Source organism: Crassostrea angulata, chromosome 5 (assembly GCF_025612915.1).
Source record: "Crassostrea angulata isolate pt1a10 chromosome 5, ASM2561291v2, whole genome shotgun sequence".
In the NCBI taxonomy this organism is placed as follows: domain Eukaryota; kingdom Metazoa; phylum Mollusca; class Bivalvia; order Ostreida; family Ostreidae; genus Magallana; species Magallana angulata.
In genome coordinates this window covers 49,646,919-49,924,064 of record NC_069115.1, presented here as the reverse complement: position 1 = coordinate 49,924,064, position 277,146 = coordinate 49,646,919, and the positions used below count along the sequence as shown (strand labels likewise).

The window sequence follows — 277,146 nt, the reverse complement described above, 5'->3', positions numbered from 1 at the left end:
TTTAGCTTGTCATGGAGCGCCTCCAATTTAATTTTCACACCTTTATAAGGAGACCGATTCAGAACTTAATAACGATTGCTAAATAAACATAATTATAAATCTTCACGTGGATAATCGTTTTATACAATATTAAGTTATCAGTGAATGTGCCACAATAACATTGATCATATGTTTTCAAATGACACGCATATATATCTATTTATAAATATTTATCTAAATATTATTATTTTATAAACATCGCAATATATATATAATAATAATATATAATAAATAATATAGGTGCGAAACGTCTCAGCGCGAAAGGTCTTTAGGAGCGAAACGTCTCAGCGCGAAACGTATATAGGAGCGAAACGTCCCGAAAGGACCCGAAATGAGATAGCGACCAAAGATGACCGAATGATTATATTATTGTAAATATACCACTGGTCTAAATCAATTGCTTTTTGTGGCCTACAAAGAAAAATCATATATATTTAATTTCGCCTCTTGTCGAAAACATTTTAATTTTAGTTTTGAGGAGAGATTGAATTGTTCAATTCTTCTTTTTTTTTAAATTGATAACTGATCATTGAATGATTAATTGTAAATTTACATTATACAATAGTTAAAATGAATTGAAATTTTCAAGTGGGAAATTGCTGTTTGCCACTTTAGTGAATTTAGGGGGTTGCGGTTTGGGACACATTTTGTTTTCCATAATATAATATTGATATCTTTTTTTTTTAACAAAAAATGATGAAAACCCTGAGGGTGTGTGTCTTAAAACTACAAAATCTTCCCAAGAACCACTGCACCAGTAATTGCCTATATTTATCCCATTGCTTGCAAATAAAGTGAAGATTCTAAATTGTAATCAAAGTACTGAAGTACTGCATGAGGGGAGTTGATTTTATCGATTATCATTTATTTTAAAATCAACTAATCTTGCATGGCAATTAGTTTCTAGTCTGTATTTGAATTATATAAGCACTTTTTTATTATATGAATTTTTAGACTTTTCCGACAAGAATTTCGAGAAACCCCATATGAACCATGTTGTGTAATATTTAAAGATAGATTTCAAACTATGTATATTAGTAATCGAAACAATTCTAAAAATCGTATGGTTCCAATTAAGGAATCAAGTTAAGTCGTACCCAACCCGACTCGCACCCAAACCAACTCGTACCCAAATATTTGAGTACGACTTCACTAGTCAACTCGTACCCACGGGAAAAATATATTTATACTAGGAAAATAAAATACAATAGTTTTCATTCATATGTTATGTTTTTTATTTATGTTTTATTTAACTTTAAATTAACTTTGCCTGTTGCCTAATCCATTTGATAACTCAAAAAATATGTTTTAATTATAAAACAATATCTATAATATAGTGATTTACTTACCGTTTTCTTGCAGGAAACACACCTCTTTCGAACCATGTTGATCTACCAAAAGTGATGAAAATGTGTGTTTCTTATTAATTATGAGCAGCATGTTTATTTTGTGCTGACAAACTCATTGGTTGATCGGTTGAACGGAATCACATAAAGCAATTAATTTTAATTTTAATTGATGATAGTTAACCTGCTCATAACCATTCATGATCCGTCCGTATTCAAGTACAGAACTATAGTATACCAGATTTTTATAACAAATTCTTTTAAATTTGTTATACAATTCGCATATTAATGTTATCGATAATATACAAAACATAACAACATACGAATAAAAGCCATTCATTTTATTTTCCTAGTATAAATATATTTTTCCCCGTGGGTACGAGTTGACTAGTGAAGTCGTACTCAAATATTTGGGTACGAGTTGGTTTGGGTGCGAGTCGGGTTGGGTACGACTTGACTGTAATTCTGTTCCAAGCACTAGTGATATCGAACTCTAGTCTCGTTCAACCAGACGCTCGGCTATCTCCGTTAATCTCCGACAACCAAGAGAGCCTCTCTGTTTGTCGGAGATTTACGGAGACAGCCGAGCGTCTGGTTGAACGAGACTTTATTACACTCTGGCGTAGGAACACATGAGTCTACAAAAATATCTAAATTGTTTGTATTATATAAAATCTGACTATTTTCAAAGTGTTTATAGATGAGTTTCCTTGAAAAACAATGCTTCAGCATACATTACATCGAATTTTTCTATCATTTTCAAGAACTAAGTCTTGTCAGCGGTGATGATTTGTGCTTAGGTCCAAACACTGTGTCACTTTCGGTTTGCCAGAGTAACTTCATAAGAGAGTTGATTAAAATCAACTCCCAAAAATCGTAGAAAATATACAGGGAAAATGTTTAATGATTTTTTGCAATGCTACAATTTGTAATAATACTACATGTATGCAAGCATCTTCAGTGTAGATTTTAAATTGTTAAAACATTAACCCCCGGACCAAAACTGAGGCTGCAGGAGGAGTTCAAAGTTTAACACAGGATTATATAGGGAAATTGTTTAAAATCTTCTTCTCAAGAGCTACAATGTTGTAATTTGTGAGATTAATATGCAAAGATCCTAAAAAAGAGTAATTTTGAAATTTCCCAGGACCATTAATACGGTGGCCCCAGGAGGGGTTCGAAGTTTAACATAGAAATACATAAAGAAAACTTTTTAAACTCTTCTTCTGAAGAACTAAAATGTATAATGCTATAATTTGTGTTGTTATACTTTCATGTTAAATACTGAAATCTGATTGGTTAAGACGCAGTTAATAATATTTACTATTACCCTCAGCGTTAGCAACGCACTTGGCAACGGGTAACATTAAAAAATGTTACATGCGCGAAAATTATGCGCGTACGGTTCGCTGTAGAATTCACGTTATTCCTATATAAAAGCAGTAAAATTTTCTTAAAATTTTTAAAAAAGACATTCAGTATAACAAAATAAATAGTGCCTGTTTGGGAGGATAACAGTTGAAATTGACACCCCTCGAAAACCATTGTCAACCTCCGCTTCGCGTCGGTTGACAATGGTTTTTTCGGGGTGTCAATTTCAACTGTTACCCTCCAAACAGGCACTATTTATATAATATTTCTATGCAAGTATCCTAAGATAGTGTAGATTCTAAATTGTTAGAATAGTGATCCATAGGACAATGCTAGGGCCCCAGGAGGGGTTTAAAGTTTAACATAGAAATATGTAAGGAAAATCTTCTCAAGAACTACAATGCTACGATTTGTAATATAACTATGCAGGCATCTTCTGATTGTGTAGATTCTAAATTGCGAAATGGCCCCCAGATCAATACTAGACCCCAAAAAGGTTCAAAGTTCATATATATAAGTTATATCCTTACATCAAGGCCACATTGACCTTCTTTCACTTCAGTTTAATAATTATTTAAGGTTCATTTAACAATTTTGTAATCTTTATTATGTTGAGGTCTAGGGTAATAAAATTGATCTTGCAGTTGATGCCTCTGAGATCTAAGGATATGATGCCTAAAAAGTGGGCTTTTTATATGTAATTTAAAGTATTGTCAAATTTTAAAAAGTTTCATATTTATTCAAACGTTTCGAAATAAAATGATAAAGTACATTTGTTCAGGTGAGATATGTGGCCCAAGGGCCTCTTGTATATAGCGTAACAAAGAAGTCTGAAATAAAACGAGTCAATTTGCACGAATATAATATACAAGGGATTCAATATAGTCTCGCTCATTTATCAACAGATTTATGAAAATCGTATAAAATACCATGTATATATATAATTCATTATCTTGAACGTATTGTGTAATTTTATGGAATTTAATTATGCACATCTAGACTGTCTAAACAATAATATGCAATATTTATATTTGCTACACCAATAAGTATGCAAACGGATTGCCTAAAACCTTACATCAATTGTCATTTTTGTTCTCTTTTGCAGAAGCAATTATGAAATTTGATTTCCTCAACAAAATATGCAATAATTTAAATTATATTTACATTCACCAAGTGTGATTCCCTCTATTCGATTCTTTACGGAAATTGATTGTAAATTCATAGCTTTATATAGAAATTGACAAGATTTTGCTTAAATCTACACGCCCCTTTTATCATTTGGACGAAAATCTTAACAACCTAGGAAAAAATCACGAACTGCACGAAATAATCATTGTGATGTCAGACTGAGATTCCCATAGAAGGCGATTTGGCTGTTTCTGTCAGCTCACGAACTGGTGAACATTAACAGTAAATTAGTTAATTTTGCGTATACTTTTTACAATCAATTCATTAATTTGTTAAAAAGAAAAATGTGAACTCAAACACTGCGTTCAATGTATTCATATCTACATGTATTATAGCCAATGCCTGGACAGTTAATAATGAGAAGACCCTGCCTTAATCAAATCAGAGTTTGTCACATACTGCATTAAGTCCAAACTCTTGTTAAAACGGTTCTAAAATGTTCTCGTTGATGATTAATACGGGTTATGATGGCAGCGATCGTTACAGAAAAAAATTACATAACCTGCTAACGTGGGTTATATATATGTATTTTTTTCTGCAATGTTGCCATCTACATTTAATTCCCACATGAATCACCAAAGAAAGCATTTCATTAAGGTCTTCCGTTTCCAACGGAAGACCTTATAGTGATTGTAATGTTTCTTTTTATTAAGGTCTTCCGTTTCCAACGGAAGACCTTATTGTTATTGCTTTGTTTCTTTTTCCCTTTTATTAAGGTCTTCCGTTTCCAACGGAAGACCTTATTGTTATTGCTTTGTTTCTTTTTCCCTTTTATTTTTTTTTTTTTTTCTTACGCTTTTTTGTACAAGCGATTTTTTGAAAACGACTTGACCGATTTTCGTGAAAATTTCAGATCTTGTAGATATTGATAAAAACCTTATATATAATTTTTTATTTTAATGACGTCATTTCCGTTCGGGAGATATTGACGTTTTAGTGATTTTTAGAAGGTCATTTTGTCCTGCTATCTCCTCCTAAACGAAAAAAGATATTGAATTTAAATTTTCAGGGATTGTAGACAAAAGATTGTAGATGTGTTTAAAGGCATTTGTGGTTGTCTGGCTTCAAAGGCGTCGAAGCTCGCCTGGACCCGAAAATCGAGTTAAAAAAAAGACGTAATTTTTAATGGTTTTCGTTCTTTATCTCCTTTCCTGAAAATATTTTACCATAACATATAGAGCAAATAAAATTTATATTTACAGGATCTTCCGTTTGATAACAAGAAAAAGGGGCTGGTCCCTTAAATAAGGGGCCAAAAGGGCTCTAAAGTCTTTATCCCATAGCACTTTACTGAGAAATATTTTGTAATATGTTTAAGAAGCAAAAATGTTCATCTTTTACTAATAAAACTATACATTATAAATTTTTTATTATGCGTTACGTAATTAGGGGTTTTAAGAGGCCAAAAATCCAAAATTTCGATCGAATATATCTCAAAAAGGACAAATATTTTAAAAAGCAATATAGAATAAAAGATGCTTAGAATGATGTTTTAAACAATATTCAATCATAAAACTTTCGTTATCTGGCCCCAATAAGGAGATTAGGGGTCGGCCCCTTAAATATCATATCCGAGATAGCTCAAAAACGGCAAAGAATTTCTAAACACTTGTTGTAAAAAATATGTTTAATATCAAAAGAACTTTCGTATGATGCCAAGAAAAAGGGGCTGGCCCTTCAATTTAGGGGCCAAAAGGGCTCTAAAGTGTGTCTTCCATAGCACTTTACTGAGAAATATTTTGTCATATGTTTAAGAAGCAAAAATGTTCATCTTTCACTAATTAAACTATACATTATGAATTTTTTATTATGCGTTACGTAATTAGGGGTTTTAAGGGGCCAAAAGTCCAAAACTTCGATCGAATATATCTCAAAAAGGACAAATATTTTAAAAAGCAATATAGAATAAAAGATGTTTAGAATGATGTTTTAAACAATATTCAATCATAAAATTTTCGTTATCTGGCCCCAATAAGGAGATTAGGGGTCGGCCCCTAAAACGTCATATCCGAGATAGCTCAAAAACGGCAAAGAATTTCTAAACACTTGTTGAACAAAATATGTTTAATATCAAAAGAACTTTCGTATGATGCCAAGAAAAAGGGGCTGGCCCTTCAATTTAGGGACCAAAAGGGCTCTAAAGTCTTTCTTCCATAGCACTTTACTGAAAAATGTTTTGTCATATGTTTAAGAAGCAAAAATGTTCATCTCACATTTATTTAACAACATATTATAATTATTTTATCATGTGTTCCGTATTAAGGGGTTTTAATGGGTTTTAAAGGGCCAGAAGTACCAAACTTTGCAGATAACATACCTCAAACAGAACAAATATTTTAAAAAACATTATTTTGAAAATCAATATAGAATAAAATGCTGAGAATGATGTTCCTAATAAAATTCAACCATCAATTTTTTTTTTGTTGCCCCAATAAGGAGATAAAGGGTCAAATATCAAAGTCAAGGTCATATAACCTTCAAAAAATCGCACGGAAGACCTCCTCGTTGCTCGCAACGAGATCGTGTCTAGTTATTTTTTTTTTTTCTTACGCTTTTTTGTACAAGCGATTTCTTGAAAATGACTTGACCGATTTTCGTGAAAATTTCAGATCTTGTAGATATTGATAAAAAGCTTATATATAATTTTTTATTTTAATGACGTCATTTCCGTTCGGGAGATATTGACGTTTTAGTGATTTTTAGAGGGTCATTTTGTCTTGCTATCTCCTCCTAAACGAAAAAAGATATTGAATTTAAATTTTCAGGGATTGTAGACAAAAGATTGTAGATGTGTTTAAAGGCATTTATGGTTGTCTGGCTTCAAAGGCGTTGAAGCTCGCCTGGACCCGAAAATGGAGTTTGAAAAAACACCGTAATTTTTAATGGTTTTCGTTCTTTATCTCCTTTCCTGAAAATATTTTACCATAACATATAGAGCAAATAAAATTTATATTTACAAGATCTTTCGTTTGATAACAAGAAAAAGGGGCTGGTCCCTAAAATAAGGGGCCAAAAGGGCTCTAAAGTCTTTCTTCCATAGCACTTTACTGAGAAATATTTTGTAATATATTTAAGAAGCAAAAATGTTCATCTTTTACTAATAAAACTACACTTTATAAAATTTTTATTATGCGTTACGTAATTAGGGGTTTTAAGGGGCCAGAAGTCCAAAACTTCGATCGAATATATCTCAAAAAGGACAAATATTTTAAAAAGCAATATAGAATAAAAAATGCTTAGAATGATGTTTTAAACAATATTCAATCATAAAAGTTTCGTTATCTGGCCCCAATAAGGAGATTGGGGGTCGGCCCCTAAAACGTCCTATCCCAGATAGCTCTAAAACGGCAAAGAATTTCTAAACACTTGTTGAACAAAATATGTTTAATATAAAAAAAACTTTCGTATGATGCCAAGAAAAAGGGGCTGGCCCTTCAATTTAGGGGCTTAAAGGGCTCTAAAGTCTTTCTTCCATAGCACTTTACTGAGAAATGTTTTGTAATATGTTTAAGAAGCAAAAATGTTCATCTTTCACTAATAAAACTGTACATTATAAAAATTTTATTATGCGTTACGTAATTAGGGGTTTTTAAGGGGTCAAAAGTCAAAATCTTCGATCGAATGTATCTCAAAAAGTACAAATATTTTGAAAAGCAATATAGAATAAAAGATGCTTTGAGTGATGTTTTAAACAATATTCAATAAAAAAAGAATCGTTTATCTGTACCCAATAAGGAGATAAGGGGTCGGCCCCTAAAACATTATATCCCAGATAGCTCAAAAACGGTAAAGAATTTCTAAACACTTGTTGAACAAAATATGTTTAATATCAAAAGAACTTTCGTATGATGCCAAGAAAAAGGGGCTGGCCCTTCAATTTAGGGACCAAAAGGGCTCCAAAGTCTTTCTTCCATAGCACTTTACTGAAAAATATTTTGTTATATATTTAGGAAGCAATGTATTCATCTCACATTTATATGTGTATATTTATATATTAAGGGGTTTTTAATGGGTTTTAAGGGGCCAGAACGTTGTTAACCTACCTCAAACAGAACAAATATTTTAAAAAGCATCATTTTGAAAATCAATATAGAATAAAATGCTGAGAATGATGTTCCTAACAAAATTCAACCATCAATTTATTTTATTGTTGCCCCGATAAGGAGATAAAGGGTCAAATACCAAAGTCAAGGTCATATAACTTTCAAAAAATCGCACGGAAGACCTCCTCGTTGCTCGCAACGAGATCGTGTCTAGTTATTATTATTATTTTTTTCCCCTTTTTGTCTTATGAATTTCTCAGAGATGTCTTGATGAATTGTTCTAAAATTTTCAGGAATGACTGAAAATATAAACATCTAGAGGTTTTTTGTAAAAGATTTTCTAAACTCACTTCCGTTCGTCCGTTTCCTGTCCCGGGACAAAAAGCTTGTCACCTCGAGATGTCGGAAACGATAAAGACATGAACATCCAAACCTTGAGGGATGATAGACCTATAGTTGTAGATGTGTTTAAACATTTTTGTTTTGTTCGGCGTAACTTCCGGTCGTCACCGGAAGCTCTTCAAAATTTTTTGTTTTTACGTATTTAATTTATTTTCCATAGAATAAAGATATGAGTATAGATTCTTACAAATGTCATCTATACAATGTTAAATAAACAAAAAAATTCTACTTCCGGTGAGATATCTCGATTATCTCAGGAAGCTTTTTTAAAACATATTTTGTACCCGCAAGTTCTCAGGTACTGTACGTGATCAAGACACGAAACTTTCACTAATCATAGACATTTGATTGAAGATGTGTTTAAACAGTTTCATTTTGTCTTCCGTCACTTCCGGTCCACAGCGGAAGAGTTCAAACAAATCAAACTCTTTATCCGTTAAACTGTTTTTATTTGATAGTTTTAGCTACTTCGATGAATAATAATGTAAAATAGGAAAGTAACAAGATATAAAAAATTTAAATTTCATTTAGCACTTCCGTTTGTCCGTTTCCTGTCCCGAGACAAAAAACCTTATATCGACGAGATCTCAAAAACGGTAGCGACTTCAACAACCAAACCTTGTAGGATTATAGACCTGTGTATGGACAGGTGTTAACACTATTTTGTTTCATCCGGCGTAACTTCCGGTCGTCACAGGAAAAAGACTCAATTTTGATATTTTTAAAAAGATTTTGGTTATTTAGAATTGAAGTAACATTTTAGCTATAGAAATACAAAAAGTCATCTACACCTGGTAAAAAAAGTTCTACTTCCGGTGAGACATCTCATATATCTCAGATAGCCTTCTTTTTTAAAAACAAAGTATAAATAAGATCTCAGAAACTGTGATAGATCAAGACACAAAACTTATATATATTATTTGATAGATGTGTTTAACCGTTTTTATTTTGTCGACCGTCACTTCCGGTCCACACAGGAAGAGTTCAAACAAATCAAGTTTTTTTAAAAGTTTAACTAGATTTCTCAGATTTGTGTCACTGTAAGCTAATTAGACACGACACTTTCATGATTGATAGAAAGGACTAAGTGCGGTTTTATGCAATTTTTGCCCCCCAAAATCGAAGTTTTAGAAAGAGCTTTAAAATAAGGTGAAAGATAGTTAAAATCATATTGGAAATAAAGGTGTAAAAGGTTATCACCACAGTGACGTCATAATGTAGAAATGACGTCATGAATATTGCATTATTTTGATAAATTGATGTTTTGTAGCAAAATATGGGTGTTTTCCGATGGTTTTTCGACTGGGAAACATCGAGCGCAGGCTTGCTCAAGTACCATATTTTAGTATAATGTGTATAACTATCTGAAGAAAAGTATATGTTAAAATCGCACTTGAGCAGACCTGCGCTCTATACTTCCGAATGCAAAATATAGAGCAAAAATGAGAATATTTTCATTTGTTTGCAAATTTGCGGGAATTGGGCCATTTAGGTGACGTCATAGATACACAGCGAATGAGCAATGATGACTGAAATCATTATTAAAGTTATAGGCATCCTCTATACAATGATTTGTGAAGATTTTATTTTTATACGATACTATTTAAAAATTGGTTGAAATCGGGGGCAGATAGTTGACCATACCGCACATAGTCCTTTGATTGGGGATGTGTTTAACGGGTTTAATTTTGTCAAAAGTCACTTCCGGTTCTTACCGGAAGGCTTCAAACAAATCATGTTTTTAACAAGTTTAACTAACTTTCTTGGATGTTTCATCTAGCCTGACAAACAGTGATGTACGCTGAGCAAATGTATGACAAATACCAGCTTTTGTTTTTATTACCACTTCCGTTTGTCCGTTTCCGGTCCCGAGACAAAAATAATTGTTCCAAAGAGATCTTAGATTTGGCAGAGACGTGAACAACCAAACTTTGAGGAAAGATTAACTTATGATTGTACAAATGGTTAACATTTTTGTTTAGTTCGGCGTTACTTCCGGTCGTCACAGAAAGTACCTCAGAAATTGATTTCTTTTTCATTCTCGTTGTTTTACATGTTAGTAACGTCCGTATATATCATTCACAATAATTATCATATCCACTTTTTTCTCTGTTAGAGAAGCAATGTCTTACAGTTAAATTGATACATGTATATCAAAACGGAAGACCTTTTTGTTGCTTTTGCAACAAGAGTCTAGTTGTTTGATTATAACTGTTAAAGTATTATCAAGTATAATATAACTACATAAAAAAAATCCTTAATTATGGCGGTGGTCCTCTCGGGTGGTGCCAGGGTGGAGGATGATGGGGGTGGCCATGATGATGCCGCGGGGGAGGACCGTGTGGGTGTCTCTGTCGCGGTCCGTGGGGTGAGTGGAATGGCTTCCCGTCACACCCCGTAGGGTGATGGTGTGGCCACCGGGGGCCATGGTGACGGTGGTGAAACCTCGGGGGTGGGGGAAAACGATGTCCAGGACCTGGAGGCGGCGGAAAACAATGGTCCTGAGGCAGCGGCGGGACTCTCCAATCTGTAAGAATTATAGAATATTATTTATTTACTCTCCATGATTTAAGTAAACAAAATTGTTTTGATAATCAGTATACCTGGGGGCTCTGGATCCTGATAGCAAAATTCGTCGTCCAGACCCTCAGACTTCACATGTGACTGGGGCTCTCTTTGTTCTCTGTGATGTTTGACTTTTTGTACGATGCTCTCCAAATTGAAATTTTTAGGGAAGTTTGCAACTCCCCCGCCCGGAATCTGTATGTCAGCTCGACATTGGGGACAAGTTAGGGTTGGTCTGTTTGAACCTTGGGCTAGTTCACTCAAGCACTCAGCGCAGAAGCTGTGGAGACAGGGCAGGGTGAGTGGAGAGCGGTACAGCTCCAGACATATTGAACAGGACAGCTCATCGTCCAGCTGCAGGGACATCCTGTATATATGTGATGTGAAATGCATGGAGAACGTACGTGTTATTAACATTTACCTCTCTCTCTCTCTCTCTCTCTCTCTCTCTCTCTCTCTCTCTCTCTCTCTCTCTCTCTCTCTTTTCATGCATTATAAATTAACTCACTAAAGTCAGATCATAATAATAATTAGATGGTTTAGTTACATGTATAGAATGCTGAAAAAGAGGTAATCATAACGCAAAGACACGCGAAATATGTAAAACGCTTTCGAACAGTAAACTGATAATTTTAAATTCAGACGCTTCTTACCTTTACCTTGCAAACCGAAAGTAGACTGGTTAAACGGGTATTGTTTAGTACTCATGTACCAAAACTATTTCAAAATGCCACAGTTGAGGGCAGGGATCCTAGTTCCCTGTTAATTTTAACACTGTCCATATATAAAGGGGGGGGGGGGGGTGTCATAATTTATATTTCATGTAAATTCAAGAAAGATCGGTTGCCAATCTAATTACAACTAGGTTTGTTAAATCGCTCCAACATAATCTTATTTTAATTAAGGTGGTTTACTTAAACAATAAAATACTCTCTTTGGTGAATTATGCGGGAAATAAAAGTGGCGACATTACAGGAAAAAATACATAACCCCGTTAGAAGGTTATATATATAGTTTTTTTCTGCAATGATCGCTATACCTTCATATTAAACCAACGTAAATCATCAAAGAAAGTATTTTATTGTTTATATTTACATCGTTCTTTTAACAAATTGGTAAATTTATTGTAAAAAGTAATATTCAATACATTACTGTTAGTGTGCATCAGTACGTTAGCTAAAAGAAACAGCCAAATCGTCTCTTATGGGAATTTGAGTCTGACATTATCATATGATTATTTTGTGCAGTCCGTGATATTTCTTAGGTCGCTGTATATATGTGTTTGGACCAATCGATAAAAGGGGCGTGTAGATTTCAGTCCTGTCAGTTTCAGTGGCATGTGGGTTTCGACCAATCGATAAACATGGTGTGTAGATCTCAGTCCTGTGTATTTCTATATAGAGCTATAACTATTAGTTTCCATAAGAAATAGAGGGAATCATACTCGGTAGATGTAAATATTACACCCTTGAAATAGTTGATAAAATCAACAGAAAATTACTCAATTACGAAGAAGTAAGTAAAATGGGCGAAAAATATGCCAATTTTGATTAAAAAAAAATTAAGTCAATATCAATCTAATTAAAATTATATGTTTGATCCGCTCGCTTACTCGCTACACAAACGATTGTGTAGCGAGTAAGCGAGCGGATCAAACATCTAATTTTAATTAGATTGAGTAAATATGAACAAAAGCCCCAGGCGGGTCGAACACTGGATCTGCTGTTCACAAACCTAATACTTTAACTACTTAGGTATCGTAATATTCAACAATTTTGATATTAAAAAAAACCCACATTTAAATCGCCAGCTCCTAAGAAGTATAAGTCTTGATGCATGCAGTTTGCCACCTTAAATTAAATTTAATCGGTTTCCATTTTCCAACCCTAATGCCCCCGGCCCTTCCCCATGTTGTCTGAATTTATTCATCTAATTTCATGATTTGTCGCTGATATATTTAACTTGATCATGTTGATGAAAAAATAAAAAGAGCATAGTATTTAACTGTTATAGATCCCCCTAATTTGTGACTTTAATGTATATTACATAGCTTAAGAAAATAATGCTTAAATGAGAATTCATAAACCATGGAATTTCTTTGTGATCACTCCCTGAAAAGGCTGCTTTACTTAATATAGTAACATGTTCATTGGTAAAAAAAAACAACAAAACCCACGTATGACTGTCATATAAGGACTGTGTTTTAATGGTTTTAACATAGGATTATTCTGTTCTTTTTTTTTGGGGGGGGGGGGGGGGGGTGGTTATATCTTCACACTCATTTATGCCAAAAATTTATAGTAGATTTTTGGCTAATATATATATTGTAAAACTATCAATAGGTCCAATTTTAAAATTGATTTTGAGAGGAAAGCCTCTAATATTAGTAAGTATTACTTCAAGAAACTAAGAATTGTATTTCAACGCAGAAGTTTCCACCCAGAACCTTCACTGCATGCACACTTGTATCAGGGTATGATTACTTTGGGTAGGGGTCACGGGGTAATTACATTTGTAAAATTACCTGACATATATATTGTAAAATTGGAAAAAACTGTTTTAATTATATCAGGTCGTGATCCGGTTTGAAGTCGAGAGGAGAGTCAGTCATGTTCTGAAGGAAGACTGAATGTATACATACGCACCAGATTTAGTGATTGGGTCTTCTGTGTTATGCGTAAATATCACTCAAATCTATCAATGCAATTTAATAGGAGGAAAGAAAGTAAATGTAAATATTCACGCATAACACAGAAGACCCAATCACCAAATCTGGTGCGTATAAATACATTTAGTATTCCTTCAGTATTTCTCGAACATGAACTGACTCTTCTCGCGACTTCAAACCGGATCAAGACCCGATATTATACTTACGCTGATAAATATTTCATTGATGTAAATATATTTTGACAGTTAAATGAATGCAATTGATTAATTTCTTAGTGTACCAAGAGTAAATTCATTAAATAACAGAAAGAAAAATAAAATTGTGTTATTAGAATTTAAAACGCTGTGCACTATTTCTGTCAGCATATTTCGCTGTTCCAATGGCCATTCCGTTAATTTTGCATGACTCGGTGAATAAGACAGAGCTTTTAAAAAATAAATCATATTTGCGGGAAGGAAATAAATGTTTAAAAACGTAAATATAAGCATTGAATCATTATTTTTTGAAAGATGTGGCCTCATAACTGCAACGATAGCGCGCGTTATTCAATTTGTATGCACACACCGTTGCAGTTATGAAGCCACATCTTTCAAAAAATAATGATTCAATGTTTAAATACACCATGAACGTCATCAGTAAATTATCAGATCAGAAATACCTATTTGTCTCGCACTGATCATGAAAGTACAACTTCAAACTGTAAAAAGTTTTAAAACCATTTCAATTTCACGTGTTAGTACCAGTCAAAACTATGTGTATTGCCTCAAATGTTTATTTTTAAGAGATCAATGCAGCTGTTCCTAGGACCTCCCCAGCACATTTTCACTGCGTGTTTTTACATAAAATATATAACGTGTATCGTATTAAATGGTCCATAAAATATTAGGAATATGATTTAAATATATTTTATAAATAAGTGAAGAGTATTAAAAATCCAAAGAAAAACGCCTCAGCTTTTAAATTTCCAAACATTTCTCGACCTAAGAGGTTATTCTGCAACATTCATGAAAATTCATACTTTATTTCTTAATTCGGATAAAACAAATTTACTGATATAGCGAACTGATTTTAAGTCCCCTGGAGGTGAATAATAACCAAATTCAACACTTTTCTAAATTAGTAAAAGTTATAGTCTGGTGAAAGAAAACATAGTGAATTTGCTTTAGTTATTCTTGCGAATTCTTTATACAGATATAGCGAATTACAGATATAACGAAGTAAATCCATCAGTCCCTAGGACTTTGCTATAACCGAGTTTGACTGAATTGCTTTTCCAAAGTCAGAAGTGTAACATCTTTGAATTCTTCTAATTAAAATTCAAATATTTCAAATGTTTAACCTACATCAAGTATGTTCATAGCAGAAGAATAAACAAATATATCCAATGTATCATTACTTTATTCAACAAATTTTATTTACAGCAGCTCGTCACAACAGTTTATTTATTTACAATTTTATAATCTACCTGTTAATCTTCAAAAACACTACCTGTGTTAAAATCACAGAACTAAAAAATATTAACATGCACACCAGAAATGCCACCATTCTCTGAAGGCAGCCAAATTACCAAATAAAAATTGAGGAACAAAAGCAACCAAACATGGTCAATACCTTATCTAGCTAGGTGCAAAAGACCTAGAGCTTAAACGTAAAACACGATCCAGGGTACATGTGTACTGAATCATGAACAAGTCCTGCTCTACGATGTACATGTGTTACTCAATCAAAAGTAATTAAATTACGTTTAATGACCATTACATAATATTAAAGTGAATGTGAGGTAAAAGGAACTAAATAGATTTACTATATGTATCTAGATAGAATATAACAGTAAAATACATTATCATCATGCTAATAAATATTATCAGGATGTCCACATTTATAAAAGTAAGAAATAAGATAAATGTGCAACACAGTAAGCTTAGCCAACATGGCAATTCCACTGTCTTCCATGGAAATTTTAACGCACAGTAGGCATGAAAATATTGTTTGGATTTTAAATATTGGCACCATGAGAGTTTGTTTCCACTTCTATCAGAAGCACAGATATTGTTCACTTTCAGACTTCACAAATACACGTTTACACAGCACAATTATAACTTTCATGACAGTTTTCTTTTCTTCTTCACAGGTTGTTTATCTTCTCAGAATGAAAAAATTCAGGGTAAAGCACATTAAGCAATCTTAGTAAATTGTGAACCTTTAGAATTGAAGTTTCAAACAGGAAAACCGAACAAATGCAAACTCTTCCATTCAACAGTGTTTCAGTTAATTACACGTAGAACACATAGTTTGGTACAATCCCATCCATATTTTAAGAAACATCTGCAATAGAAGAATCAAAACACATCTTTTATAATGAATTTATTAAAAAGAAATTTAGCTTGATCAAAGTAAATACACAAAATCTTACAAATTAAATAAAGGGCCTATCATGAATTGTGATGGAATATGAATTTTTTCAAGTAAGAATGTTATCTGGTAGAAAACCTACAATTTGTAATAAATAAAAATCATTTATAACAATGAAAGATCACATGTTTAACCCTGATATTATGTATTAATCCCTGTTTATTGGGTTTTGAGATGCAAAATCTACTAAATGTCATTTCAACAGTATTGTGGGAAATTACTTGTGATGTCATCACAGTGTAATACATATATCAAAATGTATCATGTAAGCATTATGCTAGTTTTATCGAGGATTGATTAAAGCGTATATTTTAACAAAGAATGCATGTTGTCCTTAAAATTCATAATATAAGGTAAAATGTTGGGGCTCATAATTTTTCCACATATCTACTGTAATTCTAACATTCAACGTGTTAATTAAAATATACTCACAGCTTACTGGTGTATCTCCAAACCTTCTGTGAATCTGGTCATGGTTAAATTTTAGGAAAGCCTCATATTGCTCTGAAAAAGAAGATAAAGAAATGTTAAAATAAAAATAATACAATCAAAAGGTAAATTTTCTTTTTGCTATTTGGGGCAGACATTCATCAGAATTTAAATCAAATACAAACTAAAATTAAACAGTGCTGAAACGAATGTTCGAATATTCGTGAATGAATAGTAAATTTCTAATATTCGAATGTATATTTAGCATTCGAATATTCGATCACATGTTTAACACCCATATTTTTGTTACGATGGAAAAGAGAAGCTGGAAACATTTTACTCTGGACGAAAGTAAAGACAAGCCATCTATGACTGCCATGCTTGATAGAGTCTATAACCTGCCATGCTTGTTAACATTGAAAGTAAAAGCAGGGTTAACATCCAACGAAGACAAAATTCTGGATTTTCATTTCATATCAGACAATGAAGAAATAATTTGCTTAAATGTTTGAACGAGTGTGAGCTATGGAGAGTTAATATCGAAAGTTTTTTTTTAAAAGATACCTTGATACCTTTTTTTTTTTTTTTTAAAATAAACAGAACATTTCCGGAATAATGAGTGTTATTGGTTTTCTTTTTAATACTATATCAAACATGGCTGAAATATTTGGAATGACTTACGAAGTTATGTATCAGTCTCATACAGGATTCAGGACTGCAGTATTTTATTAAAGAAGTAATCAATCTTTTGATTGAAGTTGATGGAAATTTTAAAAAAAAATATTAAGTATATTATTACTTGCCTAAAAGATAAATGCGCACCTAATTCAATGGATACTAATGCATTAAATGTCAACTTCGAACATACATGTTTAAGCAGACTACACATACACCCACTTAATAATACAAACTATCAAATATGCTTAATACCTTGTCTATGACATCTAAGAATATTCGAATACGAATCGAATAGCACTCACAAATATTCAAATACTGATTTATGGTATTCATTTCAGCACTAAAATTAAATGGTCAAGAGTATCAGACCTAAAATATTTATTTATTGAGAATAGTAAAATGATAATAATTGATTAAAAACATATATTGGAAGTTCTACATAATAATATTACAATTGAAGTTTTTAAAATCAATGCAGAAATTAAATAATACCACACAGAAAAATGTAGGAGTACGATGTGAAAGAATGGAACCACTTAATATGGTTTACGATGCTGTTCTAACATTTTTCAGCAACACTGGGACTTAAACTGTTCCAAAAAGTGCTGAGATTGCATTCAACATTTAAAAAGTCACCAATAAGATGATCAGAGGTAAAGTTAACCAGGTTGGGCACCAACCCCCGTTTGGTGGTTGGAATCCCATTTGGTGGTTAAATGCCTAAAAGGTATACCTATTTTACCTTCCAAATGGGACTCATTTTTCGTTCAACTCAGATTACGTTTTTTTTGGAGAAAAGGCTCATCGTGTTTATTACAGGGGCAAGTACTTTGACATGTTTGCTTCATGATTAAACATTCGTTTAAAAAATTTTATGTGTCGATTTTTCCGCACATTTGTTTAAAAAAAAGACCGAAATGAAATGCTCCCCGGAAGTCGCGTATAAACAAAGTGTTTATGTCTTCTGCAAGATCGATTTTATCAATTAAGTACGACATGGCCTCATTCCTTGAACTTTGCAATTTCAATTTCTACTAAAATAGGTGTAGGCATTTAACCACCAAATGGGACTCCAAATACCAAACAGGGGTTGGTGCCCACCCTGTTAACAAGTTTAACAAAAACTGATTTAGGCCTCATTGCTTTAAGTAGCAATTGCATAAGCTATGAATGCTTGCAAATACCTGCTAGTTTGCATGTGAGCACAGAGTTGTATTCTTGTCGGACTTGATCCTCTCGGTCTTTTAACATGCGTTCACAAATCATGCTGACTTGACGGAAGGTGAAGATAGGAATGTCTTTTTTGTTTGGAGAAAGGGCATTGAACAGCGAGGTAGATGAAGATCCAGAAGGGAGGTCCAGCAGTGATGACTGGGAGGTGGACTCGTGGGGAGGAGACATATTAGGTGGGCTGGGGCATCCTGGATATTGTAACTGTTTCCTTCTCTGCATTCTCTTTATTTCAAGACTGAGATTTGAAGCTATTTGCTCTGCAAGAATGAAATACAAAAGACAATCAATTTTAGAAAAGACTAGTATCAGGGTAATAATTGTATAAAATATTTCACTGAAGATTATAAAATAACACTGTTCGACTCTTGGATGTTGCTGTCATTTTCGAAATCTTTATTTTAAATGTTCTCTGTAGTACACGATTTACAAAGAAGATTGGGGGGAAACAATACTTAATATTCAACAAATATCCAGTGCACCATTAAAGCCATTTAATGAAATTCCATTACTATATGGATACAATAGAATATATTATGACGTCTGCCAATACCTGATGATAGCTTTGGTCCCACTTCTCCAAACGGTGATGGTTGAATTTGATGTTGTTTGGTAGGAGGAGTTGATGGAGACAGCGTCATAGGCATACATCTTCTCCGTTTAGGCGTAGTTTGGCTTGGACTGTGTAAAGGGTCGAATTCAAGAGACCTCTTCAGCGTTGCACCGCAAGCCATCTTTGTTGGGATTGGGTACGGATTGAAGTAAGTTTTTGTAAAAATCTGAGGTAATGTACACCAATGAAGTGGTTTGTAGATAACGCAAATCTTCAATTTTCTCGAATATGCAATGATTGGTGCTTGAAAAAGCCTTTTTTGGACACGATGGCTTTTGATTTAACGGTAACAAGGTAAACCATCCATCCAAAAAATGGAGTACTTCAAATCAAAACAAGACAAGCCTCGTTCTGAGAACAATTATTTTCACAAAACGAAGATTTATCAAGAGTCATCAATCCGAGGTTATTTGCGGTGCAAGAGCCATCAATGCCTCAATTCGAGAACAAAATTAATTCCAAGCATTTTCTTTACTTTTATTCTTATATATTAAGAAACAACGAAAAAGTAATTCAAATTAAATTAATATGATTATTTTCGTTTTACAAGTTTTTATATATTGCATAATCATTTACAATCGCAGTCTCTCGGACCTTTACAATAAAGATCGTTTATTGTAAAATCGAAAAACAGCATGTCAACAAACCAAAAACTGAGCAGAACACACAATGCTTATACAAGACTGACTTTTACGATGGGTAAAAAAAAAATCGCATAACATTCAATGTTATGTAACCGGAGCTTCCTCAGAATTGCATAAAATTTTATTTTATTGGGTGGTAAAAATGTCATTTATGAAATATGACACTGGTATCGCTAAAATAGAAATTCATGATTATTTATTACCTATGTTTTTTTTCAACTTTATAAAAAGTTAACTTTCTTTTTTTTTCGCATTACAGATATTTTAATTTCTGACTGACAACTGTATAGTTTGATTGAGATTAAACAAGCCTTAACAATGGTTAAAAGAAAAGGTAACCCACAGAGAGCTTCAGAAGAGAAAAGGAAATGCATGACATGGAATATGGACACAATGAATGCAACAAATGAAGGGGCAGGGTCTATGTCTATAGTTAGTGATGACGATCCTTGCCTAATCCATGAACTTCAACAATCCAAGTCCCAAGGCTCTATACAAAGACATGCAACAGATACTGATCAACAAACCCGGCAGTTTTCACAAGACTTGATGCATGACATGTTTAACATTCTCTTAGAGGAAAGTGTATTGTACATTCCTATACTATGTATGAGGAAACTTAGTTCTGACAAAGCTTTTGTTAATGGAATGTTTACTGTCGGGACTTTTAAGGTGCAGCTGACAAGTGAAAGCTTCACCCCACCCCTCCCAAAACAGCTTCCTGAAAGCTTGGAATATTGGCTGTACATCCATAAAAGTCATGGACTGGACCAAGAAAGCAAAGGTCACAACATGCTGTACTTTGAAAGCCATGAAACAAATGAAAATGAACTTAAGGAGAATTTGCAAAGAGTGTTCTGGTGTGCCAAATTGGATTTACCTTCACAAGTAAGAGAAGAGAAGAGAGAGAGAGAGAGAGAGAGAGAGAGAGAGAGAGAGAGAGAGATCTGTCAACTTTTCATTAATGATAATCAAAATGCTAAAAGATAATGCCTTCAGTTTGTCTAATGATACACATCGTTTGAAGTAAGAACACTGGTACTTGTAGAGATACGTACATGTAAAATATGTACCAATGAAATATGTTTGATTAATTTATAACCTATTCCCTGTAGGTCCTTGAGTCTTTGAGTGAGTGCAAGCTTCTCCATTGTGCTGGTTGTTACGATCATACAGAGGCTGTGGTACATGTGACCATTTATGGATCAGGTAGGATGTTAAGTAAACCAGCCTATGCCAGTGAACCAGTCAAGTCTAAAATAAGCAGCACAGCTCTACAACATGTCATGGGATTTTTCTTTTCCTTAAAACCACCAGGTAGGAAATCACTTGTTTTAAGTTATCATTTAGAATTACTGTAAAAGTACTTGCATGCATAGAATGTTGCATTCTGAATAATTTCTTAATATATGTATTAATTTGAGTAATCATATACATAGATATCTTTGCTAGACAAGGGTTTACAAACCAAAGAGAAGTGAAGTGGATCGCAAAACTTGGCCAGCAAAGATGATCGGCACATGGAATACAAAATATTAAACTTTCTTTTTCTACCAATGCAGACTACAGCCATCTTCCTTGTGTAAAGAACCATGATATAGAACATTTGTATGCTGTGGTGAAACAGAGACATGACCGGGCTGACTTAGATCTCTGTCTGAACATACAGCATGAGTGGTTGAGACCTCTGCTCCGACCGTACCAAATCCAAGGAGTCAAGTGGATGTTACAGAAGGAGCAGTATGACCATATGGAGGACAACAAGACAACAGGTAAGAGATGTATTGAGAAAATGAATAGTGTATTTGGAAAACTATGTCAGGACTCTTGTGAATAACTACACCACCAATTTTTTTTTTTTTTTAAACAATATTTTAATATGTAAAAAAAATATTACATAATAGGATTGGGCAGCAGGCAATCTGCCTATTTGAGCCCTCTCCTTTAGTCTACAATTAGCCACCAATTAGTCTCACTGTAAAAATTATTAAGGGAAGGAAAGTAATGTACAGAAAGTTAAACATAGTACAATGTAGTTATATCAGATGCAGTTAAATTGTTCCCAATTATTGTTATCATTTGAGAGAAGTAGCATTGTATATGAGATATTTGAAATGTTTGATTATCTTTATTTTTTGTGATTCAAGAGTTTGCTGATACAGTGTAATGAAATGTTTCAGGCGAAGCTACCCTTCATCCTCTCTACCAGGAGATTGAAACCCGAGACAAACAGATACTTTATTACAATGTATTGGGAGGAAGGTAATCAGAAAATAATGTGAACATTTTCATAGGATAAAAGAAATCCAAGCATTTTATCTAATAGACAATTATATAAGTTTACGATTTTGCACCTCTAAAGGACAAAAATCAAAAAGCTGAAGGCATGATTTTTTACAGAAAGTGTTAAGTTGAAGGAGTGTTGTACAAATTAAAGCCCGTTGAATAAGTGTTGTATATATCATAGCCTTATAAAGGAGTTTTGTTGTATTACAGCATATTAATGGAGTGTTGTATATAAAACAGCCTGTTAAAGGACTGTTGTGTATATAAAATCCTGTCAAATGAGTGTTGTGTTTATAAAATCATGTTAAAGGAGTATTGTATATATAACAGCCTATTAAATGAGTATTGTACCATATATCCGGTAATTTTCGTGATTATCTAATTTTCGTTTTTTTTCGCAGTCTCTTTTAAATCGCAAATAATTGAATTTGCAGAAATTAAATCCTGTATTTTTTGCTATAACAAACTTTTTAAATCGCAAAAAATGACTGAACCAAATTTAAAATGTTACAGATTTTCCCCATTTTCGCAAATTTTGTGACACGCGAAAAAACCCGGATATACAGTATATATTACAGCCTTTTAAAGGAGTGTTGTATATATATCATCCTGTTAAATGAGTGTTGTACTGGTGTGTATATTGCAGTCTGTTAAAGAAGTGTTTTCCCAGCTAGTTAAAGAAATATTGTTTTTATAACAGCTTATTAAAGGAGCGGCCATTGGCCCTCAGAGCACCACCTGGAGGGATTTTAGCAGATGAAATGGGTCTTGGTAAAACAGTGGAAGTGTTGGCTTGCATCATTCTGCACCCAAGACAGAACCTTGATCCACCCCAGAAACTTAACACCTTGTCAGAATATCAGGTATAAAACTAAATGTTTTCCAATGGGTATTTGTGTAGTTGGGATAAGTTTGAAGAAAAAGCCATGTTTATTGTTTTTAAAGGACCTTTTTTATTTTGTATACATGCAGCTGTAAAGATCATACCATAGTTGAATTTTAAAATGATATGCTTTAATGATACTGAAGCTTGGAAGATTAGCATGTGTTGTTTTTATCTTATTTGTACAAGTACACCAAACAGTTACTTTATTAAATAACGGGTATTCATTGCTTCAGGAGAGTGAAAAGTCCATTTGTTCTGAAGTGGAGTTCACTTTGGAAGGGAAGAAAATGATGAAAGATAAGAATGAGGAACCTCAGTGCATAGAACTGTCTAACAGTGTAACCCAGAGAACAGACAGAGACACAGAACAAGATGGAGTCCTTTCTGTCAGAGGTTCCAATAAAACAATGTCCAATTCTACAGAACAATCAAGTATAGTCAAAGATACAGAGACAGATTTCACAGGAAATAGTCAAATAAACACATGCAGTGCCAACAGCCCAAGGAGTTCTTCACCACAATCAAATTTAGAACATTTGGGCAGCAAAACTTCAGGACTAAACTCTGATCATTCAAACTGTGGTGAATCAAACAGTGTAGAGAAAGTAATCTCTGTGGAAGGTTTAGAGAACTCAGAAGAAAGTGAACCCAGTGTAAAGGCAGATGGACATTCTTGTGCTCTCATTCAGACAGCTAAGGACATTACAGTAAATTCAGGTGTTTCCATCAATGGCATGAAAGAAAACCAAAGTCTAAAGAGAGATTGCATGGAAGAGGAAGTTAATAATAAGGACTTCAGTATAATGGAAAATGGAGGTGAAAATTCTGGTTGTGAAGAGAATGATTGTACAAAAGATAAAAACAGTTCCTGTGATATTGAAAATGGACATATCTTGTCTAAAGGTAAATCAGAAAGTCTTGAGGAAATCCAGGTGCTGGATCACAATTATGTAGAAAACTCAGACTTTTCAAAATCTAATTGTGAAATCACATCCAAGACATCTAAAACAAATGATATTCCACTGTCCAAAAAATCAACAAAACCTAGAAGATCCAAATCCAGAAAGAAGACAGAAGATAAAGTCACAAAGGAGAAAAAACCAGTGAGAAGAAAAAGTGCCTCCAGCAAGTTTGTTGAACTGGTTCCCGAAGACCAGTACCAGACAAAGAATGTTTTTGATCACTTTGAGGCAGTGGCTCCTAAAAACTTCTTTGAGTGTATCTGTGGTGTGTCATCTGAAGCAAAGGGAACCAGTAACTCTAGGAAAAAGAAACACAGGGTGCAGTGTGTGATGTGTGGCCTCTATCAACATGCAGAGTGTGTGGGTTACGACCTTGAGGATCCGTACAGAGGGCAGTTCAAATGTCCACACTGCCACGTGCTGTCTGTAAGTAACATACCTGTTGAATTACACATTGTGCAAAAAAAGAAAAAAAAGTATTCCGAATTGCTTTTCCAAATCTGAACAATATTGTACATAATTATATGTAGAACCATTTTAACAAGGCCTTGGACTTACAATAGGACGTAGCTATCTATTTCTTGCGTCAAAACAAGTAAGAGATGACACTGGTTTCAAGCGAAATTTACACCGATTGTGTAGTCTTTGCTCAAAAGCCAGACAAATCTTGTTGATTTCAAAGAGCCATGGCTGAATGGCTAGCAATGATATAGACAGGACTACGTCACATTGCTCTTTGACACAACTACCCAAAGACCAAGCTCTTGTTAAAATGTTTCTAATACCACATTGGAAATTTTGTGATGAAATAATGTTTAGTACTATAAATGAATGTCCAAGTAAATCAAAAAAATGTGTAAATATAACTGTTCCTACTTGCATTAAAGTATATGTATTAGTATTAAGATCAAGAGACAGTTTTTGAATCTCTGATGAATGTTTCAGGAGCCAATCAAATCGGGTGCTACATTAATCATATCCCCAGCAGCCATTAGTGACCAATGGATGGAGGAAATCCAAAAACACATCAAAAAAGAGTCCCTTAAAGTGTTTGTGAGTATATACATGTACATGTACATTTATTGGAAACAAGTACCGGTACTCCTACTTATGGCTGCTGTACTTGACTGAAATTGTAGTACAATATGCATGTAAAAATTATTAAAAATTTCCACCTTTGTTTAACAATATTATACTGAATAGATAATTTCTGTCAATACTAGATATATAGCGGTGTAAGTAAGCAGAGATATATCCAGCCAATGACGTTATCCAGACAAGACATTGTAATCACGTCGTACGAAACTCTCCGCAATGAAATCAACTATGTCGATCTACCTCACAGTAACAGTAAGTGTTAAAGTCTTAATAAGTGAGCTAGTGTATACCTCTAGAGTGAGGCAGTATAATCATCTAGTCTGCAATTTCGCGTTGTAGGTGACAGTGGACGTAAATTTCGACATCCAAAGCGTTTTATGGCCACGCCCAGTCCTATCACTGCAGTGCAGTGGTGGAGGGTAAGACAACCTTAATACTCTCTGTACTAAATCAGTGAAAAAAGATACATTTATATAAATGAAAGGAAAATTTCAGCAAGTATTTAGGGCTTTATAATGTCATGATTGTTTCTTTCTTATAGATATGTCTGGATGAGGCACAAATGGTGGAATGTACCACAACCAAGGTAGGATGGACTATGTTCTTTCATATTCACTTGTATGTTAATTTACATGTAAATGAAAAAATTATGAAAGAATTACTGATCAAAGATGGTAAGAAAATGTAGACCAGGCTTTACTGTTTGTAGACAGCAGAGATGGCCCTTAGACTGAGTGCAGTAAACAGATGGTGTGTCACGGGGACTCCCATCCAGAAAAGCATCGAAGGTAACTCATCACAGATACATGTACTGCTATATTCATCATGTAATCTACCAATTCAGGTATTGTTCATGCAACATATCTGCTTCCAAGACAAGTTTCAAAACTTTTAAATTAGTGATTAATGCAAAAATATGAAGGTGGCTGGATCTAATCTTGCAAATTGTAAACACTATATGAAATTTTATATTCCATTAAAAAGTTACACAGTGCCACTCTCATGGTGCTAATATTTGACTGATAAGTATGGCATGTTTTTTTCCCATTGAAATATCTGATGGTGTTATTTTTTGTTAGATCTGTATGGGCTGCTACTGTTCCTGGGGGTGGACCCTTACTGGGTGAAGCAGTGGTGGACCAGGCTACTGTATGAGCCGTATTGTCACGGACAGGAGGAACCAATGATTGACCTTGTCTCCAAGGTCATGTGGAGGACGGCCAAACACGATGTCCTTGATCAGGTAGGCAAGATGGCAGCTTCATGTATCATCTGCCAAAAGATACTGGTCTAAGACATTTCTATTTGGTTAAATTTAAGTCAGTACTTTAAATTTTAAAGTTATTCTTGTTTTAAATTACATAAATTTGATTTTATATCCTAATTTCTGGTACACTATAAGAAATGTTCAGGTAAATCATTATGAACTTTATATGTACTGGTAGTTTTAATTAAATAATGTACAAATTGATGTTTATCATAAAAGTTTTATGTACATTGTATTACATTTGATCAACAGATCAACATTCCTAAGCAGACAGAACATGTACATTGGTTGACATTTTCTCCAGTGGAGGACCACTTCTACAGACGACAGTACACCATCAGTATCCAGGACTCCATGAAGGTCATAGTCAATAAATCATATCTCACTGTCAGGGTGTATAGTGTCAGTTTTAATCCTTGGATGTTGTTTCTCAGTTCTTATTTCTGATTTTTCTTCCAGAGGTTGGATAAATGGAGGGACCCCACAGTAAAGCTGAGCAGCCTGGACAGAGCCACAGCCAATCAGGTTAGGGCCTCTATTTGAAGAAAAGAAAGTTATATTATAGTTTCCATTGCTGCATATTCATACCAGGATTTTATCCCCAAAGCAATTATCCTGATCAGAAGTGTTCAAAAATTTGGTTACTGGAATATGTATACATATGATATACAGAGAGATGGGTTTTTAGGGGGTACAATTAGTTTTATTGAAAATATTTTACAAACAGATGCATGCATATTGAAATATATTAAAGGCTTGTTTAAGGCATGCTGCATTTAACAGAAATGGAACAAAACTTAAATGTAAAATAGTATGTAAAATGTTGTTTAATGACAGCTGCTGGGCCCTCTACTGAGACTGCGTCAGGCCTGCTGTCACCCCCAGGCTGTCAAAGGAGAGTTCCTCCCCCTTCATCTCAGGAGGAGGTGAGTGTTACAAATATTACTGGACTGGATGTATTACAGTTTGAACTTTTGTAATATATTGCAACATTACACTTAATTAATGTCATACCTGCTAAAATGTTATTCTTATTATGGTATAATTATACATGCTAGTATCTGACGTTTTGTTAGGATGAGCTGTATTTGATGAAGTTATAAACGATTAAGACAAGTCAGAGAAGAACAAATGAAAAATTGATCAAATTTCAATCGGAGAGTTTTGCTATGTAGGTCAATCTAGTGTTAATGAAATTGGCAAGTTTCATTGCATAGATTGGTCTGTTTACAGCGCCATGACGATGGAGGAGTTGTTGGAGTCGCTGACCAAGAAGTCGCGGACAGAGTGCGAGGAGAGCCACAGACTGTTGATTGCGGCGTACAATGGTCTGGCCGGCTGGTACATCATCAGCCAACAGGTGCTCCAACATCAACCAAACATACAACACCTACATTTACAAATACTTAGTTGAAATAGTCTTTAACATATACTGTCTGCAATTATGTTTGCAATTTCTAATCTGTATCTGCTTATGAAATTAGTCAAATTTGATTTTCCTATGGTTATTTTTGTCCTTTGAAGCAAAGATAAAAGCCTGATTAGAAACCAATAAAAATTTGCTCATACTAGTTATTTAAAAAAAAAACATTACGTGATTCATCAATTGTATCTGTCCAGTTTTGAATTTTATGATGGAGGGTTCAAGCAGCTGAATAAAGTCAAACAGGTGGTAATGAACTTGAAGCTAATAAATGTACATTTACAAGCAATGCTTTGTATTATTTTGTAAGTGAGTTAAGGTTTAATGTGTCTTCCTTTTTGTTAATTTAACCTTTAATGAATGTGTCTTCCTTTTTGTTAAGTTTGTTGATGCTGTGGAGATGTACCGAGAGGTCATGAGGTCGGTGGAGGAACACAAGGATCGTCTCCGTACCGACGACCTCCAGCAGCTACACGCCATGTACAACCTGGATGAGATACTTCAGTCTAAACCCGAGGGGGTACAGCCAACCCTCAGGGATGGGCAGCTAAAGGAGCAGGTAAAAATAGTCTAAGTAGACAACTATGCCTTTATTTTAAAACAAACATAATTCCTGTCTGTGAGTTTCAAATAATCAAATATAAAATGGTAAACACTGGAATGTAACCTATGAAAGAAAAAGAAAATTCACTAATGTTTGGCCATATTTTTAGATGGAGGAACTGAAGGTCAAGTACCTGACCAAGTCACGTAATGTTGTCCACTCTGTGAGGGACCAGTTGTCCCCCGTCACCCAGGGTCTTCAGGACTTACAGAGAGAGGTTAGGGTCAATCAGAGCATACAAAGTTACTGTAATACAAAAAAAAAATAAGGCCTCTTCAATTTTTAGGTTTTTTATTACATCACATTTCAATTACTGTGATATCTGATTTGTTGGAAATTAGATTTTGTGGGCACCCCTCACCCTTGATCATACATCTCAATTAAAATTGATACACTGTCTATCTGTAATGGAGATTTACTTACGGAAAGCTTTTCAAAGAATGCTGTAACTATCAAAAAATATTAGCTCCTATTTATCAAAATGATTGAAAGGTATTTTCTTGTTTTATAAGATTTTTAAAGTATCGGAGAGTAATAAAACTACTAGTATTCATCAGCTTATTGTTTCTTTTTTTAGTTCAGTGACGGTCAAGAATGGTGGTTGGAGGTGATAGAGACAGCAGATCAGAGAGGAATCGATGATAAACTGATTGTCAACGTAAAGAACGACCTTAGCAACCAACAGACCAGTGTTCTCTCCATCTCCATGGCAGGGGCGTAAGTAAACCAGTCCATGTAGTCATGGTTTCAGAATACTATATAATTGAATTTCTATTCAGAGGGTTTTAGACGAGGTCTGCTTCTTATTAAATGTACACAGTGTATAAATGTGTAGTATTACCAGTAACCTTGTTGACGAAGTACATCCTTCTTAATCATTAAGAATGTAATACAGTAATCTTAATAAAATGAGAATTTTAAATAGCATGCATTTGAAATTAATCAGAATTTGATCCATGAAATGCATGCAATGGTAAACTGAACAATTGACAAGGATGTATCTTTCCTCCTACAGATTCCATAATGTACATGGACTGGAGTTAGTTTTAAATCAGAGAATGATGGCCCTGGAATCTGCCTATGAGAAATTGAAACAGGCCCTGAACAAGGTTACGGGAGAACCATCACAGGACCTGATCAATGAGACAGTAGAGTGCTGTCTGAGGCCCATAGAGAGGGTTAAAAACAGGTAAAAGTCAGAGAGAGAGAGAGAGAGAGAGAGAGAGAGAGAGAGATGGTCAAGAATTTGTAAATATTGTTATAGTAAAGGAGAAAGAGAAAATAGAGAGAAGGAAAGTAGAGAGTGAGAGAAAAGAGAGAGAGCACTCTCTTCATAGCCCATCAAGTACAGGTAAAAACTAATAGAGAGAGAGAGAGAGAGAGAGGAGAGAGAGAGAGAACCTGGCAGGGTAAGGTATTCAAAGGAAGGAAGAGAGGGAATAGATAGGGTGCACAGGTGAAAAGTAAGAAGGTAACAAGGTAGCAATACAGCTTCAACTATGATTAATGCATAATGGAATTCATTGAAATTCTTTCTTGAATTATGTTATTCCATCAATTTTAATATGTACTTGTAATTTTATCAACTATTGTTAATAGCTTATGTTTTTTTATTCATTCATAGCTGTCCATTTTGTAAAATCCATATCCTGTTTGAAGATTATGAGGCTAAGCTATTTTCATTCACAGAGAGGTATGCTTTTATTTTACTGTGGCTTCACTAAAATTTGTGGGGGGCCAATTTTCATGGATTGCTTAAATTTTACAGGTTTTGGGAATGTAATTTTGTGTATTCCCTATACCTACCAAAGAAAATATGACTTTATAACCTTAATTTATTAACTTGTGGAGAATGTTAATTTGTGGATGAGAGGTACATGTATATGTACTAATGAATTCCACGAAAATTGAGCCACCAGGAAATCTAATGATTCCACAGTTTATAATATGTAGCATGTTTGTAAGAGTTGTATAAATATGGGGATAAAGATAAACTGGCTCTGTTCCTGGGGAAAATGTCCGAGATATTCATTGTTCTGGAAACTGTTTCCTATGCTTCCAGGACTTTTGCGGTTGCCGAGGATACCACTGAGGGTATGTCTGGATCTCGTCGCCAGGGAACTTGGGCAGACAGTGAGATGGAGAAAGCCCTGAAATCTATCCTCAGTTTTGCCAAGAGTCATGCCAGTAAGAAACCATTGATTCTGTAAAATAGGATCTCCTATGATTTGTGATGGATGGTACGAGTTGGATAAAAGTGGTTGTAGGAATTTATTTTTTCGAGAGGTTTTGTTTGCAAGGGAAAGGGGGTCTAAGGCTATTTTTCATCAATCAATTTGGTCATATATCATCATAGCTCAGTTGTTAAAGTAATGGCTTGTGAACCGCAGATCATGAGTTCAAATCTGCCTGGGGCTTTCGTTCATATCTATTGAATTAAATTTTTGAAAAGCATGATTTTTATCCATAAATGCAAATTCTTTCACCAGTTTGACTATCTTTCACAATCAAGTATTTTTCTGATGATTTGAGAAATTTATTTCAAGGTGAAGTGAGCCACCTTAAATAATGATATAAAAATGATCAGTAATTATTGTATGATCTTTTGATTATTTGTAGTGGACAGGGAACTTGTTCAGTATGGACAGACACATATAGAGATTATTGACAAAATGAAGAAAGAGTTCAAGGTGAGAGGATAGAGAAACACATTTTGATAAGTGAACTATTTGTTCAATGTTGAGCAATGGGATACAAATATATAATATATTTTTTTATCAGTAATTTAATAATATTCCACAATGAAATTTTCAATCACACTTTTTCCCTTTCTATAATGATAATTGAATGGGTTTTTCCTTTAGTTACTGAGAGTGTTATGGATTGAGTGTAAGGCCCACGTCTCATCGTTCGACGAGCTGAGCATGGCCACCACCAGACTGAGGCTGAGGTTACCCGATGAACCGAAACCTGACAACACCCAGCTCAACATCCTGGAACCAAGCGAGGTACAATATCAATTTCAAATTTCAATTTCAATTCATTTATTGGACGTGTTTCAGCTATTTTATTTAGAGAAATATATACCCGGTAAGTGAGTTCTGAATTCAACAGAATTATCGTTTCCAGTTAATAAAGACGATGCTTGAATTAAAGGGATTTTGTTAGAGTATTTTTCATTGAACATATACATGCAAGGTGTCAATCAAAAGCATATATTATAGACATTTACTTTTGAGTTTTCCTGATATTTTGTTTGTTAAAAAATTTGTGATGTTAGTTTATTATACAGATTCTAATCAATATTATTTACCATAGTCAAAAAATAAAGGTTCTAATTATTGCTGTTTTATCAGTTTATACATGTTTTTTTGTTGCCTTCTATCACAAAATTAAACGTGTTTCTTTGTGGCAGCTTGACCAACACAAGTTGAAGTTATTATCAGACAGGACAATAAACCAAAATGAACTCAGGAAAAAACTGGGACAGTTGTTGTACCTGCAAAACCTGGCCAAGGTGAGACTATATAATTACTATATTATAAGAACTGTTTGACTATGAGTCCATGTAAATGTCTGAATTTACAGTTACCTATCTTAGAATATTTTATCAGACTAACTCTCTTGTTGTTATATATGTGTACTACAGGGTGATTCTTAAGCTCATTCAGATATTGTAATTATGCCCCCCTTCAAAGAAGGGAGGGCATATTGCTTTGCTGCTGTCCATCGGTCTGTTAGTCGGTCCACCAACAGTTTCTATTCATTTTCTTCCCAGAGGTTGCACGTACTGAAATGAAATTTGCCATACAGATTTATCATAATATTTAGGTCAAGTTCAGTTTTCGGTATGATCAAGCAAATTTTGACGGAGTTGTGCCCCTTGGACTTAGAAAAATTCCAATATTTTGCAGTTTCCCATTCATTATATATCTTCGCAGAGGTCTCACAGGGAGGGGGGCATAAGGCAAACATCTCTTATTTATTTTTTTTCTCACCTTATTGCATGATTTGTCGTAGTAGATGGCTATTTATTGTATGAAATTGATGCGTTAGATCAAATCCATGTAGATTGATAACTTTACATCACACAATTTACATTGTGAACAAAGCATCCTTTGTAAGGAGGTCCAACCTAACAACTGAACTAGATATGGAACTGTGATAAGAATATATGTTGTAGACATTTCTTTTCACTGTTTTTTTTTCTGCAGGCACAACTAAGCACAGAGAGTGGAGAAAATCCTGAACTCTGTCCGATTTGTCAGAAGGAGCTTGGGAAAGAGGTAAGGCTACACATGAAATTATTTTTGTTAAAAAGTTCACCGAGATATGTACTTTGTTGGTCACATGATCAAATCCTATAAAGCCCAGAATGCTTATAAGAAGATTTGATCGCGTAACAACCAAGTTCATATCCAGATGAACTTTTTTACATTGCTGTTTATTACTTGAATTTACATTTGAGAAAGGCTAACAGTACAAAATTATATACATAACCATGTTTTTATATTTACAATTATTATACGATAAGTGGGTGTAGGGGTAATCATTGTGATCTCATTAATAATTTCACACAAAGTTTGAAGTTTTTGCTATTGTATGGGTTCATATTAGGAGACATATTTGCAAAAGTAAATATCGATAAATATCCAGCACTTTTGTTGTAAACAACAACATATTCTGCCTGTTTCGAGTTGACAAGTAAGACCGTTCCATTTCCCTTAGTGGTGCGTTCTCTACTGCGGCCATTGTTACTGCCTGGACTGTATACGCATTCTCTGTGAGCAGTACAGTTTTGGGGGACGTAATCGTCTGGTGAAGTGTGCTGTCTGCCGAGATAAAACATACCACAGTGATATATCTTATGTCAGCACTGTCAAGACAGACGAAGACAGAGAGGGAGAAATGAAAGTACAGGTGAGAAATCTGCCTGGAACTTTTGTTGAATCAAATTTTCAAAATATCAATTAAAGAAATGATGATAGTTTGAAATGTATTTTATTGGGGTAGGAGAATTTTGATTTTTCCACATGATTTTCATTTTTTGGAGTTGATATTTGTTCTTCAAGGGAAGTCACTCTACAAAGATTGTTGGATTAATCAAGTGTGTGAAAAAGATCAAAAGAGATGACCCTGGTGCTAAAGTTCTTCTCTTCTGCTCAGTAAGTTGATAATGATGTATAAAAATTTAGAGTTATTTATGAATAATATTCTGAATTCATACTCCACAGCATGAATATATACTTGCAGATGGTAAGAAATATGACCTTAATGTTTAGAATATAAGATTATTTAATATTTTTTTCAGTGGACGGACATCTTAAACATCATTGCACAGGCTCTGGAGGAAAATGAAATATCATTCAAAACTCTGTTTTCTGGAAGTAAATTTCAGGTACTTTCATGAAATGAAAACCGAATTCTAGTCATCAAAATAGTCAGTAAAGTATGTTTGAAATAGTTAAGTTTGACACCTGCTATATTTTTATAATAATTATAAACAGTGAAAATCTACTTAAGTGTACTTTTAAGAAAAATCTGGCAACCTGTAAAGATATATTTGTACATTTTAGAAAAATCTGACATTGGTTTAAAATACATTTGTGCATTTTAGAAAAATCTAGCAGCATTTAAATCTGACGAGGACATCATGGTTCTATTGCTGCCGATCCATTCCGGTGCAAACGGACTGAACCTAATCGAGGCCACTTATGTCCTTCTGGTGGAACCGGTCCTCAATCCGGCACAGGAACTACAGGCCATTGGTCGGGTACACAGGATAGGGCAGACCAGGTATAGAAAATTTCATAAATTGAATAAAAATATAACTCAAACCACCCAAATTTTGAAGTTACCAGTTTATTTGACCATATACACATGTTTTAGCATTTCCTCAGTCATATAAGTATTTGTGAGTTACATGTTTGTTCATGTTATTGAAAATACTTATTTTATTTTTATTCGTAAGAACCCTCGCGGATTTTAAAATCTTGCTTTTTTATCTAATACAGTTTTGACCTATAGGAATTTATAACAAAGAATTTGTGGTTGCGAATTTATACTGTAAACGTATTACATTTTGCTGTGTATTGTATTTAGCATTTTTGGCGGAAAAAGCCGTCCGCTAAATTAAGTACACCGCCAAATGTAAAATATATAAGTAGATAAATAGGTACAATCAGAAATGCGCTAAATCAAATCCACACCAACTTGTTAAAAATCATATTCTGCTAAATATCGTACATGCTAAATATAATACGATTACAGTATTCTCGCAATTTGATACAAAACAGTGGAAATGCAGAATTAAGTATTTGCATGAAAAGAGGAAAGCACAGTATTACACACACAAACATAAAGTTATATTTTTTTGTTATTATATGATTTGATATTTCTATGGTTCAATATCTACAAAAGTCACTACAAACGAATTAAAAAAAAAAGGAATTAAAAGCTATAATTGATCAAGAAGTAATGAATCAGTAATGATGATCAGACATTAAATGAAATCTACCAGTATAGTGTTTTTTAAGGGATGTGATGTCTAATTTCAATAAATTTTTGAAGAATGATAATCTATTTTTTCACGACATCTACATATATTATTATTTTACAGGCCAACCCAAGTTCACAGATTTATAATCCGTGGGACTATAGAAGAGAAGATGTATCGAATGTTGAAATCAGCTGAGGCCAGTGCCTCTAGTCATGACACAGAAGAAAACTGTTTGACTGTGGGGGATCTAACTTCTCTCCTGAAAGAGGAGCGGCTAGAGGAACAAGGTGAAAGCTCTCAAGTCTCATGACATTTTCTCTAGCAACAATGTAAACAAGACTGTTTGATCATGGGGGGGGTCTAACTTCTCTCCTGAAAGAGGAGCGGCTAGAGGAACAAGGTGAAAGCTCTGAAATCACATGACATTATCTCTAGCAACAATACAGACAAGACTGTTTGATCGGGGGGGGGGGGGGGGGGGGGGGGGGTCTAACTTCTATCCTATCTTGAAAGAGGATCATATAGAGGACAGCTCTTAAGTCACATGATGTCATCCCTAGCAACAATACAGAGGAAAATTGTTAGATTTGGAAAATTAAAATCATCTCTTGAAATAGGAATGGGTAGAGGAATCATGATACATCTTCTCAAGCCACACTACAGAGAAAGGCCTACTAGAGGATCAAGATGAAAGCTATTGATGCACCAGACAGTTTTCCTAGCCATGACATGGTGAACTTAATATAATTTCTCTCTGAAAAAGGGGCAAGTAAGGGGAATATCAAAGAGAAAGCTGTTGTTCTTTAAGACACAGCACCAATAATTCTGAACCCAGAAAGAGGTGTGAATTCAGTCATGTCAGCTGGTTTGAATTTTTTTGAAATGATTCTGTTTATTGGAATTCATATCAAGAACTTTACTGAACAGAACCTAGATATTTTAACAATAGAAGACAATTATCATTTACATCAGTTTTGAGATGTAGATGGTAGGTATTCTTGTGAGATGGTAAGATTGTAAGTGTTTGTTATTGAAGCACTGCATTTGTAAATGAAAATCATTAAAAATTAATGGATATTTGTAGTTGTATGTAAACTGAGTGTCTCAAATTTTTATGGATATTTATGACTATTTTATGTATTGAAGTGCAATACATATTTATATAAATGAAAGCTATTTGTCAAAGGCAAATACATGTATACAGGATTTCAATGAGTATTATGATCCCGCTGTTATAATAGTACACCTCACCAGGGGATTAGAGTTAATATTCTTGTCAAATCTTATAGAGCATTTCAAACCTGTTATACATTGTTAAATATAAATTAAAAATAGTTACATTCAAACCATTGGATTAAAGATTAACTGAATCAGAAATCATTAACCTGTAACCCTCTACTTGTTTATATGTTTACTCTCACTTCTCTATCTTGATGTTAACTTGAGAGAATATTGTTGTTTTTGATTGATCTGCACAAAGCACAAATGAAATAAATGGTTACCTCAAGGTTACCTGCAGGACTGTAGCTCCCGGTCTGAAAAAATTCGGATGGACGACCAGGTCGTCCATCCGAATTTTTTCAGACCGGGAGCTACAGTCCTGCAGCTACCTCAAGGTATACAGGAATTTGATATTTGTTTTCAGTTTAATTTAAAAAGAATAGTGAAGCATACATGTATTGAACTCCTGTGTATCATACCCAGGCTGTACCCTATACATGTCTCTGTTCTACGGAACATGCATTTAAACTGCAATAACCCTAGTACAATGTTCTATGCTGAAAATGGTGGTATAGCCTAAATGACATTTTGTTCCCTCTACCAATTGATATGGAATCGTTAATATCCGTTGGGGTTTAATTTTCGTGAATTTCGTGGGTACATCCTTAACGAATCGTAAATTTTTTTCTGTATTTATTTTTAATTAAAATGTTTTCATAAAGTAACGTCTCGGGAATCTGTTATAGTCGGACAATCCACGAATATTGACACCTTATTTTTTAAATGAGTCCACTATCACCATATTCATAATTGACTGAAATATAAGAATATATGGTAGCTTTGCGTTGTGACATTTACCTGAAAAGTTTGCGATTTCTGACACCTACTTAAAAGATTGAAAATACAGTTGATCTTCGGTATGTCGAACACTCATATCTCGAACACAATGGATATACCAGAGTGATTTGTAAGTCCAAACTACTTATTTTTTAAGTAGGTTAGCCTCGATATCTCGAATACTTGGAAATCTCGAAGTTTTTAAACAGTCCATCTAGTTTGAGAGAACGAATTCGAAGTTTGACTGTTTAATTTTTTCCCCAAAAGAATGGGCAGGTGAACATGTATTTAATCTGTCTTAATTATACTCCAGTCAGGCGGACGACTGTGCATTACGTAATTTCCGGTCAATGTTGAGAAGGTATTGGACAGACATAACACCGTCTTGTACATGGGTTTTTGACAAAATGTTAATTGTTTGGGGAAGTAAAACCAACACGCTATACCATACCTGGATAAAAAAAATAGCAATCTATGTCGTAATTGTCAACTCACCTTAAATTCATAATGTATGTAAATGTACTTCAGTAGAAATGATCAATGTCACCAAATGTTTTAAATAAATCGATTTTTCAATTTTTTTTTATTGTAAAGCAGAAACCTAATGCGACCAAAATTATGTTTCGTGGTTTTTTTTATTGAGTCGTAAATCAATTAAATCTGCTCTAGCTTTCTCCGAAACAGATTAGTTATTGTCAGATACAGCGGGAAAAAGCTGGTGATGTTATTGGAAACGGCCGTCTGCTAAGACCCCCTAAGAATGTAGTGATGTCATCAGCTGAGGCTTGCGATATAAGATGTCTTGATCGATTTTCTCCCTGAAGTGATGAAGCTCTTTATTGCATGTTAGAACAATAAATCCGAGTAAAGCCCCAAACAATGGTCGTAATCCTCCACAAGAAAAAAACCCGGAGGAATGGAGAGTGTATAGTCACGAAAATTTGGGCCTTAATATTTTTGTGTTTTTCTACGGAAAATCGGTTTTATTTTAATTCCTGAGAACAACTATGTGTTTCTATGAATCCTAAAAGTCAAGGAAAGGGCAACAAAAAAACAAACAAAGGGAAAAAAAGGAAGAAAGACGCAAATGTAAGTAGTGACGATGGAAATCATAACAAAGTCAATGTACTGAGTACTTCTCAGGGTGATAGTAACAGTAACGATAGCATTTTCACTGAAGTGGCGAGAGATTTAAAAGTTTGCTTTTCGACACCGATTAGCTCGATCACAACAATGAATCCAATGCATGCTATGAACTATAATGTATCCCCTGTTGGTTTTCAACCCCAAAACCCGTCTGTAGCCCAGCCCGTTGGATTCATAGCGCATACGGACAGCCAATATGAATCAAAAATAGACAATCTTGCTCAAAAATTAGATCTTATGTTCCAAAAATTAAACAAACTCGACAATATCGAATCCAAAATCAACTCATTTGAGAACAAGATGACCGCTGTCACCAAGGATGTAAATGAACTGAAAAAAACTGTGCATGAGCTGGAAAAAAGTGTCAAATTCACTAGCGAAAAATTAGATGAGAGTGAAAAAAATAATTCAGAAATTAAAACAAAATTACAGAGCATACAAACTCTTGAAACAACTAACGCCACTCTTTCTGCCCAATTGCAAAAGTTAAGTTGTGAAATGAATGATTTGAATGAACGACATGTCGACCTGCAGTCACGGAGCATGAGGGACAATTTAATCTTTCATGGAATTGTCGAAACAGATAACGAAAATTGTGAAGACAAGTTAAAAGAGTTCATTGCAGAAAAGTTAGAAATAAGGCACACCGTAGAATTCCATCGAGTTCATAGAATGGGGCGCAGGGTGCACGGAAAAACGAGACCCATCATTGCGAAGTTTGTTCAATTTAAGGAACGGGAACTAGTGCGGAAAGCAGCCTTTACTAAGTTAAAAGGAGAACAAAATAGAAATTATGGAATTAACGAACAGTTTCCGCGTGAAATTAATGAGAAGAGAAAATTACTATATCCTTACTATAAATCAGCAAAAAGACAGCAGAAGCGGGCCCAACTCATATATGACAAACTTTACATCGATGGCGAATTATTCACACCACCACCCCAAGATGACACAAACAATCCACAACTAGATCCTCCGACACGTTCTGGGCCCACCGAATCGAGACGGCTATCAGCAGCGGCACCGACGTTCACACCAAGACCCAGGGGCGGAGGTCGAGGAGGCAGAGGACAGAGGAGATAGGGAAACCATGGAGGGCGCGATGAAAACGTGATTGATGACCAGCATGATTTCTATGGCACCGACTCTCTTAACTATTCTCAGACTGATACTTCTGATGATGTTAACCTACAATATTCTGGAAATATTCTCAAACTATTATCCATAAACGTCTGCGGTATCAACAGACGTCTCAACTATCCAGAGTTCATAGAACTAGTGAACCGTTATGATCTATTGTGCTTCACCGAAACAAAAACAGACGACCTGGACACCATCGAACTGGACAATTACGCATTGTTTGCGAAAAATAGACAGGTGTGTGCGCGAATCCGGTCGGGTGGTATCGTCGTCGGGTGCCGTGAAAACTTATCTAAATGTATTACGCCTATAGAAACAGAATGTAAATATGTTTATTGGTTTAGGGTGAAGGGTGAATTGTTTGATTGTGAGAACGATGTTTTATTTGGTTTTGTATACATCCCACCTCAATGTTCAAATTATAGTTCATCAGAAGCATTTAACGAAATAGAACTTGAGTACTTAAATTTAATTTCTCAGTTTGACTATGTGTGTTTAACAGGCGATTTCAACGCCAGAGTATCTGACAAGAAAGATTTTTTTGAGGAAAGTGATTTGTCAAATTTTGAAGTATCGATAGACACAGAGTGTGATATCCTAACTGATGTAAACAAGTTGAATATTTTTAACATTAATATTGATAGAAAAAGTTGTGATAAAAAAACAAACTTTTTTGGAAATCAGCTGTTGAATTTTTGTAAAACAAATAGTTTATATATAATGAATGGAAGAGTTAACGGAGATGCAGATAGTGGGAATTTTACCACTACAAGATCAAGTGTTGTTGACTATTTTATTTGTAATGCAGATTTTTTTAAGTTTGTTAAACATTTTGAAGTATTAGATTTTAACTGTCTGTACTCTGATATCCACATGCCATTGACTTGTCAGTTAAGCTGTGAAATGTTAAATAACGAAAATTATAAGGATATATCATATCATGTCAATCCTACACAAAGAATCAGATCATGGGATCAAACCAAGTCGAGCGAGTTTTGCCAAAATATAAATACATTAAATTTATTAAGTATTGAACAGACTATAGATGATAAAGTACGCGACTCTGTCGAAATACAGAAGGAAGATGTAGATTTTTTGTTCAATAGTTTAGCTGATGTACTATTATCCTCAGCCAAAACCACTTTTGGAACATTTTTACCGCGCAATAAAACTTCGGTTAGAAATAGCAAAACAAAACAATGGTTTAATGCGGATTGTTTCACAGCAAGAAAAAATTGTAGGAAAATTAGACGCAAATTCAAGTTATATGGAACCAGCGTGTTTAAATCCGAGCTGCAAGGAGCACAGAAAAAATATAAGCGCATATTAAATAAATCTTACAAAGTTTATAGAAATAACCTACAGCGTAACATTAAAACATTAAGAAGTTCAAATCCAAGAGAATACTGGAAACTCGTGAATGATAAAAGCTGTAACGAATCTAACGATATTAACATAGTAGATTTTTATGACTATTTTAAAACTGTTAACGCGAACGAACATGATTTAGATATTGAATTAGACTATTCTTCCTTCAATGATAGATGCGAAGATACATTTTGTAACTCTTTGCTCAATGACCCAGTTACCGCGGCCGAAATTCTTGAGGTTGTTAAAACTATTAAAAATAACAAATCGCCGGGACCAGATACTGTTGTTAATGAATATATTAAGTCATCCATTAATATCATGATACCATTATATGTTAAACTTTTTAATTTAGTGTTTGATACTGGTATTATTCCGGAAGCCTGGTTGGTCGGAAACATAAAACCAATATATAAGAAAAAGGGTAGTTATGCTGACCCACAAAATTACCGTCCGATTACTCTTTTGAGCTGTCTAGGAAAGGTTTTTACTTCTGTATTGTGTAGAAGGTTAACTACTTTTGCTGATAATGTTAATCTTATCAGGGAAAATCAGAGTGGTTTTAGAGAAAATTATTCTACAATTGACAATATGTTTGTTCTTTACTCCCTGATTGAACTTTTTTCACTTAAGAAAAAGAAACTCTTCTGTGCTTTTATTGATTTTAAAGCTGCATTCGATAAAGTGTGGAGAATAGGATTATGGAAAAAACTCATTGAATATCAAATTAAAGGGAAATGTTTAAGGGTTGTTGTCAATATGTATAATGGCTGTAGATCAAGAATATTTTATAATAATGATTTTTCCGAATATTTCCCTTGTCAAAATGGTGTCCGTCAGGGAGAAAACTTATCTCCGTTTCTTTTTGCATTATATCTTAATGATCTTGAAGATTTTTTATCACATGAAAATGTCATAGGACTAAAAAGCCTGTCTGAAGAAATTGAACAAAATTTAAATTGTTATCTAAGAATTATGATTATGTTGTATGCAGACGACACTGTGCTGATGTCCGAAACCGAAGATGATCTACAATATCAGCTTCATTGTTTTCAAATGTACTGTGAAAAATGGAAATTACAAGTGAATGTTGAGAAAACTAAAATTATTATTTTTGGCAAAGGTAGACAAACCTCAAATGTATCATTTTTATACAATGGTAACGAAATAGAAATCGTCAAGGAATTTAAATATTTAGGAGTTATCTTTTCAAGAACAGGCTCTTTCTACAGTACTAGGAAATATGTAGTGACTAGAGCTACCAGAGCTATGTACGCAATAATTAAAAAGTCAAGAGAATTAAATCTATCGATTGATTGTCAACTTGATATGTTCGACAAAATGGTTGTTCCAATTTTATTGTATGGTTCTGAATTGTGGGGTTTTGAAAATTTATGTATCATTGAAAAATTGCATCTTAAATTTTGTAAACTTATACTTAGTCTTAAGACGTCCACACCAAATTTTATGATCTACGGTGAACTTGCTAGATATCCATTGTGTGTGAAAGCAAAAATTAGAATGTTGAATTTTTGGATAAGATTGTTGAAAGGTAAAGAATCAAAATTGTCATATATATTGTATAGTTTTTTACATAGCCTAACAGAAATCAACAATTATAATTTCAAATGGGTTGAATGTATACAGAATATTTTACATGAATGTGGTCTAAGCTATGTCTGGTTGACGCATAATGTAGAAAATGAAAAATGGATTTTAAATGTTGCTAAGCAAACTTTGATTGACCAATTTCAACAAAAATGGGTCTCTGATTGTAACGCATCTAGTAAAGGATTGATCTATAACTTGTTTACCAATAACACTTTTGTACCTAGAAATTACATAAACTCTGGTGCTTATATGAATAACATTACTACATTAGTTAGATTTAGAACAAGCAACCATAAACTGCCAATTGAGACAGGCAGATGGAACAATGTACCTAGAAATCAACGATTTTGTAATTTATGTAAAAATAACATTGGCGACGAATATCACTATATCATGATATGTCCAGAATTGAAAGAATATAGAAAAGCTTATTTACCATCAATGTATTTTAGACGACCAAATGCTTTCAAATTTTTTGAATTATTTTCATGTAAAAAATTAGCTGTTATTAATAACTTATGTAAATTCATCAATAACATTAATAAGAGAGTCAACTCTCCAGGTTGATGTGTACAGTATACACTCTTGCTTTTTGTTTAATATTGTATGTATTGTATATTTTCTCTATGTTGTTTTATACAATATGAGAATAAATAAAATGAAAAAATGAAATGAGACTCCTTACTATAAGACACTGGCGTAATTATATAGGCAGCTAAGGTTATTAACATTGTCTCATTAGCCACGGTCCGGAGTCCGCAAAGCTCTCTCCAAACGAGAGAGGTTTGTGTACCTACATATGTTGGCCGTGGTTTGCGACATTTAGGCATTAAAGCAAAATGCTATTATGATAAACTAGAGAGAGGTTAGATTTTTTATATGTTAAAATTAACAGTTTTCTCTGGGTTTTTTTTAAAACTTGACTATTTATCTTATGCAGAAACATTTATTTAAGGAATAAAGAACCATTTTTTGATCACTTCATAATATTCAAAGAATGATTCGTTATTACTAATATTTACTTAATCTTTAGCAATTTTACGATGAAATATTAAAAAGTCATTTTTGAAAAGTACTGGACTAAGACAATACACAATTGATTCGTAGTTTTATCTAAGACAAAGGCGCTGGAAATTCCGAAATTGTAAATATTTTTGCATGAATTTTTTTTTTCTTACAGTTGAAATAAAAATTTAAAACAAATAAATAACACCCCCCCCCCCAACCGAGGGTCCTTGATTAGTGCATTAACATACTTCTATATGCCTATATTCAATTCCTACTATACCAGTAATGGCGTAGGACATTATGGTATTAAATAATGGTTTTCTTTTTATTATGTTTTTCAATTTTCAATAGTTGAATGAAATGAAAATCCTGTTGATTTGATGCACTCGCCACAATACCTTTGCGTGATGGCAACACATTGTTGTGGACAGATATACCGGACCAGGTGTCTATGTCATCTATGTAGATAACATGACATGTCTAAACAAAATGAAATTTTATAAAAATGATTTGAAGTGATTTAGACCCTGTTTGAAAAGCACGGAATGAAATACTAGAGAACCTATGTTTTGAGATTACATAATGGCCAGATCCTTCTATATGAATTCTTTTTAATATGTTTTCACATTGCATTGAAGTTACAATAAGGAAAAATCTTCATGCACTAAACATACAATTCTATCTTTCAGTGTATTTGACAATAGTTTCTTCTTATAGACTGTTGTTCTATAGAGTGTGGAAATACATACACACATAAAGAGAGAGAGAGAGAGAGAGAGAGAGAGAGAGAGAGAGAGAGAGAGAGAGAGAGAGAGAGAGAGTTATCGTTACGAATTGAAGAAAGAAATATTTAAAACCCACGTCTTCAATTGTATTTGAATATGATATGGTGATTTAATATACGACAGTTTCTTCAACAGAGAATAAATACAGAACACACTTTGTAAAGGAACTTTTATTCATGGTATATAAAATGACCCGGTATTGAACAATGCGATACTATTACAAGAAGAAAAAAAAAGATTAAAATCAGAAATCTTTGACGTAGAATTATGGATTGAACAAAACATTTAATTGGCCGACATTGTTTGTTGACATATAAATAAGAACATACATGGTTGGATCAATGGCCAATGATAAGTAATAGCTCGAAGGCTGCAGTGGAAACGTTTTTAAAAAAGCCGATCATGCGCACTGGAGTGTAGCAATGGTATAACGAAGCGGAGCTAGGGTTTTAGTGGCGTTCAGTTATGGGAGGAAGGACTTAAATCTTAAAACACGTATTTAATATCTAGAGATATATATTTGACATTGTTTTACTGGGTTCAAAGGATTTAAACAGTGCGCTTTAAGATGATTATCTGGGGGGTTTAATTATATTATCCCTGTCCGTATAGCCATGCGGTACAGAGGGAGTATAACGCTTGTTTAGATATGTGGAATATCAATTCTAGGTTAGGAATTACACGGAAAATTCTGATTTGTGTGGGTAAGTATTAATATTCATTTGTTTTATTGTCTAATATCGCCGAGGAAGTTCAACGACAGGTCAATACATACGTGTTCTTTATTGGTGACTCTCAAAAGCAGAAATTCTATATAGTGTATAATCTATAGTTCTTATAATAGATTTTGTTTCAACGAAGATGAAATATGTATACGCCTATTTAATAGATTATAGAAAGTTTGTAAAAGAAAAGATTGATTGAACTAGCACCTATTCCAACCTACCGTTCTCTCACACCGGAATATTCTTTTGATAATATTACCACGAGAGTTTGAGAACACAATGTTAAAATTTGATTTTGTCATAACATCATCAAAAATTCATAGCGCTCTGAAAGCTTTGTTTAAAATTATAATGTTTTATCGCAGGGCTGTAAAATTTTGACGTAATTCCATACCAGTGGTCTGCAGGACTTAACTATAAATCTATAGTGTGCTATTGACACAAGAATTCATTTCCGACTACCGATGTGTATTGTGTTAATACATATGTAAATGGTATCCATTCTGTTTTATTGATCCCGTAGTTGGATAAACAAACTTAAACCCACCGAGGTCGAGTTAAATTTTACATTAATCTCTTGTTTAACCGACCTTAGACAATCCAAGGCGAGAAAAGACACGGGATAGAACTTTGAAGGGTCTATAATTGCTTGAAATGCTCTTGATTGTTCAAGATACTCCTAATTTCCAATCTAAACACTTTTTAAATTAACAACAAAAATCATTATCTAGTGGGTTTGATATTATCTTTAGTGTGTAATTTCATATTCAACCCACTTTTCACTGTTAATAGATGAAAACCCCTTTAATTTGAAAAAGCTGACACGAATATTGTCAATATTCGCAATTAAAAATCCCATTTGAAAGAGTGATTATGGAAATTGGATCCGTGTGAAAGACTTCATTTTGCAGAGTGCTACATCGATGACAAAAGTTTTAAATTCTGCCCCGGTCGATTGGAATAATTCTCGAAAGAGTTTTCAATCTCATCCAAATCAATTAATCAACGGTCTTTACAACAGTATTTGCACTACTGAATAATTAGTCCATTAAGTAAGTCGATATTCATTACGCAATTTATTAAATTGAATTGAGTATCTCGTAGAAATTCAATGAGTATCTTTAGAGTCTTTCTATCCGCAAAATATTGAAAATGAAATGTAAATCATAAATATACAGAACCTATATCACTTCACATGACAAATGCTTTTCAGTTTGCATTATGAGATACTCAGTTTCACAACAAATAGAATAATGCTTATTTGATCTATACACTAGCTTACGATTCCTAACACACTCCATCCCAATTTATAACTGTTTATTCTCATAAAAATAATAATGAGATGAATGTAGGTTTATTTAGAGACCAAAGATTTCTCCAATGTAAAGTTTTATTATGATGGCACTTCAAAATTGCATGTAATGGCTTTTCCCTTTAATATATTAAACAGGATCAAAATCACTTTCATCGTCAGCAATAAAGAATCCTTTTTGCATTTGTATACTTAAAAGTTTTTAAATAGAATAAAAATAATTGCACATAGCACATAAATGTAGTGCGAAATTTTAAATTTCCCAGACATTAAATTTCAATGTACAACAGATTTGTGAAACCAAAACGTATAATAGCTCTCTCTCTCTCTCTCTCTCTCTCTCTCTCTCTCTCTCTCTCTCTGAAAGAACCGAAAGAGTCTTACGAATGGCTTTCCATTTGTATTCAATCCCATTTGTCTGATGTCAGTTGTATGAAGCTGCGAAACCTATTCACCGGTCCATTTTTTCAAAATATAGTCTATCAATCAAAACCCATAAAAAGGGGTAATGGCGTCACAGGAAAGTTTAAAATTTGATATAAGATTTTATATATTATGTTCGACAACATTTACTACTTTTCAACGAGAGTTTAAGTCTTATTCATCGATAATTTCTTTCATTTTTGGGCTTGCCAAGATTTTCTTCACGAAAAAAGATTAATGTTAATTATAATGATATGTGCGTACTAATCGCCCCTTTTTGTATTGTACAACAAATAATACAGTGAATTCAGCTAGATACTTCTACATCTTAAAATGAAACTTGTAATACAAGACATTCTTTAAGAATGATTTGGCATTTATTATTCATTTATCCCCATGCTGTATGCGTTTAGACCATTTATTCTGTATAATGTAGAATTGAGTTGCTTTACACAATGTAAATAAACCTAATTGCAAGTTACAGAAAAAGTTATTCAGATAAATGTATCACAACAACCCCTTGATAAAGCCCCCCCCCCCCCAAAAAAAAAAATAAAATAAATTCTAACTTATTTGTTTGTACATCTAATTTTGTAACATCGCTTTATGAAATCAAAATGAATGTTCTTGTGTTGGGTCGTTTAACCCGAAACAATCCGTAAGTTCATTTACGCGTTTTATTGCTCCCATGTAGCAATATATTTGTCACCAAATCAATTATTGGTAAACCCACAAACAGATGCAATATTGTAATGATAATCAAATACCGATAAAACCAGTAAATACGTAAAGATCGTATGTATACCATGGCGAGAGCTTTCATCCCTGATACTATATGTACATATATGTATATAATGGTTGACGGTTTGTTTAAATGCTGCTATATAGGAAGACATTTTTTTCTTTGCATGTTTCCATTTCTGTTTTGGGTTTGTTGTCTGACGGAGTCTTAACAATGTCCAGAGCAAACACACGCACACTAGGTAATTGTGGCTGAGAGTTTCTCTTCAGGCCTGCGTCCAAGTCCTTGTCCTATATAGTTACTATTTTAGTGTATTTAGTCCCAACTCTCTAACGACCGTGTAAGGAAAACGTCCATTTATTTCCGTCGGTAAAGCCTTATTGTCAATACTCTTGAAACATTTAATGAGAGAATATCCCTGTTTATTTTATAATGCTGCAAATATGAGAGGATATTGAATAGAGACTTTCTTCTTATCAAAGATTATTAATTTTAAGAAAAAAATCATAGTTTTAGGCAAGGTTTAAGAAATCATTATAAAAGGTTGTAAAGTGTATTCTTGGCTTGTTTCTTTAGATTTTGGATATGGATTAAAAAGGTCTAATATTCTATCAAAATAAACTTGGTTCTCATGTGAAAATAAGTAGAGTACATTCCATTGCTTAGCGTTCACCTCTTGAGGTGAATTGTGAAAGAAACAAGTCGATGGATATACATGTAGCTTGATTAAGTCTTACTCATTAATTGATGGATAAATACATTCAGAATTACTTAGTAATTGATGGATAAATACAATCAGAATTCAGAATTACTCAGGAATTGATGGATTAAAACTTTTGTCCTACAATGTAATAGAAGGATAAAAACCTTCAGGTTTACTCAGATATATATGGATGAAAATCTTTAGACTTCTTCAGTAGTTGATCAATAGATACCTTCAGGCTTGCTTAACAATATTAAAAAAACACCGTTTAAATTTATAATTCGTAAGCAATAAGATAAGTTCGGAGCTTTTCTGTCCACCAAGAAATGCTAGTTTTTGTAGGTATTAATATAATAAACCAACTGCCCTGAACTTATCTTCTTTCCACCGCCAATTCAAGATAGATTTAATAAATGGCTCTTTATCATCATAGTATGAAACCAAATGGTTTTCTATCCGTTACACTGGTATCTTTGACTACCACAAAGTCTGTTACGGTAGCAGAAAACCATTGGTTCCAACGTTCATAAAACACTGGCACAAACAGATCTTTTCAATGATTTGCTGATGTATGTACACCGTCTGTAAGGAATTTGTATAATGTGTTATCTTTGTAAACCTATTGAAAAGAAGTTTATACAAAATATAGCAAAACTTTAATAATTGGATACACCCGCTTTGGCTTTTTCAGTTTACATATGACAAAAGAATATGGCCATAAAATTTGACATCGTTTACAGATACTTGTATGACCCCGCGGCACTCTTTGATTCATAACATACCATTTTGTCAGTCTACGGTACTCGTTTCTTTGGCTGTTCCATAATTTTCATCTCCAAAGGCATGCATTTCCATATTTAGTGTTTGATACTAATGAATGATTGGGTGAACAATTCGTATAGGTTTGAAGGCCTAATCCGCCAATCTGCATATACATGTAATTTAGCAGTCCATTGGAGGACTTCCTTGAGGTTTGATTGTCTGAAATCACGTATTAACAAATTTTTTCGTTGGATAATTAAAAAAAAAACCTTGTCCACATATTGATATTTAGATAAAATACAAAGTGACAAATAAACCCAAAGGAAATATTAACTTAAGAGCCAGGGGACAGGAACATTCGCTCTCTCGCCAACCTGGCTGCAGGTCTGTTGCTCCCAGTCTGAGAAAATCGGATGTAATTTGTTGGAATCGAGTAATTTGTATTTAAATAAGATTAATCAGCCTAAAACTTGTGCAAGTTTTTTTTTGTGCGCCGTAAATTGCAACTTTTTAACACGTAAGAAACTGTAGCTCCCAGGAAGTCCGTCCGATTTTTTCAGACCGGGAGCTGCAGACAACCTTGCACTGTCTGACATGAGCTTTGAAAATTACCCAAATTCACTCGGTAATATTTCATTGTATTTAATGAAAACATTTGTAATGTTGAAAGGAACATCGCCTAGAAGATTGTTGATTAAAATAGAATACGTCAACGATTGTATTGACTCACTACGACACCACATATGTAGTTAGACAATAGATTTAAGCTTTGGGTGGAATACATTTGGATATTCGATCGATCTCTAGAATTATCGATCTTTTCTCATTTTGCTTGTCCCCAAGATGCTGTTCTTGTCAAAATTAAAGTTCAACATTAAAGGGGCATGGTCACGATTTTGGTCAAATTCTATTTTTCTGTTTTCATTATTTATAATGCTTTAGGAATGCATTTCTAATCATCAAATGTATTTGAGAGTCAGTCGTAAAAGCGAGATACTGGGCTTGCAATCCTTTGTCATGTAAACAAGGCTCATGTCCTGTTTTTGTTTACATAGGTTCAATATACCAGTGATAAATCTTTTTTAAGCTGATTTGTCTATCTTCTTATTCATTTTTAAGCATAAATGAACAGTGTAGAGCGTTTAAAAAATTCAATATAGGTCCAAAACTGGAATTTTCACTTCAATATTCAAAATGTAAACAAACACTTTGTTTACATCGCAAAGAATTGTAAAATCTGTAAATCGCTTATAACTGAACGAATGACAGTAAAATTAAAATCTGGTCGCCTATTAAAAATGCCTTATTTAAGGTTTGTAAACATTAAAATTGGAAAAACAGTTTTTGACCAAAATCATGACCATGCCCCTTTAATGGTACAGTGGTGAAAACTTATTTCTAGATATGTCAGACTGTTGAATATTTCCACTATTTAAAACAAAGACACATTTCATGTGAACATCAAACATATTCTAAATCAATATTGTGTAAAACTCAGAACTGGGTGACTTAGAAAGTAAATTAAATTACATGCTCATTAACTTGATGTTGTCCATATAGGTATGGGGTTTTAAAACATTATTACTAGAATTTCTGATCTTCCAGACAAACGAAAGACGACCATATCACGTTTACTTGTGTGGAGCTCTTTTGTGTTTACTGCACAAAAACGACTACCAGAGCCTAACTGTTCTCGCCTTTCTCCTCATCAATAATTGAGATGACTACAGTTTCATATTCAGACATTTTGATGCGTATATTGTTTATTGTGTCTGGCTTTGCTTTGTGTATTTATTATGCCATGTATCAATTACAGGGAAGCTTTTGTCTGTAATCACTGAAACTGATTGAAAATCGATCTTCATTGATCCACCTCACTTACCAGTCTCTTTATTCTAGTACCCGTGATCATCGAATTTCAAGGTCTCTAGTTTTAATAACTTGGTTTCATTTTTAGTTAAAATATTGATTAAATTCCCCTGCTTGTTTCATGAACACATTATCTGAAAGAATGTAGGCGTTCAATATTTCAGCGGACACGAGTGAAATGCTAATGTGAAAATCCTTATTGTGTAGAATTCTCATTTGCAACAGAATAGGGAATATTGGTATTAAAAACCGATATTCCTTTTTAAGAAAAAAATCGGATTTTCAGTTGAGTGGAGTTAGTTATTAGGTTCATTTGAGATCTGTTGTCTAAAAAATTGATTTATTTGAAAGACTGATACCAGTATTAACAGTTCAAATTTATATTATAAACTTCTAATGAACAATCGTTATGTTCAATGTATCAAACTTTTCAAAAGATACCATATGCATATACATGTGTCCATGAAAACAAGTAAAAGTTTGAAGTTTAATAGGTTTGATAAAATCGATATCATACTAGAACGGGTGTGATAGACAAGTACTTTTACTTCAATCAGTTTCTAAATTTCATATTAGAAAATAATTTCAAACCGTTGATATAATGCTTAATCCGGCAGCAATGTTTTTGCGCATGCACAAAAGACATGCATCAAATTCCCTCATCATGATACGTCATTCGAAACCTTCAATATATTTTGAAAATTTCAGTTTAAATATTAGAAGGAATAGAAATCAACATTAACAATTATTTGTGAAGTAAACCATTAAATCTCGTTCAGCTACCACTGTGTCGAAATGAGTTGTTTGTGTTGTGTGACCTTAAGATTTCCAACGAAAAGTTAAATCTTTGAGAAAACAAAGTCATACACAGGTACGTCTCAAAGTAAAAGATATCAAAACTAAGATTACAGTTCCATAAGAATATGTGAACAGAAGCGACAATGCTTCAATCGTTCCTACACGTGAAGATTATAAGTCAATTCAACCTTTTATCGGTAGAGACCGTGTGTGCCATACATGTGGACCAACCATAGCACTTAAGTTATATATTATAATAAATGCAGTTTTTACGAAGTCCATTTACTATTCATCGGCACAAATATAGCAACAAGGTTGAACAACAGACGTAAATGAATTTGTTGTGAAACAACCTTCAATAGTTCAAGATTTAAATAATTTATATCCGATATCTTTGAAAAATAGAGAAAAAGACAAAGAACTCATTGGATATTTATTTTTAACAAAAGAAATTACAATACTACTAAATCGATTTTTCACTTGCCTTGCTATAATACATTTTGTTGACGTCAAACAAATAGAAAAGAAATATTTGTTTTAATTAAAATTCAGGTATGCATACAAACAAACATGTAAAAGAATAAAATATGATATGGATTTCAACAGACTTTACCCTGTATTATGGCACCATCGGGCAGTTTAAATTCACAATTTTTCACGAACGAGTAATCCTGAAAAGCTTGTATCCTGGTTTATATTAAAAAAAAAGAAATTATTGACATATTCACAATCATCATATATCAATTTTCAATAAAAGTAAAAAATAAAGCTATTTCAAAGTAAATTTGACCGACTTTTTATGAATCTGTCAATATAATGACACTTGCACATTATTTTGTAAAGATATCATTGGTTAAAAACCCACGCAAATTATGACATCTTTGGCATCTGCATTAAACATTGAACTTCAATTAGGTTCTAGACGAACCACTTTAATTGTACGCTTTATCAATTTCTATTCTAATTCCATGGAGATTCGCATCTTGTTCTTATTATTTGTAGAGGAGGAAAAAAAACTAAGCGCAAAATAATAGCTTGCAATGTACTAGTAATTGCTAGGTAGATAAAGAGATTGATCTGTCAACATAAAGAAGGGATTTGTGGACAATGTCTTTTATGTACCTTTAAATAAGAGGTTACGGTCTAATCGACGTCTATGGGGAGATTATAATACAGATGAGTATCTAGATTCTGATTTAATAATCAATACAATGGTTTTTACAATGACTAGGCGTAATAATGATATATACCAGGTTTACAATTACTGGGCCAAAACTCCATTCTAAACCCTATCTACATGTATATACATTTCAATATAAGGCGATTAAGAGAGACATTTTAAAGAATTATTGCACAAGATCGTTGGATTCGAATGACAGCTTCATGTTGGTGATTATCTCTTGCATTTATATACGACATCCATGTTCCTTTACTTGACTTGGGTCAACATTATGTAAAAGACACATCAAGAAATATTATTTCTTTATAAATATATAATAAACATTTGTCAGAAAATAAATGCACTAGCACTAGCTAACACCAAAATTTGGTACTTGATGCCAAATAAGTATAGTAATTTTTCTGTAAAAATGTGAAGTCTGAAAGGAAATTGCAACAAAGTATTTCAGATAACTCATTTCTAAGTAATCAGCTTTTCCAATGAAAGAGACTATACAAATATAATGCTTAGTTCTGCGTTCATCAGAGTGGTAAACCATGAGCACAATATTCAAAAACTTTGAAGAGAAAACACTGTAATGTATCGATTTGTGCGCCACGGTAAATTAGAGTAGAATACAAAATATAAAAGACAAGAATCCTGTTATTTTATTAATATCTGATTCGTTTCTGATGCTAATTTTCAGGACGCAGTAGAGATAATTTGATAATGCTGTAAAAAAAACTTTAGGATATCGATCATGAATATAATGGACGCATCCGTGTAATGCTGATATCAAAGTACCGCGGCCATAAAATGTACCAACATAAAAATATTCAAAATCTTTAATTAAAACTTTGAAATGGGAATTAAAGACGTTTTAAGTACAAAAGAGTTGATGCAAAATAAATGTGAATAACATTTTCCCATGAAGATGTAGCAATTGAGTATCTTTTTAAGATTCTGCCATCCTTGATCTAAAAGAAATACATATCGCAAAAAATAGAGGCACGATGTTATGTTCTTGGGAATTGAAAATAGAATTTCGTTTATTTGTATACTTTAAAAGGTATCATTTTAAATTCTTTACATGTGTAACATATTACATGAATATTTTAAACATTTAACCGTTCTAATATTTCATTGAGGATTTTTTCGGTATATATTGAGAACGAAATGAGCACATTTTAATTCCTGACGAAAATTTATGTTTTAGTGTTGTTTTATTCCATTTTTAATCTTAGATTTTCGGATAGACCTTTATCAAGTTAGAATAAGATCTTTTACTCTCCCGTATTTAATGTTGCCTTGATGCGACATATATAATAAAATACGGGTGCCTTTTAATTAGATTTTAAGAAAAATAATCTGTCTTCTATGAAAAAATCTCTAATCAAGTTTTTTTCTCCTCCTTGTAGCGGTGTTGTTTGAATGCGTTTCCTTCGTGAAGTCAGGTAAGTATTGTGTTACAAATTCTGTAAAACTTAATTTTACACGTTCCATGTTATTCTTTAGAACAATTTTAACAAGAGCTTGGACTTTAGGTAGTTATGTCAAACAGCAATGTGACGTAGGCATATCTATTTCATTGGTGGTCTCTCAGCCATGGCTCTTTGAAATCAGCAAGATTTGTCTGGCCTTTGAGCATAGACTTGGTAATCTGTGTATATTTCACTTGAAACCAGCGTCATTTTTTTTTTTATTGTTTTGACGCAAGAAAAATTATTGTCAAATCCTTTCGAAAGTAAAAGGTCTTGTTAAAATGGTTCTAACTCAATATATTGCATATCTGGTACTTTTGTCTTTTTTTGCTCTTCATTTTTTTTATTAGATTCATTTTGCCCTTTTGTGTTTTGCGATGATCTGTTTTTCACAAGCTCTGTGATTATTTATTTATCGTTAGAATAAAACACAGAGAAAGTAATTCAGTTTTGGATTTCTCCTATCGTTAATGATACAAACTAGAAAAAAACATTCTTAACTCTTATTCTTTATTGGAAATCATGTACAGCTTCATCGCATAACCCTTTGTAAAATCAAACCATAAGGGAAAATCAATACAATATCTGGTAAAGTAATCTTCAGAAAGTAAATATGTAACATATCTTATATCATTTCATGACAAAATAAATATAGAGTTGTGTGGTAGCTGTAACAGGACGGTTATTTTCAACCCTTGTTGAAATATATGTTGTCAACAAAGTAATCGCCCATTACGCCTCATCGGAAATCATTTTCATTTTAAGTAACTAACAATTACATATAAAGTTTCGAAAATACTTTTTTTCAATTTTGGATAGTTTAAAAAAATCTAAAACGATTCTAAATACAATGACAAGAGTTTTCCTAAAACACACGGAATACATATAGAAACAAAAGATTCCACTAAATGAAGTTTTATCATAACCGATAGAAAGAAATTTGCCGTCTTTTGACAGTTTCCCTTTTCTCTTTCTTGTTGACAGGATGTGGTGGTTACATTGAGTTGACAGCCAGTGGCTCTCACGACCTTTCCTCCAGTAGCACATATAGTGCCTACTCTAATTGTATATGGGTCATAAAGGTACCGGATAAGTATGTCGTGAACGGGGATTTCACCTTCAGAGGCGAGAAGTCTTCCGGTGGGGCGTGTGAGGATTACTTAGTGGTGGGTATTACAGTAGTATTAATTATTCGTTGACAACAATTTTTTGTGAAGTAAATCTAAAAAACCTAATGTCTTTACAAAGTAAAAATATGACATCAATCTGAATTAAAAAGGCAATTGTCCTCGAACAATTAAATATTCATCTTAGAAATTCTGAGTTTAACAAAATCCCAGAAATTTTTATGCCCTCGATTTACAACATGCTAGGAATATGCTCAAAAGGATGAAAAACAGCAAACGACACAAAATACTGTATATATAGCGCTGGAGTTAATAAAATAACCATCCTTTTTCAGGTGACAGATGGGTCTGACTCTGCCAATGAGCTTCTGAATACTTGCGATGACCTGACCAACCACAAGCTGAACTCGACCGCTCGCTGGATGTACATCCAGTTTAAGGCGGATGGTGCTACTAATGTACAGGGTCTGTCGGCCACAGTCAAGCCAATGTACACAGGTTGGTGTCCCTTTACTACATAATCATGTATACGAGGTGATTAGAAATAGCATTATATTGTTGTACTCAGTCGTACTATATGTTCAAAGAAAGATAATTGTGTTACCTGTCCATATATTTGTACACTGTTAAAGAAAGATAACTTTGTTACCTGTCCATATATTTGTACACTGTTAAAGAAAGATAACTTTGTTACCTGTCCATATATTTGTACACTGTTAAAGAAAGATAACTTTGTTACCTGTCCGTACATTTATATAATGTCAAAAAAAGATAATTTTGTAATCTATCAAATGTCCATATATTTATCAATGTCATATGGTTTTGTGACCTGTCTTTGTTAGAGAAAGATAACTTTGTAACCTGTCCATACATTTATATATTGTCAAAGAAAGATAACTTTGTTACCTATCAAATGTCCATATATTTATCAATTTCAGATGGTTTTGTTATCTGCCCATACATTTATACACTGTTAGAGAAAGATACACTGTTAAAGAAAGATAACTTCGTAACCTGTCCATACATTTATACACTGTATGAAGAAAGATAACTGTTACCTGTTTATACATTGTTAAAGAAAGATAACCTTCTTGCGATACTCAATTTGTGTCTGTGTGTGTGTTGTGGGGGGGGGGAGGGTGGAGGCTATAATGATATTACCTGTATAATCGTTTATCTGTTCCATACATTCTAAGAAGAAATTGTTTCCTTAGCAAATTTTTCGAGCGACAATTGATAGCATCAAATGCTCTTGCTGGAGATGTTAATTTGCCAGTTAATTGTTGCAGGTACTGACATGAGTGCTGAAACAGATCCCGTACCAAGTAAGTTACCACTCTCACAACCGCCAACTAATGAATAGAAAAGTGTGAAGACTTTGTTTTTATTTACTTAGTGATCGATATAAGTGGGTCTAGGAGTTACATGCTGTGGATAAACCAGTAAAGTTATCGAATGCTGACCTTTGATCTTTAAGTTAGTAGAAGTCATAACCAATCTGTGTTGGGATTTTAAAAATATTTATTATTTATTTATTATTCCATAATTGACTTGATAATTTAAGTGAACCGCGACCCTTGGCATTAGAATTGAGTCGCTTAAAAATATAAGTATACTTAACATTGATTATTTACTAGTTATGAACCAAATACCGTGGGTTCATTAATATTCGAGGTACCTATATTTTTGTAAATTTCGTAAGTAATCCTTTTCCAATAAATAACCACCCCAACGTATTGTGTCGTCTTTATTTAATGCAGATTCATGGAAATTACATCACACCTAATAAATTTGAATGATTTTACAGTACTCTGTTTCTGTCGCTTAAAATTCCTCAATAATACCCAGAATCCATTGATCAAAACTTTGATTTAAACAATATTTTCTTGTTTACCTCAGAGTGTAAGTCCCACCAGTTTTCCTGTTCCAACAAGCGCTGTATTACAATGTCCTACCGCTGTGACGGATTTAACGACTGCGGCTGCGTGGCGGACTGTGACGAACAGAACTGTGGCGGGATATCTATGTGTAAGTACATGCGTACTCAAGACAGGTGTCCGAAATGCACTGCAATCAGAAAGATGGATTATATGCGTCGTGCATTGAACATTTTTATCTACATTTGTTTTTATGTAATAGTAATAGACTATCGATGTAATGAAACTAACTGAAATGTCAAAAGAAAAAAAAATCCAAAAAACCCGCAACCAACCCAGTCTTTAATCAAAATAATGAGCTTTATGGATCTGCAACTGGATAAGCTCCAATTTTAAGCAAAATATTCATTTGGTTAAAATATCATCTAAACGGCAACAAAATACGTGTGATTAAAAGGTTTTAAAAAATAAATACGTTTTAAGTGTGAACTTGTACATTTTATTAAGCACGATGTACGTTTGATTATAAATGCAGAGTATATAATACAATCTTACTAAAATGTGGCTGAATACAAATTATTTAGATATTTTGACCTATCATTTCAGCAAAAAGTTCGTACATGGGCCTGGGAGCTGGGTTAGGGACCGCCATGTTCATAACATGCTTCGTAAGCGTGTACGCCTACGAAAAGCGACGGAAACTGAAAGCCATGAGGGAGGAGGAGGAATCAGAAAGAGCGTCCAGGAGGCGGGGGAGGGCCCGGGACCAAAACAAGGGCAAGGACGATAAAGAGAAGGACAAGAAAGTCGCCTGGCATAGTTAGTTACACCGCCATTTTGCCAATCACGTGACAGCGAGAATTATTTATGTATCCTGCAATAAATAAAATGAGGGATTGTGATTGAATCACAGAAGTCGGTATCATTCGATGTTATGATAATGCATCATCATTTTATGTTCGATAAAAACAATGCATGTTACTGACCTTTGCGAGCAGAGCGCATGAACAATTAAAATATGATACATTTCGTAAGACATTTATCATTTTAAAATCTTAAGAAATGCATTTTTTTTTTATAATAATCACGATACTCAGGATGATGTATAGAATGTGAGTGAGAAATAAAACTTTGTGAAAGCGTGTAAGTTATTGTCACGTAATATTTATTGTAATAATTATTGAGGTTTTTTTCGAATACTAGTACTTCGTTTACTAGTATATGGTTTGTGTGTAAATGAATTTTAACAAAAACAAATACGATTTTGCTTGTTTGAGAGGGTGCAATGCCTCATTCCCCCAAAGCTACATTTCATTTTGTGTCTTACTGACTACCTAAGCACAAGTTCCATTGATTGTTTTGATCCTGGTTTGGAATACATACGTATAAGAACCCCAGCCGAACGATAGTGCTATATCGACTTTCTGTAACATCATTTCCGACATTTTGTCGTCTTTTGTTGCCCTATCCATAAACTTGTACCTCTGTATGTCTCAAAACTTGTATTTAGTTGAGGGAAATTATTAACAAGTGAATGAAATTTATTTAATAACTCACAACTCTTATTCCAGTAATTTTGTCCCATTTTAAGATGTTATATGTTAAATTTGTTATGTTTGAGTGAAATAAATAAATGATATCTCCCATCTTTTTGTTTGACTTTTATTTATCATTGTCTCCTGTTGTGTATAGTTCAGAAGATAGACATCTTGCCAAACACCGAATTGTAGAAATTTTACGAGAAAAAATGCCGACAGATCGGAAAACGCTGTAAACAGTTTTAAGTAGTTAACCAATTACAAAATATACCTCTCCAAACTAGGCACGAGTATTTGTGATATATGAAAATACCTTTTTACTCTAGTTTTTTATTTAACAGTGTTTTATGAAGTATGTTAAAAAATTTAAGACATTAATATCAAAGCAAAGTCAACACTCATCATTAAGTGATACCTCCTAAAAAACTATGATTAGTCCAGTAATATTAAGCTTCCAATGCAAACATATTTTGCAATGCTGTGTTTGATGAATAAATGACTGTAATACCATCAATTACTGTCAATTCATTAGCAAGTTTTTTGTCAATTTCTCTGAGGTCTTGCAGCTTTTTGGACCAAAGGTTAGGTTTTGTGTTGTAAAATCTCTGTGTGCCTCGTACGAAAGAATTAACCCTTTGACTAGGAGATGCGTTTATGCTTATTAAGGAGCAAATGACAGCAAATGAATTTTAATGTTACACAAGGGACAGTCCAAAGAATCGTGCTGATAGAAATGAAATAATTCATAAACTTTTATTATAAACCTGCAGTATTTAATGGAAATTTTAAACTGCTATTATTTTCCCTCGCGAACATTAACGTAATACTATAATAACAAAGTTTGTTATGCAACAGAAATTTATGAATTATCAATTATTTGAACAGGAAGTAAAAGAAAAAGCCATACATTTACACAGAATGTTGATATGCACAATGCAACAGCTGTACATTAAGCTATTGTTTTTATTATTTTTACCTAGTTAAGTGGTTAACTCTATGCTGAAAGTCAAATATTATTTGAACCTGCCATGTACTCTTGATACAATGAAAGCCATCTGAAAAAAAAACGGAATTTAAATTATCCAAGTAAAATACTTCACATACTTGTTAAGTGGAATGCACTGTAATTATTTAAATCTTGTTTGCATATTTTATATAATTATTCCAAACATTCTAAAAACACAGATATTCAATTCATGCACCGAAACCGAAACTATGTAATAGTTTATCAAAATTCGAATAATAGAGATAAACTCATTTGTATTTACAAGTATATTATTAAGATTGTATTGACGCTTCTTGAATCATGTATTTTTGTAAAAAAGGCAATATCAAAAGCAATATGAGCTATAATTTTTGTCTCGGAAATTTTATTTGTGAAATTGTAACTAACTACTGTTTTAACGGAAACCTAAATTTTTACTTTTTTGCCCTTACACTAGAACAATGATCCAACGGATGGGGTTTTTTGGTTTTTTTGTAATTATCATTTTTATTTTACATTTTTAACAATTTTTAGTTAAGACGTTCATCAGCATTTTTACTTTGCACTTTGTTTCCATCCAGATGTTGAATTGATTTTTTCATCCTTATAATTCTACACTTCCAGCTTCGCTTATTTAAAAGAGTTTGAGTCCAGAGATAAACAGAAATAAATGAGATGATGGATTGTGATTGGGCCACAGAAGTCGGTATCATTCGATGTTATGATAATGCGTCATTATTTTATGTACGACAATGATAAAAACAACGCATGTTACTGGCCCTTGCGAACAGAGTGCACCGACATTTAAAATATTTTACATTTCGTGAGAAATTTCTTATTTCAAAATCTTATGCAATGTATTTTTCTTGAAAATAATGAAGATACTCAGGATAATGTATAGAATGTGAGTGAGAAATGAAAGAGTGTAAGTCATTGTCACGTAATCATTATTATAATTACTATTAAGGTTTTTCGTATACTAGTACATGGTTTGTGTGTAAATGACTTTCACTAAAAACAAATACGATTTTGCTTGTTTGAGAGGGTGCAATGTCTAATTCCCCCAAAGCTTCATTTCATTTTGTGTCTTACTGACTACCTAAGCACAAGTTCCATTGATTGTTTTGATCCTGGTTTGGAATACATACGTATACGAATCCCAGCCGAACGATAGTGTTATATCGACTTTCTGTGACATCATTTCCGACATTTTGTCGTCTTTTGTTGCCCTATCCATAAACTTGTACCTCTGTATGTCTCAAAACTTGTATTTAGTTGAGGGAAAATATAAACAAGTGACTTAAAATGTATTTGATAACTCACAACTCTAATTCCAGTAATTTTGTCCCATTTTGAGATGTTAAATGTTTGTTATGTTTGAGTGAAATAAACAACTGATATCTCCCATCCTTTTGTGTGACTTTTATTTATCATTGTCTTCTGTTGTGTATAGTTTAGAAGATAGACATCTTGCCAAACACCGAATTTGTAGAAATTTAACGAGAGAAAATGTCGACAAATCGGAAAACTCTGCAAACAGTTTTAAGCTGTTAACTAATTACAAAATATACCTCTCCAAACAAAGTACGAGTATTCTTAATATACGAAAATTCCTTTTTACTCTAGTTATTTATTTAACCTAGTATGTTAGAAAGACATTAATATCAAATCGGTCAATTTTCATCACTAAATGTTAATTTCTTTAAAACTCCGATTAGTCCAGTCCAGTAATATTAAGCTTCCAATGCACACATATTTTGCAATGCACTGTTTGATGAATACATGACTGTAATACCATCAATTACTGTCAATTCATTAGCAGGTATTTTGTCAATTTCTCTGAAGTCTTACAGCTTTTTGGACCAAAGGTTAGGTTTTGTGTTGTAAAATCTCTGTGTGCCTCGTACGAGAGGATTGACCCTTTGGCTAGGAGATGCGTTTATGCTTATTAAGGAGCAAATGACAGCAAATGAATTTTAATGTTACACAAGGGACAGTCCAAAGAATCGTGCTGATAGAAATGAAATAATTCATAAACTTTTATTATAAACCTGCAGTATTTAATGGAATTTTTAAACTGCTATTATTTTCCTGCGCAAACATTAGCGTAATTTTAAAATGACCAAGATTGTCCATGTCATGCAACAAATATTTATGAATTATCAATTATTTTAACAGGAAGTAAAAGGAAATGCCATACATCCAACCGAATTTTGATATGCACAAATATGCACAATGCAACATTAAGCTTTCATTATTTCTATCTAGTCAAGTGGTTTACTTCAGGCTGAAAGTCACATATTATTTGAACCTGCCATGTACTCTTCATACAATAAAAGCCATCTGAAAAAAACCGGAATTTAAATTATCCAAGTAAAACACTTAGCATACTTGTTAAGCTGAATGCACCGTAATTAGTCAATTCTTGTTTGCATATTTTTACATAAATATTCGAAATATTCTAAAAACTCAGATATTCAAATGCATGCACCGAAACCGCGAAATATGTAATGGTTTATCAAAACTCGAATAATAAATGAGATAAACTGATTTGTATTTAATAGTATATTATTAAGATAGTATCGACGGTTCTCTAATCATGTATTTTTGTAAAAAAAAAAATAAAAAAAAATAAAGCAATATCAAAAGCAATATGAGCTATAATTTTCGTCTGAGAATTTTTAATTGTGAAATTGTAACTAACTACTGTTTTAACGAAAACCTACATTTTTATTTACAACCATGATCCAAAGGATGTTTTTTTGGGGGGGTTTTAAATTCATTATTTTTTATACAGAGACAAACAAAAGAGATAGAGGGATTGAGATTGAGAGATTAAGACACATTCTGCAATTAATATTACCAAGACAGAAGAAATCAAAACCCCGACCTTAAGCAAATGCACAAGATCCTTAAGCAAAATATTCCAAATTTTGGGTAAGGAAATCAATGTTTATCAAAAACATGTGTTTGGATTGATTGATGAAACAGGAATATTTCTTTAAAAGATTGTATCAGTTTAACGGTTTCAAATTCTGTAACTTTGATCGACACAACACAAGACGACTTACCAAACGGATACCTAAAATAAAATGAATAACTTTAAAGATCTACTGGGTTTAAGGTACTGACAATGTTTGTTATTATATACTTAATATAGAACATCGTCTATAGTATATAAGGGATATAAGGAATATGGAAGATAGCGTCGAAAAAGGGTTTTAAAAAACACTAGTTTTGAAAGACATTTGATAATGACCGCTGCTGGAAATATGATGAATTCAGTAATTTTCATTATTAGCTTGGAATAATTCATGATTCATATTTTTTAACTGCCTTTTTCACTGAGTGTTAACATCGTTAATGTGTAATAGCCCTGTAATACATTAGAACATCATTCACTTCCAATCAACTGCAAAAAATAAAATTGCAATAAATTCTGAAACAACATCTGTAGAATAAATATGAAATGCTTTTTGCTTTTTTGTGTTCATTGTTTTTCTAAGAAGTGGGTACCATCATGTTGAAAGTTATGTATCAATTACTGATGTCCATACACTAATGATAAAGAAAAACTCTCGACAGAAATATAATTTTTATTTTTGATATATCTTGAGATAATCTGAATACTTCTATTTATTAATCCTTGTTTGCCAATGATAAAAATTAAAAAACCCCAAACCAACCAACCCCTCCCCCCAAAAAACCGATCAAAAACACCCGTTCCCAACCCCCCCCCCCCAAAAAAAAATAAAGTTTTAGATTTCCATGTTATTGGCTTCAAATTTATATTTATCATACAATTCAAATCTTGAGTTAATTATGAGTATTTTAATTTTATCATTCCATTCTTTAAGCTATTTTTTAATCATACAAATACCTGTCATTTTTATAAATTTAGTATTCAGTGCAGTTTGAAAGGGGAAAACTGTCACGGTTTAAGTGCATGCATTTGAAAATTTGAATTTAAAAATTTTTGTTAATGTGTTTTAATTTTGAAAATTATTCAGTTAAACTTATTTACTTTCATTAATTATACTTTTTTCCTACGAGAAAATGTTTTTCTAATTTGTTTAGGAACCATCCCCCATAAACACACACCGATACTGTCCTCCATATGCAGACTATGGAGATTTTCAAAGTTTTAAAATGAGAGCATTGTTAATCGCTACCATCTCTATGTGTATCCTAGTTTTCGAAGAGTAAAGAAAAGGACTATTTTTCATCCTTACAATTAAAGCTCTGACCTTTCACTATAGAATTACGAATACAAGGGTTAAGGACTTAACAGTTTTAACAGATATGCCAAGTTGAAGAAAAAATAAAGCATAAAATGTTATTCACTTTATCATTCCAACACAAGCATACCTGAGTCAGAGGTGAGGATTTCAAACTTTTGTCATGTACATGTTCCTCTAAACTCATGCTGCAATTGCAGTCAGTTTGCAAGCTTAAAAGAATAAATGGATTGTATTATCGATATAAGAACATAAAGGCTCATTCTTGCACCAATAACTTGGACCCTGTGGCCAAACTGTGATTGAAGACTGGAGCTCATACCAAATATGCACTCATTTCGCCATACATATGGTTTAGAGAAGAGAAGATGGGATTTGTGTTCATTATCCGTTTTTTTTACCCAAGAGAATGTTTTACCTAAAAGCAGATAATTTGCTATAAATTCCCAAATTTTTGGAAGGGTAACCCTTTTTGAAGATAACCATGCATTAAGATGGTCTGATGAACGCATAGTAGTAGAAAAATATTTTTTACGGAATGTATCAGTTTTCACTTTTTCAAATCTAAAAAAAAAACGACCGAAGGAACGGATGGCAATAAGTCGAATTGGCTAAAGAAACTAACAATGTCTGTTAAAATTATAGGTTATTTTAAAGTTATAACGTAGCTTTAATGCACTGAATGGATATCAAAAATACCATCAGTCGTGAATGACAGCCAATAATGGTTCTCACGTCAAAGGTTCTCTCAAACCAATCCTATCGACTTCCGATTTATGCATATCCAATTATTTATTTATACGTGAAAAGTACATTTTTAGAATATTCTGAATACAATTTATAGATTATAAATCAATATTGAATCTTTTTACCTTTGGAAAAAAAGTGGGTCACCGTGTCATATGCATAGCAGTGTATGACACTTCATCTGGTCGCCACAGGTACAAAGTGGTGTACATACGAAAATTGCCAAATACGGGTTATAAATAAAGAAAGGCTTACAAATTTAAAAAAGGAGTTCGATCTTTTTTGACACCTGTTAATGTTGTGGAAACAACGGTTAACATGCTATTGCTGTTTCAAACAGTTTCCTTACAATCCACTGTGTTGCTTTTTAGACCTCAGCTTATGACTAATTGACTGTTGTCACTCCACAACTTGTCCATGTCAAGATGTTTTACAAGACCATTTGACGTGTAGTTTTTGAAAAAGATGTTAATTTTAGAAAAAGAGATTTCAAAATAATGACTTCATCTAACGGATCTCAGCAACGAAAGTTTATCATAAGAGCAATATTCATAAAACACCAAAGTTTAAGTTCAACTTAAGTGAAAATCTAGGTAGTGTTAAGTTCTATCTTCTGAAAAATAATGAATTATACATAAAAGTAAATTAGTTTTATAACTTTAATGAAATTTAATGAAATTTAATGATTTTGCTGTCAAAAGGTATGTAGACCATGAAATATTTCATTTGACAAGGTCATGTTCCTGTCCTAGTCGTGACAAACAGCTCTTGTAATTGAAATTCAAAATGCACACAGTCGGAGTTCCACATTTGCATACGTTTCCTGTCAGAGAATTTTTTTAATGTATTAAAGACAAGATTAATAAAGAATTAAACATCATTATTGTTAAACACGTGTATGACGGACTTTTTGCATTTTATGACGAAGAAATCATAACAAGATGTCAATTACTTTTTGGAGTTCACCATGCATGTCAGCCCTATACAAAAGCCCCCAAACTGAAGGGTTCACCCATAGTGTTGTTAAACAGCATCTAGAACTTACTTGACTCGGGAAGATAATGGCTTTTTCAATGCATTTTGCTCTTTCACTTTTACTTCTTGCACTAGAGATCACTTCTGTCTTTTGTGTAGTAACAAAATGTTTTGAACCAGATCCGACGAAAGCCAAATTCAACTATGTCCCTCAAAGTTGTTTATGTAAGTTTTCCGGTTTTATTTCTTCTTTTTTCTACAAAAAAGGATATATACTATTTGATAAATATTGAAAATATTTACATTGCCTTTTATGACGTTAAACTAAAATACTTATCCATACTTTTAAGTAAATATATAAGCCTAAGCTTGAAAGAAAACATTTAGTTTGATTTGAAACTTTGCTTTCTAGCTCCACCAAACTGGAACAAAATTTCACACGTATGGGGAAACTGTACGACTTTTTGGAATCTGAGACAGTCACCTATTAATATCAAGACTCTGGACACGGTGTACATGCCCAATCAGAAGCTTGGCTTCCATAACTTGTGTAAAAGGGTCAAAGGCAAGGCTATTAACAACGGTAAGAGTACCATTACTTTTACTATTCTTTACTGAAAGCCACGTGATTCTACACGTGTGCAATAACACAAGTCCGAAGTACTCGTTCAAAATCGTTCCTGATGTTGTTATATAATAGTAAGTTAACACATTTCGTTGTTCTGCGTTTATCCTTTTCGCGATTCGAAAGTAAAACAAGACGTATTCATCTTCATACAGACGCTAAACTAAAGGATAAAATTATTTTCTCTCACTTCAAATAGATAACTAGTTTATTCGAATAAATTAGAGTTTAGCTTAAAGACCTTAGGGAATGTTTAAGGTTTTTTTTTTTGGAAGATTCTGATATTGAGATTTTGAGATCATAATGTGGCTGATAATGATAAATTGAAAAATGAACAAATGTATTAGCCAAAATATATTATTCTTGATCGTTTAAATTTTGATCTTGGCTTGTTATAACATTTTTGTTTAAAATTTGCGAACAAATTTACAATACAAAATTAAAGCGTGTTAGTTTGTCATACAATGTACTTGAGAATCAACTCAATTATTCGTTAAATAACAACTGGAGACAATTTGAACACGTGTAATTATACGACACAGTAGCAGTGACAAACACTCCTGTACCATATGTCAATTAGATAAAATTGCTTATTCAAGGAAATCCTCCATCATAAAATCAAAGTAAAACGTTTCGAATAGAGTTTGACGTGCAATTACCATTAACCAAGCATGAACCCCTGCCGCACAATCACGTTTCTAATTACAAGCGAAATAAACATGAGAAGGCTCAAAAGAGTTTACATGGCACAAACGTTATTAAAACTGAAAAATGATTTACTTATGACTGGTCTGAACAATATCGTAATTACATTTTAAATTCTTTGTTGGTTAGGGCTAAATATTTATTACACTATTTGCTGTTGTTTTCAATAGAACATATAATTTGCTTTGTTTTCACGTTGCCATAAAACATAAGTGCGTAACGGACAGTCCTTCTAAACTTCCTTCATCCTTTAAAATATGTTTATCCCTGTATTTCATTCATAGTTTATCCTCTTGTGAAAATGCGTTTTTTGTGTTCATGTGTATGCTGACCACAAGTGAGCCATATACTTATTTGTTTCCTGATACCAATATCAATTAACGAAGTGGAAGCAGTTTTTTTTGGTTGAAAGGTTGAAAGATAAATTGTATAAAATGTATCTGAGATTTTTTTTTCCAAAATTTGTTAAGACAAGATATAGAATATCGGAAAAACTGAACTGAAATATCAGATTAAAAAAATTGGAAAATATCAAAATAATTGTCAAATTTTAAATACATATCTAATATTATCTAGGTCACCATCCAGAATTTGAGACCACCAACAAGAAGATCAAACTTTTCAATGTTCCGGGTCAAGGTCATGATCATTATGTCTTCAAGGAGATCCACGTCCACACGGGGGCGCTGGAATCGGCGGGGTCCGAGCACTCTATAGACAACAACTTCTCTCCGCTAGAGGTATATAGATCTACAAACTGGATGTAATTATTTAGACCCTCTCTAGAGTGTATTCTTGAGAGTTCTAATGCTGATACTTTTATGTACTATTAGTGTTTCGGTATCTCCATTTCAATTAGCAAGAGTACTCTTGTATTTGGTTATTTATCTTGTTGAGAGCATGGTATATACTGACACAAGTATGTAGCATTATATACATGTGCACTCTTGGGATTCAATATTCATAAAGTTGAAAAGAATTTGCTCGTAAATTTATAAAGGGACTCTATACAGTTTTGAATTGCAAAAAGAGTGCAATAAGGCAAACGTTTTAACATAGATGTAATGTCTTTTCAATTACCTGTAGAGGTTAGTTAACAAATATGATTCCTCAGAGAAACTGAACAAAATTAATAAATAGAAAGACAATAAAATCAAAAATTTGTTTTTGTTAGGTGCATGCTGTATTTCTAAACGAACAATACAATGATCCTGACGAAGCAAAGGCAAAATCTGGTGGTGTGACTGTTATAGCAGTGCAAGTCCAGGTGGGTGTATGATTAATTGTTTTCCTGTCAAATGTAAGGGGTTAGAATCTCACCAGGCCAAGGTTAACGGGAAAGTAATGATAATGAATTAAATCACCGTCTTGTTGTCTACAACTGTTACATCATGTTTAAACCAGTGCCATCAGGGATGTCGGGAAAAATTTAATGATCAGGTCAAAATAATTATGCAATAAACATGTCAAGAACAATCTTATTGCACTTAAGTACAAAAACAACAAGGAAATATCAGAAACTAATTAATGATTTTATAATTTGTTAATAAATTTTGCCTTATGAATTTTTTTTCAGATTGCAAATGAGGATTTTGAGATAGGTGACAATGTTTCTCTGGAACTTAGAGATAAGGTAATGGAGATAAAGTTCATAAGATTTGATGTTTTTGTATACACAGTTTATTTGTAATTAATGATAATAATTAATTAAAATTTAAATTATGTTCATAATAATGTTAATATGTTGATTTACAGGAGAGCAGTAATCAACCTTGCCAATGCGCACCATTAGATGTTGTTTGCAGGAAGAAAAGATGCTTTTGCAAAGGACCAAATGATCTTTTCTGTAAGACAACAAAAAACCAAGCTTGTTCGGATAAGTTTGGCGAAGGGCTAGTCTGCCGGGCTTCCGGCATTGGAAGATGTTCAGGTGACGAAGAATGCAGTGGACTGAAGAAATGCCGGCGAAATGACTTCATGCAGGTGAATCAGGCGCCAAATAATTACTGCTCCCTCCCAAAAATATGTCGGGTTCGTTATGCTCGGGAGCTGAGTCACTTGATGGAGAAATACTACGAGAAAACCCGACATTACACGACTAAAACAGCACCAGGTAAACTTTCTCCAGCTGTAAAACAAACAATTCTTCCATATAAATTATTTTTTTTACATTATCAACAAGGTATTAACAACCTTATTAATCGAGGTTTTTCTTTATCAGACGCAAAAAAATTTACCAGGATTTTAGAGAACATCACCCCTAAAGACATCCTTCCTTACAGTTGGAACTATTACACCTATTCTGGATCTCTAACAGCACCTCCATGCTACGAATCCGTCCAATGGATTGTCATGAGATGTCCGATAAAAATCTCCAGAAAGGTAATTGAAATCATTAAATGGCAAGAAATTTAAAGAAAGAAGGTATCAATATCGCTAAGGAATATTTTGTTAGGTATTCAACCACGAGTATGTTACAAAATGAAGTAGTACAGCACGAGATGCAAACACACACATGGTCACCGTTCCATTATTGTACTCTCTAGGCATATCAGATGCTGCAGTTGATGGAAGATATATCGCATACCCCGCTAATGGCCCATGGCAGTCGGCGACCGATACAGCGGGGGAAATCCGGACTCCATCGGGTGGAAGTTTCAAGGAATTTTCTATGGAGCGAAGCCCAGGACGAAACTTTGTTTTGTGACGTCAATCATTGATGTGCGTTTGTTTGTGTGTGTACATATATTTATTTCCATCTCTACCTCCTGTTACTAAGTGTTTATACCATTGTTGATATTTAAGTATTCTTTTGAATTAAAATATATAAGAATAAAAATTGTTGTTCAATAGCGTCAAACCGATGTAATTGATAACCCACCAATGGCGTGTTTCATTTATCATTTAGATATTTGTTCGTCACAGTTATGTTCTTAAAGGTTAAGGATGGAATTCGTTTTGTGCATATCGAATCACACTCATAATATGGTTTAAACAATCTACAAGGATTGATCCAAAAGTAATGTCACACTTTGCACCGCGCTTCTCAATGACGCGCTAGTGTATAAAATGATACATCAAAATTTTCCTTATTAAAAATTAAACTCTAATTAAATTTCTTATTAAATTTCGTTGAACACTTAACAAGATATTGATGTTTATAGCATGATATATACATGATATCGCAGAATCACGAATTTACATCTTTTTTAAGGTTTATTTATGTGAATAAATTACATGCTTCAAAATTTGAAAATGCCCCAAACAGCACAATATTTTAAAACAGATATATTATTAACTCTTTCTGTTTTGAAAAAATTAAGGACCCTTACTGTCCATTTTAGACATCTACCCAATGCCTTTTGTCTCATGATCAAGGGATAAAAAGGCTTGGTATGTGAATAGTGAAACGATGCATTTTTTGCTTCGATGGATAGAAATCACTAGAACATGTACTGGAATTAATATATCAACCTAAAATTGAGAGCGAGGGTACAGGGTACCTTTCACATGGTTCCAATACCTAATAAAAGCATATGTCATGTTAATAAATAAATTAGATAGATAGAAGACATACGCTCTGAAGGAAAATTAAAGCTGGGTTCTTACGTCAATGGCTATATATATATATATATATATATATATATATATATATATATATATATATATATATATATATATATATATATATATATCATAAAGCTACGTTCATGACTTCTTGAAGAGACCTCGACAAACTGATCAATTCATTAAATCATTAAATAATCCAATATACTACTTTGTCGAATACAAAAAGATTAATTAATTAATTACTTAATGAAAAAATTGATAAAAAATTTAAAATAGAGCATCGTGGTGAATTTATATAGAGTAATAAATTACGAAATGCTACCAGAACGCCAAAGATCTAGACATGACGTCGCTAGCGTGCGGCGACTATCGTTACCTCATGCTTTACAAAATATATTATCTTTGGAAATAATTATCACAATGCATTAAAATTTTCAGGTCTGAATTAAATTAGGTAGATATCTTAAAGCACGAATTTTTGTCACTTTACGCGGATTTTTTAATGATTTTATTGCATCTGTGAGATTATTTTTGGATCAACCCTCGTAATAATGTAAGTGAATAATTGAGTAAAAATACGTCTGCATAACTAACTATGCCAGAGGGTATAAAAATGGCATCACTACATAACCTATGTTTTTGAAAAATATCTATTACAACATGATGTTGATATGACTACAAGATATTAGTTTTTGCATCAAATGAGGTACGTTTTGCAATAATTCAAAAGATATAAGTAAATTCAAATTTTTCCTTCATTGAAAAATAGAAGCAAACTTTTAATTTCATTGATTTATTTACTAACTTTTGCTTTATAAAAAGCTTTAATTTAGATCAGTGTTGTTGGGTAGTTCAGTCAGGTAATAGGGAACTACTATTTTAAAAAATAATTTGATTTATAATAATGATTGAATTTTGTCTATAATATGGTAAAAAGGTAAAGTTCTGTTGGAAACACATTGACTATTTATATAACCATGACTTAAAATACCTTCTGACAAGAATTGACCGGTTTAAAACTTTATCTGATCTAATATTTATGTAATAATTCATAGTTATTTTCTACGCAAGCATTGTTTAAAATAATTTATTTTTCTTTATAAAGAAAAGATTTTTGATCCAGATTTTTACATCAAATTCAAATAATTCATAACATTTACAGCAAAAACGTATTTTTCAATTGTTGTTAACAAATTATTATCATTGCATTTACTGTTGATAGAATAAATCATTATTTTTACATGGGTAAAATGAGATAATTAATGCTTATAAGAAATAGACTTTCCTCTTGAGATTGATTTAGACTTTTGTTAGGGTACCCCACTACACCTCGACTTTTTAAGGCACTACGTCAAACGACAACGTTCATGTATCAATCAATTTAGTTGTATGAAAGCAAAGCTAAGTGGTTGAAGTCTCGAGTTTGTGAACCGCAGATTATGAGTTTGAATCTGCCCGGGGATTTTGTTCATGTTTAGTGAATAAAAGTTTAAAATAATATTTTTTGATACAAAATTTCACATTCTTTTGCCTATTTGACTTATATAACTCTTCAATCATGCAATCTATCAAAATCAAGTAATTTTTGCTGATTTGGGAAATTATTTCAAGGAGTAGTGATCCACCTTAAAATTCATATCTGAAACAAACCAAATATAAACCCTTGTTTGTAATGCTACCTTTATAGAGCTTCTAAAAGAAGTTTATTTTGCTAAAACTACTTTTCTTAACAAACCAATATTCGACTTTTGTTTTAAGATTTTTTGAATCACTATACTGTCTACATTGCTTGTACAAAAGACGGAAATTGACATTGTGTACTTAATTGCGTTACCTGAATGATTTTTCTGAATATGTCTCTGAAATACTTTTAATAATAATGTTTCATATAAACTGACATCTTGCTGTTTTGATGCAAAAACAGTTGCAAAAGAAATTTAAAAAAAAGGCATTTATAATTTTAATCTTAAATTTCAGACATGCCTGGGGAAAGACTTACGTGCATTTTGCAGTTTGCTCATGTGAATTACGGGGGGTCAATTTTGGAAAAATCAACCTTGTCAGATGTTTCCGCAATCATTAGCGCCAAAAATAATTTTGGTTTTGCAAAAGAAGAATTATCAAGAGAAACATTCACAGATTTAAGAAAGTTGTTATTATCGAGACGGGATAATTTTACTCCTATTGAGTTGCAGGAAAAAACGGAATTGACCTGCTGGCAGTTGTGTAAAGAAATGTATAAAAGTTTGCTCCAAGAGTCATATGTGTTTGAAATTTGGCGGATATTCAACACGTTAGCAGATGAAAATTCATTTCCTCCTACGATTTCACACGAATATTATGATTGGATAATTGAAAAATTTGCTACTTTTCCCAACGTTAATGACGGTTTCCCACCAGCAAACACAAGAATGGTCTTTCAGAATTTTTTAGATTGTCTTGAGATACTGTTTTCCAGCGTCAACATTTCCGACGCTTTAAAGAGAGTTCATGGTTGGTTAGTGAAGGAGGTATTGAAAGGAGGCTGGGTATACCTCAGACATAAACGACGATTTCATTCTTCATCCTGGTCCAGAAAATGGCTGACATTGTGTCCCGGAAAGTTAGAGATTTCTTTCATCAAGTCGTCAAAAGGATCTCTTAGTGTTAAAGATGTCGTGTACTTCTCTGATCACACGACATTTAAGGTGGTTTCTAACCAAGAAAAAGGAATGAAACATGTGATACAGGTATCAGACGGCGGCAAATTTGAGTGTCTTTTGGCAACAATGGGAAGAAAGAGAATGAAAGCATGGTTGAAAGCTCTAAATGAATCCTTATCCTATCTCGCGAATGGTACAAGTCCTGTTCGAGAGCTACTTAAAAGAAAGAACGAAGAATACGACAAAAAGTTTCACAGTCGACGGTTGAAAGAATGCGAAAAATCTTTTATCCTCTTAACGAAGAAATGAAACAAAGAAAATCCGAGAAAGAAAATGGCAGGAATATCCATATTGAGGAAAAGTCTTTTCAGTTGAAATCGGTAAACACTGATAGAGATAAAATAAAAGCCATATTTCTTGATGTAGACAAAAACGGAAACGGTGTCTTGGAAATTGATGAATTTTGTCTTGCGATGCAAAATTTTGGAATTGAGATGGAAAAATCAAAAGCAGAAAAAATGTTTGACTCGATAGATGTCGACAACAACGGAAAAATTACCTTTGATGAATTTTACGATTACTTTGTAAAAGAAATCTTAGGAGGAAATACTGTTTCACCGAAAATCTTTATGGAAGCAGACAAGAAGGTTAATGGGCGCTGGAATAAATTTGCAGCTTTCAAGCGGGAAGGAGAGAATGGAGAAATTGTGATGACTGGTGGCACAGATATTGTTGAAGATGTTATTCCCGGAAAATACAACCTTCAAGAACTTTCGCAGTTTGAAGACCTACCAAAATTAACGCCCAAGAAAACTGTTGTAAGGGTTTCCTGGGAATCAAGCAAAAATACAACAGCTTCAGGAAATCTAATCTTTCCAGCCGATTTCGATGGAAATCTAGAAACTGAAATTGCCACGAGTGAACTTTTAGATTACTATGGATGTACGTTTGCAGATGCTCGACCAGAGACTGTTTGCATACCATGTCGTCACGTGATACAAGACTTTACTTACAAAGATAGCTACCTTAAAAATTACGTGGAGGGGAAAAATAGAGGAGCCGGGTTAGAAAGACATGAATTTGTTTACCTCGACTGCCCGTTAGATGATGACTCTGGTTTCTTTGTTTTGGGGAAACTGAGCGAAGATGAATTTCACCTCACCGCTTTTAGAGTTCCAAAACGACACACCTTATATGTGCCAGCGAACTGCATTCATTCTAACGATTACCTGAAAGGAACGTGGAGAACAATGCTGTCTGATGAAAGCAATATAGATCAGGTCTTTCTCAAAAGAAAGACGAAGGAAAATGGGGAAAACAAATTGCAATCATTTACATTTAGTTTTGCCCTTTGATATAACTTCGTCATACGCAAGTCATTTCCAAAAAGGTTTAGAATAACACAAGAGGAGAGTGTTGATTTTTTTCATTTTATACACAATACTTGTAATTAGATTGTTTGAAAGTGTCAACGTTCATATGCACTTAAAATATCAAAATAGATGATATAGAATCAGACGTTGAAGCTTACGAGAAAATAACATCAGATTAAACGCGATTGATTGTGATTACATAAGAAAGTTACTTATGATTATATAGGAATTGTATTGTTTTTTTGCATAGACATTTTGTGAAACACGTTTCCCTAATTCTAGAATTTGCATAAAAGCCTGAACTAATATTTAATGCTCATGAAAAAAGATGAATATGAATTGAACAAAACTTCATCGTGTTTGTCTTAAAAAATGGAACACTTTGAAAACGACAAAAAAACCATTTTTTTCAAACTCATCTGATGGATGTGATTAAGAGTTTTAAAAGAAAATTCCACAGAAATATTCAATAATGAAAAAACCTGATTAGAAATATAGAAAGATCACAATAATGACTTACTAGCATGTACGTTTCCTCTCAGCAGAGCTATTATGTACAGTCTGTTGACATGCCTATGTTCCCATATTGCAGCAACTGAAGGGTATTGGTGACTTGATGCTTTATCAAAATCGTAACACATGAGAAAATAAAATTACTATGAAGGTCGTAACATTGCGCTATTGAAAACTTTAAATAAAAATCTACGATCTCATTGCTATTTCATACGATTTTTATGTTTCTTTATCAATCCTTTCATGAGAGTTTTGTTTTGAAGATATTTTTTCGTCATGCAAATGCATTCCAAGTTATCCTTGTTTGGACAATTTTGTGTAAATTGCGCAAAGTGCAAAAAGTGCAACCTATTGATAAGTTTCTTTGCTGTTGTTTTTGTTTTTACATAAACAGCTATATGTATTAACTGAGTGAGTCAAATAAAGGAAAATAATGTTACTTGTATAATTTATTTTAAAAAATAAGCGTTATATCATTAGAGTTAAAATTGTGACTGAGCATGTAATGAAAAACTTGAACGAAGGAAAAACTCAGCGGAGAAATCGTATTTTTTTTTCAATAATAGATTATGTTTTCTGTAAAGTACATAAAGTCGATACAAAACACATCTAAATAATATTCTTTGTTTCATTCTTCGGTGCCTATAGAGAACTAAAAAGTTAATAAGACAGTAACAAAAAGAGCTAATATAAAACGTTCACATGCAGTCCCTAGAGTTCAACTTGTTCAAATCACAACATAAACTGTATACAAAAACTAGTTAAGTCGACAATTCATACAGTACAAATCATAAGAAGTTACTTTCGTTCTTTTGACGCTTTTTTTACACACAAACGTTGAAGGGTACCTGCAGTGCCGGTTAATTTTTGATGTAATGGAGATCTATGTAAAAAAACATCATCCTGAAAATTTTACAGCGATCGCATAAGTAGTTTTCGAGATATTTGGGGAAAACCCGATTTCTCATCTGAACGAGTTTTGAATCAAACCGATTTGGCGCGAAATGAACTGTGATGTCACGGGGTCAACGCCGCTGTATAAGAAAAACGGAAATATCGTATGAAAACTGTTCGTTTTCTTGCATTGTTATATCGATATATGAACATTTTTTTCTGTTGTTTTATATCCTTATCAACCCTGGATGACTCAATATACTGTTGTTTAAGTTTAAACCCGTATTTTATCGAACATAAATGCCGAATTCGGAAAATTGTTTGCTTCATGAATTTAGTCAAATGTGTAACACATTTTGCATATAAATGCACAGCATATGTAGCAAAATGACAATTAATCAATGCACTGTTGTAATTAGAAACATATTTTGTTAATATTGTCATTCTTTCGAATGATTTTTCCGTGAAGTTATTAACTGATTAATAATATTGATCATACATATTTCGTAAAAGGTACATATAACGCGGGGTCTTTTCCTCGTAAAAGGCATACAATTACAAATGATGTCGCCCGATTATTCAATAACATTGATATCGGACCAATAACAATCAAAATAGTATGCATTTTTTAACAAAAAAACACGGGATTATAAACGGATCAAGGCGAAAGTCAAAGATGGCTGCATGATAAAGTCTGTCTCTTATTCTTTTAAAAATACGATAATGGAATTTTATTTTACATTTATTTACATCCTTTGGCAAAATGTTCAAGTTTATTCAGATTTCATAATAATTCGTTGTCAGTATAACAATTTAAGGTATATGGAGTTGAAGTGTTAAATTGCTGACCATAGTGCTCGAAAGAAAGTCGCACTTTATTACAAAAGAAATTAGGACCAACGTAACTACTTCCGAAATAATTACTTGATCACATTAAAAAAGGTTAAATTTGCTGAATTGTAAATTTGGTCATTATTTAAGTGATTAGATAAGTAACAATAAAGACATTTACTTCGAACATTAGTTTTACTATTTGATAGTCTCATGCATGATGACCGACTATACACATGTATTAGCTTACGAATGCTTAATTTTACACAGTCTAATTTATTTTTCTGTTTTTTGTTTTAATAATTGAGTTGCTAATTATACACAAATCAATTTACCAGTTTAGAGGTGTGAAACCATCTCTTTGTTCACCTGACTCATGTACCATGTGTATACATACCCCAGATACACGTGTGTCTGTCGAGCAGTGGCTTCGTTAGTTTACCTGTTTACCTGTATCATTGACTCGGATCACTCGTGTGTGAAAGGATACTAATATTATGTAATCAAAAAATGAATAATGATCATAAATCTGCCCATGCAAAGTTTTAAGATATCGTATTCATCGGTAAAAAGGAGACGAGAATAGCAAATTTTAAAATCCTTTAAAAAGAAATCTGACTGTAATAAAATAATTACGGATACAAATTTCCAAATCTTCAATACTTAAAATAACTAGATACGTCAAAACACCACACCTATATCAATCATTTTGGCTGAAAAACCGAATTTAATTTGTTTTTACTCCTGTTGACCTCGTGACGACACTTCCGCTGAAGCCTCGTTATCGCCTGATTCTGTTTTCTCTTGATTAGATTTCTCAAAGCAGGTAAAAAAAGCCACTTTCAAGAGGCGTAACTCCGTTATTTTTGCATTAAATTTTGGTAAATAAACTTTTTGACATAAGTTTACATATTCTAAAGCCACATACAGTGTACCAAACAAAACATTGGTTTTATTTATTACAGGTGTTATGCCGTGAATTAGTTAAGGCAATTAAGAAAAAACGCCCTGCCATGGCTGTGGACCTTGGAAATGTCATCCTACACCGAGATAATACACCTCCACATACGGCAGCTTCCACGTGTCTGAAAATCAAACTCCTAGGATTCGATCTTCTTGAACACCTGCCACATAGTCCTGATCTTCCTCCGATGGATTTTGCAATTTTTCCATCCATCAAATCACATCTAAGAGGAGTTAGATTTGAGGATTCTGATGAACATAAAAATGCAACTCGAGCCATTGTATCGAAAATCGACAGTAAATGGTATTGAAATGTGTTTAATTCATGGCTAAGACGGTGTGAAAAGTGTTTGCAGTGCAAAGGTGACTGCGTTAAAAAGTAACAGAAACCAACGCGCTACGTGCGACGTTATGAAAACGTCGACTGGGCTGTGCGGCCTGTACAGGCAATATTTTTGTAGTGATAACTACATTGTAAGAATGTACATTGCTCTGATTTTTGTACACATGCATTATTATAACCCATATTAAAATATTTTAATACTTCCCTAAATAAAGCGTCGTTATTTAGAGTTAAATTACACTGTGTCCACGAACGTTTAGGACAACATTCGTATTTGATCGAATCAAGGGGTCTTGGGGTCATAAGATATGATTTAGTCCAAGCAGGAGATTCTTAAATCAAAACTACATTCCCTCTATTCCTTGAATAGGAAAAAAATACATAAGATCAGTTTTCTCCAGTTCTAATTTGTTTCCTGCTCAAAACTTCAGACGAATAAAAAGTTGATCAAAAATTCGTCCATTCACAAATACGCTTCAAATCCACACTGGCTTGTTGAAAAATCAATTTTCGGCAAATACTGTACACGCCAAATATAATACCCTTACAGTAACAGAAATTTTCACCCTTTTTTCCCTCGTTGACAGGATGTGGCGGTTACAATGAGTTGACGGCCGGTGGCTTTCGCGACCTTTCCTCCAGTAGCACTTATAGTGCCTACTCTAAATGTATATGGGTCATAAAGGTACCGGATAAGTATGTCGTGAACCTCGATTTCACCTTCAAATGCGAGAAGTCTTCCGGTGGGGCGTGTGAGGATTATTTAGTGGTAGGTGTTACAGTAGAACCCTTATTATCTATGGAACACAAATTTCCGGGATTTCGTTGTGAAGTAAATCTACAAAACTTAGTAGACCAACAAAGTAAAAGATATGACATCAATCTGCATTAGAAAGCAATTTTTCTCTAGCTATTTATCGTAGAAACTGTGATTTTAACAAAACCCAGAAATTGTTATGCCTTTGATTTACAACATGCCTGGAGTATGCTTAGCAACAAACGACAAAAAATACTCTATATAAAGCGCTTACATTCATAAAATAACCATCTTTTTTCAGGTGACAGATGGGTCTGACTCTGCCAATGAGCTTCTGAATACTTGCGATGACCTGACCAACCACAAGCTGAACTCGAAAGCTCACTGGATGACTATATATAAATTTTCAGACATAGAAATAGAATATCATTATACTGTTATATCCAGTCATAGTAGATGTTTAAAGATAGATAACTTTGTTACATTTCCATACATTAATTTCATACATTGTTAAAGAGAGATAACTTTGTTACCTGTCCAAATATTAATTCATACACTTTTAAAGGAAGATAATTGAAGAGTTCTGTGCCTGTCATGCAGTTCTCAACTTGTGTGTGTGTGTGTGTTGGGGGGGGGGGTGAGATAATGATGATAATACCTGTATCTGTTTTATACATATATTGTCCTTTGAATAAAACATTTTTTTCAGGGCGACAATTGGTCGCATCAAATGCTCTTGCTGGAGATGGTTAATCTGACAGTTAATTGTTGCAGGTACTGACATGAGTGCTAAAACAGATCATGTACCAAGTAAGTAACAATTACAGGCTATCTAGTGAACAGAAAAGTGAAGGGATTTTGAATACATTTACTCCGTGATAGATATGAGGTGGCCTTAGAGTAACCTGCTGAAAATGATATGCTTAACATTAATTATTTACTAGCTATGAACCAAATACCATGGATCATTAATATCCAAGGTATCTATATTTTCATAAATTTCGTGAGTAATCCTTTTTCAAAAAGAAGCACTCCCATCGAATTGTATCGTCTTAAAATAATGCAGATTCATAGAAATGACATCCCAACAAAAGAGATAAATGATTCCACATAATTTAGTTTCTGTTGTTTAAAATTCCTCCATTATCCTCGGTATCCATTGATCCATCCAAATTTTGATTTGAGCATGAACTTCGTTTTTTACTCAGATTGTAAGTTTCACCAGTTTTCATGTTCCAGTAAGCGCTGTTTTACGATGTCTTACCGCTGTGACGGATTTAATGACTGCGCCTGCGTGATGGACTGTGACGAACAGAACTTGGGCGGGATTTCTATGTAAGTACTCGCGTAAACTAAAATAGCGGTCGACTGCAATCAGACAGATTATATAAATTGTGAATTTAACATCTTTTTTTATATACATTTAATGAAATAGCAATAGCAATATCAATGTAATGAAACTAACTAAAATGAAAAAAAAAACAGCCTTGTCTTTAATTCATTTTTTTATAACAAGCGTTAGGGATCAGCAATTGTATTAGCTCGAATATTCTATTTTTATTGAAATATTCATTTAGTTAAAGCAATATCCAGATGGCGACAATATACATGTACGTGTTTCTTTAGAAAAATAAAAAGGTAACAAAAATACATTTAAAATGATAAGTGAACTTGTACATGTTTTCAAGCACAATGAACGTTTGATTATAAATGTACAGTATGTTATACAAATTTAACATATGTGTTGCTAAATGTTCTAATTTTCATATTGTAAAGTGATTGAAAAAAGTTAAACAGTCGTTGTCCGAGCAGTATGAGTTATGATCAGTTTTTTTTAATTTTGATTACGTTTACATTCTATAGTACATGTTCTTTAAATGCGTTTATTTACAACCAATGACATATCGAAAGTCTCTCATGACTCGATTTCAAAAGTCGCAAACCCTTTGACTCTTTGCGACAAATAAAGCACGTCGTCTTCGCTAGCCAAGGTTTTCTGATCCGCACCGCTTCTCACAAACCCTTGGCATATCGTGCAATCAAACGTCGGGATTTCCCCACTTGAGTTTGATTGGGGTTTACTGAAACCATTCGCCAATCCAAAATGCAAAGCATGTCAGATTTAATCAACAACGTTTTCCCACTGTTTATACACTAGTGTCTCTAACACGAAAAGCTCAAAACCCTTATTTTGCTAGTCTTTCTGTTTGAGCCTTCATGATGCATGTATCATTCAATAGTGAAAAACCAAGTACACCAAATTGTTTATCAACAGAGGCATGCACTCGTAGATTGAGGATTTACCAACTGTTTACCTCTACCAGTTTTTTCACTTTTCGTAATGGCAAGGTGACGGAAAACTTTAACTGACCTACCACCGTTTTTGTTTTAATCTATAAACCTTCCTCCTGCATTTTTGGCTTAAAATGTCATCAGTGCATACGTTCATTGCAAAGAACGAATGCATCTACTTTGCAGTACTTCTCCGAAAGTTTTGCTATTTCCTATATATGTTTAAAAGGCAAACACAAGCTTGGCATGATTTTTTTTTACGTGGCATCTGTCTCGAGTTACACAGGGTGAATGGTTCTTGTCCTCAAACAAAGCGTACTTACACTAGGGTATAGTTCCGGTTGACTGCTTTTACATGTAGTGAAATACTATATCATAAACTCTTTCCATCGATATTTTTAAATTAAAGAGCAAATGTGCATTTAAGGAAAAAGATCGAAGTTAAGTATATTAAATGCACAATTCTGCATAAAAATTAAATCGATGTTTATAAATGCCGTTATTTTAAAATAATATTCTTGCCAAACACCGACCTGGTAGAAATGCTACGAGAAAAAAACCCCTACAGATCCGAATACTCCGCAAACAGATTTAAATAGTTAACCAATTATAAAATGTACTTCTTCAAATTAAACATGAGTATTCGTAATGTATGGAAATTCCTTTTTACTCTAGTTCTTAATTTAACCGTGTTTTCTGGAGAATGTTAGAAAGACATTAATATTAAAGCGACGTCAACTTTCATCATTAAATGTAACTTCCTACAATAAAACTATGAGTAGTCCAATGATAACTAGCTTCAAATGCACACATATTTTGCAATGAATAAATGACTGTAGTACCATCAATTTCTATCAAGCCATTAGCAGGTATTTCGCCAATTTCTCTGACATCTTACAAGTTTTCGGACCATAGGTTGGGTTTTGTGTAGTAAAAACTCTTTTTGCCTCGTACAATAGGATTGGTCCTATGTTTAGGGGTCTCGTTTATGCTAGTTGAGGAGCAAGTGACAGCGAATGAATTTTGATACACAAGGGGCAGTTCAAAGAATCGTGCTAATAAAATGTAAATAATTCATAAACTTTCATTATAAAATTGCAGTAATTAGTGAAATTTTAAACTGCTATTATTTTCCTGCGTGCGAACACCATTAACATATAATAGCGAATTTGTGACGTCCATGTCATACAATAGAACTTCATAAATTATCAATTATTTGAACAGAAAATAAGAGGAAAAGCCATACATCTACACCGAATTCTGATATGCACAAATATGCAACAGCTGTACATTAAGCTTGTGTAATTATTATATTTACTTAGTTAATAGGGTTACTCTATGTTGAAAGTCACGTATACACATACAGGTAGGTTAACAGGAGAATGTGGCAGAAGTGTACTTATGATATCAACATGTAATTTGCCTTTAGTAAATGTTGACTTTTTTTCAAGCTAAAGTGAATAAATTTACCCTGATTATATAGTTCTTTTACATTTTCAACATTTAAAAGCTGCAATTTACTATTGTGTCTTTCACCATTACAAAATATACCTGTTTCTATTGCTTATTTATGTGAAGACAACGTTAGTCTTGAAATTTACTTTTGATATTTGATTGGAATAGATTTCTACAATTACAATTGGAAATTATGGGTTGCAATTAAGTATTTAAAAAAAGAGCATTTACTACAACTATCTATTTGAGAAAATATATTCTGTGTGTAGCTTGGTCAAGTATATGTTGTTTGACACCAATGAGATCTGCAGATATGTTTTGTTGTTTTCACAATTCAAACATACCCAGATTGCATAAAAAAAATCTTTAACATGGGACAAATAGAATTTTGCATTATGTATTTCGACACAGTTATATAGTATATAATAGCATTGTTTAATAATTCATTTATTATGGTACCAAGTTTTTTCAGAACTGAACTATATTAAACATTCTTTGGTACAGCAGAGGAAAGCGAATTAATTCAGAATAAACTTAAAAGTAGACCTATTAATCCCCCAAGATATGTTTACAGAAATCAAGATGAAGCTAGTTTCTCAATATTAGGTGCTTTGATTGAACCCCATACCCCAGAGACATAGATAATGACACTGCCAACAGAAAAATCAAACTATGATAGCAAAGTATTATGATTAAAAATAATGTTTCTTGTATTTTTTCAAAATAGATAATGCTTTTCTACCTTCCTCAGCAAGTTGTTTCTCGGCTCTGGAGAATTTAGTATTTTAGTAAAAAAAAATAATGCATATATGTGCAAACTGATCTACAATTTCAAGTGGTTTACTATTAATATATAATTTTTCACACAATCTTTCACCCTTCTACCTTTTCTAAAAACAACAATCTTTGACTAATCAACATTAATGTGTATTTTCGATGTGCTACAGCGTACAATAATATGTTAATTGATCAAAAGAGATTGAAAACCAGCAACTGTCACCATGTCGTCAGCATACACAAGAAGGAAAAGATTCATTGATGAAATTTCAATTGGTGCACATGTAGAATATTTACAAAAATAATTTCAAAATCATTAAAATACAAATTGAATAAAATGGGTGAAAGTAATTCACCTTGCATTAAACCAAGATTGCTGTTGAAAAAATCACTCAAAAATACATCATCCTACACATGCTTTAACATTTTTAAAAAATCCTTTTATAACACGTAGGAGTTTTCCTTGGATACCAATTTCTGACAAAATTCATCCAAAATTTATACCTATCAGCAGAGTCAATTGATTTTTTGAAATTGAAGACCAGCAATTGTCACCATGTCGTCAGCATACATAAGAAAGAAAAGATTCACTGATGAAATTTCAAACGGTACACATTCAGAATTTTAAAAAAAATAATTTTAAAATCATTAACATACAAATTGAATAAAATGGGTGAAAGCAATTCACCTTGCATTAAACCAAGATTGCTGTTGAAAAAATCACTCAAAAATACATCATCCTACACATGCTTTAACATTTTTAAATAACCCTTTTATAACACGTAGGAGTTTTCCTTGGATACCAATTTCTGACAAAATTCATCCAAAATTTATACCTATCAGCAGAGTCAATTGATTTTTTGAAATCAAAAAATGCTTATTAAAATCTTTTGTTATTTGCCAACGATGAAGTAGCGGGGGTAATTTAAGTATGTAGAGCAAAAATTGCATCACTTGTACCACATTTAGATTTAAAACCAAATTGTGCATCAGTAACGACATTATTTTCATCTGGCCATGTTACAAGTCCGTTGTTTAATACAGAAGTAAATAGTTGCTAACATGTTGCTAACAAGGCTGATTCCTCTTTAGTTATTAATTTACCTCCTTTGTTATAAATAGGCACATTAATAGAAAAATTCCAAGACTCAGGGAAGAACCGTATTTGTAGAATACAATTAAAATGTCTTTGTAGGCAACATATATACTTCAAAGTCAAGAAAATATTCATTAAACAGTCGTCACCATGTGAGTTACTTTTTTTTTTTAGCTCACCTGAGCTGAAAGCTCAAGTGAGCTTTTCTAATCAAAATTTGTCCGTTGTCTGTCGTCGTTGGCGTTGGCAGCATTGTCGTTGTTGTAAATTTTTCACGTTTTCATCTTCTTCTCCAGAACCACTGGGCAGATTTCAACCAAACTTAGCACAAAAACATCACTGGGTAACGGGAATGCAAGTTTGTTCAAATGAAGAGCCACGCTTTCTTTAAAGGGAAGATAATTTAGAATTATTGAAATTTGTTGATATTTTTCAAAAACCTTCTTCTCAAAAACTATTAGGCCAGAAAAGCTGTAACTAGAATGGAAGCATCCTCAAATAGTGTATATTCACGTTTGTTAAAATCATGGTCCCCGGGTGTAGCCACAATGGGGGGATCAAGTTTTACATAGGAATATAATGAGAAAATTTTTAAAAAAATCTTCTTCTCCAAAACTATCGGGCCAGAAATGCTCAAATTTGAGATGAAGCATCCTTACGTAGTGTAGATTCAAATGTTTGTTCAATCATAGTCCCTAGGGTAGGGCGGGGCCACAATGGAGGAATGGATTTTTACAAAGGAATATATCGAGAAAATCTTTAAAAATTATCTCAAAAACTATTAGGCCAGGAAAGCTCAAAGAGTGGAATCATCCTCAGATAGTATAGATTCAAGTTTGTTTAAATCATAGTCCCCGGGGTAGGGCGGGGCCACAATGGGAGGATAAATTTTTATATACATTGTAGAAATATATAGAAAAAAATCTTAAAAATCTTCTCCTCAAAAACTATTAGGCCAGGAAAGCCCCAATTTAAGTGGAAGCATCCTCAGATAGTATTGATTCAAGTTTGTTTAAATCGTAGTCCCCGGGGGTAGGTTGAGGCCACAGTGGGGGATGAATTTTTACATAGGAATATATAGAGAATTTCTTAAAAATCTTCTTTTTAAAAACTTTTAGGCCAGAAAAGCTTAAACTTTTGTGGAGGCATCCTCAGGTAGTGTTAATTCAGGTTTGCTAGATCATAGTCCCCGTGGGTAGGGCGGGGCCGCAATGGCGGGATGAATATTTTCATAGGAATATAAAGAGAAAAACTTTAAAAATATTCTGGGAAAGATTTCAGTCCAAAAAGCAGTAACTTGTGTGAAAGCACAGGTTGTGCAGATTAAAGTTTGATAAAACCATGATTCCCTAGAGAAAAGTGGGGCCACAAAATTGGTGAGGGTATATAAGAACAGGGAAAATCTTCTATCATGTACAACAACAAAAGGGGCTTGGTATTTACCCCCAAAAATATGAGGATAAAAATGGGCAGATTTTAAAAATTTTGATAGCAAAATCAACTGTACTTAGTTGTCAAGATATTTTGATTTTGATACTGTACTACTAATTTGATCAGAGCCAAGGCTATTGTTGCTCAGGTGAGCGATGTGGCCCCTGAGCCTCTTGTTTAATTTTGTTAATAGCTACTTAATTTCGTCAACATCAATATCCTTGTCTAGTTCTTCAAATACACAATCCTCAGCATCGTTGGAGATATCATTATCAAAAGCATTATTGCTATGTGAAGTCTAATTAAGGTTGTATGGGACATCTCCCAATATCAATATCGATTAAAGTACATTATTATTGAAATACTTTCATCGGTTTAGAATTTTTAGATTTTACAATATCTTCTTCTCCAGGACAACTGGGCAGATTTCAACCAAACTTAGCACAAAACATCACTGGGTAACGGGAATGCAAGTTTGTTCAAATGAAGAGCCACGCCTTCTTTAAAGGGAAGATAATTTAGAATTATTGAAATTTGTTGATATTTTTCAAAAACCTTGTCCTTGAACAGATCTAAAATCTCTGTGAAATATTTATGTTTTATAGCCTTCCACATACATAGTCTTTTACGAATACAACATCCTGATAAGTATATAATGTCGTATGTACACAGGTGGCACTTTTACTGTCCCCACGTGTTCTCAAAACCACCATTAAGGTTCCATCGAATAATTTTGAGGGATTTTTCTGAATTCTGAGAATAATCGAAATACTTCAAATTATTCAATCTCACTTTAAATGTAAAACTTAATTATGTTCATTAATCATACTTTTTTACTAGGAAAAATGTTTCTTTTAAATTTTTTAGGACTCATCCCCCACAAACATTTACCATAACATGTGCACAATATGAGGATTTCCAAAGTTTTAAAAAGGCATCATTGTTAATAGCTATCATCTGTATGTGTATCCTAGTTGTCGACGAGTAAAGAATAGGTCCATTTTTTATCCTTACAAATAAAGTTCTGATCATTTACTAACGAATAACGAGCACAAGGGTTAAGAACTTAACATTTTTTACAGAGACGCCAAATTGAAGATACATAATAACTAAGCATAAAATAGTTTCCAAAAGAATAAATGGATTGTACTTTCGATAAACGAACATAAAGACTCATTCTTGCGCCGGAAACTTTGACCCAGAGGCAAACTGTGAATAAAAATCTGGAGCTCATACCACATATGCACTCAGTTTGCCATACATATAGTTTGAAAAAGAGAAGAAAAACATTCCTGTTTATTAGCAGTTTTTTACCCAAGAACCTTTGACCTAATACCAGAACGTTCGTTCCTTGGATATGCTATAAATCCCATATTTTGGAAAGGTAATCCTTGTTGGTCATACCTATGTATTAAGATGGTCTGATGGATGCAGAGTATTAAAATGTATTCTTTACAGAATATATTAGTTTCACTTTTTGAAATAACGACCGATGAAACACACTGTGAAGGATGAAAACGGATAGCAATAAGTCGAAAGGGTTAAAGAAACGTACAATGTTTGTTATAACAATAGGTTATCTTAAAGCACTATCGTAGCTTAAAAGCACTAAATAATATGCATAGGAATTTTATTAAAACTACCATCAGTCATTATTGACAGGCAATAATGGTTCTCACGTCAAAGGTTCATTCAAAACAATCCTATCGGCTTCCGATCTATGCAAATCAAATATATAGGTAAAAAGAACATTTTTATAATTTTTTGAATAAAATATGCATCATACATCAACATTGATTTTTTTACATTCGGTCAAAAATGGGTCACCGTGTCATATGCATAACAGTGTATGACACTTCATCTGCTAACCACAGGTACAAAGTGATTCGAAAGTAAAACAGGGTATGTACATTTTTGTTAAGATGCAAACCCAAAGGTTTCATTTTTTTTCTTTTATATTCGACGATAGTTTATTGAAATAAATTATAGTTTAGCTGAAGTCCCTAGAAATTGTAAAAGGTTCGATTTTTAAAAAGAACAACATTTTTCCCGTTTTCCCGACTACGACAAAGAGAACACGTTGGTTGTGGCCGTTCAGCAAAGGATGTTCACTCCTCCATGGAACTTGATCCTACCTCTAATTTTTGTAGAGGCCCGTGTATGCTCAGCTCCTGTTTTGAATCTTTCCTTTGTTCTTTTGACTATGAACACAGTTTTTTATCACGACATTTCATACAATTGGTATTGAGATTATGCGATCATAACATTGGCTATGATCGCAATTGAAATATTAGATACATATATTTATAAAAAAAAATAATCTTGAATGTTAAAATTTTGATCTTGGCTTGTTATAACATATAACAAAAAATTGCGTTCGAATAAACAATACAAAATTAAAGTTTGTAAGTTTGTCATATAGTGTTATGGAAAATCAACTCAATAATTTATTAAATAACAATTGGAGACAATTGATCCCGTGTAATTATACAACGCAGTAGCCATGACGAACAGTCTTGTATCAGTTGCCAATTAGATAAAATTGCCTATTCAAGGAAATCCCCCATCAAAAAAATAATAGTAAATCGTTTCGAAAGGACTTTTACGTGCAATTACCATTAACCAAGCATGAACCACTGCCACACAAGCACATTTCTAATTGCAAGTGAAATAAACATGAGTAGCTCCAAATGAGTTTACAAGGCACATACGCTATCAAAACTGAAAAGTAATTTGCTCATGACTGGTCTGAACAATAATGTACTTATTTTTCAAATTCTTTGTAGGCAGTTACTGAATATTTTAAAAGGGTCATTACACTACTTGCGGTTGTTTTTGATAGAACATATAATTTGTTTTGTTCACATGCTGCCTATAAAACATTAATGCGTAAAGGACATTCCTTCTAAACACAATTATCGCCTTTAAAATATGTTGATCCCTGTATTTCATTCATAGTTTAACCTGTTGTGATTATGCGTTTTATGTGTTCATTTATATGTTGACCATAAGTTAGCCATATACTGTATTTGCTTCGTTTTTGAAGCAATAAACAACGAGATGCAAAAATACACTTGTTTACCGTCCATTCTTATACTCTCCAGGGCTGCATTTTACAAAAGAACTTACGACAAAGTCGTAAATATTTACAGCGTCGTACAATGATCTTTAACGATCAAAACTAAAATAAAACCACTTGTTTACAAATATTTCAGTTCTAATAATTGTTCTTTCCAGCCATACGAATAAAACATAGATTAGTTCTTGATTAATTAGCATCCATTGATTTGGCCTATCAGATTCTGCAGTTGATAGAAGATATATCACCGGGTAGAAGTGTCCAAGAATTTCCAATGAAACGAAGCCCATGACGAGATTTTGTCTTGTGACTTCAATCAATGATGTGCGTTTGTTTGTGTGTGTACAATATTTATTTCTCTCCTGTTACAAAGTGTTTAAACCATAATTAATATTTAAGTATTCTTTTGAATTAAAATGTATAAGAATAAAAAGTGTTGCTCATTTGCGTCGAACTGATGTAATTGGTAAACAGCGGGATAACCGACGGGATGTCGTGTTTTATTTATCAGCAAGATATTAAAGTTTGTTTGTCAGAGTTTTGTCCTAAAATGGACGAATTGGAATTGGTTTTGTGCATTTCGAATCTCACGCACAATTGAGTTTTAAAAATCTAATAATTCAGTTGAATAATTAAGTAACAACAGGTCTGCATAACTAACTGTGCCAAACGGTATAAACAAGGCATCATCGGGCTGCACAGTTATTACAATGTGATGTTGACATGACCACAAGATATTATTTTTTTCATCAATTGAGGTACGTTTTGCAACAATTATAATCCAATATATATGATTCAAAAGATATAAGTAAATTCTACTGTTTCTGTCATTGAAAAATAAATGAGAACTTTGAGTTTTATCAATTTACTAATTGATATGGGTTTGTAAAAAGCTTTAATTTAGAATCAGTGTGTTTTGGGGTAATTCGGTCAGGTAATAGGGAAATCATTTCGTTTAAACTGATTTGATTGTTGATAATGGTCAATAAATTTTGTCCTATGATATGGTAAAAAGGTAAAGTCCTCTTTTATTTTATCATAACTTACATGTAGAATACCTTCTGACAAGAATTGACAGGTTAAAAACTCAATGTTTTATTTACATTTTGTTTTCTTTTTTTAATTTGTGTTTGTTGAATTGAAGACTGTAAAATAACTCTTAAACTATATGAAATTTAAGATTTCTACTTACTAAAATCCGATTCAATGCAAACATTATTATATTGCTTTAACATATTTTAAAACTAGTTAAATCATGACTTTTCAAAAAATATCATTCAACCATGATTTCTTGAACAAGTCGCAGTAATACATTGTTTTATTTAGTTTTTAGAGTTTGCGTCATGGAAGTAAATTAATTTTCATTGTTAAACCAAAGAATCACTTTAAAAAATTATAAGAAGTTATCAACACAATTATGTTTAATTATTAAAAAATGTATCATATTTTTCTACGCAAGCATTATTTTAAAAATAATAAATTTTTTTTTTGATTATGAATGAAAGGTTTTAGATCAAGAAGTATATATCAAATTTAAATTACTGATAATATTAACAGCAACAACATATTTTTTTTATAAACTATTTCAAAGTGTAGTGATCCACCTTAAAATTCCTATTTCAAGCAAACCAAATATTAATCCTTGTTTATAATGCTACCAGTATAGAGTTTTCTTTTTTCTTTTTTTTAAATTACTTTTCTTAACAAACCAATATCCGACCTTTGTTTTAATGTTTCCTAAATCACTATACGGTTTACAACTTCTTGTACAAAGGACGGAATTAGATTGTTTACTTGATTGCATTATCTGAATGATTTTTCTAAATATATATCTAAAATACTTTATATGACTATGTTCCATATAAATTGACATACTTCTGTTTTGATGCAATGCCAATTAAGAAAGAGATTATAAAGGCACACTTGTGCCCCTAAAGCTTTATTTTATCTTAAATTTCAGACATGCCTGAGGAAAGACTTACGTGTATTTTGCAGTTTGCTCATGTGAAATACGGGGGATCAGTTTTGGACAAATCAATCTTGTCAAATGCTTTCGCAGTCATAAGCGCCAAGAATGATTTTGGTTTTGCAAAAGACGAATTATCAAGAGAAACATTCACAGATTTAAGAAAGTTGTTATTATCGAGACAGGATAGGTTTACTCATATTGAGTTGCAGGAAAAAACGGAATTGACCTGCTGGCAGTTGTGTAGAGAAACGTGTAAAAGTTTGCTCCAAGAGTCAGATGCATTTAAAATTTGGCGGATATTCAACACGTTAGCTGATGAAAATTCATTTCCTCCTACGATTTCCCACGAAGATTATGATTGGATAATTGAAAAATTTGCTACTTTTGCTAACGTTAATGTAAATGACAGTTTCCCACCAGCAGACACAAGAATGGTCTTTCAGAATCTTTTTGATTGTCTTGAGATACTGTTTTCCAGCGTCAACATTTCCGACGCTTTAAAGAGAATTCATGGTTGGTTAGTGAATGAGGTAATGAAAGGAGGGTGGGTATACGTCAGATATAAACGACGATTTCATTCTTTATCCTGGTCCAGAAAATGGCTAACATTGTGTCCCGGAAAGTTAGAGCTTTCTTTCATCAAGTCGTCAAAAGGATCTCTTAGTGTTAAAGATGTCATGTACTTCTCTAATCACACGACATTTAAGGTCGTTACTAACCAATAAAAAGGAATGAAACATGTGATACAGGTATCAGACGGCGACAAATTTGAATTTCTTTTGGCAACAATGGATAGAAAGAGAATGCAAGCATGGTTGAACGCTCTAAATGAATCCTTATCCTATATTGCCAATGGTACAAGTCATGTTCGGGAGCTACTAAAAAGAAAGAACGACGAATACGACAGGAATTTCCACAGTCGACGGTTGAAAGAATGCGAAAAATATTTTATCCTGTTTAACGAAGTAATGAAAGAGAGAAAGTCCGAAAAAAAATGGCAGGAAAATTCATATCGAAAAAAAGTTTTTTCAGTTGAAATCGGTAAACACTGAGAGAGAGATAAAATAAAGGCCATTTTTCTTGATTTCGACAAAAACGGGAACGGTGTCTTGGAGATTGATGAATTTTGTCTTGCATTGCCAAAATTTGGAGTTGAAATAGAAAAATATTAAACTCAATAGATGTCAACAACAACGGAACAGTTACCTTTGGTGAATTTTACGATAACTTTGTATAGAAAATCTTACAAGGAGGGAATTCTGTTTTACCGAAAGTCTTTATGGAGGCAGATAAGAAGCGTAAAGGAACAATAAATATCAAAATATTTTAGATTCTTTAAGAAGCAGGATGGACTTGTCTCTGGCTCAAATTATTACTTCATTCGAGAAGTTAAAAAAACGAAATAAAGGTGACAAATTAACTTTATTTGATTTACAGTGCTTATCATTTCTCGATGATGTCGGAATATTTTCAGAAACGGGGGGGGGGGGGGGGGCTGGAATCTCGTTTGAAGTCTGAATTTAATTCTGTCGTGCGATCCAAAAGTTGTTCACAGCATGATAGGAAAACGCTGCAATAAATTTGCAGCTTTCAAGCGGGAAGGAGAGAATGGTGAAATTGTGATGAGTGGTGGCACAGATATTGTTGACGATGTTATTCCTGGAAAATATAAGCTTCAAGAACTTTCTCAGTTTGTAGACTTACCAAAATTAACGCCCAAGAAAACTGTTGTAAGGGTTTCCTGGGAGTCAAGCAAAAATACAACAGCTTCAGGAAATCTAATCTTTCCAGCCGAATTTGATGGAAATCTAGAGACTGAAATTGCCACGAGTGAACTTTTAGATTACTATGGATGTATGTTTGCAGATGGTCGACCTGAGGAGGTTTTCATACCGTATCGTAACGTCATACAAGACTTTACTTACGAAGATAGCTACCTTATTAATTACGTGGAAGGGGAAAATAGAGGAGCTGTGTAAGAAAGACATGAATTTGTTCACATCGACTGCCCGTTAGATGATGATTCTGGTTTCTTTGTTTTGGGGAAACTAAGCGAAGATGAACTTCACCTCACAGGTTTTAGAGTTCCAAAACAACACACCTTATACGTGCCAGCGAACTGCATTCATTCTAACGATTACCTGAAAGGAACATGGAGAACAATGCTGTCTGATGAAACCAATATAGATCACGTCCATCTAAAAAGAAAGACGAAGGAAAATGGGGAAAACAAATTGCAATCATTTACATTTAGTCTTACCTTTTGATATCATACCCTAGTTATTTCCAGAAAGGTTTGGTTTTGATCACATTTGTGGTTTGTGACATGTTTATTTATTACTGCTATCAAATGATTCAAATCAAAGAAAATATTGTTATGTGTATTTAAATTTTTTTTAAAGATTCAGTGTTAAGGGTGTTGTTTACTCAAGGTTTGGGTTCTCAAATTCGGATTGTTATAAAGTTCACTGTAATGAGTAAAATTTGTTCTAAACAAAAAAAGTATTAATAAAATGAATTATTATTGACAAAACATTTGATATTTTTACTTTACTACGTAATTAGGCTCAAACAAAAATAGACTTTTAGTCAAACAGAGGAAATTCGGACTAAATTTTGCAGATTTTGTTTTCCTCTAAAACATTTTTGGCAGTACTCTAATATTGAAAGTTAAGATTTTATATTTTAGTCTATATAATTTTTCATATTTTCTGCTGGTTTTACCTCACTTATTCATTAAAATAATTGTATGGCACGAATTGCGAAAATATTAAAAAATGCTTAAAAACGATAAAAGACACCATATCTCAAAATTTTGATCATTGACCTCATACAAATTTTATGCCAACAGAATAAAGTCAATATAAGTAGTTCAATGCTATAAGTGTTTTTGTATTATCATCATTCAATTTTTTGTAAACTTAGATCAAAAATGGGTAGGAATTTGAAAAGTGATAGAGGAAATTCGGACTGGAATATTTTTTCAAATTGTAGCTGAAATCTTAATGTTTTGTGCCTATTTAGGGCCACTGCCATTCATAAAATGTATAACACTTTTTAAAGTGCTTTATTATTTGAAATATATTTACAATTAAGAAAATTTCAATTGTAGTGTAAAATTTTATGGGATTTTTCTTGATTTTTCAAAAAATATTCAATGGCCATTTACTCAAAAAGTAGGTCATTGACCTACTTTTTTGAAAGTGAAAAATAACACTACAATCAAAGGTCTATAACATACAATAGATGGGGTTTCATTATCATCAGTGGAATTTTTTATCATTCTGAGTAAATGTCATCCTTAAGTCAGTATAATCGGAACTGTGTCTGAACATATAATGAAATTATATTTAATCAATAATAGATAATGTTTTATTAAATACATACATGTCGATACCAATTACATATCAATCTGATGTTTTGTTTTAACATCTTTTTGAGAATTAAAAAAAAGGTTTATGTGACAGCAAAAAAGAGGCAATATCAAACGTTCACACGCAGTCTATGGAGTTCAACTTATTAAAATTTACAACATACTGTGGTTTCATCAATATTCGTTGAATACAAATTTTCGTGTATTTCGTTGTTAAGTTGATCCTTGAAATTAAGTTATCATTGAAATGCAATTTCTATTTACATTTTGTATTGATAGGGTCATTGGCCTGTGATTTTCACTTAATCCACGGAAATTGATACCTTTGAATATTAATGAAACCACAGTAATCTGCTAAAACAATTTGAGTCGACAGTTCATACAGTGAAAATCACGATAGGTTCGATCTTTTGAGACCTATTTAACATTCAAACACAAACAGCACAAATTACATAACAAGTACATGTTGTTAAAACATTATGAATAAAAAATAGTGTAAAATAAAAGATAACTTACATGCGATATACATAACAAATAATTGAAATATTTAGAAATTAATATATATTTGAACATGCAATATAACCATTCTATGAATATGCACCTGTAGTTTAGTGTAACTACGTTTGTTTGATTTGTTGACAGCGTTTTACAATTGAATATTGAATTGATATTGCCTTTCAATTTTGATATTTTATGTTAAAAATTTAAAGCTTATTTGATATGATTTTTACGCAATCGATCTGGATTTGTCAATGTACAGAAAACAAAATTATTTGAAATAGGAATAACCACTCCACCAAGTTTTTACAAATGTTACTTTACACACATCAACATCCTCGCTTGTTTTTACAAATTGGTACTGACGGTTAAAAAAGATCCACTGCTGACTTTTCTGAGCAAGTAGGAATGTTCAATGTATAGTTACCAATGTACAGTTATGATGAAAGTCACAAAGGCCCCCAAGATTGTGAGTATTATTTCCGGAGTCTTTAAACCTGAGCTACTGTTCTCTGCTGAAAAAAATCATAAATGGAATGAGATGAATTATAAATGGCATCGTTACAGCGTCATTCTCTTTTAAAATTCTGGTTTATATTTGTCTTTTGACCAATGTATGTAGAAACTATAAAACAAGTAATTATACCATATTTTAAGGATTAAAATCAAATAATACAATTCAAAGATGGGTAGCTGATTTATTAGAATGTACGACAGTGTACTTGTATCAATAAAATAACAAGTATGTTACCCAGACATAAGCAATGGTATCCGAGATCTGTAAACGAAATTCTTCAAATTTACAGGTTCGCGTATTTTTTTTATTCCAAGTTACTTAATGCAAAACTTACAAATGAATGCTGATTAATCTTCATGCTTAAAGATCACTATTAACCAACTTCTACCTGCGTGCATTTCGCGATCTTTGCGAGACCCTCGTCGTCGCAAACATTCTCACCGTTAACAGTCCTAAAACGTCTCTGGTATTTTTTTTACTCAAAATATACATTTATACGCATCTTTTTAATACACTTTAGAGTAAGATGTAAGAATGTAGGAGAATAAAGGCATTGTGTTTAATTTGCACCATGCCAAAGGTATATTTTTTCATATTTTTCATATTTACTTCTTTTAAATCCGTAAAAGTTTATTTTCCAAGACTGTAGTGTCACTGAAACAAAAAAGATATTTCTTTTATTTCGAATGCATTTATTAATTCTGAACTATGATTATCAATGCCATTAAATTTTTGATTAAACCTGTATGTAAAAATCTAATTTAATTTTCATTTACCTCTAGTGAAGAATTCGTCGTCTGTTTTTGCTGTCAGTTTCCATGTTCCGTTAATATTTTCTCCCCAAAAATGCACAGATGAGAAATACCAAAATACAGACCCAGGATCAGAGTATTCGATTGAGTCCCAGGGTCTGTGGGTCATAAGATACGATTTAGTCCCGGCAGGAGATTCCAAAAGCAAAATCGAATTCCCCCTTCTGCTCGAATAGGAAAAAGATACCTTAACCTCCACATGTTCGAGGCTGTCTATTTCACATTCTTCTCCACTTTTTATCTGTCTCATGCTCCAAACTTCGGGCATATGTAAATTTGTTGATCTGAAATCGTTGTTTAAATCTTAGTAGTTTAAAATAGTGATTTTTTTATTAATTGCTTTTCAATTTTAAACTTTACTTTCTATTGCTTCATCTTTAAGGTTATAGATTTACTCATCAGTTGTAGGAAGCTGAATCAGACATACTGAGCCACGTAAAATTCAGAACTAGAACAGGAAATTTGTTCTGGAACAGAAACCCAAGTTTTTGCTCTGTTTACTAATGCTTCCGCGTCCATTAATCCAAAACCAAGAACCTGACTTACTGAAACATGAAAACAATAAATGTCACCTTTTGACAATTTATTACTAACAAAATTCTCAAAACCCATAGATTTTTTAAAAAATTTTACCGTTGAACCCGGCACCATTGAGTTGCCAATTAGAGAAATCGTCTTGAAGATCGTGTCTTTTGCTGGTTTCCACAACTAGATGCTGAACGTCACGCCAAGTCAAAGATGGGCTGCAATATAAAATGTTTGAAAATCCTTTGAAAAGTTGTTATATTGTGATAAATGTTTTGTAATTTGATTAAATATGTCAATGCTAGTATATCACATTTTCACAAAATTGAAAAAAAAAGATTCAAAGAAATAAGATTTTACTTTTTTCAATTCATAATATCTTTACAATTACTTTTTATTATACATTAATTTACAAGTATTTATAATTAAAGCAACTTTAACTATTTTTATTTATCCATTATTCTATATCTCGTTGTCGATGTTTTTTTACATTCTGAAATTTACAAATTGAAGGATTATGTAATCATTTGAGTGATTTGGCGTTTATCATTTTTCTCAAAATTGAAAATATGCCATGCAATATTAAGAAAAAAGCTTCAAAATATTGTAAATACTGTCAAATAGAAGTAGAGAACTATTGTCAATTTAACAAAAATGGTTATTTCTATTGATTATTGGAATGTGGCCATAATGTAAATTTTATTTTGGCGCTAAAAATTTCATATATCTCATATGCCTTCCATTCCTCTGTGATAACATTGTGTTGTAATTTGTATTTGTGTGTGTATTTCTACATTCTGTGTACATAACGTTGTGAACAAGACTAAATATAAATGGTACACGATAAGCGTCTTTCAAATGAATAATTTCTTAGTAAATCAACAAACAACACTAATGGATTTGTCAAAGGATAATTTATTCATCTTAGAAATGTCTTTAAGATGATAAAACGCGTACGTTTAATTTTTCTTCGAAAACTAATCATACGTTCTATCCGTATTCTTACTTTGTTTGCAGTGCAAGGGCAATCATCCCAGCTGCCAGTGGAGTTGAAAACGACGTCCCTCGCAATCCAGTAACACAAGAAGATGACAAGGATGTTGACGTCTGATTAAGAATATAGAGATGCTAGCGCGAGATTGATTTTATGTTTTAAGAACTACTCAGAAATTTATTTTTTTAGATAGTGCTGAGTAGATTTCTTCATCGGTAAAACACAAAGATATTTATCGTTTTAACGTTTAAATCACAAATTATAACTTTATCTAATTTTGCAATAGTACCTATTAAAATCAATGTTTGAATTACAAGTAACAAACTATGCATTTATGATTATATCGGATAAATAACATGTTCTAGTATTATTTTATATCTTTGGTCTAACCAAGTTTTTTCGTTTATTTCCGGAGTATGTTGCGGCAAATACTGGGGCACAGACTTCGGCATAATCTGCCGCCCTGCCGTCGGCGCCCACACTGGTGATTGGTATGGTATAAATACTATTGACGTAACCATCGGCATTGCAATTATCACGTAATCCTCCATTACCAGCAGCCCATACGTAGATGGAACCTTTTCCACCCCTTCCCTTTAAAAGTACAAATTGATTTTTATATTTATAATGTAATGGAACCGTTCGAGTTCAACTTATTCAAATTATTTCTTTCTGAACCGGTTAAAACAAAATTAATATATTTCTTTTATGAACTTATAAAAAATACAAATTCTGAAAAATGTAACATTACGATGCTGCGTTCTGTATGATTTCTGCATTTATTTAAAACTGCCTTTTAATATATTCACATTAGATAATTGTCGTCGATCAACTTCACAAATGACAAAATTAAAAAAAAAAATGTACACCCCGAATGCACCATTGTAAATTCAAAAAAAAAAATTAAATATTCTGCTTCATCGGTTTTAATGTGACTGTAATACAATGTGGGAATTTATGCGTAATAAAAAACAACAACAACAAAAGCAAACGAAATTATTTGTTATATACCAAAATTGAACATCTGTTTGTACCATGATGGATTTATTTGTGTATACTTAAAGGAAACCATCTATAATTTTTTTACCATCATAAAACCAGTCGTTCATACCACAAAGTACCATCTGGTTAATATTAATTTGTACCTAGATAGAACTCTTTGTTTTTACTAAAAGAAAACCATCTGGTGATGATGAATTAAATAATGAAACCATTTGTTCATACCACAAAATACCATGTTAAAAATACCTTTGTGACGCCATCGTAGAAAGCACTTTTAGTGACGGAGCCCGGTCTAGTGTATCCAAATCCATCAGAGGGACCCCAGCTGTTTGTGTAAATATCAACATTTGCCAGGTTATGATTCAAGGATAATGCTTCTGTTACATCGGTGATTCCCAAATCACCGAGCAATTTGATTCCTGTGTCAAAAATCATATTATAATATAACTTTCGTCGACAGATTTAACTTATACTACTCTAGTTTGAATGCATTATAATTGCTCTGACAGATAATTTCGCATTGTTTGCTTGCCATATTCGTCTTTATTTTTGCACATCTTTTGAAAGATAGTTTATGGATACTAAATAATTTTGGGTTTTTAACGAAACATATTCTTCAACAGTATACCTTCTCGAATATTATCAAAATCATAATAATCACAACCTGTAAATGTTTTGCATTTCAGTTACTTGATTATACTGATTCATCATCATAGAAATGAAAATTATATGTAATCAAGTATTTTTATGAATTAAATCTAGCCTAAGTCTCTAAAATTAATATAATTAATACAACTACTTTAATTTGATCATTATTCGTTTAATACCAATTTTTGGGGATTTCGTTGTTAAGTTGATCCACAAAAGTATATGTTGATTGAAATACAATTTCTAATAATACATTTTTGATTTGAACGATGTGTACGAAATAACGTATTTTTGAAAATATAATTTTTATTAGGCTAGCATAAATTAATGCCTACGAATATTGATGTTACCATAGTATTGTACTCACCGATGACCGTCGATTGATGAGCAACACCTACAATACACTGACTGTTATTCGCCTCTGCAGCTAATAGTCCGGTGACCTTAGTACCATGACTGAAATTTAATATTCAAAAGATAAAAGGATGTATATCTAATACTTTGGAAATAGATTTCTTTGAGGATTATCGTTAGTTGATTTCGAGTGAAAAGAAAACATAAAACTTCTTGTATTAGTTTTGCTTAGCAGCGAACCGCTAAAATCCCATTAATGTTTATAATCCAAGAGGCTCCACATTATTTGAATAATTTCAAAACTTTTGCATAAACACCATAAAATTCTCAATGAGTTAAAAAGGCGTGATATAAGTGTTAACGTGAGTAAATTTATCCTTTAATATTACCATAGTACGTTTATTTATGTAATATTTGGTACTGCTACAAGTAACTCACAATTTACGGTTAAAATATTAATTTCTCAAACATTTGGAAAAGATTATCACAAGTTTCACAAATCCTACTATTTACACATGATGCTGTATTATATACCTATCATTTACGGATCTTGGTGTGGGGTTCGAATCACCATTATAGTAATCGTAGCTGTTCGCAGAATCCTACAATAAATAAAAATTGTTGTAGAACACATAAGGGATAATTGGTAGAATTTATGCCTATTATCATCATTTCCATATAATATTTGCTCACGGGATATTATCAAAATATATTTTTAGGGTTGGGGATGGGGATGTTATTTAGTTGAATAGTTGCAAACCCCAAATTGTCTTAGTACTGTCGATAATCTCTAACTACGTCTGATTTACTGAATCATTTTCCTGATAGATGTTTTCAAATATTATCAAAAAAATACACAGTCATCAAAAAATGTTTATTCAGCCAGAATGGTAAACAATGACTGCCAAAAAACAAATTACAAAGTCATTTTTGTTAAAACAAAAATTGAAATAAATTTACTTCCCGATTAGAAATCGTGACGCATTAAGACTTATAATTAACAAGACGCCAAAAGGAATTTCACAAAGTAAGTCGAAAGACAAAGCAAGGTGTATTTTACAATGTTTTTTCTCAGGTCAGGGTGATTTAACTGAACGCCATCATCAACAACAGCCACGGTAACGCCGAACCCAGAGCGACCCATGGACCACGCTTCTTTGACCTTCATGGAGGGCAGCACTTGGCCGTTCTAAGGAAAGATAACCCAGTCTTGAATGAGGTTCTGTAAATTACCTCGTAAATTTGTTTTTCATTTAGAGTCAAAGATTTGTGCAAATAAAGGTTACAGTGATTCAGAGTCAAAGATTTGTGCATATAAAGGTTACAGTGATACAATGAAAATGTGATTTATGAGATGACAAATGAGAGATTGGGATATTAATTCTTACCAGGTTCCACATTTCAGTCCATTTGGAGTCACTAGTTCTTGGGTAGTTTTTATGTAACTTTTGGAACTCTACTTCCTTTATCTAAAATAAATACAGTATACATTAAGGATTTAGAAAAAGATAGCGAAAAATTTATATAGTGTATGTATAAAATTTTTTTTTATCATTTTTTCAAATGTCAAATTTGTTTGTGTTTCGTTTTTATGGTAACTTTAACAATATCTTGCTGACCGTATCTTTGAACTTGTTTGCCATGTCTTGAATCGTGTCATTTCCTTTGCTGGCTCCGGATTTTGACCGAAGCCTTGGAGATGGAAATTTTATCAAAAAGTAAATACTTGTCACCTACATAAACATACAAAAAATATTCATTCATCTTGCACGTGTGATGGCTATACTGATTGTCTCGTAACTAATGAATGGAAACATTAACTGAAAAGATGTGTAAAAATTTCATTCAAAAACATCGTACATTGTATTTCAAGAATTACTTTTTTTTTCAATATTCTAGACTTTGACCCGAGCGTGCACGGGTTGACATTGGGTAATATGTCTTGCATTTACGAAATAGATACATCAAATTTGCACACCATGTTGACATTCAGAACTCTCGGAATTTTTCATTAAAGCGCACTAAGTTAGAGTTATCTCCCGTATTTTCTTATATGAATAGAATATATAGAAAATTCTTAATGAAAGTTTACACGTTTTTGTATTACCGTTTTTTAATTTGTCCATGCATATGTGATATTGTGGGTACATAAACTAAAGAGCATCCCGTGATTTAGCGTGAATGTAATGCGCATGCTCAAGATTGTAAAATCCGAAAAATTCAGACGATTTCTGGATTTTTAAAAAAAAATTTAGTTGATTATTAATTACCGAAGCATGAGTGAGAAAAAATAAGAATTCATTGGTAATCTTTAAGTAACAATGATGTTAGAAATATATAAAACAATTTCTCGGTATCAAAGCTCAAAATTCTATTATTTCAATATAGTAGTATAGATTCGATTAGAAACTTAAGATAAATACACCATTTTATCTTGATTTCTTTAAATAATTAGATTACAAATATTTCAGGTAGACGTTTTTTTTCCTCAGAATACATGTAGCATCACGTTGAGTTTAAATAAGAATTTGTTGTAGAAGTTTAGCATACAAAAACTTACTTGTTTGACAAAACTGCATCCCGCATGACTGCAAAAGTCGATCACGTGTTGTTTAGAATCAGCTTTAACAGCGTATTCATTCGCGGAAATTTTTTTAGTGAAATTTGCAAAAGTAAGTGCGGCTAAGATCAAAGATACCAGCTCAGGGCGCATTGCTAGAACCTATCAGAAACCCCTTCTACAATTAAATGCCAAGAGTTTCAAAACTTATTCTTAAAAAGATTTTCTTTAAGTATCGCCTTTAAAACAAATACAGGGGATTTTTGGCGATAGTTATTGGTCGGAACACACCGCCTACCGTTCTAAACGGACCACAAATTTAATTCTCGGTAATCTGATACAGATAGAGCGGTTTTTTTTAAATCACGTGAATATTCCTAATATTTTTGGAAATCAAAAATTAATATCTCATAAAGATATGTAGAATAAAATTTGATCGTATATGTTTACCATTTCCCCTGTTTTTTAATAAATGTTTAATGTATTAACCACTCTGAACCGAAATTGAACCGAACCGGAATTGTGTGTTTGCCAAAAGAAAACAAAAGATTTAATTTTAAAAAAAAGTTCTTTTAGTATCAGTCATTTAGAACTCTTTGTATAGTCTTATTGTTGCTACGATGCCTGTATGCACATGATCCAATGTACGTAATACCTGGGTTTTTCCTATACCAATCTTTTAAAGGGAATAATGCCTTGAATGCTTCATCAATGAACCCAAAGGTAAATGGCTTATGTCCAAAACTTCCTCATTCCTAAATTGCTGTAGCGAATGTTGTAATTTTCAGATTTCGAAATACCAACTTAACATCGATTTAAACTCTTTTTATCAAATTTTCAGAATAATTGATTGTCTTCAACATAAATTTGAAATTATATCTTGTAAACTTCTAAATTATTCCTCAGTTTGTGTAAACGGATTAGTGTTTGAGACAGTGTGCATTTGATGATGTTTATTTGTGAAAAACTAATTTATTTGATTATGTAACTTTATTGGCTTTAATCTATTCGTCGAGGTTTTCTCGATACTTAAATAAAACGTTTTTAATCATGTGAATGACGGGTGTTGTACAGCAGCTTTTATCCCATAGAAGCTTTTCCGCCCAGAAAACTGGCTAAATAGGAGACTTTCCCTCCCTCCCTCAAAGGGGAAAAGCTACTATGTAGAAGTCTTTCCGCTAAGTAGGCTTTTTTCTTCACGTTTCTAGAGATTTTAGAAAATATTGATGGAAAGGAAGTCAGGGATCAACGTTTTGTACATCCCAAATTTGCAGGTTTTTACACTTAATGTGTTTTTGTTTAGACAATGTTTAAATAAAATACAGGGAACTGACGTAATCATTTGATATAAGTATATGTATGACATGTTATGCAGTCGCAAGCAAAAGTATGTTCTGAATTTATATATGAAAATGTCTAAATACTTATAAATGAAATTAAAAAAAAAAAATTCATCGCGTCGTCTGTTTTTTCCTCCAGGCTTGTCCGTGCCATATCTATGCAATGGAGAATCATTGGAAGAAAACTACTGTACTACTGTACATGTATAAATTGCCGAAATTGGCATGCCAATTTTACAGAAACAAACTCGTTTGGGCTAAAACTAGTAAATTAACGCAGTTAGTTAGATTTAATAAGACATAAGACATTATGACTAAATGAAATCAAAAGTATATGTGGTATAAACTTAATTAAAAAAATTATCTTAAATGCTGAAAATTTTAACACAATGTATGCGAATTGTCACTACTCAGTCAAAAAAGTACTGACATTCACATTTTTTACTGATAAACTTAGACATTTACTAACAATGTTCTGACATTACTGATAAACTTAGAAAAGTACTGACGTTTTTACTGACAGTACTAAGAAACTTAGAAAAGTACTGAAAAACTTAGACGTTATTGATAAACCTAGAGAAGTACTGACATTTTTTACTGATGGTACTGAAAAACTGAGAGAAGTACTGATAAATACTGACACCATTGTTCTTACTCCCGATAGAGCTTAAAATGTGTAAAATTGTATTTAGAAATGTTTTTTTTAATTATAATAAAGAATAAAACGATTATCAAACTTATTAATAACATTTTCCTTGAATGAAAATGCCAATTTTATATATAATTTTATAAGTGAAGGAGAAATTGAACCTTTTTTTTTGAATGAAAAAAAATAAAGCGGATTTTATAATATTTAATATGTTGTTAGCATGAGTTTTCATAATTATCTAAAAACGAAAAATCAGTAAAAAAAAATACACTCGAGCTAAACATCAATAAATCACCCTTGACAACACCTTGTTATTAGCTTTCAATCAACCCGTATTACCCATGCACGGATTTACGGGGGATCTGGACCCCATTCCCCTTTGCACCCTTCTTGGAGAAATCTAATTTTTTAAATTTGCATAGATATGGCTCAGACATCCCCCGGGCTAATGCGCTGTGTTTCCGTATACTTATGATCGCGGTAAGTTTGAAGCGCTTGAGACAGAGGCCGAACGTGTTTGTCAGTTAGTTTGTCTTTATGAAATAACATAAATCTAGACAGGAACCCTATCCATCTACATTGAAGCCTCAGAAGACTAGATTTTATCTAAACATCTGACTCAACATTGACACAAATCAAGTTAGACTTGAATACCGATAAACCGCTTATATATCTTATTACATGCATTTAAACAAATGACCCGTGTTTTGTAATTTGTAAAATAAATATAAATCGAGGACCCACGTAACTTGCCTGAGTTAAAGCGCATAATAACGAAACATAATTAGCACGTGCAGATAATCACACACCGATCAAAATGATCAACAGTCATATATTATGACTGTTTTGCCTGGTGTAATGAAGCATATAATAACATTGTCTCAATGAAATGTCTGTTGATTCTATTTAGCAGGAAGTAGATTAGTTAATATCTAAAGCATGTAAATCACAATCGATGATAGCCATTGTTTTTTCCTGATAAATCATGAGAGAGAGAGAAAAGAATGCAAACTTTCTCTCTCTCTCTCTCTCTTTCTTTCTCTCTCTCTCTCTCTCTCTCTCTCTCTCTCTCTCTCAATAAACTCCTACACGTATAGAAAACATTAGTACTACATTTACATGTATATCGTGTATGTCATTCCCAGGGCCGCAGAATGATAAAAAATTGGAAATTAAATTAGGATTGCATGTTAACTTATTAGGAAATAAATAAACTATTTGTAAATTTTTATTAATTCAAAATCTTTACAAACTCTCTCTCTCTTTCTCTCTCTCTCTCCGACAAACAGTACCAATGTTGGTATAAAGTTAACACGACTTTACCATGCTACTTTGCACCTTGTAATAGTTGATATTTTTTTTAGCACGGTAGGTCTTATTACCGGTTAGCCTTACGTTGTATCCCGCATCAAATTTTATATACAAATGATTTTTTTTTTACATGTGATTCGCTGCATATGGCAAACATATTGAATTAAAACATTAAGAATGATGATCAACGTCTAAAAATTGAACATAAAAAAACGTGGCATTCCCAGTCATTCGTAAACTCCAATTCCAACCCGTTCCTATTTGTACAACACAATTTTCTGTGTAACAAGTAAAGCCCCATATTACACTTTTTTAAAAAATTACGACAATTTTTGTAATCATAACTTTTGTTTACATTAAACAAATTAAATATGAAATACCCAGTTAATACTTCAAAATTAATATCAGTCTATATTAACTGTACACTGTTCCAGGGCAGCTTAATAAATGGTGAAAAATGACATAAAAGAAAAAAGATCACGTAAAATATCATTCAGTCAGAGTAAGAACAGTGGTGTCAGTACTTCGCTAAGTTTTTCAGTACCGTCAGTAAAAAGTGTCGGTACTTCTCTACGTTTATCAGTACTGTCTAAGTTTGTCAGTACTTTTCTAAGTTTCTCAGTACCGTCAGTAAAAACGTCAGTACTTTTCTAAGTTTATCAGTAATGTCAGAACATTGTCAGTAAATGTCTCAGTTCATCAGTAAAAAATGGGAATATCAGTACATTTTTTACTTAGTAGTGTGTGTTTCCTGTTCCCAGATGCATATTTTTCAAAACAGTATATTTACAAATTGATTGCAGATTAAAAAGCATTATAAAGCTTATAATTTTGACCAGAATGGAGGAAAAGAGAAAATCTAGTATACTTTGCTATAAAAAGGGGGTAATTATCCTTACAGGTCCCTTGTACAAACATTTAGGTGAAATGCCTTACGTGTTATTTTGCAAATAATCTGTGCGATGCTGATAAAAAACCCAGCTCGTGTCTAAAAACTATTATTTTTTTTGCATAATGGAACTTCGAACATGTGTTAGTGTGTCTCGTTTTTATAAAATATATTTTGCTTCTGTACATTTCTATTTTTCAGTTGATAATTTTATAAACCACTGAAGTTGGTATTTTTAGAAAACCAGTATTTTTTTATTTAAACAATTTGTTTTATTCAATACAGTAACACTGAATGGGATTGGGCAGCAGGCACAGTCTGTTTTAGCCTTCTATCTGTAATACGATATTTCTCATGAGTCATCAGGTTTTGAATGGCATGTGTTGAGTTCCAAGCACTTTCCTCTTGGTTATCAAACATGGTGCGTACCATATTAGTTGAAAAATAATTCGTCTAAAAGTTACTTATAAACAAAAAAAAGTTTCTAGAATTTGTCACGTTTCATTTTGTTTTAATTGTGGTTTCTACTATTCCATATCTAATTAAACATCTAAATAAAACTTAAATTAAGAATATAACCAAGATTTATGGATTTTTTAAAAAGCTTTTTAAGCTTTAAAACATCCAAAATTTGAAATTTGGCTAAAATCGAGACCATGTCTCTTTGAATAGCAACTGTGACTTGTACAAAGTAAGAGTTCTATCTCTTCCTAGAGCATTGAGCTTCTCCTATGATACTTTACATACATGGAAATATATGCTTAAAATATGTGGATAGCGTGTTATTTTATTTATGCAAATAATGATGAATTCAGATTAAGCTATATTATTTGTTTATTAATTAGACGAAAGCTTTTCCAGTTATGTTCTGAATTTGGACTCTTGCACGAAAAGAAAAAAAACTATCGTTTGTGATCGAAAAGGTGCAAAGTTTGATTTGATTTCATATCGTGTAAAATAATGTTGTGGGAACATTGAGTTCAAGATAATTAATATACTGATTATAAATTATTTCTTAATTGAAGGATAAATAAAAATATAAACTTTAAAAACAAAATTATTCTTCAACACTTTTTATTAAAAACATTATTTGGTCGAAAATAGCATCAATTGATTAATAAATATGAACTCCCACATTATTTTTATGCAAGTAAACGTCATCTAATAATGTAAAGTATAGAATCCATTTCAGTAGATAACTTGTATGTGTACTTTTATTTACTTAAATTGTGGTAAAGTTGAATTGAAGTATAAGTTAAAGTTTTGAGGACAATAAGATCTAGATCTAGACGTTTTTTTCATTCAACAAAGCGATGATTATAGTTCAAGATACAAAAATATTTTAAAACACTTTTTTGCCACAGTTTCTCCTTTTTCTGAAAAATGTCACTTAAAAATGAATATTTTTTTATATTGTTCTTGTAACGCGCATCTGTGTTATATGTGTATATTTTTTTTATTGCTGTAGCTCGTATAAGAAATAGTACGGATCACCTTTGATTTAATATGAATAATCTATATTTAAATGTATTTATTCCGGTTGTATTTTAAATATGATACGCTGATTTCGCCTTTTCCGTACTGTTTTCCGTCCGTTCTCCTTTTCGCAATTTTTAAAATAATACCACTAATAATGCACTTTTTCAATACGGTATACATGTGATAAATCATGATTCATGAATTTTTATTTATTTATTTTTAAAGGGGATGTCGCTTCTTATGTCTCATATTAGTCAAAACTACACTTCCGTTGCCAGTGGACTCCGGAATCAAAGTCTCCGGAATCATTGGACTCCGGAAACCGAAGGATCCGCTGCAGCCCCCGGAGTCCTTTGATGAACCATGTTTAAATCCAAACACCATTTTTATTTTCATCATTTATTTTTTTTTTTGAAACTTGCACACACTGGGTATATTAAAAAAACATATTACCACTGCATTAAATGACATATACCAGACCAAAAATAATGAACATCACTAACAAACATCAAGGTCTTAAAAAGACCGCGCGATAATGGGCGAATGCCATCGTCAAGAATATGCCTTTTGTCGTCAAACTTGCTTAGACTTGTTTTGTTTTGAACAACTGTGCATATTTGATGCTTAAAGGATCTAAAGGTCACCATCGAGTCCATCTGAAACTCTCCATTGAAATAACAACTTTTATAGTCCTCGTGCTGTATGCTCGATTGCACGACTACCCTATTCACTCCATTCGCACTTGCATTCTCTTCCATACAGATGGATTCGATCTCCTTTTGATTTATTTTCTTTTCATGAATGAAATTGTACATCTTGAGCTTAAGGTCAATGAATTCTCGCAAAATATGGCCTGACGTCAAAGTGATGGTGATCCTCCTTCGTGTGTACATACTTATTTTTGGTGGATGTCTTGTTGTAGATTGATTCTGTTAAACAGATAACAGCGCGATCACCATACTTTTTCTTGATGTAGCTGATATGAAAATCATACATCAAGACCTTTGCCAGCTCTAAAAATGGTAAGTTCTTCATAAATGGACCAATTTAAAACTAAAAATTACTTGGTTAATTCTACTGAGACTCAACCTTTGTTGAAGATTCTGAAGGATTTAAACCTGCTGAACGAATTGAATATCCACTCGCTTTTCCATTGTCTTCCCAAAAATACTGCCTTTCGTGAGTTTGCAAAAATCTTTTTTAAAATTGTTGCTGGTGTTCTGTCGTGTGCTCTTATCAAAATTGGTGTAGGCTTTAAGCCAATAGTTCTGCTTAAGAGACAATACCCGATGAACTTTGGCCAGTCTCAACCCTAATGCTTGGTAAAACTGCAAATGTCTGCAGTGGACTACATATTTTTTTTTATCAACAAGATTGTAAACTAACTTGTTGCAAGTTTCTTCTTTTATCTCAAGACTTGCCAAGAGCTCTGTTTGATAAGCGAATAGCAGCCCAGGCTTAATTTGAAAGGACTCGGGATAGTCATGCAATTTTACGGCATATTTTATATCGACTTCAAATATGAAACCAGTGATCTTCAACAGGGATGGCATTAATGTTGATAGTCTTCATCTCGTCGAGGGTAAGCCATCAAAAATCGTAAGTCGACAAAGACTGACTCATGGTCCACACGTACAAATTGTTGGCATCTAAATACATCAAATAGTGTGTGGGTTGACGGGAATCGTAGTCGTTAAGATGGGGATTGTTAGCTTCCGCAAATTTTTTCTAGAAATCATAGCAATGCCTCCTCTGAGCTCCTTTTTAAACAAACAGATGCATATCCGGATCAGTCAATAGCTCAAGTTTCCCAACAGCCATCTTGAGAGCGGCCTGCCAAGCTAGTATCAGGGCCGTGTAAAAATGAGCTGCATCGAGACAATACATTACCAAGTAGAGATAACGCAAACGCATCGGCTAAAAGATACATACCAGTTTCCATGTACAAGTCGTGATACTGTTCTAAGTTTTTAATTTTAAAAACGTCCCTAACCCACATCGCACACAGTTTTTCCTTCTAGAACGTTTTAGCAAGTCCGTGTAGCATTATCCGATCGTTTCCGGAATGAGGCGAGCTTTGAGATGAGAAAATTTGTAGATGACCTCTTTGGTTAGATTGGCGAATATTTTGTCGAAAGACGTTAATTGACGAAATTGGAACGTGTCCACTCAATCCAATCTCCCCAACGAAAACGAAATATATATGTATTTTTCTGTTATTTATTTGATCTTTTTTGCTTAAATTTGCTGATGTAGTGGGCGTCATACTCTTTGAGCTCACGAAAAATTACTGATATCCTCTTTCCGAGTCGCAGATATAGATTACAATTAGTGTGGGCTGCCCCTCGATATTTTCCCGTCACGTGACAATGATCACGAACGGCAATTTTCCCCAATTATTTGTTACTCATGTCGCATATAGTCGTTTCCGGGAATGCTTCGTTCTCTTCGTCAGACAAAAACATTGGTTTTGAATAGCGTAAGACCCTCACAAGCTCGTCATCCAGTTTGATTCGATTGTCAATGAACTGGTCAGCCGAATCATGGCCACGGTATGCCACATGATTGTAGTGTTAGACGAACGTCCAAAAGCCTTGTAAGTAAAGCCGAAGAGCATGTGTTATGCTAGCTACATGGTAAATGGTGGACGACCGTAATGCCACTTGAGAATGGTTTCAAAATCGGCGTAGACTACAAATGAAACCTTGAGCTGCTTTGAAACAACGCAGAACTGGAGCCATTTGTCTATTGTTTCGCACTCCGGCCCGCTGTGCACCGTGTACTTCACAATAAGACACGTGTTTTTTTCTAAAACCCGCTTTTTAGAAAACCCATGGAAATAATGATGACAATGAAATGATTGATTTCCTTTCTGTACATATTTATTAATATGTTAATTTTTTTTATCAAGCAGTAATGAGATTTATCCTCCCTGGTTAGAACAAAGAAATCCATGTGTTTTAATCCTCCTTCTCCGGTTAGATGTAGAGGGTGTGTTTCTCTATTTTTGTAGCCAAACACATAAATAGATATGTCGTTTCTCGTATCGAATTTAGAAATACCTCCGACCTGGACATGTATTGGAATGTCTGGGAAGTCGAGCTTATGAATGTGTTGCATATATTTCATAACTCGTTGCGGATCCTCCGTCGCTGGAATTATGGCTGCTAATAAGGACCACATGAAGCATTATTGATCGGTATTCTAGACGTCGACATGGCCTTTTTGCTGGCAAGTTATGTTGGTGACGGTATATATATATGGAGTCTTTCATAGGATCGTGTGGCATAATATGAATGGTAACTCCGAGGACCTTGCACAGTATCCAGTATCTCTTTGGTATTCAATGAACGATTTGAACATGATGCTTTCTCTCAAATCGGGCTTAATGTCTGCGTTGTTGAGCACTATGCGGCATAGGCCGTGGAAATGAGTGTCCACTTGATCCCCCATGTCTGGAAGGGTGGGATAAAACTTTATTCCTATTGGTGCGTTCCTCTTTTAAAATCGATGTGATGGTCTTTGTTTGACTTGCAGGAAGGTCAAGAGTTCGCATTTGCTTTTGTCGGTGGCCTCCAATAACATTTTCTTCAAATTTCCCCGAGGGTCCCTTCCTCTGAAATACAATCTTCTTTGGAGCCCTCGGCATAAATGTCTACAAAATCAAGAAAAATAAATCGTAATCTATTTTTTTTATTTGAAATCAAAAATATCGACCGAAAATACCAATACCTATCAATTTACCTTTGATACCATTTGACGAATTTCCGCTGCCCGATGAAATGGAACACATAATTATAATTTCGTTGGCAGTACTGTCGGTGTTGATTACATTTGCCACCTTTTTAGATGAGCATGGTTCTATATCCGAAAATTCGGAATGGTTTCTCGTGTGACGTAAAATATAAATTTTCTTCTCTATTCAAACATCTTCCCCATGTTGACAAAGGAAGGAATCTGATTTATAAGTATATTGCTGATGTCGATGTAAAATTGATAGTCGAGTAAAAAACCTAATTCTGCTACTGAAATTGAAAAAACCTGAAACTACTCATCCAGAAAAGCCAAAACAATAAATACCTGAAGAAATTGTTACCGTATCATATTGTTCTTAATACCTTATTTCTTTTAATTATTACAATTACACTTCATTGTTTACAATTTAAATTGATGAGAATTTAGGTGGGTTTTTTTTCTAATTTCTCTCTGAATGGTTGTTGAAAAATGCTCACCTGATAAGCAACTAATTTCCAAACCCAAAGAACGGGACAACACTCAATTAAAATATAAATAACCAGTAGATACAGAGCTGTTTTGTTGATGCATCATTAGAAATCGAAGTCGAGTCTAGGGCTTCTTCATGTATAAAAATTAAGAATTATACCTCATGCAACATCACTCAGAATGAACATCAAGAATTACGTGTACATGCATTTTGCAACAAGCGTTTATTAAAAATGAAGTCAATTAGCAATCATAATTCGTCAGATATTTAATTTTAGTTTTTATGTATTCTTTCTATTAAAAGGTTAAACAAACGTCTTATCTTTGAAGAAATGAAATATTCATAGCTCGTTCGCTGATATTATCTTTGTTTAACCTATCCCATAGATAAACATATTTCTATGATTTCTCAAAGGCGATTACCGAGTAAACTGATGAAGTGTCGCAGTGCATTAAATTGAAACTTTTATTATTAGATTTCTCTTTGATAAACCTTCAATAAGAAGATTGAGGAAGAACAAAATGTTTTTTTCTTTTCTTTTTATTAATACATAAATAACCACAAATGATATGAAGCACTATTAAAGGTTTTGAAATAAGCTCGAACATAGATTTTTCTAACTTATATCTGATACCAAGATAATTCATGTAGGTATACAAAGAAACCGTTAATAGTAATATATAAAAGATACATCCTGCATCGCTTGTTTTGTTAAGAGAACATGCGTTTCAGCAAAAAGTGCGTTTTGCCCAATATCTGCTAGGCATTGGTTGTTGCTTTTTGTAATGATAGGAGTCTGTAATTTGTAGACTCTCGGGAAAGTAGTAATTTTTAGGACGGTCAATTGTAGAGTAGACGAATTTGTGTAAATTTAGCACTTATCATCCCTTCTTTATTTCTATGTATCACAGACATCACGGTGGTAAGCATTGTCTAGCTAGAAATCAGTACTTTGGTGGGGTCTTGTTCAATGTTGTCAAGATTTTGAACGAATCACATAAAACTTTGTTCTTAATATCACTATTAACATTTATTCTTTTACAATTTACTTAGTATGTTGGGTGTTAAAACAACAATGCATTTGTCTTTCAGTGTTATGAAAACTTACTGATTTTATGTCCGTAGAGCAAAAAGAACATTAGCTTCGATCATAACTAAATCGCTTGTACTGGTGGTCAGAGTCATAGTACTTGTATGTAACATTGCAAGCGGTCGGACGTTGGAAGACAAAAATAGCTGCTCACACCTTTTACAAAAAAAAATCACTGTGTGATATCAAACACTGTTCTTTGTTTCGCCTTCATTGTGTGAAAGAAGGAACATAACTACTTCCCATTATTGCGGAATTCAAGAATCAGGTATATATAGCATCTAAATTAAGTGTAAACCAACCATTAAGGGAATCATAGCTTTTCCCAATCAGAGTAACCTATAGAAAATTATGGTAGCCAAATTTCTCGTCCATTATTTGGTTGCATATAGTTATGAACTATATAGAAGGTTTAAAACATACATATAAAACATAATGCAATAAATTTTGCATCGCTAATTCTCTTGCTTGAACATGCATTTCAGCAAAAAGTACCTTTTGCCAAGGTTTGTAATGATAGGAGCCTGCAATTTGTTAATTCAGTGATTTTCAGGAAAGACAACATTCCACAGAGATATAAAATATATAGAAAGTATTAAACAAAGAATTGAAACAAATTCTTTACGCACGGTCTGAACCGAATGACCTGGACCATTTTGACGTCTATTGTAGCAAGATAAAATCGTGCGAGTGACATTGTCAATGATTTTTTGAATATTCAATGATTTTAAAAGAATATCATAGAAATGTTTTTCCAAGGAAGCACATGAATGGTTTGCTTTCGGAGAGTAATAACAGTCTTGTTTAACCGCTTACTCGCGTGTTTAAAGGGAAATGGTCACGTTTTTCTCTTCCGTTTTTAATGTTTATGATGCTTCTGTAGGGCATTTCTAATAGTCGACCAAATTTTGAGTGTCGGTCGTCGAGTTTTAAGCGGGACACAGAGCTCAAAATTCTTTGCTATGAAAACAAAGCCAGGGTCTTATTTTTGTTTACATTTTGAATATTGAGGTAAAGTTTCGGGTTTAGACCAAAAATAAATGTTACTAACGATAGGAACTGTTGATTTGTATTCAAAACAAACTCGTAGATAGTAAAATCAGCAAATATATTGAACGAATTTAAAACAAAAACATGTCAGGAGTCTTGTTTACAAAACAAAGAATTGTGAGCTCTTGCTTATTACTCTACCATTGACACTCAAATTTTCATTGATCATTGGAAATGCTTTTCTAGACCAAAATCGTAACCATGCCCCTTTAAGTGCGCAAGCTTAGTAAGCGTTTGCTGAATTGGTGCTTATTAACCTTGTTAAATACATAAATGTGTCAATATGTAATAAACTAACATATTTATGCAATCATATTCAAATGTATTAAAAATTTGGTAGAAAATTTTTAATACGCATTTCTAGTTTATTTACTAAAATTGAAGCTGATTGAGCTAGAATAACAATAGAAGGAGTAAAGAAGAATAAGTCATACTAGAGACTGATTCACCGTTTAGAACCCTTTAGAAGATGCGAAAAATTCTTTGGCTATAAATAATTGGACTGCAAAACCGGGAAACAGAATGAATCAATTAAAAGACTCTGAATTACATTTTGAAATTACCTCCAAAGTTTTAAACTATCTTGGTTTTTTATCTTTAAGCTTCGGTTTTACAAAATATACAACCAAATGAAATGGATAAACACATAATAGGGAATTCATGTCGAAAACATTAAAAACTATAGTTTGAAGGGTTGACAATGGTAATTGCAGACATAGTGGAATTTTTCAGATGTCGATTTGTTCGAATCAAACAGTGTTCGTAGACTTCGTCATCCTTTCATAAGCCTATCAATTTGACAATGCAAACCATCGGCTTTCCATCAGATTGAAATAACTTTATAAAGAGCTTATAGAATTGTTCAATATGCAAGTGTAAACTGTGTATTACATGTCGTTGAGTACACCCTTTATCCACTACCGAAATAACTGTCTAGAAACATTCGCGAAAACATATAATTCATAAGACATAAATCATAATTTATGATAAAGATGATGATGCCCATTAATCAATCGTTGTTCTTGTTAGGTTTTTTTTAATGTTGTTGCTGGTGCAAATACATCCAGAGATTGAATTTTTATTTTTTGCAGAGACTTCCTCTGTTCAATCCTCTGTTCGACAACATAACATCCCCTAAGATCAACCGACTGTAAAACACGATATTTCGACCAACACGCACACATACCCACACAGTGGCATTGCGACCACACCTACCGACTTTAATTAGAAACCTACAATTATAATCATTATCTCACAAGCTGTAACGACAGATATCGGCACATTACATAATACACATAGTTCACTGCCTACTCGGACCATGGATCACCGGCGGTCGAGTTAATTTAACACTACTACACAATTTAACATTTTCACGACAACTACTAGCATCATCAATACATTACATTACACCAACATTAGCACTGATAGGTACACTGAACACACCACATCAACAGAGACGTTACAGATAGTACCAACCCAGGAGTTTCGACATTAAACCACCATGAAAGAGGAATCGACGCAATCCGCGAAAAAAATACACAATCTGACAAATTTTACTTCCCAAGTTTGTTGGCAATACTCCCCTTCATATAAGCATGTTTCTGGTTTTATAAAGTTATTAATAAGTAATATAGAAAGAAAGCTAGAGAAAATATAATGCATATGTCTGATGACGACTGAATGGAGATGCATTTGGCCACTAAATCCATAAAAGAAAATTTTGTGTTAAGTATTTTTTTTCTCAATCAGCGTTAAGTGCATGAAATAAACGGTTTCACAATTATTGTGATTATTTCCTTGTTTACACTTTTCGCCATTTTTTAAAAGATATTTTTGTTTAACTTTTTTTACCTTCTGTGTATTTTTTTATGTAAATAAATACTACTTTGGATGATGTAGCATGTTGCCGTGGTTCATGTGCATGTTAATCAAGTCACTTGACAAAAAAAATGGGAAGAGGAAGAGGGTATGAATAATCTCAATAATCAGTAGCAATTTTTCAATAGGACAATGATTTTTTTTTCTTTTCATCAATAAAAGATAATATGGTTGGAATATAAAATGTAAATCTTATAAAAAGATATTACCGTATTTTCTGTAAATAGTTTATTTTCTAAAAGAACATTTTTCCTTTTATATGAATAATTTAATTTCTGTGGTTTCAGTGTCGGAAGCCTCTTACATGGGGTTACAGCCCTCAACCTGATCAGGCTGATCATCCTGGGGTAGAGACTAAGGGCCTGCCTTAAATGCCTAAGGGTGACTTCTGGCACATTATTTTAAAAGGAAAAGGATTCCCGATGCTCTCGGTGTGTGTGTGTGGGGGGGGGGGGGTAGGAGGAGAATTGAGCGTACCCTTTAAACCAGGCACACTCCCAGGAGCAACGACGCCCTCGGGACCAGTCCCGCAATTCCAAGAGTGACACAAAGAAATGGGGGATTTAGAAGTACGTGTTAGTTTAGTCGTAATCAAAACTCACGCCTTATAAGGCCTAACGTGATTAACAGTAAACGTTGTATGTTATGATTTTAATATATTTTGAAGAAAGAGGAATTTGACGGCCCTGCGTAGCAAACCCACTCGCAGACGTTGAAGTAGTTTATTTTAAACATTGACATCGTGTTAGCGTTCACGCTAAATTATCTGATTTACTCTTTGACCTATATTATTTATTGTCAAATTGGTTTTTTCTCCAATGTGTCTGATTTTTTCATATTACATAAAAAAATCAATTTGATTCAAATTATTTCATACTTTCACTACATTATAATTGGCTAAAATTTTATTCTTTTTCTCAAGGAACGAATTGGACGACTTTCAAGAGCCCAAGAGACTATTCTAAAACTTTTAACTTCTCACTTAGACATGATTACAACATCTTGAAAAAGTCATATTTGTTTTTGATTTCGTTTCCATTTAACCAAGACATGTTTCAATGATGAAAATCACGACTGTGTGAAATTCTTTTCTAATGGGCCGGCGAAACGTGTTGTCAATGAAATCGGTACTTCTCCTAGACACAGTTCAGTAAATAACTTTTGACAATATAAAATTCGATATCCGTGACAAAATGATAACCAAATACATAAAATAAACGATAATGTATACAGGTGTGGTGTGTATTTAGATACTACTTAAGAAAATGCAGATGTAATTGTTATGATGGCGATCACTGGCGTGTAAAGTTTTTCAAAACAAATAAGAAGGGAAACCTTTCCTCAATATTATCACAGCTCCCGTAGTCATATATATCATTAATCAAATTATTTCATAAAATATCATTTGACTGGCTGATGAATAGAGGTACATCCAAGGGGATAGTTAACCCAATGATAGATCTACATCGTACAACCCCCCGTGTCATGACTCACTGTTGATTTCTATGATCATTGATGCATTCATCTTTAATAACTATAAATACCTTTTACAAATAATACCCCCATTGGAATAGGTAACATTGTACCTGAGTGGATCTATCACCCATAATAATTTTGATTCAACGGTGATGATAACAATATAGTTAATTGTATACACCTTTTCAATAGTCACTGCTTGATTAACTCTGAAATGCTTCGATGGATGACCTTGTCTGCTTTGATCTTCGATCCATTCAATATGATCTTCGATACACATTTCAATGTCAAAAGTTTTTAGGGGTTTGAACAATAGGTTATTTTTATACACCTTTTCAATAGTCATTGCTTGATTGACCCTGAAATGCTTCGATGAATGACCTTGTCTGCTTTGATCTTCGATCCATTCAATATGATCTTCGATCCATTGAATATTATTACCTCTTATCTTCGATCTATTAATTAGCATAACAATATGATCTTCGATCCATTGAATATAATTGATCATTGATCCCTTTGATCTTCGATCCTAATTAGCATAACAATAGAAATACCCCGTTAAGTAGGTCAAGGTTGGTCAAGGTTGACTTCTCGAGAACAATAGTTCTATTGTTTTGCCCCCCTATACAGCCCCCTATACTACTAATAGCTGTTTGATAATTGATTTACTTACATCTGTATTTATTATGTTAATCCTTTATTTTGTTATTCCATTGTTCATTATATATAATTCAAAATTGTAAACTATCGTCAGTTGGACTCAGACCTTCGGTGCTGATGCATACCAAACTCGCGTAACAGTATTTTTCATATAAAGTCTATATGAAAATCTGAAAACTAAAACGTGTGTTGGCTTGTTGGAGGTTTCATGAGGCTGGGTCCAACAACAAGAGAATAAGCTCACGGTTGGCCCAGTATTAGTACTATACGGGAGAGAGCGCCCCGTAATATTTGGTGGATAAACATAAGGGTAACGACACCCGGGACTGCTACATATATTTTGTAGTAGTCAGATCCTGGACCTCAACAACAATTTAGCGAGTTTCCGTAGATTCAGATTCTACAGATGAAGAAAACGATTTAAACTAGATTCAACATGGAATATTCTTTCCGACCGCAGTAGAGACAGAAAAAGTTCAGCTTCCCCTCATGTCAGCGTCCAGTGTGCGAAAGGTGCGGAAACGTGCATCCCAACGTTTTATGTTTCGCGTTCAACCAGAAGTGTTACCGATATCACAGAATTGGACATTATTCCAGAATGTGTTTTACACAGATGAAGAAACCAACAAAATGTGTTGAAAAGGAAGCAGTTTTGGGTCGTAAAAAGACGCGAGACATGAAACGACTGTGCAAATATCTTGAAAACAAACGTACTTTGAGAGAATTTCCGTTTAATTCAATTCGTAACAATCAATTTCATTCTTTGTTTGATACCTCAAGTATCCTACGAACTGAGCTACACAGCATTAAGATTAAGCTACGCATGTCCAGTCAACTTACGAAGAGTATGGCTGAAAATCTACGAAGTGCTAAGTCTGAGAACGCAAGACTTCAAAGTGAAAATACGGATTTGAGAACGAATCTCCAAAAAAACTCGAAACGTTCTGACATTGATATGTATGTGAAGAAAATTCATAAATTAGAAGAAGACGCCCACGGTGACAGAGTACTCATGGATGTAATGCAGAGGAAACTAAAAGATATCGGGAGTGAACATTCTCAATATGTAATGAAAATTCAGACGGAGGCTGACGAGACAACCAAACAGCTGAGGGAACAAAACAACGCCCTGCTGCAGATCATTTGGGTATTGGAATGTGATAAAGAACATCTAGAGTCCGTGTTGCTTGATAAACAACTTGGCCGCCGATTTCAACTACACAGGCAGCAAAGAAGACACCAACACAGCTACCGTCGATGATAAAAATTTAAAACACGAGGACGTGTTTTACGCGGACGCGAAGCATGTGTCACGGTGTGACATTCAATCTTTCTGACTATTTTTAATTATTGTATAAATTAACTTTTTCGGACTTTGTGTTAATTGCTACAAAAACTTTTCATCTATTTCGACAACTGTTTTATAAACGTTATAAATTTCGCGCAGCCTTAATCCCACCTCAGGCACAATCAGTGATACACAGCTAATCTATTACTTGACTTCTGTTTATGTTTATCGAAACTTAAGCTTCTTTCATCTTATTCATCCTTTTATGTACATGCTGCTAAAATGTTCTGAGTTACTCAATAGCTGTTTGATAATTGATTTACTTACATCTGTATTTATTATGTTAATCCTTTATTGTGTTATTCCATTGTTCGTTATATATAATTCAAAATTGTAAACTATAGTCAGTTGGAATCAGACCTTCGGTGCTGATGCATACCAAACTCGCGTAAAAGTATATTTCATGTTAAGTCTATATAAAAATCTGAAAACTAAAACGTGTGTGTGTTGGCTTGTTGGAGGTTTCATGAGGCTGGGTCCAACAACAAGAGAATAAGCTCACGGTTGGCCCAGTATTAGTTCTGTACGGGAGCGGTCGCCCCGTAATATTTGTATGAAGACCGATGTGAGGAGAGTCTATGAAACCTATCTCCAAGGGGTTTTGGAATTCGAAAAATACAATAAAAAACCAAGATGTTAAGGTTTAAAGAAACGTCTAGAAGAAAAAGAAGAAAAATCATAATGAAGAATTTTCAACCGAACAAGTAAAAGGTTTTTCGTTGAAAAATACAATAAAAAAAACCAAGATGTTAAGGTTTAAAGAAACGTCTAGAAGAAAAAGAAGAAAAATCATAATGAAGAATTTTCAACCGAACAAGTAGAAGGTTATTCCGTTGGAACCGGAAAACCTTCATTACAAATTGTGAGTGTCTTTAGAATGTACGTATACCGACAACGTTATTGTATTCGAGATCTTTAACAAAGTCTTTAATCTAGTTATCTTCCAAGAATTCAGTGTCACTGAAAAAGGAAAACCCCAAATTATTCCCAATGCATTAAATAATTATTAAATATGATTATTAAGAGCATTGATGTCTTTTAATGTTGGATATATTTAATCTTTATGTATAATGTGGAGGATTTTTTGTTTGTTTTAGCTGTCAGTTGCCATGTTCCGTCTACTTTTACACCCCAAAATTGAACAGATGAGAAATATCACAATTTGAACCCAAAATAACTATACGAGGGCTGTTCAAAAAGTTCGTTGACAATCGCGTTTGTGTCATTTTAAACGGCTTTATATGCATATTGTATACCAAAATATTTGTCATAAAATTAAGGTGCCTCACTACACCTTGAAATAAGTTCTCAAATCAACATGAAATTAATTGATTATAATAGAGAGCATGATGAATAAGAAGTATATATGTCAAATATGGGAAAAAAATGTGCAATTTTGGATAAAAATGATATTTTCAAAATTTCATTTCGTCTGTCCCAAGATATTTTTGCCGCATATTTTCTTAAATTATTCAATATTTAGAAATACCTCTTGGTTCAGACGATGTTCAGTCAATAGTATGAAAAAATCCCAAGATTTCCCCTTTGAAACGCCCCCTCTAGCTTGTCGGGTATCAGTACACGGCTAAAAATAAAAAGTCTATGAGGTTTTTCCATTGCCAAGGAGATGAAGACGCCCGGATCATAACGTTGAAAAATTGCGCGAGGGGTCCCGAGTATTTCCGAATGGAGAAAAGATGTCAACATTCCCCATTATAAATCTCCGTAGGAAATCTGTTTTCGTTCCTGTGAATTTTTACGAGGGAAAAATGATAATGTGTGAATGAAGTTATCTTGGGAATTTTCCCTTTCATCGATTTTAATTGCACTTCAGTCACAGGTATGTGTATTTTTATTAAAAATCGTTTAAATATGCAGCATAAATATCTTGGGACAGACTATAGTAAACATAAACAAAAACGCTAGGCGGATTCTGCGGTTCACATGCCTGATGCTTTAACCATTGAGCTATGACGATATTTACTTCTGAATCGATTGATACAAACAGTTTACTAAAACATTTAAATCGCCATTTTGTGACGAAGTGTCTTAAAAAGTATAAGTCTAGGCGTAGTGAAGTACCTTAAAGTGGTTTTGAATGTCTTCATTAAAATTAAACTTAAATTTTAGTATACTAAAGTGTCGCGATGTCAAATTGTCCAAACTTCTAGACTGAGTTTTTAGATATGAATATTAACAGTCTTTTAAAAACAGATTAAAACGTCAAAATATTCAACTACGACGTAGTTAGAATTATGCACGTCATTATCATACGTCATTTAAAGCCGTTTTTAATTGAGCAGAGGATATTTAAAGGATTTTACGGCAAGAACATGACTAGTGTCCTTAAAAACGCCAGAAAAAGCGACGTCGGCGGATCGCAGGCCCGGGGGAACAGCGCCGCCATCATTAAATTCTGTGTAGACTCGGGGAAAACACCTATCGAACTAAAACAAAGGATAGAGAACACAAAAAGGCATCGACACATATCGAGATCACTCGTCTACAAGTGGCACAAACGATTTTTGGATGGAGAAGTGGAAGGCCTATATAACGAAATCCCGCATTCATGACATTGTCATGAAAGGCAGACGTCTGACGTTAAAAGAAGTCGGGTCAATAAGTGATGTTAGTAAATCTTCGGTTCTCAATATCCTCACTGAAGACTTCTGTATGAGTCGTGTTTGCGCAAGATGGGTGCCCAGACTTTTATCCGATGAGCACAATAAAGACGAATGCAGACAAGCAAGGCGTTGATATGAAATTTCAAAAGAGGAGGAAAAAAGTGGCTTGACAGAATCATTACTACGTACGAGATAAGTTGCATCATTTTGATCCAGAAACAAAAACAGAATCCAGCATTTGTAAACACCGGGGTTTAGCACCGAAAAGGCAAAGGTTGCGATGTACATATTCTTTGCTGATCGGCACGGATTGATTTGTCCACGCTGTATCCTCAAGCCAGACGGTGAATGCTGCATATGCATACTACTCTCAGGTAAATAACTACCCATTTCATCACATTTAAATTGTAATTACTGATTTAAAAACATCATTTTTTTTTACATTTAGCGTATTGTAATTCATAAATTTAATACCCGGACGTTCTAATCTTAATTTTTATTTATTTAATTACTATATATGAATAAATTTACATGTTCTAAACCAAACAAAACATTGGTTTTATTTATTACAGGTGTTACGCCGCGACTTAGTTAGGGCAATTAAGAAAACACGCCCTGTCATGGCTGTGGAACTTGGAAATGTCATCCTACACCAAGATAATACACCTCCACATACGGCAGCTTCCACGTGTCTGAAAATCAAACTCCTAGGATTCGATCTTCTTGAACACCCGCCATATAGTCCGGATCTTCCTCCGATGGATTTTGCAATTTTTCCATCCATCAAATCACAGCTATGAGGAGTTAGAGTTGAGTATTCTGATGAACCTAAAAATGCAACTCGAGCCATTGTATCGAAAATCGACAGTAAATGGTATTCAAATTGTTCAATTCATGGCTAAGAAGGTGTGAAAGGTGTTTGCAGTGCTAAGGGGACTACGTTAAAAAGTAACAAAAACCAACGCGCCACGTACGACGTTATAAAAACGTCAGACTGGGCCGTGCGGTCTGTACAGGCAATATTTTTGTAGTGATAACTACTTTATGAGAATGTACATTGCTCTGATTTTTGTACACATGCATTATTATAACCTATATTAAAATATTGTCATACTTTCCTAAATATAGCGTCGTTATTTAGAATTAAATTACATGTGTCCACGAACTTTTTGGACAACCCTCGTATTTGATCGAATTAAGGGGTCTTGGGGTCATAAGATATGATTTACTCCAAGCAGGAGATTCTAAAAACAAAACCACATTCCTTCTATTCCTTGAATAGGAAAAAAATACATAAGATCAGTTTTCTCCAGTTCTAATTTGTTTCCTACTCAAAACTTCAGACGAATAAAAAGTTGATCAAAATTTCGTCCATTCACAAATACACTTCAAATCCATACTGGCTTGTTGAAAAATTTTTCGGCAAATACTGTACACGCCAAATTTAATACCCTTACAGTAACAGAAATTTTCACCCTTTTTTGCCTCGTTGACAGGATGTGGCGGTTACATTGAGTTGACGGCCGGTGGCTCTCACGACCTTTCCTCCAGTAGCACCTATAGTGCCTACTCTAACTGTATATGGGTCATTAAGGTACCGGATAAGTATGTCGTGGACCTCGATTTCACCTTCAAAGGCGAGAAGTCATCCGGTGGGGCGTGTGAGGATTACTTAGTGGTAGGTGTTACAGTAGAACCCTCATTATCTGTGGAACACAAATTTCCGGAATTTCGTTGTGAAGTAAATCTACAAAACTTAGTGGACTAACAAAGTAAAAGATATGACATCAATCTGAATTAGAAAAGCAATTGTTCTTTAGCTATTTCTCTTAGAGTCTGTAAGTTAAACAAAACCCCAGAAATTGTTATGCCTTTGATTTACAACATGCCTGGAGTATGCTCAAAAGGATGTAAAACAACAAACGACACAAAATACTGTATATATAGCGCTGGAGTTAATAAAATAACCATCCTTTTTCAGGTGACAGATGGGTCTGACTCTGCCAATGAGCTTCTGAATACTTGCGATGACCTGACCAACCAAAGGCTGAACTCGAAAGCTCACTTGATGACTATATATAAATTTTCAGACATAGAAATAGAATATCATTATACTGTTATATCCAGTCGTAGTAGATGTTTAAAGATAGATAACTTTGTTACATTTCCATACATTAATTTCATACACTGTTAAAGAGAGATAACTTTGTTACCTGTCCAAATATTAATTCATACACTTTTAAAGGAAGATAATTGAAGAGTTCTGTGCCTGTCATGCAGTTCTCAACTTGTGTGTGTGTGTGTGTGTTGGGGGGGGGGTGAGATAATGATGATAATACCTGTATCTGTTTTATACATATATTGTCCTTAGAATAAAACATTTTTTTCAGGGCGACAATTGGTCGCATCAAATGCTCTTGCTGGAGATGGTTAATCTGACAGTTAATTGTTGCAGGTACTGGCATGAGTGCTAAAACAGATCATGTACCAAGTAAGTGACAATTACAGGCTATCTAGTGAACAGAAAAGGTAAGGGATTTTGAATACATTTACTCCGTGATAGATATGAGGTGGCCTTAGAGTAACCTGCTAAAAATGATATGCTTAACATTAATTATTTACTAGCTATGAACCAAATACCATGGATCATTAATATTCAAGGTATCTATATTTTTGTAAATTTCGTGAGTAAATTTCGAATTGTATCGTCTTAAAATAATGCAGATTCATAGAAATGACATCCCAACAAAAGAGATAAATGATTCCACATAATTGAGTTTCTGTTGTTTAAAATTCCTCCATTATCCTTGGTATCCATTGATCCATACAAATTTTGATTTGAGCAAGAACTTTGGTTTTTTTTTTCTCAGATTGTAAGTTTCACCAGTTTTCATGTTCCAGTAAGCGCTGTTTTACGATGTCTTACCGCTGTGACGGATTTAATGACTGCGCCTGCGTGATGGACTGTGACGAACAGAACTTGGGCGGGATTTCTATGTAAGTTCTCGCGTAAACTAAAATAGCGGTCGACTGCAATCAGACAGATTATATAAATTGTGAATTTAACATCTTTTTTATATACATTTAATTATATAGCAATATACTATCAATGTAATGAAACTAACTAAAATGAAAAAAAAACAGCCTTGTCTTTAATTCATTTTTTTATAACAAGCGTTAGGGATCTGCAATTGTATTAGCTCGAATATTCTATTTTTATTGAAATATTCATTTAGTTAAAGCATTATCCAGAAGGCGACAATATATATGTACGTGTTTCTTTAGAAAAATAAAAAGATAACAAAAATACATTTAAAATGATAAGTGAACTTGTACATGTTATCAAGCACAATGAACGTTTGATTATAAATGTACAGTATGTTATACAATTTTAACATATGTGTTGCTAAATGTTCTAATTTTCATATTGTAAAGTGATTGAAAAAAGTTAAACAGTCGTTGTCCGAGCAGTATGAGTTATAATCATTTTTTTTTATTTTGATTACGTTTACATATTATAGTACATGTTCTTTAAATGCGTTTATTTACAACCAATTACATATCGAAAGTCTCTCAAGACTCGATTTCAAAAGTCGCAAACCCTTTGACTCTTTGCGACAAATAATGCACGTCGACTTCGCTAGCCAAGGTTTTCTGATCCGCACCGCTTCTCACAAATCCTTGGCATATCGTGCAATCAAACGTCGGGATTTTTATCCCTTGAGTTTGATTGGGGTTTACTGAAACCATTCGCCAATCAAAAATGCAAAGCATGTCAGATTTAATCAACAACGTTTTCCCACTGTTTATACACTAGTGTCTCTAACACGAAAAGCTCAAAACCCTTATTTTTCTAGTCTTTTTGTTTAAGCCTTCATGATGCATGTATCATTCAATAGTGCAAAACCAAGTACACCAGATTGTTTATCAACAGAGGCATGCACTCGTAGATTGAGGATTTACCAACTGTTTACCGCTTCCAGTTTGTCACCTTTCGAATGGCCGTAATGGCAAGGTGACGGAAAACTTTAACTGACCCACCACCGCTTTTGGGAGTTGATTTTAATCAACTCTCCTATGCACTTACTCGGGCAAAGCGAAAGTGAAACACTGTTTGGACCTAAGCACAAATCAATAATACCGCTGACAACACTTAGTTCTTGAAAATAATCGATAATTCGATGCTATGTATTCTGAAGCATTTTTTTTCAAGAAAACTTATTTATAAATACCATGAAAAAAGTAAGATTTTAAATTGTACAAACAGTTTAGATATTTTTTAAAGTCGTATGTATTCCTAAGCTAGAGTTCAATGTAGTCTCGTTCAACCAGACGCTTGGCTGTCTCCGTTAATATACGACAAAACAGAGTCTCTCTTGCTTGTCGGAGATAAACGGAGACAGCCGAGCATTTGGTGGAACAAGACAAGATTTCAATCTTGCCTTGATCCATACAATTTCTCAGAAATATTTCGATTACTGATTCTACTTGCCATGCAAAATCACATATCGTTGATTTTGAATAAATGATAATCTATAAAATCAACTCCTGTCAGTACTTCAGTACTTTGATTGTTTTAACCTATAAACCTTCCTCCTGCATTTTTGGATTAAATTGTCAACAATGCATACGTTCATTGCAAACAACGAATGCATCTACTTTGCAGTACTTCTCCAAAAGTTTTTCAATTTCCTTTATATGTTTTTAAAAGGCAAACACAAGCTCGATATGATTTTTTTACGTGGCACCTGTCTCGACTTACACAGGGTGAATGGTTCTTGTCCTCAAACAAAGCGTACTTATACTTGGGTATAGTTCCGGTTGATTGCTTTTACATGTAGTGAAAAACTATATCATAAATTCTTTCCATCGATATCTTTAATTCAAAGAGCAAATGTGCATTTAAGGAAGGAGATCGAAGTTTAGTATATTAAATGCACAATTCTGCATAAAAAGTAAATAGATGTTTATAAATGCCGTTATTTTAAAAAATGAAAAAGTGTGTCCGCAGATGGAATCGAACTAGGGCACAAAAACACCGTGTGACATAGTCAGCGCTTTAACCTATTGAGCTTTCCAGGACTTCCTCTCTTTGATGTGAAAATGGACCAGTATGGCAGAAATCAGTTTCCGAAATGTTTGTCGTTTTTTTGGCAACATTTGACCCCAGAGCCGGGATGCCCTTAGAAAATTCTATCATAATTCATTGCTTTGAAAAATAAATCTATCGAAATATCTAAGATTTTGTTAGGGGAATGCCGGTCCTAAAGGGTATCTAGGCCAAACATATTGCAGAATTATACTGTTTTACATAAAAAAAAAATTGTTGTTTTGGCCAACGATGAATATTAATCATTAATCAATTGCAAGGGCAATATGATAGGTTCAAAATGCAAATTTGAAAATTTAGAAATATAATGGATAGAAAATTAAAAAAAAAACTGATTTTAAAAAGTGATTTTTCCCGGGAAATCCATCTCCCTTACAGGTCAATTCAATTGTTATTCGCAATAGATCCTTTGTTATGTTTGAGTGAAATAAACAAATGATATCTCCCATCCTTTTGTGTGACTTTTATTTATCATTATCTCCTGTTGTGTATAGTTTAGAAGATAGAAATATTCTTGCCAAACACGGACTTGGTAGAAATGCTACGAGGAAAAAACCCCTACAGATCCGAATACTCCGCAAACAGTTTTAAGTAGTTACCCAATCATAAAATGTACCTCTTCAAATTAAATATGAGTATTCGTAATGTATGGAAATTCCTTTTTACTCTAGTTCTTAATTTAACCGTGTTGTCTGGAGAATGTTAGAAAGACATTAATATTAAAGCGAAGTCAACTTTCATCATTAAATGTAACTTCCTATAAAACTATGAGTAGTCCGATGATAAGTAGCCTCAAATGCACACATATTTTGCAATGAATAAATGACTGTAGTACCATCAATTTTTGTCGAGTCATTAGCAGGTATTTCACCAATTTCTCTGACATCTTACAAGTTTTCGGACCATAGGTTGGGTTTTGTGTAGTAAAAACTCTTTTTGCCTCGTACAATAGGATTGGTCATATGTTTAGGTGTCTCGTTTATGCTAGTTGAGGAGCAAGTGACAGCGAATGAATTTTGATACACAAGGGGCAGTTCAAAGAATCGTGCTAATAGAAATGTTAATAATTCATAAACTTTCATTACAAAATTGCAGCAATTAGTGAAATTTTAAACTGCTATCATTTTCCTGCGTGCGAACACCAATAACGTATAATAGCGAATTTGTCACGTCCATGTCATACAATAGAACTTCATAAATTATCAATTATTTGAACAGAAAATAAGAGGAAAAGCCATACATCTACACCGAATTCTGATATGCACAAATATGCAACAGCTGTACATTAAGCTTTTGTTTTTATTATTTTTACCTAGTTAATAGGGTTACTCTATGTTGAAAGTCACGTATACACATACAGGTAGGTTAACAGGAGAATGTGGCAGAAGTGTACTTATGATATCAACATGTAATTTGCCTTTAGTAAATGTTGACTTTTTTTCAAGCTAAAGTGAATAAATTTACCCTAATTATATAGTTCCTTTACATTTTCAACATTTAAAAGCTGCAATTTACTATTGTGTCTTTCAACATTACAAAATATACCTGTTTCTATCGCTAATTGTTGCGAAGACAACCTTAATCTTGAAATATACTTTTGATATTTGATTGGAATAGATTTCTACAATTAAAATTGAAAATTATGGGTTGCAATTAAGTATTTTTAAAAAAAAGAGCATTTACTAGAACTATCTATTTGAAAAATTATATTCATAGTGTAGCTTGGTCAAGTATACGTTGTTTGACAACAATGAGATCTGCAGATGATATGTTTTGTTGTTTCCACAATTCAAACATACCAAGATTGCATAAAAAATCTTTAACACGGGACAACTAGATTTTTGTATTATGTATTTCGACACAGTTATATAGTATATAATAGCATTGTTCAATAATTCATTTATTATGGTACCGAATTATTTCAGAACTTAACTATATTAAACAGTCTTTGGTACAGCAGAAGAAAGCGTATTAATTCAGAATAAACTGCCACATTACAATTTGACCTATTAATCCCCCAAGATATGTTTACAGAAATCAAGATGAAGCTAGTTTCTCAATATTAGGTGCTTTGATTGAACCCCATACCTCAGAGACATAGATAATGACACTGCCAACAGAACAATCAAACTATGATAGCAAAGTATTATGATTAAAAATAATGTTTCTTGTATTTTTTCAAAATAGATAATGCTTTTCTACCTTCCTCAGCAAGTTGTTTCTCGGCTCTGGAGAATTTAGTAGTTTAGTAAAAAATAATGCCTAGATGTGCAAACTGATCTACAATTTCAAGTGGTTTACCATAAATATATCATTTTTCACAATCTTTTACCCTTCTACCTTTTCTAAAAAACAACAGTCTTTGACTAATCAACATTAATGTGTATTTTCCATGTGCTACAGCCTACAATAATATGTTATTATTGATCCAAAAGAAACTGAAGACGAGCAATTGTCTCTGAAAAATCACCATGTCATCAGCATACATAAGAAGGAAAAGATTCAGTGATGAAATTTCAAATGGTACACATTCAGAATTTTTAAAAAATAATTTCAAAATCATTAACATACAAATTGAATAAAATGGGTGAAAGTACTTCACCTTGCATTAAACCAAGATTGCTTTTCAAAAAAAATCAATCAAAAATCCATCATTCTACACATGTTTAAACATTTTTAGATAACCCTTTTATAACACGTAGGAGTTTTCTTTGGATACCAATTTCTGACAAAATTCATCCAAAGTTTAGATCAGCAGAGTCAAAAGATTTTGAAAAATCAATAAATGCAGATTAAAGTTTTTTGTTATTTGCCAACGATGAAGTAGCGGGGGTAATATAAGTATGTAGAACAAAACTTGCATCACTTGTACCACATTTAGATTTAAAACCAAATTGTGCATCAGTAACGACATTATTTTCATCTGGCCATGTTACAAGTCTGTTGTTTAAAAAAGAAGTAAAAAGTTTACACATACTGCTAACAAGGTTGATTCCTCTTTAGTTATTAAGATCAAATTTACATCCCTTGTTATGAATAGGCACAGAAATAGAGAAAGTTCAGGATTCAGGGAATAGCCATGTTTTAAATATACAATTAAAATGTCTATGTAGGATAGGCAACATATATTCTTCAAATTCAATAAAATATCCATTAAGTAAACAGTCGTCACCATGTGATTTACATTTTTTAATTTTCTTAAAAGCTATTTTAATTTCTTCAACATCAATATCCTTGTCTAGTTCTTCAAAAATACAATCCTCAGCATCGTTGGAGATATCATTATCAATAGCAACATTGTTTTGTAAAGTTTTGTGAAGTTAATTTAAGGGTGTATGGGACATCTGTCGATATTAATATGGATTAAAGTACATTATTATTGAAATACTTTCTCCGGTTTAGACTTTTCAAATTTTACAATATTTAACCAAAAAATAGCTTTTAAAAATATTTGGAGAGGTAAAAATTATAAAAGCCCAAGCGGGATTCGAACTCATGACTTACAAGTTCGTACTAAAACCTCTTACCAACTGCGCTACGCTGTTATGTGATAATAATGGGAAAGAAACTTCTTATAAAATTACACTTTATTATATTGTTTATTTCGATAAACAATACGTCACAACATGGAAGTGTCCCTTACCACCTTAAAATGATTTTAAAAATCGCACTTAGTAGCACATTAAATTCAAAATTTGATTTTCGTTTAAATCTTGCAAAAAGTTGCTTGGGATTATTTTTCTAAAAATTTTCTAATCTTTGACCTGCATGTAATAAATACTGTCTTTTACATATAGCTTTACAAAGATTATATGTGCGGTTTTTTTTGTCATACTAGTTCTTGATGATTTCAAAGCAATGGATCTACAATTTCATGAAACACTTCATTTTAATTGCTAATACAAAAATCCATGTCTGTTTGAAATGAGATATATTCAATATTAATACAATCTTTTAATCTGTGTTGATTTAAGATGATAGATTCTGTGCACGGTCCGAAGTGTTCCACTTTCCATAGGGAATGTTTACATTGCAAGTTCTCGGGCGAGTCCGCCGGCTTTTGGCATGGGTGATTGTTCATACTAATGTGCAGTTCTGTGTGGTGGTGCATGGTCAGAAAAAGCGTTAGAATTACAGGCGATAAATTATTCTTAATAAACAAACATATATGTACACGTGATAATAATTTATCAATTGTACTGAGTCCACGTGTCCCATTAAAAGAAAAATCATTTGCGTGACCGTCTTCTTGCATTCCATTCACAATGCGAAGACGTTTGGTCTTACAAAATGACAATTGATTCGTACCGTATTCATTATGACCAGTGTCAGAGGTCATTATTACAGGTTTTGTTATCAGCTGTATATGTAATCAGACTATCTAAAACACCGTTATAGAATGAGTCTTTATCAAAAAAGTCTGGCAATGATTGCGTTCTACAATTAGAAGGGCATGGTCACGATTTTGGTCCAAAATTCTTTTTTCGATTTTGATGTTTACAATGCTTTGGTAAGGCATTTTTAATGGGCAACCAAAATTTGAGTGTCATTTGATGAGTTACAAGCGAGTTATAGAGCTTACAATTCTTCGCTATGTAAACAAAGCGTTTGTTTACATTTCGAATGTTAAAATGAAAATTTAAGTTTTAGACCTTAAATAAATGTGTTAATCGTTAGGAACTGTTTATTTATGCTTTAAATGAATAATAAGATAGACAAACCAGCTTTATAATGATTTTTTACTGGTCTATTAAATCTATGTAAATAAAAACAAGGCACGAGCCTTGTTTACATGACAAAAAATTGTGAGCCCTGTATCGTGCTTAAAACTCAACGACTGGCACCCAAATTTCATTTGATCATTAGAAATGCATTCCTTAAGCATTGCAAATAATAAAAACAGAAAAATAAAATTTGACCAAAATCGTGACCATGCCCCTTTAAAGTCTCCATAAAACAAAAACATCACCTTGATTCAGATATTTTCTCTTCTTTTTTTCTAAGTCACTAAATGTATCAAAATTTCAGTTTTTAAAATACGGAATTCGCAGGAGGTAAACATCGCATTTATAAACACAAAGGGATATGTCAATTTTAAACACGATAATCATATCATATAAAGGATCAATAACAGAGACATATTTATCATAAATATATTTTATCAAAATAACTTTTTCCCCTCCTTGGACAGATCTAGAATCTCTGTGGAATATTTATATTTTATAGCTTTCCACATACAAAGTCTTGCACGAATCCAATTGTCTGATAGGTATATAATGCCGTATGTACACAGGTAGCACTTTTACTGTCCCCGCGTGTTCTCAAAACCACCATTAAGGTTCCATCCAATTATTTTGAGGGATTTTTCAGAATTCTGAGAATAATCTAAATATTTCTATTTATTGTCCCTTGTTTGCCCCTAAAAAACCCCAAACCAACACCCCCCCCCTCCAAAAAAAATAAAATCAAAAACATAACTAAGCATAAAATAGTTTCACTTTATAATAACAACAGAAGCATATCCGAGTCAGAGGTGAGGTTTTAATTTGTTTGTCATTTACATGTACCTCTTAACTCATGCTGCACGTGAAATGAGTTTGCAAGCTTGCTTAAAAGGTGTCTCGGAACATAGAACATATATTATAAAAGAATGAATGGCTTCTACTTTCCATAAACGAACATAAAGACTCATTCTTGCGCCGGAAACTTTGACCCAGAGGCAAATTGTGAATGAAGGTCTGGAGCTCATACCAAATATACACTCAGTTTGCCATACATATAGTTTGAAAAAGAGAAGAAAAAAATTCCTGTTTATTAGCAGTTTTTTACCCAAGAACCTTTGACTTAAAACCAGAACGTTCGTTCCTTGGATATGCTATAAATCCCAAATTTTGGAAAGGTAATCCTTGTTGGTCATACCTATGTATTAAGATGGTCTGATGGATGCGGAGTAGTAAAAAAGTATTCTTTACAGAATATATTAGTTTTCACTTTTTGAAATAACGACCGATGAAACACACTGTGAAGGATGAAAACGGATAGCAATAAGTCGAAAGGGTTAAAGAAACGTACAATGTTTGTTATAACAATAGGTTATCTTAAAGCACTATCGTAGCTTAAAAGCACTAAATAATATGCATAGGAATGTTATTAAAACTACCATCAGTCATTATTGACAGGCAGTAATGGTTCTCACGTCAAAGGTTCATTCAAAACAATCCTATCGACTTTCGATCTATTCAAATCAAATATAAAGGTAAAAAGAACATTTTTATAATGTTTTGAATAAAATATGCATCATTCATCAACATTGATTTTTTTAAATTCGGTCAAAAAATGGGTCACCGTGTCATATGCATTGCAGTGTATGACACTTCATCTGCTAGCCACAGGTACAAAGTGATTCGAAAGTAAAACAGGGCATGTACATTTTTGTTAAGATGCAAACCCAAAGGTTTATTTTTTTCTTTTATATTCGACGATAGTTTATTGAAATAAATTATAGTTTAGCTGAAGTCCCTAGAAATTGTAAAAGGTTCGATTTTTAAAAAGAACAACATTTTTCCCGTTTTCCCGACTACGACAAAGAGATCACGTTGGTTGTGGCCGTTCAGCAAAGGATGTTCACTCCTCCATGGAACTTGATCCTACTTCTAATTTATGTAGATGCCCGTGTTTGCTCAGCTCCTGTTTTGAATCTTTCCTTTGTTCTTTTGACTATGAACACGGTTCGCAATTGAAATATTAGATACATATATTTATAAAAAAAAAATAATCTTGAATGTTTAAATTTTGATCTTGGTTTGTTATAACCTATAACAAAAAATTGCGTTCGAATTAACAATACAAAATTAAAGATTGTAAGTTTGTCATTTAGTGTTAGTGAAGATCAACTCAATGATTTATTAAATAACAATTTGAGACAATTGATCCCGTGTAATTATACAACGCAGTAGCCATGACGAACAGTCTTGTATCAGTTGCCAATTAGATAAAATTGCCTATTCAAGGAAATCCCCCATCAAAAAAATAATAGTAAATCGTTTCGAAAGGACTTTTACGTGCAATTACCATTAACCAAGCATGAACCACTGCCACACAAGCACGTTTCTAATTGCAAGCGAAATAAACATGAGTAGCCCCAAATGAGTTTACAAGGTACAAACGCTATAAAAACTGAAAAGTAATTTGCTCATGACTGGTCTGAACAATAATGTACTTATTTTTTCAAATTCTTTGTAGGCAGTTACTGAATATTTTAAAAGGGTCATTACACTATTTGCGGTTGTTTTTGATAGAACATATAATTTGTTTTGTTCACATGCTGCCTATAAAACATTAATGCGTAACGGACATTCCTTCTAAACACAATTATCGCTTTTAAAATATGTTTATCCCTGTATTTCATTCATAGTTGATCCTGTTGTGATTATGCGTTTTATGTGTTCATTTATATGTTGACCATAGGTTAGCCATATACTGTATTTGCTTCGTTATTGAAGCAATAAACAACGAGATGCAAAAATACACATGTTTACCGTCCATTCTTATACTCTCCAGGGCTGCATTTTACAAAAGAACTTACGACAAAGTCGTAAATATTTACAGCGTCGTAAAATGATCTCGATCAAAACTAAAATAAAACCACTTGTTTACAAATATTTCAGTTCTAATAATTGTTCTTTCCAGCCATACGAATAAAACATAGATTAGTTCTTGATTAATTAGCATTCATTAATTTGGCCTATCAGATTCTGCAGTTTATAGAAGATATATCACCGGGTAGAAGTGTCCAAGAATTTCCAATGAAACGAAGCCCATGACGAGACTTTGTCTTGTGACTTCAATCAATGATGTGCGTTTGTTTGTGTGTGTACATTATTTATTTCTCTCCTTTTACAAAGTGTTATACCATAATTAATATTTAAGTATTCTTTTGAATTAAAATGTATAAGAATAAAAAGTGTTGCTCATTTGCGTCGAACTGATGTAATTGTTAAACAGCGGGATAACCGATGGATGTCGTGTTTTATTTATCAGCAAGATATAAAAGTTTGTTTGTCAGAGTTTTGTCCTAAAATGGTAACGAATTGGAATTAGTTTTGTGCATTTCGAATCTCACGCACAGTTGAGTTTTAAAAATCTAATAATTCAGTTGAATAATTAAGTAACAACACGACTGCATAACTAACAGTGCCAAACGGTATAAAAAGGCATCGTCAGGCTGCACAGTTATTACAATGTGATGTTGATATGACCACAAGATATTATTTTTTTCATCAATTGAGGTACGTTTTGCAATAATTATAATCCAATATATATGATTCAAAAGATATAAGTAAATTCTACTGTTTCTGTCATTGAAAAATACTTTGAGTTTTATCATTTTACTAATTGATTTGGATTTTAAAAAAGCTTTAATTTAGAATGAGTGTGTTTTGGGGTAATTCAGTCAGGTAATAGGGAAATCATTTCGTTTAAACTGATTTGATTGTTGATAATGGTCAATAAAGTTTGTCCTATAATATGGTAAAAAGATTAAGTCCTCTTTTATTTTATCATAACATTATTATATTGCATTAACATATTTTAAAACTAGTAAAATACTGACTTTTCAAAAAATATCATTTAACCATGATTTCTTGAACAAGTCGCAGTAGTACATTGTTTGATTTAGTTCTCAGAGTTGGCGTCATGGAAATAATTTTCATTGTTACACCAGAGAATCACTTATAAAAAATTATAAGAAGTTATCAACACAATTATGTTTAATTATTCAAAAATGTATCATATTTTTTTCTACGCAAGCATTATATTAAAAATGATAAATTTTTTTTTATTATGAATGAAGGTTTTAGATCGAGATGTATATATCAAATTTAAATTACTGATAATATTAACAGCAACAACATATTTTTTTTTATCAAACTATTTCAAAGTGTAGTGATCCACCTTAAAATTCCTATCTTAAGCAATCGAAATATATACCTACCGGTATAGAGGTTCTAAAGGAAGTTTCTTTTTTTTAAATTACTTTTCTTAACCAATATCCGACCTTTGTTTGTAATGTTTCCTAAATCACTATACGGTCTACAACTTCCTGTACAAAGGACGGAAATAGATATTGTTTACTTGATTGCGTTATCTGAATGATTTTTCTGAAAATATATCTAAAATACTTTTAATGATTATGTTCCATATAAATTGACATACTTCTGTTTTGATGTAATGCCAATTAAGAAAGAGATTATAAAGGCACACTTGTGCTCCTAAAGCTTTATTTTATTTAAAATTTCAGACATGCCTGGGGAAAGACTTACGTGTATTTTGCAGTTTGCTCATGTGAAATACGGGGGATCAGTTTTAGACACATCAATCTTGTCAAATGCATTCGCAATCATAAGCGCCAAAAATGATTTTGGTTTTGCAAAAGACGAATTATCAAGAGAAACATTCACAGATTTAAGAAAAGTGTTATTATCGAGACAGGATAGGTTTACTCATATTGAGTTGCAGGAAAAAACGGAATTGACCTGCTGGCAGTTGTGTAAAGAAACGTATAAAAGTTTGCTCCAAGAGTCAGATGTATTTAAAATTTGGCGGATATTCAACACGTTAGCAGATGAAAAATCATTTCCTCCTACGATTTCCCACGAAGATTATGATTGGATAATTGAAAAATTTGCTACTTTTGCCAACGTTAAGGTAAATGACAGTTTCCCACCAGCAAACACAAGAATGGTCTTTCAGAATTTTTTAGATTGTCTTGAGATACTGTTTTCCAGTGTCAACATTTCCGACGCTTTAAAGAGAATTCATGGTTGGTTAGTGAAGGAGGTATTGAAAGGAGGGTGGGTATACGTCAGATATAAACGACGATTTCATTCTTCATCCTGGTCCAGAAAATGGCTGACATTGTGTCCCGGAAAGTTAGAGCTTTCTTTCATCAAGTCGTCAAAAGGATCTCTTAGTGTTAAAGATGTCGTGTACTTCTCTGATCACACGACATTTAAGGTGGTTTCTAACCAAGAAAAAGGAATGAAACATGTGATACAGGTATCAGACGGCGGCAAATTTGAGTGTCTTTTGGCAACAATGGAAAGAAAGAGAATGCAAGCATGGTTGAACGCTCTTAATGAATCCTTATCCTATTTTGCCAATGGTACAAGTCCTGTTCGGGAGCTACTTAGAAGAAAGAACGACGAATACGACAAAGAGTTCCACAGTCGACGGTTGAAAGAATGCGAAAAGTCTTTTATCCTGTTTAACGAAGAAATGAAAGAGAGAAAGTCCGAAAAAGAAAATAGCAGGAAAATTCACATCGAAGAAAAGTCTTTTCAATTGAAATCAGTAAACACTGAGAGAGATAAAATAAAGGCCATTTTTCTTGATTTAGACAAAAACGGGAACGGTGTCTTGGAAATTGATGAATTTTGTCTTGCATTGCAAAAATTTGGAGTTGAAATAGAAAAATCAGAAGCAGAAAAATTATTCAACTCAATAGATGTCGACAACAACGGAACAGTTACCTTTGGTGAATTTTACGATTACTTTGTAGAGAAAATCTTACAAGGAGGGAATTCTGTTTTACCTAAAGTCTTTATGGAAGCAGAGAAGAAGCGTAAAGGAACAATAAATTTCAAAATATTTTCAGAATCTTTAAGAAACAGGATGGACTTGTCTTTGTCTCAAATTATTACTTCATTCGAGAAGTTAAAGAAACGAAATAAAGATGAAAAATTAACTTTAATCGATTTACAGTGTTTATCATTTCTCGATGATGTCGGGATATTTTCAGAAACGGGGAGCCTTGAATCTCGTTTGAAGTCTGAATTTCTGTCGTGTGATCCAAAAGTTGTTCACAGCATGATAGAAAAGCGCTGGAATAAATTTGCAGCTTTCAAGCGGAAAGGGGAGAATGGTGAAATTGTGATGAGTGGTGGCACAGATATTGTTGACGATATTATTCCCGGAAAATATAAGCTTCAAGAACTTTCTCAGTTTGTAGACTTACCAAAATTAACGCCCAAGAAAACTGTTGTAAGGATTTCCTGGGAGTCAAGCAAAAATACAACAGCTTCAGGAAATCTAATCTTTCCAGCCGATTTTGATGGAAAACTAGAGACTGAAATTGCCACGAGTGAACTTTTAGATTACTATGGCTGTATGTTTGCAGATGGTCGACCAGAGGAGGTTTTCATACCATATCGTCACGTGATACAAGACTTTACTTACAAAGATAGCTACCTTACTAATTACGTGGAAGGGGAAAATAGAGGAGCCGGGTTAGAAAGACATGAATTTGTTCACATCGACTGCCCGTTAGATGATGATTCTGGTTTCTTTGTTTTGGGGAAAATGAGCGAAGATGAACTTCACCTCACAGGTTTTAGAGTTCCAAAACGACACACATTATATGTGCCAGCGGACTGCATTCATTCTAACGATTACCTAAAAGGAACATGGAGAACAATGCTGTCTGATGAAACCAATATAGATCACGTCTTTCTCAAAAGAAAGACGAAGGAAAATGGGGAAAACAAATTGCAATCATTTACATTTAGTCTGGCCTTTTGATATCATACCCTAGTTATTTACAGAGAGGTTTTGAATGACACGAGAGGAAAGTGCTGATTTCCTTCGTTTTACATTTAGCAGCATAGATTGTAGTAATAGTGAAAACGTTACTGTGCACTGAAAAGAGCAAAATAGATCATAGATATTTGATTTTTGATAATTAAACAGAATCCAGCTGTTTATCTCAGTAATTTTCTAGCAGAATATTACATATAGAGTACCTTTTCGTGCAGATAACCTTTCCTATTGTTTTTAAGATAGGAAGTTGATGGTTTATATATATATTCTACATACGTTTATATCAGAAATGAGCAAATTAATTAGATTTTGATTTTCGATAGTTTATGAAAAGAATACCAACAAGTATATATATTACTCCATTTATCCAGATATTTAGTGCTTATAAATTTAGTTGATAAATGGATAATGGATACAGTTTACATAAAAGAAAACAGGGTTTGCTGTTAAAGTGACAGCTTTTCACTTGTTATATCAATTCGTTGATAAAATTTGTGGTTGTGACATGTTTATTAATTACTGCAAATGAATTGCGAGTTATTCTCAATTAGATGATAGATATAATTGTGCATAAATTGCAAATGGAAGTGATAAAGAGTTCAGCCCATTCGATATGCTTAAATGTACAAAAACAGATATATATTCATCGAATGATTCAAATCAAAGAAAATATTGTTATGTGTATTTAAAATATTTTTTAAGATTCAGCGTTATGTCAGTATAATCTGAACTGTCTCTGAATATATAATGAAAAACCTGAAAAGAGTAAATACTCGTTGTAGTTATTATATTTAATCAACAATAGATAATGTTTTATTAAATACATACATGTCGATACCAATTACAAATCAATCTGAGGTTCTGTTTTAACATTTTTTTGAGAATTAAAAAAAAAGGTTTCTGGGACAGCAAAAAAGAAGCAATATAAAACGTTCACACCCAGTCTATGGAGTTCAACTTATTCAAATTCTCAGCATTATCTGCTAAAACAATTTGAGTCTACAGTTCATACAGTGAAAATCATGATAAGTTCGATCTTTTGAGACCTATTTAACATACAAACAGCACAAATTACATAACGAGTTATTAAAACATTATGAATAAAAATAATGTAAAATAAAAAAAAATATCTTAAATGCGATATACATAACTAATAATTAAAATATGTAGAAATAAATATATAATTTGAACATACAATGACCATACTATAAATATGCACCTGTAGTTTAGTGTAACTACGTTTGTTTGATTTGTTGACAGCGTTTTACAATTGAATATTGAATTGATATTGCCTCTCAAGGTTGATATTTTATGTTTAAAATTAAAAGCTTATTTGATATGATTTTTACACAATCGATCCGGATTTGTCAATGTACAGAAAACAAAATTATTTGAAAAAGGAATAACCACCACAAAGTTTTTTTACAAATGTTACTTTACACATATCAACACCCTCGCTTGTTTATACAAATTGGCACTGACGGTTAAAAAAGATCCACTGCTGACTTTTCTGAGCAAGTAGGAATGTACAATGTATAGTTACCAATGTACAGTTTTGATGAAAGTTACAAAGGCCCCCAAGATTGTGAGTATTATTTCCGGAGTCTTTAAACCTGGGCTACTGTTCCCTGCTGAAAAAAAATCATAAATGGACTGAGATGAATTATATATGGCATCGTTACAGCGTCATTCTCTTTTAAAATTCCGGCTAATATTTGTCTTTTGACCAACGTATGTAGAAACTATAAAACTAGTAATTATACCATATTTTAAGGATTTATATCAAAGAATACAAATCAAATATGGGTAGCTGATTTATTAGAATGTACATGTATCAATAAAATAACATGTATGTTACCCAGACATAAGATATGGTATCCGAGATCTGTAAACGAAATTCTTCAAATTTACAGGTTCACGCATTTTTTTTTATTCCAAGTTACTTAATCCAAAACTAACAAATGAATGCCGATAAATCTTCATGCTTAAATCACTATTAACCAACTTATACCTGCGTGCATAAAAATTTCGCGATCTTTGCGAGACCCTCGTCGTCGCGAACATTCTCACCGTGATCAGTCCGTAAATGACTCTGGTACTTTTTTTTCTCTCAAAAATATACATTTTTACGCATCTTTTTAATACACTTTGGAGTAAGATGTAAGAATGTATGAAAATAAAAGCATTGGGTTTTTTTTTGCACCATGCCAAAGGTATATTCTTTCATGTTTTTCATATTTACCTCTTTTAAATCCGTAAAAGTTTATTTTCCAATAATTTAGTGTCACTGAAACAAAAAAAATGTTTTATTTCGAATGCATTTATTAATTCTGAACTATGATCATCAATGCGATTAGATTTTAGATTAAACCTGTATGTAAAAATCAAATTTGATTTTCATTTACCTTTAGTGGAGTATTCGTCGTCGGTTTTTGCTGTCAGTTTCCATGTTCCGTCAATTTTTTCTCCCCAAAAATGCACAGATGAGAAATACCAGAATCCAGACCCAGGATCAGAGTACTTGATTGAGTCCCAGGGTCTGTGGGTCATAAGATACGATTTAGTCCCGGCAGGAGATTCCAAAAGCAAAATCAAATTCCCCCTCCTGCTTGAATAGGAAAAAGATACCTTGACCTCCACATGTTCGAGACTGTTTATTTCACATTCTTCTCCACCTTTTATTCGTCTCCTGCTCCACACTTCAGGCATATATAAATTTGTTGATCTGAAATCGTTGTTTAAATCTTAGTAGTTTAAAATAGTAATTTTTCTTATTCATTGCTTTCACTTTTAAACTATACTTTCTATTGCTTCATCTTTAATGTTGTAGATTTACTCTACAGTTGTAGTAAACTAAATCAGACATACTGAGCCACGTAAAATTCAGAACTAGAACAGGAAATTTGTTCTGGAACAGAAACCCAAGTTTTTGCTCTGGTTACTAATGCTTCCGCGTCCATTAATCCAAAACCAAGAACCTGACTTACTGAAACATGAAAACAATAAAAGTCACCTTTTGACGATTTATTACTAAAGAAATTCTCAAAACCCATAGATTCTTTTTAAATTATTACCGTAGAACCCGGCACCATTGAGTTGCCAATTAGAGAAATCGTCTTGAAGATCGTGTCTTTTGCTGGTTTCAACAACTAGATGCTGAACATCACGCCAAGTCAAAGATGGGCTGCATTATAAAATGTTTGAAAATCCTTTGAAAAGTTGTTATATCGTGATAAATGTTTTGTAATTTGATTAATATGTATGTTAATACTAGTATATCATATTTTAACAAAATTGAAAAAAAAAATGATTCAAAGAAATTAGATTTTACCTTTTTCAATTCATAATTTCTTTACAATTACTTTTTATTATACATTAATTTACAAGTATTTATAATTAAAGCACATTTAACTATTTTTATTTATCCATTACTCTATATCTCGTTGTCGATGTGTTTTTTTATATTCGGAAATTTACAAATTGAAGGATTCTGTAATCATTTGAGAGATGGCGCGATTATCATTTTTGTCTAAATTGAAAATATGTCATGCAATATTAAGAAAAAGCTTCAAAATATTGTAAATACTGTCAAATAGAAGAAGAAAACTATTGTCAATTTATCAAAAATGGTTATTTCTATTGAATATTGGTATGTGGCCATATTTAAATTTTATTTGGGCGCTAAAAATATCATATATCTCATATGCCTTCCATTACTCTGCTATAACATTGTATTGTAATTTGTACTTGTGTGTGTATTTCTACATTCTGTGTACATAACGTTGTGAACAAGACTAATTATAAATGGTACAATATAAACTTCTTAGTAAATCAACAAACAACACTAATGGATTTGTCAAAGAATAATTTTTTATCTTAGAAATTTCTGAACAGAACATGGCAGCGATTTTTTTTAACGACGTAAGTTTGATGTGATAGAAAAAAAAACAGTGCACAAATAGATTTCGTTTCTATAAAAACATTTACATGTGTAGACTTCTGGACATAGTAAACAACTCACGTTAATACGCGTACGTTTAAATCTTATTTTCAAAAACTAAACATACGTTCTATCCGTATTCTTACTTTGTTTGCAGTGCAAGGGCAATCATCCCAGCTGCCAGTGGAGTTGAAAACGATGTCCCTCGCAACCCAGTAACACAAGAAGAAGACAAGGATGTTGACGTCTGATGAAGTATATAGAGATGATAGCATGAGATTGATTTATTTTTAAAGAACTATTTAGAAATTTATTTTTTTAAATAGTGCTAAGTACATTTCTTCATCGGTAAAACACAAAGATATTTATCGTTTTAACATTCAAATCACAAATTATAACTCTATCTAATTTTGCAATATTACCTATTAAAATCAATAACAAACTATTCATTTATGATTATATCGGATAAATAACATGTTCTAGTATTATTTAATATCTTTGGTCTAACCAAGTTTTTTCGTTTATTTCCGGAGTATGTTGCGGCAAATACTGGGGCACAGACTTCGGCATAATCTGCCGCCCTGCCGTCGGCGTCCACACTGGTGATGGGTATGGTATAAATACTATTGACGTAACCATCGGCATTGCAATTATCACGTAATCCTCCATTACCAGCAGCCCATACGTAGATGGAACCTTTTCCATCCCTTCCCTTTAAAAGTACAAATTGATTATAGGTCCATACATTTATAATATAATGGAACCGTTCGATATCAACATATTCAAATAATTTCTTTCTGGTCCGGTTAAAACAAAATTTATATTTTTCTTATGTGAACTTAAAACTATCATGTGTTTGCACTACAATGAAACCATATGTTCATACCACACCCCCCCCCTTCCCAACACAGCAATTTCTGAAAAAATGTATCATTACGATGCTGCATTCTGTATGATTTCTGTATTAGTTTAAAACTGCCTTTTCATTTTTTACATTAGATAATTGTCGTCGATCAACTTTATAAATGAAAAAGTTAAACAAAATGTTCACCCCGAAACTTTTTCTCCTTAAAACTCACTTTTCCTTTGTCGTTTCTTTTGGAAAACAAGGCATGTTATAATTGCACCAATATGCGCGAATTATATTTAGCATTTTTCAGACGCACCATTGTAAATTTAAAAAATATTATTCTGCTTCATCGGTTTTAATGTGACTGTAATACAATGTGGGAATTTATGCGTAATATAAAAAAACAACAACAACAAAAGCCAACGAAATCATTTGTTATATACCACAAGTGAACACTTGTTTGTACCATGACGGATTCATTTGTGTATACTTAAAGGAAACTATCTATAATTTTTTTACCATCATAAAACCAGTTGTTCATACCACAAAAGAACCATCTGGTTAATATTAATTTGTACCTTGATAGAACTATTTGTTTTTACTAAAAGAAAACCATCTTGTAATGATGAATTAAATAATGAAACCATGTGTTCATACCACAAGAAACCATGTTAAAATACCTTTGTGACGCCATCGTAGAAAGCACTTTGAGTGACGGAGCCCGGTCCAGCGTATCCAAATCCATCAGAAGGACCCCAGCTGTTTGTGTAAATGTCAACATTTGCCAGGTTATGTTTCAAGGATAATGCTTCTGTAACATCGGTGACTCCCAAATCACCAAGTAGTTTGATTCCTGTGTCACAAATTGCATTATATTATAACTTGCGTCGACAGATTTAACTTATACTACTCTAATTTGAATGCTTATAACTGCTCTGACAGATAATTTTGAATAGTTTGCTTTTCATATTCGCCTTTATTTTTGCACATCTTTTTAAAGATAGTTTATGGATGCTAATACAATTTTGGGTTATAACGAAACATCTTCTTCAACAGTATACATTCTTGAATATTATGAAAATCATAATAATCACAACCTGTACATTTTTGCATTTCAATTACTTGATTATACTGATTCATCATCATAGAAATGAAAATTATATGTAATCAAGTATTTCTATGAATGAAATCTAACCTGAGCCTCTAAAATTAATATAATTAATATAATTAATACAACTTCTTTAATTTAATCATTATTCGTTTAATACAAATTTTTGGGGATTTCGTTGTTGAGTTGATCCACAAATATATATGTTGGTTGAAATAGAATTTCTAATAACACATTTTTGATTTGATCAATGTCCACTAAATAACGTATTTTTGAAAATATAATTTTCATGAAGCTAATGTTAATTAATGCCTACGAATATTGATGTTACAACAGTATTGTGCTCACCGATGACCGTCGATTGATGAGCGACACCTACAATACACTGACTGTTATTCGCCTCTGCAGCTAATAGTCCGGTGACCATAGTTCCATGACTGAAATTTAATATTCAAAAGATAAAAGTACGTATATCTAATACTTTGGAAATTTATTTCTTTGAGGATTATCCTTAGTTGATTTCGAGTGAAAAAAAACCCCATAAAACAGCCTGTATTAGTTATGCTTAGCAGCGAAACGCTAAAATACCATTAATGTTTACAATCCAAGAGGCTCCACTACATTATTTGAATAATTTCAAAGCTTTTGCATAAAAAATATAGAATCCTCAATGAGTTAAATAGGCCTGATTTAAGTGTTAACGTGAGTAAATTTATCCTTTAACATTACCATAGTACGTTCATTTATGTAATATTGAGTACTGCTACAAGTAACTCACGATTGTACGGTTAAAATTTCTCAAACATTTGGAAAAGAAAATCACAAGTTTCACAAATCCTATTATTTATAAATGATGCTGTATTATATACCTTTCATTAACGGATCTTGGTGTGGGGTTCGAATCAACATTATAGTAATCGTAACTGTTCGCAGAATCCTACAATAAATAAAAACTGTTGTAGAAAGCATAAAGGATAATTGGTCGAATGTATGCCTATTATCATCATTTCCTTTTAATTTTTGCCCACGGGATATTATCAAAATATACTTTTAGGGGTGGGGTGGGGCTGCTATTTAGTTGAATTGTTGCAAACCCCAGATTGTCTTAGTGCTGTCCATAAAAATTTACGTCTGATTTACTGATTCGTTTTCCTGATAGATGTTTTTCAATATTATAAAAAAAGGACACAGTCTTCAAAAAAATGTTTATTCATGCCAAGAATGCTAAACAATGACTGCCAAAAACAAATTACAAAGTCACTTTTGTTAAAAAAGGATTTTTAAAAAAATAAAATTACTTCCGGATTAAAACTCGTGTCGCATTGCAAGAATTATAATTAACAAGACGCCAAAAGGAATTTCACAGAGTAAGTCGAAAGAAAAAGCAAGGTGTATTTTACAATGTTTTTTCTCAGGTCAGGGTGATTTAACTGAACGCCATCATCAACAACAGCCACGGTAACGCCGGACCCAGAGCGACCCATGGACCACGCTTCTTTGACCTTCATGGAGGGCAGCACTTGGCCGTTCTAAGGAAAGATAACACAGTCTTGAATGAGGCTCTGTAAATCACCTCGTAAATTTGTTTTTCATTCAGAGTCAAAGATGTGTGCAAATAAAGTTTACAGTGATACATTGAAAATGTGATTTATGAGATGAGAAATGAGAGATATGGATATTTATTCCTACCAGGTTCCACATTTCAGTCCATTTGGAGTCACTAGTTCTTGGATAGTTTTTATGTAACTTTTGGAACTCTACTTTCTTTATCTAAAATAAATACAGCATACATCAAGGATTTAGAAAAAGATAGCGAAAATGTATATAGTGTATATATGTATAATTGTTTTCATTTTTTCAAATGTCAAAGTTTGTTTTTCTTTCAATGGTAACTTTAACAATATCTTGCTGACCGTGTCTTGGAACTTGTTCGCCGTGTCTTGAATCGTGTCATTTCCTTTGCTGGCTCCGGATTTTGACCGAAGCCTTGGAGATGGACATTTTATCAAAAAGTAATTACTTGTCACCTACATAAAACATACAAAAAATATATATTCATTTTGCACGTGTGATGGTTATACTGATCGTCTCGTATCTAATAAATGGAAACATTAATTGAAAAGATGTGTAAAAATTTAAGAGTTACTTATTTTTTTCAATATATTTCGATTAGAAAGATAAATACGCCATTTTATCCTGATTTCTTCAAATAATTAGATTACAAATCATTCAGCTATACTTTTATTTCTCAGAATACATGTAGCATCACGTTGAGTTTAAATAAGAATTTGTTGTTTATCATACAAAAACTTACTTGTTTGACAAAACTGCATCCTGCATGACTGCAAAAGTCGATCACGTGTTGTTTAGATTCAGCTTTAACAGCGTATTCATTCGCGAAAATTATTTTAGTGAAATTTGCAAAAGTTAGTGCGGCTAAGATCAAAGATATTAGCTCAGGACGCATTGCTAATACCTATCAGAAACACCTTCAACAATCAAATGCCAAGAGTTATAAAACTTATTCTTTCAAAGATTTTCCTAAAGTACCGCCTTTAAAACAAATACAGTGGATTTTTGGCGAAAGCTATTGGTCGGAACACACCGCCTACCGTTCTAAACGGACCACAAATTTAATCTTCGGTAATCTGATACAGTTAAAGCGGAGTTTTTTTCAAATCACGTGAAAGTTTCCTAATATTTTTGGAAATCAAAAATTAGTATCTCATAAAGATATGTAGAATTAAATTTAATCGTATATGTTTACCATTCCCCTATTTTTCATAAATGTTAAATGTATTAACCACTCTGAACCGAAATTGCGTGTTTGCCCAAAAAAACCCGAAAGATTAAATTAAAAAAAAATCATTTTAGTATCGGTCATATAGAACTCTTTGTAGTCTTATCGTTGCTACGATGCATGTATGCACCCGATGTACGCAATACCTGGGTTTTTCCTATATCAATCCTTTAAATGGGATGATACCTTGAGTGCTTTATCAATGAACCCAAAGGAAAATGGCTTATGTCCAAAACTTCCTCATTCCTAAATTGCTGTAGTGAATGTTGTAATTTTCAGATTTCGAAATACCAACTTCACATCGATTTAAACTCTTTTTATCAAATTTTCAGAATAATCGATTGTCTTCAAGATAAATTTGAAATTATATCGTGTAAACTTCTTAATTATTCCTCAGTTTGTGTAAACGGATTAGTGTTTGAGACAGTGGGCATTTGATAATGTTTATTTGTGAAAAACTTATTTATTTGATTATGTAACTTTATTGACTTTAATTTATTCGTTGTTTTTTTTCGATACTAATAAATTAAAAAGTTTTTTTAATCGTGTGAATGTCGGGTGTTGTACAGCAGCTCTTCCCTCCCTCCCTGCCAGGGGAAAAGCTACTATATAGTAGACTCTCCGCTAAGTAGGCTTTTTTTCCTCATTTTTCCACAGACTTTAGAAAATATTGATGGAATGGCAGTCAAGAATTAAATCAATGCTTTGTACATCCCAAATTTGCAGAAACCTGCATAGGTTTTTACACTTAATGTGTTTTTGTTTAGACAATATTTAAATACAATACAGGGAACTGGCGTTGATATTTGACATATGTAAATGTATGACATGTTATGCAGTCACAAGCAAAAGTATGTTCTGAATTTATATATGAAAAATGTCTAAATAATCTTAAATGAAATTAAGAAAAACATAATTCATCACGTCGTCTGTATTTCCGTCCAGTCTTGTCCGTGCCATATCTATGCAATGGAGAATCATTGGAAGTAAACTACTGTACATCTATAAATTGTCGAAATTGGCATGCCAATTTTTACTGAAACAAACTCATTTGGTTTAAAGCTAGTAAATTAATGCAGTTAGTAAGATTTAATTCGAAGACATACGACAATATGACTATACATCAGAAGAATATGAAATCAAAAGTATATGTGGTATAAACTTAAATATAAAAAAATTGATCTTAAAGGGGCATGGTCACGATTTTGGTCAAAAAGTATTTTTTCGATTTTAATGTTTACAATGCTTCAGTAAGGCATTTTTGATAGGCAACCAAAATTTGATTGTCATGTGTTGAATTCTAAGCGAGTTACAGAGCTTACAATTCTTCACTATGTAAACAAAGCTTTTGTTTACATTTGAATGTTGAAGTGAAAATTCCAGTTTAAGACCTCAAATGAATGTGTTAATCGTTAGTAACTGTTTAATTATGTTTTAAATGAATAAGAAGATAGGCAAATCAGCTTGAAAAAGATTCTTTACTGGTTTTTTGAACCTTTGTAAACAAAAACAGGTCACGAGCCTTGTTTACATGACGAAGAATTGTGAGCCCTGTATCGTGCTTAAAACTAATCGACTGGCACCTAAATTTCATTTGATCGTTAGAAATGCATTCCTAGAGCATTGTAATCTATAAAAAAAAAATTGACCAAAATCGTGACAATGCCCCTTTAAATGCTGAAAAATTTAACACTATATATACGTATTGTGTTTCCTGTTTCCAGATGTATATTTACAAATTGATTGCAGATTCAAAAGCATAATGAAGCTCATTATCTTGGCAAGAATGGAGGAAAGGGGAAGATCTAGTATACTTTGCTATAAAAAGGGGGAAATGCCACCATATAGCCAGCTTTCCGTGTGTGTGTGTGGGGTCTACTGTATAGTCACGTGTCCCCGGGATGATGCTATATAGCCATTCGCCAGGGTGATGGCTAGAGGGAAAAGGCACTATACAACAACGACATATTCAGACAATTTTCTCAAAAGAACGGCAAATTCATTCATTGTTTTACCGTATTATTTTGTTTGGATTTTTAGGTTAAGGTCGGGTTTAAAATTTTGCGCCAAATTTGACTAACGTTATCTAGTAATCTTGTGTTAATCTTAGTTCAATTAACATCAAGATATATTGTATTAAAATTTAAGAGCTCCTATGATCTGTCGGTTTTTGTTTGTTGAAGCTTTTACAGTATCGAACAAGAATCATGTTAAAATGTTAACTTTTTATTTCCAGAAAAAATTGCACTTAAGACTTCTTTAAAATGTTGTCTGCCTGCAAGACAAGTTTTTGTTGACAACGGAAAACTTAGTTTTTCCTGACAGCCAGTTGATTCCCTTATCAATTATAAACATTTAGTGTATATTGTCATCACATGAGTTCATTAATAAAGCACTGTCGCTAAAACAGAATTATCAGACTCCGACTTTTTGTAAATTATAAAAATTTATCCTTACAGGTCCCTTGTAAAAACATTTAGATGAAATGCATGACGTGTTATTTTGCGAATAATCTGTGCGATGCAGACAAAAAACAGCTCTTGTCTAAAAACATTTTTTTGCATAATTGAACTTCGAACATGTGTTAAGTGTGTCTCGTTTTATAAGATGTATTTTGCTTCTGTACATTTCTATTTTTCAGTTGATAATTTTATAAACCACTGAAGTTTGTATTTTTAGAAAACCAGTATTTTTTTTATTTAAACAATTTGTTTTATTCAATACAGAACACTGAATGGGATTGGGCAGCAGACACAGTCTATTTTAGCCTTCTATCTGTAATACGATATTTCTCATGAGTCATCAGGTTTTGAATGGCATGTGTTGAGTTCCAAGCACTTTCCTCTTTGTTATTAAACATGGCGCGTACCATATTAGTTGAAAAATAATACGTCTAAAAGTTACTTATAAACAAAAAAAAGTTTCTAGAATTTGTCTCGTTTCATTTTGTTTTAATTGTGGTTTCTACTATTCCATATCTAATTAAACATCTAAATAAAACTAAAATTAAGAATATAACCAAGATTTATGGATTTTTTTAAAAACGTTTTTAAGCTTTAAAACATCCAAAATTTGAAATATTGCTTAAATCAAGACCATGTCTTTTTGAATAGCAACTGTGACTTGTACAAAGTAAGAGTTCTCTCCCTTCCTAGAGCATTGAGCTTTTCCAATGATACTTTATATACATGTAAACAGATGCTTAAAATATATGTGGATAACGTGTTGTTTTATATATGCAAATAATGAATTTTTGTTTCTAATTAATTATTGTAAAATTTACTCAAAAAGTCGAATGATCTGAAAAACCATAATTCAGTCTCTGAATCTTTAATAAAAGTACGTTAAGTTCATGTTCGTAGCTAAAATATATCAAAACAACCATTCGTTAATAAACATAAAAGTTACCTCAAATACTCCCTTCCAACTCCTCAAAAGCGAATTTTCATTAACAACTATTTACTCATTTCACCCAACCACATTGACATTTGTGAAAATACAACTAACTTCCGTTAACCTTACATCTTGTAAAATGCAAAAACTTTATGTTTAGACTCGTACGTTTCGCATACGCTTTGCTCACAAAGACTAAACTTCTTATGAATTCAGATTAAGCTATATTATTTGTTTATTAATCAGACGAAAGCTTTAACTTGGACTCTTGCACGAAAAGAAAAAAAACTATCGTTTGTGATCGAAAAGGTGCAAAGTTTGATTTGATTTCATATAGTTTAAAATAATGTTGTGGGAACATTGAGTTCAAGATAATTAATATGCTGATTATATATTATTTCTTAATTGAAGGATAAATAAAAATATAAACTTTAAAAACAAAATTATTCTTCAACACTTTTTATTAAAAACATTATTTGGTCGAAAATATCATCAATTGATTAATAAAATATGAATTCCCACATTATTTTTATGCAAGTAAACGTCATTTAATAATGTAAAGTATGGAATCCATTTCGGTAGATTACTTGTATGTGTACTTTTAATAACCTAAATTGTGGTAAAGTTGAATTGAAGAATAAGTTAAAGTTTTGAGGACAAAAAGATCTAGATCTAGACTTCTTTTCATTCAACAACGCGGTGATTATAGTTCAAGATACAAAAATATTTTTAAAATAACATTTTTGCCACAGTTTCTCCTTTTTTCTGAAAAAATCTCACTTAAAAATGAATATATTTTTATATTGTTCTTGTAACGCGCATCTGTGTTATATGTGTATACTTTTTTTATTGTTGTTGCTCGTATAAGAAAAAGTACGGAACACCTTTGATTTAATATGAATAATCTATATTTAAATGTATTTTTTCCGGTTGAATTTGAATATGATATGGTGATTTCGGCTTTTCCGTATTGTTTTCCGTCCGTTTTCCTTTTCGCAATTTTTAAAATAGTATCACTAATAATGCACTTTTCCAGTACGGTATACAAGTGATAAATCATGATTCATGACGTATATCTGATAGAGTGGAAAATAAGGTTATGGAAACATTGCGTTCAAGATAAATAATGTAGTGACTATCATGACATCAATTAATTAGAGTTTTTATACATATAAAAAATAAATGAAGAAATTTAATCAGACTCCGACTTTGAACTTATTTATGGAATAAGGAACCATTCTTTGCGTATTATGCGGTGATTAAAGACGGTTGGAATGATCAAATTTAATAAAGCCTGAAGGGCTTTATAATAGATTTTATCACTCCAGACCGTATTTGATAGACGTGTACTATTCAAAAGAATGATTCTTTAATTCTAATTTAATATTTACAAACTTTTCACCGTGAACAATTTTATATTAAAATAGAAATTGATTAAATGTTTGGACTTTACATTACAAACCCGATTTGTAGTGTTATCACAGAAAAATACACTGGAAAATGATAACATTAAAATCTTTTTTTAAAAATCTACAATTAAAATTAAATGTTAGATCCGCTCGTTTGTGTAGCGAGTAAGCGAACGGATCTAACATCTAAGTTTATTAAGATTGCAATTTTTTACCCAAAGGTTAAAAAGGAATGCAGTTGAATTTCGATATCACTGTAAATCAAATGTGCTTTCCTCATAGGCTTCAAGTGGCAATAAATCTTGTATCGCTCAACATTTTTAAAATGAGTATCTGGGTGATTTGTTTCAATCTATAAACCGTTTAAATTGATACTAACGATTAATGAATCTCTATTCTTTAGGCATGAAATGTGGACGCTATTCATCGAACAGGTGTAAAAGTAAGGTACCCGATTTCGAAGATAACAGTAAGATGATTGTGTCCGATTTTTTTTTTTTTTTACAATTTCACGATTAATGAATAGTCTGTCATACTTGTACTATACATTGTATTACGTTGCAACAAAACTAAAAAACTCTTTTGCTTGTATTTTGTCCATTTTTTATCTTTATGCGCATATATACTTAGCATCTATAGAAATAAATGCATAATTTGTTATCCCTCTTATGTACAATTATGTACAAACTTTTTATAATATTTACTTTGTTAACATAAATCAATTAAAAACAAACAACCTCAAACTATAGGTATGTGAATATTAGAGATCTGCACAGGGTACTATGAGACTAGATTTGTCAGTCTCGTTGGACGTTAAAGTAGTTATGGTGATATGGAACACATCGATGCATACTAGTACTTCACACCCCAATAGCAACTTCTTGGGTCTTTCCGGTATAGTTCGGAATAACATTGCTTTCTGTTTGTCGGAAAGACCGTAGAAGTTGCAGTTGCCCCGCATCTAAGATATTTGCCGAAAAAAAACCTAACCAGGCAATGTAGAAATGTGAATGGGTTGATTGAGTAAATAGTCAGGGCTCGATGGTTGAACTTTTAACCCTTACCTTGAATGCTTTTCTTTCCATATTAAATAAACACTGAATTTATACATGTGCTTGACCATGGTCATGGATACCGACAATTTTCTCCGGGCAGCCAAAAACAAGGATATTATGACAACAAGACGGTATCACTGTCGTGCAAGCATTCTATACTTTTTACATTGCAATTTTACTCGACCTAGAAAAAAAATTGTATCGTGAGTCTCTGAATTACATACAAAAAAACTGCACTTTGGAAAAACCTATGAGAGTTGGGTATTATGTCATATTGTTGAAAGCGGAACAAACAGTTGGTGACAACATTAAGTACAAAATATGGAAAAGGTGGTTTAAGGAGTGCACTACATTCTTGCAATGCACTTTGAACACAGCAACTCAGTACGAAAAGCAAAATATTACGCTCAACCTGAATAGAAAAATAGAAATTAAAGAGCATCTGAAAAAATAGTACATGTACAGCTTCCATTCCACCATCTCATTTTTTTCTGGTCATACCTAGTTAGTATACAGTAGTAGCCTGTTCATTATTGGCCAGATTTTGTTTCATCGATAGCTTATAGTAATGTAGACTACGAGTGCAACTATCATTTGATGTCAGTCAATATTTTAATACAGTTTTCAAATGAATTTATTTGTACACATCGCTCATTTTGTTTTTACTGAATAAAGATATATATAACAAGGAAGCATTCAATGTTATATCGGTGTTATTGTTTTAATTACACGTGCATGTTTTTTTAGATGGGTATCGCTTATTTACTTCCTTCTCTCATTCATTCCGATTCTTTCCGTTTTGCAATCACAACGGGATATACATGAACATATAGGGGGTGGCTTTTTTTACTTTCCTTATCGGCGTTGAATATGTGATCGTGTCAGCAGCATCGTTATTACCTGTGTTATTTAGTTCGGGATTTTTTTTTTTCTTGACCTGGATGACAAAATTGTTTCCGCACCCTTGATAACGCATCGCTACCGAGACCTTGGTACAGAAGGGCTCCTTATAGAACGGGACGGTCCCAACCGGTAAGTTCACCTGGGATTTTTTAGGTTTTCAGTTTTGATGAAATATGGTCAATCTTATCCTATTATTCGTAATTCCTGTTTTATCTAGTGAATCGTTACATGCGTAAACAATCTGTATACGGACTCATTCGGTGCCTAGAAATGAAGGTATTCGTACGAAATAGACTGCCTAAACAGGTTGTATACATGCACGTAAATAAGGTTGAACTTCTTTTTGACATTTTGTTGATAGGATTGGCGGGAAATCGGGGATTCCTCATTTTTTTTCTTTTAAATAATGAAATTTGTGACACGAGCTAAACAAACTAAAAATATATCATCAATTTGGCGGGAAACGGGGAGTTAATGAAATGAGTGGTGTATTACGTACATAAACTCACAACCGCTGATTTATTTTATAGGATTTTTTTCTTTTATTAAAATGAATTCTTACAAAATATAACATGTTTACCCCTGTATTTTCAAAAAATGATAACTTTCAAAAATACAAAAATTCTAATTGCTACCAATATAAAGTCCATATCAAAAGTCAATAGGTGGTGCGGTTCTACATGTATGTCGAGTCACCAAATAAGGAAACGTTCATGTGGTTCTGTTTAATTCGATTTCCTAGGTAAATATTTCTCCGTTCCTGTGTATCCAACCGGAAGAATATTTATATACATTGTTTGTATGATTTATAAGCTTTAAGAAGACTGGATTCTCAAACAGCAATTTACCCATCAGTCAAGAAATATCTTTATTAAGAGTATATCGTTCTAATGATATTAATTGCGATTTCATTGATCTAATTGACACATATCGCGCATGGCTTGCATACTATAAGAAATTCATTGACATATAATTATCAAAAAATCGAAATAAAATTTCTTCGGTGACTTCATTGCTTCTTTGCAATGTAAAGATTCGGTATCAGTATGTTGTATTTAAAGGGACTTGGGCACGATTTGAGCTAAAAATAAAAAAAAATTAAATCTTATTTTTCCGTTTTTAATGTTTAGAATGGTTAATATTGGTAATCTTAATGCTTCTATAAAATTTGAAAATCAGATATTGAGTTATAAACAAGATACAGAGTTTGGAACTCCTTGTTTTGTAAACAAAGCTCGAGTCTTGTTATTGTGTTGTATTGGTATTAGTTTTAATCAAATGTTGCTCTCCTCTATTGATAATATATTTTATAAATACAGTGAACAAACTTGCTGTGTTTCTTACGAGTTATTTTGTCAAAGACGTGGTAATTCCATACTTTACTTTGTTTGTAAACAAATATAACACTCGAGCTTTGTTATCATAACTATGCATTCTTACCTCTGAATCTCTTTAAAATTTAAATTATAACATTAAAATTTTGGTCAATCATTCAAAATGTGCAAGTAAACCATTCTATATCTAAAAAATGAAATTTTAATCTAAAATTGTGTCCGAGTCCCTTTAAGGGTTTACAATACAATTCAAGGATTTTATTTTTCTTCAAACATTTCACTCAGTTGGAAAGTGTACACATTTAATCAACTAGTGCTCTTGTTGTGGGCATCCGTGTCTTTGATTTGATGTGAACATCATTAAAACACCTGAATCCCTCTGTGTCGTTGGGATGATGTATTTCTGTGTTGATCAAATAAGCGATAACATTTACAGTGCATGCCACACAAAAAATTGTGTCTCTAATATTTGTTTATATTGGATAATTTGCGATTCTTTTGCAAATATTTTGCTAGAAATTCCTTATATGACGTGTGCAAGACGAGACCTTCATACGGAATAACCCCGAGACTAGAAAGGGTGAAAGCCATTTTTGTCCAATCAGAACCACTGAAAGTCTGTTTAAGGGCCACCCAAAGCAGAGCACATGTTCAACGGCTTATCTACAAGATAGTCATCATGTTTCTATCTGAATTACTTCCTCTCTGACATTAGGCAAAGTTAAATATGAATGTAGGAAGTGGAAGACACAAAAGTAATGGAACGTTAAGGATTAAGTCTTTGGCAGAAAGAAGGTAGAATTTAACAGGCTATACAACCGAGACATGCTTTCTGTGTTGATTTTTTTTTCCAAACCCAAACTTTCTTTATTTTTATTTGCAGGGCCAATAGACCAAAGAAAGTCTACATCATGCCGTCAGATGCGGAGTCGAAATACAAGGAGGCGACGAAATTTCAGGAGACGAAGTGTAGCTTTCACCAGGTTAAAATCACGTCATTCTGCAACAACTGTGGAAACTTCGTGTGCAATGTTTGCAAACAACCCGCCCACGGCCATGATGGTCATGACTTTATGTCGGCAACAGAGAAAACCAACGAACTCAAAGAACTTGTTCGTGAGCATAAAATGATGATATCTGAAAGGGCACTGAATCCGGTTAAGAGAAGCATTAGTGAGATAAACTCAATACAGTATAATATGGAAAGCAACTGTAATGATCTGATCCGCGCAGTTGATGAGAGAGAGCGGGATTTAATCAGAGAAATCGAGAAATGTTCCAGAAGACTAAAAGCTGATATTGAGAGAAAACAAATCAAATACAGTCCTGCTTTAGCCGGTAAACTGGCTAATCTCGAGGACAGTAAAATAAAAATTGACAATGAGCTGAAATCATGTGATAACATTATATACTCTGGAAATAGCTACGATCTATTGGCGTGGATCAACTCAAGTTCATTGTCCTTGGACTTTAACAGCGCTCCGATTTCCGTACTCGCACCACTACAGTATGAGTTCCACATTCACAGACCATTTTATGTGGAAGAGTTGTTTGGAAAAATCCGGCAACTCAGAGTTCTTCTTTCTCATGATAATATCAAAGTAACAAACTCGAGGAAATACGACATTTATTTGGAGAACGTCGTAGCTAGAAAAGATTGTATATGGATTAACAAAACGGGTTGTTTCGTCTCTCTGAAGCCAAAGACGGGCCAAGAGATCGATCGAAAAGTTTGCTCCGTTTGCCCGTCAAGTTTCGTAGTCACCACTTCCGGTGAAATAATTTACACGATACCTCATGAAAACAACATTTATAAAACAACGCAAGCAATGACAGTAAAGTTAAAACACACGTATCCTTATTCACCTAGCGGACTTTGTTTGGCCATCTCTGGGGGTTTTTATGTGACTTTGCATAAGGAAAAGTCAGATGGCAAAATAGTGCGATATTTCAACGAAGATTGTAAAGACTGGCTAGAGCTGGCTTGCTACAGAGAAAGAAAATCTTTACTAAAAATGCCCACAAAGATTACCGAAAATGGTAATAAAGATGTATGGGTCATTGATGCTGTCTCAGCAAGTGTCTTCTCGATCAACAGCGTGGGAAAATTTAAATTTGAATTCAAAGGAAGTGAGAAGAATTTTGAACCAGTTGGAATATGTACCGATTGCAGACATAATGTTCTTATTTCGGATTTTCGCAACAAGTTGATAGATATACTCGCCGATGATGGTCAGTTACTGTCATCAATTAAACTAGAGAGGCTGGGCATCAGTCGACCGATGGGCTTGTGTATCACAAAGGACGGGGAACTGTGTGTGGGACAGGGTAATGGGTGGATGCATTTTTTACGATATTCACAATGACTGCAATGTAAAGAAGACGTGCAATTTATTGATATTATATGCCAGATTCTAGTCATACAATAATGTTATAAATACCTTATATATACACGTTTGCTATCATGATTTCTTTTATATCCGGGGAGAAAGCAACATCTCTTTTGCTTCGTTCAGACAAGCAAGCTAATTTTAGCCTACTTTCAACATACTGGATCAACAAACTGTCTGAAACTGAAACCGTTCAGCAAAGCAGTTTCTCTCTCTCTCTCTCTCTCTCTCTCTCTCTCTCTCTCTCTCTCTCTCTCTCTCTCTCTCTCTCTCTCTCTCAAACACTTTACTACGGAACAACCTTATGAGGTCTCAGTATATACATATTAATAATATTTACATGGCGTGGGCATAATCTGGCTACCATGAAAAAAACCCACCTTGCAACTCTAACCTTTATTACCATTTACAAAGAGAGCCCCACTTCCCGCGAAGTATTATGTAAACTAATAGTGTAAAAGTTGACACATTTTATCTGTTCTATAACTGTTAATTTACCTTTCATCTTTTTGATTCAATGAAAGAGAGTTGTGCATGGGAACTACATGTAATTTATACAAGTATTCAGTTGCATGTCTACATACTTGTGGTCTACTCTTTCGAAATGTCCTAAATAGATGCAATATAGCACTGACAGATCAGTAAAGACCGGAAATATTGAAAAGCTCGAGCTCCGCAAACAAACTTTAAGATAAAATTGATCTTGTTCAAAAAGGTTTTAAACGATGACAATGATAACGTTTTGATTTACGCTAGTTTAGAGAATATGAGAGTGTTTGTAACTTGGTGTAAAACTTTTCAGTTTATTTTTGTAGCTGCTTCAAAACTTCCACATTTGACCACTTAAATATTTAGGTATGAATTTATTTAACGATGGCTTATTCATCATTAAATAGAAGATACAGTGAAATTAATAAATGACAATACATTTAATACAAAATCTGAAATTCGCCCAATACCGATAAGCTGCAGTCAAAAAAAGATTGTGAAACTGGTGCTAAATTTTACAATTTCTTCTCCGAATTCTGGACGAACAGGATAAGATCAATCACTAGGTAACGGAAAATTTAATTTGAAATCACAAGAAAAACATTACATAACGCGAATATATCATAAAAAGAAGTTTTGCAAGAGTAACACGTTCCCTGGATACTACAATATTGATCATATATATCTGGCTAAATGTAAACGCCGGTATCAGAAGCTAAAATGTCGTGTTCCGGGTCCATTATGCAAAACACTGAAAGATGTCCTACTTTCTGTCAACCTAAGAGAACTTGAAGTTTTATCAGCAAAATGCCGAGGTGGGCAAAGAAGCCCGTCTCTCGTTAGAAGAAGAGGGGGAAAAGTAAAAATCCGGTTTTCACAACGGAAACTTTTCATACTGTTACCCATAGCATTCAATGCAATCTTGGTACAAAAGGTTAAGAACGGGAAGTGTGTTGCACGCGCTCTGTTCTGCAGATGTATCAAAACTGTTGTCTCACTTTTACGACATAACACTTTTAATTCAATGAAATTTCATGATGTTCTGACATTGATTTTATTTGGTACCCATTGGTCATCCCCTAGAATGGACTTTTGTCGTAATATTCAACGCGCTGATATAGAGTCATTGAATCAAGGATGGACGTACTTGTACCTTTAGACAAAGGGTTTTGAGAGACTATATAATTGACAATAATTTTTAATAGTACTGTTGAATAATGTTAGTTCTATGCCGTATATTGAGTTTACTTCAACTTCAAACTCCGTACCTATAAAACCATTGGTTCAAAGTTAAAAACTTAACTTTTTTTTAACTTATTGGACTTGAATTTCATCAAAAAATAAATAAAATATATATGTATTCATACTATTTAAGATGTAAGGTAATAAAAAACAAAGGCTGAAATTATCATCCGAAAATCACACTTTTTTGTGTAAAAATAAAATATCAGTCGATGGATACTTGTTTGTCTATTTAAATTTTATTGCTTACTATGCCAGAAAACTAAAATTAATAAAAAAAAAAAGAAAAAATTGTTTACATTAGAAAAATTATAGCATTTATATATATTACTTAGAGAAAAGTAGAAAAGAGTTATTTCCCTTTGTCATTATTGAATTATGTCGAATATTAGGATGAAAAACGCTTATTAAATATCTCCAAGTAAACAATGATTTGAGTTTTTGATGTGCACCTATGATAACATAGAAATTACAAAATCTACCTGCAAGAATTTTAATGAATTCATGGTTTATGTAAAATGTATGACGTCACAGGAGGGTGGATTTACTGATGCATAGGACAGGTATAGGTCTAAGGATACTCTTTGTTTTTGGAATCACTTCTGGTTGTCGTCTAGAGATTTCTGTCTCCGGTTCTCGATTTAGTTTTTCAATCATCAAATGAATGGTACATGTAGCTAAGTCAAGAGTTTTAGATATAAGTTCAGTAATCGCGTTCATTTTTCTAATCTCTACAACAATTGTGGAGTTTATGGCCCTCTTACACTCAAAAAATGTACTTCCAGATTTTTTTTATGAGAGCATGGTGGAATACTGATTACATATTCATGTCAGAGTAGAGCGTTTAACCGGAAGCACTTGACCTATATGTTTGAGAATCCTGTAGACAAACATTCGCGCATACCCGGTATCTATTACCAAAATGAATAAATAAATAAATAAAACAAAAACAAAAAAAATAATAATAATAAACAAAATCACAGTAAACATTAAATAGGTTCTGGCTGTGAATCTGAAATATATCAATGCGTTATACAAGGGTTGATCCAAAAGTAATGTCACAGATGCAATAAAATCGTAAAAAATCCGCGTAAAGTGACAAAAAACTTGTGCTTTGAGAACTCTACCTAATTCAGTTCAGATCTGAAAATTTTAATGCGTTATGATAAATATTTCTGGAGATAATGTATTTTTAGAGTGTGAAGCAATGATAGTCGCTGCACGCTTGCTACGTCATTCCTAGATCTTTGCATGGCGTTCTTGTACAATTTCTTAATTTGGTATATGTACTCTATAAAAATTAGCCACGATGCTCTATTTTTTATCCATTTTTATTCATTAAGTAACTAATAACTCTTTTTGTAATCGATGGGGTAATATGATAGATATTATTTAATGTGCGATCAGTTTGTCGAGGTCTCTTCAAGAAGTCATGAACGTAGCTTTATGATACAGCTCATGACGTAAGAACCTAATTTTAACTTTCTTTCAGAGCGAATATCTTCTGTCTATTTAATTTATGTATTAACGTGACATATGCTTTTATTAAATATGGGAACCACTTTAAGGGAACCCTTTTCACTCGCTCTCATTTTTATTTTAGGTTGATATGTCAATTCCAGTACATTTTCTAATGATTTCTATCCATCGAAGCAAAAAATGCCTCGTATCACATCGCATGTCCAGTATTTTTATTCCTCGATCTAGAGACAAAAGGCATTGCGTAGATGTCCGAAATGGACGGTAACGGTCCCTAATTTTTTAAAACAGTTAGAAAAAATATATGATATGTCTGTTTCAAAATATTGTGTTGTTTGGGTCTTTATCAGATTTTGGAAACATGTAGTTTATGCATAAATACAAACCTTAAAAAGACTTAAATTCATGACGCGGCGATGTCACGTATATATCATGCTACAAAATGCTTAAGTGTTCAACAAAATTTAATCAAAATTTTACTTTGGATCAGAATTTTGATACGGAAAGTTTTGAAGTGTCATTTTATACAATACAGCGTGAAACGTGGCGCATAGCGTGGCATTACTTTTGGATCAACCCTTGGCCTAGTCCTAGTGCCTTACATATCTCTTTCAACCCCCCCCCCCCCACCCCTCCAAAAAAAAAGAGCAAAAAGCCTCCTAAATCTATAGTTACTATTTTTATAGAACATTTACAACGCAAAACTTAATGATAATATCCTATGTAGGACATTTGTGGTGAGCAAAATACTTAAGACAGGCAGAATGAATAAAAATCTTTATTTCCTTATACCATTTCGAACCTATAAAAAATGAATACAAGGCAAGAAATAGGCTATCTATAAATATCTTTCTGTGTTTATTTTAATAGGTGTGGAAATGTAGCTTGTAAGACAGAGAAACGAGTTGAATCAAATACACTTTTCATAAGAAAAAATCAATTCTCACTAGCTGATTCAGGTTTTTGGCAAAAAAGTGCATTTAAAACCGCGGGGGTTCTTTTGCTTCCTAGTTTACAGGTGGCCGTGCACCTGTATGACTCAGGTATATCAACACACGTATTGAGGACGTATTTGTCATTGCTAATAATAATTGGGGTAGATTTGTTCTTGTGAAATATTTATATGCTGAAGTCAAATCCGATCCCTACCTAGATTGTGCAATACTCAAAAATGTGCTTTTAATAGAACTTTGAAATCGTGTTTCTACAAAATAATTATTTTAACTACACATTAAAGTTTATTCGTTAATTGTACGGTATATATTATACATGTATAGCTCATGTAGAAAAGGCTAACTTTCAGAAGTACTACAGGTTTCAGTATAAATGGGTTCGAGTAATGTGTTTTTTGTAATTAATATGTTTCTCCAAAGACAACAAAACCCCGGGAATTGATTATATAATGTGTGTTTATAACTATGTATCACAATAAATCAAAAAATAAATTTAAAATCCTTTGATGTACATTTTTCTTCAGAACATATACTATAGCATGTTAATGCATAACGTGTCATATACATGTGCCTTACAGATATCGAACATTACGTCAGTTCTCTGTTTTCCACAGCTATGAAACTGTTATCTAGATAAACTTGTACTTCTTTGACATATATAAGGAAAATTGCAAAGAACCAATGTCAAATATTGGTTTATTTTAGCTTTTAAAAGAGAATATTTTAGGAATAAAAATAGATTTGATCTTTCTTTGTAAGATCAACATAAAATGATGTTTATTTCATAACAAGATACATATTAACTACCCAATAATATACCAGAATATACTTTTTAAAATGTTGGTTCCTCGTGTAAATTGTAGGAAGTGGGGTGGATACTCAAACTACATCTTCTTGGGCAATGGTATTGTTGCTGCTCTTCACGCATCCTATTCGCTTAAGTTTGTTGGCAATTGAGTATGTTTCATCTTTCACTGATGATAGAAGTTTTTAGCTTTTCAACCAGTCTAACATAGTTTAAAGAATACCCCAAAGCACTGCGAATGTTCAATGCCTAATTCATTTGGTGCAGGACCGGCTACAAGAATACAGTAAAACTTGCCTATAAGGAACTTGGGTATAACAAAGTCTGGGTTAAAGGAAGGTTTATCTTTTATCCATCTTATATGTTAAAACACTGTTCATAATTTTGTTAAAAGAAACGGGAAAATGTATCCCATTTTTAATACTGCGATATGAAGCAGGGGAGAGGTGTGGTTGTAATAAGTTTTGTCGTTTTTTAAAAGCAGCAGTCTGCAAGAATTTGGTTTTATGTGTTATATATACATATATATCTTCTTCTAAACCAAGTTTCCCTGTGTTTGCACTCAATGGTAAGTCATATAATGTTTCTTTTTCTTTTTCTAAATACAGTAAATGCTGATTTTGTTGTTCTTTTTCTTTTTTCTTTGTAAATAATCATGCACTCCTCTAGACAGACATTTATTGAATATTTAATGGTCTTTGGACATACAACGTCCAAAATAGATAAAAGAAATCTATTTGGTCCATATGTTATATCAATCTTTTTGTAAAATGTCAAAACAAAATACTGATAAGTCTTGTTTAATTATTTGTGTAGTGTCTGTATTACAACTTTTATAAAAAGAAATCATACTTCTTAGAAGTAAATATAATCCTAAAATTTACAGGTTTAATTAAGTCATTACACATCTATGAGTCTTTCTCCAAATGGTTCTTCATTTTTGCTAAATTTGCAAGTCTTGCATCTCTCCATTTCCTCTTCTCTGGAATTTTATCCAATGGAATTGAAGCATTATATTCAGCCTGGATCTTCTCTGCTGTCTCTACATCATACTGCACAGGGATTGGTTTAAAAGTCTCTTTTTGTACATTATAGGCACCATCTGCATACCTCTTGCAGTAGTCCACAATGCCTAAGTGTATGAAATTAAAATCAGCTAGAAATAGTATTTATGATAATGTACTGCATTGTGTTAGATAGACAAGGATGCTGATTTGCTCTAACTCACTTGTGAAAAGAAAAAGCGAGAATATTAAACTTTTTCATCCTTGACTAGTAAAAATAAAATCATTCTATTGACATTAATAAATAATTATGAATTTAATTTAAAAATCAATTTATAAGCCTAAATTCTGTCAAAATAAAATTAACATTAGGCATAATGAATACAAACCATCGGCATTGAGATGCATAGTCTGCAGGGGTCCAATGAAGGCATACCTGGGTCCCAAGCCATCATAACAGACCTTGTCTATGTCTTCAGCACTCAGTAAGCCAGACTGTCAGCATGTAAAATGGAATAAGATCAGATGCAAAGTGATAACAAGTGTACATTATATACACAAACACAGCATCATCTGTGATGTGCACACTTGTGTACTCAATTACCACGTCCTACTCTAAGTAATACACCATAATTATGTGGAAACACTACCAAGACTGAAGTGTTTTGTTATACATATCATAGGCGTCCGAACCAGGGGGACTTTTTTTTGCAAAGATAGACCTAACCATTAGGGACATAGCATCATAAAGGGTTCAGCCCCCCCCCCCCCCCACTTTTTCTCGCAGCAAAGAAAATTGTACCTAAATTTACCTTGAAAGATTGAGAAGTTGGAGTCATAGGCATACAACCCCCCCCCCCCCCGATTACGAATTTCAGATTTTTTGTTGGAAGTAAAGGTATATCCCCCCCACCCCCCCCCCCCCCCCCCACCCCACGGATTAGGATTTCCATGATTTTGGGAATTATTTTTTTTTCCCTCAATATTTCTGAGGATTAGTCTAGCCCCCCCCCCCCCCCCCCACTTTTAATTTGCTTCCGACGCCAATGCATATGTATTGTCAAACCTCAGTTATGGATTTGTACCTCCTGTACTAAATCAGTGATTTCAATTTCGGAACCCATTCGGCCCATTCAATTCTGAACATTTACCATCAGACAAATTGCAAAATAACAAATATTAGGGTTTTTTGATGTGTCATAAAATATGAGAAAATTGGATAAACATTTAACCTTAATCAGTTGTGCAGGCCATTTTGTGTACATTTAAAAGTTTCTAAATAGAGTAAAGCAATTTAGAAAGCATACAACACATATGTATAGTATTTTTGACTATGTGAAAATGATTGCAAAAAGAGTGTCCATTAATGAAATACATTATGAATAAGTGTGCTTTGCAAATTTCTGTACAGTTAGTACTTTGACTTATCTGTTGCAGTGTGTACCCCTGTTGTAGTACAGTTAGTACTTTGATTTATCTGTTGCAGTGTGTACCCCTGTTGTAGTACAGTTAGTACTTTGATTTATCTGTTACAGTGTGTACCCCTGTTGTAGTACAGTTAGTACTTTGACTATCTGTTGCAGTGTGTACCCCTGTTGTAGTACAGTTAGTACTTTGATTTATCTGTTACAGTGTGTACCCCTGTTGTAGTACAGTTAGTACTTTGATTTATCTGTTGCAGTGTGTACCCCTGTTGTAGTACAGTTAGTACTTTGATTTATCTGTTGCAGTGTGTACCCCTGTTGTACCTGGTACATGTTCCAGCACTCATTGATGGCAGCATACTGTATTCTGTTGAGAGCAAACCCCAGGCTCTCCCTCCTAAGAGTGATGGGGGACTGACCTACTTTCTCCATGAGCTCCCTGACTTTTGCTATCACTTCCTGTTTGGTCCAAGGAGCGGGAACCAGTTCAACCAATGGCACAAAGTATGGTGGGTTTATCTGTCACAGAAAATTTTATTGGTTTTTATTTCACTGAAAAAAGGTGCTTCAAATGTACATACAGTGCACAGTTAATTGCTTGTTTGAGAGAGAGAGAGAGAGAGAGAGAGAGAGAGAGAGAGAGAGAGAGAGAGAGAGAGAGAGAGAATTTAAAATGCAAATCTAAATGATATCAGAATCTAGATTTTTAGTTCATATCTCAGATCTAATGAGATCTAGTTAATTTTCCTTAATACTTTATATACAAATACATACATACAGTACATGTCATGAAAAGAATATTCATTATTTGCATATGCTACATGCGTTATGATAATCCCTGTACATACTGGGTGAGCTACAAGCATGTTGTGTCTGTTTTTGAGGCTCTCTGTGAAAGCAGATGAAGGGAGACAACTGCTAGAGCTGGCCACAAGTGTTTCTCCATCTATTAACTCATCTATTTGAGCAAACACCTTCTTCTTCAGCTCCAAGTTCTCTGGAACACATTCCTAGAAATAAATTCATCCACAAATTGGAGACTAGCTGATATGTTCAATATAAACAATATTAACATGGGAAACACCTAGTTTTAAATGAAATCCTAGACTTGCACAAGTCCCTATGTTTAACAATAAGTGCTCTCTTTAGAAATCAAAATTTCTAAAACAGAGTAAAATTTGCAAGAACCATAAAAAAATTTAAAAAACATAGAGACTTGAGCAAGACTATTGAGAACCATGTGTAATAAGATGGGAGATGATCGACAGACTTTATCCCCTTAATCTTTAGGCAGGTGCTCTACCAACTGAGCTATATTTCATAAGTAAACAAAAAAATTCACAGAATTGTTAACACATTGTAAACATGGAATATGATTAATATTATTCCAAACCTGTGCCCCACCTGAACATATATGGCCCCTGAAAGACAGTCTTGTAGTGAACTTGTGAAAGTCACAAGTTTGGTCTGTTCTGCAGCTGGAATCTCCCCCCGGAGGAACCCATCCTTCTCATATTGGGTCAAGGTCACTGAAATGTTCTTCTCTGCTCGAGTTATCTGACCTTGATCTACATCAAAAACACTGACCTTGTATCCCCGACTAGCAAAGATCATTGACCAATTCTGGCCAATCAAACCACTGAAGAAAATAACATATGAAAATATCATGAACATAAATGTATACCAGCACTTCCAAAGAAAAATAATTCTATCTCACACATAGGTTTCCGAATCGGGGGGAGGGGGGGTCTAGTGTGGTCTTGCCCCCCCCCCCCCCCCCTTTTTTTGCAAATTTAAACATAACCAGGATATCTTGGGACAGAGTATAGATTTTCTGCATGTCTTTTGACTAAAAACTAAGCAATATTTGCATAAGAGTTAGTTCAATTCACATTTTAGATATCTACAATGAAGTTTAAGCTGAAGGTAAAAATTCACACGGAGTACTCTAACTTGTATGATAAGGCACACGCACGCACCTTTCTAACGCATCGGTATCTCCATACACCCCCCCCCCCCCCCTTCCTCTTGTTTATAAAACTCTTAAAAGCATAAACGTGTTTATATTCAAGCATATTGACAATAATTAAAAAAATGTGTTTTAAAAGGAAATCTTTGTCAAACTCAAAAAATAATTTACTATCTACTTCTTTAAAGAGCATTGCAGGTAAACGTGGTTTAAAATATATTGACATTGTCCTATTTTCAGCTTTGCGGAAAATAATAAATATCGTTAAATATAAAAGGTATAAAGAAGTGAATAAGTTAAGTTCGATTACATTTTGCGATAAGACTGACATTGAGAGTTTACCTGCCAACGACTGCAATTTTCTGTGACATGTTCACGTTTATTTAGGTCGAGAAGGTTAAAGTGAAAGTAGAGTTATCGCTCCATACGAGCTCTTCAATTTAATAAGGGAAATTAGATCAGCTTTCCATTCCAATACACAGCACAACGCCAACAATAGCTTGGACAGGTAACGCCTTGGTTTTATCTTATGAATACACCGCGAAATTTTTATAAACCCTATATTAATTCATTACAATATAACTTGAATATCATATATGAGCTAATCGATGGGAAACTAGTAAAGATTGTCAACACTATTATAGTATTATCAATGATCACGTTGTAACATTTATGATATCATCTAAAGAATGGGATAATTAGTTAAATACAGTTAAATTTTGTAGGGTTTTGTTGTACATCAGTTTGACGTAAAAATTCCGTCCGTGTATACAGGAGAAAGTGGGGTAACTTCGGGAAGAGTCATCTTAATTAGCTATTGTAGGCCTAATTAATGTAAGTTGAAATAATTTAAATTCAGAAGTGACAAATTTACTTAGTTACAACAAATATGTAACAGATGTATATTGTTTGAAATGACTATGTAAATATTGGTTCCGACTGACCTGTTGTTAATTGGTTTTGAGGGAAACTGTGACATATATAAAATCAAATCAAAAATATGTTGAGATTATTAAATAATTAAGTTTAATTGGCTATTAATTTGCATGTTGATGAGTTGATGGTCTGTTATAGAGTCAAACAAGTTAAAGTATTTGAGCACTACTCATTAAGAAACTGGACATTGTAATTAAACTAATTGATTTGATTGACATATATTGAAGTTTTCTTCCAATTTGTAGAAAGTAGATTAGCAGTTAAAAATGAAAGACAAAGATGGCTGAAAGCAAGAAACCAGTGCAGGAGACCTATACAGTGGCCTCCGATGTACTATCAACGCATCTTAGGGAAAAGAAGGCCAGAGCCCGCAAGAAATCACCTATGCCGCCACCTTCAGAGCAAGAAATCAAAGCTGAAGTTCGTAAAATCTTGGAACAATTCCTAAAGAAACAACTGCTGAACAATAATGAAGAGGAAAGTGCAATACCCACTGGATTTCAGAGAGTATCTGTGGAGGACGTGGTTGAAACAGATGGGCCAGGTAGCACAAGCACATCTCGTGAAGGATCCAGGTACTCTTCCAAAACCAGCTGTGTCAGATGCCGTAGCGAGGCCAGCCAGTCTATTCCCACAAGTTCTATTCGATCTCTCACTGACAATACAATTGATTTCCCTTTCATTGATGAGGATGAAAATGAGGTTGATCATTCTGATAAAGACCACTCAGAAAGGTCTAAGAGTCTACCCTCAAATATTCTATCGTCTGTCAAAATTCAGGATAAAAACTCGCTTGCATTATCAAAATCACTTAGTCCAACCAAACTCAGGGAAGTCATCAACAATGGCCCTCCTCTAAATAAAGCATCTGAAAAAGGAGACCGGGAACTTAGTCTATATAGCAGTGAAGATTTTCTGCAGACAGGGTCTGGGCTCAAGGACATAGAGGAGATAGGTATATCAAGAGGGCGACAGAGACTGAAGTCTGGAACAGAATCTGGGACAGATGATACTGACTACGAGGAAGAAGTCATCTCCCCAAATCGAAAGAAGAAATCTATCTTTACACGACTGAAGGAACGTATGAACAGGAGTTTGAGTCGTGGTCGAATCAAAGAAAATGAAGAAAATAAAAGAACAAGGTCCCGGTCAGAAGGTTCAGTAATAATAAAAAGACGGAAACCTAGAAAAAAGAAAGACATTGGTTCCAGTGTGGATAAGGTGAGTGATGTTGTTCAAAATGTTCACACCCACAAACATGGCCACGTTGAACAACATCACTACAGCAATGGAAATAAATCGGGAATGTTGATGGAGAGTGAAGTGTGGGAGTCCACAGATGTGACTGGAGAGTCTGAACACAAGCATGAAGAGAGGCATTCCAACATCAGGGAGAGTAAAGAACAGCCGTCCGATGGTGAGAATGGAATCGTGAGACGGCTGAAGAAAATGACCTCCTTCAAGAAGTCCAAGAAAAATAAATCTGATTCCCCATCCTCGAAAGGTGTGTATTATTTGATCAACAACTTGATATCCAGACAGTGCTAAAATCTATGGCTAAGTTGAAATAATTTGATTCACTACCTATATCAATATTTTGCAAGATACAGATTAAGAATGAACATTTTTTTAAATTATATCTTGCAGCATCAAAATCAGACGAGGTTGATTTTGACCACAAGAGGCCAAAGTCCCCCAAAACAGACTTTGGTCGTTCTGTGTCTTCTGGTCAGGGGTACCAAGAAAGGGTACATATGAATGGAGACCACTCCAGACAAACCACCACTACCACTGTGGTAACGGGGACACAAATACAAGGTTGTACCGATGAGAACCTTCCAGAGGGCCCCATTAAAGGAGAAGTGATGGATCTTGCCAAGAAGAACAAATCGTTCGTGCTGGACTTTGAGACTTGTGAGAGGCAGCAAAGGAGACTCCTTCCTGATGGAAGCTTTGACACGACCGTCCAACAACATGTCAAGGTCAAACACTTTGATGAAGGTCATGATATTGAAGTTGATGGCACTGAAGACCAAGGTTAGTTACCCATGGGGAATAACCAAAAATTTCATTAACTACCTTAATAAGATTTTCTGAATTTTTTTTTAAAGATTTAAATGTAGTGAGTTATAAAGAAAAGTTTTGGAAAAAAACTGCAAACTGCCTTGTATTCTCAGATTTCAGTGCTTTCAGTACTTTGATTCTCTTTCAGCAATGTGTCCAAGACATGCAGCATCAGGACAGCCTAACCCTGAAAAAGACCGCCTGTACACTGCAGTTGCAGAGAAGTTGGCACACATTGGAGACCACTACATGGCCACCAGTCCATTGTCTGATAGTACCAGTAGCTCTGTGGATCACACTGTGACTAGAAGAGTCAGTGCCAGAACCCCAAACCTACCTGGAGTGGATGAAAGAGACAGTGAGTCAAGTCTATGTTTCTTTATGAAAGGAATGGTTGAAAGTAATTTCAAAAAGAAGGTCGACAGTAGCTATAACATTATATAGTGATGTGATGCTCTGTCAATAAATTCTTATTTCTAAAATTTATCGCCACCTCAATAAATGAGCTAGTTATACTTTTTTTGGCTCTTTGCATAGTTTAAAATAATATCATACAGCGAAATGATGACGTGTAGTTGCCATTTTAATATTTTACCCTATTTGATTTATAAAATTAAAATTTCTCCACCAATAAACATTACATATAATGTTAATTTTGTATTAATACACTATTTAAAAGAAAGTTATAACTTTACACCTACGGCTGCATGACAATAAAAAAATGTGTAAAGTCATGCACACTGAAACTATACTAGGCCTTGTAAAGAATGACAAAGAGACATTTAAAGACACATATCAAAAGTATTTTATCATACCTGCTGTTTCTCTGTAAAAGAGTATAATGAGTTGTAAATTTCTTCATTTCTGATCATTCTGTTTTGTTTATAGGTGACGGATTGACACAGTTAGAAAGACAGCTAAGAGACAAGTTTAGAGAAGTGGGGGATACATTTTCTGTAAGTGTAAACTGATGTAATTACTCTCGACATAATGCACAGTAAATTTTCCTAATTAATGCCTTACCAGTAACTATTATCATAATGATTAACTAAACGATTATAACTCTTTTGACAGCTTGACATTTCTCCCGATTCTGTGAAAGATGCTGCCATGGAAATTGCCAAGCAGGCAACCTACCAGAAGTTCCAGGAAGTGGTCGACAACAAGATCGGCCCCGGCAACAGCTGGGACCAGATTGCTGCCGTGTTCTACCTGACCAAGAAAGCTGTCACTCTTGCAGGGGTGGGCGGGGCCGTTGCACTGCAGGTGAAAGATCTTGCGGCAGAATACGTGGCCGATAAGTTTGCCACATGGATTGTGGATCAGGGAGGATGGGTAGGTTTGCCTTCAAGTTGTTGAAAAATTCACTGTTATTATTTTGAATTATAGAAAAATTTGAAATAGTTTTGATATTTTTGTGAAATATATACATGTATATATTATATATTGATATGCATAGTGATTAATTATAGGTATTTGAGAAGATATTTACATATACTGACTAAATAATAGAAACATATTTCAGAAGAAAAAACATGATATTTATTTTTAGGAAATAATACCTATTCATATTGTTTTCACCTTCAACTTATTAAAAAAAAAAGTGGAATAAACAACTTGTAAAAATATAAAAATATAGCAGTATGTCCCTGTCTTGTAAAACTAAGGTGATATTTTGAGGTCAGGTTTGATTGGTCACAACCATCACATGATCATTTGCATATAAAATAAGCACTATCAGACCAGTCATGGATTTGCTTATACAAATTATGATACGATTATTTATATGAATATAAAAAAAGATCAAAATGTTTTAAAAGTACTAAATCTCCCATGTGACAGAAATGCTATTTCAATAATAGACATTATAACATGCATGTACTTGTATTATTTATGCTTTAAAATGTTCACAGAAGTTGCAGTAAGATTTCATCACCAAGTATCATTTGATCATGCCAATTATTTTGGTATTACATACTAAGCTTGCAAAAAATTTGTGCATGATTCCTTTCATGTATTTGATATATTCACCTTCTGATTGTTGTAGGATACGTGTCTGGACAGTGACACAGACCTGGATATAGACTGACCCTATCATTGGGTAGCAGATGCCCCCTAGAATCCACAGCATTCAGGCAGGTGGATCTGTATCTTCACAAGTTTTTGTGGAGGATCTCATGTTTTGCTGTACATTCACATACGCTCTGATGTTTTTGGTCTGTTAAGGAGACTTGTATGTGTTCACAGAAGATTTATTCTGTTGAGTTTAAGAATGTTCATTGAAATGCAAAAGCAGTTAGTTAAATATTTGAAATTAATGATTTTTTTTTTTAGATGTTTATAACATTTTTAATTACTGTATGCCTTCAATGCAAAAATAAGTTTGCCTTCATGTTATGCATTCTAAAGTGCTACTGTAGAAATTGATTCTATTCATGCATACTGTCAAAATTTTGTGAAGTTAACCTTTCTTTAAGTGCCTGGTGTTTGAATTGGCTTGTTAAATATGCATGTAAATTGTGCCATATATGAAAGCAAATGGGGATTTTTTTTTCAAACAAATAGGAACATATACATTTACAAGATTTGGAAAATATTGAAAACTTTGTTTTGAAATTTTGATTTCATTTCTGCATTTCTCCAAATCAGAAGTGTTGAATTTTTATTTGTTAATTGATATGTTATATATTTGCAGCATTTTTTCAAATGTAAATTTTTCTGCAAATATTTTTAAGGTGACAATTAAATATTTTTTTCATAAAAGGAGAGAAATTTATTGTACTGGGTATTATGACATCTTAATGGCAAACACATTCCATTTTATTAAAGAAACTTTTTTGCTAGAAAACTGTAAATAGATTTTAAATATCTTTGATTGTTGGAATTTAACAAAATTACTTGTATTTAATATGTGGGCTTTATATGTATTATTTATTTGCATTGCTCATTTTGTGTTCGATCTCATTTTAAAACATGTATGAACTAGAACAGAAATGTTAACATACATGTATCATGGGGCATTTATACCTGTGCATTAATGTTAACATCTTTACTTAATTAAGATATTGGTCTTGAGATTGTAATCAAAATTTACATTTTGTATCTGTGATTAACCATGCATCTAGAATAAGCAATAACATTGTCATCTTTCTCAGCTCCCATTCCATTTACTATGATACGATCTTAGGTGATCCGATCTTACATTACAAAACCCCAAGAACCATAACTCTTGCTGATATCTGGTTGTTTATGAATATTAGTTGTATGTAAATGTTGAATTTGTTAAATCCAATAACAAATAAATTGTTTAGACAATTAAGTTTATATTTGTATTTTGTTTTTTATTTTGTAATAGTTACAGTGTGATATCAAATCCTGTTGCAACTTGCAATCATCTTTTTGTCACTCTTTCCCCAACAAAGTAGTAATTTTCCCCATGTAAAATTATGAAATATTTTAGCAATCCAATCTTTAACATTTCTTTTTATGCATCCATAGTCTTTTATATTGACTAGCGGTATTCTTTACTTAACTAAAAATATTGGTCTTGAGATTATAATCAAAATTAACATTGTGTATCTGTGATTAGCGGTATATGAATTGGTTGATATTATTTGATAGGTAATGGAAATGATGGTGTAGTTATAAATGCAGGCTGGACTGGTATCATTGTCATCAGACAAAACTCTGCACATCACTGTTATAAGGTAGGGAAAATGCAACATCTCTATAATGTTGCACATGTCTCATTAAAACAAAACTTAACTCGTTGACAATTCGTTGAGTTTAAAAAAAAAAAGTTGAAAAATTATTTTAAAAAAAAGAGTATGAATGAATAGTGAGGGCAAAGTCCCCAGCAAACATACCATTTTCTTCAGAGATGTATGTTTATTTAAATGCTGTTATTTACTAGTAGTTAATACTTTGAACACACTGATACCAACTCATTTGTTAATCATTATCATCAGAAAATTTTTGAGAGCAATTTTTCGTTGGTAGATCTTCACTTCATGATTATATGATTACATCTATAAAATTGATGTTATTAAGTACACATTAGAGAAATGACCCATCCACAGCTTTACATGTCCCTGATCTCTCATGAAACAATGAACTAAAGAAATGAATAGGCTGGTACAGATCACACACTTTCTGAATTATATGTAAACATCGGTAGCGAACATCCATTACAATCTGGAGATATCCCACGCAGGAGAATCACCAAAACTTTGTCCTTGCAAATAAGGGTAAGCACTTGTCAGTCTTGGCGCCTCCAGAACTTAACGAGAACATTACCGTCAAGATCAACTTCTCGAAGTGCTACAACGTACGGGGAACACAACAGATTCTTCATATGGAACAAGGTCCCAGAATTCAAATCCTGGAAGTGCTTAGGATAAACACCTATAGCAACTCCCCAGGGACTAACCGAAACTGTCTCTGGATGGGAGGGGGGCTCACTGTAGACAATCACACCACCCGTTACCTTCTCATCCAGTCGAGGACGGCCAATTCCTGATTCTGTATATGTCGAAGTACATCCTCCACCGACTTTCCAGACGAACTTCTCCATATACGATTACAAGAACTGTCAAGGTGAAAATGACTATCGATGGCTTCATGTTTTATATACAGTATTCCTTGGCATCTCTGTCATATGGCATATAATCACAGACTGGTTCTGTTGATGAATTTACATCAGAGTCATAACTTGCATCTTTACAATTGATCGAACTCTTCTTCCGTAGTTGAATCCAAATTAATTTGACACCTGCATCCGCGTACTTTTCACATCAGAAACGGAATGACTGCCACCTGTAGCACGCCCATGCACGCGAAACTCTTCACGCTGCAGATATTGCAAAGCTGACATCAGCACCACAAAACATTTTCAATGGATTAATGCAACTGGAGCCACAAAAAAAACATTCTGGAGGTTCTTACTAGTTCTGATGGTCACACAGTCTCCTTATACACGCGGCTGTATCTGGATGAAGAGTACTTACCGGGGGAATCTGATTTGTCTGGTTGACATTCACTGTAATTGTCATCTATAGCATCATATTCAACAACAATCCAAACAGAGACTCCAGTTCTGTAGAATGCATAATTTGAACTCTTCATTAGAGCGAATCGGTCTCATATCACTGAATATCCGAGGAAGGCGGGAGTGTTAAACAGGGCGCTTGATCTTCCTGTTTTTGAAGTTGCAAACAGGAATTGGAAACCACTGAAAAGTCACATGAGGTCTCACAAATGTCACCTGAACTTCAAGAGATAAACGGGCACGGTTTTCAGCAGTCTCGGAATAGTCTTCTGCTGAACATGTCGGAAGGGTAATCTTCGCTTCTTTGACAAAATATCTGGAAAAAAGTTTCTGCTATACTTAAACTTAATATTGCTCCGGAACATCTTGTTATAGGTTTTATGGAAACCAAAGCATTGTTGTTTTAAACAATGTTGTTTTCTTTATTACATATAAAAAATTTAAATACAAGATGAAATGTTAAATGATAAATGAAATGTCACAAGTGGAGGCCTATCTTATTTTTAAAGCTTGCAAATGTTTTCCTTGTAAATCAGTAAGCTCAAACTGTCAAACTTGATTATTGTATACTTCAAACTCTCTCTGAAAATTTGTAAATGGTAAAATATGAAGACGAAAAAAATTGTGAATTGTATATTGTATTCCATCTTCCCAAGTCAAAGGTTTCTGATCCGCTTCGCTCTACATAAGTTTACTCTACATAAGTTTGTGTAGAGCAGAGCGGATCAGAAACCCTTGACTTTGGAAGATGATTGTATCCGAATAAAATGTAATATATAGGGAGACCTGGCCCTCTGTATAATCATGCGGTAGGACAAAAAAGAACTGTGACTTTGACTGTGGAAACAAGTCCTGCTGTACAGCGTCACACTGTATTTCGCTTTTTTTCTTCTGTAATCATGATTGTGAAATCTTATCATATTCCACTGAAATTTTAGATAAATTACTACGACTTTAAAAACAATTCTTATTTCTTTAATTTAAAATTTAAAGAAATAATGGAACTAGTGTGAAATATATATTGTGGCTAGGATCAAGATATCAATTAAAAATCTTTGTATGTATTTCAGGTATGAAACTTGTATCCTTTTGACTTCTGAAGGTTTTAAAAAAATAATTTATTTATAATAAAGGGTTACATATGTCGGATAAGGAATAACAATAAATAAACCAGTATCATAACATACTTAGAATAAAAAAAGTAATATATGGTAAATGTGCTTGAAATAAGTATCAGCTAGTTAAGTTCAAAAAGGTGAAAAAAGTGCGTAGAACTAGAAATTATTTTTTTTGCATTCAAGGGTAGTTTTTGTCTCCTGCACGTTCTTTGTCATTTTTTTGCCTGTCCTCCATCTAATGACACTATTCACATTTTCTCCTTTTTCATCCAAGTAGCAGTCGCTAAAATAATATTCTATTAAATTAATATGACCTAACTATTATATTTTGTGCATGTCTTTTGAGTAAAATTAAGTAATATTTGCATAAGAGTTCATTTCAGATTGTAAACATATAGAATAATTTTAAGCTCAAGGTATAATCAAAGTACTGAAGAACTGACGGGAGTTGATTTTGTCGATGTTTATTTATTTCAAAATCAATGATATGTTATTTTGCATGACAAGTACATGTAGTTTCTAATTCATGAAGTTGAATTACGCACATTTTTATAATATGAATTTTTGGACTTTTTCGACAAGAATGTCGAGAAACCCCCTTATGAATCATGTTAAAAAATATTTAAAGATAAAATTTTTCAATCAATCTATGTATCAGTAATAGAAATATTTCTCAAAAACTGTATGGATCCACGCAATATTGAACTCTAGTCTCGTTTAACCAAACGCTCGGCTGACACCGTAAATCTCCGACAAGGATATACGGAGACAGCCGAGCGTCGAGTTGAACGAGACTATATCGAACTCTGGCGTAGGAATACATACGACTACAAAAAGTATTTAAATTGTTCGTACCATTTAAAATCTGACTATTTCAAGGTATTTATAAATAAGTTTCCTTGAAAAACAACGCTTTAGCATACATTACATCGAATTTATCAATTATTTTCAAGAACTACGTCTTGTCAGCAGCAGTGATTTGTACTGAGGTCCAAACACTGTTTTACTTTCGAATTGTCTGGGTAACTGCATACGAGAGTTGATTAAAATCAAATCTCAAAAATCTTTAATGATAGGGCACACGAACACACCTTTCCTAACGCATCTATATCTATATTTTTTCCCGCCGAAACATAAACGTGTTCATATTCAAGCATATTGACGATAAGAAAAAAGGCAATCTTTGTCAAATTCAAAAGAGAATTTACCATCTACTTCTTTAAAGAGCATTGCAGGTAAATGTAGTTTAAAATATTGACATTAATTGGTCGTCTGTTTTAAAAGTTGTCAACTTTACGGGGGGAAATGCTGTTAAATATAAAAGATCTAAATTAAGAAGTGAATAATAATATTACACCGAGTGTTTACTTGCCAACGATTGCAATTTTCTGTGACAACTTTAATTCGGTCGAGAAGGTTAAAGTGAAGGTAGAGTCATCGCCCCATACGAGCTCTTCTATTTAATAAGGAAATGATATCCAATGTTTACACCAGGTCACGTGATTCTCAATGTTTAGCTTCATGACACCACCTCTAAATATAGAATAAAATTAGATTAACAGCACCAAAACTAGCTTGGACAGGTAACAACATAGTTTCACCTTTTCAATACGTTTTCTAAACACTATAAAAATTATTACAAAATAATGTATATCATATAAGGATGTAATTAATGAGGAGAAAGACAGTAAGTAAATATTTTATTATATTAATGACATGTGTGTACATGTAAAAAGAAAATATAAAGTGCATTACAGAATTATAAATCATTAAATTACGTCCGGCCCATTGGACCTATATGTCACTTATAAATTATTGAATATATAAATATAGAAGATACACTAGATTAATTGAGCGCATGCATTTACTTTGATTTGTACAAATAATCATGAAAATTGTGTCTTGCTGAGTAAACTAAATAGAGATATTAGGCAGTTTGTCTTTGATTTTTTTTCCCAATATAATATTTAAGTTGACAGTCTCATCTGAATTTTTATCTAAATTTACACGATGAAAGAGTATCTATTATTTTCGTAAAATTTGCAATTAAAAGGAAAATGTTTTCAATCCTCAATTGAATTGTCTTTACACAAAACACCATAACGGTCTTATAGAGGTTTGGAACTAGATTTGGAAGTAGTCAATATTGTTACCGCTTTAATCAATAATCACGTTGTTTGTTACATTGATGAAATCTTCTACATAATGGGCTAATTTTGTTAAATACAGTTTACTTTTGTAGTATTTTGTTGTTTATCCTCTCAACAGCATTGTACTGACCATTGAAAAAGAAACTGTATTCTTGTAAATGCGTCTGTATTTTGGATGGTGTTAAGTACACAGTTGATGAAAAATGAATTGATGGTGAATAGATGACAATATGTTGACGATAGACGGAGACACTAGACGTTGCATGATAACTGTTTGACGTAAGACGTAAGAGCTTCACGACAAAAATCTATCTATACTTATGAATTAAGACAATCTGCCAATAAACTACAAAATGCCTGCCCCAAAGTAACAGTTAACACCGTTGGTATTTCATTAAGTGTGAGTTGATGTCCGTAAACTATAAATCAAAATTTACCTGATAAGTAATTATTAAAAAATAAATTAAAAACCTACTTTCCTTTTAGATGAGTATACAAGCCCAAAATAGCAAACATGAGAATAAGGTGGTCGACAGGTTTTGGCGGATCCAAGACAGTGGGAATGTATGCTTGCAATGAAAAAATAATGAATTACGTAAAGAGTGCATACATTTACTGGGAACTTATTTAGGGTATACATACAAATTAAGATATACCAAATGTTGAATAGATAAAATGAACCAGTTTGTTTCTTGAATACACGATTTTAGTTTTGATGGATAGAACTTTCCAGAACGAGGGAAAAAAGAACGCGGTTTGTCTAAATAACGTTATGACAGAAAGTGTAGGGCGAGTTAATTTTAATCTGACAACTTTGGTTTAAGATATGCAAAAAAAAGTTTAAACTAGCGTTTTTTAAAAATACATATATACAATTCATACCACTAAAGATTGGTAGTTAAGCTTATATACATGAATATTTGTGAACCAGAAACAACTTTACGTCAGTATGAACTTAGTAGATGATGTGTGCAAGAACGGGGAAGTTGAATCGGTGGGGGAGGGAGTATGACAGGTTTTTTTTTACTAAAATTCTTTCTAGAGACAGTGATAAAAGTTATATTGAAGTATGACTTACAGAACAAAATTTAGAAAACAGATACGAGACACTATAAACTCACTCCCTAATTTGAAAAAAAATAAAGCTTGCAGTTTTTTCAAGTCGGCTGAAACAAAAGAAATATTATGCCAATGTACATGTACATTAAGTATTGTGTCATGTTGTAAATTTTGTATTTACTGCCCTCCGGTATATTCAAAATTTACAACATGACAATTGTATCATATCAATGTATAAAGTTGAAATAATTCCCGCACTTGTGCGGGACATCATCTTGTAGAGAAAAAAAATATTGTAAACAAACTAATTCAAAACACACACTAATTCGTCCTAGCAAATATATACCAACACTGATAAAATTTATTACTATCAGATATATCAGTATAACATGATTCATCTAGTCATAATAAGATATGCATTTAATTATATATAAATCTGAAATGCCCTAGCGAAGTTTAGCGACCGACAAATGTAAACAAAGAGGCTTCACTGAGAGAAATATAATGATATTACAAATGTTGCAAAAGGGGTTACCTTCCTTTATATATCAAATAGGAACCTTACACAATACAGCTACATATGTAAGTTGCACACGTGCCTCATAATTACGCATAAGTTCATGTACCTACATGTAGTTTTATTAATTCATCATTATTAATGATCTTGAAATATCCATGTACAAGGGTTGATCAAAAAGCAATGTCACACAGTGATAACACCGGTTTTTGGCGGTCTATAATATAATGTTATGTATCGAAATATGTATAATTATTATTCAAATTCAAAATTTTAAGAAATGATCGTTCAATTGTTTAAAAAACATGTTCAAAACGCAAAGCATAGGGGACATCGACGCGTTACAAATAAACAACATGTTTTAAACTATTGTTCTTTAAATTGAAATATGAATTTAAAAAACTTGAAATTGCGCCAAATAGCACAATATTTTATATGATAAATATTACGTCATTTTTACATGCATAGGTAATAATGAAAAGAAGTCATTTGTGTCAATGATCATTTAAGTGTGCGTTAATTTGCTATTTCGAACTGAGAAAATGTCAGAATCGGACAAAAAACTACAACGGGGCGTGATGCATTTTTGCTTTTAATTGGGAAAATCACCATTAGAGACAGAAGAATTGATAAATCGGGCCTGCAGTGAGACGAAAGTAAACAGGAAAATTGTTTAAAGGTGGTTTGAGCGTTTCGGGGAAAGAAATGTGTCGCTTAAAAATAAGCAAAGGACCGGAAAACCGAAACATGGGAAATCGGAGGTAAAAGTCAAGCTAGTGACCGACGTGGTCAACGAAGACTGACGGGTTAGCGTAAGGTTGTGTGAAACATTGAATTTATCCTATGGCACAGCTCAAAGAATATTAACAGAGAACCTTAACATGAACGATTATGTGCACGGTGGGTTCCGAGATTGCTAAAATAAAATAAATGGGTTTGCTTGATCGCGAATCTGATAGATTTATAAAGCGATGGAGAAAAGAAGGAGAGGCGGTTTTGAGACGCATAATCATTACGAAACATGGGTTACTTATTTTGATCCCGAGTCAATGATTGCATTCAAGTCATTGGAAACACACACTTCCCACCCCTTAAAAGGCTCGGTTGCCCAGAACCGGAAAGAAACATATGTTCGTTATTTTTTTTTATGGAGGGTGTTGTTCTATGCCATGCTGTACCAGAAGGCGAATCTATCGATGCAGTGTATGATTCAAATGAAATAAAAGACTGAGGTCAATTATTTGTGATTTTATCACGTTTGTGACATTACTTTGGGATGAAACCTCGTATATATGCATAAATAGTAATCTTTTACTTAATCCACTAAAGAATAAAAAATTATCAAAATGTACTAAATTTAAACATAAATCTACAGCACAATGTATACATGCATTGGAAACATCTATCACAATATATACACTTTATTAAACTCACAAATTAAGAAGTTTCTACCAGTAAAAATTTTAGCACAAAAATTAAGTCATGGGCCCAGCACAAAAACCAATGAAATCACAGCAAAAATAAGACTAATTGCAGCATTGGCGGTTACAACCCATCCCCCTAATTGTGGAATGAAAATGAAACGTCAAAAACATATATACAATATTATCAAAATACAAGCAACCATCGAATTTGCGTCTTCACTTATATGTTCCTACAAAAATGTCAACAATGAACAAATTTCAATGATCACACATAAATAATACAAAAAAGGGTTCATAGTAATCAAACAGTCCTAACAGTCTCCTTGAAGGATCAGGCAAAGTTTATCTTGGGGACGGTTCAGAATATTTGTCGCAGTTTTAACTTTAAATTGTCGCACAAGTCCGAGGTCTGTTCCTTCACAACACAGCGTCACCAATTGGCAAGTTTCATTTGTTTTCATGCCACTTTTGTCTCTTGTCTGTAATAGCGGTTGCTATTCCCGTACTCATATATGCCAAAACCAGTTTGCAATTTATTGAACTTGTCTCAACCGTCTCTTGTGATATGTGTCGTTCTGATAAAAAAAAAACTCCTGGAGGCTAGTTTAGCTTCCGCTTCGTTAAGGGCAGATTGTTTGGTTTAAGCGGCTCCAACTCAAAGTGGTGATCCGTATTCCTTGCAATTGGTCGGTCGTTTATCAAATACTTGATTTCACACAGCAGGGTATTATGTCCTTCGACGTCCAAGGTCTGTTCCTTCACAACACTGTTCGTGGCCTTACGATTAATTTAAATGATTTTTTCCCATACTCCACCATAATGTGATCCAGCTAGCGGGTTAAACTGACAGTCTACATTCCTCTGTAACATTGTCTTTTGAATCTGGTGTTGATTCCATTCATGTATGGATCGAGAAAGTTCACGTTCAGGACCAACGAAAATTAGTTCCATTATCAGAACGTATCTTCTTAACTTGTTCCCTTCTTGCAATAAAGCGACGCAAAGCATTTATGTAAGAATCGAATGTACAGCTCGACTTGCTCAGCAAGTGAATATTTCGCCATAGCGTTGCACAAGACTTCTCTTTAGTTTAACTGTAAAAGTGGTTATTTACGCGTGGGGAGATTTATCACTAGTTACGCGATGGGCTTAAAACCGCGTTAAATACCCCCGCGGGTATGGAAATTTTTTTTAGAGTGTTATATCACGCATCCGCGTATTTAATACCCACGCGTATTGTTTGACCATAGAAAATGCGTACTTAACCACCAGCGTAAATAGTCACTTTTACAGTACTTCAAAGTATTAGTAATCGACTCCTTCTCTGTTAAATGATGTTTAATCTGGAATGATACAGTCCTTAGGCAGATTAGCCATTTTCTGCTCTTCAACTTTCTACGTGTAATACACTTGATATCACTCTCCTGATGGATGACGAAGCATGAATAACTCAATACTTGACTGCTTTAATCGACCGCCGACACGTAAAATTCCATCATCCATAAATGGATCTAAGTTCCTGATTCGACCTCTACAATTCACATGAGAGTTACTTAAAGCAAGAGCATTATTTATGTTTCAAATTCTTCTTGTTTAAGAAATTTCAGTAGACACTTTTCTGCTTCTTTAAGCTCTTTTTTCTATAGAACACTTTTATCAGATGACTCGTGATATTAAACTAGAATTGAGTCTTTTTATGTTCACACGCCATAACACCTCTTTTTGCACTTTCAAAATCCATGCCACTGTTCACTTTAATGTGTACCATGAGTAGTAATGTTGAATTAACTTATTTACACACTCTGTAGAATTGTCTGAATCCTGTTGTCCTGCGATGACTGTACTGGCGGTAACTCTTTTCACCTCTGGGTCATTTTCCAATAATTTTGTATCAGCGATCTAAATTTGATGTTTGGACAACTGATTCTCTGGTTCTAACAAAACACTTTAGGCTTTGATCCAGGGTTTTTTTCAACTTTTTTTTCAACTGGGTTGATTTTCGTGTTACTGCATCTCCAATTGCTTGGTTTTTTTTTCATGTATCACTGCTAATCTATTAGCTACGAAAGTATGAAATCTTCCCGTTCTGTTTTGAACATATATAACTTATATAATACTGCCATACTGTCGGTCCAGAAAACGACGCGATTTATGGTCATGTCTAGCTCAGTCATAAACATCTTGTTGGTTTTGACTGCTATTGTAGCTACTTTTCTCATGATTCTACATGATTTATAGATTTTCTCATGATGAAAGAGCAATGGTATTCGCCGTCTGCATTCTCCAGTAGTAAGTAACACTATTCCACATCCCGGTTCGCTTGTTTCTGCGAAGTGATGTAACTGCACAATGACTGGATCGAAACTAAAGGGTTTGCAATTGATAATGTTCATTTTGAAGTCTTCTATTTTCTGAAAGTCCTGATACAATGGTTACAATGATTTCACTGAGGTTATCTGGAACCCTATCATCCCATTCTACTTGCATCTTGTTGTTCAAACGTTAGACTTTTTAATTTTGGTAATCAGCTAAAAAACAAAGTGGATTAACACATTTTATAAAGAAATAATCATGTGATTCACAGAACGGACTCAGTTCAGATTACATACATCCTCAAAGTGGCTGCAGAAAAGGAGATACTATATCGTCTTTTTCTTCTCTGTGCAAACATCAAACTGAGAAACATCTTAACAATTAACTTTTATGGGACAACCCAAACATTCAGATACTAGCAGATAATTCTTCAGTATTTTAAAATTTTTGAAGCGCAGGGTTTACTCTAATTAATGATCTCTTTGACTTTAATGGGAACTTTCTTCAATATATTAAATAATAGGAGAGTGCATACAATTTTATTGAAAATGCAGGTTTAAAAAAAAACAATCAAAAACACATACATAATACAAATTTGAGCAAAGAATATTAACCTAAAATCCTGAACTCTATTTACCTTTTTCATGAAAATACAAAAGAATGTAAGGAAATGTATAACATGTTAATTGCAGATAAAAGAGAAACCAATAATTTCAATTAGATTGAGAGATTTTGGAGATGATTTCACTGACTTGAAGGGAATATAATTTTTTGTCTCTGCTTGAAAGCGGTTCAAGAAAAAAACCTCAACTGGCTTCAATTTCAAATAACACACAGGATTATACCTATATATCACTATATGCACAAGTTAAAATTAATTAATCTCCCTTATGTAGCTTCTGTAAGACGGAAATTGAAACAATTGATCATTTTTTCTAAATGTTTTTATGAAAAAAACTATGGTGAAGAAAAGAACAATCCTTTCAATTTTAAAACTGCAAATCTGTCTTTTAGAGGAAGTTTCATAGTGTCCTTGCACTCTTCCAAGGAATGTGATTATCCTTGACAATATATGCATGGTTTCACAAAAGCACAAAAGTTCAGTTTATCTTAAGAAGCTGTGTGATTTTCTGTAGATGAATGAGACTCCAAAGTTCAAGCTCGGTCTTGAAAATGTGTTCACTTTTTCATTCTGTCGTTTTGATGCAGTTGAACTAGAATTCATGACTTTGTTTAAATATATAGGGTCGTTTGTCTTCTAAGCTTTTTTTGCGGACGAAGTTTACTAAGCAGCTTCTTTCTGTACTTTAGTTTGTAAATCACATTTCGCCACTTTTCTTTGAAGTAGAATGGTAGTTTCTTTAATAGAAATTCATATTTTCCGAATATTCAAGCACTCGAGCACTGTTCACGTTATTTACAACAAATTGACACTCGATTAAAAATATTGCATACGAGACTAATGCCTTTGAATTGTCTGGTTTAATTGTTGGCCAATTCAATGCTTTCTTGACAAAATTTTAAACCCCAACATCCGGGTTACCATATCGATCTATAAGTTTACTTCAAGCTTGAAAGTATCCACTTTCTACATCCAAATATTAATATCCAGTTATTATTCTGGTAGTTTCACCACTGATATATTGAAGAAGAAAATTCAAACGTTCTTCACTTCATATTAATTGGTGTTAGCGCCCGCTTTAGTATAACTGTCTAATGAATCTTTAGTTGTCCTTTGGATTTCCTTCAAACTTTCAAATGTCGACTTCGGGTTTCTTGAGCTCTCTTGGAACTGTAAGAAGATCATCTTTGTTGTTGTGATTTTCTGCAGTTGTAAACGTTGGTTCTGACAGATGAGAAAAAAACTTGTGTCTGTCACTGATAACTTGTTAGATAAGTTGAACCGAACATATATGGTGTACTGTGGCGTAATATTGTTGGTACATATGATAGAATACCAATGTCGTTGTACATGTAAATCGGTTAACGTGGTTAACTGTTTCACATGTTGGTAATGGTATTGAAACGGACGAAACACTGATGCATCAAGTTTAACTGTTTTATAAATGAAGACACATGCATGATGGTATCCGGAATTGATGTTGCCACTGTTAATAAAGGCAAATGAATGTTACCCGTGACCTCTGACAGATGTCTCATTTCCCGTTCGGGTTTTTTGAAGTTCTTTGATTATTTTATTTAGTTCTCATTTCACAGATTTTTAAAGCTGTCTTTATATCCAGTTCCTCTTTCTTTAATTTCAACTGTAACTGTGTCTCTTTCATCTCTTTTTTCTCCTGAAATGATGCCGTTCTGGCCAGTAATTTCGCTTTCTTCTGCTTTCCTCACTTCGCTTGCAAATAACTACTTCTGATATCTGCGCTCGAACTCACTGAACTGTTATCAATCATAACGGTTTTTAAATTTGTCGTAAACCAGTCCTCTACTGACCTTTTTATTTAAATCCATGAGGTATTCGTCCTTTTTCCTCATCAGAGATCGCTAGAATAAAGTTATAGACGTACTTCATCCTAAGACACGAGAAACTCTTTGCATTTGTCTAACCATTCACTGTAGGCTCTTCCTACAGTTTCTTTGTCATCCGTTGAGAACAACATTTTTTGCAAATTATCATTAAGTGTTGATAAGATGTTGTAACACCTATATCGGGTCTTACTTTTATTTTCCAGAGTAAATTCAGCACCCTTTTGAGTCATCTTTCTATTTCGTTCACTACTGCGGTACGGATCTTCTCATCCTCCGTCATCATTCATTATCTACTTAATTGTAAATAATTTGCATTTGCCAGTGAAAAGGAAACTGTGTATTCTTGTGAATGCGTCTTTATTTTGGAGGATTACAAAATACACGCTTGATGAGCAATGAATTGATGGTATGTAGATGACAATATATGTTGACGATAGACTTAGATTTAGACGTTAGCAGATAGATGTATGACGTTGGATATAAGACCATTTACAACAAAACATAGAGAGAAAAAATATGACACTGATGACATTATTGACCATCAGATATATCAGTATAACCTAATTCAACTAGTCATATAAAGATATGCATTTATCTATATATTAATGTGACATGTCCTAGCAATGTTTGGCGACTGACAAATGTAAACAAATAGGCATAACTCTAGACAAATACACTGATATTATACATGCTGCAAAAGGAGTTACATGTACCTTCCGTGATATATCAATTATGAACCAAAAACAATCCAAGGAAGTTGCACACATTCCCCATAATTGCACGTAACTACCTAGATGAAGATTCATTCACCTACCTAGATGTAGTTTCAATAATAATGACCTTGAAATGCCCATGTATATATATATATATATATATATATATATATATATATATATATATATATATATATATATATATATATATATACACACATACACACTCAACAAAACTTTTAAGTGTTCACCCATACCTGTTAACCTTTCAAATCTGCTATGTGGGAGAATCTCCCCCTTACCAACTTGGCTAAGGGGGAGATTTTGCGTAAACGACGTTTTTTCACGTGAAATGCAAATATATAATAGATATCTTATTTTACCATTGTAATTAATTAATGCATTTGCAATCATTTTAAATTTTATTATTTCTATGACAACCAGTGTGCAATTACAACTTGTGTTGCTGTACATGTTCAGAAAACTATTATTTTGTTTGCATGGTACAATAAGGTACAATACAAGTAGTCAATAGTGCCACTTTTTATAATAAGTCTTCTTATTGTTCAGTATTGAACCATCACTGCATGCTGACATCTAGGGTAAACACAGAAAATTTATTTTGTGTATTTTGAATTTGCAGTGAAACCCAGTTTAGAAAATACCAGTAATTAATATTCATTAAAATTATTTTTTGCCTTATATATATAGGATAGATTTTTAATTCACAAAACAACATGTATTTCTCCAGTATCATTTAAAAATGATCTCTGCTGTAATGTCTATAGCATCCCTGTAATTCATAGTACCGGTACTATTAACTTTAAAAACTCTCGTGAAATGCTATTACACTTTTTCCTCGAGCTTCACTTTTATCGGTAGCTTGTATAAACACTCAGTGTTCCAAACTCACTTTGATTTTTACCGACCGTGCTGGCCAGACAGAATTAGTCACGACTCACTGCACGTGGCTTGGGTGCTTTACCTGTGCACCTGTTAAGTGACATCACTGGCTGCGTATTGTTTTCTTTGGTGCTACTGAGTAAAATCAAGATGTTTTAGTCTTTCACTTAATTTTTCTATAAGGCCTATGCATAACTAAATACGTAACTGATTCAAGTCAAAACCGGAAGTAATCGTAAAAAGTAAACTAGACTATAACATGTCATACAATGACCACGGTAGACAGTACTTGGATGGATTTTGATATATTCAAGCTACACAGCAGCTTTTTGAGCTCAAAATCGGAGAAAAACCCGCAGTGGTTGTTGAAATTTGCATGAATTGTAAAGATCCAGAATTGGGGGGGGGGGTATGGGGAAGACAAATACGATTGCGGGAGAAATTCGTCTCCCGCGCGGGAGTCTCCCGCGCAATGCGGGAGGGTTAACAGGTATGGTTCACCCAGTATAATGTATTTTGTATTTTTTATATGAAATAAGCACATTTATTTGTCTTGCCGTTAGGGTGACTGATTCCCACTTAACTTTCAAATTGTTAAGAACGATGCATTGACCTTGACCTCGGGTTGCACACCGAGATATTGACCTTGGCTAAATATCACTAACACTTTCGGTTGGGTTGAATTTTGCTCAGATTTCATGGATTGTATAAAGTTGCCAATGAAAGGATATTATGCTTACGAAATAAAAAAAATTGAATCAAAATAACGTTTCCTTCGGATTGCTTAATATTTAAAACAAACAACTTTAAAGTAAAACGATCCGCTGTCGATACAATGCAGACACCAATATTCCAACGGCCCTAGTTGTGTTTGCGGTGATCATTTTGGACAATTAAAAGTGGTTTGTTTTCTTTTTAAACTATCACCAAATCATAAAATAAAGACAATCGCATGCACAGAAAATACCAATTTTATGTTTTGACGTTTCGTCACAGGTTAACGACTTCAATCGGTGATGTTTTATTTTATTTGTACTATTGTTGAGAAGATATATCCATTACGAGAAGTTTAAATTTCACATCATTTTATTTCGTTATTTCAAAATTAATTGATTTATTAGCCTAAGGCTAAACACTCAAAAGTTTTGTTGAGAGTATATATATATATATATGAAATTTAAACCTTATCCACTACAGTATGGAAAATTATCAAAATGTACATCTACAGCACAATGTAGACATGCATTGGAAAACATTAAAACAATATATACACTTTATAACATTCATCAATTAAGTAGTTTTTACCTGTGAAATTTTCAGTACAAAGATTTATTCATGAGTCCACCACACACACTAAATTCAGAGTCTCTACACATTAAAAAATATTAAGCTTAAAATCGATGACGTCAATTAAGCGATTACAAGCATAATTCCGCCCGCATAAACAGCTGTTATAGGCCTAATTGAAATAAATCTAAATATATATATGAAATTCAGAGGTAAAAAATACTTACAAAATATATGCAGTAGAAGTATGTTGTTTTATATGACTTTGCAAATATTGGTTTATACTGACCTGTAGAAAATTGGTTTTGAGTAAAACTTTGACGTATAATATAGCAAGAATTAACCCTTAATATGGTGAGATTATTTAGTTATTTAGATTTAATTAGATTAATTTGTATCTTGATTATTTGATGAGCTGCTATATTGTCAACGAAATTATTGAACACTACTTATTACGAAACTAAACAACTTGATTCAACTATTTCATATGGCAGATGTAATTAGAGCATTCCTTATATGTAATGTTTAAGCTTTGATTGACATATAATTATTGAAGATTCCAATTCCACTTGTAGAACGAAAGAAGTGGAAAATAAAAGACCAAGATGGCTGAAAGCAAAAAAACGGAGTTGGAGATCCATAGGGAGATGATGACACTGTTATCACATCTTAGGGAAAATAAGACCAGAGTTCGCAAGAAAGTACCTATGGCCCAAACATCAAAGCAAGAAATCAAAGCTGACGTTCGCAAAATCTTGGAACAATTCCTAAAGAAACAACAACTGAACGATGATGAAGAGGAAGGTGCAATACCAACTGGATTTCAGAGAGAAGATGTTGAGAATGTGACTGAAACTTATCGATCAGGCAGCACAAACACATCTTGGGAAGAATACGAGTACCTTCGTTGTGAGGCAGGATGCCGGAGCAAAGTCATCAAGTCCATTCCCACTTGTTCTAATCGATCTCCCACCGACGATACGACTAATTTCACTTTCATTGATGAGTATGAACATGACGTTGAACGTTCTGATAAGGACCACTCAGAAAGGTCCAATAGTCCACCCTTCAGTGATAAGATACCGGTATATGGAGCAGGTCCGCCACAAAGACTACAGTCTGGAACAGAATCTGATACCGATAGTACTGACTACGATGAAGTCATCTCCCCAAACGAGGATGCAGAAAAGATAGCAGAAGGTAGAGCAAGGCCTGCAACGGGGCTACAGGGGATACGGGTATGTGAAGCAGGTGCGCCAGAAAGACTACAGTCTGGAACAGAATCTGAGACAGCAGAAGGTAGCAGAAGTAGAGCAAGGCCTGCAATGGGGCTACAGGAGATACCGGTATATGGAGCAGGTCGGCCACAAAGACTACAGTCTGGAACAGAATCTGAGACAGATGATACTGATTACGATGAAGTCATCTCCCCAAACGAGGATGCAAAAATAAAAACAGAAGGTACAACAAGGCCTGCAATGTGGCTACAGGGGATACGGGTATGTGAAGCAGGTGCGCCAGAAAGACTACAGTCTGGAACAGAATCTGAGACAGATGATACTGACTACAATGACGTCATCTCCTCAAACGAGGATGCAGAAAAAATAGCAGAAGGTAGAGCAAGGCCTGCAATGGGGCTACAGGAGATACCAGTATATGGAGCAGGTCCGCCACAAAGACTACAGTCTGGAACGGAATCTGAGACAGATGATACTGACTACAATGAAGTCATCTCCCCAAACGAGGATGCAGAAAAAATAGCAGAAGGTAGAGCAAGGCCTGCAATTGGGCGACAGAGACTAATGTCTGGAACAGAATCTGACACAGATGATACTGACTTCGGGAAAGAATTCATCTCCCTTAAGGAGGACATAGAATGGATACGAGTAGGTACAGCAAGGGGGCTACAGAGACTTATGTCTGAAACAGAACCTAAGACAGATGATACTGACTACGAGGAAGAAGTCATCTCCCGAAAGAAAGACATAGAGAGGAGAGAAGTAGGTGCAGCAAAGCCTGCAATAGGGCGTCAGAGATTGATGTCTGGAACAGAATCTGATATAGATGATAATGACTACCGTTCAGTAATAATAAAAAGATGGAAATCTAGAAAAAAGAAAGACATTGATTCAAGTGTCAATAAGAGAGGAGATGTTGTTCAAAATGTTCACACCCACAAAATTAGTCACGTTGAACAACATAACTACACCAATGGAAATAAATCGGGAATGTTGATGGAGAGTGAAGTGTGGGAGTGTAAAGATTTGGCTGGAAAGTCTGAACACAAGCATGGAGAGAGGCACTCCAACATAAGGGAGAGTAAGTACGAAAACTCATTGAGCTCATTTTCGTAGGTAAAAGAAATAATTTTTTCGCGAATATACGCAAAACTTTTGCGATATAACTCGAAACTTTCGCGATTAAACGCGTTATTTTCGCGAATTAACGCGTCACTTTCGCGAATTTACGCAAAAATTTCGCAAATAAACGCGTTACTTACGCGAATTAACGCAAAACCATTATATAAATATTGTCATTTCATACAAGAACCCTTATAAAGAAAAACAATTGAAAACGAACACATTTCAAGTTTTAAATCATAAAATACTTATTATTCATTATTATTATAATATCCGTGTTACGTTGATATATGAAGACAAAATTAACTTTTTTCCATATAGATATTAATAAATCTGATAAACTTTTTAACATCTTTAAATGTTATATGTCCCAAGTAGATAATAAGTTTGAGCTTCATTTTTTTATTTTCATTTGTTTGCCGACCCTGTGTTTTAACAGCATTCATTGATTATCTTTTTCTTATAAAATTGATATAAATTCAATCGTCGGAAACCCTTAAAAGTCTTAGTATTGATTTTCATATGACATTTGTGATAAAGAGGACGAATTTATGTCATCTAGATTTGAACAATAGCTTAAAAATTTCAATTCAAGGCTTGACTTATCTTTCTGATATTAAACTAGACGTTAATTATGTCACAGCGATATAATATGTATTATAACGTTTTGAGCAATGATATCCTTTAAATTCTAAAATGATACTTAATAAAACTTTTAATTCGAATTAAAATTGTTATAGTTAAAATATGTTGCTGCCTCATTTTCAATAATACAGCACCCATAAGAATGTGAGAAGCGCAATGAATTATGTCCTTTGAAAATCAGTACTAAGATTTTAAAGATTTCCTACGTTTGAATTTATATCAATTTGTATAAGGTTAAATCTGATTCATTTACATCTTTATATAACATTATTTTGTTTTATTTTAAATTAATGTCTATGTTTTCAGTAATTGTTCATCATAAGGATTCTTGTATGAAATATCAATATCTATATTGAATATCAATATCTATATTTAAGTTTCGCAATTAGTCGCGAAAGTTTCGCGTTTATTCGCGAAGGTAACGCATTATATCGCGAAAGTTCCGCGTTTATTCGCGAAAGTTACGCGTTTATTCGCAAAACTAACGCGTTATATCGCGAAAGTTTCGCGTTTATTCGCAAAAGTTACGCGTTAATTCGCAAAACTAACGCGTTTAATCGCGAAAGTTTCGCGTTTATTCGCGAAAAAATCCTACGAAAATGAGCTCAATGGGCTTTCGTAAGTAAGGAACAGACGTCTGATGATGAGAATGGATTCTTAAGATGGCTGAGGAAAATGACTTCCTTCAAGAAGAGTAAGAAAGATAAATCTGCCTCCCCAACCTCAAAAATTGTGTATCATTCAATCAATAACTTAAGATTCAGTACAAAAATTGGAATTATATTATTCATTATAAATATTTTTGCACAATACAAATTAATACTGAAATTTTTTTTCCGATAGACTGATAAGGAGAAATTTTGTTGGCACATACATCGAAAAGATGTTTAATATATGTTTAATATGTGTTTCCCGGCAAAAAGGGCAAGTTGTTAGTTGTACCTGTATTTATATAAAGACAAGTAATAAGATTTTCTGAAAAATTTTATTCTGATTTAATTTTATAGAATGGTAGAGAAAAGTACAAAAAATGCAAAATGTGTCGTAATTTTTATCTCTATGTTACCTTTTTCCACTTTTAGTACTTTACTTCTCTTTCAGCAATGCGTCCAAGACATGCAAGATCAGGACGGACTAGCTCTGAAAAAGACCGTCTGTACACTGCAGTTGCAGAGAAGTTGGCACACATTGGGGACCACTATAAGGCAACAAGTCCACTGTCTGATAGTACCAGAAGCTCCGTGGATAACACTGCGACTAGGAGAGCTAGTGCCAGAACCCCAAACCTACCGGGAGTGGACGAAAGAGGCAATAAGTCGAGTCTATGTTTTTATGGGAATTAAATGTTTAAGATTCAAAAACTTCATGATTTAAAGACTTGTTTCATTTGTTTCATTTACATGTATTTATGAAAATTATTTCAAAAGGGGATAACATACATATATAAAACGGAGATACTGGTATGTGAATTTTCTCTAAAACGAAATGTAAATGTGTAAAAGACTATTAGGCTTCAGATATAATTGTGCTTATCAATGGTAATGAAATGATAAGCAGAAATTTTGTAAGCGCAGATATCAAGAAGGTGTTTAATATTATACCTGCTATATGTTTCCCTGCAAAAGGGACAAGTTGTTAGTTGTACCTTCATTTTTATATAGACAAGTGATAAATTGTACTGTCCATTCTGTTTGTTCATAGGTGATGGATTGACAGCGCTTGAAAGACAATTGATTGACACTCTAAGAGAAGTGGGGGATTCTGTAAGTCTAAACTAATTGTATTACTCAGACATAAATCCTTGTAAATCTACTTAATTAATACACAATTGAACCATAATTGATAACTTATTGTTTGATATACCAGTAACTTTTATCATAACTAATAAAGGGGCATGATCATGATTTTGTTCAAAATTATTATTTCCATTTTTATTGTTTACAATGCTTCAGTAAGGCATTTCAACGAAAATTCTAGTGTCAGTGGTTGAGTTATAAGCAAGATACAGAGCTCACAATTCTTTCAGTTGTTATGTAATCAACGAGCCTTGTTTACATAACAAAAAATTGTCGACCCTGTATCTTGCTTATAACTTTACGACTGACACAGTGACTCAAATGTTGGTTGTTCATGAGAAATGCATTACTGAATCATTGTAAACAATAAAAAATAGAAAAATAAAATTTGACCAAAATTGTGACCGTGCCATTAATTTGATGGGTGAAAGAATATCAATGGTGAACTAATCTCGACCATGGAGAGACATGTGTGTTATACATACAGTTGTATACAGTGTGCATATGATGCCATTTAATCTACATGTTTGTACCATAGATACACCGTGTATTTAAATTTTACTCTCAGTTTCAGCTTAAATTATCTCCGGACGCTTTCAATGAAATTGCCAAGCAGGCCATGTACCAAAAGTTCCAGGAAGTGGTCGACAAAAAGACCGGTCCTGGCAACAGCTGGGACCATATTGCCGCCGTGTTCTACCTGACCAAGAAAGTCGTCACTCTGGCGGGGGTGGGCGGGGCCGTTGCACTGCAGGTCAAAGATCTGGCGGCGGAATACGTGGCCGATAAGTTTGCTTCATGGATTGTGGATCAGGGAGGTTGGGTAGGTTTGCCTTTAAATGTTGAAAAATACACTTTTCACTGTTGACAATTTTAATTAATTTTGTGTTGTTTTTACTGTAAACATGTTTACACCTGCAGTAATTGTTTATTAAATATTTAAGTAGGGGTTTACTGACTAATTTATATAACATATTTTAGAAAAACATATGGATTTTGGGTAAAAGCCATAAATTCTAAAAAAAAAATCTCAAATTATATGCATGCTGCGTGATAAAATGCCATTTTCGTCGAAGACATTCATGTACTAATTTTTTACTCTTACTTACTTTTACTATATTATTAGATCCACATGTACTTATTGTATTTATGAATAATTCATGATATTGCACCAGCAAATAGAAGTAATTGTATTGAGATTATTGGTGAAAAATTCAGCAAATGTCATTTGATTCAGCAGGGTTACAGGTAGTTAGCATACAATGACGTTGTAAATATTTCCATTTATATATTTGATCCGTTTACATTTTGATTGTTGTAGGATACGTTTCTGGACAGTGACTCAGACCTGGACATAGAGTGACCCTATCATAGGTAAAAGGTGCCCATGGAATCCACTGCATTCGGGAAGCTGGATCTCAAAATTCACACCTGTATCTTCACAGGTTTAAAGGGGCGTACGTGATCACGATTTTGGTCAAATTCTATTTTTCTGTTTTTATTTTTTTACAATGCTTTAGGAATGCATTTTCAATGACCAAATGAAAATGGAGAGTCAGTAGTGCAGTTACAAGCACGATACAGGGCTCACAACTCTTTGTCATGTAAACAAGGCTCGTGCCCTGTTTATGTTTACATTAGTTCAATATACCGGTAAAAGTCCTTTTTCAAGCTGATGTTTCCATCATCTTATTCATTTTAAGCATAAATAAACAGATCTTACCGTTTTCAACATTCATTAACATTCATTTTCGATCTAAAACTGGAGTTTTTACTTCAACGTTCAAAATGTTAACAAACGCTTTGTTTACATAGCAAATAATTGTAAGCTCTGTGACTCCCTTATAACTCCACGAATGACACTTAAATTTTGGTTGCCTGTTAAAAATGCATTACTGAAGCATTGTAAACATTATAATCGGGAAAATGATTTTTGACCAAAATCGTTACCATGACCCTTTAAATGGAGGATCTCGTGTTTGGCTGTACGTTTAACGTGAGCGTTGATGTTTCTGGACTATGAATGGGACTAGTATGCGTTAACAGAATATTTTTTTCTGTTGATTTTAAGAATGTTCTTTGAAATGAGAAAGCGGTTACTTCAATATTTGAAATCTATTATTTTCTTTAGATGTTTTTAACATTTTATTGTATTGCCTTTTATGCAAAGATAAGTTTGCCCTCAGTGTTTTGGATCCTGAAGTGCTATTTTAGAAATTGATTTGATTCATGCATGTTGTCAAAATTTGGTAAAATTGTTTCTTTAAGTGCCTGGCGTTTGAATTTGCAAGCTAAATATAAATTGTGCCATATGAATGCAAAAGTGAAAGGAGGTTTTCATTCAAATGAATAGTAAGAATAGTAAGATTTACATTTCGACGGTTCAGAAAATATTGAAAATTTTAATTTCATTCTTGCATTTCTCCAAATCAGAAGTGAATTTATATATATATATATATATATATATATATATATATATATATATATATATATATATATATATATATATATATATATATATATATATATATATATAATCCAAGAAAAACCTCGGTGGTCGGTGAAATATATATATATAACTTAAATAAATGAAAACACAAAGATCGAGCAAAACATAAGCACTTTCATTTTCTTCAGATGTTTTACAATACTTCATAACGATGTTTTACTCGATCTTTGTGTTTTCATTTATTTAAGTTATATATATATATATATATATATATATATATATATATATATATATATATATATATATATATATATATATATATATATATATATATATATATATGTGTGTTTTCATTTATTTAAGTTATATATATATATATATATATATATATATATATATATATATATATATATATATATATATATATAAAAAGCACTAAAAATGGCTAACGACACGAACAATAGCCATTTTTAGTGCTTTTTATATTCAGTTTACTGGCTTAGTATCTATTTATTAGATCCGACACTTTAAAGATGCCTAGTGTTGTTGATTCTATTCAGTGCTTTTTATATATATATATATATATATATATATATATATATATATATATATATATATATATATATATATATATATATATATATATTTATATACATATATATATACACCTTGACCCCCCATCAATTGGTGATTATTTGCATAGGTATACATTAAGCTACAAATCCTATGGTAGTTTATGGCAGTTGCTCGGGACTGGAGCGTGGTTCTGGACCCGTGAAAATATGAAAAAGGGGCAATTTTTCTGAAAATTTTGAGACCGTCCCTGGCTGTTCTTTATAGTGCTTTATGTAAGTTTTACTTGTTTTATTCTGAAATGTTTAAAAATTCTCAAGAGTTGGGACCATGTGTCCCCTGCATGTAAACCAATTTTAGCAAATTTAAAAATCCACTGAAAAATTAAATCTCATATATGAGCACTATCTGCCTCACATTTCCTCGACCAAAAAAACTATCCCCTGCCACCTTAGATGTATGTAAATATTGAGTTTGTTAACTTCAATAACAAATAAATTGTTTAGACAATTATGTTTATATTTTTATTTTTTTTATTTTTTCTATTTATTTATTTATTTTGGTAATTGTTACATCGTGACATCAAATACTGTTGCAACTTGCCATCATCTTTTTGTCACTCTTTCCGAACAAAGTAGCTATTTTCGTATGGAAATAATATTTTCGTATATAATTCACCAAAAAAAAAAAATAATGTCATCCAACTTCACTTAAATTGCTCTATTGGTATCTTTTCAAAATCGTTATAATCTTAACTTTGCTTTCCATAATTTTCCCCAGGCAAAATCATGAATTATTTTAGCAATCCAATCTTTGATAAATGTTTTTATTCATCCAAAGTCTTTTATCTTAACTACCGTTGTATGAGATGTGGAAATTATTAGATAGATGATGAAATTAATTGTGTTTAGTTACAAATACAGACTGAACTATTATCATTGTCATCAGACAAAATTCGGCTCATCCTATATATTATAAGGTATGGAGATAACATGAACTTCAAAGTAATTTTGTTTTTCTTGTGTCTGTAAAATAAGTGAATATTCAATTGACTTAACAAATGGTAATTAATGTTACTACGTATATCACTTTTGATCGTTCCCATGATTTTTAAAGCAGTTTAAACAATTTTTAAATTAATATTTGCGATCGAACCAGTATCCAGGCAATCATTTAATGGATCTCATTCAACAATGTTCTTCAGACATTTCATAGATAATGAGGTTTTACATATAAAGTAAAATACATCTAAATATATTGTTTGCGCACGTCATGTAATAACATGATTTCGAAAAAAAAAACTATACAAGTTGCAGCTAAAGGCTTCAGTGCTATCTCACTTACAAATGATAAATATTTCTACGATTTGATTAATGTTGTCTTGAATGACATTATGCTTTAATTGTAAGTAACCTTATGCATTTTTGTTTTATTTTAAATTGGTGTCATCTGGCGGTTTTTTTTTAATTGTTTTCAACTGTTTATGGATTTGTGCTGAATCGGCAACTTATCGGGGAACCTTCTAGATTTTGTCATGCGTTTATTTTTAATGTTCTACAATAAAATATTTAGGAATTTTGCCCTTTTTACTAAATTTATAATGACGTCATTTCAGTGAGGTCTAGTCCTAATTACAAGAAAATCTATAGGATTCAAGAACTCTCGTGTTTTATAATTTTGGAAGCTATATCTGAGATAACGGTATCTTTGTGTATTGGCACCTGACTTGATAAGACCACGTGATCAAAAGCAGGGAGTGATTCAGCATGTCCAAAAGAAAACAAACAATTTGCGAATAACCAAAGTTTATGTCAAAGCACATGCACTAATATTCTGTATTAAGTTCCTGGCCATTTCTTGTTCTGTTCAGGTAGGAAGTGACTATTTCTTTTGAAATTCTTAAAGAAATACACAATTAAAACGACGAAAAATAAAGTTTGTCGTCAAAATTTCAAAAAGTCATTATGATTCTTGATTCTCCCATATTTTTATTAAGATTTTGATTTTTATACATAACCTTTCCTTAATGACTGATATTTAAAAGGTGCGTTAACTTCAAGGGTCCTAAATCGTGCATGTAGTGATCGATATTTTCGCGGAACACATACTTACACATGCGTTGTCGGAACACCGAAACCCACTGTTAGTCTCAATCTCTCTGAAAAGCTCCGATGTACCCGTATTCTGGAGATATGTACCAGAAACCAACCATGGTTTTCCAATTTTATCGTTTTGTCGAAGACTGCATCTGTATTTTTGGACCATGTATATTTGATTTTATTTTGATATGATCGACGCACACATTTTTAGAGCAATGTTTCAGGTGAATGTAAATTGTTGATATCTCTTGGAAAGGGTCCAGTTTGACTTTTTATCTAATGGTCATTTATGTTCATTCGCCAATAAATGGCCCTATATATGAACACGCATAACTTAAGGATACTTCAATTATTTTCAAAAATGCAACATGACAAATTCTATGATTTTCACTATGGTCTTAAATTTAAATATACTTGGTATAAGATTCATAAACTGAAGATATATAAGCTAATTATAGATATTAATAAATTTAGTATGTGATATGATTTTTACATTATACCATGATGTGTTCATTATATAGGCACTCTCTAAATATCACATATATAGGCTATTGATATCAAGGATATTCCTTGTCCGTAAATGGTCCAAACCATAAAAAGTATTGATCGATGACAAAAATGCCATTTTAGCGCAATGTCTTCAGATAAACAGTGTGTATTGAGTCATTGTTTTACAAAACATCCTCAAATAAACTGCTAGGCCTATGTCAGACACATTCTATGCTCGAGTTACTCAAATAAATCTTGTACGAGTTGTCTAACGTAACAAAATTCTTCGAACAATCGAAGGAAGAGGGATGACACAACCCAAACAAAGACGTTTTCTAAGATAATTGTCCAGTTTAACTAGGAGTGTTGTCGTGAAAATAGTAATGTGATTTTCATATTTGCTTGAGTTCCACAAAAGACAAAGAATCAGGGTCCAAATAGGCAGCCAAAAGTCGCACAACGACCTTCAACATTTCCGCGGTTTAACAGTAGGATTTTAATTGTCAATTCTGTTGATGTTGACATGCCGATAAATGATTAGATAATATAGAATGAAAATGGCGGAAAATAATAATTCTTATTTCAATGTTTCTAACTTTAATTTCTTTGATAATTTTTTATGTGGCCTAAATCTTGTTGTTAGTGGATCCCTGTAAGTTTCTATCACAGTCTTCCTTCTCTTACTGTGGATTTCATGGTGAACAAAATAATGTTCTAGTTACATAATGGTTAACATGTTATTAACATCTCCAAATCATCAACAAATCATGATATTTTTTATCGATCATATATTTTTGTTATTGTTTTGTTTGAAATCTATTTATAGATGCATTATTGCTGATGTAAGCTCATGGTTAATCATAAGTTGTTTAGTTTCAGTTGGTTCTTAAATAGTCAATATCATTTAATTATTAATATATAATGATATATTCATGCATTTTTTCAAACAAGAATTTTGTTCAACTTGTTTAAATATCTGAAGATTAACATGAACTGTTGTAGTGGATCCAGAATTCACAAGATGTCTTAAATTAGCTCCATTCTGTAAAGATTGTTAGACAAGCTGGAAAGCTACAATTAATCATGGTGATACAAACAAGTTGCAATTTACTGGTCACAACAATATTAAACTATTTTTGGTCTTATTAATCTAATTACATGACACATTTTTTTTAAATGCTTGATACTGAAATATTTTTTAAAATTTTACTAGTTCATTTAGAACCTCAAACTTTCTCTTCAACCTGTTGACTAGACTAAGAAGATGAAGTTTATCAAATTTAGTTTAGATCTAGAGTCACTAATTTTTACCTTTGTGTAACACTTTATTTATGCCTCACTTTAGCAGGGTTGATGAAGATATTTTAAAAGAATTCCAGAGGCAAGTAAAGTGAGGACATCCGGTAGTGCAAAAGAAAAAAACAGCTACCATAATCACTATCAAAATTTGAGATTATGAAATCAAATAAATAGGATTCTAATAAATTTCCCCAAAAAACCAATACCAATTCTATGGAAAGCTTTGCATTGTTCACTTCAATACATCATATGAAGACAAATTTATTTATGTTTGATATCTCAAACACTGATATCTCAAATACAATGGATATGTCAAGTAATTTGTAAGTCCCAATCACTTATTTCTAAGTATTTTACCCTTGATATCTCGAATACTCGGATATCTCAAGGTTTTCAAACAGTCCCATTTAGTTTGAGATAACGAAGTTTGACTGCATGGTGTTATTCCGTCATTTGATAAAATATTTGTAATATATATTGGCAAGCAGTTTCTACAATTTTACAATCTGTTATGATGTATTTCAAGGTATATGGTATTCTTCCTTCCAGGTTTTACTTAATGAAGATTCAGTTTGTCATCTGATGGAGTATGATCATTAAGATGTACAGATTAAGGGTCCTCCACACACCTGGAAAAGATCTTCATACAAGTTCATTCTTCTATATAACTTAATGACATTGGTTTTTGTTTTTTTTAGCATGTGTTCGAATTGAAAATGACTCTGAAATTTTTTTTGGGGGGGGGGGGGGAATCAATTTTTGAAATTTTATTGCTCTTCATGAAAATAACAGTCCCTACAGTATTCGAACTTGGGACCTGCAGGTTGGTAGACCAAAGCTACACCCAATGCACCACAGAGATGGACACTAAATATTGGCGATAAAATTTGTTTCACAATGTGTTAAAATCACCACGTCCTATGTACTGTCATAAAAAGTATAAGTCATGGGGTGTAGAGGATCCTTAAAACGTATATTTTAATAATATCATACCTTCACAAGCACATCATGTAGTCAAACAAAGTCTTTCTGCCTTGTGACAATGAACTGTCGCATTCATTTACCAGGTTTCCTGTCATAGAATAAGGCATTTCTTTGAAATTTACTCCATTATGTATAATTCTCTTTTGAGATTGAATATTCAATTAAAATTAATGCTTTTTTAATCTGAAAAATAAATGCTTTGTGAATTTAAAAAAAAAAAAATATAAGCACCATGAGTTCTGTGAGAAGAGAAAAGTGCTATATAAAATGTAATTTTTATACAATGTTATAAAAACATGTACAGCAAAACTCGTTTATAACGAATTTCAAGGGACCATAGAAAAAACTTCGTTATAGCCGTAATTCGCTATACGTTTATAACGAAGTCGTAAAATATATTATAGCGAATTCGTTATAAGATAATTAGGGTTTTTCCGGCTTACAGTTTTCTAAACTATCGTAAATTATAAAATTAGTATTTCCGCCATTTACAAAAAATGTCAATATAACCATTTCATTTCAATTTTTAAAAAAATTCCGTATACTATTTGAATTTGAGTATTTTTTATAGGCATCTTAAAATTGCATGTTTCTTCAATGAAATTTGAAATAGAAAAAATTCGTTATAAAAATTAAAAATACGTTAACATTTTGCCAGCGGGGGTCTTAAAATTACTTCGTTATAGCCGTAAATTCGTTATAGCCGTGTTCGTTATATACATCAATTTTCTATAGGTTTATATAAGAAATTTGCCGGGACATGAATAATAATTCGCTATAGCCGTAAATTCGCTATATCCGTGTTCGTTATATTCGAGTTTTGCTGTACTTACCAATATCGAGTTCTGTGAGAAGAGAAAAGTGCTAAATAAAATGTAATTTTTATACAATGTTACAAAAACATGTACTTACCAATATCGATCCTAATGAATAACTAATGAAGACCAATATTACAATGGCTGGGTCACGTTGGTGTCATGCGCTTTTGATAAGTACACCCTCTCAAGATCATCATGAATTTATAGTACATGTATTGTATGACTAACTTGATCATTTGACTGAGTCTGTTCTTTGTTTATTCAACCACATGAGGTGTCTCTTGTCAACAAATGCAATCTTCATCACTTAATATATTTGCCAATTGGTGATTTATGTTCCTAATTTATTAATCCATTATGAACGAATTGTAAGGTTAATCAAGGTTTCAGTTGGACTTGGAGTTGTACTGAATTTTCATAATTTTATCACATTGTCTCTGCCCTAAATTATACATTAGTTCACTCAGTAAATTTGTTCCTAAAGTGCATTTTTGGGTACTGATATTCCTTTCTGAACATTTGTTGTTCTTTCTTTCTTCTGTCCCTTTTTCAGGCATTATGAATTCTTGATGATTTAAACATTCTTTTAGACATCAGCAGCTTGAGTTATCGGTACTTAGGTCCTTTAGTGCAGTTTATCTTCATCGTTCCATCTTTGAAACCTGCTTTAAAAATGTTAACAAATAACTCATCGTTACAGGTCATTGGATTTTCAGTATCACATTTGCTTTTAAAGAACATAATCAGTCTATGATTTTCAAATATTAAAGTAAGCATATCAGTTTCATTGAGTTAATTAAGTAATCAGATAGGTAAACAATGTTTAGTCCATTGAAAGATTTGGCAGACTTGAGCACAGGGCAGGTGATGATTTATAAAGACTGCAATTTCGGGTAGCAGCAATTCTGATAAATTGATTAAAGTTCAGTTGACATGACGTAACAGGATATTGTGTACATTCCTGAAATTTTTCAAAACTTTTCATTTTCATTCACCATCCTGACATATCAAAATCTTCATTTGACCATGACAAGAATATTAATGTTACAGTGAACATCCTACAAAAGCTAAGAGTGTTACATGTTAGGAATTTTCAACCAATTGACCTCGTCAGTTTAATCCTGACCATAGTCATGCCATTGTCTCATCAATGACTTTTTAAAATTTTCTTTCAAGGGTGCAGGCTCTTCCAGATATTGCTACTTAAATGGTCTGACAGGGTGATCTTGGACAGATGGCTTACTGGGACGGTGGTTCGGGGACACGGGGAGGGGGAAGGGTCCCTCCTTCCTCAGACGTCCGCCAGATCCCCTCTCCCTCGGAACAAATGACGCCCGACACTGAGGAGAATGTCATTGATGAGGCGGAGGATGTGATCAGGAACTTTATATTTGAGAGTTATCAGCATCAGCTGGTTGAGGAGGTGGACACTCTGGATTCCACCACCCCTCAGGTCCCGGAGCTGTGTGCCTTCACGTCGGATCCCATGAGGTTTGTTGTGTGGCGGGGACCTATAAAACAGCATGCTATTGAAGGATTTTTATCATGGAAAATTAAGCCTGTTGAAAGTTTCAGTAGCAATATATACATGTAGCATGAACTTAAATTGATATCTTTTCAAGGCCTGTTGAAAGTTTCAGTAGCAAAATTTAGAAATACTCATTGACAATACATACATATCTTTAAAATGATTTGTATATTTACTAAGTCTGGATATTTTTTAATATAAATAATTATAAAGATAATTTATTGATACTGGATCTTTTCCTTTCTCACCAAGCTATAAATATGGTTTTTTTTGTATAGTCGAGCTTCACAAGTTGGTCGGCAGTTGGCTAGGATTGGAGATGACATAAATAGGCGATATGCCGATGAATTCAAAGACATGATTAATCAGCTGAATGTGAATGAAGATACAGCTTATGAAGTGTTCGCTGGAGTTGCCAAAAAGTAAAGTCATCTATCATTACTGAATGGTTACATTTTTTAAAGAATGGCCTTCGTATGTTGTATTTCCTAAAGTTCTTCAATTTTTGCCCTGTTCTACATGTAACTATCAACATGATCAATTTTTGATTGAAAACCATACAAACTGAAATATACATTGTCATGTGCATTGGCATGTCTTGAAATAAATATTCATGCATGTTCAGAAAGATAATTTGTTTTTTTCTAAAAATAAATTTTACTGTAAATTTTCTCAGGTTTCTTTCTAGATAATGTAGTCTGAATTGATGCTCCAAAATATTCTATCATTTTTGTCAGTTGCTAAAATTATGCTTACAGTGTATCTTCTGTTTCAGGTTGTTTGCGGATGAAATAAACTGGGGGCGGGTGGCAGCTTTAATGTGCCTAGCGTACCGTATCACCATGACTGTTGTCAAGGAGAAAGCCAAAAAGTTTGCTCAGTTCATGAAGGTCATTGTCAGTCATGTTGTTCGATTCATCAAAGAGAAAATAGCCGGGTGGATTGCAAGTCAAGGGGGATGGGTAAGTTATAAAGAAATTTGTAGATATTTATAGCACATTATTGTTACCCAATTTTAAATTTGCTAAAAGCTCGTTTGAAAATCAACAGTTTTTAACTATTTTAGTTTTGCTCAGTTTTTAATTTGCATTTTGAGATTTCGTATGATTTTTTGGGGGGAGGAGTGGATAAGATGGTGACGAAAATATGATAATGTAACATAAAAATTTATATATTAATTTTCCTTGTACAATAGTGAAGTTTCATATTATGATTTACATTTGCATTATTAAAACAGAGGCAACTGATGCTTGTACCAATCCACAGACAGAATGAATTAAGAAAAATGAATATTGATTTTATTTTATTAATACTTTAAAGTTTTAATTTTCCAATTTTTAGCTCACCTGAGCTGAAAGCTCAAGTGAGCTATTCTGATCACATTTTGTCTGTCGTCCGTCTGTCCGTCCGTCCGTCTGTCCGTCCGTAAACTTTTCACATTTTCAACATCTTCTCAAGAACTACTAGGCCAATTTCAACCAAACTTGGCTCAAATCATCCTTAGGCAAAGGGGATTCAAAGTTGTGAAAATTAAGGACCACACCCATTTTCAAGGGGAAATAATTAGAAATTTATGAAAAATTTTGAGAAATTTTTAAAAATCTTCTTCTCAAGAACCAGAAAGCCAGGAAAGCTGAAACTTGTGTGGAAGCATCCTCAGGTAGTGTAGATTCAAAGTTGTGAAATTCATGACCCCCGGGGGTAGGGTGGGGCCACAATGGGGGGTCGAAATTTTACATAGGAATATATAGAGTAAATCTTTAAAAATCTTCTTCTCAGAAACTATACAGCCAGGAAAGCTGAAACTTGTGTGGAAGCATTCTCAGGTAGTGTAGATTCAAAGTTGTGAAAATCATGACCCCCGGGGGTAGGGTGGGGCCACAATGGGGGGTCGAAATTTTACATAGGAATATATAGAGTAAATCTTTAAAAATCTTCTTCTCAGAAACTAATCAGCAAGATGATTCTTTATAATTGTTAAGACTTTGGCTCCAGGACAATTCTTCGGCCTCACAAGAAGGTTCAGAGTTTGATGTAGCTAAATATCCCATATATAAACAATTGTAAAGGATCTTTTTGAGAACTGCAATACTCAACATTTGATATGACTATAAAATTGAAGCAGGCAGCTATTTTTTCATTAGAATCTTTTTGTATTACTGTATTGAGTTATTGCCCTTGATTTATTGATTCTTGATTATTTTAATTAATGCATCCACTGTTAACCAATTATTGTGATGATTATTTTTATACAATAATAAAAATTCAATGTATATAAGTTGTTCTGCATAAGAAGTTTGGGGTTAGGCCGGATTAGTTTGTTTATTTTTGATTTCCAATTTTTAGATACTATATGAATTATTTTAGGCCGGCACATATATAGGGACAGTGTCTATAGCATTATGATGAGCAACTGTTTGGGGTTAAATTTGAACAGATACTAATAGATTGAGTGTGTGAACATCCCTGCTCTATCTAATCTTCGATACAGAGTGTGCGGTCATTCCTGCCCTGTATCGCATTAATACAAGTGTGCAGTCATACCTGCTTGTATTGGTGGTGGTTGTAGCGGTGGTGCTTTGTATGGTCATCCCTGCTGGTGTTCAGGCCTTTCTAGCACAAGTGTGTGGCACTCCCTGCTTGCGTTAGGTTGAGCTGTTGGCGCAAGTGTGCGGTCATCCCTGCTTGCGTTAACGTTGGTACCTGTTGAGTTGTGTAGGTGTACGGTCATCCCTCCCTGCGTAACATTGAGTCCCTATATATGTGCAGGAGCGGTGATTAAAGTCTGCTCTTGTAAATATTGGCAGCAATCAGGGCTATCCGAGTTCCAAGGGGGAAAAATGGATTTTATTTATACAGGATCTACATGTATTATTGTACATTGTCCAGATTGTTTGTATTATGACTCCATTAAGCTGACTTTATCATACCTATTGTTCCTCAGGTGAGCGATGTGGCCCATGGGCCTCTTGTCTATATTATGTCTATTATAAATGTCTATTGATAATGTCACATATCATTTAAAATGTTTGATAAGACCATCTCATAATTTAAACAAGTAAATGTATATTGATTCCTAATTCACTTGAGTACCAATATGTGCATATACTGTTATGTGCAGCAATGGAGTCGATTTCCTTTACAGTTTACAAATGGTTCTGATTTCTGTTTCAGAGTGCAGCCCTCCAGTATTCCCCCTCCATGAGTTTTACCTCCCTCTCCATTGTTGTGGGGTCGTGCGTGGCGGCCATTGCTGCTGTGTTCTACTTCAGCAAAAAGAGTTGAAGTCCAGCGAGTCTTATGTTCACTAGTCAAAGTATTAAGTGAATAATGAGTACATTTTCCAATCCACAAAGCTGTTATCAGCGAACTGACAAAATTAATTGTCAAGACTGAAATCTGTGTTGGAGTTTTGAGAAAAAAGTTGTTGCAGGGATAATCACTTAAATGCACAAGCAACATCATCACAATTATCATCAATCATCACCAACCAAAGTACCACAAATATCATGCAATGAACATGGTGGCTGTTGTGAGTGAGGTTTGAATGGCTGGGAGAACTCCATCTTTCTTTTTTTACCTAGAAGTCCTGTGACAGCTCATTTATCCTGATCTCAGCACCCAAAGCCCAACGGGAGTGTCAAACACTGCCAAGAGGGCTTCTTTTGGGTCCGTTTCTGCTCAGTCAGTAGATAGATATATATGCAATGAATTATATCCAAATTGGAGATTTTTGTATAGGGCATCTATGGTGCAGTATGAAAGAATTTAGACCCAGTCTTTAGATATATTTTAATAAATTGTCAGAATAATTTCCAAGTTGGTAGCTGGTCATTTTATACTAATGTATTTTAGTTTGAGCAACAGCAAACAATTTTCTTTTAGTTTCAATTAATTTAAAGGTTGCAGTAGTTTTATTGGTTTAGATTTTTCTCCTATTTACATCTTTGGTGTTTTCTGTTAATATCCCCTTTTAGCTGACTTTCATGCATGATATAAATTCCATGTTTTTTACTGTTTGAATACAAGTTTTTCCATCAATTGTTATAGATGTAAACAAACTTATTGTGTAGTACAAGATTTTGATTTTGACCCACAGTACTTAGTACATGTATTCATAAAATCCATGGGAACTGTAAAACAAATGTTGGTTTTTGATACATACTTGAACTGTTGTTTTCAGAATTAAACATGTACTGTGGAATCGTCAAATTTCGTCGGGGCCAATTTTCATGGATTGCTTAAATTTTATAGGTTCATTGGGACGTAATATCGTGTATTTTCTTATACCTACAAAACGAAATATGACTTTATAACCCTAATATATAATTCGTGGAGGATGTTAATTCATGGATGAGAGGTACCCACAAATTCCATGAAAATTGAGCCACCACGAAATCTAATGATTCCACAGTATGTAGTATATCCTTTTTCTTAAAAGAGAAAGAAGGAACTGGGGTTTGTTATTTGATATGTATACATGATTTATAAGATAATCCCCATTTCATAAAATTTATCATCATGTTTTATTTTTTCATGATTTACAGATAAGGTAATGTGCCAATTCTCTGTTTTGTGTCATTTTGTTTTCTAAATATGGATCGTCAAATTGGTCTCTCCTATAAACACTTCATGGTGGTATATCTAGACTCTAGCGGTATGTGAACATTTTGTGATTTCATGTGAGTGGTAATGAGGTATGATGGAAAGCTGTTTTCGTATTTACTGTGGAACAAAGCATAACAGAAAAAAATGTGATACCATGGCTGTATTCTCATGAAATAGCTTTTTATTTATTGCATAATGTATTATATTTATCTTGATTGATTTTGACCTTTGGGTACAGTACCTTTCACAAAATTTGTTGTGATATTCTGTAAAACGTCATATTTATCAATATCCATGCATTTGTCACAAAAGTTTGTTAATCAAAGGCAGTGCATATTTTTATTTTGGGAAATTCATCTGATGTCAATTTTATATCATGAAAGGGTATCCTAGTGTTTATGAATTTGTGTACTTAAAAATGAAATCAAACTTTTTCTAAAAAGCCTGTTGGAATTGATTTTGTGAAACACTGTATCATATGTTCTCTGTTTCCTATTGGTATTTTATATCGCACAGGTGAGTGCATTTCTATTGTACCCACCTCTCTGTTATGTGTCTTTACATGTGTTTGTTAATAATCTCTCTGTTTTTTCTGATATTGTCATGATGACTTTCTGTTTCTCTGTGTAGCAGACTGCTATGAAGTATTCCTGATAATGTGATCTGTTGAGTCCCAGATGTTAACCTCAGGCTTAGCAGATGATTTACTCTTGTTTGTTCTTGATTTTATTTCTTTCTTTTTATTTCCAGAGATCAATATATTTGTCGACAGGAAGTCACAATAAATCCATCTTAAAATTTCATCTCTTCAATTCTTTTTTTACTGACATTTGAAACAAGAGGCCCAGGGGCCACATCGCTCACCTGAGCAACAATTGCCTTAATTCTGATCAAATTAGCATTACAGTATCAAAATATCTTGACAACTAAGTACAGTAGATCTTGCTAAAAAAAAAATGAAAATCTGCAAATTTTTATCCACCTCTTTTTTTTTGGTAAATACCAAGCCCCTTTTGTTGTTGTACCTGTAAGAAGATTTTTCTCTATCCTATATACCCCTACCCCCCATTTCGTGGCCCCACTTTTCTCTAGGGAATCATGGTTTCATCAAACTTAAATCTGCATAACCTGTGCTTTCACACATAGTACTGAGTTTTGTACTGAAAACTTTCCCAGAATATTTTTTAAGATTTTCTCTATATATTCCTATGTAAAAATTCAAACCGCCATCATGGCCCCGCCCTACCACTAGGGACTGTGATTTTGAAAACTTGAATTTACACTACCCAAGGATGCCTGTACACAACTTTAAGCTTTTCTGGCCAAATAGTCTTTAAAAAGAAGATTTTTAAAGATTTTCTCAATATATTCCTATGTAAAAATTCATCCCCCATTGTGGCCTCACCCTACCCCTGGACTATTATTTAAACAAACTTGAATCTCTATGATCTGGGGATGCTTCCACTCAAATTTGGGCTTTCCTGGCCTAATAGTTTTAAAGATTTTCTCTATTTATAAAAATTCATCCCCCATTGTGGTCCCGCCCTACCCCCAGGGACCATGATTTGAACAAACTTAAATCTACATTATCTGAGGATGGTTACACACCAATTTGAACTTTCTTGGCCAAATAGTTATTAAAAGAATTTTTTTAAAGATTTTCTCTATATATTCCTGTATAAAATTTATCCCCCAATTGTGGCCCCACCCTACCCCGCGGGACCATGATTTGAACAAACTTGAATCTACACTATCTGAGGATGCTGCCATTTTAATTTTAGCTTTTCTGGCCTAATAGTTTTTTGAAAAGAAGATTTTTAAAGATTTTCTCTAAATATTCCTATGTTAAACTTGATCCCCCAATTGTGGCCCCACCCTACCCCCAGGGACTATGATTTGAACAAACTTGAATCTACACTATCTGAGGATGCTTCCATTTTAATTTGAGCTTTCCTGGCCTAATAGTTTTTGAAAAGAAGATTTTTAAAGATTTTCTCTATATATTCCTATGTAAAACTTGATCCCCCAATTGTGGCCCCACCCTACCTTCGGGGACTATGAATTGAACAAACTTTAATCTACACTATCTGAGGATGCTTCCATTTTAATTTTAGCTTTCCTGACCTAATAGTTTTTTAAAAGAAGATTTTTAAAGATTTTCTCTATATATTCCTATGTAAAACTTGATCCCCTAAATGTGGCCCCACCCTACCCCCAGGGACTATGATTTGAACAAACTTGAATCTACACTATCTGAGGATGCTTCCATTTTAATTTGAGCTTTCCTGGCCTAATAGTTTTTGAAAAGAAGATTTTTAAAGATTTTCTTTATATATTCCTATGTAAAACTTGATCCCCCAATTGTGGCCCCACCCTACCCATAGAGACTATGATATGAACAAACTTGAATCTACACTATCTGAGGATGCTTCCATTTTAATTTGAGCTTTCCTGGCCAAATAGTTTTTTAAAAGAAGATTTTTAAAGATTTTCTCTATATATTTCTATGTAAAACTTGATCCCCTAATTGTGGCCCCACCCTACCCCCAGGGACTATGATTTGAACAAACTTGAATCTACACTATCTGAGGATGCTTCCACTTTAATTTGAGCTTTCCTGGCCTAATAAATTTTAAAAAAAGATTTTTAAAGATTTTCTCTATATATTCCTATGTAAAACTTGATCCCCCAATTGTGGCCCCGCCCTACCTTCGGGGTTTATGATTTGAACAAACTTGAATCTACACTATCTGAGGATGCTTCCATTTTAATTTTAGCTTTTCTGGCCTAATAGTTTTTGAGAAGAAGATTTTTAAAGATTTTCTCTATATATTCCTATGTAAAACTTGATCCCCCAATTGTGGCCCCACCCTACCCCCGGGGACCATGATTTGAACAAACTTGAATCTACACTATCTGAGGATGCTACCATTTTAATTTTAGTTTTTCTGGTCTATTAGTTTTTGAGAAGAAGATTTTTAAAGATTTTCTCTATATATTCCTATGTTAAACTTGATCCCCCCTCTTGTGGCCCCTCCCTACCCCCGGGGACCATGATTTGTACAAACTTGAATCTACACTACCTGAGGATGCCTCCACACAAGTTTAAGCTTTTCAGGCCGATTAGTTTTTGAGAAGAAGATTTTTGAAAAATACCAACAAATTTTCAATAATTCTCAATTATCTCCCCTTTAAAGAGGGCGTGGCCCTTCATTTGAACAAACTTGAATCCCCTTCACCTAGTGGTGCTTTGTGCCAAATTTGGTTGAAATCTGCCCAGTGGTTCTTGAGAAGAAGATGAAAATGTGAAAAGTTTATAACGACGACGACGACAACAACGACGACTACGACAACGACAACGACAGACAACGGACAAATTGTGATCAGAAAAGCTCACTTGAGCCTTTGGCTCAGGTGAGCTAAAAATGGATTGCCACATATAGATGCACAAATTTACCGGTACCCCCACCATGGAAAATTCTAACGTCTTGAATTTACGTAGTAAAATTACCGAAATTAGGTTCGGACCCTGACACCCCCCCCCCCCCCCCCCCCCCGTATGAATGTTATTTTTATATAGATGGTACAACTGAATAGCTAAATTGAGTAGAACCCTAATGCTAGTAAGCAGATATCAACATAAAGTGTCCGTTAAGTGTTTGACATATTTGTGCAAATCTTGTGCCCATGTTTCCTCTGTGCAACTCTATATCCAAAAGGTTATTCCTACATAGAACAAGTTACCACTTGATGCAAGAGTTTTTAAAACCTCATTTGAGTCGGATTTTTTCTTATTGAATCGTTGACAAGTGCCTTTTTTGCAAACTAATAATCTTAATATAGCGTTGTTACAACTGATGTAAAAACTCAAAATTTATGAAAGTTATACCCCAACTTTCAACATCAAAATTTATTGTAAGAGCACAGACTTACGAAAGACGAATAGGGCCACTTAAAAAATATTTTTATCTCGTAATTACGAGATAAGATCTCGTAATTACGAGTTAATCATCTCGTTATTACGAGAAACGATCTCGTAATTACGAGAAAAGATCTCGTAATTACGAGAAAAGATCTCGTTATTACGAGTTAATTATCTCGTTATAACGAGTTAATTATCTCGTTATTACGAGAAAAGATCTCGTAATTACGAGAAAAGATCTCGTTATTACGAGAAAAGATCTCGTAATTACTAGAAAAAATCTCGTTATAACGAGAAAAGATCTCGTTATTACGAGTTAATTATCTCGTTATTACGAGAAAAGATCTATTTAAAATGTTGCCTTTCATTATTCTAATCTTTTTATGTATAGTGTATGAACTACTGCAATGTCTATTGATATATACATACTTAGCATAATCATCGTTTAAAAGCGTACGCATAATTTGATATGAAATCGGATCAAGCAGTTTTAAAGAAATTTCAGAAGTAGCAAAGCAGATTGATTAACAAATTCATCGAACTGATTATCAATGATTAAGAAGGATACGTGTAATTTGTTTTCAGACTCCAAAATGTTAGAATACAAAATCAATTATTTTCAATATACATGTAGGTTGTGTATAAACATATAAAACACAAATTCGGGTAAATCGTGTATATCCATATCCATGACTGAAACTATAAAGTCATTAAAGTTATCTGTAACTTTTACGACTATAGGACTACCTGGTATATTTACTTCGTAGTGGGATTATAATATATATAATATAAATAGTAGAATTACATGAAGTTCTCTCCTTTTATTCATATAAGATAAAATGTCAAATCCAATTATTGATATGTAGAAATTAATGAAAAATGATCGTTGTTATTTTTAAATAATCAAAATTGAATCCACGTTTCTTGAATGAAAAAGACTGAAAGGGTGATCCAGTCGAATTCTTTTCAGAAACGCACCATTTTATGTAGATCTTTTCTCGTAATAACGAGATCTTTCTCGTAATTACGAGATAATTAACTCGTAATAACGAGATCTTTTCTCGTTATTACGAGATCTTTTCTCGTAATTACGAGATAATTTACTCGTATTAACGAGATCTTTTCTCGTAATTACGAGATAAAAATATTTTTTTATGTGTCCTTATTCGGCTTTCGTACAGACTTGTGGAAATTGATGAAAGATTAATATTACAGCTTAAATCGCAGGATTCTATGCTTTAAATGTTCAATTACGAATCGTACCCACAGAAGGTCTAAATGCATTGCATTTTTCAATCTTTCCATAAAGTAAGAGTCAATGAATAAGTCTAAAACTTTATTATAAAGTCTGAATTCAAATAAATTAATAAGTAATCATATATCATTAAATGAACACAAATCGAGATCAAATACAAGATGAGACTCATCGATCTAACATACAAAGCATCTTTGAGTTGTGGTTAAAACCAAATTGAGGCACAAACTAAAACATCACGTGTTCTTTTAGAGGTAGAACTACCTGTTAACACAGAACTACAAATCTACGACTTGTAAATGTTTAAAATGGCAGTGTGTAGTTTAGATCTCAAACGCTTTAATTTAGCCTCTACGGCGATTCCTTTGTCCCCTTTTTCGGTTCCTGCGGCCATTTCTTCGGACTGGCTTTCTTTGGCTAAGCTTCGTTTTTGTTTCCTCATTATCATCACTAACATCGTCATTTTCATCCCTGTCGTCTTTGTCTCTATCGGAGCTCAATTCCTTTGGTTCTCTATCGTCATCATCAACATCTTCCTCCCCCTCTTCATCATCATCGACATCGATTGTTTCCTCACTGAAAAAAATTCATTTTGTCAAAATTTATACAATTAATTCTGTACCAAAGCTACCTTTGCACGTATTTGCATAACGCTCTGTAAAATTAATAATGGAAAAACTACAGTGCAAAGGCTTACTATAAGAAGTATAAATTTATATCATTCCATGATTATTTCACACTCAACAATACTGGAATTGAGAGGAACAGATATCTTGAACGTCCTTACCTCTCGGCTTCTTCGATGCAACATTTCATGAAGTAAGTACGGCACTTCCGCCTCCCTTTCCTGATTTTCCGGGAGAATTTATGCGACAAGTTCACACAGATCCCCCAGGGATCATCCTCCGCACCCTCCCCCGCTTCCCGTCCAGACTCACAACAGTCCATGCGCAATTTGATTTTCCTCATTTTTCGTTGAAGCTCTAAATCCCAAAAGGTAAACATATCGGTTTTGAAATAAGTATAAAAGCTACATTTTCATAAAATAAGAGGAATGGAGTAATGTGAGGGGAAAAGTTTTTTGTGTTTTTTTTCAACTGAGAAGAGTCGCAAACATGTAATTTTTAAATAATGTTTTCAAAAAAGTTCATGGCTTCTTACCGTCACTCGTAAGAGTAGTTTTCCTGCTCACTTCTACGTCAGTGGTTGTCATGGAAACCGTTGTTATTGTGGTCGGAGCCTCCGTTGTCATGACAACAGGTGCCGTAGTCAGCTTTGCGAACGTCGCTTTAGTTTCCTTTAATAGTGAGGATTTCTGTTTTGGGGGAATTTTCTCTCGATTTTCGTCAGAAATGGCTTTATCTGCATGTGCTTTCATTAAAGCAGGATAGTTTGAAAGCTGCAATCAGAACAAAATTTAACTTGAACAAAAATTTGAAAAGTTTTTTCTGACGCTCTAATATTTAAGATCAGTGATCATGCAGCTCAGCAGGGACTTGAAAACGCCCATCAGTTACTTATTCTTTCAATACAATGTTCTCGGGCGCTCGCGAGCCACGCTCAGTCGAACACTCCTCAGTGAAACCTCACAGTATAATTTACCTCTCTCAGGACCTCGTGGTTGTAGTCCTCCAGATCGTTGAGGGGGTCTGACTCGTCCATTTCCTGCACGTGCTCCACGTTCCACAGACTGTCACTGCTGAACGCCTTGTCCGTGGGAATGTGGGCAAAACAGTGGTAGCGCCGTTCCCCTTAAAAAAAAGGAAGTAGGGATTGTTAAAAACGTTTTTTGTCCATAATTTACCAATTCGTTGAATAAATCATAGTAGGTTACTACGTTTTTGGTGATTGTTTGGGATTATTAAATACATCCATTACATGTAATAGTAAAAAACATTTACAGTATTAAGCTGGCATGGGTATTTTGACCTATTTCCTAAACTCCTTAATTTCTCTTTCTTTCCAACAATTGTTCACTATTGATCAGCGTAGCACAGCATTGAGTTAGAGCGTTAACTGCGAATCTGTAAGTCTTAAGTACGAATCCAGCGGGGGCTTTTATGCATGAGTTTTAGTTTGTATAAAACATTTTTTTTTATCAAATATTGTATATTTTTTTAAATTCTAACTTGGTGAAAGCATTTCGATTATAACGTACTTTTATCCACATTAATATCGGCAGGTGCCCCATACCACCTTAATTGAAACGGGATGTGAAACAACGAAACAAAAAATATCAACTACATGTATCACAGAAAACGACCTTAATTATAATTCTGAATTATAAAAAAAATATTAAAACATTTTTGAAATCATGTTGCTACACTTCGTTTGGTGTAAATACAAACTTAATTTCTAACTTCATTTGGAACCTATAGTCGCGTTGCAAAGTGTAATCTACAGTGATGTGAACATGACTTACCGAGTTTCCAGCAGCACTCCTCCCTTCTCTGTTCCATGAACCCCCGTCTCTTCACTGTGTAAGGAATGATGGTCTCCCCGTACGCACAGAACCGATCGATGCGATGGCGTCGTTCATCCCCAAAACACTCGCTTCTTTCTGTCCCCCTCTACAATATGTTTAGAAGTGCCAATAAAGTTCAATCCCACGGCATTTATTCCGATTGCTAATTATATAGAATTAAGAAGAATGCCGTAAAATAGTGCAAAATTTGTATGATTATTGAAATATTTCATCGACATTCATTTTTCTCTCCTTTGAATTTCACAGTATGTCAGAGAGATTGTTCTTGTTAGATACCCTTCAGCTTCAACGATTGGCAGTTTAGAAATATGTTAAACCGTTTTTGCCGATCAACAACACCGAAGAAAACTCTACTACAACTGGTGCTTACAATTGGCACTGGTTGTTAAGTCTTATTCCAAAGTGTTCTTTACTGAATATAATGATTGTTAGTAATGTTAACCTACCAGGCCACAGCACATCTTTATGTTGTATGCTCTCTGGTGAAGTGCGTTTTCCCATGATTCCTTTTGAAGCAGTGACATGGCGTTGTATTCCATTTTACGTCTGCTCAAAACGTGTCGTCTGATAGCTACGTCAGACCCCGTGACGTTGTCAACAACCCTACACAGGAGGTCTTCTCTCTCGCCGGTTGGTAACTGTGGGTGGAGAAAATGGTTTATATCCGTCTTTCATAGACTAGTCTTTTTTGCATGTATTTTTAAAATTAAAAAGATAAAAAAAAATTATCAATCAAATACGATGTAGAAAAAATAAACGCAAAAATTGAAAAATGCGTCCATTATTTGGTTTTAATTGTTGTATTTTTTCTTTGAAATATATATTTAAAAATGCTTACTGCTCTTAGAAGTGGTCCAAGATCTTGTGGGCAGATGTATGACGTCAGATAGCCGTCCTTGATAGAACTGTCATCCAAAACGAATGACCCAGTCTCGGCAACGGTCGCTCTGGCCCTGAATTCACAGACATTCTACATCATTACATTGTTTACATACACATACTTTGATTCTGCAAATTAAACGTTTTCTACACCATGTTTAATTATTTTCTTGTTCAATTAGGAGGCTTGATGGTCGACAAATTAACCAATAGATCTGCCTTAAGAATAATGAATTTTTTGCTGTAAAGTATAATTTAGTGAATAAAAATCATAATATAATTAGCTTTGAAATTTGAATATTTTTTTAAATCTTTATATGTAGCTCTCCTATCAAAGGAGATTAACATTGTCCAAAAATGGCGATAGCCATCAAGCCTTCTTAAAATTCTATACTGTAGACGAAGTACTCTTGCACTATATGTTTTCTCTACTTCAGATTAAAAATTTCACCTAATGGTAACGCAACCACAAGGCGGCGCTGTCCACGTGACTTGGAACAAGTGCTCTGGTACTTTGGAGTTTCGGGTCACCAAGTGGGGACAGTTATCTGGCTGATGGTACAGATCTGGGTTTGAATCAAAACTTCCAGCGCTACAACCCTGAAGCCCACTGCCCTCTGCCCAGACCAAAACGTCCGAGAACTTCCGGTCTCTGTCTTGGGCTTTCACAAACACTGTAGAAATGGACAGTTCTTGCTGTCACTAGTTTTGTTATCCGGTTGTCTCGGAGCACCTCTTCCCCCTAATTAATACCAGGGTTGTAGTGCCCGATCCAACCGTATCGTTTGCGATCATTTGAAACAAATAGGAATTTGTTCAATTTAAACCTGCATGTTTTTCTTTGGTGTAATATTTTAAAATTTGCCTTTTTTAACATCATTTGAATTTTATACAGTTAAATATGAATTATTATACATATATAAGTATTCTACGAGAAAAGAAAATAAATCGAAATAAGATTTTTCAAATCTGCCAAAATTCCTGATCAAAAAAGCCAAATTTATTTAAAATGTTTTGATGCTATTTTTTCTAGAATTCCTTATTGCTTCAAAAGAACCCACGCACAATTTCTACTCTTGTTGTTTTCTTTTTTTTTTTTAGGAATTTGTTTTCACCTTATTGTACATATTCTACAAATTGGTCCACTTGGTTTGTTTATACTTACGTGAATAGGACTCCCCCGGTAGGTACCCCCCTCTAACGGCACGGCTGTCCAGGACGAACATGGGCTTGGTCCCGTGGAGTACGTTGCCCTGCCTCGCCCCGTCGGCGGGAAGACCCACGGTCGGACAGACGGGTTCTGTTGCCAATGCCCCTAGAGCAAATACACGTACGGCATGTTTGAAATATTAAAACGCACTTAAAAAGATATGCATACTTCATCGTATTTCATTTTAGCATCATCCCAATTTAGCATGACATTTAAAAATGATAGGTGCATATAAGGCAGACCTCTTTTAACGTTATCTACAACACCTTGTAGATGTTATTATTAAATGATTCTGGAATTTCCAAACAAAAGAATGAACTTAACGTATATATTAAAATTTATTTACAGTTCTTTTACTTTTTAAACTTTAAAATGTGAGGATGAAATTCACTTGTTACAACATATTCCAAACACGTGTTAATGTACATATCAAAATAAATATTATAAAAAGTATAATTTTCAAAAACAATTATTTTAAAAAACATACCTGCAAGGGACACATCAACCAAAAGTAACAAGGCAAACGGAAGCAGTTTTCCGGACATTGAACTTTTCTCGAAAATCTTTTAAAGTCAAGTTTTTCTCTTCAACCACACTGGCTAGCCCCTGCTCCGTGTCCGTCCTTATATATACCCGACCCACGGCGCGCACCAGTGATCACATGTCATCACTCATGGACAGGGGGCGGGGCCAGTTTGGGAATGAACTTGAAAGTCATTCACCAAAAAATTCGAAAGTTTGTCCCCGAACGCGTCTTGGAACACAGTTGTTCCTATTACGAGTCCTTGCCTTTTCTTTTGTATAGGGTTTTGGGGGTGACTAGCGAGAGGGGTTTTTTTGTTCGTGCTTCACTCATGGGTATTCTATTGTGGGTCTGGACAATCGGATTTTAATTTCACCCCGTAGTAGTGTTAATGAGATTTACTTGTAAATTCTCTGACGAACTTGAAATGCATGTGTTCTGTTCATATAACCCAAGGATTGGTCACTTGAGTTAATACACGGGTCAACAAGAATTAACTATGATTTAAACATCCTTAAGAATTATTTTAGTCAAAATAAAATGCTGTTTCATAACTTATGACGACTGGAAATATTTTTTATAGTTTTTCGCAAATTAAATTTAGAAAATATGGAAGGAAGATTCATCGTTAATTTCCTTGTTCTATTGACAAGATATACTTGTTAATTAATTTTTATACAAGATATGAAATTATGATGAGATCACATTTGATGATACGCGCTTTAATGAAGTTTACAGTGTAGTTTATTTTTCATATGATTCGATGATCAAACAAAAATTACCAAAAGTATATTTTTATTGGAACAAAAGTTGCAAATAAAAATTCTTTTTTTTTTTTTTATTTTCTCTTTTTGACAAATAAAAGTACCAATTTGTCCTCACGTTTTTTTTGTTTTGTTTTTTATTTTTTTTTGGGGGGGGGGGTGTAAGGACCAGCTCTAGTTTTATTGTCTTCTTTAATGGTAGCTTAGCTAGGTGATATGCATACAAGTATATCTTTTTCTTGCTAAAAGGCGATTGAAAATAAGCTATATTTTCATATAAAGAAAACATTTATGAAATATTCGTTTGAACATGTACTGAGTATATAATTCTACTAAGTTTCATTGCAATTTGATAATGTTTTATAAAGAATGTAGACTGACTATATGAAATTTACTAAATGGCTTCTATAAGTGGAAATTGGCTAGTATTTTCAATTTTCTTATAAATCGTTTTAGTTTACGTAAAAATGTTTCGTTGATTGATAAAAAAATATTCAATTAAAGATTAACAAATTTTTAATGTTTTTCAAACAACAAGATCCTAGTTGTGAACAAATAATTATTTTTAAGCTTTTCTTTGTCCAATACGTTATTTGAAGTCTGGCTTTTTGTATGGGTGTCATGAGTGTTGGCCACTGGCAAAGAATAGAAACCACGCACGTGTTCTTTAGTGTTACCCCTAAAGTTCGATCAAACCACCAAGTCCTTCCGAACTCCTTCGATGTCCGTTCGTATTTTTGCACACCATTATATTCAGATTTTGTTTTCCCTTTCCATAATTTTTTGCTAAGTTTTATATTTGTGAAAAGTGATTTATTTATCCAATTTTTCACAGGTATGAAAAAAACTTAATTCGTAGATTAACATAGTGTTATTTAAATATAGATTTCAGTCATAGTTTCCTGTTATTGAAAAATTAATACCTTTGTAACAATTTAATCGTGCTATTATATACACCTTCTAAAATGAGGTTATATATGTCGAAGTTTAACATCGTAAGTGAAGTTTCACTTCACTTAAATTTAATTTTACATTTCTTATTGATAGCTGTACAACAGGTTAAGTGTAAACAAATCCTCTCCCAAATAAAAAGTGAAGTAGTAGAATCTTATACAATATTACTTAATATAGTATCATTGGTTTCGTAAATATATTTGAAAAAAAAAAGAAGTTTATAATCGAATGAATCATCACCAGTAAAATTAATAGATTTAGCATACACGCTCTATTTTTTAAATTTAATTCTACTTACAAACGTAACATTTTTAATCTTCGTTAATGATCGACTTCTTAAACTGAAATCGATCTATGCAGCATTACAATAATGTATAAATTATAATATTTAGTATATGTTTGGATTTTGAATGGAGCGAGCCCTTTTTTATTTTAATTTCCAAAACACAGGTGACTTTTACACTGCGCCGAAAAGAAATTATATAGTGATCAGACAATAGAAGTTTATAACATTTAGTAACTGAGTAACCCGCACTAGTTTCATCCCGATTTAATTAGCAGAATCTCAAACTACGTAAAAAAAAAAAAGAAAGAAAAAAAAAAAAAAGAAAGCCATACGAACCAGTTGTAACTGAAATTTAAGAAGATTGTACTCGATCTTTAGTTTAACTTTGAAATCTCCAAGGTCTTTGGAGACATTCCTACATTATTTTCTTTTCAGTGATATCCAATCCTTTAGTACTTTTGTAATTGACAAAGTACCCTGTACTGTGAACCATTAGTGTCAATGAAGGAAAAAGATACCCCCGTAAAAAATGATAAGGGTATGCAGGGGTGAACTTTTTAAAAAAGATTAGCTCCTAGAAAATTCACCTAGCTGCAAAGAATGGCTACGGACATTTTTAGGGTTTAATTAGAATTCTGTATCAAGAAACATAGACTGGCTAGTCCTTCGTCTTAGTATATATATTAGATTATTTTAAAAAGTTATGTCTATATGAATTATTAAAAAAGACATTACACGTAAATAAATGAAAACATGTACCGTGTTTTGTTTTATATGTATCGGTTTCGATAACACGGCGCAATGCATTCTGTGACAAGATTACTTAATTTTCTACCAAACCTTGAATATATGCAAAGGGCTTAAAAAAATTTCGCATCAAATTAAAGAATTTTGATGGTAAATTCCATTAAATTAAGCTTCTTCAAATCATTTTATAACATTTGACGTCTTGGCACATGGAATATTTAAAAGCATTTAGTTAAATTAATTGCTTTTAAAAAATAAGATTTTGATTCAATGTTGAAAACTTTTTGTTTTTCCGAATGTAAAAAAAATACTATTAAATTTTCATGAAAATCCCAAATCATTAAACGCGTCTATCACACATCTATATCATACAGTTAATTTTATTCAATTAAAAAAGACATTAAATTATAACAGCTAGTAGTTCGCCAGATTCCTTCACGGTGACAAACTCATACACGTACAACTGTATTTACGGGGCAGTGGGAGCAAAAGTGAGATGTTTCGGATATCACATAGCTACAATGAGTAGTGACTTTGACATTGTGAAGGTCATTGGGTAAAAAGGAGCAGATTTATTTAGTCTTATACTTAAAGACTGTGCAGTTCATTGGAATATGTGATCTGCTCTTTTAAAATAATTTGATATACCTGTACGTAATGTTATTTTGGATCTACCTATTAGCATGGTTACTTTCCAATCACTTGATTTTTAGAAAGCGTATTTCGAAACAATTAATTATCTGCTTTTGTGTAAAACATTTTAATATATACGAAAAAAGAATAAAAGGTTTAATTGAATTATAAATGTCTCGAATTCCTTCTCACCACTGAGATAGTATCTTTCTCAGAGATGTTGAAACTTGTTGTGACAACATTCTGTGCAGCACATCAACATTCAGATATTAACCTGTGGTAATTTTCCTGGCATCAAGTAGAAAAGTTTCTTAAACTTCTCAATGTCTGGCTTAAGGTTCAATGTCAAGACAAGACATACATGTAGAATGGGTTGTCCTTAAAATAATTAACAGACTTAAACATATGTATTTATTGGAGGTATTGGTTTACAAGTTGGAATCCATTTTATCTTATCTTGTGTTGGACCAAGAAAACTGTTACTGTAATACACCAATTATTCTAAAGAAAGGGTGTAGAAATAAAATAGACGAATTGCCATAGATATGCATGTTTTAGAAATCTCAAGAAGTACTTGGGGGGGGGGCTTGGTTAAACAACTGGGATTTTACATGTATTTATTTCTGTGAAGATTTTTTTACCAAATGCCTCGGAGCTGATCTTGCAAATCTATTGTACCTGTATATGTTTGTCCCTGTCCCTGTGGCAACACTTCCCTTTGTAATGGTGCCGGGTTCTATTCCAAGAGTTTCCAATCTGGGAATACCTGATATTTCCATAACTTTTGTTTGAAAATCAATGTATTCCTAAAATATCTCTTTGTAAACTAATGTTACTCAATATGTGTTTGCTTTGTAAAAAGAATAATCTGGGGGTTTTTTTGTTTATCTATAAAGCAAATTTTTTTTGCAAGAATATTGATTGACAGAATAGAAGTAGATTGAATCGTTTGGTGCTACAGTTCTTACTGCAAAGATACAAACACCCCAATACCATTGATTGACAGAATGGAAATACATTGAATTATTTGGTGCTACAGCTCTAATATTGCAAAGATCCAAACATTCCAATGCCACATCACAAACAATGTTTTTCTTTTTCATACATTACTAATTTATTTCACAAAACTGTGGTTCAGCACAAGTTTATGTAAAGTTTACAAAGTCTTTTACAATCATTTGCAAATTAAGAAAATACGAGACACGGTGATAGCACTATTTTCATTAGGTTGAGTTTTTGGAAGTGAGATGTCACAGAATGATGATGAAGCATGTCATGGTCAGTGCTCCATGCCCTGTTCCTCTACTGCAGGGTCTGCGGGCTGGGGGTCGGGGGGTTGTTGTCCCTCCCCTTCTTGAGTGTCCATAGCAGCCTGGATAAAAGTTTCAAAATTAGATTAATATTTTTAAAAATATTTTTCATGTCTTGTATGCATGCAGCATGATAATTAATTTGATACATAGAAAAAAAATCATTCAGATATTAAATATCATTTTATTGTCTTGGTGTGTGGGTGTGCATGTACAGAAAATTACTCAATTTCACATCAATAAAAAACAATTCAATTATGGATCAAGCAAAGAACTAGCATAAATTTGTACACATGAATTTCTCAAATAACCAAAAAAGAACATTTATATACTGTGTACATATGAAAGAAAAAGTCGATTTAGGCATTCAACAGAACACTTTCTATCAATAGCAGCTGTGCTGGACTGATAATGGTGAAACATTTGACCTTGATGTACTGACCTGATCAGCTGGAGGGGCTGCCCTTGACCTTTCTTCTCCCTCAATCATCGCCAACTACACTCGGTCAAGGAAAATGGACACACATTTCGTGATTTCTCAATTTGAAATTTATTTCAACAAGCCTACTAAGTTAATGATCAAGTACAGAAGCTATTACTTCATTAATCATCAGGTAAATTTCATATTCATTACAACTATTGAAAAGGATACATATTTTTGAACATCGTCATCGTCATAAATGGTGAATTCCATATCTTTTCCAACAATTCCTAGAGAACAGTTCTGAAATGATAAAAAAGAGAATAGGGTAAGAGCAAGTGTATTATAATATCACAAATGACCAGTACATATTCTATTCCATAGTTACATTTAAACATATACTAGTAGATGTATTGTTTTACAGGCAGTAATAAATTATCTGAATATTCATACACATGTACTATTATTTACATATATATATATTAGATATTGAATTTTAAAAGTAAATTAATACTAAATAGTAAAATTCACCAGATTTCTACCAGTGTCAGAAGATTACAACTCAGCAACATTCATATTTTACCTGTTAAGCATGGTAGCTATTGATATACAGTAAAACGTGTTTAGTACAAATACAGATATAGCGAATTCTCGGATATAGCGAAGTTCCCAGTAAAATTCTTTACAAATCTTTGCAAAATTTTATGGTTATAACGAATCCCATAGAGATGAATAATAAAGAAATTTAACACCTTTATAACAAATTTCTTAACAGTTTAAAAAAAGTTTGCACTACCATTTAACAAAATAGTTTGAATTAACTTATTTTCATATGGTTTTTTCAATTCACAATCTGATTATCAAAGGTATCAAAGTAATGTATTTTTATTTGAAGCCCCAATTAGCAAAAATTATTGTCTGGTGAAAGAAAACATGAATATAGTGGATTCGCTATAGATATTATTACGAATTCGTTATACGGATATAACAAATTACGGATATAACAAAGTAATTCCATTTGGTCCCTAGGACTTTGCTATAACTGAGTTTTACTGTACATGTACTATCAGTAAAGCGCATCAAAGTATCTTACACCCTACTCATTACTGTGACTACACTGTACACTCATTACATCCATTTGAAATGTTACCTTTGTTGTGAGTTCCACTTCTTGTGGCAGAGTTTCCCTGAGAGCTCTCAGTCCATGTTTTATCAACTCATCTAATGAACCTACAATATCAACAATAAAAACATACATCTCACAATTGATATAAGACAAATACTGGTAACCAGTTTTATTTTCAAAATTCATATTCCTTTTGAAACAATTTAAATCAACACGGATAGTAATATGTGCTTTTTGTAGGGCATTAGAGTAGACCATTTTAAAGGAGTAGTTAATTTCACGATTGCATCATAATGTATCAAATCATGAGAATACAAAATAGCAAGCTCAAAAATTTTGTCGTAACTCCATAAAGTTACACAGTAGTCAGAAAAATAAAAGAAAGATTTCAAAATTTGCTAAAGATGCTTCTCATTATTTTACGCCGATATTAATTCGATATTTTACAATAAATAATGTTTCTACAGTAGTTAAAATATCCTGGGACTTGCTATAACCAGAACCAAGTAATAAGTATATGATAATCATAATATAGTATTTACTACTTTGATATCCACTACAACACACATTTGCCTACATATTCATAAACCTAAGGCATACTTACACTCTAAGAATTTGTCCAGGTGTTTCTCCACGTACGTCCTTGCCGACTGTGACCGGGCGCCAATGGCCATCGCCTTACAGTCGTAGTAGTTGGCAGAGGGACAGGTCTGGTAAATGTGGGGTCCTTGATCCTGTAATTCGGTCATCAATCATTAATATCTTTTTTATATAAATTAATTTTCAGGAGTTCTAGTAAGACTTGTATTACAATGTAGAATACAAAATGTACCAACGGTAATAATTTAAATCGTATACGTCAAAATTTATTTCAACTGTAAACTTACATCATATCCAGCAACCAACAAGCCTACTCCGAATGGCCGTCGGCCGTACCTCTGTGTGGGAATTTGTGATTCTTATAGATAAGGAAGTCTAATCTATCTTCTACAAACTTCATTAAACATCAAATAAAGGGGGGTTTATGTTGGAATGGACAGCTTAGCCAATAAAATTATGATCAAAATGGAAACTGCAGTGATTTGCACAGATTCCACTTTAAAAAAAAACTTTATAGAACAGGCCAGGTACATGTAGATTAGAACTATGTAACCACATCTGATATTCAAATTCTTTTGTATTTACAGGATACTGTTTCCAACTGCTGACACAAGTCTAGAAACTGGCAGAGGAGAATCGTAAGCATATCTGGAGTTCAAGCACTCTGATCTCATGAAGTTACTGAAAAGAAAAGAAATTATTATACCAAAATTAGTGTTATTCTGAATACAATGTCATGTACATAAAAATTAACTAAATGAGTCCATCTTTCAAAAATTTCCACAAAACAGATTCTATTCAGGATTCAAATCACACGATAAACTTTCACGTCCTCTGCAAATACATTAACAATTTTGTTTCACACAAATCAGTGTGAGCATCTTTGCATGACTAGAGCACATATGTAAATTTCATGTTAATGTTAAATTCACATGCAGAAAATTCTCCTAAAAAGTTAAAAATGTATTACACAATGTACAAAAAAAAGCAAACCCAAATTTTCCTTGAATTATAAATCTGGCACAACAGTGCCCCTGTGAAAATTATGCAGGGTACATTTTCTGTGTACAGTATCAATTTTTAAATTATGTATTGACAACCTGAGGAGCCTGGCATCAGCTGTTAGACCCGCTATGGAGACACCAATATGGTCATCGATTGGAATAATCTTTTTCTGATGTGCAGCTAACTCTGAAGATGCTCTCTACAAAACAACAAAATAATGATGCAGTTTTTCTTTTGAACTTTTCAGATTTTGACCAGCTGAAGTTATTATCCTTAACCTCAGAGGTCTTCAATGTATAAAAGGTTCTTAATTTAATTTAATCAATATTTTATTATGCAAATAGATGCATAAAAGTTTTTTATTGGAAAATACAGTAAGTTATAAACAAAATATTTTAACAAATCTTATACATGTTCCAGGAATCAAAACACCATATGTGCATAACAATAATTATGTGAACCCTTTGAAATCTGATGAGTCGCTTCAGTACATGACCGAAACTTTCTATAGCACTACAGACATACCTTTAAGGCCACCAGGATAGCGTGAGATTTGGACTTGAGGCCCACTGTAGCAGATCCTTGTTTGACAGCCTCCATGGCATACTCAATCTGATGAATGCGGCCCTATTTTTGTTTATGATAAATCAAATTACAATTACTTCTCGATACAGTTGATTGTTTTTTAAAACCTTATTTCACATATCAGACATATACCATTAGATTTCATATACATTTTTAATTTAAAAAACTTCAAACCTGAGGGCTCCAAACTGTGACATCATTGTCATACTGGTTTCGAAACTGGAATGAATATTGGTAATATCAGAAGTATGCAGTTACCAATTAACATACAATTTACCTTCCATTGCTTTGGCACTCAATCGCACAATATATTCATACAAGTTACAAAATATTTGCTACAACATTGAACTGGATATACATGTATTTGTATATAAACCTGATTTTTATACAAAAGGTCTTCACCTAGTCTAGAAATTAAGAGATGAGAAAAGTCTACTGAAATTTGTTTATGTAGATGACACTGAAATATGAAATATTCTATGCCTCTGACTTTTCAGACACTTATTGAATAATTGAGAATTAACATCAATAAATTCAGTTAAAATTCTTTTATATAATATTTGCTGGTCATAATTAAACAAATGACCAGTCAATCCATCTCCAATATTTTTTGGTCAATGCATCCCCCAATTTTGGTCAACCTTCCCCTTGTTGAACATGCTGTTATTTATTTTACTGCAGAAAAGCAGTGAAAGAGCAACAATGACACAAAGACATCCCAATGGCAAATGACACTGCACCTAATCTGGATTTATGTGCCTATAATACTTTGGCATGGCAAGGGAGCTTTAGTTGCTCTGCCGGAGAACTTACTGTAGTGTATTGACTACAACGCCACTTTGTTTCTGCTAAATATTTATCAGAACTCAGAGCCATTGCATGTACTTCATGCCTGCTCAAAGTGTATCCCAAAGGGGAGCCTACAGTGACAATCGGAGATGACCCTGGTAAGTTGCAGTGCTTATTGAGACTCTAGTGCGCCCTCCTAAGCATTCTGCGTTTTTCATGGATGCAGCAGGGTTGCCTTGAGAACACAGCACTGTTGTGACAGGAGTTTAATGATGACTTGGAGGTATCAAATCAAATGGAGAGATTTTCAACCATTTTTTTTTTAATTCAAAAATTCTTAAGTATAGTCATAGGGGACGGTTTGACCAAAAATTCGGGATGGTTTTATCAAAATTCAGGGACGGATTGACGAGAGCATAAAAATGACCGGAAGGGTTTTGTTTGGTAACAGAATGACTGCCATTCAAAATATTCATACCCATGCACAATCGTGACAATGATGGGTTTGAATGAATGTATCAATCTGATAGAAAAATATCAAATCATTTATCAAAACACAGGAAATGTTTACTGAAGAAATGAATAGACAATATGACATATAAACTATTATGAAACTAGCATAGTTCATGTCAAGAATTACCATTATTTGATGTTGCCGGCGACAGGTGACTGTGTAAATTTTTTTGAGTACCAATGTTTCCTTCAAACACCAAAGAGCTACATTAATCAATCGTACGAAATGTAGTCGGAGAATATTTTGAAATAAATCGGTTGATTACAATAGAAAAAAGTTGGTTATGTTGATCATTAATAATTCATACATAAAACAAAGACAATAAAACTTAAAGAATTGAAAGTATCTGAAACTTTCAAAAGTTGATAACGAATGCACGACGTATCAACATGAAAAATCTCTGAAACGTTTTATTAAACGGGCAGAAAACGTGTGCTTAAAATTCTATCTTGACATTGAAGTACGCATCGGTTTTGGTTTTCTTCACGTTTTATTGTTTTATTTTATGGTTATTTAAGCTTTTCAAATAATGGAAACCCTTCTAGAGCAGCAAAGACGGTACCATGAAGAACGAGAAAGACTTATGGACGCTACAGTTAAAGAAATGCTTCAGCCATCAAAAGCGGTAATAGCAAACTTCTCTACTTGCTGTTTGCTGTACATTTCAATAAACTGCAAAAAGCAATATGAGTTGGTTTTAATAATGTTTATATCATTCAGTGTAGCAATCTTGTCAGCGATAATGTTATTGATTTCTTGTAATCCTTGATTACAGGGACGAGAGCAAATTAATTCAGATCACAGAATGAGGCTGCTTATAGATGTAAGTTGACCTAAATTAGTAAATGATATTTCTTCTTCTTCTTCTTCTTCTTCTTCTTCTTCTTCAATGACTATTGCTTGAATAAATATTTGTCATTTTTTGCTCAGGTATAAAAAGTAAACAAAATCATGGTGAGGATTGAGGAAGGCCATGCATGTTTAAATCTGGATAAAATCAATCAAAAATTTTAAGTTGATTGTCCATTTGATTATATTTCTTATATTGAATTTTTCGTTTCAGCGTTATGTTGAATGTACAAATGAATTGAAAGATCTGTATGAAGATAAAGATGGGTATGTGAATATAATTATATTTTTCTATATACCATATATCCGGGTTTTTTCCCGTGTCACAAAATTTGCCAAAATGCGGAAAATCAGTAACATTTTTTATTTGCGTCAGTCATTTTTTGCGATTTAAAAAGTTTCTTATAGAAAATGATACAGGATATAATTTCTACGTATTCAATTATTTGCGACTTAAAAGAGATTGCGAAAATAGCGAGAATTAGTTCATCGCAAAAATTTAACGGATATAGGGTAAATGTACAGCTGTAAAACATAAGTGAGTTATTACCTTGTTACCAAAGATACATTGTAAATCTTCTTTAATTTCAAGTAAATGATTTTACATTTTTTGTTTAAAGATTGAGAAAAGAAGAAGTACAAGCACTTTCTGGACCAAATGAATATGTAGAGTTTTATGCTCGTCTCAAACAGCTCAGAGAGTTTCACAGAAAACATCCAAATGAGGTACACAATAAAGCAGAATAGAAAGTACACGTATTATGTGACTCCATTTATAATTTTGATATTTATGCCTCTGCTCAGAAGGAGAGGGGGTATACTTTTTTTTCTGTCTGTGTGTCTGTCCGTAAAAAATTTTCGTCACAGATTTCTCAACAACTATTAATTGCAGATGCTTGAAATTTTAAGACACTCATTTAATATTTAGGTATGCCATATGGTAGGATTCATTTGTTTAAAAATTTGATGTCAACTTTGTTAAATGCTGACTTTGCTTCTTTTGTATATTCACATCAGAGCGGGGGAATCATTAGTGAGCATTGGCTCACCTATTTCTTGTTATCTCTATTACAATTTTGATTTTTCCATTCTGTGTATCAGTATTGTGTAAAACTATCTTTTATTCTTTAAATAGTTATATTTATTTGTATTATGTACTACCCTCAATTAATTTTAGTATCTTTTACTGTTTTAGATAAGTGTTCCTATGTCTGTGGAATTTGAAGAGCTAGCTAAGTTGCGAGAAAATGCTGGAGATGAAGGCCAAAGTAAGAACTCACTTACTCTATCAAGTTATCTGGATTCTGCTATAAAATACTCCAACATTCACTTTTGATTTTTAATGCAGAATAGTGTAAACATTTAAAAGTTTACAAATGTATTCCTTAATTTTTATGTGTTTCAGCGATAAAACTTTCTTACGCATGTACCATATTTCTAGTGCTAAAAGAAGAAAATGTCCCTTTATTGTTTTAGATTTAGCTGAATTCACAGATGAAGAGGGGTATGGAAAATACCTTGATCTTCATGAATGCTATGAAAAGTTCATCAATCTTAAAGGCATAGAGGTAGAATGATTTTTATGATAGAAATGCTTTTGGATGCATGTTTTTCAGTGAATCAGAAAGTTTATGATTGAAGATTTAAGATTGAAGTAAAAAACTGAAATATAATGTGTTGCAAGTTATTATTAGTTTCAGTACATTTTGACATTATATGTACATGTATTGCAAATAACTGTCCGAGTTCATATTTTGTTTATTTTTCATTTTAATTTAGAAAATTGACTACCTTACATACCTGTCTACATTTGACCTACTTTTTGACATCTCCAAAGACAAGAAGAATGCTGCATACAAAGAGTAAGAATTTTATTTTGCTTGTTTCAAATTATGCTTCACTATTAACATGAACCAGTCCATGTACATGGGTGTATCTACATGTCCATTTATTTTGATGCTAAGATTTTTCATCTTGCTTTGTTGCTAAACAGTATACCTTATTCTTAGTGAAAAATCTGGAGAATTGACTAGAATAGATTGAGGAAAAATTTTAAAAGTGTGTTTTCCTTTTGTGGAATTTACGAGGTTAACTGTAAATTTCCAGCATTGGAAACTTTACGTTAAATTATGTGAAAGTTTATTGGTCTTTACTTGCTTGTTTCAGGTACCTGCTGTTTTTGTTGGAATATTTGGATGGATACCTACAACGGGTCAAACCTCTGATTGACATCAATGAAGTAAGAAATGTTTTATGCATATACCTGTACATGTTTCTAAGCATTAGATGATGAATGGAAAAGTGGGTGGTGGAAAGAGGAGTTATATTAATATGAAATGTCTATTCATTGTATTTTCTGGGTTTTATAGGAGCTAGAAAAAGTGAAGCTGGACTTTGATCTACAGTGGAATGAAGGCACTTTCCCTGGATGGCCTGTAAGTGAAAAGATATAAAATGAAGTGTAATTTACACCATTCATTTTGATATAATTTACATGTACATGTATTTTCTTTCATCAGCATAACTGTTTGATTTCTTTTTCAAAGAATTTTGATTCAAAATTATGTAAATGATTTTATTTGTCTGTACTTGATTGCTTCAGATAACTACTGTTTCAGAGACATTTGATAACCTTTTATCAACATTTCTATGCTATGATTAAGTAATATACAGATGCAATGAGTATCTAGCCTAGCAACATTTGCTCTGGGATATTTACTGCATGTTGACACAACATGCACATCTGTGAATGTAGCCCTCTCTGAATTTTTATCTGACGCTTTCTAATATAAAAAAAAACCTGGAGAGGGCTACATTATTGCAGCTAGTTCTCAATGGGCAATTCATTAGTAAAAAATTAACCATATTAATAGTACATTTACTTGGTTTACAGTTTAAGAAGTATTTTTATTTAGAAATTTACACAGAAGTATATAAATGAGTATGGATTGAACAGCAGGCAAACAAAAGCCTGTATTAGTTCTCTCCATTAACACTTGTTCACAGTGCATGTGTTATTTTGACATCTAATGGTGAGGTTTAAACTGAAACCTTGTTGTTTACAAATGTTCTTGCCATTACAGAAAGAAGCAACAGGTGCCCTGACCCACACAGGTGCTCATTTAGATCTGTCTGCCTTCTCCTCCTGGGAAGAGTTAGCTTCCCTGGGACTGGACAGACTCAAGAGTGCCCTGATGGCCTTGGGACTCAAATGTGGAGGGTAAGTCGTAGTTAACTGATTCGTTGTTGTAATATGCTGTAACACTATTGTAATTTTTTGAAAATCTGTATATTTAGAACAATATCATACAATGCTGTACAAGTAATAGTTTTATGATTTTTTGACAATTTTATCATAGAACTCTGGAGGAGAGAGCTATGAGGTTGTTCAGCACCAAAGGAAAGAATCTGGAGGACCTTGATCCCTCCATGTTTGCCAAGTCGAAGCCAGGGAGAGCGGGTAAAAGCAGGTATGAAGTTAACAGATTCCAGCATTGTTCCCTGCTGTTGCTCAAATTAGACATCTTTATTGGAATATCTTATTCCTTGTTTTATCGTAAAATGTATTGAGCTTGTATGATGATCTTTAATGCAGTGTTATTTCTTATCTTCTAAAAAAAAGTTTGGTGAACTAATAGTAATCTACATATGTAATACATTACATAAAGTCGCCTCAACTACTTTATTTAAAATTTTTTTTAAAAATGTATCTGTATTTAAATGTGATGTGTGAATCATTGCTTTTGCTACTGATACATTTTCTTGTGACATTATACCCTGTAATGTATTAGTAGACTTGCTCAGCCAATCAAATTATGTGCTACAAGTTATCCTTTACTTAGAGATTGATACATAACTTTAATGATACAGAGATGCTGAGCGTCAGAAAGAGATTGGACAGCTAGAGGGACAGGTGTACCGATTCTCCGAACTCCTGAGCGAACAGAGGGCGGCCACCCGTGACAACATCCAGCGCAAACAGGCCAGAACAGGCGAGGAGAGAGAGGACTCAGACGACGAACATTTCGAGGAGTCGGACTCTGATGACGACAATGATGACATCCCATACAACCCCAAAAACCTCCCACTCGGCTGGGACGGAAAGGTAGACTCTCTCATTTACAGATATAGCTTGAGTCTTAAAATACATGTACTTAAATGATTTATTTGTTTGATTACTTTCACAATAGCAGCATTGGTTGTATTTTGTGTTCTTAATGAAAAAATCAAAGTATTGAAGTACTGACGGGAGTTGATTTTATCGATTATTATTTATCTTAAAATCAACGATATGTTACATGTTTTTTGCTTGGCAAGTAGTTTATAATCTCGATTTAAATTACATTTTTACAATATGGATTCTCGGACTTTTCCGACAAGAATTTCGAGAAAACCTCTTATGAATCATGTTGTGTAATATTTAAAAATAGAATTGATATCATCAAATCAGTATCGGTATTCAAAATATTTCAAAAATTATATGGATCCAACCAATAATGAACTCTAGTCTCGTTCAACCAGATGCTCGGCTGTCTCCATAAATCTCCGACAAGTAAAAGATACAAGGTCACGTGATAGCTTGATGATGCGTCCTCTAAATATAGACTGACTCTCTGCTTGTCGGAGATGTACGGAGACAGCCGATGATTGAACGAGACTATATTGAACTCTGGATAGGGATATATACGACTGCAAAAAACTTCTAAATTGTTCGTACTATTTAAAATCTGACTATTTCTTAGGTATTTATAAATAAGTTTCCTTTAAGAAAAAATGCTTCAGCGTACATTACATCGAATTTATCGATTATTTTCAAGAACTAACTATTGTCAGCGGTGATGATTTGTGCTTAGGTCCAAACACTGTTTCAGTTTCGGTTTGTCAGAGTAACTGCATAGGAGAGTTGATTAAAATCAACTCCCAATTAAAACATAATGAATTAACTGCATCATGAATATTTATCTCCATACCAATGTATTTAAGATTGGCTTAATGTGAAAATGATAATGCAGAGAATATTCTATGTATTATATGCGTGTTTTCTTTAAAGCCTATTCCATATTGGTTGTACAAGTTGCATGGCCTGAACATCAGCTACAGTTGTGAAATCTGTGGAAACTTTACTTATAAAGGACCTAAAGCTTTCCAACGACATTTTGCTGTAAGTATACAAAAGTTAATATAATCTCTTTAACTTTTGTAACCAGATAGCCTGCTTGGCTGTATTTTAAATTACATGTAGTTGGAAAAGGTGACGAACAACAATTTGCTAAAGGTGACAAACAATAATTTGTTATACGAAATATAATCATTAAATTATTTGCTAAAATAATCACCAGCTTGGAATTACGGGTTGGGATACTGAAATTGAAGTAATTATGTTCAGGGCTTCGACAGCCATATAATTAAAATTACTGGTAATAATGATGAAATCATAATAGTTCATTTGTTTTGGTCAAGCAGAACCATGGCTATGCACATGACTCAGAGGATAATAACCACAGAGCTAATGTTGCTATAGGTTAAATATACAGAAATCATGCTCATTGTGAAGTGTTGACTGTTTATAATGATAATATAATTATTTATGATTATACCACTTGGACAGAACTAATCTGAATTATTTTTCTATTTGTGTATATGATTATATATAAGTCTATGTTAATTGATGCAGTCCAGATGTTGAGAACAGCTAGTCAGTCAGGGAGATTGAGCTTTGAATCTGTAGACTGTGAAAATTCCTTTGTAAAAATCTATACGATCACGCTTTAATAAATTATTGTTCAACATCAAATTGGACTTATCATTTCTGGACTGGACAAGAACTGAACCAGCCTATAGGCTTACACTTTTCAAAAGAGCAGTCTTTTAAATAAAATCACGTTTGTGCTTTATTTTAGAAAAATTGAAATGTTAATTACAGGAATGGAGACATGCCCACGGAATGCGTTGTCTTGGAATTCCCAACACAGCTCATTTTGCCAACGTCACTCTCATTGAAGACGCACTTGCACGTAAGTCAAAGTCAACAAACCTACTGGTAAATTATGATTTATATGATGTATCAATGTTTGTTTTAATTTTTTCTTTTGAAATACTGGTATGAATTGTTCATACATGTAGTTTTCTTTGTCATTTATTGCTACAGTGTGGTCCAAAATCAAAACAAACAAAGAATCAGAAAGATGGAAACCAGACACAGAGGTGGGTATTTTGTTCAGAACCCTTTTCCATATTAAACTTAACATCACTGTAGAAATTTGGGTCCATGCATTGCTAAATGTTGTAACAGCTGATTGTAATAGCTTTTAATTATTTCCCAAATATTTCTTTGTAGGAAGAGTTTGAAGATACAACAGGAAATGTGTTTAACAAGAAAACATACGATGATCTTAAGAGACAGGGACTTTTGTAGAGCGAGATAGCAGCAAAAATCTACATTGTACATATATGGACTCCTCATCTACAGATCATGAAGACTTCAAACTTCAACACCTAGATTTGACATTCTAACTGAAGGGGGGGGGGGGGGGTTGTTGGTGTAGATGAAATATTTTTATTTTATATTTTCATTCATGAATTTGTTCTTCAATCTTGATCATGAAATCATTAAATATGTAATACACAACATCTAAATGTTTTTGCTTTTTGAATTGATTTGTCGTCTGACTTCATTTGGCAATAACTAATGAAAAGTTTCATAAAATTTATCACAACAATAATTTTGATTAAAGTACAGTACCTAATAAATGATTGCAATTTTGTGAATTCTTTAAGTAAGTTAATAAAAAGGACTTAGTCCATTGGAATTGCAAAATGAGCATGAAAGATGCATATTAGAATGCGTTGTTGCAGTTGATCACTCTGCACATTTCCAAGCCAAGTATTAAAGTACAATTTATACTACATCTATTCCCAATCATTTACTTGTACTTCCGGGTCAAACTTGGGCAATATACAGTTAACTTTGGTTAAATATCTCACATAGATGTACATATACCAAGAATATGTCGCAGCGAGTTGGAATTCATAAAAACACAGTTTCTTTATGTATCTCAACCACAATATCTCATTCTTGGATATCTGCAAGTTTTTCATGGCTGCATCAAGTTTTTTATTTAAAACAAGGTTCATATGATTTATTGTTGATCAAGAATGTGGGAGTTATTTAATTAATATCAATATATTTCTCTTCGAAGAAAAAAGTATGGATTTACTGCAAACCAACTTTTATTCGTGGCAACGTATTTCAGGACTTACTTCTGATACACTAGTTTGTGACGACTATGAATTTGCAACCAAGCCTTATTCATGTTAAACCCATGTCAAAACAACCATACAAAAACTGGTTTGTGGCAAGAAATATTCGTAACAACAATGCTCTTACAAAATTTATCGCACACGAATAATAGTTGGTTAACAGTATTCAATCAATAACTTGGTCAACGCAAGCTTTGCAGTCTTAGATTACACATTTTAGATTTGAGCTTGATGAAAACAAAAACGCAATGTATATATAACCAAGTTAAATTTTATTTTTCATTGAGAAAATAACAAAAGATTAATCATTATTCATATCAAAACAAAACTCTGCCTACAGCAATGGTACTTCTCATCATAATAAAGATCAGACCCTGACAACAGAATCAATGTTTCAAATAAAAATCTTACAGCCAGTAATCATGGCATTTTACATCGAGAAAAACAAAAAAAAAAAGGTTCAAATTGAAGAACAAATGTAAACTGTAAACAGCCAACAGAAATGTGTTTGAGAGCCTAACTTGTAGGAGAGGGCCACACACTGACACACAGACAAAGCAAATGTACAACATGGCAAGCTGAAACCATTCAATATTGAACCCTACACTATTCTATGCCATCCGACGCATGCTGACATACTGGGAAAGATTTCAATCTATTTCATCAGTCACTCCCATCGAGTTGCTGGAAACATTCTTTCTCTAAGTAATTTTAAAAAGTTCATAACCATAAAGTTTATATAAACAGCCAAGTATTGATTTTTTTTAAATGAACACTAAAAAAGAGTTCACCTATGCTTTTTTAAATATATTTTTACAAATGCTTTATGTATTGTAAAATGATATAGTTATACTGGCTTCGACTGATGTATAAATGTTTTATAAAAAATTGAAAAATACATGTAAAAGTTAATTCATAAATATTCATATATATCTTGCATAAGCTAGATCATAAAATGGATAATAACTGTGGAATTAGATGGTACATCATATCTATCCTCGAACTACTGTGCGTTTTTTTCATCAATGTAATGCCTTTGTAACAGTTTATTGAGCGACAATACTGAAACACATTGGGATAAACACTGAATAAATGTAACGGGAATATGTAACAGGATTACAATATATATGGCATCATATCATTAATCAATGTACAGGTAGATAAATGTAACAGAACTGTAATTACTGGAAAAAAAAAAACACCAAAAAATAAAACCTAAACAACAGTTCTTCTGTATCTACCAGTAGTTTTTAAGATGGACAAGATATTTCTGAAAATAATTAATTTTTAAGTTACATAAGATATAATAAGACTTATTCATCACAATATATCAATAATACATGTATTACACGCTATATCAATAATACATGTACATGTATTACACAATATATCAATAATCCATGTATTACATCTGAACGCCACATTCACCATTTTATTTACAACAAAATGACAGCGTGGAAGGGAGATTTACATGCCCTATTTACAATCCCTTGAGGCATAACGATTAAGTTACACTATATGAACAATAGACATGAAATCACGCATGTATGCACTATTTCTCCTATGGCATCCAGTTTATGCCACGTAGTGTAATATACATGTATATAATGAATTTAGCTTTGGTGGATATGTTTTTTACATATTTGCCCTGTCTGTTTTGTATAATGGTGAATTTGAACATGATTTTCATTCTCACGATTGTAATAGGAAACGTGTACATCCAATAAAACTTCTTTTTTCTCAAACATTCATCCTTTTAGATGGATATTACAATGTTTCAATGGTACAAAAAAAAGGTCATTTTGACAGATGGAACATACATGTAATAATTTTGATGATGTAATATCTAGATGTGTTTTTGTATGACTAGATACAGTAACAGCTGAGGTAATTGTGCGTTTCCACACAGTCATATAGTATTGCAAATCAAATTTAAGAAACAGAAAAGGGTCCCACATCATTACCTCCATTTTCCCACACAAAAAAATTCTTGTGACCCTCAGTATTTTCCAATCTTGCTGCCCAATACTTAAGTTAATTTTTAAGCAACATGGAAAAAACACACCCAGATTACACACAAAAAAAGCACCAAAAAAATCCAAATATCACACAAATGATTAAATATTGTTAAATTACTCTCATCAATTAAAACAACAAATGTCATAACAATTCAGAAATTGGTCATCCTGAAAAGCATCAGACAATTTATTAAAGAAAACAATGGACAAATGCTTGTTTGCCATTCAGCTGATAAAATTTATCGCAGATTCAAATTGTCTGAAATTCTAAATCTCAAAGTAGTTTTTTTTCCCTACATATAAACAAATTCATTAAAACCGTCTCCAACACAATTTGTTTAAAAGATTAAACAAGGTATAAAGCTAACTTCCCTCATCAGATAAACATTACACAAAAGAAAATAAAGGGGTATATAGAGAAAAGTAAAGCTGCCGATTCTACTAGAAATGTTTAAAAAACGAGTAAGTGCTCTCACTCTCCTCACAAACACTTAATAGACTCCCTCAATCATTCACCAGAATAACTTTAAACATTTTTTTCCCAATCACAACCATGTACATATATAACAATCGCACAGTCTTCTAAAACGATTTATCTCCCTTGAACTAACACTGTTCACTTAATAGCACTAACACACGGGCCCGACTACTGATTTACATCTTCCTTCACCTTTCTCTCGAGACTATTAACAGCTACACAAAGAAATGCCCAGTGGGGGCCAAGAAAAATTCTAGGAGCATCAAACAATGAATATTTCTCTGAGATGTGAGCTTACATACCACACAGGGAGAGGGACTAGTGAAAAACAATGGCTGACTCAGCTCTGTCCAAACAAAATAAACCAATATAACACATTGTCTCAAAAAGCTGTACACATAAATCTGATACAGTGATTTTTTTTCAATTTGCACTATCCTCTCAGTGTTTGTGAATCATTCAATGCCCTGGTAGTATAGAGATGAACATGGTGGATTGATGTACTGTTACTATGACAACATCGTATCCATGGCACTGGATGTAGCTATGGTGATGGAGTGGAGGGCTGAGATCTTGGAGTGGAGTACCATCGTAACTTTGGCAAACTTGAGATCACTGGGATTTTTTGGAGCAGTTTCTTAACCATCAATCAGCTGTGCTTTATAAGCACATATTACCAACTTAGCCTGCAAACATGTAAAGATGTCATTAGTCTATAGTTTGAATTTCCATTAACACAAAAATCAATAAATGCAATATTCATTATTGGCTTACATCATAATTACACTATCTATTTTATGTAAGAAAGTGAGAAAACATCATTATTAAAACATACGTTAACACATAAAAATTGTATGAACTTGAAAAACAGAAAATCTCTCACCTTAGAAGTTGATGCCTTGACAGTGTTAATGACAATCTCATTTCTGCCATTTTGCAGAGGACAGCAAGACAATACAAAATTAGCCTCCTGAAATAAAGATGACAGCCTATCAAATATATATATATACTGCATTACTTGTTACACAGTCTTGCAAAAAAATTAGACTAGACACATGGATTCAGCCTCATTGCCGTAAAATTTTACATGTGACCCTAATCACAAAATGACAGTGTATATATCAAGTTTACAGTCACTGACTTCTGTAATTACAGTAATAACTTTTATTATCTGCTTAGTCCAAATTTTGAGGACTCTGACTTGTGTAATCAATAATTTTTGCCATAATGGAATCAACGTAGAGAATGGATTGTGTTCTCGAGTTCATTTAGACTTAGGGAATGCAGAAATGAGAAATATTACCGGTAACGGCACTGGTAGTTACATGCACAGTATTGATATTTTTCTATTTTCTTGCAGCAACAGCAAATCATTTAATTTACATGCCGATGAACCTTAACGATGGAATCAATAATCGTAGAACCAGATGTCAAGATACGGAGATGCTCATGCAATACACAGCAACTCGGAAGCCATTGATAATTACAGACCTCTGGCTTTCAAGTCATTCAATTCTTTAATTACATTACATGCTAATAGGGGCATATCTGAGAATCAATACACAGCTTTCACACATGTTGACTCGGCAGAAGCCCTGAAAAATCAATAAGGCCGGCTGATAAATGACCGGGCAAGATTTCTGCCTACCTCAGTGAGAGGAGGTTGGGGGACTCCATTGAGGGTGGCCGAGTTGACCGCACATGGTCCATAGAATCGGCACTTGCAGTCTGTAGCTGTAATTCTGGCATGAGCAATGAATAGGAGATACCCCACACCTGTTGATAAACAAAGAAACCCATTTTCAAATATGCTGTTTTGAAAAGAACAAGTATTGTTTGCAGATGTCAAGTTTAGAAATGTGCGTTTTAACTTCATTTATAATGTCCAGTATTTTGAACATCAAAATATATGTACATGTTTTATATCTGATCATATAAATTTAGCTATTACTGAATCAGAACATATATGTATTAGCAGCAAGGGTCATGATAATGTCAGACGATGTCTTTGTACATAAAGAATGTGTTTGAATGGTCATTAATAATGCATCAGCATCAGACTGAGAGCATTATCAACAGCAGTATTTATTAACCACTTGTGATACAGACTAACAAGATTGCATAATTCTAGCATTCACAATGTCTGATAATCATTTTAAGTGCATCTAAAACTTCAGATAAAAAGAATTTTAACTATCTCAGACAGTCTGCATTTTTTGGCGTCAAAATTAACTTGAATTATTCACAGAAAAAGACAACTTTAAGAGTCCTCAAAATTTTAATTATTGATATTCTCATTGATGCTGTTTACAGTGATATTCAAATCAGCAGTTCTTTTATACACAGTCAATGGGGCTTATACTTCCACAACATATTGATTTTCTCCCCAACTTCATGTTATGCAATTCTATTCATAACCGTCAAAGCATCACCAGCCTAGATTTAAATTTTTTTTAAATCATAAGCATAACAGGTGTTGTCCTGTTGCACTGAATACAGGTAATTCCTGGCTGTTAATTTTTACACCTGCCTATGTCATTTACCTGGTGTGTTTGGTTGCATCTCATGTTTGAAGTTAATGACAAATTTGCTGGATTCACACAGTGGAAACACCTGCATTGGAAAAAGACTGCTGGAGATCTGGGCAGTATTGTTCAGGGTGACTGCTACTTGTTTGTCAAACTCCTTTGTCAGTCTGTGAAAATGAGAGAAAATAAAATTGTCAAACAGCACAATTTAATTTCTACACACTAGCAAATAACATCAGCTACTCTTTTCTTTCAGAGGATTTAATAAGAACTGGTAATTGCTATTACAAAATATAAGACTGTTTTTAATATAAAGTCTTTTCTCTTATTTCATCTCAAGATTACTTTATTAAAACAAAAAAATTTAAGGTTTATCTTAAAGACATTAAGGCTGTCAATTGATAAGTAATTCTTTTACAGTATTCAACATTAGTAAATTAATATATAATTCTGTCAATTTGTTGAACATCAGCAATACGTGTATTATTATCTCCTAAAATGGCAATATCAAACTCAGATTTTCATTTTTGATCGGCTGCAAAATGATATGGCATTGCCAAGAACAATACAAAATTTAATAAATATCTTGTTGTCTTGCAACTTCCTCATCATAAAAAGCAATAATTTTCTACCTCGTAATAAACTCTGTAATAATATCTTCTATCTCCGTAAGACGTAACATTTTGGCGTAGGTCAGAGCTGAGAATCCCGAGTTATTTTGGGCTGAGAAATTAGCACCGTACTCCAGAAGAAACTTCACAATCTGCTTGTGGCCTCGTTTTACAGCCTACAAACAAAAACATTTTATAATTAACATATGATTAAATTCTATAATTACAATGTCTTCGTCCGATGATATATTTGATCAATGAGATTAAAAAAGAAAAAAAAATGAAGAAGAGAGGTATCCATAGGTCTCACCTTCATCAAAGCAGTTTCACCGGTATCTTGTTGAACATTTATTTTGGCACCCAACTCAACTAGTAAAGCAACTGTACATATATAGGCCTGCAAAATAAAACAAAAAGATAAGAAACTGTCTGCTTCTCAATATTTCGTCATGTTTCCCATACACGGTACATTACTTTACAACATTTTTCTTTTCCAAAGATTTTACACAAGTAAATTGAATGAAAATTGCCAAATCATCTCCTTAAATAGAGCAGACTCACATGTTCACATGCTAGCATCAGTGACGTTGTGCCGTTTTTCTGTTGAGCATTAATGTCTGCCCCATTACTGACCAATAACTCTGCTATATCATCAAATCCTGCAAAAGAAAAACTCCAGTTATTTAAATTCATGTACATGCACACATTTTACTTAAACCATTGACATCTCTGGTGGCTACAATTCATAAAATAAAGAGAAACTCAGATATCAAATTTCCGGCAGTACGTACCACTCTGGGCGGCGTACATGAGGAGGGTGATCCCAAGGTCATCCACCGCCTCCACATCGTAGCGTTTACTGCTACTGAGGGCCCGCCGCACCGCCTGGTAATCCCCCTCTGTCACCGCCTGCTGGAACTTCGCTGTCAAAAAAAAATTCATCTGTACAATCTCACTAGCAATTATTCAAAAGTCACTTAACTGTATCAAAAATAATGCTTTAGATGTGATTAAATTTATACTATGAATGAGATCAGGTAAATCTTATTTTATTGATATAGTACTATGATTGCAATACAAGAATTTTTAAAATTTATTTTTTAAAGTATTTGGATGCACTTACCATCAGTAATAACAAGGGCATCAGCTTCACTATCCTAAAAAAACAAAAAAAAAATCAATTTGATGAGAATTACTGGTGAGCATTGTATTTACGACTACATAAGAAAATCATCATGCGTTGACAAGCGGAGTCATCAAGACTGTAAAATGACATGAAAATTCGTTTAGCATTTTTATTTAATTAGATAAAATTTCAGAAAACAGAGACAACATTTATAAATAAGAAAGAGAGTTGACGATTGCATTAATGGCTGACTCAGATAATGAAATATTTCATGGACGAAAAAAAAAAGTTGTGAGCATATCAACCAAATGGATCATGACAGTGCTTGTGATGTCTTACAATGGTATATGTTAACTTCCTAAATTTTTAATCAGTCATGACATTTTGTGTTACCAAATCACCCTACAACGTACAATGGAATCTCTATCACAGTTCTAATTCTAAAGTACACATTACCAACAAAAAGTCATGCTTGCGTTACAAATGTCATAAATTCTGACAATCTGACACATAAATCTGTAGACATTTGTTATACTAATACAAAATCTGGTGATAATTTATTCATGTGCTGTAGAATTGTGTCTGAGACTTTGAGAGAAATCCTTCAAGTCGTGCAGGCCTCTGGATCCAGTATTGCAATGGCTTCCATAAGGAGCCAAATCTTCAATCAAAACACGTAAAAAGACACCTCATAGGATTCATTTGATCCGAATTGCAACAGATTCAGTGATAAAAACATTTGTATTGATTTGAAGCAGGTTCCGTTTTTATTCTTATTTCCTTGAGTTTTAATTTCACCAATGCCTGTTTAAATCATGATGAGCTCAGAAATGGAGTTCACACAGACGCTCGCCGGAGCAATAACCCTCACTACGTAAATGTATTGATTTCTGATGTCTTCACCAAACATCTGTCTTGTGAAATACCACCTAATACAAAGGAATTTGTTGACCTATATTCTGCATCTGCATCCATGTCTTGTGAGATGGCAAAGACCTATATATTCATGACATCAAAGGACACTCTACACCATGAAAAAGAAAACCTAACATTTCAAAGCTTCCCTGAATTCTGACAATAATAAATTAACTGAATTCTTTTCTTTAAAATTGCCTGTACTCTTCACAAGCATGAAAATGTCAAGAGACTTAAGGGCATCACTGACAGTATTATACAAATCTCTTATTATAAGTTCTACCATACAGGAAGACTGAAGTGTTTGACCAACTAAAATCAGGAATTCGGTTTAATGTACAAGTTTATTGTTCCACATGTAATGCTTGGGGGACTATTTAAATCCTGTGGTTGGACCATCCTGATTTTAAAAGCTAAAAACCGCACAGTCCATTTAATCTTGTGACACCAATATCTCAAAAGGTGTGGTAGCCGTATTTCTGTAATTATATATATATATATACTACTAGTTAAATATAATTGAACCAAGTCCTATTAATATCAGATTAATATCAAGAACGTTAAATAAAATATTTCTAAGTGTACACAACACTTTGTGGTTCGCGGTATTCAAACTACAGAAATTGAATGACTTGTAGGTATTTAACATGATGTGGATGGAAAAACTTATGCGTCATCGCAACATGTATTACTTGAACCCTCCCTTTTTAGATTAATGAAAATGTTCACAAACAACAAAAAATATGGCATTGTCAAGGCCATTTGTCAGTGTTATGCTAGCACATAAATTTGTTCTAAATTTAAACTATTTTCTGTGAACAGGTTTCACTAAAACCTGCAGATATTCATCTGAGGTTCCTGTATACAGGCTCCATGGGTGTGACAATAGATACCTGTGGGGGCCCCGAGCTATTGTACCTGACCTGACTATGATTTATTGATTTGTATATCAGATGTGTACAGGTGAACGGCCGGCAGAGCCAGCATGTAGATCACACACTGGTGGATGCATGGTTATTGACCCCACAACGAGGCATATATGTAAATGGAATCGCTAGTACGAACACTCGACACACCTCAATACACACAATCTCATTCATCAAACGCATATATACACTAACTGAAAATTAAAGGTAAGGGATTCACCTCAATACACAAACTCTCTCTAAAGACTACTGAGGACAATCCTTGAGTTGTGACACAGATAATTGGACACTTCAGAGATGGGGGCTTTTTTTGGCAGAGATCCAGTATTGAGGGGGCAAAGTTTGGCTACTCATGAGTCTGGCATCGGTCCAGACTTCGGTCAGTCTCCCTATTTACTCCATACCTTCGCCCCAATACACACTAAACTAGTACCCCAGCCTCATCAATTGGTTCTAGCAGTTCATCATGTGAGTGTGGAAAGCTATTTATTGATGTGTGCCAACACCGACATTCCTTTGATAATGTTTATAAACTGTGGTAGAGTGCCATATGAACGCTTCTTTTGTAATGGTATAATAATGGATAAATAAGTCTTCCTCGTGGACCTATCAATCATACGGAATGATAAACAAGTGTCATATTTGCTCTGAATGACCCCCACAGAGTGGGAACACTTTACACTTGCTGCATTTTAAATGCAGCCCCAGACAGTTTAATGAGCCCCAGAATATTTTTTTAACTACTTTAACCATTTCTTTTTAGGCTCATTAGCATATATAAGAGAATTAAGTTGGTACTAGTCTGAAGTCCTGTTTTCCTAAATTCGTGATGCACAACAGTGTGAATTCATCATAATTTATTAAAACACTTGGGTGGCACAGAATACATATGATTTTTATGATTTTTTTTTTCAAGGGAAGGGGGATTTGTAGAGAATTTAATGAGTGCAAGAAAATGGATCACTTTGTTCCCTTGCGTCACTTTAAGTTCTAGAGTTCCATTCACCCTACTTTTGAAATCCATTAGAGTGAATGATCGAGAGTCCCACGGTGTGAAACAGACAACACTGGCAGTGGTTGGTTTTTGTGAAACAAAAAATCATTAGAATGTTTGCATACATATTCCCGTATGGTGGTAACCGTATTACTATTTTTAGTCTTCATTTGTTTCCTTTCTCTGGAGATGATTCTATAGATAATGCCTAATGGGGTCCCCTAGAGACGATTTAATGATACCAAGCACATATGTACATGTATTGATCAGACACCTATTAGGAATTCTCGAATCCATCCCTTTATTGACTCAAAATCTTGGATCTCTTGGTATAACTTGATCATTATTGATCCAAAGCATAGTAGAGAGAAAAAAATCCAAGCAACATATGGACTAAGATTCTATGACCCACTTTTCTGCAACATTCTCGCATTCTCTCTGTTCGTCTCCAAATTCTACTTCCTGTTGCTATCAACCCAATTTTTCACCTTCCATTAAGCCAAATATTACATACAGACCCCATCAATTCTTTCTTACATCACTGCTATATATTTTTTTTCAATTTTCTTCTCCCTACAAAAGCAGCTATAGAGCCAGGCGAGATAAGGTCTGGTGCGGAGTCAGCGGATCAATAATGTTCCTGTTATAACTCCCACCACTAGCGAGGCTTTTTTCCGTCTCCATCACATGCATTCTTCTGACATGCAACTCTTGGCTAGACCATAGATATACAAATATTTTGTAAACACTTAGGTAAATCCCCCTGAGTAGTACAGAAGGTTCACTAAGAGTTTACACGTCTCTGTGACATTGTGTACAATTCGGAAATTTCTTATCTTTCATTCAATAAATTGACTTGCGAGTTCGCTATTTCCATAACACTGGGCCACTCTTGGTCTTGTGTCATACACGTTTCTGTGCTGGTTCTTATCAAATAAGATATGAACATGTCCACCAATTCCCATGATACACATACATATATATGTATATCTGTGACTGCAAGAGCTAGATCATTGTAGTATGAATTCACTTACTGTTTCTTTGTCTAGCTGGTCTAAATCAATGTCATCCAGCTCTATATCAAAACTTAGATCAGCCCCTAAAAAAAGAATGTAGAAAAATCTAGTTTCATAAAAAAACATAAAAAGACTGCGATGAAAATCAATAGGATCTACCCCCACGTCAGTATTTACCATACATAAAAAAAATTACATCATTATATGACATTATTACGTTCACATTGTTTTTTGCCATCCCCGCAAATTCAGAAAGGTAATTTTCCATATTGACTTTCTGTATCCCAAATGCCAATGACAGTTCACTGGCACAGTGAACAGTGAACACAATGAACTAATCAGTGAAGACACAGAACGTATCTAACATGAATGGAAAAATATTTTCACTGCAAATATCATCATCTTCTCAAAAAAGAAAGAAAGAGAAATTGGTTGCTTAAAAAATCAACCATATATAAAAAGACATTCATTTACCCTGAGTTCTATTCTAATACACCTGCTTTGACAAATATGCACCTTTGAGGGTACAGCTGTAGAGTTACAATTAACCTACCTCTTTCTTGAGTCTTTGTGCTCTCTGGTAACAAGGGCAACAGGGAGCCATTCCACAAGTCATCCAGAGGCTGGGAGCAGTCCATAGAATTAGAAGATTCCTTTCTACGAGTTGCGGATGACCTGTTCCGATCCATCTCAATACTACTGACACTACTCGTAGAACTTCCAAGTCCACTGTCGCGAGATGCCTGTCCAGAATTTCTCCGAACTTTCGACACCTTGCAATGAGAATTAGAATCACATCCCGAACCCACATGCTTTCTCTTGAGTCCCACTGAAAACGATTCCTGACTTTCTTTTTCAGATTGTTTAACATCTGGGGTGCTGGTGGCCTGTGGAAGCTTGTTACTTGGGGAATCTCCAGGAGAGATTTTTCGAGGAGGGGTGTTTCCTCCGGATAGATAGGATTTGATAGGACTGGCCGGTTTTTCTGATATTTCAGTTCTACCGTTTTCCACTTTCACAGACAATGACTTATCTGAATTCAAGTTTTCAGGTTCATATTTCACTCTCACTTCTTTATTGTGTTTTTTCACTTTAATCTTTTTTGCACTGTCATGTTTGTGCACTTTTTCTTTCTTTATCAGAGTATCCTTTGACCTTCCATCTTCATCTATAAAAAAAAATACAAATATTTTGATTTTCTATACAAAGAAGTAATGTTTTTTGCATTTCTCTATGAAATAATCATTAGAAGCATATGCAAATTTTTCACAATACCACGAATAAAATTTCCATATTTTTAACATATGTTTGTGAATTCAGACAAAAACATTTGTCATGCATCATTTTAAAAGTGAAAAAAAAAAACACCTACTTTCCGAGTTACTGTCACTTCTATCTTCACTGCTCTTCAATTTCTGTCAAAATAGAAAAAAAAAAGAAGATTATTAGCAAAATTCAATGATGCACCAAAGATTGAATCCGATCTGATAATTTCAAAAGCAACATCGCTGCCAACCTGGAACTTACCTTAATTTTAAGAACTGGCATTCTGACAGAATTTTCACTAGAGGAGTCTGAATAATCATGTGTTAGTTTATTGTTGGGCGTACTTGTGTCACTCTTGACAATTTCATAATCACTGTTCACGACTTCATCCTCACTGGATGTGACAAACTCGGAAGATAAACAATGAGCTCTCTTGTCCCTCTCCTTTTTCCTGGCTTCCTTTTTCACTGTTGGCGTCCTTCGCTTTTTGGAGGATTTGGACTCCTCTGACTTAACATTCTGATGTTTGTCCTTGAGACAAGTTGGCCTTGAAGCCCTTCCTCCCTCTTTGACCTTAGAGTACATGTCTGTGTGGAACAAGTTCACCTTCCCTTCTTCAAGGTCTTTCCAAAATGTGTTTTTGAATGTGGAAACTGGTTTGGGGGCATCGGTGCTGTCTCTGGAAGAATCGTCTTCATCTGTTGAGCCTTTTCCTTCCATTTGAGCCTGCATCAGAAAAAAATTGCCGAAATCAGATATGATTGCTATTGAATTACTATGTAAACAGACGCAAGGTCATCAGGTTCTTATGTTTTCAAAATTGTCTGTAAATTTTTATTACATGCTGCGACCCAGTTCAGACTTTAAATAATGGCTCTGCAACCATCCTGACATAACAATCTGGCAGTTGAAGAAATAACTCCATCAGTGTCAGAAATAATCTCCTTAACCTTCTTCCTCTTTTCAATTTTTTTTTCTCTCTCACCTTCTTTTTTTTCTCTCCCTCTTGGAAATTTATTTTCTCAATTTCTCATACCTTTTATTTTTCATTCTCTTTCTACTCCATTTTTAAACTTTCTGCTATATAACGGTACATCTCTCACCTTCTTTTTCCTTCTTTCCTCTGCTCTCCTTTTCTTATCTTCCTCCCTTTTCTGCTGGAAGTCTTCCACAAGGTCGAGACAGGACTGGAGATTGTCCACCGGTTCCCAGGTGTCGTCAGCTGGCCCGTAGTTCTTCCACCTCACTTTGTACAGCGTCCTACCCTAAAATCACCAGAAGAAATCTCTGATCCAAATCTGTATCAATCCACCACGCTCATTACACTGAATATGTAATGTCACATTAAGAAGTATACTAGAAAGTATATAAAATAAATCTTTTTAAATCAATACAAAAGTGAATGTTAACGTGTACAAATCTGATTGATCACATATGATGCACTTCCTACAGAAATCTGATACACCGGTATCTTACTTCTATTTCTATGGCGGCTAGATGCACATGACCCCAGGGGGTAAACACTACATGCAGTGTGACCTTGTGTATAAACAAACAGGCCTCCACTGACAAATACCGGGCCAGACTGCTCGTCTTCACAGAATAATACTGAGGTCTGGACCATTGTGAAGTCCAGAGAGAAAGTTTTAATTAGCTGTGACTTAATCAGCAACTTTATCAGCTGCAAATCAATAGACTTTTACATGGGGGTCTTCAATTTAAAGCTGTCTGACCAAATTCTATTAAACATGACCTTTTAGTTCTTCGTAACACATTAATAACTGTCTTTAGCATATAGATAAAGTGGTTTTCTTCATTGAAATACATTAGCATTTTTGTAAGATTAAAACATTTTGTGTAAGTTTGCTGGAACATGTTCCAATGTGAGCTTGAGGTACTACAGAGAGTTATTTCACACAAGTCAAAGATTTCTTTTTGTTCCACATCAAATGTCAAATTTCTTTTTTAAAAACATTATTTTAAACTGGTTGTGAACCTTAAATGCCCTTTCAAAGTTACATCTTTCTAAATTAAAAATAAAATTAACAGCTTAACAAAACTATCTGACAACCTAAAATTGTTTCCATTTTCATTTTTGAATATGGTCGATCAACCTGCAGGTCGTTGGCTTATTTATAAATGCACTTAACACATTTCGAAAGAAATACATTGATAAGAACAAAATAGGAAATCCTCTTCTAATAATAAAGAATCTGTGATGGTAATGGTTTACAGCCTCGCGACCTCCTTGGAACATTGCCAAGTAAGATCAGTGACCTAAATATGGCTTAAAAACATGACCTTTGTTCCATCTCATATGTTAATAAGAAAAAAAAAACTTCTGTGAGACTTTTTATAGTCCAATACACACCAGGATTTGTCACACAAAATTATCCATTACCTTGATTGAGGCCAATGATCTTAGGTTGGTTCAATAATGAATTATTTTATCCAAGTTATGCATTTCCAGTTTTTCTCTTGCAGTTTACATTTTTTATGACTTTTAAACACCTAAATTAATGGATCATTGGGGGGGGGGGGGGGAATATACCTCATTATAATGTAAAAATAAAATCAGATGAATTCCCTCCAATCAGATATAAATTGCCAAGATGAAACTAGATCTACTTAGCTGTGACAATAGTTTTTTATATAGAAAGTGAAGTGGGTTGACAATAGGATATATATTGATCATTGTAGCATGACTTTAACACAGCATCACATTGTGAAATAAAATCCTATCTATACATGTGATTTCACATAATCACACTGCCGTAATTGTACTTACACACCACTTCCTGGTGGACTGCATGGAAATGTTGGTGCCTTTTTTTGTTGAAGACAAAGAAAATTCCATTCGTTTGATGTTCTATATTTTATATACTATATGACTCAATGAGTCACCCTGACCACATACTTGTGGTCAGATTCCTTGGATATGTTTAAATGGATCAGCAGCGGGGTACACACATGTATATATAAAAACCGGTAAATATTCATATGCTTAGTTTTAACAGAATTATAGTTTAGTAAATCTTTTGAAATGTACACGCAACACCAATCTTGTTTATTTCCTTATTAAGAGACATGCACGCGCCAGCGTGTGTCCGCGCTCACGTCCTGTCGGCGCCCTAACTATAGTAACGCCTCTCGACCACCAGGGTCGGGAAATGTTTCCTGCGTAAAGTATTCATATTAAAATAATTGTTTACAAAAACACGAGATATATTGAGAGGACGTTATCCTTTCAACTAGACCTTGGCATGCTAGGCCCGGCTAGTCGACCTGATTAGATATGTATATAAGTTCTCACACACTGCCAGGGGCACCTGTTTCTCTTTGTATACATACATTGCATTTCACACAGCGGGAATGCGCTTGCACTTACCCGAATTTTAGACAATCCTACGATCCTCTCCACTTCAAACAATTCTTCCTCTGATTTCTCCGAGTTGTCTGATCCACCAGAGTCAGAGACAGAGGGCGAAGCGATCGCCATATCGGCCGAGACTTCTTCACCGACAGACGTACTACCTTCCATCTCCGCCATGTTCCCATTCACACTGTGAGTTGACAGGAAGCTAGACATATATTTAGCACAGGGGTGAACAGGTTCAATTCTCTAGACGCTTCAATTCACCGATTATTTAATTGAATACATAATATGAATTCATTAAAATTGTTATATTTTATATAAAAAATTATTTTGAATACCAATAAAGTAATTATTTGTGATGTCAAATCAATGGTATTGAGAGGAAACACCCCTTCCTCCAATAGTGGTTTCGTCCGACCTCCCACTATTTTGCATATACAAAGAAACACACATTTCATGTTAATTACATATTTTTTTAAATACCTAAGCTACTAAATAGTATTCGGTTTGACATCAGTTTTGCCGTTTCTATTTGTGTTTATTTTTAAAACGCATACATTCCTATCTGCCGAGTGGAATCGGGAATGAAAGCATATGCACGGGCCCTGGAAGTTATTGTAAATATATTGCATGTGCATGTATACATGCACATGCAATATATTTACAATAACTTCCAGGGCCCGTGAGCATATGTACATGACATAAACAAATTTAAACAAAAATAAACAATGTTATTTATGTCTCTGGTACATAAATATAAAAATATTTCTTCTCTTTCTCTTTTTTTTTTTTTGTATCTTTTCTATAGTCTGACATTTAAACATTAAAAATTTTAATTTTTTTTTTACTCGATGTAGGGAGAGGGCTAATAAATCAATTTTATTGAATAAATCTATTCTTTGGGCGATAAAATTTCTAAACATAATTTTAAAGTCATAATATTTGGGTTTGATCCCTCTTCTTCTCTGACAAGCTGGGACACCTACATATTTTGTCCAAATTCGATTTTCTTCCAAAAGTTAATTAAAATCTTCATGATGATTTAGCCATTAATTATAATTAATTAAGTAGCCCTATAATTATATGATGAATACTCCTTCAATTAATCTATTTATTATTTTATTGAATTTAACTGACATGTAAAAATATACAATTTAAAAACTCCCAAGTACACTTATATGGGACTTAATTGAACACATTTTGAGGGAATGAAAAGAAAGACAACCCAAGGTTCCTCACTGATGCACCACTCTGTATGCTGTACACTAGTCATTTACACACTGATACACCAGCTCTGTATGCTGTACACTAGTCATTTACACACTGATGCACCAACTCAGTATGCTGTACACTAGTCATTAACACACTGATGCACCGATTCTGTATGCTGTACACTAGTCATTTACACACTGATGCACCAACTCTGTATGCTAAACACTAGTCATTTACACACTGATGCACAGCCAACTCTGTATGCTCTACACTACTCATTTACACACTAGCTGATGCACCAATTCTGTATGCTGTACACTTGTCATTTACAAACTGATGCAGGGCCAACTCTGTATGCTGTACACTAGTCATTTACACACTGATGCTCCAATTCTGTATGCTGTACACTTGTCATTACACTCTGATGCACGGCCAACTCTGTATGCTCTACGTACACTAGTCATTTACACACTGATGCACCAACTCAGTATGTGTAAACTTGTCATTTACACACTGATGCACCAATTCTGTATGCTATGCACTAGTCATTTACACTCAGATGCACCAACTCTGTATGCTCTACACTAGTCATTTACACACTGATGCACCAATTCTGTATGCTATACACTAGTCATTTACACACTGATGCACCAATTCTGTCTGCTATACACTAATCATTTACACTCAGATGCACCAACTCTGTATGCTATACACTAGTCATTTACACACTGATGCACCAATTCTGTATGCTATACACTAGTCATTTACACTCAGATGCACCAACTCTGTATGCTATACACTAGTCATTTACACACTGATGCACCAATTCTGTATGCTATACACTAGTCATTTACACACTGATGCATCAACTCTGTGTGCTCTACACTTGTCATTTACACACTGATGCACCAACTCTGTATGCTCTACACTAGTCATTTACACACTGATGCACTAACTCTGTATGCTCTACATTAGTAATTTACACACTGATGCACCTGGAACTCTGCATGTTCTACACTAGTCATTTACACACTGATGAACCAACTCTGTAATATATGCTCTACACTAGTCATTTTCACACTAATGCACCAACTCTGTATGCTCTACACTAGTCATTTACACACTGATGCACAGCCAACTCTGTATGCTCAGCTACAATAGTCATTAACACACTGATGCACCAACTCTGTATGCTCTACCCTAGTCATTTACACACTGATGCATCAACTCTGTATGCTCTACACTAGTCATTTTCACACTGATGCACCAACTTTGTATGCTCTACACTAGTCATTTACACACTGATGCACAAACTCTGTATGCTCTACAATAGTCATTAACACAGTGATGCACCATCTCTGTATGCTATACACTAGTCATTTACACACTGATGCACTAACTCTGTATGCTCTACACTAGTCATTTACACACTGATGCACCAATTCTGTATGCTATACACTAGTCATTTAAATACTGATGCACCAATTCTGTATGCTATACACTAATCATTTACACTCAGATGCACCAACTCTGTATGCTATACACTAGTCATTTACACACTGATGCACCAATTCTGTATGCTGTACACTTGTCATTTACACACTGATGCACCAATTCTGTATGCTATACACTAGTCATTTACACACTGATGCACCAATTCTGTATGCTATACACTAGTCATTTACACTCAGATGCACCAACTCTGTGTGCTCTACACTTGTCATTTACACACTGATGCACCAACTCTGTATGCTCTACACTAGTCATTTACACACTGATGCACCAACTCTGTATGCTCTACATTAGTAATTTACACACTGATGCACCTGGAACTCTGCATGTTCTACACTAGTCATTTACACACTGATGAACCAACTCTGTAATATATGCTCTACACTAGTCATTTTCACACTAATGCACCAACTCTGTATGCTCTACACTAGTCATTTACACACTGATGCACTAACTCTGTATGCTCTACCCTAGTCATTTACACACTGATGCATCAACTCTGTATGCTCTACACTAGTCATTTTCACACTGATGCACCAACTTTGTATGCTCTACACTAGTCATTTACACACTGATGCACAAACTCTGTATGCTCTACACTTGTCATTTACACACTGATGCACCAACTCTGTATGCTCTACACTAGTCATTTACACACTGATGCACCAACTCTGTATGCTCTACATTAGTAATTTACACACTGATGCACCTGGAACTCTGCATGTTCTACACTAGTCATTTACACACTGATGAACCAACTCTGTAATATATATGCTCTACACTAGTCATTTTCACACTAATGCACCAACTCTGTATGCTCTACACTAGTCATTTACACACTGATGCACTAACTCTGTATGCTCTACACTAGTCATTTACACACTGATGCACAAACTCTGTATGCTCTACAATAGTCATTAACACGGTGATGCACCATCTCTGTATGCTCTACACTAGTCATTTACACACTGATGCACAAACTCTGTATGCTCTACCCTAGTCATTTACACACTGATGCATCAACTCTGTATGCTCTACACTAGTCATTTTCACACTGATGCACCAACTTTGTATGCTCTACACTAGTCATTTACACACTGATGCACAAACTCTGTATGCTCTACAATAGTCATTAACACGGTGATGCACCATCTCTGTATGCTCTACACTAGTCATTTACACACTGATGCACAAACTCTGTATGCTCTACAATAGTCATTAACACACTGATGCACCATCTCTGTATATGCTCTACACTAGTCATTAACACACTGATGCATGGCCAACTCTATATGCTGTACACTAGTCATTTACACACTGATGCACCAATGCTGTATGCTGTACACTAGTCATTAATACACTTATGCACAAACTCTGTATGTGTACACTTGACGTTTACACACTGATGCAACAACTCTGTATGCTCTACACTAGTCATTTACACACTGATGCATCAACTCTGTATGCTCTACACTAGTCATTTACACACTGATGCACCAACTCTGTATGCTGTACACTAGTCATTTACACACTGATGCACCAACTCTGTATGCTAAACACTAGTCTTTAAAACACTGATGCACGGTCAACTCTGTATGCTCTACACTAGTCATTTACACACTGATGCACCAACTCTGTATGCTGTACACTAGTCATTTACACACTGATGCACCAACTCTGTATTCTGTACACTCTGCACATCTCTCAGTTAAATAGCACTAATTTTGTGCATTTCTTCACTACCATGCCATTTCTGTACCTTAAAGTAGAATAAACACTCCTGTACCCTTGTACATCTCTAACTATATTGCACCAAATCTGTCCTAGGTTTATCTCTACAACATTGATCCTCATCTTTCCACTAGTATGCATCAACTCTGTATATTACTGTCTTCTCTGTGTACATCTCTACAGTACTGATCCTCCGATGCATATCTCTACACTAATGCACCAACTCTGTAATCTCTCAATTAAATAACACTTATTTTATACATTTCTTACATATTTACTCACCAGGTCCACCTCTGTACATCTTTACACTATGCACAAATTCCCTATTTCTAAACTATTGACCCTTCTTAATGCATTTCTTTGTCACAGAATATTCTCTGTATCACTGCAGTACAGATCATCTTCTGTACAACTCTAAACTACAAATCATCCTCTGTGCATCTCTACACTAGAGATCATTCTCTGTACATCTCTACACTACAGATAATTCTCTGTACATCTCTACACATCATACTCTGCATACCTCTATACAGATGTTCATATGTACAACTGTATACTAAAAATTAAACTCTGTACATTTCTACACTACATATCATCCTCTGTACATCTCTACACTACAGATCATTCTCTGTACATCTCTACACTACAGGTCATCCTCTGTACATCTCTACACTACAGGTCATCCTTTGTAGATCACTACACTACAGGACATCCTCTGTACATCTCTACACTACAGAACAGATCATCCTCTGTTTGTCTCTACACTACAGATCATTCTCTGTACATCTCTACACTACAGGTCATCCTCTGTACATCACTACACTACAGATCATCTTCTGTACATCTGTACACTACAGGTCATCTTCTGTACATCACTACACTACAGATCATCCTCTGTAAATCTCTAAACAACAGATCATTCTCTGTACATCTCTACACTACAGATCAGGTCATCCTCTGTACATCTCTACACAACAGATCATTCTCTGTACATTTCTTCACTACAGGTCATTCTCTGTACATCTCTTCACATCATACTCTGCATACCTCTATACAGATGTTCATATGTACAACTGTATACTAAAAATTAGACTCTGTACATCACTACACTACAGATCATTCTCTGTACATTTCTACACTACTTCGCTACACTACAGAACAGATCATCCTCTGTTTGTCTCTACACTACAGGTCATTCTCTGTACATCTCTACACTACAGCTGGTCATCCTCTGTACATCATTACACTATAGAACAGATCATACTCTGTACATCTCTACACTACAGGTCATCCTCTGTACATCACTACACTACAGATCATTATCTGTGCATCTCTACACTACAGATCATCCTCTGTAAATCACCCCCTACAGAACAGATCATCCTCTGTACATCTCCACACTACAGATCATCCTCTGTTCATCTTTACACTACAGATAATTCTGTACATCTCTACACAACAGGTCATCCTCTGTACATCTCTAACTTACAGGTCATCCTCTGTATATCTCTACACTACAGATCATCCTCTGTACATCTCTACACTACAGATCATCATCTGTGCATCTCTACAGATCAGATCATCCTATGTACATTTCTACACTACAGAACCGATCATCCTCTGTACATCTCTACACTACAGATCATCCTCTGTACATCTCTACACTACAGATCATCCTCTGTACATCTCTACACTACAGGAACTGTAAAATCCCAAAAATTCAGATGATTTCCGGATTTTTAAAAGAAATGTATGTTGATTATTAATATTAGTGAAGCTTGATTGGGAAAAAACCAGAAACAAATTGGTAATCTTTAAATACCAGTGATGTTTAAAAAATATAAAACAAAAGACAGCACTCTTCGATTTATCGGACGTATTAAAGCCCAAAAATTTGAGTCTATTATCTAATATAGTAGTCAAGATGAAAACATATGGCTGGACCGGGAATCGAACCCGGGACACCTGCAACTCTAGTCAGGAGCTCTACCATTGAGCTACCCAGGCCGATATCCATGGTCCATATAGCCCCAACTACTACATTCCTCCCCCCTCAAATAGTCATCGCCCCCGAAGACAACACACAAGTTCACCTTGTTAGGACTTATTAATCATATATATATATGCCTGAACAAGGAAGGCCATGGCATCATCTGTAGTAGGAAAGAAGGAATGAGTATATAAATACCATGAAAACATATGGCTGGACCGGAAATCGAACCCGGGACCCCTGCAACTCTAGTCAGGAGTTCTACCACTGAGCTACCCTGGCCGATATCCACGGTCTATATAGCCTCAACTACTACACATCTTTACACTAACTCTGAGTCTCTGAATCATCTAAGTACACTTTAACACAATTTATGCATTTTCATAACCAACCATCTCTGTACACATTCTTGAACTATTACTATAAACCATTTATTATGCCATTTCTGTACATGTAGATACATTATATAACTCTATGTGGCTGTACATCTGCAAAATACTGAACTACCCGGTGCATCTCTATATTTAGATATATACTTTAGGATCTATGTCAAGGATTTGCTGTCCTCTACAAAGAGAACCAAGTTTTATGGACTACTGGTATATATATCTCATACCAAATGATATTTTCTCTCACCTAATTTGGTCAAACAAAAAAATATATAATTATTCCGTATGATATTGGCATTTTTCTGGGCTATGGCAGACATTGAAATTGCTGCTCATTAGACCATTTTAACGAAGCTGTGTAATCTCATTATCCCTCAATTACTGTCACTTACCAAATTGTTCGTTAAACAAATGAGCAGGCTATAACATGATTTACACATACAGGGAGTTGTTTACAGGTCTTATCAGGATAGAAATCTTATTAAGAATATGCACTCAAAATTTATTTGAAAAAATACTACAGAAACTTGAAATTGGTGAAAATTTATTTGAAACAAGAGGCCCATGGGCCACATCGCTCACCCGAGGAACAATAGGTATGATAAAGTCAGCTACATGGAGTCATAAAACAAACAATCTGGACAATGTACAATAATACATGTAGATCCTGTATAAATAAAATCCATTTTTCCCCCTTGGAACTCGGATAGCCCTGATTGCTGCCAATATTTACAAGAGCAGACTTTAATCACCGCTCCTGCACATATATAGGGACTCAAAGTTATGCAGGCAGGGATGACCGCACACCTACGCAACTCAACAGTCTGTCCCGAGTTATTTTTGCCGCACATTTCCCTAAATAAATCGATGTTTATGAAAACACCAGGGTTAAAACCATATTTTTTCACTAGAAGGAAAAAATCCCAAGACATCTGCCATAAAGACGTTTCACAAAGTCAAACGTCTTAACTATACGATACAAAAATAAAACCTTACGGGGAATTAACATTGGAGAAAATGGCTGCCACTTCGGCCGGGGCCAGTTATTATTTAGATATGTTCGTGGCTTTACGTATTGTTACGTTGATGACGTATATCTCCGTCGCGCACGTTGCCGTTGTAACGCTTACTTTCGGAATATCTCTGTAATAGCCGTAATTTTTAACGCATCCGTACCGAGGATAACTTATACATATATGTAGATATAGTCTGCTGTTTCGTCTCGTACAATTTATATTAACACTAACTTGAAGAAGACAAGATGCCTAAAACCAAAGGTGCAAAGGCTGTAAAGTCCATGGAGGTATAATTGCTTATGAATTTTATATCGTTGATTATTATACAAATACAGCACAAGTTTGCAATGACTTCATTGTCTCTATAGGCTAGAACCCGACTGTTTTATTTTTTTTTTATACTTTAGGCCTGGCAAGAATTATACTATTTATTCATATAAATGTATCTTTATGTTTCTCTAAACTTACCTTTTGAATGCACCTTTGTCACTAAAATTCCTTACATCCCAATAAACACAATGTAATCAAAGCAGACGAAATTGTCTGGAAGATATTTCACAAAACATCATATATTATCACTACTTTAAGAGTCACATGTGCAATAACATCACAAAGATTTAATTCCACCACAAAAGGGCACAGTTCTCTATGCTGTCTGCTTAAACTGATGTGATGTCACAAGAAATGGCCGTGACCTTTTCAACTATAAATAAACGGGTGCCATGTCATTTTAGACCCAGGTTAATTGTATCCGTATACATGTATAGAATACAATGAAGTCAGGAATTGCAAATTTTATATATAGCTGGTAATATCATGAGCCATTCACAACTTGCAATAATTCATATATAATAAAAAGATGTCTGTACTTTTGGTTTTTTTTTTTAATTTATATACCGGCATATTTTTTTTTGGGGGGGGGGGGGGGTTCTGAAGTTGTGAATGGACAAAGTATATTTATTTAACATGTACTTAGATTTTTGATAATAAACCAATATGAGCTATTCACAACTTAATAATTTATTAAACAATAAGATTTTAAAGTATGTAAAGTTGTGAATGGACAAAATTAATATGTTGATAAAACAGTATGAGCTATTCACAACTTAAGGACTATTTATATGTAAAGTTGTGAATGGACAAAATTAATATATTTGTTTTGATGTCTGATGATAAAACAATATGAGCTATTCACAACTGAACTTGATTACAAACATATTTTTTCATCAATGTAAAGTTGAGAACGGACAAACACTCCTACATGTTGTTTACCTCTGCATTTAATATTAATAGAATGTAAAAAGTAAATTCAAAAGGCTCAGTTGCATTAATGGTCGCCTGTAGAATGAAATGACAATTCAATAATTTATCATATATAGGATCTCTCATAATTTGCGATGGTATATGATTTTTATCCAACGAGTTGTGTTTTCTATCCCCTCGCCTTACAACGAGTTGGATAAAAATCATATACCTACAAATCATGAGAGATTCTTTTTATCACATGTTTTACCACGCCTTTTGTTAAACCGTTATCTTTTCTGTTAATATTTTAATTGTGAGCTGCACAACACATTTACTATAAGATGCAAATCTATGCATGACAAAAAAAAATCATTGTAGAATAATAAACAAGCATATCATTTTCTAACATATTTATATCAATTTATGAAAAAATGAAACAGCTTTGTTTGCGCCACATCCATATCTCTACACTTTTCAAATGAATGTTTTTGTAAAAAAATTTATTCTATGTCAATCATCCACCTGAAGCTACGTAATGTTTATTTATGACGTCACGTGGTGTAAGAACACACAGTGGAATAAAACATAAAATTTATTACATGAGTGATATCCACCATACATTGAGCTAAACATGTGATAAATATAAATATATCATATACACTTAAGTAAAATGAAAAAGACAGACCTAAAAAATAAAATACCTAAAGGGCTTAGATGATAAATTTGTTCATGTCTGACTGTATTATGATCACCCTATATTATCAAAAGAATGATTCCTCAATATTATCATTACTTATATTTACATATATTTTGATTTTCAGCAATTGTATGATTAAATAATATTAAAATAGTCATTGATGAAATGTATTGGAATACGCCCTACATTTACAGTGACCTTAAAATATTGATTTTAAATTAGATTGTTGTATTGATTGACATTCATTTATTCCATAAGTCAACGGAATTTTCAGTTTAATGAGTTAAACTTGATCAGATGTACTTGTCTTGCAAATGTTTCAGTTATATATGAGATTGAACAGTTGCATAAAATTAATAACAAATGTCTTCTCCAGGTTGTAGACCTTTTAACAAAGATTTATAAACAGTTCTCCATAGAAAGTCAGGAGGGAAGGGTCAAACACATACAAAATCCTCTGAAGAGATTATCAGTGGCTACCGGTAACAATGATTTTGTTTCGAATAGACAACTTTATTTCTGTAATAAAAATATCTAACATTAAAGTAAAGTACTTTTGATTTTACAAATTATTTTGCATCTATATAAATCAACTGTATTTTGGTACACGGTACTAATAAATATATATCTACCATGATTACTGAAATCTATTTCTACATATTTAGGAATATCTGAGAAAACATTGAAGGGGAAAGTAGACCCTGATCCGGTCGAAATGGTGGTGGAGGACATGCAAGTTCTAGCTCCAAAGAAGAAACGCGGTCCCAGTAGAAAGCTTGATGACTTCGATGAAGACTTGGTGAAGAGGACCATTCATGATATGCAGTTGAAGGGCCAGTACGTTTCCCTTCGTCGACTGTCAGATGTTCTAGTAGAAAGGGGAGTCAGGATCACTAAGACACCACTGGGGAGACTTGTGAAGGATCTTGGGTTCAAGTAAGCACTTTGTCATCATGCAAAGATGAAGATTCGCATGCTCTCTGTAAAATAAAAGATTTAATTACATAGTGATAAAAGAAGCAGATTTGCAAGTGACACAGGTGATCTAAAACATAACATGGGACTGTTAAAGCTTAGCAAAATTTACATGTACACCTGTACACTTGCAAATATTTATCTTGAACTTTATGAAGAGCAAAACGTTCTTTTTTGTCATGACATCATGTCAAGAAGGTATGTTATAATATATAATATGGATAAATTTCCAGAATAACAAGAGGCTCATGGGCCTATTCACTCACCTGAGCAACAATAAGCATGATAATATCAGCTTTATGGAGTCATAATACAAAATATCTGGACAATGTAATATATTTCATGTAAATCCTGTTTAAATAACAATCCATTTTCCCGTTAGATATTTTTATGTTTATAATTAATTCCCTATTCTAACAGGATGATGATTTGATAGTCATATCACATGTTGAGGATCAGAGTTCTCAACAAGATCCTAGACAATAGTTTATACATGGGATATAAACCTACATCAAACTCTGAACCCCTTGTGAGGCCAAAGAATTGTTCACAACTTTGAACCTACACTACCTGAAGATGCTTCCACATAAGTTTCAGCTTTCCTGGCTGATTAGTTTCTGAGAAGAAGATGTTTAAAGATTTACTCTATATATTCCTATGTAAAAATTCAACCCCCAATTGTGGCCCAACCCTACCCATGGGGGTCATGATTTTCACAACTTTGAACCTATACTACCCTGAGAATGCTTTTACATAAGTTTCAGCCTTCCTTGCCAAATGGTTCTTGAGAAGAAGATTTTTGAAAATTTCTCCAAATTTTCCAATAATTCCCAATTATCTCCCTTTGAGAAAGGGCGTGATCCTTAATTTTCTCAACTTTGAATCCCCTTTGCCTAAGGGTGCTTTGTGCCAAGTTTGGTTAAAATTGGCCCAGTGGTTCTGGAGAAGATGTTGATGTTGAAATTGTGAAAAGTTTACAGATGAACAGACTGACAGACAAAGGGAGGACAGACAAAATGTGATCAGAAAAACTCCCTTGAGCTTTCAGCTAAGTGAGCTAATAAAAAGCTAGTAAAATTAGAAATGACAACCAAATTTCTTTTAGATGTAAGGTGAAATATGGAATGCACCTATAGTATTAAACTACATGTATTAAAATTGTCTGTTTTTATCTTCAGATTCTACAAAGCAGGTTCCAACCGACGTTACATCGGGGAGAGGAACGATATCGTAAGTATGCGACATACTTACCTGAGGTCCATTAGGAAGTTTAGAGAGGAGGGTCGTCCTATTGTGTATTTGGATGAGACTTGGTTGAACACCAATCATGTAGCGAGGGGAGATTGGGTGGACTGTCCTAGGACATCTACCTCTGCCTTTGAGTCACATCGTGGAGGTCATGGGCGTTTTGTCCCATCTGGGAAAGGCTCTCGTCTGATAATTGTGGATGCAGGTTCTTCGGCTGTGGGTATGATCCCGGGATCTGCCCTCATTTTCGAGTCGAAAACAGGCAACCAGGATTATCACGACGAGATGAACTCGGAAAACTTCACAAAGTGGTTCACTGAGCAGTTGCTCCCTAACCTACCGGCTAATTCAGTCATCGTGATGGATAATGCTTCCTATCACAGTCATCTGGATCCTGAGTCCAGGTGTCCAACTTCCTCGGCACCGAAGGCTGAGATCCAGTCTTGGCTTGATAGAAAGGGTATCCATTACAATCCGCGAATGATCAAGGCTGAATTGGTCACATTGGTGAAGCAGCATAAGCCTCGTCCTAAATATGTGATAGACGATTTGGCTTCACAGTCAGGTCACACAGTTTTGCGTCTACCTCCCTATCATTGTGAGCTTAATCCTATCGAGTTGGTCTGGGCTGAATTAAAAAGTTTCGTCGCCAGGAGCAATGCCACATTTAAGAAAGAGAAAGTGAAGGAACTCTTTATTCAGGCTAGATCAGCTTATGGGGTTGAGAAGTGGCGCAAGGTGGAGAGTCACGTGATAAGAGAGGTCGAAGAAAAACTGTGGAAACTCGACGGAGTCCAGGATGAGGAGGTTGCTCCTGTGGTCATAGACTTGACGGACTCGGAAGACAGTGACAGTGACATGGACACAGATTCTGGTGATGACGAAAATGACTCTGACTCTGACGAATCCATGGGCTTCGTTGAGGAGTCTGACGATGAAGTCACTTGTTGCATATGTGGTGATTACAATGCTCCTGGAAAGTCTCGAAAGATTGTTTGGGTTGAGTGTGAAGTGTGTAAGAGGTGGAGTCACCGCATATGTACCAAGCCCTCTCTAAAGTCAGGTAAGTGTGTCCAATGTTGGAACGCTTTGTATGGATTGAACACCGTTCCTTCATGAGCCTCCCCATGGTGCCTGGAGAACTGCTCCCCTTTAAAGGTAAAAGAAAGAAAACTAATCACTGATTTTCACCTAAGTTTCATATATAAAAATCATTTTTTTTAAATGATATTCTACACTATACATGTAATCCGATTAAATTAATTAGTGGAAAAAACATCTCTGAAAATGTCTTAAAGTATATTTTAGATAATGTATCATATCTTTTGTCATTTTAACAACAACAACAACAACACATCATTTGAAATATTTAAAATGTTTTGTCGAGTTAAAGTAATCCAGATAGGAATCCATAAATTCCACAAAGTATTGACATGAATACAGCCTACTCCACTTATATTGAAATCGATATTATGAAATTCCGCTTATTTTGAAATAGAAATAAATCCCCCGTTTTTGCCTCTCAGTTTCTTTGCATTGATTTAACGGATATACTGAAATCGGCTATTTTGAAATATCGCTTATATTGAAGCCACTGATCGGTCCCCGTAGGGGATATATAGTTGTTTTTAAAACGGTTATGTTGAATTACTCCCTGGCGGCTGTCATCATGGTTGTTGACAGTAATTATGCCAGATTGATATACAAAGATGTGAATTGATAAGTTCTCATCATGTATTTTTATACTTCTTTTAAAAAGTGAAATTTATTCGGAGATTATGATGAGGTTTAAGATAGTAACAAAATGAAACTTACAAAACTTACGGATAAAAGTTTAATCAAACTTTCAAGGAATAATATTCATGTAATCTGATTACTGTAATAGATAAATGATGACCAAATAATTTGTTCGGGTTTGGTTTTCTATGCTTACATCCGCATTGAGCTTTCAAATAATGGCAGCTTCACGTCAGTCAATTTCGCTTATATTGAAATACGGATATATTGAAATAATTTGCATGGTCCCCTAAATTTCAATATATCCGGAGTAGGCTGTATGTGTATATTTCATTAACAGTCGATAACAATTTTGTCGAAGTTTGGTATCAGTGATTAGTTTCATTTCTGAATACATGGGACTGCTACATATAACTTAGCATCTTTAATAGTTTTATGAAGGTCAATACCAATAACCAGTTTCTGAAGATGAAGAGGATGAGATAAACTCATGGGATTTTAAAAGAAATAAAGTTTATATCAATTAATCTGATACCAAAATAACATTTCTTTGAGTTCTTAAATATATCCTACAGATTTCCCTTTAAGTGATTTATACCTTGATTTATCAATTTAGAATATTTTGATGATTTTCAATGGTGGGAGACATGCCAGTCTCTAACTGTGAAATCATCTTATTCTTTTTTTATTCATTTCAATGATTGTATTGTATATAAAGATGGTAAGTTATAAAAAGCAGTCCAATTACTGAACTAGTATACCTGACTTTTGATGAGTGGTGAAATTTTACTATTCTTCTGCTGCATATTATGAATGGCTTCGCCAGCAGGACTTTATCTATAGTATCAATCTTTCTACTGTGATCAACTTCTTCTTTGGAACCAGGACTTCAATTATTATAGTACCTGTATAAAAATGAATGTTATTCAAGTTCAATCACAATTATGTATTAAATTAATAGCTTCCACCCCACATCTTTGATTAATTATGTTGTTTAATATGAATTGAATTTATAAAATTTTAATTTATGGATTGTAAATTTCAATATGATTGGTTGCTTACTTTACTATTACAAGTGGCATCTTTGTTGTTTAATTTGAAATTATAAATTTCAATTTGATTACATGTAATAACTGTGATACAGCACATCTGTGATTGGTTGCTTAGTGGCATCTTTGTTGTTTACTTTGAAATTATAAATTTCAATATGATTACATATAACAACTGTGATACAGCACATCTGTGATTGGTTGCTTACTTTACTATTACAAGTGGCATCTTTGTTGTTTAATTTGAAATTATAAATTTCAATTTGATTACATGTAATAACTGTGATACAGCACATCTGTGATTGGTTGCTTAGTGGCATCTTTGTTGTTTACTTTGAAATTATGAATTTCAATTTGATTACATGTAATAACTGTGATACAGCACATCTGTGATTGGTTGCTTACTTTACAAATACAAGTGGCATCTTTGTTGTTTAATTTGAAATTATAAATTTCAATTTGATTACATGTAATAACTATGATACAGCACATCTGTGATTGGTTGCTTACTTTACTATTACAAGTGGCATCTTTGTTGTTTAATTTGAAATTATAAATTTCAATTTGATTACATGTAATAACTGTGATACAGCACATCTGTGATTGGTTGCTTAGTGGCATCTTTGTTGTTTACTTTGAAATTATGAATTTCAATTTGATTACATGTAATAACTGTGATACAGCATATCTGTGATTGGTTGCTTACTTTACAAATACAAGTGGCATCTTTGTTGTTTAATTTGAAATTATAAATTTCACTTTGATTACATGTAATAACTGTGATACAGCAAATCTGTGATTGGTTGCTTACTTTACTATTACAAGTGACATCTTTGTTGTTTAATTTGAAATTATAAATTTCAATTTGATTACATGTATAAATAACTGTGATACAGCACATCTGTGATTGGTTGCTTACTTTCCAAATACAAGTGACATCTTGTCAAATTGTAGGTATATCTACTTTACTCTGTGAACATGACTTAATGAGTGTATATTTAATGAATATTATCAATTTCTGTAATACATAATAACTCAAATGGTTCAGCTTTTCATGCCTAAAATACAATTTGTATGAACTTTATTTGAAAAATCAGACATCAATAAATGTTGACAACATAATGATGATGTTGATTGTTAAACCTTTACATGTATGATAATTATGTAATTCCTGAAATCTAAAACATATATTTTCATTGTTTTCATGCTGAAAAATTGTGGACAGGTGTAATTATTCAAAATCATGATACTGTGATTGCATCTGTGTTAAATCAAACAACTCATCATACCATGAAGATATATAAATGCTATAATTATAACAATAAATTTAATCATTAATTAATTTTGGGGTAAAATAAACATCACAAAAGTATAATATTATTTCTCTGTTATTTGTTTTAACACTGTTAAGGCCAACATTTAAGGAATAAGGGATCATTCTTTGAATATTATGAGGTGATAATTTTGGTCGGGCATGATCAAATCCAATAAAGCCCGAAGGGGTTTATGTTAGATTTGATCACGCCCCGACCGAAATTATCATCTCATAATATTCAAAGAATGATTCCTTATTACTTATATTTATATAATTTTAAGCCATCATACAATTAAATCTTTAACTATAAATAAGCAAACCCCGCCGGCGCCTCAATTTGGCGTCATTTGTATTATGGGTTATATAATACAAAATCGATACATAGTGTTATCACAGACAAAGACACTCACAGTCTGGATGATGTAAATGTTAATAATTAAAATTACTGGAATATTAAAAAACAGCTATATATCATTATTAGAATGTCATCTGATTTCAAGCCCCAAATGGAACAGAAAACAAAATACTGCATAAATTATGTAATTGATAGGTTCATACTTGGTTATTTACATAAAATGAATTCATATCATATATCAAAATAGACTATAACTGGCCTGGTTAATTGAAAATAATTCAAATTTATTTTAAATTTCCAATGTAAAAATACCGAACAAATAAATTTTTTAGCTGTGGATTAGAGAAACTCAAAATCAAAAAAATTATACATGTCAGTGGAATGCCCTTAAACAATCCTGCCATTCCTGGTAAAGAAAAGTTGGTTTGTTTGAATGTTGCCCCCACCCCACCCCCAACTCTACTTTCATTCACATAAAACAATAACAGTGGTCCATAAATTTTCATTCTCAAATGTGTCAGTGTCGCATGGCAATAAAGCTATTATCAAGTTTATTAGGCTATAGAATCGATTTCTTTTTCACTTAGTCAAAACAAAAAACACAGGGTTACCTACTTTCGCTTTTGCAAAAAAGATTCATTTTTAAAACCGTCTGTCGGTCTGAAGTATTACGATTGATATCGTTAAATAAATCAGTGTCTGGTATAGAACAAAACATAAACATACCTTTATAACACCGTTCCAGTTGCGCTCTCAATGCAGCATTCACAGTTTCCAACAAAAACAGTTCATGAAGTATCGCCATGGCATGAGCAATATCATACAACGTTAAGTAGGTCATTGATTTAGAGTGTAGTTGTACTGCATAACAGTCGGATTTATATTTTCCTGACATCTAATTGATATGAGAGTAATTTACAACCAGACTAAATGGCTCAATTATCATTTATATTCGCAATGATCAAAAAATCTTTTTTATTTTATTTTTTTCGATTTATTTTGACGCGCATTAAAAAATAATAACTACTCCCTCGTACGCTTGGCAGCAATGGCCGAAATTAACATTGGAAAGTCCCGTAGACTTTCGAAATCGGCTCGTACATGACAATTAGGTATATTATGCGATAAAAATACTGTTATTTTGCTTGGGAATTTTTGATAACTTAAAACTCTATTCAATTTACTAAAAAATTCTCTAATATTAATTGACAATTGTCAATTTATCTCGGAATAAATAACCCGGGACAGACTATAGTCATTTTCACACTAATGCACCAACTCTGTATGCTCTACACTAGTCATTTACACACTGATGCACTAACTCTGTATGCTCTACACTAGTCATTTACACACTGATGCACAAACTCTGTATGCTCTACAATAGTCATTAACACGGTGATGCACCATCTCTGTATGCTCTACACTAGTCATTTACACACTGATGCACAAACTCTGTATGCTCTACCCTAGTCATTTACACACTGATGCATCAACTCTGTATGCTCTACACTAGTCATTTTCACACTGATGCACCAACTTTGTATGCTCTACACTAGTCATTTACACACTGATGCACAAACTCTGTATGCTCTACAATAGTCATTAACACGGTGATGCACCATCTCTGTATGCTCTACACTAGTCATTTACACACTGATGCACAAACTCTGTATGCTCTACAATAGTCATTAACACACTGATGCACCATCTCTGTATATGCTCTACACTAGTCATTAACACACTGATGCATGGCCAACTCTATATGCTGTACACTAGTCATTTACACACTGATGCACCAATGCTGTATGCTGTACACTAGTCATTAATACACTTATGCACAAACTCTGTATGTGTACACTTGACGTTTACACACTGATGCAACAACTCTGTATGCTCTACACTAGTCATTTACACACTGATGCATCAACTCTGTATGCTCTACACTAGTCATTTACACACTGATGCACCAACTCTGTATGCTGTACACTAGTCATTTACACACTGATGCACCAACTCTGTATGCTAAACACTAGTCTTTAAAACACTGATGCACGGTCAACTCTGTATGCTCTACACTAGTCATTTACACACTGATGCACCAACTCTGTATGCTGTACACTAGTCATTTACACACTGATGCACCAACTCTGTATTCTGTACACTCTGCACATCTCTCAGTTAAATAGCACTAATTTTGTGCATTTCTTCACTACCATGCCATTTCTGTACCTTAAAGTAGAATAAACACTCCTGTACCCTTGTACATCTCTAACTATATTGCACCAAATCTGTCCTAGGTTTATCTCTACAACATTGATCCTCATCTTTCCACTAGTATGCATCAACTCTGTATATTACTGTCTTCTCTGTGTACATCTCTACAGTACTGATCCTCCGATGCATATCTCTACACTAATGCACCAACTCTGTAATCTCTCAATTAAATAACACTTATTTTATACATTTCTTACATATTTACTCACCAGGTCCACCTCTGTACATCTTTACACTATGCACAAATTCCCTATTTCTAAACTATTGACCCTTCTTAATGCATTTCTTTGTCACAGAATATTCTCTGTATCACTGCAGTACAGATCATCTTCTGTACAACTCTAAACTACAAATCATCCTCTGTGCATCTCTACACTAGAGATCATTCTCTGTACATCTCTACACTACAGATAATTCTCTGTACATCTCTACACATCATACTCTGCATACCTCTATACAGATGTTCATATGTACAACTGTATACTAAAAATTAAACTCTGTACATTTCTACACTACATATCATCCTCTGTACATCTCTACACTACAGATCATTCTCTGTACATCTCTACACTACAGGTCATCCTCTGTACATCTCTACACTACAGGTCATCCTTTGTAGATCACTACACTACAGGACATCCTCTGTACATCTCTACACTACAGAACAGATCATCCTCTGTTTGTCTCTACACTACAGATCATTCTCTGTACATCTCTACACTACAGGTCATCCTCTGTACATCACTACACTACAGATCATCTTCTGTACATCTGTACACTACAGGTCATCTTCTGTACATCACTACACTACAGATCATCCTCTGTAAATCTCTAAACAACAGATCATTCTCTGTACATCTCTACACTACAGATCAGGTCATCCTCTGTACATCTCTACACAACAGATCATTCTCTGTACATTTCTTCACTACAGGTCATTCTCTGTACATCTCTTCACATCATACTCTGCATACCTCTATACAGATGTTCATATGTACAACTGTATACTAAAAATTAGACTCTGTACATCACTACACTACAGATCATTCTCTGTACATTTCTACACTACTTCGCTACACTACAGAACAGATCATCCTCTGTTTGTCTCTACACTACAGGTCATTCTCTGTACATCTCTACACTACAGCTGGTCATCCTCTGTACATCATTACACTATAGAACAGATCATACTCTGTACATCTCTACACTACAGGTCATCCTCTGTACATCACTACACTACAGATCATTATCTGTGCATCTCTACACTACAGATCATCCTCTGTAAATCACCCCCTACAGAACAGATCATCCTCTGTACATCTCCACACTACAGATCATCCTCTGTTCATCTTTACACTACAGATAATTCTGTACATCTCTACACAACAGGTCATCCTCTGTACATCTCTAACTTACAGGTCATCCTCTGTATATCTCTACACTACAGATCATCCTCTGTACATCTCTACACTACAGATCATCATCTGTGCATCTCTACAGATCAGATCATCCTATGTACATTTCTACACTACAGAACCGATCATCCTCTGTACATCTCTACACTACAGATCATCCTCTGTACATCTCTACACTACAGATCATCCTCTGTACATCTCTACACTACAGGAACTGTAAAATCCCAAAAATTCAGATGATTTCCGGATTTTTAAAAGAAATGTATGTTGATTATTAATATTAGTGAAGCTTGATTGGGAAAAAACCAGAAACAAATTGGTAATCTTTAAATACCAGTGATGTTTAAAAAATATAAAACAAAAGACAGCACTCTTCGATTTATCGGACGTATTAAAGCCCAAAAATTTGAGTCTATTATCTAATATAGTAGTCAAGATGAAAACATATGGCTGGACCGGGAATCGAACCCGGGACACCTGCAACTCTAGTCAGGAGCTCTACCATTGAGCTACCCAGGCCGATATCCATGGTCCATATAGCCCCAACTACTACATTCCTCCCCCCTCAAATAGTCATCGCCCCCGAAGACAACACACAAGTTCACCTTGTTAGGACTTATTAATCATATATATATATGCCTGAACAAGGAAGGCCATGGCATCATCTGTAGTAGGAAAGAAGGAATGAGTATATAAATACCATGAAAACATATGGCTGGACCGGAAATCGAACCCGGGACCCCTGCAACTCTAGTCAGGAGTTCTACCACTGAGCTACCCTGGCCGATATCCACGGTCTATATAGCCTCAACTACTACACATCTTTACACTAACTCTGAGTCTCTGAATCATCTAAGTACACTTTAACACAATTTATGCATTTTCATAACCAACCATCTCTGTACACATTCTTGAACTATTACTATAAACCATTTATTATGCCATTTCTGTACATGTAGATACATTATATAACTCTATGTGGCTGTACATCTGCAAAATACTGAACTACCCGGTGCATCTCTATATTTAGATATATACTTTAGGATCTATGTCAAGGATTTGCTGTCCTCTACAAAGAGAACCAAGTTTTATGGACTACTGGTATATATATCTCATACCAAATGATATTTTCTCTCACCTAATTTGGTCAAACAAAAAAATATATAATTATTCCGTATGATATTGGCATTTTTCTGGGCTATGGCAGACATTGAAATTGCTGCTCATTAGACCATTTTAACGAAGCTGTGTAATCTCATTATCCCTCAATTACTGTCACTTACCAAATTGTTCGTTAAACAAATGAGCAGGCTATAACATGATTTACACATACAGGGAGTTGTTTACAGGTCTTATCAGGATAGAAATCTTATTAAGAATATGCACTCAAAATTTATTTGAAAAAATACTACAGAAACTTGAAATTGGTGAAAATTTATTTGAAACAAGAGGCCCATGGGCCACATCGCTCACCCGAGGAACAATAGGTATGATAAAGTCAGCTACATGGAGTCATAAAACAAACAATCTGGACAATGTACAATAATACATGTAGATCCTGTATAAATAAAATCCATTTTTCCCCCTTGGAACTCGGATAGCCCTGATTGCTGCCAATATTTACAAGAGCAGACTTTAATCACCGCTCCTGCACATATATAGGGACTCAAAGTTATGCAGGCAGGGATGACCGCACACCTACGCAACTCAACAGGTACCAACGTTTACGCAAGCAGGGATGACCGCACACTTGCACCAACAGCTCAACCTAACGCAAGCAGGGAGTGCCGCACACTTGCGCTAGAAAGGCCTGAACACCAGCATGGATGACCATACATTAGTGCTCCGCCGCTCCCACCACCAATACAAGCAGATATGACTGCACACTTGTATTAATGCGATACTGGGCAGGAATGACCGCACACTTTGTATCGAAGATTAGAAAACACATAGATTAGATAGAGCAAGGATGTTCACACACTCAATCTATCCATACCTGTTCAAGTTTAACCCCAAACAGTCGCTCAGTGTAATGCAATAGACACTGTCCCTATATATGTGCCAACCTAAAATAATTCCTAGTATCTAAAAATTGGAAATCAAAAATAAACAAAATAATCTGGCCTTACCCAAAACTTCTTATGCAGAACAACTTATATACATTGAATATTTATTATTGTATAAAAATAATCATCACAATAATTGGTTAACAGTGGATGCATTAATTAAAATAATCAAGAATCAATAAATCAAGGGCAATAACTCAATACAGTAATACAAAAAGATTCTAATGAAAAAATAGCTGCCTGCTTCAATTCTATAGTCATATCACATGTTGAGTATTGCAGTTCTCAAAAATATCCTTTACAATTGTTTATATATGGGATATTTAGCTACATCAAACTCTGAACCTTCTTGTGAGGCCGAAGAATTGTCCTGGAGCCAAAGTTTTAACAATGATAAAGAATCATCTTGCTGATTAGTTTCTGAAAAGAAGATTTTTAAAGATTTACTTTATATATTCCTATGTAAAACTTTAACATCCCCCCCCCATGTGGCCTCACACTACCCCCAGGGATCATGATTTTCACAACTTTGAATCTACACTACCTGAGGATACTTCCACACAAGTTTCAACTTTCCTGGCTGATTAGTTTCTGAGAAGAAGATTTTTAAAGATTTACTCTATATATTCCTATGTAAAACTTGACCCCCCATTGTGCCCCACCCTACCCCCAGGGATCATGATTTTCACAACTTTGAATCTACACTACCTGAGGATGCTTCAACAACAGTTTCACCTTTCCTGGCTGATTAGTTTCTGAGAAGAAGATTTTCAAAGATTTACTCTATATATTCCTATGTAAAACTTCGACCCCCCCCATTGTGGCCCCACCCTACCCCGGGGTCATGAATTTCACAACTTTGAATCTACACTACCTGAGGATGCTTCCACACAAGTTTCAGCTTTCCTGGCTGTTTAGTTTCTGAGAAGAAGATTTTTAAAGATTTACTCTATATATTCCTATGTAAAACTTCGACCCCCCATTGTGGCCCCACCCTACCCCTGGGGGTCATGAATTTCACAACTTTGAATCTACACTACCTGAGGATGCTTCCACACAAGTTTCAACTTTCCTGGCTGATTAGTTTCTGAGAAGAAGATTTTTAAAGATTTACTCTATATATTCCTATGTAAAACTTCGACCCCCCATTGTGCCCCACCCTACCCCCAGGGATCATGATTTTCACAACTTTGAATCTACACTACCTGAGGATGCTTCAACAACAGTTTCACCTTTCCTGGCTGATTAGTTTCTGAGAAGAAGATTTTCAAAGATTTACTCTATATATTCCTATGTAAAACTTCGACCCCCCCATTGTGGCCCCACCCTACCCCGGGGGTCATGAATTTCACAACTTTGAATCTACACTACCTGAGGATGCTTCCACACAAGTTTCAGCTTTCCTGGCTGTTTAGTTTCTGAGAAGAAGATTTTTAAAGATTTACTCTATATATTCCTATGTAAAACTTCGACCCCCCATTGTGGCCCCACCCTACCCCCGGGGGTCATGAATTTCACAACTTTGAATCTACACTACCTGAGGATGCTTCCACACAAGTTTCAGCTTTCCTGGCTGTTTAGTTTCTGAGAAGAAGATTTTTAAAGATTTACTCTAAATATTCCTATGTAAAACTTCGACCCCCCATTGTGGCCCCACCCTACCCCTGGGGGTCATGAATTTCACAACTTTGAATGTACACTACCTAAGGATGCTTCCACACAAGTTTCAGCTTTCCTGGCTGTTTAGTTTCTGAGAAGAAGATTTTTAAAGATTTACTCTATATATTCCTATGTAAAACTTCGACCCCCCATTGTGGCCCCACCTTACCCCTGGGGGTCATGAATTTCACAACTTTGAATCTACACTACCTGAGGATGCTTCCACACAAGTTTCAGCTTTCCTGGCTGTTTAGTTTCTGAGAAGAAGATTTTTAAAGATTTACTCTATATATACCTATGTAAAATTTCGACCCCCCATTGTGGCCCCACCCTACCCCCGGGGGTCATGAATTTCACAACTTTGAATCTATACTACCTGAGGATGCTTCCACACAAGTTTCAGCTTTCCTGGCTTTCTGGTTCTTGAGAAGAAGATTTTTGAAAATTTCTCGAAATTTTTCATTAATTTCTAATTATCTCCCCTTGAAAACGGGTATGGCCCTTAATTTTCACAACTTTGAATCCCCTTTGCCTAAGGATGATTTGTGCCAAGTTTGGTTGAAATTGGCCTAGTAGTTCTTGAGAAGATGTTGAAAATGTGAAAAGTTTACGGACGGACGGACAGACGGACAGACAGACGACAGACAAAATGTGATCAGAATAGCTCACTTGAGCTTTCAGCTCAGGTGAGCTAAAAATACTACAGAAACTTGAAATTGGGGTAAACTAAACTTTGTACTGGTATTTCTGTGTTTTTCATGCATGATTGTACCTCAGGTACTACTGTATTCAGGTTTATTTTCACCCTGCATAAATTTCGCCCTTCTAAACTTGCAATTTTGCCCAATCTTGAATTTACCCTGACACCGTTGTGTTTTAAGAGAGATAAATCAAGACATTGGAATTCATCTAGTCTTAAGTACGCCCACTGATGAGAAATTGAAAGGGGCAAAAATAAAATTAAAGGGGCAGAATATTTCCCTGTATACAGTATTCAATGGTTTAGAAAAATATAAAATAAACTATAAACTTGTAAATAAAGGCTCTACATACATCTGATATTTTGTTCATTATAATCTAAAGCTAGGTTGTATGGGACACTTCCATATTGTGAAGCCCTGTTTA

The 277,146-nt window shown here is 33.5% G+C and overlaps 16 protein-coding genes across 19 annotated transcripts; 8 read left to right on the top strand and 8 right to left on the bottom strand.

The window, feature by feature from the left end:
- Positions 1-10,592: 10,592 nt before the first annotated feature.
- On the bottom strand, positions 10,593-11,695 carry LOC128184654 (histidine-rich glycoprotein-like). The gene is made up of 3 exons (XM_052854218.1): positions 11,608-11,695; positions 10,993-11,321; positions 10,593-10,916 (listed from the first exon to the last, which is right to left on the bottom strand). The coding sequence occupies exons 2-3, from the start codon at positions 11,318-11,320 to the stop codon at positions 10,651-10,653; spliced, it is 594 nt and encodes a 197-aa protein (XP_052710178.1). The 5' UTR covers position 11,321; positions 11,608-11,695; the 3' UTR covers positions 10,593-10,650.
- A 3,307-nt stretch (positions 11,696-15,002) lies between these two features.
- Positions 15,003-19,336, bottom strand: LOC128185847 (akirin-2-like). Its single transcript, XM_052855515.1, has 4 exons — positions 18,925-19,336; positions 18,326-18,631; positions 16,467-16,538; positions 15,003-15,947 (listed from the first exon to the last, which is right to left on the bottom strand). Exons 1-4 carry the CDS (start codon positions 19,103-19,105, stop codon positions 15,937-15,939), a joined length of 570 nt encoding a protein of 189 aa, XP_052711475.1. The 5' UTR covers positions 19,106-19,336; the 3' UTR covers positions 15,003-15,936.
- Positions 19,337-19,562: 226 nt separating this feature from the next.
- On the top strand, positions 19,563-35,114 carry LOC128186000 (E3 ubiquitin-protein ligase SHPRH-like). The gene is made up of 32 exons (XM_052855731.1): positions 19,563-19,683; positions 19,888-20,516; positions 20,744-20,945; positions 21,191-21,400; positions 21,809-21,890; positions 22,615-22,777; positions 23,034-24,188; positions 24,708-24,815; positions 24,986-25,112; positions 25,200-25,279; positions 25,402-25,446; positions 25,570-25,648; positions 25,940-26,103; positions 26,380-26,487; positions 26,587-26,652; positions 26,965-27,053; positions 27,361-27,487; positions 27,933-28,109; positions 28,264-28,371; positions 28,732-28,871; positions 29,170-29,343; positions 29,779-29,847; positions 30,217-30,341; positions 30,774-30,844; positions 31,019-31,162; positions 31,570-31,671; positions 32,369-32,440; positions 32,883-33,074; positions 33,227-33,319; positions 33,466-33,552; positions 33,772-33,950; positions 34,774-35,114. Exons 2-32 carry the CDS (start codon positions 19,947-19,949, stop codon positions 34,961-34,963), a joined length of 5,298 nt encoding a protein of 1,765 aa, XP_052711691.1. The 5' UTR covers positions 19,563-19,683; positions 19,888-19,946; the 3' UTR covers positions 34,964-35,114.
- Positions 35,115-44,147: 9,033 nt separating this feature from the next.
- On the top strand, positions 44,148-58,395 carry LOC128186006 (deleted in malignant brain tumors 1 protein-like). Its single transcript, XM_052855737.1, has 7 exons — positions 44,148-44,473; positions 53,681-53,716; positions 54,728-54,909; positions 55,206-55,368; positions 56,160-56,195; positions 56,770-56,898; positions 57,354-58,395. The coding sequence occupies exons 1-7, from the start codon at positions 44,419-44,421 to the stop codon at positions 57,569-57,571; spliced, it is 819 nt and encodes a 272-aa protein (XP_052711697.1). The 5' UTR covers positions 44,148-44,418; the 3' UTR covers positions 57,572-58,395.
- A 6,910-nt stretch (positions 58,396-65,305) lies between these two features.
- On the top strand, positions 65,306-69,350 carry LOC128186003 (nacrein-like protein). Its single transcript, XM_052855735.1, has 8 exons — positions 65,306-65,455; positions 65,643-65,813; positions 67,137-67,300; positions 67,735-67,827; positions 68,137-68,193; positions 68,316-68,673; positions 68,782-68,942; positions 69,107-69,350. The coding sequence occupies exons 1-8, from the start codon at positions 65,317-65,319 to the stop codon at positions 69,278-69,280; spliced, it is 1,317 nt and encodes a 438-aa protein (XP_052711695.1). The 5' UTR covers positions 65,306-65,316; the 3' UTR covers positions 69,281-69,350.
- Positions 69,351-72,765: 3,415 nt separating this feature from the next.
- LOC128186004 (uncharacterized) lies at positions 72,766-74,231 on the top strand. The gene has a single exon (XM_052855736.1). The coding sequence runs from the start codon at positions 73,045-73,047 to the stop codon at positions 74,125-74,127; it is 1,083 nt and encodes a 360-aa protein (XP_052711696.1). The 5' UTR covers positions 72,766-73,044; the 3' UTR covers positions 74,128-74,231.
- Positions 74,232-93,852: 19,621 nt separating this feature from the next.
- On the bottom strand, positions 93,853-102,286 carry LOC128186002 (furin-like protease kpc-1). Of its 2 annotated transcripts, XM_052855733.1 has the most exons (14): positions 101,829-102,286; positions 100,888-101,001; positions 100,657-100,737; positions 100,329-100,457; positions 99,803-99,870; positions 99,282-99,370; positions 98,513-98,685; positions 97,655-97,858; positions 97,277-97,377; positions 96,379-96,488; positions 96,173-96,290; positions 95,710-96,029; positions 95,543-95,587; positions 93,854-94,931 (listed from the first exon to the last, which is right to left on the bottom strand). In XM_052855733.1, exons 1-14 carry the CDS (start codon positions 101,979-101,981, stop codon positions 94,840-94,842), a joined length of 1,797 nt encoding a protein of 598 aa, XP_052711693.1. In that variant the 5' UTR covers positions 101,982-102,286; the 3' UTR covers positions 93,854-94,839. The 2 variants fall into 2 exon arrangements, with proteins under 2 accessions (XP_052711694.1, XP_052711693.1); XM_052855734.1 differs by lacking the exon at positions 100,888-101,001 and having other exon boundaries at positions 93,853-94,931.
- A 37,027-nt stretch (positions 102,287-139,313) lies between these two features.
- On the bottom strand, positions 139,314-147,675 carry LOC128186001 (furin-like protease kpc-1). 2 transcript variants are annotated; one of them, XM_052855732.1, is made up of 14 exons: positions 146,765-147,670; positions 146,364-146,477; positions 146,140-146,220; positions 145,851-145,979; positions 145,320-145,387; positions 144,799-144,887; positions 144,023-144,195; positions 143,001-143,204; positions 142,639-142,739; positions 141,627-141,736; positions 141,421-141,538; positions 140,958-141,277; positions 140,795-140,839; positions 139,314-140,183 (listed from the first exon to the last, which is right to left on the bottom strand). In XM_052855732.1, exons 1-14 carry the CDS (start codon positions 146,915-146,917, stop codon positions 140,092-140,094), a joined length of 1,797 nt encoding a protein of 598 aa, XP_052711692.1. In that variant the 5' UTR covers positions 146,918-147,670; the 3' UTR covers positions 139,314-140,091. The 2 variants fall into 2 exon arrangements, 1 of the variants encoding a protein (XP_052711692.1); XR_008243874.1 differs by lacking the exon at positions 139,314-140,183 and having other exon boundaries at positions 140,958-141,091; positions 141,181-141,277; positions 146,765-147,675.
- A 6,234-nt stretch (positions 147,676-153,909) lies between these two features.
- On the top strand, positions 153,910-157,797 carry LOC128184201 (uncharacterized). The gene is made up of 3 exons (XM_052853567.1): positions 153,910-154,139; positions 155,861-156,139; positions 156,228-157,797. The coding sequence occupies exons 2-3, from the start codon at positions 156,072-156,074 to the stop codon at positions 157,708-157,710; spliced, it is 1,551 nt and encodes a 516-aa protein (XP_052709527.1). The 5' UTR covers positions 153,910-154,139; positions 155,861-156,071; the 3' UTR covers positions 157,711-157,797.
- A 4,415-nt stretch (positions 157,798-162,212) lies between these two features.
- LOC128184312 (lambda-crystallin homolog) lies at positions 162,213-167,524 on the bottom strand. Its single transcript, XM_052853747.1, has 6 exons — positions 167,442-167,524; positions 166,535-166,769; positions 165,979-166,140; positions 165,455-165,649; positions 164,096-164,201; positions 162,213-163,834 (listed from the first exon to the last, which is right to left on the bottom strand). Exons 1-6 carry the CDS (start codon positions 167,468-167,470, stop codon positions 163,611-163,613), a joined length of 951 nt encoding a protein of 316 aa, XP_052709707.1. The 5' UTR covers positions 167,471-167,524; the 3' UTR covers positions 162,213-163,610.
- A 10-nt stretch (positions 167,525-167,534) lies between these two features.
- LOC128184311 (uncharacterized) lies at positions 167,535-173,418 on the top strand. Of its 2 annotated transcripts, XM_052853745.1 has the most exons (8): positions 167,547-167,607; positions 167,825-167,933; positions 168,281-169,539; positions 169,683-170,072; positions 170,248-170,457; positions 170,988-171,055; positions 171,174-171,434; positions 172,147-173,418. In XM_052853745.1, the coding sequence occupies exons 3-8, from the start codon at positions 168,315-168,317 to the stop codon at positions 172,186-172,188; spliced, it is 2,196 nt and encodes a 731-aa protein (XP_052709705.1). In that variant the 5' UTR covers positions 167,547-167,607; positions 167,825-167,933; positions 168,281-168,314; the 3' UTR covers positions 172,189-173,418. The 2 variants fall into 2 exon arrangements, with proteins under 2 accessions (XP_052709706.1, XP_052709705.1); XM_052853746.1 differs by lacking the exon at positions 167,825-167,933 and having other exon boundaries at positions 167,535-167,607.
- A 6,369-nt stretch (positions 173,419-179,787) lies between these two features.
- LOC128183472 (uncharacterized) lies at positions 179,788-209,568 on the top strand. Its single transcript, XM_052852456.1, has 9 exons — positions 179,788-186,620; positions 189,693-191,436; positions 193,224-193,430; positions 193,824-193,885; positions 194,487-194,741; positions 203,849-204,120; positions 204,436-204,579; positions 204,933-205,119; positions 207,332-209,568. The coding sequence occupies exons 2-9, from the start codon at positions 189,723-189,725 to the stop codon at positions 207,440-207,442; spliced, it is 2,952 nt and encodes a 983-aa protein (XP_052708416.1). The 5' UTR covers positions 179,788-186,620; positions 189,693-189,722; the 3' UTR covers positions 207,443-209,568.
- Positions 209,569-214,006: 4,438 nt separating this feature from the next.
- Positions 214,007-219,259, bottom strand: LOC128184522 (uncharacterized). Its single transcript, XM_052854043.1, has 10 exons — positions 219,004-219,259; positions 218,472-218,621; positions 217,758-217,980; positions 217,266-217,380; positions 216,874-217,065; positions 216,365-216,512; positions 215,545-215,693; positions 215,104-215,341; positions 214,730-214,925; positions 214,007-214,518 (listed from the first exon to the last, which is right to left on the bottom strand). Exons 1-10 carry the CDS (start codon positions 219,059-219,061, stop codon positions 214,287-214,289), a joined length of 1,701 nt encoding a protein of 566 aa, XP_052710003.1. The 5' UTR covers positions 219,062-219,259; the 3' UTR covers positions 214,007-214,286.
- A 4,253-nt stretch (positions 219,260-223,512) lies between these two features.
- Positions 223,513-229,013, bottom strand: LOC128185066 (proteasome subunit alpha type-1-like). Its single transcript, XM_052854736.1, has 11 exons — positions 228,900-229,013; positions 227,645-227,689; positions 227,411-227,512; positions 226,981-227,084; positions 226,473-226,561; positions 226,168-226,238; positions 225,885-226,014; positions 225,305-225,384; positions 224,386-224,457; positions 224,176-224,229; positions 223,513-223,795 (listed from the first exon to the last, which is right to left on the bottom strand). Exons 1-11 carry the CDS (start codon positions 228,900-228,902, stop codon positions 223,703-223,705), a joined length of 843 nt encoding a protein of 280 aa, XP_052710696.1. The 5' UTR covers positions 228,903-229,013; the 3' UTR covers positions 223,513-223,702.
- Positions 229,014-229,209: 196 nt separating this feature from the next.
- LOC128185065 (splicing factor 3A subunit 3-like) lies at positions 229,210-236,040 on the top strand. The gene is made up of 16 exons (XM_052854735.1): positions 229,210-229,398; positions 229,549-229,596; positions 229,837-229,889; positions 230,243-230,348; positions 230,818-230,890; positions 231,099-231,190; positions 231,402-231,484; positions 231,789-231,861; positions 231,992-232,057; positions 232,706-232,842; positions 232,982-233,092; positions 233,493-233,727; positions 234,673-234,783; positions 235,546-235,636; positions 235,771-235,826; positions 235,960-236,040. The coding sequence occupies exons 1-16, from the start codon at positions 229,303-229,305 to the stop codon at positions 236,035-236,037; spliced, it is 1,509 nt and encodes a 502-aa protein (XP_052710695.1). The 5' UTR covers positions 229,210-229,302; the 3' UTR covers positions 236,038-236,040.
- Positions 236,041-239,125: 3,085 nt separating this feature from the next.
- Positions 239,126-252,345, bottom strand: LOC128184000 (M-phase phosphoprotein 8-like). Its single transcript, XM_052853266.1, has 15 exons — positions 252,149-252,345; positions 249,864-250,025; positions 249,022-249,486; positions 248,867-248,909; positions 248,048-248,662; positions 247,513-247,577; positions 243,641-243,674; positions 243,309-243,440; positions 243,079-243,176; positions 242,828-242,914; positions 242,539-242,693; positions 241,922-242,073; positions 241,027-241,154; positions 240,262-240,348; positions 239,126-240,064 (listed from the first exon to the last, which is right to left on the bottom strand). Exons 1-15 carry the CDS (start codon positions 252,308-252,310, stop codon positions 240,017-240,019), a joined length of 2,433 nt encoding a protein of 810 aa, XP_052709226.1. The 5' UTR covers positions 252,311-252,345; the 3' UTR covers positions 239,126-240,016.
- Positions 252,346-277,146: the final 24,801 nt, after the last annotated feature.

Excerpts from the sequence above, each read along its gene's own strand:
- LOC128185066 (XM_052854736.1), bottom strand. Across the intron at positions 224,458-225,304 it reads AAGTGGAACTCACAACAAAG|AACTGTTCTCTAGGAATTGT; the intron begins GTAACATTTCAA and ends TTATCATTTCAG. Across the intron at positions 224,230-224,385 it reads ATGACGATGTTCAAAAATAT|TTGGCGATGATTGAGGGAGA; the intron begins GTATCCTTTTCA and ends GACCGAGTGTAG.
- LOC128186001 (XM_052855732.1), bottom strand. The coding sequence starts at position 146,917 with ATGCGTCCTGAGCTAATATCTTTGATCTTAGCCGCACTAACTTTTGCA. Across the intron at positions 146,478-146,764 it reads GATGCAGTTTTGTCAAACAA|GTGACAAGTAATTACTTTTT; the intron begins GTAAGTTTTTGT and ends TGTTTTATGTAG. Across the intron at positions 141,278-141,420 it reads TCTGAATTTTACGTGGCTCA|ATCAACAAATTTATATATGC; the intron begins GTATGTCTGATT and ends CAACGATTTCAG.
- LOC128184000 (XM_052853266.1), bottom strand. The coding sequence starts at position 252,310 with ATGGCGGAGATGGAAGGTAGTACGTCTGTCGGTGAAGAAGTCTCGGCC. Across the intron at positions 248,663-248,866 it reads AAGTGACAGTAACTCGGAAA|ATGAAGATGGAAGGTCAAAG; the intron begins GTAGGTGTTTTT and ends TTTTTTTTATAG. Across the intron at positions 243,441-243,640 it reads TGCCCTTGTTATTACTGATG|CGAAGTTCCAGCAGGCGGTG; the intron begins GTAAGTGCATCC and ends TTTTTTTGACAG.
- LOC128183472 (XM_052852456.1), top strand. The coding sequence starts at position 189,723 with ATGGCTGAAAGCAAAAAAACGGAGTTGGAGATCCATAGGGAGATGATG. Across the intron at positions 191,437-193,223 it reads GCACTCCAACATAAGGGAGA|CAATGCGTCCAAGACATGCA; the intron begins GTAAGTACGAAA and ends CTTCTCTTTCAG. Across the intron at positions 193,431-193,823 it reads ACCGGGAGTGGACGAAAGAG|GTGATGGATTGACAGCGCTT; the intron begins GCAATAAGTCGA and ends GTTTGTTCATAG.
- LOC128184522 (XM_052854043.1), bottom strand. The coding sequence starts at position 219,061 with ATGTCCGGAAAACTGCTTCCGTTTGCCTTGTTACTTTTGGTTGATGTG. Across the intron at positions 218,622-219,003 it reads GGTTGATGTGTCCCTTGCAG|GGGCATTGGCAACAGAACCC; the intron begins GTATGTTTTTTA and ends TATTTGCTCTAG. Across the intron at positions 217,381-217,757 it reads TGTGGTTGCGTTACCATTAG|GGCCAGAGCGACCGTTGCCG; the intron begins GTGAAATTTTTA and ends CTGTGAATTCAG.
- LOC128184201 (XM_052853567.1), top strand. The coding sequence starts at position 156,072 with ATGAATGTAGGAAGTGGAAGACACAAAAGTAATGGAACGTTAAGGATT. Across the intron at positions 156,140-156,227 it reads AAGTCTTTGGCAGAAAGAAG|GGCCAATAGACCAAAGAAAG; the intron begins GTAGAATTTAAC and ends TTTTATTTGCAG.
- LOC128186006 (XM_052855737.1), top strand. The coding sequence starts at position 44,419 with ATGTGGAATATCAATTCTAGGTTAGGAATTACACGGAAAATTCTGATT. Across the intron at positions 56,196-56,769 it reads TGAAACAGATCCCGTACCAA|AGTGTAAGTCCCACCAGTTT; the intron begins GTAAGTTACCAC and ends TGTTTACCTCAG. Across the intron at positions 56,899-57,353 it reads CTGTGGCGGGATATCTATGT|CAAAAAGTTCGTACATGGGC; the intron begins GTAAGTACATGC and ends CTATCATTTCAG.
- LOC128186004 (XM_052855736.1), top strand. The coding sequence starts at position 73,045 with ATGCGAAAAATCTTTTATCCTCTTAACGAAGAAATGAAACAAAGAAAA.
- LOC128184311 (XM_052853746.1), top strand. The coding sequence starts at position 168,315 with ATGGCTGAAAGCAAGAAACCAGTGCAGGAGACCTATACAGTGGCCTCC. Across the intron at positions 170,458-170,987 it reads TGGAGTGGATGAAAGAGACA|GTGACGGATTGACACAGTTA; the intron begins GTGAGTCAAGTC and ends TTTTGTTTATAG. Across the intron at positions 171,435-172,146 it reads TTGTGGATCAGGGAGGATGG|GATACGTGTCTGGACAGTGA; the intron begins GTAGGTTTGCCT and ends TGATTGTTGTAG.
- LOC128185847 (XM_052855515.1), bottom strand. The coding sequence starts at position 19,105 with ATGGCTTGCGGTGCAACGCTGAAGAGGTCTCTTGAATTCGACCCTTTA. Across the intron at positions 18,632-18,924 it reads GGGACCAAAGCTATCATCAG|AGCAAATAGCTTCAAATCTC; the intron begins GTATTGGCAGAC and ends TCATTCTTGCAG. Across the intron at positions 16,539-18,325 it reads GCTCACATGCAAACTAGCAG|AGCAATATGAGGCTTTCCTA; the intron begins GTATTTGCAAGC and ends CTTCTTTTTCAG.
- LOC128186000 (XM_052855731.1), top strand. The coding sequence starts at position 19,947 with ATGGTTAAAAGAAAAGGTAACCCACAGAGAGCTTCAGAAGAGAAAAGG. Across the intron at positions 25,280-25,401 it reads CTGCAGTGCAGTGGTGGAGG|ATATGTCTGGATGAGGCACA; the intron begins GTAAGACAACCT and ends TCTTTCTTATAG. Across the intron at positions 26,653-26,964 it reads ACAGAGCCACAGCCAATCAG|CTGCTGGGCCCTCTACTGAG; the intron begins GTTAGGGCCTCT and ends GTTTAATGACAG.
- LOC128185065 (XM_052854735.1), top strand. The coding sequence starts at position 229,303 with ATGGAAACCCTTCTAGAGCAGCAAAGACGGTACCATGAAGAACGAGAA. Across the intron at positions 230,891-231,098 it reads TGCTGGAGATGAAGGCCAAA|ATTTAGCTGAATTCACAGAT; the intron begins GTAAGAACTCAC and ends TTATTGTTTTAG. Across the intron at positions 235,637-235,770 it reads CATTGAAGACGCACTTGCAC|TGTGGTCCAAAATCAAAACA; the intron begins GTAAGTCAAAGT and ends TTATTGCTACAG.
- LOC128184654 (XM_052854218.1), bottom strand. The coding sequence starts at position 11,320 with ATGTCCCTGCAGCTGGACGATGAGCTGTCCTGTTCAATATGTCTGGAG. Across the intron at positions 10,917-10,992 it reads TCAGGATCCAGAGCCCCCAG|ATTGGAGAGTCCCGCCGCTG; the intron begins GTATACTGATTA and ends TAATTCTTACAG.
- LOC128186003 (XM_052855735.1), top strand. The coding sequence starts at position 65,317 with ATGGCTTTTTCAATGCATTTTGCTCTTTCACTTTTACTTCTTGCACTA. Across the intron at positions 65,814-67,136 it reads AGGCAAGGCTATTAACAACG|GTCACCATCCAGAATTTGAG; the intron begins GTAAGAGTACCA and ends AATATTATCTAG. Across the intron at positions 68,943-69,106 it reads CGATAAAAATCTCCAGAAAG|GCATATCAGATGCTGCAGTT; the intron begins GTAATTGAAATC and ends TGTACTCTCTAG.
- LOC128184312 (XM_052853747.1), bottom strand. The coding sequence starts at position 167,470 with ATGTCACAGAAAATTGCAGTCGTTGGCAG. Across the intron at positions 166,141-166,534 it reads CAGGGGCCATATATGTTCAG|GAATGTGTTCCAGAGAACTT; the intron begins GTGGGGCACAGG and ends ATTTATTTCTAG. Across the intron at positions 163,835-164,095 it reads TATGCATCTCAATGCCGATG|GCATTGTGGACTACTGCAAG; the intron begins GTTTGTATTCAT and ends TCATACACTTAG.
- LOC128186002 (XM_052855733.1), bottom strand. The coding sequence starts at position 101,981 with ATGCGCCCTGAGCTGGTATCTTTGATCTTAGCCGCACTTACTTTTGCA. Across the intron at positions 99,371-99,802 it reads CCAAGATCCGTAAATGATAG|TCATGGTACTAAGGTCACCG; the intron begins GTATATAATACA and ends ATTAAATTTCAG. Across the intron at positions 96,489-97,276 it reads GCCCTTGCACTGCAAACAAA|CCCATCTTTGACTTGGCGTG; the intron begins GTAAGAATACGG and ends TTTATATTGCAG.